We start from the raw sequence: 238,568 nt of genomic DNA on the forward strand, positions 1-238,568 counted from the left end.
CTGCTGGTAAATGGCCTTTTTTACAGGAACTGTAGGAGCAGAGGTACAGCCAGCCCTCGGGAGAGGAGGGTGGAAGGGACTGGAACTGAGGGAGAGCCAACAAGCTTGAACCACAAACGGGCTCTACAGGAGAAGGTTTTGGTGGTAACTGAGTTACCCCAGTGTTTCCCTGTTTTGAGGCTGCCTTCTGGTTCAACCTGGAAGAACCTCCTAAAAATAGGAAAGCATTCCCTGGACTATTCTGTTTCTGAGGAAAAGCTGTTGAAAAGATTAATCTTAAATTCTCCAGCAAAGCCATGAGAGAAGTCAGGCAAATTTCCCAGGGTCAGCAGTGGGAATGTACCAAACTTTTGGCTATTTCTTGCACTAAGCAGAACAAGGAGATAATAATTCCTACAGAAACATAATTAGAATCAAATGCTTGAGTGTTTAGAGCATCTGAACAACCTGATGTTGATGTGCCTCCCCAAACCAGCCTTGAACCACCCCAGCTGTCTTGGAGGCCAGACTGAGCTTTCCATCACTGACCCTGGTTTGTGGAATGTTTTTATGACGCTTAACCAGATAACTTGCTCCTGGACATTTACACTGGAATAGATTTTGCTTCTTTAATTTGAGTGGGATTTGGTCTGTAGTCTCTTTTCTGGGACTCTGGTTATCACAAATAATTGTAGTGAAAATCTCCCATAAATTAGGGAACTATTGGAGGAATTTGCCTTTTTTTTTTTTTCTTAGTAATGTTCAGTTTGCAAAAAGACTGTGACTTTCCAGAAGTGCAGGAGCAGAAGGGTGTTAATATGGCTCGGGTCAGACCTAGCAACCCTCTCACCTCAGGCTGGCTTCTCAATGGGCTGCAGGAGGGGAGAGACACTCCGGGCTTGTTTTGCCAAGGCTGTTGAGTAAGGCTGTGTATTCGCACTGTTCAGCTCTAGCTCAGCTTTCTGCAAATCCTGCAGCCATTGGTTTGTCTTCATTTATTTTTATGAGGCAATTAAGCGATGGGCATCCCGGCCTGAGAAGACCCCAGGGAGTGGGGTAAGGCTGGGGCTGTCTGCTCTCTGTGTCCCTCTTCACTGAGAAGCCTTTGGTGTAGCTGGTGCGCAGGGAACAAGCCCTCCCTTCATGCTGTGGCTGGACCCATGGTGCCTCCGAGGAACCGTGGGGTGAAGGAGGGTTCCAGTGTTGCCTCCTCTCCTGGTTTGGGACAGCAATGCCATTTTCCTGCCCTTGGTTGCAGGGTTTCTGGGCGCTATCCCCTCAAGTGAGCAGCTGAACCCCCCAGCACTGCAGCAAAGGCGATGCTGTCTCCATCTGCCTCCATCCTTCCCACCATCAGCCACCCCAATCTCTGCTGCCCAGAGCTCATTAATCTTTTCTGTCTGGCAAATCTCCAAGGTTTAGCACTGAAGTTTTAGCTTTTATTCTGATTCAATGACGTGGGAATGTCACGGCCTCTATTCACACTACATAAAGGTGCTCCCAAGGTCGGCCCTGCCACCAGCTGCCTCCCGAATCTGGGATTTTCCCTGCCAAAGCTTCACAGCCCCCCCAGCCCCTTCTGCCTGGCAGTGCTCGGAGGGGGACACCAGCATTTCACACTCCCTCTGCGCTCCAACCCACCCAACCCCAAGGGCAGCCCTGGCTCGGAAAGAGGAGCGAGGCAGCAGTGGGCATCGCATCGTTTCTTGGGCTGGGACCCTGCATATCCCTGGGGGATGCAGCCGCCCCAGGTGCAGAGGCGGGGTGAAGGAAAAGCTGCCTACAGCCTCTCTTTAGTTAAACTGGGGAATGCTGCAGGCCAGGCAGGGCCAGAGCTGCAGCGCCGCACCAGTGGCTGGGCAGCTGTAAAGCCAAAGCACGCGGCCGAGGGGCTGGGAGTGCCGAGGGGCTGGGAGTGCCAAGGGGCTGCTCAGCCTTGAGATGCACTGCCAGCATTCCCCACCACTGCTCTCCTGGCTTCCCATTTCCCTCAATGCAAGGCTTTGCAGTGAGTGTCCATGTTCCCAGCTGCTTTTGATTCTCTTGGATGATTTTTTTTTTTAAGGCGCCTGTGCTCTGGGATGCCCACGGGTGTGGGATGGAGCAGGGCTTGCAGGCTCTAAGCAGGGATGCTCTACCCTGCAGTGCTGCTGTTGGGGGGCCGTTGCTGCTCTCCAGCCTGAGCTGGGGAGGCCTTCCCAAAACCAATGCTGCTGGGTGGCTGAGGGGCAGCAGTGGGACTTGTGCCCAGACAGAGCCTGGAAACAAACCCCCAGAGTTGCAGAAAGGACGGCTGCTTGCAACCAAAGAAAGCATTTATTTTCAGGTGGAACCCTCCAGGGCAGCCTCTCTCCATTTCCACCACCTGCCCTGCTCTGCCTTTGCCACACCTGAGCTCTCCCTGCGCTGAATTTGGGGTGGCCAGGCTGGGGCATGCTCCAGGTGCTCCTGGAGGAAACTGGAGCAGCTCAGGTCTGGATACTGCTCTGGCCCATCAGAAACCCACTGAGGCCAGGAAGAGGCGTTTCACCAGCTTGACCAGGCTCTAGAAAAGCATTTAATTTCCCTCTGCTGCACTCGAGCACAATGGGGTGCTGCTGGAGGAGCCAGCAGAGACATTACGGACTCCATCGCAATGTGGCTGGTCAGCACGTGGCCCCCACCATGGCCTGGGCCTGTCTGAGCTGGCGCTCCCAGCCACGCTGGAGGGAGCTGGGGGGGGAAGCGGGATGCTGAGGCACACGTGGGGGATGTAAGGGGCTAAGCCAGCGCATCCCTGGCCCCACCTCACGCATGGGAGAGGCGGATGGGGTAGGTGACCATGTTGAAGCTGTCCCAGGCAAAAAGCTGCCGCTCAGCAGGGTTGTAATCCACCATGCTGAGGTAGCGGAAGCGGTTCTCAAAGGGAATGCTGAGGGCCCTGCTGGTGCTGGTGGTTGTGTCGTAGGCAAAGTTGATCGTGGCATTGGCCGCCGAGTAGCTGCTGACAGTGTAGAGGGTGCCACAGATGACGAAGGAGTTGGCCACCCCCCGCTTGCGAATGTTGGTCTCCCAGGTGCGCCGGATCTCCAGCGTCTCAGGGTTCAGCTTGGAGAGGACAATGGCTCCTCTGGCCTTCTCGGTGCTGTAGATCACCCAGAGCCCCGTCTCATCCACTGCCAGGTCGATGTCAGTGTAGCCCCCCCAGGAATAAGGGTACTGCCCATGGTAGCCGGCGCCGGGGATCTCCCTCTCAGCCGTCACCGCCTCTCCCCGCAGGTCATAGCGAGCCACAGTGCGGGAGCGACGGGGCTGGAAGAAGAGCCCACCGCGGTACACGACAGCCCCGGTGCTCTCCAGGGGCTGTGGCAGGATGTGCACCTTGGCAGGGTAGCCCTGGGCCAGCTGCTCGGCAGCCTCATACTGGAAGAGCTGGCGCACCTCCGTGCCCACCACGTCCACACGCCAGGTGGTCTCACGCGTGAAGGGGGGCACGGGCTCAGGGTCCTTCATCCACACACCATATTTACCAGCGATGGAGTCTGCCCGGCCAAAGACGACGGGCTCCCCCACCCACACCAGCTCGCCGCAGCCTGCGCGGGGACAAGAGAAAAGGGTTGGTTATTGCTCGGCGGCACATGCTGAGCCCCCGAGGAAGGCTGTGTGGAATTGGGAGCACGAGGCCGGCTGTGCCGGTGGCAGTACCCGAGTCCTCGCTTTCCGGGCGGCTGAGCGCCGTCTCCTCCAGCAGCCGGGATGCAGGAACCTCCGTCCTCTCCGACTGCAGCTCCTGGTAGGCGAGGGGCTGCGGGTCCCAGCGAGGGGCTGCGGCAGGACCAGGCACAGCGTCAGCAGGGGCTGCACCTTGCCCTGCCCTCGGGGGGCCCCGTGCTGGGCCAGTGACCCCAAAGCGTCCAGCGCTGGCTGGGAGCCCACTGCCCTGTCACATCCATGACCGCTCTGCGGCCACTGACGCTGCTGCCCCCGGGGCTGGTTTTGATGCTTCTTGGGGGGAATCCTTGATCCCCCAGGATGCGCTCAGCGCCCCTGCATCCCCCGGTGCTGCGGGGTTGGGGATGGGATGGGGATGGGAATGGGATGGGAATGGGATAGGGAAAGGGAAGGGGATGGGGAGGGATGGGGATGCTCCAGCTGCCACCCCCGGGCAGGGCTGTGGCAGGAGCTCCCAGGCAGGGCCGATCCCGGCCCCGCTCTCACCTTTACCGGGGGCGCCGGACGGGCAGCGGGCGGCGCGGAGCCGAGCGGCCTCCCTGGCGCTGCTCTCCAGGCGCCGGCTCAGCTCCCGGTTCTCGCGCTCCAGCCGCCCGTTCTCCTCCTGCAGGCGGCCCCTGTCCCGCAGCAGCTCGGCGCAGGCGGGGTCGCGGCCCTCCAGGCGGCTCAGCCGGGCGGTGAGCGCCGCTAGCTCGGCGCGCAGCTCGGCGCCGGGGCAGCTCCCGTCCTCGGGGCTCGCCACCGTGAACGAGTAGGTGCAGCGCCCGGCGCCGTCCTCGGCGCTGCAGCCCAGGGCCAGGGCCAGGGCCAGGGCCAGGGCCGCCCACAGCAGCGCCCGCCACACCGGCATCGTCCCGCACCCTCCACTCCGCTGGGAGCCGCCGCCGCCCGCATTTATAGAGCGGCGAGGAGGGGTCGGGGTGGCCGGCACGGAACCTTCCGGATGCCTGCGGCGGCTCCCGCTGGCCGCGCTCCCCCCCCCACGGGCCGCCCGCTGGCCCCGCTCCGGCTGCCCCGGGGAGCCGCCCGCCCCCCCCGGCCCCGCGCCAGCGAGCACGTGGCCCCGCCCCGGACCGGCCCCAGCCCCGCCCCCTCGCTGTGGCTCATGGCTCCGCCCACTGGCACGTTCCACCGCCCCGGCCACGCCCACTCCCGCACTGGCTCCGCCTCCTGGTGGATCCCGGCTCCACTCTCACTCAGGCCACGCCTATTCTCATATTGACTCCGCCCCATTATGACCACGCCCACTCGCATACTAGAGTCGTCTCGCTCAGGCCACGCCCACTAGCAATCTGCCCCCGCCCCATTCAGGCCCCGCCCCCATCCGGCCCCTCAGGCCCCGGCTCTCAGCCCCGCCCCTTTCCCCGCCCCCAATCGATGTCTCGGCGGTCGGAGCGCCGAGCCGGTCGATGGGGCAGCTGAGCGCGCGCTGCCCCGGTCGCTTCCCGCTTCCAGCGCGGAGCCCGGTAAGAGGCGGGTATTGTGGGGGCTCTGCGGGGCTCCGGGGCTCTACCCGGGCCCTACCCGGGCCGCTGTTCCGCTCGCCGGCAGTGCCTGGGGGAGGCTGGACCAGGGCGGCGGGGCTGGGCGGGCCCGGGGGCCCCCGCATCCCTCACGTCCCCCGCACCCCCTGCTCCTGGGGCTGTCGCGTCCCCCTCTCCCCGGTACGGCTCCTCTTTCCCAGCCGTGGGGCTCCCTTGTTCTCGCGTGCCGGGTTGAGGCCCTGCGCGGGCAGCCAGGTGACCGGGCCGTTCCCTTTCCCCGCCGCAGGCCTCTCCCTCCAGGTGCGGAGCCGCCCCTTCCGCGGCCAGAGACGATGCCGCCGAAATTCAAGCGGCACCTGAACGACGACGAGGTGACGGGCTCGGTGAAGAGCGAGCGGGTGAGTGCTGGGAGCCCGGTCCCGTATCCCCATCCCCTTCGCCGTGTCCCTATCCCCACCCTTCCCCCACGGGCCCCTCTTCCCGTGGTCCCCATTCTCCTCTTTCTCCCTGTGTCTCCCTCTCCGCGTGTCCCCGTTATACTCCCCGCTCCCCATGTCCTTATTCCCACCCTTCTCTCGTGGATCCCTCTCTCCGTGTCCCCACCCCCCTCTTTCTCCCTGTGTCCCCCCTCCCCGTGTTCCCATTCTCCCTTTCCTCTCCCCACGTCCCCGTTCTTCCCGTGTCCTCTTGTGTTGTCCCCCTTGGGGTCCCATCTCCCTCCCCAGGCCCTGGCGGTGCCCCAGTGGGTGTCCCCGCCTTAGGGTGCTCGGGGTGAAGTGCTCATGGCAGGCAGGGGGCTGTTAGCAGGTCCCTAAGGACCCTGGTATTGCCCTCGTCCAGTGCAAGGTGAGTCCTTGTTGCCAAAGGGATTGTGCCACTGGCCCAGAAGCCGTGTCACTGTCGATAGCAGCAGGGTTTAGTTTGTGAGGGCCCACCGGTGCAGCAAACCTCATCTGTGTGTTTTAAAACAAGCTCCACTAGGATTTAGGCCTGTTTTGAGAACGTCTTTCAGTTTCCTTAGGCAGTGTCTCTGGCTATGAGATACTGCTGTGCTCCAGTCTCCTGCCTTCCCGCAGAGCCTGGCCTGGGCACATCATGGCTCTCCTCCCCACGTAACCAGCTGAAGGGCACGTGTGAAGGTACCCTGTGCTTTACAGCTGAATTTTTCTCCTGTTGCCATTGCTGAAGTCCCCTGATGTTTCAGGCCTTGAACTACAGGTTAAAGTGGTATAGTTTTTCATTTTAGACAAAATGGATTTGACCTGATGTGTTTGTCCTGGGGCCATACTGTGCCAGGCTGTAGTCAAAAACGTTGCTCCAGCACATGATAGCCATGGATTTTGAGGATGTTGTGTTGCCAAGAGGGATTCCATCATTCCTTGGGGAAGGTGATGGCTAAAATGATTTTGTGGTCCCATGGGTTGTTTGAGTTGATTTGAGCAAATGCGACAAGGATGGAAACATAAGTAAGCTTCAAAATAAGAACACTGCGCTTGCAGGTAGGAGCCCAAATTCATGCACACGGAAAGCAGCAGCTTTTGTTACTGTAAGAATCAGCAGTGTGTTCTCCAGTCCATTAATTTACAGTGCCAGTTTCCCCTTTTGATTATTTTTAATAAACACCAAACTAGATGTTACTGAGTGCCCTCAGCTTGCCTGGAAAATACATGCTGCCCTGATGGAAGAAAAGAACTCTTAAGAATGTCTTTGTCTGAGACTTTCAGGCTTAAGTGCTTTTAAAAATCATCCTTTCCATTGCCAGGTGGGGTGTAGTGGACCAGCAAACCTGAGCCCTGGAGGGGCCCTTTAGTGCAAGTTGAAGGAGCTACCAGCCTGCTCTGCTTTCCAGCCTAGCCGTAGCTTTTGCCGGAATCGGGGCTTTGCAGTGGCTGACCCCTCGAGATGGGCCATGTGGGATCACAAGCCTATTTATTCTCTTGCAGTCGTCCTTCTTAAATCTGCAGACATCAGATGGTTGGACAAAGCCTGTCCAAGGAGTGGATCTGCCTTCCCATACAAACAGGATACCCTAGGGTGGTTGCAGGGGATGCTGGCATCTTTTGAGCAGCTGCTGTTGAGGAGGATTGGGGATTGTCCTATGAACAGAGAGGGCCTCCCTTCTGCAGCTGGCCTGTGCAGGGGCTCTGCCTGCTGCTTTCCAAGGCAGTGCCTAACGTGCTGGTGCGCTGGTTGCTTCTGCGTCACAGGGAGTTGTACTGATCCTTAGAACTGGGATCTGAACCTGCGCACCAACAGGCCATTGGGGAGAATCTGGTTTGGCTCAGTCACAGAGGTGCGAGTTGGTCCGAGGTGGCAGAGCTGCAGAGTCCTGTGTTGCTCTGTGCTTTACAGAGTTAGCAAACACAGGCGCGATGATAATAGCAGCACAGAGGCACAGCTTGGCCCTCAGTCACAAGCATAGAGAAACAGCACAACACCAGACATGTAAAAGGTACTGTTGATGCCCTCCAAAGGAGGGCTGGTGCATAACCTGTGTTTGGAGAGTGCTAATTGCGTCCTAATGGCTGGAAATGTGTGCATGGAATAGTAGTTGTTTGTTGACAAAGTGGTTTGGGTTTTTTCTGTTTGCAGAGGAACCTCTTGGAGGAAGATTCAGATGAAGAGGAAGACTTTTTCTTGTGAGTTTCCAAGTGGCTGCTGTAGGGAATGCAATGTCATAACTGCCTACATCTCCGAGACTGGAGGTGTTGAGTACTAAAAGTTGCTCTCTGCCATATAGGTGGAGACTTGGGAGTCAAACCATTTTATTCCTATGAGATTATCTCCTAGAGCCTTGGCATTGAGTGCGAATTAAGACGTAATGTGTCGCCTTTGTAAGAGTGGGGTGTCCCACATGTCCTGGGGCATGGGAGGGACTGATGGGAGGTATGAGAACAATCCTCAGTCCACAAAGTATTGATTTTCTTGTATATCTTTTGAGTCTGGTTTAAAAATGCGCTTTTGTTTTGTCTTCCAATCCTGATTCTCTCTTTTCTGCCTGCAGGAGAGGGCCTTCTGGACCAAGATTTGGACCCAGGAATGACAAGATCAGGCAGTAAGTTTTTGTTCCTTGTTGTCACACAAATAGTATTCTGTTCTGGTACTGCAAGCTCCTGCTGCTGTCTTACCAGAGTATTTGTATAGTTCTAAATGTGAACATGGTTTGTGCTCGCTTTCTTCTGATTTTTGTCTCCTGCCTTACGTGTCCACAGCTAAGGGAAATCTCAAACTTGATTCCAGCTATCAAGAAATTGTGCATTGGCAGGGGCGAAGGGATAAGATTATATCACAGTAGCTCAGTGCAGTTTCTAAAGCTCTTGCTGTATTCAGGTGATGACCTGTTCCATGTTTTTATGAAACTTTTTCTAGAGCATTAACCCTGAATTTTTACTTTTACTAGCACCTTTTTTATTGTTTCGTTGCTTTTCTCTTTATCCTGTAACTTGCTTCTCAATGTTTCAAGAAAGCAAGTGGTCAGGAGCACACTGGGATCATGTTTTTTGGGCAGCGGCTGTCCTCTGTCCACTTCTCCAGATAAAAATCTGATACAGGTGACCTAGAGATGAGCAGTGACTCATCAGGGTCAAAGCAGCTGGAAAACAGGAAACCATTACAGCTGGAGGAGGCTGTAATAGTGGGAAGGAGTGAACACTCTGGATCCTTCTCCCATCGAGTCATTTCCTGCATGATGCTTGTTCTGGGCTCCAGTTGGTTCTGCCCTTTCCTATCAAGCATGCGATGGTGGCACTTAGTGGAAAGGAGGGGATATTCCCAGATCCCTGGTTTGCTGTTTCCTTTGCTGATCTCTGCTGTGCCAGAACAGAGATCTGTATGGGAACTGGTGACTCGATGTTATTCAGACTGGGTTGTCTTGCTTGCCTCCTGAGTATTGCTCTTGGGGATTTTTTGCATGTGGGAGGAAGCCAGTGCAGCTCTGAGATGACTTGTTGCCAGCATCAGTGTTAGGCAGCGCTTGCATGTGTGCCCACTTGCCACGTTACCTCGAAGGGCAAAGTGTGCTTGGTTTCATGAGTGGCGTCCTGCCCCTAGAAAAAGGTGGAGGGGGGATGACACACATCTACTCCTTTGCCCTTCTTTTTTGGAAGGGAATTAGTCTTCTGTCTTCCTTGCGTGATGGGGAAATGAGAGCTCTTCTCTTCCTACTGTCTTGTCCAGGCAGAAGGGAGTGAGGGCTGAGGTAAGCATAGCACAGCAGCTGTGCAGGGGAAGAAAAACAGAAGAAGAATTCACCCAGGAGGAGTTCATAAGTGTGACATGACTGATGCCCAACACACATGAGGCTTGCCTATTGCCAGAGGTTGCCTGTGTAGCAGACCTGGAATGGGGTGCGTCCCTTGGGGTAACAAGTGGCTATGTCTATCTAGGATCTCGAGCATCTGATATGAAATGGTATCAGTTTTCTGCTCACATGCTCTCATCGATGTTGATTGCTTTTTTTACTAAGTGCTCGTAGCATACAGTCATCACTCCTTGACGTGGAGCTTCTTATTAAGCATCTGATCAGACCCTCCCTTGTGCTGGGTGGATTGATGCCTGGTCTCATAATAATGCAGTTTGCTCAGGTTTCATCAGAGGAAGAAAAGGAGGGTTGGGTTGCTGCTGAAACACTGTAAGGAAAAGATATTTTAAGGAGGAATTTGGGCATTTGCAGAGTTGAGGCACAGCCAGGTAAAGCTATGCCTCAGAGAGACTGGGAAACTGGGTGGAGGATTGGTCAGAGTCAAAAGTGATAGGATCGTGAGAGCAAAGGTGCAGAACATGATGATTGTGAGGAACAAGAGTGGAAACTTTTCCTAGCTGTCCTCGGCAGTGAAGAGGCTTAGGTCAGGGTGGAAAGTTTGGCAAGAGACCCTCAAGGCTGGCTTAGCTGCAGAAAGAGATGATGGGGAGCCTGCAAACCTCAGAGGGGGAAAGAGGTGAGTGAGAGACAGTAATAGTGGCAGGAGGAAGTGTGACGGTCCTGTCTGTGCTGTCTGTTGTCCTGATAGGTCTGGAAGTTCAGGCTCTGTTGTCCCAACAGCTGCTCAGTTAGAGTGGAAGTTCTCTGATGACTAAGTGGCCACATGAGGTCTCCTGGGCTCCAAGACCTCCCTGTCTCTGGGGTGGGCTGGGCTCGAGCTGAAAGGTGGGTGTTAACAGGCTTTATCTTTTCCCATAAAGTTACAAAGAACAGGTAAGGGAGAGCTGATATCTGTTCTCTGCATCTGCTTCCAGGTCTTGTGAGAAGTCCTGAATGTGTGCTCCTAGTGCCTTTCTGGGGATTTCTTTTATTTTAAATAGGAGCCTCTCATCACAGGTCATCTCTTGAAAAACACCACCAAAATCCTCCCCATTTTCTGCACTTCTTGACTTCCTTCATCGCGGACGTTTCCACTTTTGGGTGATTGTGCTGCTGGATTTGGTTCCGGCTTGTGCTGGCGATGAGGCTCAACACACTGCTGGGGTTCTCCAGGAGCCAGGTCTTGGTACTTTGCTTGGGAGGTGGGCAGAATCTCTGGCCCCAGTTACATCGCAAAGAAGGGGAGGGTGTGAGGAATGGTTTGAAGTTCACAGTAGCTTCCCAGGGTTCGGCTGCTCACCGCAGGAGGCTGAATGTGCTGTGGACTCCAGCCATAGTCCAGGCTTTGATTTGAAGGTGATACTGAGACCACGTTGTTGAGTGTTGTTGAATTATAAGCCTTTTGAGGCCTGAATGTCTTCAGGCAGTGTAGACTGCTGTCTTCCTCACTGTTGTGATAAAGCAGCAACTTAAAAGACAGGGATTTGCAGCACTGTTGAGCGCTGATACCCTGTTTTTAAGTACAGCAGAGGTGTCTGCCAGGCAGCCCCTCTGCATCGGGGAGTGCCGTGCTGCACTGGCCTCCTGCCTTTGCACTGTCTCTCTGGCTTGGCTCTCCATCCTGTTCCCTTTTCCTTGGGTTACAGCCACAGAAGGGGGTTTGGGTATGATTTGCACCAAAACACACAGCACTATTAATATCACTGGGGTGGAAAACAGAAGTGTGTCATGCTGGCTGTAAACAGCTGGCTTGGAGACAAGACAGCCTTGAGCACCCCATGGTGCGTGCACGGCCTGTTTACGGTCTCTGAATAATGCAGCACTGTTGTTAGTCCAACACCATGACCAGCCCGGGACTTTTTCAGTAGCTAACCCAGCGCAGCCAAAATGGAAAAGCTTATTCCTCCTGCTCTGGACTAAGCAAAGCACAAGACAGAGGAGCTTAAGCCAAGATGAGCACCATTGGGTCTGTTGTTGTGGCTTTGATGATGTGCACTTGCTCTCCTTGTTAAAAGCATCATATTTGCAGTAATTGGTAAGAAGAAGGGTCGTGACTTTATGCTTTTGTCTTGCTCCCCTTCCTGGCAGGTATTTATTCTACTGTATTTCTCTTGGAAATCTGGCAGGAGTGAAGCACGTGAAACGTATGTGTCAAAAGCCAGTTGCTCCCTAACAGGAGATATGTTTCCTATCAGAGGACTCATTCTCTCTTGCCAAACAAAACAAGAAAATATTTTCTTCTTAATGTGACTTCAGTTTCCAACCTCGAGCCTGCCAAACTAGTGGGAATGGTTCAGTTTCCTCTGATTACTGCAGGGCTAATCTGTAGGCTGGGCAGCTTTTAGTCCCTTCTTAGAGAGGCGTCTGTTGCAGCAGTAGTGGGTGGGAGAAAGCAGAAAGTGAGGACTAGCTCAAGCTCTGATTAAGGCTCTGTGTGGAGACCAAACTTGCATTCCATGGCTCAGTCTCTTCCTTCCTGTTTTTCCAGGGTTTTCTCTTAGAGCAGATAGCAAAAGGTATTGAGATGCTCAAACATGTCTGTGATCCGTGGGAGTTACACTTCAGTATTTGCCAGAGTTTGAGCTTTGATTTCCCTGTGCCTCTGTTCTCTATCTGTGAAATGTTTTGATCCCTTGGGGACAGCTAGCAGCACGCCAGGCTGGTAGCAGAGGCACGCAGCATCTTGCCAGCAGCTCAAGTGAAAAGTGGGATGCTGAGATGCAGCTTGGGCGGGGTGTGTGTGTGTCCATAGGTGCTTCCCAAATGCTGGTTTGCAGCAGAGCAGCTGGAAGTTACACACCTGCCCAGTCTGTCTGGAACGCTTTGGGTGCTCAGCATCTCTCCAGGCTCTGACCTGTACTGGCAGGGATACAGGTGGCATTGCATTGTGGGGCGCTCTCCTAGATGCATGGTAACCTTGTGCGTTCCAGCTTGTGCCAAGGTAACTCGGTCACAAATCTGTCATGGGAGGAAATCTATTTTTTGAAGCCAGTAAATTATTTCTAGAAACATTTACATGCTGCAGATGTCTTCTGCCTGTGAAACTGATGTTTAAGGCCATAGAGGTTTTGCCAAGTTGGCTCATCTGGGACAGCAGATGTTTCTGCTTTTCCTCTCTTACCCCAAGCTATAGCAGCATTGCTGGCAGCTCAGAGCTGGGACTTGTCTGTTGTGCTGAGGTAAGGAAACCCCCTTGCAGAATGTGCTGCCTCCCCAGATCCTCACCTGCTGCCCTGGGGAAGGGCCATGGGGTCGCTCGTGTCCTGGGGAGGGGGGAAAATGACACTTTGCTCCACAGAGTACCACCACGTTTCCCAGGCCGCATCTGCTTGTGTCCTCAGTGCCACCTTCCATGCTTTCCTACGGTGGCAGCTCTGCCACTGGCCTTCACCTTGTAAATAAAATGGTGGATCAAAATGGGTTTGTGGGCACAGGCATGTTCTTGCTGAGGTGTTTGGGGATTATCTATGCCTTTCCTCTCCAGAACAAAACTCCTGGCAGGCAGCTGCTGTCAAGGTGGAAGGCAGGAGCTGCCACCACATGGTGTAGGTGGGTGCAGATTGATGCTTCTGCCACGGACTCTGTGATGCAGCACAGGGAAAGCAGGTTCCTTTCTTGCAGCATTCAAGCTAAATCAAGTTTTGACATGCACTGCTGGAGTCCAGCATGTGCCGTACGAGGGTTGTTCAGTCAAATATTGGCTTCAGAAGGGTTGCTTGGCCATTCCAGCTCAGGAAGCTGCAGTGCAGTGGTGCTACAGAACCCAGCCTGAAATGCTAAGATGGTAAGCCCCTTTGTATTCAAAGATCTGGAGCTCTTTCTAGAGCTTTTTGGGAAGAAAAAAGCCTTTCCTTTCAATGCCTTTCCTTGCTTGCTTTTGGCACAGTACCTGCAAGCAAGGTGTGTGCATTTCCTTTGCAACCACTATTGCTTGTGGCAGCTGCTCCTCGTGTGTGTGTCTCAGCACAAGTGTCTGCTCAGCTAGAAGCATGTAGCTGGTAGGAGTACAGGAGAAACAGGTCAGTGTGAATCTGTGTCTCTAGTTAATTAGAGGCTTGGTGGCTAGGATGGGGCCCTGCTCCTCGTTCTGCAGTGTCCCATTGACTGGCCTTGGGCAAGTTGGACAATAGCTTCTCCAAGGCTTGGAGTTGAGTGTGGTGCTGATGTACAAACCATGATTTTAGCAAATATATTCATCTTCTGTGTCTGTGAGATGGGGAGGAGAGTGTTTTCAGTGGGTCCGAAGAGGAAAATGTTGTGACTGGATAATGTGGGGACCAGGAGAGTGTGGGTGCTAAGCAGGCACAAATACAGAGGTGGTAGCAGTCCTTCTCCCCCTTGGGCCCACTGGGGTGATGCACTGTTAATAGGAGGCCTGTGTTTCTGGTAAGGTGGAAAGCTGCTGAAGTGGCCTTTTCGTGCTGCATTTTGATATGTTTAAAGTCCTGAGGCATTTTTAATCAATGCAACCTAGGCTGTCAAACCTAAGACTTAGGCAAAGCCGGAGATATTTCTGTTTTGTTGCCCTGTGTGTAGTGTTGCCTCCAAGACATTTCTGTTGCCATTTACTTTCTGGGAACGGTATGTCTCAAACAATGTCTTGTCTCCCTAGGGCTCCAAGAAATTTCTTATTTCTATCTCCAGGAAAATAAAAGTGTATTAGCTCCAAAATACAGACCAGAACGTAGCAGTATTTTTCCACCAGGAGAATTTTTCTCTCTTACCAATGTGGTTTTTTTTATGGAGTGAATAAATGCATTTATAATAACCCTGCGGGTGTGATTTAGGCTACTTTTTTTCTGAAGTGACTACCCACAGAGTTGCGTAACCTATGAGAAGATGAATTATAAAACTTTGTTTAGTTCATATCATCCATTTCTTTACTGCCCTCTCAATGCCCTTGGCAGAGTAGGTTTCACTTAGCAGCTCAGTTCCCAGAGGAGGGACTGCACCTTGCTCCTATTTCACCTTAAGTCATTTAGCAAAGGTGCGCTGTGAGGTTCTATGAAATCTGGAAAGATAAGGTACAGCTTTTATATTTCTTCCCTTTGATGTGAACTCTTCTGCAGCAGAGGTGCCCACCAACAGCAATTGATACCTTCACTTACTGCATTTGTATGTTAAAAGTGTTACAGCGGGTGTCCCGCTTCTGCTGACTTTCCAGAGCTCCGTTTGAGCCCCTTGTCTTCCCCTGCCCTTCCTGGGATTGCCAGAGGTGCACCCCATGCTGTGCCTCTGAATTTCTCGGCATCCTGTCAACCTCCCTCTACTGTTGTCTGATTTTGATTTTTATTGGTGAGCTCCTGGACCTTGTCAGCCTGGGCTACTCTGAGCAAGGGCTGGTGATGCGAAGTAGTTTGTGGTGTCTGCTTCTGCTCCTCACACAGCCTTTGCTCTGCTCTAGTGTCCAGAACCAGGTGGATGAAGTCATCGATGTAATGCAGGAGAACATCACGAAGGTGATTGAAAGAGGCGAGCGGCTGGATGACCTGCAGGATAAATCAGGTGCAATGCTAAATACGCTCTGCTGGCTTTTTCCCGGTATCTCTTCCCTGTTGCTAGGCCAGGCTACCTGGTTTTAGTTCAGAAAGTGCCTAATGACAGACCTGAGCTTGTATTTGCAGCAGTTTTACCCAGCCTTGGGCTGCAGATAAGGCTTTCTGCTGACATTTGCTTCTTTCCACCTTCACCTTCTGCTGCTCTGCACAGAAGCGTTAGTTTGGAGGTGTTTGGTTGCTGTGATCTACTTGGTCCTTCAAACTAAGGTAGATCAGTCTGTCTCCGAGCAGCCCTGAGCACTTCAGCTCTCTGCTGGCTTGCAGAGTGTATTTGTGTCCTCAGAGGGCAGCCAGTACAAAGGGGGCTCAGTGGGACTCAGCAGGTCTGTGTGTGCTCTAGCGAAGGGCGTCACATTGGCGTCTGCTGTGGCTTTGGTGAATCACGCTGTGGTTGGGTCTTTTCCCCTAATGCCGAGTTTATTGCTTACAAGTCGGTGGAGCGAGTGGAACGAGTGGATGCTCCTACTGTGTGTGCACTGCTGAATCGCCTCTTTCTTTCCTTCAATAGAAAGTTTATCAGACAACGCAACAGCTTTTAGCAACAGAGCCAAGCAGCTTCGGAGACAGATGTGGTGGCGAGGCTGCAAGGTGAGCAAGAATGGGAGGAGGTGGGCAGCTTGTGGAGGGGGAGTTACATGTCCTCCATCAGAGGGGATGGAGAAGCTCTGCATCCTAGCTGAACAGATGCTGGAAGGCAAAGGCCTCCTTTTGGGTAGATGCAGCTACACGTGGCACCCTGTGTAACATGTCTCTGTGCTCCTCATGCAGATGAAGGCAATCATAGCACTGGTGGCAGTCATTATCCTGCTCGTGGTCATCGGTGAGTAGCTCCAGGCCGCTTCAGCCATGTCTGGCATTGAAATACTTGTATTCCACACTGAGTTACACTGTGGTGCTGGCTGTCCCTGCGGACAGAGCATCTGAGCTGCTCTTGTCTGGCTCCAGTCTGCCTTAAGCAGTCACAAACGGTGCCTTGCAGAGGAGCAGCATGTGCCTCCATGCTGCTCCTCTGCAAGATCTAAATAAGCACGCAGAGCAGCTGGCTCAAACCACATCCTACTATTGCCAAAGAAAGGCAATGTTGCCATCCCAATCTACTGATCTAGGGTTGACACCGACTGATCCCAAGGCTGGTGGGAGTCAATGGAAAGGGTTTCAGGCTAGAGTAATCTAACCCAAAGGCTTCTCCAAATATATCAACTATTCTGCAATGGGTCTGGTCCCTGCAAGTGCTCCTCCCCACAGCTGCCGGGCTGCTTAATTTTCAGCAAATAGCTGAAATTTGCTGTCGATCTCTTCCCCTGCTCTCTGCCCTTCCTGGTGTCTCTGGAGCAACCAGAGCAGAGATGTCACTGCTTTTCCTACCAAACAGGTAATAATGACCAGAGCACGTTTCTCTCAGGCAGAAGTAGTAATTCAGCCCTCTGTATGCAGAATGATGTGCTGTCGGGTTCCAAGCAGCCCAGCATGGCAGCTCTGCTCTTCCATGCCACTGGATCTGGAGGGTTTTACTTCCACCAGCCATGACTGGGGACAGCCATTACTTCAGCAAAAGCCTCACAGCCTGTTGCCCTGCTGACACGCAGCCTGCAGCGGGCGAGGCAGAGCTGGCAGCAGGGTGGGAGCATTGGAGAGAGGGAAAGACTAATGGAAAATCCCATCTGGTTTAATTTTGCGAAGCTGGAAGGAGATGAAGGTGGCAGGAAATGTTGTCTAGCATGTGTGCGGGCAGCAGATTGAAATATCTTGAGCTTGGAAACGCTTTTCCTCGCAGCTGCTTGGTGTTTGTCACTACAGAAATGGGAGGAGGGGGAATCTCTCTGGCAGGGATGGGTGTTGCATACAAAGGTGTGTGGCTGAGAGCTTGTTTCTCTTTGTTTTCCAGTACCTATAGTCCTGAAGTACCATACCTGACGGGGCAGCTGGAGGCTTCGGTGGAGCTTGCTCTGGGATAACTTAACTGCTGTGTAATTTAAGTGAGATATCTGTATATAGCTTTGAAGTTGTTTTTCTCCGAGAAGTGAGGAGGCGGCGGCAAGTAGCCAGTTCTAACGGAGCATTTTAAGAACTGCCAAATGACCCTTTTTTTTTTTTTTTCGGTTGAGTACCTGTTCCTGCTGTCAGACTCTTTTTATAACAGTGGATTCAGTTCCCAAACTGCCTGTTTTGTGTGGAATTCCGGGTCTCTTGTTTGGAGCTGGCTACTTGTCACAACAGTTTATCTGTATATATGGTTGAGTTGCAATATTAATACCCTTTTAATATTCCCCGCTGCCCACTGTGGAAGGCGGAGGGGACTCTGTCCTTTCATCAAAGCGAAGGAGGGGAAAAATGTCTGAAGAGGAAAATACCACTATATTCCAGGGAACTGGAATTGACCTTCCGTGGAGAACTGCAAAGGTGGTTCTGTTGTTCAAAAAAAAAAAAGGGGGGGGGGGGGGAAGAGGGGGGTATGTGAAAAATAATTAGGTTTTACAATCTGGAAGACTTTCAGGTCCTGCCATAGGATTGCACAAGCTAAGTGTTTTCAGTATTGCTGCTTAGAGCTGTGACTAAAGACATTCCAGTAAACCTATTTTTGACTGTACCTCTGAAGTTCCCGCATGTCTTCATAGCATTGTGGAGGACATTGAGGGCTCTCTGCTGCTGGGAAAGGGCTGTTTCAGTGTTTCCTTCACCGGAAGCAAGAATTGTTTGTAAAGCCCATCTTGCCCACTGATGCATGAGACGCAGCAAGAGGGCAGCAACTCTCCTGAAATCTGTCCAGGGTAAAGAAGCACATTTCCTAATCATAGCCCTTTGCCTTGACGTGGTGGTTGCGATCCCGAATGCCAGCCTGTTTTCACTTCCCTGTGATCCGGTGGCATGAGGAATATTCCCAGACAGATGTGCTGGAGTGCCTGGGGAGGTGTAGTGCCCCTGTGCTGGACCAAACAGCATCCATGGGTGGGACCACTGTGTTTCAGCTGTACAGTTGGGTTTGATGATCTCAAAGGTCTTTTCCAACCTAGTGATTCTATGATCCGTGGTCTCAGGTGTCGGTGGCATTTCTGTCTGCCCTTTATTTTTGGGACCCTTGTTCATCCAGCCTGGAGCCTGTGACTTTAGCTGAGCTGAGATCAGGCTTTCCTGGTTCTCTTTCTGCTGTCTCTGTTCTGCTGGGAGAAGCATTGTTTTGCTTGGAGTGTCTGAAGTGATGTTGGAGAGAGGAAATTATGCCCCAGTTCTCAGTGCTGTGTCCCAGCTTCCTTTTCTGAGCCTTCCGCCAGGACCTTGCACACAGTTTCCACCTGAGTGGTGGTGCTGCCCCATGCAGAGAGGGAGATTAAAAGTGTGCACAGCAGGCACACAGCTCAGATGTGATTACAAGCTCTGCTTGCCCAGCTGGAATATAAACAGGGCTTTTCCCCTCTGAGCCTGGGTCTCTCCAGGTGGGAGCCGGAAAGCCAAGCTGTTTTTTTCCTCTTGAAGTGTAGCCTGCTTTTAAGATCAGGCACCCAGCAGAAGGGACAGAAATCATCCTGCCTATGCTTTTGGCTCCTCTCCACCTGCAGGAGAACAAGAGGGTGGATGGAGAGGGACTGTGTCTGTTTTTGGGGAAGGCTGGAGGTCTCGCTGAGCTATCTGGCATCTTTTCCAGACAGTTGGAAAGTGAGTTAATGTCACTGCGAGCCTGTGTAACAGCCGTGCTGAGCCTGCTCTGTCCTGTCAGCAAGGGCAGGCTGCACTCTTGCTGCCGGAGAGCCCTGCCACTACCTCTGGCCTTCTCTCCCAGCCTTGTCTTGCTTTTGCTGCTGCTGCTGCTGCCGCCCACAGAACTTGGTGCCACAGCAATGCATCAGGACTTCAGGTCCTTGCTGGCACCAGGTCTGAGCAAGAGAAGTTTTGCAGTTGCTTGCTAGAGGCAAAGACTGGCTTTAAACCTGGGCTGAGGGCCTTCGAAAATAGATGCTGATAGGCCAAAGGTTTCTCTACTGTACTAAGTAACTGCTTATAGCTGCCAAATTTTCAGCAGCTTGTCCTTGAGGAGTTTCCAGGTGGCATGGAACTTGCCTCAGTGGCAGCACTGGTGTACCACCCCAAGCAGTGCCACTGTTATCACCATACCAGTGGTGCGCTGCTTCAGACAGGCACAAATGCTTTTCCAGTTAACCCAGATCCATGGAAAGTGAGGTGGCAACATTAGCGCCCCTGACCCGTTTGTGTATTGTGTCTGCCTTGGACTCATCCTTTGGTACCAAGGGACTGGACCAGGCCCAGCGCAGGCAGCCTGTTCTTGCCCTGGAAAAGCTGGCTTTCCTTGGCCACACTGGCAGAGTGCTTTTGCAGCTTCTCCCAGGAGGCTGGGGTGCAAAAGTTTGTACTTGAGATTCAGGGCAGGGAAAACTGCCATGGCAGAGCTTCCCTGGGTTCCCAGGATTAGGTGCTGATCAGTTTGAGGTTCAAGGCACTGAATGCTGAGGTTGTCCTGAGCACAGACATCAAGGGATGAGCTCTGGCTGCAACAGACACCACCAGCAGCAAATCAACTGTCCTGGTCAAATTCTATCACTGTGATGTTACTATAGAGCAAGTTTTATACATTTTTTTCAAGGCCAAAGATGTCTAGTGTCAGGTATGCTACAGCGCAGTCCTCATGGCCCATCGAGATCCCATGATCTTTATATTGCAGCCTGTGCCCGCACCTGGGCTGGTGGCCGCAGCGAGTGAAGTGGTGTTGTTTCCAGCAGCGCTTCGGGGTTGGTTTTCACTTACATGTTATGAAGGGGATTTTACAGCAAAAACAATTCCTTCGCCCAAGCGTAAGGTCTGTTTTATCCATTCCCACTTTGCACAGATGGGCCTCTTCCTTAGCTACTGTTTTCCGTGTGATTGCTTATTTTTGGCTGAAGTTGTGATCTTGGGGCAGGGCTGGCTCTGCCTCCTAGGCTTTTGTTGCTGTGACTCACGCGGTGACACCCCCAGGGCTGCAGCGATGGGGGCTGCGGCTCCTAGGCAGCTGGGGCCAGGGCTCTGGGAGCTGGACACACAGCAGGGGAAGGATTCCTCTTGGCAAACCCCCTTGCAAAACAAGAGCTCCCAGCCGGGCTGGGTGCGAGGAGGCGGGCTGCGGTGGGGGCGCTCCCAGGCCCCCTTGGCTGGCACCAGGGCCCAGCAGTTCGGCCCTGCGGCCGTCCGCGGGCGGAGCTGTAGTACTCGGAAACCTGGCCCTGGTGAGAGCGAGGGCCTGCCAGGGGCCGGGCCGTAAACAGCAGCGCTCGGACCGGCAGCCGCGAGGGGTCCCGCCCCGGGGTAAAACACAGAGGGGGCGTCTCGGGCCGCGGGGCCAAGCGGCGGGCGGGGAGCACGGAGCGGGGCCTGAGGGCAGCCGGAACTGCGCCTCCCGCCCTGGGCTTCGGTCAGAGCCTCCCCATTGGCTGGGAGGGGCGCGGATTATGATTGGCGGAGCTCAGTGGGCGGGGCGAGGGCAGCGCCCGTGATTGGTGGAGCTCAGTGTGAGCGTCATACGTTATTGGCAAGTCCTAGTGGGTGTGGAGTCGCAGGTGATTGGCGGAGCTCAGTGGGCGGGGCGCCGCGGCGGCTTGTGACTGGAGGGGGGGGGACAGGGGGGGCAACGGCTCCCCACGTGATTGGCAGAGGTCAGTGGGCGGGGAGAGAGCGCGGCTTGTGACTGGCCGAGCTCACGGGGCGGGGCATCGCGTGGGATTGGTGGAATTCAGTAGGCGGGCGCGGATGCGGCTTGTGATGGGCGGAGCCCAGGGGGCGTGGCCCTAGCACGTGATTGGATTGTCTAAATGGGCGGGGCAGCGGGTCCCCACGTGATTGGCGGAGCGCGGGCGGGCACAGCCCGTGATCGCGGAGCCGCCCCCGGGTAGCATGGCGACGCCGGTGCGGCGGAGCGTGGTGTTCGTGACCGGGAATGCCAAGAAGCTGGAGGAGGTGGGGAACAGGACGCCCGGCGGGCCCGGGGCTGGGCCTGACGGGCGGGTCTCAGTCCGTTTTCCCTCCCTGCCCGCAGGTCACTCAGATCCTCGGGGACGCCTCTCCCTACACGCTGGTGGCGAAGAAAATCGACCGTAAGTTGTGGGGGTGACACCGAAAATGTCGGCCAAGAAACGCTCTAAGGCTCCGTTTGGAGTTTTAGAAGCAAGCGTCGTCAGGGCTGGGCAGCACGAGGCAGTGCCTCCATCGATCCCGTGCAGCGGGACAGGAGCTGTCACAGAATGGATTTCCCCCTCACGCGTGTATACATTTCCCCGGAAATCTTATTTTGTTATTCTCCAAGGTCTAATTCTAACGTTATTATGAACTTCACAACAGTCAGATCTGTTGCTCATTTGGAGCTTTGGCTCCAGCTCTGCCTGACCTTGCATTTGAGATGGGGAAACACTGCAAACAGAGGGGATTGCAGGAGACACCTCTGCTGAGTGCAGGTCACGCTGAACACAAGATGTTATCGTCTCTGAAGAATGAACAGTGTCTGGAAAAACACTGTTTGAAAGAATACGTGCTCTAGGGGGACATTCTGTCTAACTGTCAAAAATACACAATTACTTAGATGAAACTGAACTCTGCTTTACCTTAAATCTAAATATCCCACTTTTTGTAATAGTAACTACTCCTTATATCAGGGGGTGCGGCGGTGTGGCCTGGCCCAGCCGTTCCCTCAGCAGCAGCTTTTGTGTCCACAGTGCCAGAGTACCAGGGGGAGCCGGACGAGATCTCTGTGCAGAAGTGCCGTGAAGCCGCCCGGCAGGTCACTCACCTTCTCCTTGCCCTTCACCGCTGACTGGAGTGGCGGTGTGAGTGTGGGAGGTCTGGCAGACCCCAGCCCCGCAGGGCGGGAGGCAGCCGGAGGCGCTGGGGCTGCTGATCCAGCCCTGGGGAAGCTCAGGGATGCGTGTGGGCTGTACTCCCGCCTCCTGATATTTCTGGGTGATGGTGAATTCTCACTAGTGACACAGTGTTTAGGCAGTTCCATTGCTGCTCCTTTGGCCTCCTGTCCCTTGGGCAACAGGAAAACATGACAGCTCTTTCAGTCCAGCCCCAGTGGCTGCAGGACGCAGGATTTTTTGTCGGCTGGAGCTTGTGATGAATCACCTTCCAGAGCTGTCTCTGGGATGGGTGTCTTAAAAGAACCAAGCGAGGACTGAGACTTGAGGAGAATGGAGGTCTGCCTCTAGAACATGGGCTTTTCTACTCTTTGTCCCACAATTCCTGCCCCCCCAAGAGGGCAGGGGGTGTTGAGCTCTGCTTGGTTTTGTCCATGTTAGATCTTCCCTACCACACTTAAGCTGCTGTGGTGTGCCTGGGGAGGACATGGGTTTTGTTGTGTCTGCCTCTGAGGTGAAGAATTTCAGTGGCTGGTGGATTTTTTTACTGTTCCTGTTATCATGGAAATGTGAGAATAGGATAGAGCTAGAAAATGGGGTGAAGGCAGTGCCTTCCTCTGGGTCTAACATTTCCATCTCTTGGACTTTTGCTGTAGGTTCAGGGACCTGTTATAGTAGAGGATACCTGCCTGTGCTTCAATGCCCTGGGAGGGCTTCCAGGGCCATACATGTAAGTAGGAGGGCACTTGCTTTCACCTTTCCTGTGAACTCTATGTAGTTAGGCTCACAGGCTCTGCTTCACAGGGGATTCTCCACATGCCAGCAGGAATAGCATTGGGTAGGTGGTGACTGATCTGTGCCCTGGGCTTCATCCTGCATCACAGAGGCTGGACTTGAATTCCTTGGGCCCTGCTCTAAGGCATAGTGCAGGATGAGAGAGACAGACCTAAATCAGTTTCTTTGGCTCCCGGTCTACAGCACCTGCTCTTGGGAGCCTGGTCCCATAGCGGGCTCTTATGTTGTTGAGGCATCATGTGTTTCAGCTGGACTCTGGGATGAGGATCCTAGGGATCCTCATAGGGATTAACCCAGCAGGTAACAAGATTATTATGTTACGGTGAATCTCCTCTAGTAAAATACCACCTTAGCCCCTGGAATTAACTTTTAGTGTGATTAATTCTTTCAAGCTATCTCTGCTAACCTAAGCAAAGACATAAAACTTTATGTGAGGAAGTTGGCACTAGAGCTGAGTGTAAGATGTGAATGAGTTGAGAACTGTATCTTGGTGTGTCATTGCTCCTGAGTGAGAACAGGGCTATTCACGCAGACTCCAGTACTGCAGTAAATGATATATCCTCCTGCTGTTTCCACTGCATCCCATTCAGTTCAACAGCTGTGTCCATCCTTGTCGGCGAATAGTCCAGAATGAGGTGATTTGGCAGCACATTTAAGAGGGATTCAGAGGGCTATGAAAACGTAGACGATGTCTCAAGGATGCCTATATTTCTGAGAAATAATATAAAAAATTAATCTTTATTCTTCCCCTTCAGAAAATGGTTCCTGGAAAAACTCAAACCAGAAGGTACTGCCATTTGTGTTACTGTTCTGTACATAACTTGTTCCTTTCCAAATGAAACGAACCCCTACCTGTGCTGGGTTCTGCTGAGCATGCTTGCCCACCTCACTGCCTGTTTTATAGCTGGTTCCTTTTGGCCTGTCCAGCTCCATCCCTTTGCGTTCTTTTCTTGAGTCTCTTCTGTGCCCTTCAAATGATGTTGTTTCCCTCATTAACTTCAGCATCATCCCTGGATTCCCAGACTCCTCCCTTCACAGGCTGGTGGTAGAGCTTTTGGGAACCACGCGTCTGTCATCAGGGTGACCTGGAGACGGGCTGTCCCCTTCAGCTTCTGTGCCAGCCCCTCTCCACTAACGGTCACCTCCCCTGTCGTACAGTAACTGCCTTTGATCCTGCAGTAAAGAGTGTGAATGCAAATCCCCCACTGGCATCGTGAGCATTAATTACCGTAATTCAGAGTGGACTTTAGTCCTCTCTGGTGCTGCACACTCGTTTGCTTCCACTCCCAAATTAATAGCGAAGCTCTGCAGCTCATGCTACTTTAGGTCTGAGGTGCTGGCTTCAGTTGTTTGAGGGACCCAGAGCATCCTTGTGCCTGAGCTATGTCACACCTTCTGTAATTCCTCTCCTGTGTAAATGCAGATGCTCCCTCGATCCATCTGTAGGTGCGTGTGTTGCGCTCTGAGGGAACGGTGTTAATGCCGGGGTCCTCTCTGTGTCGCTCAGGGCTGTACAAGCTGCTGGCTGGCTTTGAAGACAAGTCTGCCTACGCTCTCTGTACCTTCGCATTCAGCACTGGAAACCTGGAGGAGCCTGTGAAGCTGTTCAAAGGCCAGACTCATGTAGGTGGTGTCCCCGGGGAAAGGAGGATACTGAGGGGGAGGGCGGGCATGTATATTTCCTAGCAGAGTTGGCTTTCTTGAGGATATTTTCAGTGGCCTCTGGGTCACTAAACACCCTTGGAGGTGCTCTGTGCTGGGAAGAGGCTGAGGGAAGGCGTGGGTCTTGGGTGTTGCAGACTTTCTGCCCAGCTGCACGTTGTGAAACACTGTACACGTTCCCTCAGGCTCTTCAGCCCCCTCGCCTCCCTCTGGCAGGGTTGTGTTTGAGTGTAGTCATTAATTCTGTTAACTGGGAGGGCAAAGGGGCTGCTGATACAGAGTGGTGCGATGGAGCATGGTGTTTGGGACTGCTAATTCTGTTTATGCCGAGGGAACGAGGACAGCAGCACGTACCGAGCCTTTGGTGGCCACCGTGTGAGCTATGGCTGCATGCAGCTCTTCCAACGGTGTATGAAATGTGACTGTGAGGGTATAGCTGCCAAACTGCAGCTTACAGGACATTTTGCTTTCTCGTGGCAGGGGCTGATCGTGGAGCCGAGAGGCCCACGAGACTTTGGCTGGGATCCCTGCTTTCAGCCGGATGGCTACAACCAGACGTGAGTGGTATTTTACCTGCAGCTCTTTCAAGAAAGCCAGAGGCGAGGTAGTGTGTGCTTACAGGGAAAGGTGGCAAGGACAAAGCACCCGTGGATCTGAACGTGGTGGATTCTGGGTCAGGATGGCGTTGGCTTTGCCAGCAAGTCCCTGCAGATGCCCTGCTGGAGTCCAGCAGGGAGGTGGCGAGCCAAGGGGGAACTTGCTGCCTGGGGGGACTCATGGTGCTGCGTCTCTGCTGCTGAGGCGTGTGGCTTCTCTCCCCGCAGCTATGCCGAGCTGCCCAAGGCAGTGAAGAACTCCATCTCGCACCGGTACAGAGCGCTCAGCGAGCTCTCCGCCTTCCTCCTGCAAAGCAACTCGACAGAGCTCCGCTCCGCGTCCAGCTAGCCTCACCCTGCCCTGTTTGCCTCACACCTCGGAGAGCTCTGCTGCGCCGCGGGATGACATTAAAGCTGCTCCTTTGGGAGGCGACGGTGCTTTTTGCCTCCTCGTTTTGGTGCTGCAGAGGCGCGAGGGGGCGGGGCCCGTCTTCGACAGTGGGCGGGGCCTAGGGCCGCGCTGCACCGACCAATGGGAAGGAGGCAGCCAATGGCTTGGCGCGCGCCGGGGCGCCCCCGGAAGCGGTCAGCGCGCGGCCACGTGGGGCGGGAGCGGGGCTGCTATGGAGCTGCTGCCCCGCCGTCCCGGGGAGTTCGGCTCCACCCGCTACTGGGATCGGTTCTTCCGGCAGCGCGGGCAGCGGCCCTTCGAGTGGTACGGGGCCTTCGCGGAGCTCTGCCCGCTGCTGCACAAGTACGTGCGGCCCCGCGACAAGGTGAGCCCTGCCGGTGCCCGGCCGAGCCTACCCCGGGCGGTCGCTGGTGGTGCGAAGGCCCCAGTGGGCGGGAGGGGACCAGAGCGGCCCTGGGCTGCTAAAACATCTACGCGACCCCTAAAGAGGTGGGGCGGGGGCATCGCTTCTCCGCCCGTGTGGCCGTTCTGCGTGGAAATGCGATCTCGGGGCCCCGGAGGCAGGTTTGGAGGCGCCGCGGGGGTGGTTTTGGCAGAGGGCTCGTGGCCCTGGCTGCTGTTTGTCCGTAGGAGGCCTCGGGATGCGTTTCCAGGGCGCTCTCACCATCACGCAGCGCTTGTACTGCTCCCCAGGTGCTGGTGGTGGGCTGCGGGAACTCGGAGCTGAGCGAGCAGATGTACGACACGGGGATGTGCGAGGACATCGTCAACATCGACATCAGCGACGCGGTGATCCGTCAGATGCAAGAGCGGAGCGGGAGCAAGAGGCCAAAGATGAACTACCTGCTGATGGACATGCTTCAGATGGACTTCCCTGATGGCCACTTCCAGGTGGTGCTGGACAAAGGCACGCTGGATGCCATCCTCACTGACGAAGAGGAGGCCACTCTAGCTAAGGTGGACAAGATGTTTGCTGAGGTCAGCCGGGTCCTGCAGGTAGGAGGGCGCTACCTCTGCGTCTCCTTAGCTCAAGCCCACGTGCTGAAGAAAGCGGTGGAATACTTCTCCCAGGAAGGCTGGGTTGTGCGTGTCCATCAGGTGGCCAGCAGTGGGGACAAGCAGCAGTTTGTCCTGCCTGTCTTTGTCTATGTCATGACAAAGTTCAAGAAGATCTCTGGCTCGGCACTGCAGATCCTGGAGATCTGCCCTGAGGAGCAGGACAAGCCTATGCGAGTGGAGAGTGCAGAGCGACTGGTGGCAGCAGTGAAGGACAGGCAGCACTATGCCCTGCTCTGCAGCCAGCTGAGCAAAACCCCCTGCAGAGAGCAGGTTTCTCTGGATCTATGCAACAGAGAGAGCGGGAAGCCTCGCTACACTCTGCATGTGGTTGACAGCCCCTCCGTGAAACCATCCCGAGACAATCACTTCGCCATCTTCATCAGTGAGTACAGCTTCTCCTGCCTGCAGTGGGACTGTGCTCTGGCTGGGCGCTGCAACATGAGCAGTAGCCCTGGCCCTGCTGAAATCAGGGCTGGAGAAGAAAATAATGCACTCTTATAGGGTTTGGTTGATGTTTTAGTCCTGGCTTTGTGGCGAGACATGTGTCTGCCTTGTGGTGCAAGCAGAGATCTGGTTGAGGGAGTGCCCGTCTGGCAGCAGAGAGATGCTGCCTGCCCTGCCTCCAAGGTGGTGATTCCTGCCTTGATGCTGGTGACAGCCCTTGTAGCACATCACTGCGTAAAGCTAGACTACAGCAGATGCAGCTGGAAAGGTGTTGCTGGTCAGTGTGGGCAGCCTGTCTTGCCAGGCCACTCAGGGCTGCGCTTTGGTTTTGCACTTGACCTCACCGAGATGCACCGGGCTCTGCCAGGAGCGCTGTTCCCTCCCTATGTGCCTTCAAAGCTGGGGCTTTGGAGATGGGCTGTGAGGCTCTTGGGCACCCCTTTCTTATAAGATATGTGTTTTCCAGTCTCCTGCATGAGCCTGCCCAAAATGGAGAAGGTCCTGGCTCTCTTCATGGCTGTAGAGCACGGCTGTAGGCGTGCAGTGGTACCTCCTCATCACGTCTTGTCATTCCCTGCAGCTCCTCTGTTGGGGGCCAGGGTGATGGCTTGTGGACCGAGACTGGCCCAGGCTGATGGCAGTCCCTTCTGCAGTCCCGCAGGGCAGAGAAACCGAGTGGCTCTTTGGGACGGAGGAAGGGCGGAAGCAGCTGGCCAGCAGTGCGGGCTTCGGGCGCCTCGTCACCGTGGCCCTGCACAGGGAGCAGCACTACGAGGGCATGGCGGGCATCCAGGCGGAGCTGTCGGGGAAGGTGATGGAGCTGGCCCCACCGGGCCTCCCTGCCCGGCAGCAGGTGAGCCCCACTGTCCGGCTCCCATGAAACTGGGGCCAGGCTGGCTCTCTGCCAGCAGGGAGTCCCTCTTCTCCGAAGGAGGCCAAGCTGTCACGTGTGACCTGGCTGCCTTGGCAGGGAGGAGGCTCCCTCAGGTGGAGCTGCTTTGGTTTCTCCGTCCTGCTGGCTGCCTTGGCTAAGAGGTAGGATTTGAGGTGCCTGCATGGCAGGATTCAGTGTCCTTGCCCTCCCAAACCCAGCATCCTAAGAAAACTAGCCATCAAAACGCCTGGGAGTGTCTGGACCTTTCTTAATCTCAGCTTTAACTTCTCCTGTCCCTTCTGTCTCCTTATTCCTGCCCCAGCTCCCTAAACCTGAGCTCTTGCAAGAAGTCTTAGGCTGTTTGCTCCTTGTACCCCAACATCTGGATGGGGGGGAACCCAGTGTCCCATGGGCTGATCGCCAGCTTCCCTGTGGCTGCGAACAGCGCATCTCACTGCTCCCATGACATGTCTGCTTAATCCCAGCTCTTTAGCTGTGGTCAGGACAGCGGGAATGCCAGGATCTGTTCCTGTAGCCTGTCCTTCCTCACGGTGGTCCTTGTACTCCTTGCAGGTGCCCTTCCTGTCTGTGGGAGGGGACATTGGGGTGCGGACTGTGCGGCACTGTGACACCAGTGCCCTGAGCGGGGAGTACGTTGTGGAGGACGTGAAGGGGGACGGCACCTGCTACTTCCGACGCCTCATCTTCCTCTGCAACAGGAACGTGGTACAGTCGGAGGCCCGGCTCCTGGCCCCCATGTCTCTCCCAGGTATGTGGGGCAGGGGCCAAGGGTCACTTTTTGGGGTGACAAAGAGTGAGATTGATATGGGAGGATGATAAAAGATGTGCTGGGACCTACCTGCCTTGTCCTGGGGTGGCTCTGGAAGTGTTTCTGCACTCTGCTGCCTGCCCCTGGGTTGGACAGGGTCTGGGGGTGGCTGGGCCCCAGAAAGCATCCTTGCATCCTACTTCGCTTTACCAGCCGATGCCTCGTGTCTTTCAGGCCAGAAGAAACGGAGGAAGGACAAGAAGAAGCTCAACCCTGCAGAGCCACCTGCAGCCATTGACAAGAGCTACCTGTGCTGTGAGCACCACAAAGCCATGGTTGCAGGGCTCTGCCTGCTGGGGAACCCTGACTCCCTCCCAGGTGACAAGGACAGTGGTGGGTGGCTGTGCAGGAGGCAGGCGTGTGGGTGTCCCCATGCCCCAGCTCCTTGGGGGAAGGGCTTTCCTGTCTGCAGCATCCCCAAAGCAGCTTGGGCAGGAGGGGGGATGGGTGATGTGAATGCAGCCATCCCAGCAGCTCACCCACGTTCTCTCTGTTGGCAGAAGCCCCTCTGGCAGTGCTGGTGGTGGGGCTTGGTGGGGGCAGCCTGCCCCTCTTCATCCACGACTACTTCTCGCAGGCCCATGTGGCCGTGGTGGAGATCGACCCGTCCATGCTTGAGGTGGCCACGCGCTGGTTTGGCTTCTCCCAGGATGACCGGATGCGGGTGCAAGTCTCTGATGGCCTGGACTACGTGGCCAAGCTGTCAGCTGAAGGTACTGTCTGATGGAGCATCCCAGACACCCCATTGCATCGCAGGCTCCAGCCTTGCCACGACTGTGCACCTTGCAGGCCTGTCCTTGCCAATGTGTGCAGGGGACCTTAGATTTGCTGCCGCCTCCAGCGCCAAGGGCTGCTGTCATGGGTTTCATTAGGAAAGAGAAACCTGGGAGAGATAGTATCTGTAACATGGCAGAGAGGCTTTTCTGATCAGCCCATTCATGTGTGGCTCATTCCTGTCCTGTGGGCTAACAGAATCCCAGAACTGTTAGGGTTGGCAGGGCCGTCTGGAGCTCATCCGGTCCCACCCCCTGCTACAGCAGGGTCACATCAAGCAGGGCACGCCAGAGTACATCCAGGCAGGTTTGGATCTCTCTGGAGCAGCAGACTCCACCCCCTCCCTGGGCAGCTGGTTCCAGTGCTCTGTTACCCTCGCAGGGAAGAAGTTTTTCCTCATGTCCAGGTGGAACTTCTCATGCCTCAGTTTCTGCCCACTGTCCCTTTTCCTGTTGCTGGTCACCACCGAGCAGAGTCTGGCTCCCTCCTCCTGACCCCTGCCCTTTAGGTGTTGATCAGCATTGATGGGAACCCCTCTCCATCTGCTCTTCTCCAGGCTGAACAGACCCAGGGCTCTCAGCCTTTCCTCGTAAGAGATGCTCCAGTCCGCTCATCTCTGTGGCCTCTGCTGGGCTCTCTCTCCAGTCATTGATTGTCTTTTTTGAGCTGAGGGGCCCAGCACCGGGCACAGGACTTGAGATGCGGCCTCTGTAAGTCAGAGCAGGAGGAGAACCTCCATCATCCTGCTGGCCACACTCTTCTCCATGCACCCCACCTCCATGCACCACCACCTTCTTGGCCACAAGGGCACAGCACTGGCTCATGGTCAGCTTGTTGTCCACCTGGGCTTCCAGGTCCTTCTCTGCAGAGCTGCTCTCCAGCAGGTTAACCTCTAACCCATTCAGGTACGGGTGGTTCCTCCCAAGGTGCAGGGCTTTGTGCTTGCCATTGAGCTTCATAATGAGTCTGCTCTTCCTCTTGCAGCCCCAGCCCAGTATGACACCGTCATGTTTGATGTGGACAGCAAAGACCTCACGGTGGGGATGAGTTGCCCGCCCCCAGCCTTTGTGGAAAAGCCCTTCTTGCAGAAAGTGAAAACCATCCTTAAGCCAGAAGGTAGGAGGGGAGATGCAGCTGTGCCTCTGCAGCCAGGCTGACCAGTCCTGGGTGAGGTTTGAGTATCGGGACTGTGCCACTGTATCTCATCCTGGAGAACAACAGCTGTGGCCAGGATTGCTGTGTGGCATCTGCTGCTCCTGGTTGGTCGTGGTTCCGGCTGTTTTAGTGGGCGTTGTGACAGCAGGGAGCGGGTGGCCTGCACTGCTGCTGGGTCAGGCAGGACAAGACATCCCCAGGGGACAAAGAAAGGTTGTGGGAAGGCTGAGGGAGTAGGTGGTATCTGGGAACAGATCGTGTGGGAGCCTGCAACCCGTGTAGCGGCAGGGATGTGGAGCTGGGCCAAGGACAGCGAGGGGATGCCAGTATTCCTCGAGCTGCCACGGGGGAGCTGCTTGTGCCAGGGTGGCACCGATTCAGCAGTGTTCCCACAGGGAGCGAGGTAGTGTGTACAGGCTGGTCTCAACTTTCCCCCTCCCTCGCTCTACTACAGGAGTCTTCGTGCTCAACTTAGTGTGCCGCGATGCCCAGCTGAAGGAATCTGTCCTGGCCACCCTCCGGGAGGTCTTCCCACTGCTCTATGCACGTCGCATCGAAGGGGAGGTCAATGAGATCTTGTTCTGCCAGCCCAGCCCTGAGGGCCAGCGCGACCCTGCGGAACTAGGGGCACGCGCCCGGGCACTGGAGGGGGCCCTCCAGCAGCCTGGGCGCCCCTGGGACACATCGTATGCCTTGGCAGACATGCTGCAAGCCATCAAGATTCTCTGAGAGGGGCCCCGATACTGCTTGAATGAGAGGTGGCTCCACGTGGGTACTGTGAGCCCTCGGTGCAGGGGTGCCTGTGGCGGGGGCTACCCCTGAGGGGCTGGTGGTAGCCTGGGTCTCCTTGAAGGACAGGACTGGTGCAGAGAGGGGCTTCCCAGGAAGGGATTTGGGACTGCGGAAGGTTGTGTGGCCCTACGGGCAGCGCTGGGGCAGTGAGAAGAGGGGAGGTGCTGTGATTCTGGCAGGATTATGGGTTTCAGTCTGCCTCCATTGATTTCCTGTTGTGGGAAAAGCATCCCTCTGACCATCCCCTTCTCTTCAAAGCTGCCTCTCCCCACATCTCTATCATCCCTGGTCACTGATGTTTCACCCTGCCCAAGCCTGGTGGTGGATATGGGTGGGTGGGTAGGCTGAGAACTGTGAAAATAAAAGCGCTCAGGGCTGCTTGGAAGCCTGAGGTGCTTCTCCAGACTTGTTTCTGCAGCACCCAAGCACCTCTGGAAAAGGTACAGTCACTTCCATTCCTCAAGGGCGCGTCCTGGGGACAGGCAGCTGCCCCAGGTCTCCCACTGCCTGCTCCCTCCTCACCTTCCCCAAACTGGATCCCACCATGTGCCTGCCTCTCTTCTGCATCTTCACCAGCCATTGCCACCATGAACTGGGCACTGTAACCCCTGGGTGCCTCTTCCCTCAGCCCCCTTCGACCAGCAGGGACCCAGCGCTGTGCTCAGGCTCCTGAGCACACAAAGTCATTGCGGGGGTTTGTCTTCCTCCCCTGCAACAGCTGGTACCAAAATGAATCTGAGTCGCTGTACCAAAGTGATCAGCTTGCAGATGCCAAGGTGACAACTTGCTCAGGCCTCATGATGCTTTGCTACTGAACCTGCACCCTCCTGTGCTCCGTTCCGCCAGTGCCCTGAGCGAGGAGGCCTTTCTGGCAGCTGCTTCCTAAAGGAAAGCTTCCCCAGGCAATCATGACAGCCCAGGGTTGTAACAACGCCCGAAGCAGCTCCAGGAGGGGTCTGACCCAGCCACCACTGGAGGCAACAGCAGCCGTATCTATTGCTGCTGAAGCCACCTCGCCAGCTTTGCAGCTTGTGTACCCTGTCCCAGCAGGGTGGTGGTGGGCTGGCGCTCATCATCCTGTCCTTCCTCAGCAGGACCCAGGTCTCCTTTACCTGTGGGGAATCAGATTTGTTTCGAAAGCTGAGTGGGTGGGAGCACGAGGTGGAGGGTCTGTAGTTCCCCATGGAAGGGGCACCCCAAGAGCTCTCACCCTGGAACCCAGTGGAGATTCCAGCCACTGTGCTGACGCAGAAGACAAGACTGCTGGTGCCCAGGAGGCACTGTGGGAGCTGTGCCAACAGCAAGCATCCCTCTGATCCGTGACTGTGGCTATATTTGAATTTTAATTTGCCACCAAGTTCTGCTTTGCAAACCGCTCTGTGCAGATCCCGTCTCCGATGCTCCGTGCCTCGTTCCCCTTCACAGAGAGGGACAAGCCAGTGCCCTACTTTCTCCCTCAGCTGACCCGCTAGCGCACAGAGGGAGCAGATGCTTTTTTTACGTAAGTGCTTTTGATGGTTCCTGGGTGCTGCAGAGCGGCGCTGGCCTGCTCCCCGCCTCAGATAAGGGATGGCAATGCAAGCACGTGCTCTCCATATGCTGCTCAGCACCCAAGTGCTCCTCTGTGCTCTGGTGTGCTCAGGGCAGAGTGTGGGCGCTGCTCAATGGGAGAGACAAGGCTGGAGCTTGGGCTGGGTGGAAGGCTGCCTGCCCCATGCAGTTAGTTTCTAAAGCTCCTCTATGAGGAGCATTTTTTTTTTCAGAAAGATACCCATCATCCAGCCAGCTTAGCGATGGCAAATTTCTCAACTGGATCAGCAGTGCTGCATATAGTCTATTTTAAACTTTGTTTTCAGTCCTCAACATAATTCCAATGACATCGGTTTGCGTGCATGCCCTTTATTTTACCAAAACCATCTCCTTTTTTCCCCAGGACCCCACACAAAGGCTACGTTCATCCCTCCCTTGTCCAGTTCTGCCTTTCTGCTGTGCTTCCTAATCGCTGCCTAACGCCACATCCTGGTGGGAAAACAAAAGCCATCTGTGGGAAACAATGTGAGGACAAAATCTCAGTTCATTGCAGCTGTCTTTGCAGCTACTCACGGCCCTCCGAGTTTGGTCTGGAAATGCATTTCTGCTGGAAAATGGAAAATTCATGAGTCCTGCAAATACCTGAATCCTCCACTGCAGATAAAACACTCTGAGGCTGGGGTAATTGATGTGTAGTAAATATTTCCCTCTAGGCAGCCAAAACATTCAGCTAACGTATGCCTTTAGCAACTGTTTCTGCTGAGCATTTTGGCAGTGTACTCATGTTTACATCCCTAACTCCTCACTTCCTTCCTTTGCAGCGTAGGCACGCTGGAAGCGGTGGGATGGAAACAAGCACTACTGTCACTTAGCAACCTCTGCTGGCTTGGAGATGTTTACTTTTCTCCTTTCTGGATTTCCCAGCACAAAAAGAGAGAGCCGCATAACTCATCACCAGCTGGGGATGCTCCATTCTGGTCCAGCCTGGATCACTCTGGGAGCATCTTTTCCGTGTCTACCACTGCTCCAGTGAGAGACAGGGAGTCGATGCCCTAGGTTTTGTGGTCCAGAGCTGTGGAAACGCTTGCCCAGGGTAACTCTGTGGACAGGCAGCTGGCAGGACAGTGATGCTATGAGACAGGCAGTGGTGGGGTGCCACACATACACCCCGTAAGGTATAACCTCCTCCGGTGTCACAGCCCAGATCCCTGCTCTGCAGAAGGACTGGAAGTGGCTGGGCTCTCCAGAAGAGGATGGAGGGGGAAGAGGGATATACGGTCAGCAGCTGGAAGTGTGTCAAGTGGCTGGGAGAGATTCTGCAGTAAATAAAACTGCAGGGCCTGAGAGCTGAGGCCGATTCCCTTCAGCTGGGAAGAGATCTAATGGGGGTGAGCCTGGCCCTGCTGGCTGGCGCTGCTGCTGCTGCCTGGGCATGGCGGTGTCACAGCACAGCAAAACAAGGGCTGCAACAGCCACATCCCGGAGGGTGGAAGGGCTGGGAAAGCATTTTGTCCATGAGATCTTCCCTTAGGGAAGCATTTGGCTTGTTTGGTTTTGTGCCCAAGGAAGCAGGCGTGCTGCCAGGCTGCAGCGAGGAAGTACAGCTCTTCCATGGGGTGCCCGGGACTGCAGGGAAACATCTCTGCTGGCTCTGATGCAGCACAGGGGTCCTTTTCTCCTCCGCAGCTGGATACATCTGATTAAAGGATCCAGCTGGAGGTCACAGGGCAGGAGAGAAGCCACTGCACCAGATGGGGCAGGGATCAGAATAGCACTGTCTCGTGGTCTGTGAGTCAGCAGTGCCACAGGGGCAGGCAGAGAGTGCTGCCTCCTTACTGGGAGAAATGCAGCAACCGCTACTTCTAATAATTGCTCTGGAGCCTCTCTGGCTTTCTTTCACTGGGTTTAATTCTGTCTTTTGCAGCTTCAAGGTCTGGGCTCTCCTCCTGGCACGTATGCAGGCATAATGCTGACCAGCACGTTCATGCCAGCACTGCAGAGTGAGAGCCACGGAGCTCCCCTGTGCGTGGTGCTCCTTGCCCACAGCTCCTTCAGCTGCCTGAACAGCTCTGCAAGACTCTGGATTTGTATCTGAACCAAGGAGGAGGTGAGGAAAGTCCCTGGAGAGAAGATTATGCATGAAGGAGCCTGCCTCTTCCAAATGGCTCCTAGGGGAAGGACGCAGCCTCATCTGTGCTCTGCTTCCCTGGGGCTCTGCCTGCTCTCCTAGCAGGGGAGCGTGCCTGATATTTGCAAATCTCCTCACTGGTAGTTTATATATAACCCATTTTTCATGAAGGGAATCGCACTGGTGTGTGTTTATGAAGGAGCCTGGGGACCTGATTCAAACGTCCTCAGTTTTAATGTCACACTGCCTGTTTAGGAAGAAGTGTCTGTAAGTTTGTAGGCTCTAATGCTACAGCTGTGCCCTGAAACCAAAGTATTCTTGCCATATATTTTCTGGAAGTCAAGGCAGGACAAACTTGCTGTCTGTAGGCTTGATCTGAAAGGCCCTGGAGGCTTCAGCAGGGCCAGGGGGCCCAGGCAGGCTGTGCTGGAGCTGCTGACATCTGCAAGTGAGCAGTCCCCATTGACGGATCTCAGGGTGCCACCCCAGCAGCAGGACACCCTTCCAACTGTACCGGCAACAGGGGGTCGGTGAAGGTCATCCCTCCTTGTCGAGCCTGGCACGTGGTGAAAGGAAATCATAGCTATTGTGGGGCATAATGGAGCTCAGAGTGAAAATAGAGCATGTTTACCTGGCTGATGGGTGAGCAACGCAGCTCTCTGCTCCCGCCGTGCTCTTGGGGATTTCAGCTGGTGTTCTCCCGGAAAACTGTTTCTTGCATAGCCCTCTGATGTTTGTTTGGCTCTTTTTTTTTCAGCGTAATTCATTACAAGACGCTTTGCAACTGTCTCTGCTGGTACTGCCCATGTTTCTTTTAATTCGGTCACTCTGAATCTCAAATTCAGAAAGTCAGGCTGGAAGGTTGGAACAAGCTGCCTGGAGAAGGCAGGAAAAATAGGGACCTGAAGATACACACGAGTACCCTTCCTCTCCTCTTCACTGCTGGAAAAGCAAGTACTCTCGTGATAACGTGGGCACGCATAATGAAAATGTTCCTACTTTCTCCAGGAGGTGGGAAATCTATACTTGGCTGCTTGTGACTTTTTTCTAGGAGGGAGAGTGGATTTTTCTAAGTGGTGGATTTGCAGGGTGAGGATGGCAGATTAGCGGCTGTAACTGCCTTTCAACAGACAGTTTGGTTTGGAAATTTCCCAGACTTGGCGGAATAACAGAAACTTTTCCTAATCATAGATTACTTTTCTTGTTATTTATGGAAGCAAACAACAAGCAGTTTAAAGACCTGATAGAAAGGTCTGTTCCTGTTATAAATTTGAAGCTGTTCACAGAGTTGCTCACAAGGTGTCCTGTCTTTCTTTAATCTTCATTTGTCTCCTGTGAAGATGCCATCCTAAGGCCAGGCTGCTCTCCTACTTATCTGAATTATTTTGCTAGGGCAGCACAAAGTGCTGCAATGCTCAGACAGGGCGGATTTGTCTGGAACATGATACTGTTCTTCCTGACTTCCAGCAGTTGTAGAAACCCATAAACTGGAGTTAGGACAGGCAGCTACTCCAGTGCCTTCTGGCATAGCCTACCCACGCGGGAGTGGGGAAAAAAATAATCATGCTGCTAATTGGCATAATTATGTCAATAACCCCCAGGCCTCATCTAGATAGAAATGGTCCCAGAGGCTGTGATGCTGGGGAGGTGACTGAGCTCAATGCAGTGGCAAAGCCTCTGCTAGAGAAGCCATCTTTGTGTTACATGGTTTAAAAACTCCTTAGCCTGAGCTAAAGCAAAGCTGTGCATTTGTTTCCTAGGTTAGAAGTCAACCTGTTGTAGAGCATCATTTTTTTTTTACACTTGTTGAGCTCTGGCCAAGAAGTTTTGATAATTCTCCAGCTCATAAGTGTCTGCCAGCCTGCGGCATGTTCGCAGTTCCCGTTGTTTTGCTTTTCACACTGAGCGAGGCTGGTGTCTGGTTTAATACAGTGGATAACTTACTACTACAGGACTCCAGAGACTCTGGTTTGGTTATTTTTGTGATGTGACCGCTGCCAGTAATCACAGCTAAATCTCATCTCTGATGTTCTCCCATGCTTTTAGGTCAGCCTCAGCATGCATTTTTAATTGAACCCACTGTAGTGACGTGGCTCAGACCTTGTTATCACTTCCCAGACAGACAGTTCTTGAAGTTCCCAGCCGGTTCTTGAGCAACCCACCTGCTGCCAGCCCCACCAACCCAGCTCCTCTGAGCGTCAGTGCCGTTTGCCAGGGCTCTCTGTGTGCTGCAGAGATGGATGTAGTTCCCATTGCTCCTGTTCCCACTGCAGGTGGGAGCTGGTAGGAATTTGGCCAGTGGGACTGCTCCAAAATGCCCTGCTTGGCAGACTGGGAAGCGCTGAAGCCAGCCGTCCACTGGCTCCCGTGCCAGCAAGTGCGACCCAGCTCCTCCGTATGCTCCTGGTTTGGCCCTGTTCCCAGTTTGGTGCCGAAGTCACAGATAAAAAGCGCATGTCAGGGGGTCCCAGGGAATGCTCTTGGCCAGTGGGATGGGATGGTCAGCTGGGATCACAGCAGCTGGACAGCATGGCAGTCTTGTGGGCTGGTGTGTGCATCTGGGCAGGCTGTAGTCCTCACACCTCACACCTCTTGTGCTCCTCGCTACAAGAAAGACATTGGGGGACTGGAGGAAGGAAACAGCTGGGGAAGGGTCTAGAGCCACAGGGGTTCTGGGACCTGGGGCTCTTTAGCTTGGAGACGAGGCTAAGAGGGGACCTCATCGCTTTCAGCAGCTCCTTGAAAGGAGGTTGTAGCAACATGGGTGTTGGGCTCTTCTCCCAAGTAACAAGTGATGGGATGAGAGGGAACAGCCTCAGGGGATGCTCAGATTAGACATGAGGAAGTATTTCTTCACAGGAAGGGTTCTCGGGCACTGGCAGAGGCCGCCCAGGGAAATGGTGGAGCCCCCATCCCTGGAGGGATTTAGAAGACGAGTGGATGAGGTGCTCAGGGATGTGGCTTCACAGTGGGCGGTTGCGGTTGGACTCGATGGCCTCAAAGCCCTTTTCCAAGCAAACGATTCCGTTCTGTGCCTGGGGCAGCAGGGGCTCCAAGCTGCCAGGAGGCCCCGACGGATGCTCTCGGCAAGCAGCTGGCCCATGGTAGTGACCGGGTGGGCGGCTGTGCTGGTGCTGGATGGCGGAGGGGCTGCTGCCACCGCAGGGAGAGCCACCTCCAAAACACGGGCTCGGGGCTCCGCCCGACCCGCCCGCACCACCACCCCAAGGGGCCACATGGGGGCGGGGCCTCCGCGTGAGGGGCGGGACCACACAGCTACAGAGACGTGGCCTAGCAGATAGGGGCGTGGCCTAGTCGAGAGGGGTGTGGTCCAGTAGTGAAGGGGCGTGGTCTATTCCATGGGGGCGGCCTACCGAGGAGGGCGTGGTCTTACCAAGGGGTGTGACCAATCAGAAAGAGGGCGTGGTCTCTCCGCGGAGACCGCGCCCCCTGCCGGGGGAGGGGCGCGTGCGCAGAGCTGCATCGCTACCTGTCAGCGGCAGCGGCAGTGGCGGCGGAGGAGGCGGCGGGATGGAGGGGCTCATCCCGCTCGTCAACCGGCTGCAGGACGCCTTTGCGGCGCTGGGCCAGAACTGCCTGCTCGACCTGCCGCAGATCGCCGTAGTGGGCGGGCAGAGCGCCGGCAAGAGCTCCGTGCTGGAGAACTGCGTCTCCAGGTGAGGCGGCGGGGGGGGTGTCTGTGTCTGTCTGTCTGTCTGTCTGTCTGTCTGTGTGTGTGTGTGTGTGTGTCTCTGTATGTGTATGTATATCTGTGTGTGTCTGTCTGTCTGTCTCTCTGTGTGTGTCTGTATGTGTATGTGTATGTGTATCTGTGTGTGTGTCTGTCTCTGTGCGTATCTGTATGTGTGCGTATCTGTCTCTATGTGTATCTCTGTGTATCTGTGTGTGTGTGTGTGTTTGTGTGTGTATCTGTGTGTGTTTGTGCATATCTCTGTGTGTGTGTTTGTCTGTGTGTGTCTGTGTGTGTGTATCTGTCAGTCTGTGTGCCCCCTCCCTCCCTGCAGCGCTGTGCTCCGGTACCCCAGGAGCAGCCAGCGGGGATGGATGTAGTGTGTGGGGGTCTCATTCTGCTTCCCCAGGGGCCGAGGGGCTCTCGCTCCTCCTCTGCAGTCCCGGAGGGCTCATTCCCCCTGCCCCAGTGCCATAGGGGCAGCCTCGGATTGTGCACCGTGGCTCCAGTGTGATCACCATGTGTATCAACCATCTGGGTCAAAAAGCAGCGTCTAAAGCCCCAGATCCAGCCAGCAGTGAGGGCTCTGGGTCTGCCGGGTTGGAGGGTCTCGTACCGTTTCATACACTTCATGCCATCCTATGGCATGTATCGGTACTGGTGTCATTGAAAATCACTGAGAGAAGGAAGGGGAAGCCCACTGATTCTGGTGGCCCTTTTGATGGGCAGACCGTGAATGTGAGGACCTCCCAAGGCAAACGTGAGCTTCGCATGCTGTCCCATAAAGTTCGTGTGGCGTTCACTGCAGATAGCGTGTGGGCTTCTGAAGGGAGGTGGCGTCCTCGGAGCATTGCTTTGCACAGAGGAGTTAAAACACTCTTGTACGGCAGTGTCTGGGGAGCTTTCATGCGCAGAGGTCTTCATTGAAGGTCATATTAGATGTTGTGTCTCTCCACAACCTGGCCACATGTCAGACTGTGATATCTCTTGATACATGGTATAAAAATACTGTACAGTAGTTGATTGTCTCCACTGCAGAATTTACTCTTGCTGTGTTAAATGTCAACTCTTCCTTCTCTTTCTGCTTGAAGACTGTAGCTAATTACTGGTGTTGACAGTACTGCCACTCTCTCAAGTGTAGAAAGCACAAGTGAGGTTCTTGGAAATCGCTACTGGCTGTCAAATTATTAGAGCTGTTTTTAAACCACTTTAAAAAGTATTTTTCCTAACCTTTTGACTTTCTGATCTGTGTGTTCGCAAAGCTGTGCAAAGCACGTGTGTTAAGGAGGAAAAGCATCTTCGTCTTTCTTGTCAACAAGGATATCTTGGTATATGTGTCAAAGCCTTGTTGGGGTGGTACCCGCTTGCAGTTGGGGCTGAATGTGGTGGGCTGTGGGCTCTAGGTCCAGCTGTGCTCGTGGAAGAGGCGACTTGTTGCCCCCGTGCTAGAGGAATGTCTCCATCTGATCCTCAGGGGGAGGAGCTGTTCTTCTGAGTGCAGCACACTCCTGCTGCCTGCATGAGCAAAAGGTGAAAATGAGCACTTTGTGCTAATCTGGCTCATTTGGACATGAGGCTGGAACTTGCAGAAGCGAGATGTGGACATTTGTAGGAAGAATTATGCAGAAAAGCTAAGGGCAATGACTTTTTTTCGCCACTATAATTATGTATTGTGCCGCCTGCGGACACTGCAAGAGAGTCTCTTCAGAGAAGAGCTTCCAGACTACTGCAAAGCTTCAGGGTGTTTCTATCAGGAGGGATCTGGAATTTGGAATTTTTTCAACCTGGTCTCAGAGTTTCATGTTATTTTATGCAGTAACTTCTTGAGATATAGTACCAGGTGATCTGTAGTGCCACCATGCTTGCAAGCTTGGAAGCTTAATATCTATTGCAAATGTGATATTAAAATGCATTAATTCTAACTGATTGCATGAGACCTAAACATTTGACTTGTGCCTTTCCTCCAGACTGAGTGAATATGTGTGGCCAGCAGACATGTACTTGCTAAGCTGTGAGAACTTGATTGTGAACCCTTGGAACCAGATTCATAACTATCCAGGAGATGGGAAAAGCATTTTGCTTGTCAGATCAGCAGCCAAAATGGTCTGTGTCTCTCTTTAAGCCATAAGACCTTCCTGGTTTTGCAGAATAATGAAGCTGCTCTCTGCAGACAAGAATTTTATCACTTAATATGATCTTAATACAGCTTATAGAGGTAGCACATCTCATTGTGGAGACCTGCTGCACTCATTTCTTTTTGTTAGTGATACGTTGCATGACATGTGATTAACCACAGGGCAAATGTAAACTAATAGCAACACAACTCTGAAATTCACATTAAAATAAAATAGTCCCAGCATTGCTCTCAGATTTGAGCGTTAATTCTCATGGGATTTTGTTTGGCTTGTTGTTGATGGTGGTGGTGTTTTTGGTAAGAAGAAAGCATGCTGTCCTCCATGTGGAAGGTAGGGTCTTGCTTCAAACGCTGTTGGGTGGTTGCCCTCGTATTTGTTAGTAAGGTGGTTCTTAACTCTGGTATCAGATTGGTTTTCTGTTGCCTGTAGCCACTAGACTGTTGTGCCTGCTTCAGTCCTTCATGGGGTCTTTAATTGTGCAAGGATGACATTTTTTTTTTCTATTTGGTCAGACAAAACTCGTTTTCTGGCTTGCGGGTGGAGCTTCTTCATGGAGCCTCTCCGCCCAGGAAGCATGTTGGACTATAACACGTTACCCACCATCTAAGTTATGCATTGCCAGGTTTTTTCAGAAGGCCTGTGAGGGCTCTGGCATAGTTCTGTGGGCTGGCAGATGGTTCTGGATGTGTGATCCGAGTCCCGTTATTTCTGAAGCTGCTGAATGATGTGCCATCCATGGCTGTCCCCAGGGCAGCACCAAGCCCTGTTTAGGTGCATGCAGCATCCTTAATTACTAACCACAGCCAGCGAATGTGTTGGGATTCGATTGCATGTGTGAACTGCACCAGTGCTGGTGTTTCATGAGAATGAATCCTGCATGTTTGCCTGCTCTAGGAGTTGTGCGACAGTCAGAACTATGTATGTCACTGTAGGTTGGCTTGGAACAGGGCTGGAGAGAGGCAGTGTCAAATCTCCCAGTGTACCTCTTATTGTTACTATTTGGATTACCATCTGCTAAGGGATTTGGAGGGTTGGCTCTTCTCTTATTGCTCCCCTGTGTGCAAGAAGACTTTGTTTCTTTTGGAAGTCAAGGACTGTGTTTGAAGGGTTTCCTCTCTGGATTCTGGTTATATTTAGATGGAAACAGAGATCCCAGAGCTCCTGAGGACGAGGGACATTTCTGTTTATGGGTTAGACCTTCATGTGCTCCTAGCTGGAGCTCATGGCGTTCGTTCGAGGAAACAGTGTTGTCTGAAGAGCAAATGTTCTTCTTACCTGCCTTTCTTTGTAGCAGGAGTGAATGTGCCCTTGAAGTCCTGAGCCAGGGTCTGAGGCAAAGGATCTAGTGCAGTCTTATGGTGGGAGGCAGATTCGAAAGCACAAAGGGGTTCAAATGTCTAATACTGATGGAACGCAGCTGAAAGATAAGCTCTTCACTGGGTCTCGCTGCTTTGCTATGGATCAGTACGGGACCATGACCTCACCTAGCTGTTTGTGCTGTTTAAACGTCTTGATTTTGGTAATAATAGGGTTACTTAAAAGAGAACTAATGGCAGGAAGCAATGCCTGGAAACTGTATTTGGAGAGAAAGCATTTTCTATTATTTCATATATCCAAATGGGCTTTTAAGATAACTAAAGGCACAGATGGCAAGCTACTCTGTCAGGGCCTCTTTCTCCAGGTTTTAATCGGAACCTTATTTTATTCTTACAAATAGCAAGAAATTAATAATTAGATTTCAAAGCTGAAAGCTCTTTACTTCCTTCTCTGCTTAATGTAATATAAACTGCATGTGGCCAAATAATTGTTTTATAAGAAATGTGAGCTCTGGATTGTAAGCCTGTCAGTCATCGTCAAACAAGTGCTTTCATTTTCGGAGCTGGAGGTCTGGTTTTGTAATACAGCTTTACAGCTTTTTGATCTGAGATGCTTTTGATAACCCTAAGGCCATGCATGTTGTACGGCTATTTATTATGACATATGTACTCAGGGTTTTTCTCCCAAATTGCGATTCCTTGTGTGCTCAGCTCATTCTTTTTCCTTGAGATGGCGGTTGTGAAAAGGCTGCGTTGAGTCATTAGGGGAAGAGAAAGGGCTTTAAAAACGGCTGCTGAAGCAGAGGATTTCTCCAAAGAAAGTAGGCACAGACTTAGATTGCCTGCTTCCTGGGGGAAATGCAGTTAAAATGGGTGCAGATATTTTATTCTGTTAGGTGCTACTCATCAGCAGAAAAACTTTTAGACAGAAAATTTTCCTCTTTTGCGGAGCAGGCATGAAGAAGCCAAGCAGTCAGAGATACCGACTGAAGCATGGTATTCTGAAGCTGTGTATTCTTTTTCTAATCTTGAGGATCTTCTGGAAATGAGAGTCAGGCACTCCTTTTCCTGGCTAATTAAGCCATTGTACAGCTGTATTGAGTGTGTTAGTCTAGCTATCAAAATACTCTGGTGCACTGAAAGCAACAATTGTTTCTAGGTATTCCATTCAATAGACACAGCAGCAAATGAGACAATGGCTCCTTCAGGTTTCTTCCCCAAATACAGGTTTACATTTGGAGGCTGTAGAACAAACTTGGCCATTTAGACAGGCTATAGACGGCCTAGTTTTGTCCTTAAATGTAACTCCAGTGGGGATTTTAAGTTCATTTTTGTATCAAGTCTTGAGTATTGATACATGAAAATAAAGCAAAACCAGACTTGCAAATAAATGTACAGATTATTCCCCCACAAGTAAAAGTTTTCCTCTAAAACTGTTTTGAGGATCCTTGTCTCTTATTTCCAGCACTTATATTTTACCAATTAAAAGTTTTCTTCTGTTTAAAGATTTCTTCTGTTTCAAGAGAAGCTGTACTCCATAATGAGGCATAGTATCAGGAGCCGTGACCTATATTCTGGCATTTAAGTTCAGTGTATCAAGTGGTTTACAGAGATGCTAAATCAATAAATAATACTTAACACTTCTGTAAAGTATACCTGTGAGAATACCCATGCAGATGGTCTTTGGCATACTAGATACAATTAGGGCTTTGCTGTAGTTCAGTGAATGCGATCTTAGTGTTTGAAGTCTGAGATGCAGACTTCAGAAAAAACTCAGAATCCTGCAAAAAGCAACCCTCACGCGCCCCTGAGTCTGGTCTAAAGTGTCTTCTGAGACATCAGTACCGCAAACTCAGGGGCAGTTGTTACTGGAAGTTCAATTCATCACAGTACTGAAGGTGACTCCACTCCTCTGAGCGTTGGTAAAGGTCAGCTCATAAGAGGTTTGGGATATGTGAAGGTTTCTTTTCTTTTCCTTTTTTGTTTTCAGACCATAGGTATCCACTTAACTTTAGATAAACTTTCCTGATCCTTTGTACAGAGGCACTTCTGAAAATGCAGCAGGCTGTGGGCTCTTGTGTAACACTTGTAAATCCTGAGACTCACAGAGCCCACAATTGGGATTTGATATTGATGAAATCAAGAGATAACAAGCACCTTTGTTCTCTTGCTGTTTCTTGATGGGCATTGCTCCTGTTAATGTTTCAGTCTTATGCTATTTGCCTTTGTAGATGAAAGAGAAAGCAAGGCTTTCCAGTTTGCTAAATAGATGTGAACAATATGATTGTTTGGACATCCACCTGTAAATGTAGGCAGTGATACCACTGTGGATTGTGTCAGAGGAGTGTGGACACTGTTGTCTTCTCTGCTGCTGATTCACTTGTGTGACCTCAAAATGGCTTTTAAATATTACCTGTGTCTGTGTCCACATGGATATGCCTCAAGTCATTACTCTTTTAGCAGTACCTAGTTTTTAGTCCTTTATTTTGATGTTACTTCTCTTTTTAAAGCATATACTGTTAAATCCAGTGTGGGATAACTATGATAGCAGTCTCAAACTTGCTGTTTTGCACTCCTCTGCTTTGTGTGATGGCTGCTCTAGATAGCTGTGTGACACCAAAAGTGAGCATTGGGTTCTGCTTTCTACAACTGAGATTCAGCATCGCTTCTTCTTCCCAGAAAGGGACCCTTGCTGGCATCCAGTTTGTGCCTGTAATAGCTTAGTCATGAGAGATATTGTGTTTGTGGTTTGGTATCAGTTGGTCAGTGAATACATTGATGATATTCTCTTTAGTATTCATGGGTTTCTTAATATCTGCCTAGACTGCACGCACGGAGGGGCAGAGGCCATTTTTGCCTTTTCTGGTTTTTTTTTTCCAAACAGTGCGTTTCAGAATAAAGCCTTCTCATAAGCAGAAGCCTGTGAACTCCCCGTGTTTGCTGTGCTGATGTGTCATGGGTTGCTGGGAATCCTTTTAATGCTGTCTGTCTGCAGTGTAAAGCCTGTAGCGTAAATATGCTGAGAGCAGGAAATGAGCATTATTTAACTGTGACCTTGCATCTTTTCCTTCAGCAAGTTGCGTTGGGATGAACAAGGCAGCATTATTGAACCAGAGAGGAGCACTATCCCATTGAGCTGCGCGCTGGGCTTTGATGTACTGCCAAGAGCTGTTTTCTGTGATAGCCTCTGGGATGCAAGGGAGACTGGAGATAAGAGAGGTTTTCAACTCAAGTGTTGTGATAATGTCAGCTTGTATAATTTGTATTATATGTGGAAGTTACGCTTTTAATTCAGCACCTAGCATAATATTTAGGCATCCTAGCTCCTGTGCAAAATCACCAAGATGTCATTCTTCAGCTATACGGGAGATTTACTGTTTGCTGTGATACAGCCAGATTTCCACAGATGATATAATCAAAGCTTGGTTTATCTTAGGCACTCAGTACTTTGTTTACGATGCACACCCCAGCTGCTTAAAAATATATACATATATTTAGTTGTTCTTAGCTATAGAGAATGCTCTAAAATGATCTGTGTGTAACTCACCTGCAGAGAATAGGCAGGGCTCTGCGTGGCAAGCATAGAGTCATAGGATAGTCAGGGTTGGAAGGGACCTTAAAGATGATCTAGTTCCAACCCTCCAGCCATGGGCAGGGACATGGGTCTGGGAACCACTGTAAGACATCTCTGGCTTCTGCTGCATGAGAGTGGATGGGATGGGCTGTGTTCCAGGTCTGTTCAGCCGCCGAGCTGGAGGCTGCTGAAGAAATTTTGGCATGATCCATCACAGACAGTGTTATTCCCTTGCCTCTCACCTGTCAGTTTGTTCAGGTGCTGAACAAATGTTGACAGAAGATCGTCAGTGTCTGTCACATCTTGGAAACAGTCTGGAAAGCCATGGGAATCTGGGCTGAGACCTCTAGAATTACGACTTTGTTAGCACTCTGGGAAGTAGCAGCATCGAACACTGTTTTGGTTTATGGTGAGAGGAGATGGAGGGATCATGGCTGATATTAAATTTCAGTGTTTAGCTAAACAGTCTCTACATTGTCACGGGTAATACGTTCATTTGCACAAAGCACGATAAATGGACAGGTAAAAAAAGGATGAAATGGCTAGAGAACAGAAAGTGTTTGAGAAACTTGGATCACCCTGCTTTTCTCCCTTCCTTCAGTAGTTCTGTCTATAAATTCAGGCTGTTTCTATGCTGCAGTTCCCATAGTGTGTTCATTCTGGAGGGAGTGGAAGAATTGAATCCAGTTACATTCCAGCTCTGCAAAATAATCTGCAATGGCTTGTGTTATACCAAGAAAGGTAATCATACAGTTCAACACATTCTGGCCCACACAAGAGATAAATGGATTTTCAGTCTGCTGCTGAGGCAAGGCTTTTGGATCTGAGTTCAAGACAGGTTGATTTGGGAGGAAAAGCAGGAGCTTTTTTTGTTTAGGTTTTTGATGGTGGCACTGAAATTTCCAATATTTAAAATTGTCATCATGACAGGCTATCCAGACATGAATTATTTGCTAAATACAAGCAATTATATGCTAGTTAGCTTCATGTAGCTGCTATGCCTGCAGTATTGGGGACATGTTTTCTTTCTGATCCTTGCAATCAGATTTTTTTTGTTTTGTTTATATCTGATTGTAGTATAGAGGAAAACTTTTTACTCAAATCTTTTCTGAAAAAACATTAATAATAGGATTTGGTAGTTGTAAGTGATTACAAAAAAACTCATACAACTTCTGTTTAGAGCACTGACAACAATTTGAAGTGAATAAAGCATTTTTGTTGTTCATTTCTTGTGTCGAGATACAAAATCTTGCTGCATTAGTATTCATCCTGAGAATGGATGGGCTTTTATGCACCAACATCCTATGCAAATTAGTCCTGTCCTAAGTGCAAACATATCTGATCAGGGAGAATGCAGTTGCCCTGCAAAGTCTGCTTTTTTCTTTTCAACACAAAAATTCTGTTGGGGGTGGATTTGTGTTTTGTGGTTCCCTCCTCCCCTGGAATTGATGGAGGGCACCGTTGGGCAGGAAATAGCTGAAGCTTTTGTAAAATCTTAAAAGAGAAAGAGGAAAAAGGGCATTTTCACTAATGGAATTAGGATGATGCAGCAAAGGTTTGGATGCCTGCCAGGGAGGACAGATGCATCGTGCATACAGTGCCTTCCTGGCGAGGGTGCACGTTGGCAGCTTCCCGCTCTGTTAATACAGCAAGCCTGCAGCCCCGGCACAGTCGCTGCAAACAGAGCACTGTTCATCCCACCATTCTGGTGGGGTTGCCTGGCAAATTTTCATAGCTGTGCATGGCAGGTTTTCAGTCCTGTAAATATTATTGAGACTTTAAAACTTTCTGTCTTGTAAAATGACATGCATGTTCTTCCCTGCTTCATTGAACAGGCTTGCCTTTTTCTGTGCAGAAGTGCACGCTCTTACTGGTGTTGAAATACAACATTAGATTTGGGGTACTAATAATGCTCTGTGCCTTCTGTTTGGAAGTCCCCTTCTTTGAAGAACCTTTGACTCCAGTCATATTTAATGGAAGACTTCACCACTGGAACTAGAGTAGGTTCTGATTTTCTTACAGCCTTGTGATGTTTACGTTAATGCGGTAGATGTAATAATTTCTGGCTGCGTCTTGATCAGAAATGCTGTTGCTCCTTAAAGAAAGCATCTTCCAGGTAGTATAGTGACAGTGTTTTTTTAAACCTGCTCTGTCTCCAGTCTTCTGCATGAAAAGGAAATCTCAAGCTTTGCTTTCTTGCCTTAGTGATGCCCAAGCATTGTTATTGAGCTTAGTTGTTATGGAGGTGCCCAGTTAGTGTGACTAAAATCGCTTGCCATCCTATTTGAAGTTCTTCAGGGGCTTTCAAAAGTACCTTATTTCTCACCTTTGGAGTCAACATGAGCCATATTCCCATGGTTAGGTCTGTTTTGATGATTTTTTGTATCATTCCTCTTTGGGTTTTTGCATGGTTGGTCTCAGCCCCATACAGGGGTGGCAGAAGGGAGACCTAAAGAGGCATTTTGGACTGCCAAGTTGTAGTGCTGTGTAAGAGTTTCAAAAGTGTTTTTATTCTTCTTGATTCAACTTGTGTGCCTACCTGAAAGTCGTGGACAGGATAACTGCGGTGTTCCTGCTTTGGCTATTCCGTTCCGGTAGTAGGAGGGTACTGCTGGCTTCTCAAAGACACCAAGTTTATCCACCCAAGTTTATCCAAGAAATGTCTTGAAAGGGAGAGAGAGTTAACAGCCCTAGGATGTCTGGATACTCAGTTTCTCATCTGCAAAGACATGCCCGAAGTGCATGGTCTGCAATGTGTAGTTACTGCTCCTGTTTTGATTCAGCTAGTTAATTAAAATGATCTCTCAGTTGAAGGAAGGTTTACCTTGAAAGAATGACTGCTGCCAACTGCGACTAAATGTCGTTAGAGAAGTTGAACTAAGCACTGAAGTACCATGATAAGGATGCCAGTATCTGTGCTGTGCGGCTTACAAAAAGGCCTGAGAGGCTAGTATTGAGCGTTGGGAGCTAATATATATGAAATCACTAGCAATCCACAGCCTTTTAATGCATTTAGCTTGCCTGATAGGCCTAATCAAGGTAGATATCATTGGTGTTCAATAAAGAGGCTTAATTATTTTGTACATCCTCATGTGATCCTTGTTATATTAGGCTGAAGTTTTGCAGTCATTGAACAAAGCTGTGGGAGATTTTCTTGACTGACAGACGTTGTGCCAAAACAAAAAGCATTTACTCCTCTGTAACTAATGAAAGGAGTTGAGGGATCAAGTGGTGACTGATAATAAGAACTGGTCTCTGTACTTTGAGCCACTTAGATAGAGCATATATAGCCAAATGTAAGCATGATGTAGAAAGCAATGTATACTACTGTATTACTGAAAAAAACCCAGGTATGTGGTTGAGAACATCAAGGCACAGCAGAGGCAGTGCCTTAAAGCTTTTGTGATGTCTTGAAAATGTGTCTCAGGCTTATCTTTGTACTGTTATTTGGAAGACAGGGGAACTGTGCTTCCAAAGCCACTAGGGAGGAGTAAATTCAGTGATATCCAGTGTCAGTGATGACAAGCTTCCTCTGAGAAATTACTTCACTTGACATCATGAATTTAATGCTGAAGAAAGCTTCTGCTTAAATGCAAAGTATGTTTCCTGTTGCTTTGTAGTGAGCAAAAGTGTGTGAAGGCTCTGCTGCTGGGTCCTCTGTGGTGGTGGTGAGTACAGGAGCAAGAGCTGATGTATTAGGTTCGTCTATAGATACCATTGTGCAAAGACAGGACCACTAAGTCAAAGTTCAATCAAATGTGTTTTATTGTTCAAATAACTTGTTATACCTGACTACATAAAAACTTCTAAACTTACCGACCTGCCAAATGGTGCCGTCTCGACAAGCAGGAGAAGGAGATGGAGCACGGTACTCAGACAGTCAGAATCGATAGGTACTGCACCTTAAGGTTGTCCCCCTGTAAAAAGACGTGCATGTATTCCTTCTCCACTCGTCCAGCTCAGCTCCTTTTATCTTCCTCTTGGGGACTGGAAAAGGGTTAGCAACATCACCCGCCCCTCATGTGGCCAGCATGTGAGCAGGCCGAGTGCCAACTTGTTTGTCCCACACTAACAGTGATGGTGACGCCATGCCCTATTCCCATAATGCCTTTCCTGACTACTCATGCTCCTTCAGCTGTGCTTCAAGGTCTTGTAAATACCAGGCAGTTCCAACCACTTTTCTACCTTTTTATCCAATTCCCTGCCTGTTATCCTCCTAGTTAAGTACGGTCACATACTTTCTTACTGCAAGCTGGCTTAAAGTTATTGCTTAAGTTAATTCACTTCTTTGCTTATCTAATACAGTCACATACTTTCTCACCGTGAGCTGGCTAAGAATTGTTGCTTAAGCTAATTCACTACTTTAAAATTCAAGTGTACAGTACTTTAACTACATATATGTATAATTTGTCTATATATATCTCATGCCCAACAATGGACCATTATTTATTATCTCTGATATGGCTGGCGAGGTGGAATGAACATGTCTGCCAAAACAGGTCTTCAGATGTGTTTTTTTAGCATTAAGAATTCTTTAGTTATAAATTCACTAGTTTTGGGTGTATGGGTTTGAAGAAGTGAACCTGAGGAAAGAAGTTAGATATTCTTAGTGCCTCTCTTCTGTAGGCTTGCACTGGACCACGCCTTCCCGTTTTGTTCTTTTGTAGTGCTTTGCTTTGAGGCTGAATGTGGTCAATGCAAGAAAACTTAAGCCATTAGTAGTACTTTTGCACAGTGTCCATTCACCGTAGCACTGGGAGACGTTTGGCTGTCTTGACCAGTTGGTGTTCACTGTGAATCAGTGCTTTCTTCGTTCAGCAGCCAGTATAAACCATGGGTGCTACCAGGGCTTCTTGGGTGCCAGGCTGGAGTTGTATAATGAACACTGGGATGGAAAGAAGTCTAGGAAAGCTGTTGGCTTTTGGCACAATTCTTTCCTATTGCCATTGAAACTGCTTTGCCGTCTGTGGCAGATCTTGAGAATAAAGGCTGTTGTGTACAGTGTGGTCGGTGTGAGTGCCCATGGAATATAATATGGCCTTTCTGTGCTTGAGGAAAGGCTAGTGGGAAAACTTCTACAAGATCGTTTAGCCTGGAGAAGAGGAGGCTGAGGGGATACCTCATTGCTCTCTGCAGCTCCATGAAAGGCGGTTGTAGTGATGTGGGTGTTGGTCTCTTCTCCCAAGTAACAAGTGGTGAGACGAGAGGAAATGTCCTCAATTTGCACCCAGGGGAGGTTTAAATTGTATGTTGGGAAAAATGAATTCAAATGATTTTCTGTTACCTTTATACATTAAACAGACGTTTCAGTAGATATTTGTCCAGATCTTTCATACTAGAGATGACCTATATGAGGTCCAACACAATTTAGCTGAGACTAATGCTGTAGCTTGGGAACCAAGAAAGGGAGGAGACAGAGAGATGGGTAAAGAGGATGTTCTAGCCTGTCACAGGGAGACAAGGCTCTGCTCGATTGCTTTGCTCAGTACAAGTGGATGTGTGTTCTTCAAGTACAGATGTTTTCTTCCTCTTGGTCAAGAACTGTCACTGTGCAAGAGCAAACAGCGAGTTAACATCAAACATCTTGTGAAACGAAGGAATCCATGATGGAAACTTTTCAGTTACTGACTGAGGCAGATGGTGAGGAGATCCCAAAGATCCAGTCAGTGCTCAGAGGAACCCATTTGTTATCAGTAGACCATCTGAAAGCAAAACTTACTGAGACCGCGAGCAGCCCTTCAGAAAATGCTCTGAATGTTGGCAGCATCGATGCAGCCATGTGTCAGCTCCGAAGGGAACTGGTGCGAAGGGAATTGTAGCTGGTTTTCTTAAGTTGTTAAACAAAAAGTTACACACAGTGTCATTTCTTTTATGTGTCAGACCTCGCATTCGGGAGTGAAGACTGTAGTTTATGTTGTGTGGTAAAAGATGAGTCATAGTTTTTAGAGTAAAAATTATTTGGCTCTAAAAAATATTTTGCTCTTGAGAATATTTAATGGCATCCTAATAGATGAGTGCATTCTAGGGTGGATGAGTTGCTGAAGGGATGTTCTGGAAGAGCTGGCTGCTTTTGCATTTGATGTGTTCAGTACTGGTGAGGCAGCACTGGGTGGGCTTTGCTGCCAGGCTCCAGGCTGTCCTGCCACAGCAGCGTTGCAGCTGAGCCGATGTAGAGCACCTTTTGCTGAAAATATTCTGAGAATAAAGATGTAAAAGCAGTTTGCTTCTTCATGTAGGATGCACGTCTTTTAAAGCAGCACATCTTCCATTTCCAAGTGTATTCCTGCACAGCGTGTTTCATTCTTGTTTCCCGTACCTTGTTTATTCAGTGCCCTGGCAGGTACCCACAGGCTCACTCCCCCACCGCAGAGGACAGCCTTTTGTCTCCCTTGTCACTGTCTTTGTGCACAAATTCCCAGGCATGTCCTTCTTTCGAGGTGGATTTCTTTACAGCGGCTTCGGCTCTGGTATGATTTTCTTCCCAGCTCTCCCTAAACAGATCTGTAGACACTGACCCACAGGGTTTGGAAAAGCAGCTATCTCAAACTGAGGAGCACCACCCTTTTAGTCAGAAGGAACCTTTGTGACTTGGCTGTGTTCAGTCCTATTATTATATACTTGCTGCTGAAGGTTTGTTTTTTTCTTTTCTTCTTTAAGAAGCATTCTGTTTAGGTAGATGTTTTAGGGAAAAATGAGGGTGTGGGGCCATTCCTAATACACTGTTGTGGGTTTTTTTCGCACCACTAACAAACCCTATGTAGAAATTTGTCCATATTGAGGCGTGGGCAGAAGACCTGCATCCATCCTGCCTTATGGATGTCAAAGCAGGCATTTCTGCAGAAGCAGTTGTACAGTATTTAATCTGATTCCTTTGCTGCTAGAGTTGTAATGTGGTCTTACGTTGCTTTTCATGAGAAAAAAAAAAAAGCAAATTATGTCTCAGCTTTGACTTAGGCTTCTGCGTATGTTTAAAGAACTGCCTTTTTCTGTGAGGAGAGTTTGTGTATTTATTTGTGACATTGCATTTGGGCTGTGCAGAGAAAGTGCACAGATGCCTTTTCCTTGTGGCGAAACTGAAATTTCAAATTATTAAAATGGTTAAAAAAAAGATTTCCCTGTCCCTTTGGGGGCAGATACCCATTCAACAGTTAATGAGGGGACGATTTCTCCTGGAGTCTCCCGTGAATCCCTTTTTAGCCTCATCTTTTTGTCATTTTTTTTCCACTTAAAACTGTACATTTGAAGCGGAAGCCTAATGCCCTCCCTCTGCACAGTGTTTAGCTGGTTATGTGATCAGCACAGTTTGCCTTCTCACTGCACAGGAGCCTCTCTCTGCTGATGCTTGCTTACTCTTTGTGACAATAGCTCAGTTTTTTAGATTGAGAGGGTTATCAGATACTCTCTATTTTGGACATGTTAAGAGACCCATCTGAAGAAAAATTGTCATACATTTCTCTCCAGTTTTGCTGTTGAGGGAAGGTCAGTGTCGTGTAATGAAGATTTGCATTAATGGAGTATTCTTCATCTCTGAATGTGCTTACTCTGAAGCAGAAAATCAATAAGTCTTTTCAGCCTTTGACTCCCTAAGAAGGATTTTACTGCTGCATGTAGTGCTGTAGAGGACCCTGGTTTGTTTTGTATGATCAATTTGTCCTGAATGGAGGTTCCTTTTAGCTTCTTGATGGAAAAATGGTTTATTTATTTTTTTAAAAAAAATAAGATCTGAAATGCTTGAAAATAAACGTATAAAACTGTCATCTCAACAGGAGTTTTCTACATCCTGGGCTGCTTTCATTTCAATGCATACAGAGAAGCAGATAGGTTTCTATTAAAAGTGGCACTTACTGAGACGCAGGTTTCTCTCTATTGGTAGGTACTGAAATTGTGGTAGACAATGCTTTCAGCATCTTTCTAAGGTAGTTCTTGTATCCTGTTGCCATCTCAAGTATTGTAAAACATTGCAGCTCATATAAATCAGTAGTTGTCATATTTGTGGATTATCTTTGATTTAGAGATTACTTGAATTCCTAATTAATTGTACTTTTGCCTGCAGATCTGTATTTGAGTATAGAAGTAAATGAGCTCTCCTGTGTTTGAGCAGCCTCTCATTTTATGGTGTGCTTTAGCTTCAGTTTGCAGAGTAATCACACTGTAAGCACACATGAACAGGTACCGAGAAAGCAAGGCTTTTATTTTATCTAGAAATTAACATTGTTCTGTTCAAAATGCTGGGGACTTCTAAAAGGGTGTGGGCACAGCTGGCAGCTGGTCCTGTTCCTCAGAGCCTTAGAACTCCTCACTTATGTGATATTTTTATTTCTGTTTTTCTGTGCCTAGATCTTAGATTAGGAAGGAAATCTTCAGAACCTGTATCACGTGTGGGGTTGCCGTATTTCTTTTCTGCAGGCAGCCAAAGCTCTGTTACCTTGTTGGTGCTTATGGAAAGAGGTTCACTGTTGTTGCATTCCTGAGCCTGTCTCGATCTGGGACTCCTCAGACCTAATATCGTCGAATTTGCACAAACAAGTTTTTGTAGATTTACCGTCCAGGTTTGTTTTAAACCTTGTAGGTTTATGTGCTGCCTTTAACTGTTAAAATCAGACATCAATTAAGTAACACATATGGAGACACGCAATGATTATAGGTAAGATGTGGTTCCTCAAGTGGCTTGAGCAGCCCCATCTAAGCAGCTCTGTCTAAAGGGATGACAGGACTGTATCTTCTTTTGATTCTTCTGTCCTTCTCCCCACCCCTCCCAAACATGCTGCAAAGCCTCACCCTTCATACTGGCGCTAGCATACGTGACAGCATGGCCACCCAGATCAGCTCTGCCATGTGAGTGGAAATGCATGCCCTAACTGTTTGCTGGATTGCTTTGCACCTGAGTTGGAGAGGTGAGTTAGCAGCACTGCTACAGCAGGGAAGGTGGAGGTGCAGTATCCCTGCTAAAGAAGGAAAAAGGAGAGGATTTCAGTGGACTAAAAATGATTGTGGAACTGTTAACCTCTGAATTTTATTCCTGTGAAGATGCTTATTTGCACAAGACTGTGCTCTTCAAAGCCCCTCACTGAACCTCATCTCAAGCTTTTTATGAGTTTAATAGGTGTGGCAATGGAGGAAGACCCTGGGAAAAAAAGGTCTGGTCTTCTGCTTTGGGTTTCTGATCATTTGGTTTGTAACTAACAATTGGTTGCAAGTTTTGGTAGGGTTTCCATTGCATAGGCCATCTCTCTGTCTTTGGAGGCATGGAAAGGATCATGGGGATGCATATGACATGACAGAGTTGCTCTTTGCTTCACTGCTTGCTTTCTGGTCCAAGGAGACTCCTTCCTGCTGTTCCAGACTCTTTCTAGGGTTCAGCATTCAGTCATGGCCTGTTGTGACAGAGCAAAGCATAATGGTTTTAAATCAAGAGAGGATAGATTTAGACTGGATATAAGGAAGAAATTGTTTACAGTAAGAGTGGTGACACCCTATCCCTAGTTGCCCAGGAAGGTAGTGGATACTCCATCCCTGGAAACATTCAGGGTCGGGTTGGACAGGGCTCTGAGCAACCTGATTGAGTTAAAGACGTCCCTGTGTCTGCAGGGGCATGGACTGGATGGGCTTTAAAGGCCCTTTCCAGCCCAAGTCATTCTAGTACTCTATGAAAAACTTAAGGGCAAATGCATTGCTGGAAAAGTTATTTGGGGATTTGAACTGGCAAAGTGTTAAGTGGGGAAGTGTTTAAATTGGTTAAGTGTGTGAAAGAGCAGGTGTGGAGTGCTGGTAATTTGGTTTGGTCAGAGCTTTTGTGTGCAGTGTGAGGGTGCATGTGTTCATGTGCCCATATGCTCTTCAAGTCAAGCATAGGGTGAGGACACGTTAATTTAAAGAACCCAGTGAGCATGGGCATGGTTTCACACAGTCTCACTGTGCAAGATGAGTTTTGAGGTGTTATATATAGTGGTCATGAGGAAAGAGAATTCGTAATGCCTTGAGACAGTAATTTAGTTTTAATACATCTTTGTCTAATGACCTACTGCCATCCCGAATCAACATTAACAGCCCTACTTTATAGTAGTAAATCCATCCCCACCTACTTCCCATTTTCATTGCTGCTGGAGGCATACAAGAGGCTCCAAATTAGTCCAGTTTCTTATAAAACTGGACAGTGCTTTCTGGTAGTAACCTTTTTTTTTTTTTTTTAATGTTTCCAGGGATTTTCTTCCGCGAGGTTCTGGAATTGTAACAAGGCGACCATTGGTCTTACAACTCATCACTGCAAAAACAGGTAACCTCTCTCTCTTTTTGGTTCAATGCCTGGACAAAGTGCTGATGTACTTCAGCAGGGAAAAATATTCCAGGAAAACTTAAGCAGTGTGAAGAAAGGTGCAACTTAGCTGCCTGGAACAAAGGCCTGCTCCTTCAAAACTGTGCGCTCAAGACCAGTTGATCTCATTGTCCTATCTGGGAAAACAGTAAAATCTCCATCCTAGCACACATACTAAATTTATTCCAAGATCAGACTTGAAGCTGTTCAGGAACATACAAAGTGTTTTTGAAATCAGCTTTGATGTATTAATTTGTTTTGATTGCTTTTTGTGACTTGTCTTTTTTGGTTGGGCTCACTGCACTAAGTAGAGCAGAAGGCAGACTGGGGAGAACAAGGCTTCTGGGTATTTGTTTGGTCAAAAATAAAAATGCGGTATGTGTGTGCCACTGAGCTATGTGATGTATTGAGATTTTTCATCAGAATTCACCACTTCATACTCTTCCAAGGAGCACTTAATCTGCTGTGGTGTAGTTCAGTTCCCTAGCGTACATAAAAGCAGCCGCGCTTGTCCATCGTCTAAGTATTTTTTGTTGTTGTTGCTTCTAAACCAAAGTAAGCAACAAAGTCACTGGTTTACTATGACTTCTGCTTAAAACAGTAAAAGCAAATGAAGCAACATCCCAAAACGGCATTTAAAAATAAAAAAATGCTCTTTAAATTATGGAACATGATGAAGCTGGGGAAGAAACAAAGTTGAAGCTGCCCCCAGAACTTTAATCTGTCCCTGTGTGTGAGATTTAATTAAGTTTTTGTGTGCATTTTTCCCCTGAAAGGTCTTTTTCTTGCTCAGCAGGAAGGTAGCCTTCGATCTGCCTAGGCTCCAGTTTTTTTTCTGAACTAGTGCTTGTAAAGCACGTTCATTTTTCAGTGTCTCTATGAAGTTTTCCGTAGTGTTTATACTGTGGAAGAGAAAGGAAAAATTGTGGAATCCAGTATTTCTGTATGTTCAGCTTAGAAACTTCAGGATTTTTGAGTGTGTGGCATGTGTATAGTGCTTTATATCTATTAAAAGATGAAGATTGTTTTAATTGGAGATATGAATACTTGCCATTTCTGCGTATCTGACTTTTGATCTGTGACAGAACATGCAGAAATGCAGGAATAAGGTCTAGCTATGGAGAATCCAGCACCGTGTTAGAGCAGAAGGAATATAAGAATCGAGCTGTGTGCTGGCATATCCTACCAAGTAGTTAAACTGTGGGGAGATACAGATTAGTAAAGTGAACTCCTACACTGTGCCCTCAGCTGGTTAAATACTTATTCTTAGATCTGCAGCCTAAACTTACCTACCGGGTCTGTATTGCCTTGTTTCCTAAAGTCATCAATGTCCCTCGGTTAAGAGGGCAAGGAAAGGGCTTTTCCTTTTTTCTGCTCTTTTCCCCATTATTTTGCCTACATAGTATTGCCAGCTTTAGGCAGGCCTCTAGGTTTTGTAGAGGTACCTCTCTGCTTGAAAGTAGTTCTTCATTGTAACTTAAATAGCACAAGAAAAACTTTAAATAAATTCTGAGAACAGGGCTTCTGCCTGATTTTGTGTTTCCTGGATGTCAAGGCATATTTCTCCCTTTGGGAAACGCTGTGTATTTCTTGTTTGGGCTTCAATGTCAAGATGGTTAAAATGCAGGCTTTAATTATTTTGTTACTTTCTTTAAACTTTGTTCCCTTGTTGTTGTTGTTTTTGGAGGTGAAATTCCAAATAACTTTATCTTTGAAGCCACCTTTATCTTTCTGAACTAATTTTAAAAAAAGAAAATAAAGAAAAGCACTTAGGGAAGCACAGTGTTCTTTTGCAGGAAGCAGATGCTGGACTGATTTTTATCAAGTCCATAATTATCTAAAATGTTATCGAAAGTGATTAGAGGAGCATATCAGATTCTTGCTGCTGTAGTAGGGTCTCTAATCCTAGGATCTCTCTTGACTCTTTTAAGATTTAATCTTAAAGTATTTCTTACAGAGGATACTTTCTACAGTATCCTCTGTAATGTACAGGGATGCAGAGATGACCGCAAGATGTTTTAGCAATGTTTTGGAACTGACCGAGAACCTTTTTTGAATGTGAATTTGATTGGAGGAAGAAGTTAAAGCTTCATTTAACTTTGAGTCATTGCATTAAGTGATGAAGATGGGCAGCTGCAGCATTTGTATCCACCAAAGTTAAGAGGAAGCTTTGGCCACTCGTTGTTAGGATTGGATACACCATGGAAGGGTGCATCAGGAATTGGTTGTGAGGAGTTATCAGGGGACCTCTGATGTCTAGAAGGTCTGACACCTCTGAGTAAAGAGCTGTTACCCCTGCAAATACACAAGTAGTATTGTAGTGACCTGTTGACCTCCTTTAATCACTTACATATTTTGGTGGCAACTGTGCAATTCCTAAATGGCTTTATGGCATTTGCACTTCCACATCTATGCAAATACTGTACTCTGCTGAAATCTTGGAGGCAAAGACAAAGGTTTTAATTAAACATTGCAACTAATGAGTCAGTCTTTTAATAGTTGTGACTATTTTCCTTTGATTTTGATAATATGAGATCTACTTGGTAGCATAGAAAAAATCAAAATGTGTATTCCTGTAGCTGTGCTTCTAGAAGGATTTTTCCCTTGTGTATCTTTAAGATCTAACTCTTGGTGCACGGCTGAGCTGAGACAGGAATTTCAAGGCTGTGTTAGTGTTCGGTAGTCTTGAAGCAATATAACTGAATTCTGCATAAGGTACTTCAGTTCCATTTCAGCTCTCTGCAGGTTTTGCTATTAAACATGCTAACCTGTACCGATTTGTCATGTGTTACCATAATTTCGTTAAGAAGAGCTGTGAGCTGGGGGATTTTTATTCCTTGGAATTAGTGTGCCTCAATTTATGTATTAAAACCTTTTTCTTAAACATTCTAAGTTTTTCTTTCACAGCTTCCAGTATGCTTGGTGATTCTTTGAGCCAATGCATCAGTAAGATTAAATACTTCTTGTAGGAGTTAACAGTTTTAAATGTTGCTGCTGAGTAAGCTTTGGGAAGGCAATGGCTTGAAATGCCTGAGAAGGTCTTGAGAGGTGGGGATTTGGTTTTTTTTTCTTTTTTTCTATTACCAAACATTCTGTCTAACCTTAGACAATTTGTTTTTCATCTTGCTGCGCTTTCTCCTTCCTGTGGAAGTGGAATAATTTATCTAGATTTCTTGAGACTCTTTTAAACTGCAGTGAAAACAAAAAATGTTCTTGGGTTTTGGGTGAAGGCTCTGTTGTAGGTCATCTCTTTGTTAAAAATACATTGCCTGCTATGTATGAGCCCTCAGCACAGGAAGGACATGGATCTGTTGGAGTGAATCCAGAGGAGGCCATGGAGATGACCCAAGGGCTGAGCACTTCCCATACGAGGACAGGCTGAGAGAGTTGGGATGTTCAGCCTGGGGAAGGCTTCAGGGAGACATTGTGGCAGCTTCCGGTGCTGAAAGGGGCTCCAGGAAAGCTGAGGATAGGCTCTTGATCAAGGAGTACAGGGACAGGATAAGGGAGAATGGTTTTAAGCTGAAAGAGGGGAGATTTAGATGACATCTCAGGAAGACATGTTTTCCTGTGGAGGTGGGGAGGCACTGAAACATTGCCTAGAGAAGTGGTGGCTGCCCCATCCCTGGAGGTGTTCAAGGCCAGGTTGGATGGGGCTTGGAGTGCCTGATCCAGTGGAAGGTGTCCCTGCCCATCGCAGAGGGTTGGAACTAAATGAGCTTTAGGGTCCCTTCCAACCCAACCCATTCTATCATTCTATCATTCTATCATTCTATATAAATCCTGTTACGTGTTATTTACAAGTTGAAATATCTTGGCTCTAGGAGGGTTGCTTTCCTAATTTTGCTCACTGTTTTTGGAGGAATTTCAGGTTTTCTCATGGTCTTGTTTGAGTTTCTTTTCTAAAGAAGCAGCAGATAACAGATTTTGAAAATCATTATTAATGTCGACATTTTCTGGATGAACGAGTCGTGTGCAATTCCCACATTTGTTTTAGTTCTGTTAATTAGAACACTAAGCGGGAAGTAAATCACCATAAGGTTCAAAAGACATTGTGGCTTTTTTTGTGAAGTCTTGTAGATGCTCTCTTCTATTGAAGTCGCTGAGCTTTAATGCAAGGATCTGCTGTTCTGAGAGTGCTCCTCAAGCATACCCGTCTGTTGTTGCCATCTGGTGGCAAAACCAACACTCTAAAAGAAAATGAAAAAATTATAAAAGTAATTTAGATTGATTATTTCAGCTAACTCAAATGATCTTCCAGACTTCATCTGCAGGAAGGCGTTTGGAGGTCTTCAAGGGCAAAAACTTGAATAGAAGGGTGCCACAGGACCAATGGGTGCTTTGCAGAGAGGGGAGGAAGGCAGTGGCTGCAGCTGTCTGGGTCCCTTCTCTGGCTGCTGCTTATTTAGGTGGCAAACAGGGATGCTGTGGAGACCAGTAAAGATGTGGGGTTGTGTATCGGAAAAGTTAAAATGTGATATCACCATGGGGAAAAGGTGGTCATGACTGGTGAACCCCTTCCTGGGGCAGGGAAAAGCTCATCACCAGAATAGGGCTGATGTGCTGGAAGAGAGGGAAGGCGCTGTCAGTCTGGCACCTGGATTTAAGCTGTTAGTGTAAGGTTACAGCGACTGCAATCTTCCTCACTGCTGTCTGCCTGTGTGTGTATTGTAACAATGCCTGGAGTGACCTGAGCTCTCCGCAGCACAGTGACCATGGAGGTCTTGGCTCACTGGGCTTGGGGGTTCAGGCAGTTCTCCCCTCGTCACCCTCAAGTAGGGCATGGCAAAAGCTCACGGTGGGGCAAAGGAATCATACCCACCAATACTCGATTTTACAAGTGGTTCTGCCTGGAAGGCTTTGTTCCCTTGATCCCAAGTGGATGATCAGTGACATCAGAAAAGGTGGAATCTCTTCATTGATAGGCTGGAAAATGGCTCTCTATTTGCCTGTCTTCAAAAAGATAATTAATAAAAGTGACAGAAAAATCAGCCAAAGTTCACTTTTAGGAAAAAGAAATCTATAATTAGTTATTAACTAACAATCTGAAAGGAACTTGACGTGAATAGCAGCCAACACAAATTCATCAAGGGGAAAAAAATCCCATTGTGTCAGTCTAATTTATTTTTTTTAATTACAGGGGAACAGGTTTGTAAATAAAGATGTAGCGGGTGTCTTTAATCCTGGGTTCAGTAAGGGTTTTTAGATTATCTCAAGTGTTTCTAAAGGCCATTCCGTGTCTCATCAGGTGGCATTCCTAGCTCAGCTCTCTTTAGCGTAGAGATGCATTTATCAAAGATCTCAAGTGTGTACGTCGTTTAAATGATTTGAAAACAACATGACATCTTATTGTTAATAACAACATAACATTGTGCTAGATCAAGTCATAAAGATGCAGGGAAATAACTCACTGGAAAAACAAGGAGCATTTTCAAAAGTGTTATCATGTAACGCTTGTTTGTATGATTTGTCTAATGTAATCAAAACTGAAGAGAGAAATAATCACTTATTGTGACACTTGTGGTTGGGTGCTCTAAAGAGAACTATGCTGTGGTAGCTTTTTAATTTTGTTTTCCAAGTTGATTTGTCTGCTGAAAAACAAAGTATTCTACATGCCAAGACAATGTGTTAATTTTTTATCTAGTTATTCTTAATGTAACTTCGGTTTTATATAGTTTGATTTATCTTCTCTGTACGCAAGCTGAAAACTGAAGATTGCATTAAAGCCTGTGTGTATCCAGTCTGGGTAGTGGCATCGTTGCCAACGACAGACTGAGGCTGAAAGGAGCAAAACAAAGCGCGGCTTGTTCCTTTGAATTTTCATCCCGTAGCGGTGCGTGGCACCACAGGTTGTGAACCATTGTAAAGTCCCTTCCTTCAGAACTAATGGGACCACAGATGCCACTGGGAGGAATGGGCTATTGATAAATATTGACACAGCTAAAACGTGGTAAATGTTTTCATTTGAGTTACCTTGAAGCCATTTCAGACAGGGACTGTTTCTGTCCTGAATGTTAAGCAGAACAAGGAGAAACGCTTCCTTGACTATCAGTCAACTGATTACAATGAGGCACTATGTATTAATTGTTGAATTTTGAAATATTTTTCTGAGAAAATCCGATGAACCACTGAAAAGAAAAAATGTAACTAAGAATACATCTTATTTAGTGCAAGAGGCAGTGCATGAAGAACTGGGATAAAATAAGAACCACTTGTCAGCTCTTTTTTTCAGTAGGTAGCAATTTTCCAGCTTCCAAGATAACAGATTTTACACGTGAATTCTCAAATGTGCTGGAACAACTGAGATATTTTATTTTGTGTACTGTATTATTTTTCACTTTAAAATTTTTGAATATTCTCTGTGTTTTTTTAAATAAATACTTGACAAGAAACATACCAATCCCCATTTGTTGTAATTTTGCTGCTAGACCTAAAAAGGTATATAAGATATTCTTAAGTTGCCAAAAGGAAGGTGGAGGTTTTTGTTAGGTTGTCCCTTATTTAAAAAATAAGAGATATGCTATTTTTGTCTTAACAAGGGTGGGGTTCCGTGTCCCTTTGAATCTGGAGGGATTATGGTATTGTTGCGTAGAAAGGTCGTTGTTTGTTCTTTTTCCCCTCCTCTCTCTCCCTTTTTTGGCTTTCAGTTTGCTTTAACTGTTGTCATGATTTCCTGTGTGTTTCTGACTTACTATCATCTGTCTGTCTGTCTGTCTATCTATCTACCTGTCTGTTAACAGCTCTGTCAACAAAGTGATTTGTGGGAAACAGACTTCAGTAGTGATACATAAGGCCCTTTATTAATCCATATTTTCGAATCAGGTCTCTTAAGCTGCTGGTATTTCTTTGAGTACCAAGCCTTTCTCCTGTCCTGCTGCCTAGACCTTGTGGGGACAGGTTGCGAGCCTCTGTCTGTGATCACCACTTGTACTGTTATTTCTGGTTACAGTCTTGCTCTGTGAGATAAACCTTTGTGTTCCGTTTCAACCTGTTTGAAGGAAGAAACTGCAGTTTCAAAATCCTGAGTTGTGCTGCTGCTTACGTACCTCTTAAGAAATTCAGAGGGATAAAAAAATTAGTATTTGGATTCAAGAGTAAAAAACAGGCACCCAGTGTCAAGTTGGAGTCTAACAAATTAGACTGCGTCTATCCCTGATTCATGGTCGATGCTCTTTTAAGATAAGAGGGCAAGTAGTGTGGTATTAAGACTTAAGAATTCTTTGTGTTCTCCCACTTTGGCAAAACTGCAGCTGTAACTATAAAAGCTTCTACAAACTTTGTAGGCGTGGTTTGGATTTTGACTACAAGAAGTCTTTAGGAAATGAGGAGTTGTGTTTAAAAGCCTTACAGGTTTTTTAATTGATATTATTTTTAGGATGAACTTATAAAAATGTACAGAACTCTTTTGTTAAATCATTTGTAACATGTGCCAGTAATTTTTTATTATATAGAACTTGAATTCCTTTTATTCAGTTTGTTGATGTATTACTGGCAAATGTAAAAATGAAAACTCAGAATCTGATTCACAATCTCTTCCTTATTCTGTTCATGTAAATGGTATCTATTTGAATATTTCAGGTTGTCCCAAAGATGACATGCTGAAGATAAAACCAGCAAATCGTATCCAGTCTGTTTGACTCTTTAACTAACCCTTTCTTGCTGCAGACTGATTTTCATCTGTGCAATCCTATCCTGACCATGTGTTTAGATATAATGCCTTCCTGATATTCACAATGAAATCCTTTTGTGCTTACACATCTGAAGGATACTGGGGGCTTGCAAGTGGGTGTCCACATCTATAAGCCTGTGAAATACAGAGTTGATATTGGTATTTTTCACAGAGTATGCTGAATTTCTACACTGCAAAGGGAGGAAGTTTACTGATTTTGATGAAGTTCGTCAGGAAATTGAAGTAGAAACAGATAGAATAACAGGAATGAACAAAGGCATTTCTTCGATTCCTATTAATTTAAGAATATATTCTCCACATGGTAGGTAAAATCACTCTACTTTATATTTCTGTTATGTAATGTATTATTTAGCCTTGTCTGTCTAGCTGTCTCCTTTTGTATGTCTTCTTGTTGATCAGAAGTCTTCTGGGTTGAAAAAAACTTCTGAAATGAAAGCTTAGTTTTTCCAAAGCAGAAGTGGATACGTATCTGAAAGAATCCTCAACTTCTCCTGTGTTATGAAGCCACTCTGTGATGGAGAGCTGTTGCCACTAGAGTTGGGCAGAACATGGACTCTCTGTCCCATTTAATATTCTTATGATCTAAAAATATTCTCGCTCTGCATCAGGGAGAATACCTCCCTAGTTAGTTAGTATCTCCCTAGTAAAAAGAAATAATTGGAGATGGGAGACTTAGTGGCAAAACTTTTTTGCTACCCTCCAGATGGGTTCCCTGATCAGTGATCTGGAAAGCCATTATGTCTCCTGCCCCACTGGACGTTTATTGTTCACTGTCACTAAAATATATATTTAGACAATAATGGTGTTTGAAGCTGCTTTCTGTTGTAGACCCCCAGTACAGATCAAAGTTAGATTCTCTGGTTGCCATCTGCCCAGTTTGATGAAGGCAATCTATAGAAAATGTTTTGCATTGAATCTGTTCTGAGAGAAGTGTTTGCCTGAAACACTTAGTTTTTCTAACCACCTCATCTGATATCTTCATTGCGAATCAAAGGACAGAAAGATTAAAATAAGAGGAGATTAAAGAGATGCTGAACCTCTCTTTGATATAGCGTGCAGAGCCTTTGCTCTAAACATAAGCCCCTGAGCCCTTCTCTGCAGTGCAGATGTGGCATAGCTGACTGGAGAGGAGCTGGACTAAATGCCCTGCCTCAGACCTTGTTTGTTGAACATGCTGACTCCAGGAGAAAGTGAAAATTTACTCCCTAATGCTCTTACTTTGTTTTATTGGGGTCAGTCTTCTAGTTCAGCAACTGGTGCCTGTATTAGCCCGACCCCAAATATACTTGTGGTGTTTCCTTTCTAGGAATCACATTTTTCTCCCTTGTCTAAAGGATCCCCTGTTACCCCAGCTCTGGCTGAACAAACTGGGGTGCTTCTGGTTGTTTTTGGAGCCTGTGCTGGGGAAACCATGCCAGAGCAAAATAAATTTTCTTAGTGGATAAACTTTGTTTCTTACTTTACTTTTTTTTTTTTTTTTAAGAGCTTGCACAGTAAAAAAGAAAACCAAAACCCCAAAACCCAAACCAACAGCATACAACCAACCCCCCGACAATGATTTTGCTGTGTACGTTAGGTTAGCTATTGACTTGACATTTCTTAACTGGAGACAGTTGAAAGCATGGTCAGTGGAGGACTGTGTTTTGTTTTGTTGTTTTCTTTTTTTAAAAGAAAGGATGCAATGGGAATGGTCTCTTGTCTCAGCTCCTGTTGGGGAAAAGAGCTCAAAAAGCCATGTTCATTTTTCTAAGAGCGTTCAAGTTAAAGTGTTGTTCTCCTATGCGAGTTGTAATGTTTCAAATATTAATAGTACTACTAAATCCAGAAATAAAAGAACAACAGGGAAACAAGTGTACTTTTCAGATTGCCAGGCACTTTGTTTGAGCCATTGACAGCACTTTTATACCTATAATGGTGGTTCTATGGTGTTCATGTGAATAACATTTGTCTGCAGCCATAGATGTGTTGACCTCTTAGACATGTCTGGCATGCTAACCAGTTTTATGATGCTGTGTTTTCTATGTAGTATTAAGCCTGACTCTTATCGATTTGCCGGGAATCACTAAAGTGCCCGTTGGGGATCAGCCTCCAGATATTGAGCAACAGATCAGAGACATGATAATGCAGTTCATCTCTCGAGAAAACTGCCTGATCCTGGCTGTGACTCCAGCTAACACTGATCTGGCCAACTCAGATGCACTGAAGTTAGCTAAGGAAGTGGACCCTCAAGGTAAGCATAATTAAACATAACCAGTTTTTGTTCTCGGGTTCTTAACATAACTGGAAGTATTACACCAGGCCTTGGTGAAATATAATTTATGATTTTGTGTATATATACAGTCCATATAGGCTTTAACTTCACAGTAAATATCTGTTAACTTGATATCATTGAAGTAACGATGCTGTAAATGTACTTTTAAAATTCTGTCATTATCTTCTATAAGCAAATGGGACAAGGCTTATCTAGAAATTTTTGTCATACCTTGCAAAATGGACCATGGTGCAAGAGGGATTTCTGGATATGTCATAAGTTTTACACGGCCATATCATAGAAACGCTAAGTCTTATTAAAGAGACTTGAGGAACACATTTGAGCACTGGAAATTCTCATCTTTTCTTTTCCAAACATGTCATAACATGCAGTGGTAGCTGGTAGTGTGATAAAAACTTAGAGAATGTCACATACCTGTTATTATATAATTGTAAGATGCAATTATTCTTCCTGAATATAAATGATTTTTTCACTGTTTTTCTCCTGCCTCCACCCTGGTCAGGTCTTAGGACCATCGGTGTGATCACAAAATTGGATCTGATGGATGAAGGAACAGATGCAAGAGAAATTCTGGAAAACAAACTACTCCCCCTTCGTAGAGGTGAGAGTGTTCCATTCCCTATTTTCTTGTAAGTCCAGAGGTAGTTTGGATAAGGGTGATGTTTAGGAGTCTTGGAGGTGAATCTAAGGATATGCTGGACTAGATGAATTCCTAGCTTTTACTGTTACCTATTCAGCAAACATGAAAGATGGCTGTGCTAAAAATACTCTGTAAGTAAAGTAAATTTCGGGGTTTTTTTCCCTGGACCTGCCAAATACTGTGCATATTCAGAGGGAGCAAGGAATGTCAGCAAAAGTTTCTAGCTAATTTTCTCTTCTCTGCCAGATTGCTGTTGCTTGTAACAAAAGAACCTTTTTTTTCTTTGCATGCGACAGAAGCAAGCACTGGACCTTTGGTGATCACACTGTTAACCATATTTTGACTCCTTCCAGCAATATTCCATGTGTTTGTTCTGGCAGCTACTGCCACAGTTGCTCCTCTGTTAACAATATCAAGAACTTTGATTCTATATTATAGTTACATAGTTTATTGAGATGTTCACCATTTCCTCCCATGGAGCATATTGGTCCAGCATACAAGAAGAAATTTTCCTCTGTTTTGCTAATATTGTATCATTTATCTATGTAGACTTGTGTGTATGTTTTGATTTTGTTTTAAGGATTTCTTGTTTGTTTATTTTCGAGGTGGTTTCTTTGGGGTACACCAAAGTTTCAGAAACTTTCATATTTGGTGTTAGTGATTTAAAAGGAAATATGTCTTATGCATAAACAAGATGAACAATTTAGACACTATTAAGGTCATTACAATACTTGCAAACAATATTTGATATGGTAGAATCATAGAATTCTAGAATGGTTGAGGTTAGAAGGAACATTAAAGATCATCCAGTTCCAACCCCTCTGCCAACACTTCTCTCTATACCAGGCTTCTCAAGGCCCTTTCCAGCCTGTCCTTGAACACTTTTAGGGAGGGGGCATCCACAACTTCCCTGGGCAACCTGTTCCAATGCCTCACCAGCCTCATCATGAAGAATTTCCTCCTAATGTCTAATTTAAATCTTCCCTCCTCCAATTTAAGGCCATTCCCCCTCATCCTATCGCTCCGTGCCCTTGTAAATGTCCCTCCCCAGCTTTCTTTTAGGCCCCCCTTCAGGTACTGCAAGACTGCTATAAGGTCTTTCTGGAACCTCCTCTTCTCCAGGCTGAACAACCCCAACTCTCTCAACCTGTCCATATAGCAGAGGTGCTGCAGCCCTCTGATCATCTTTGTAGCCCCCCCCCCCTTTTTTTTTTTGCTTTATAAAAAAAGACTGAATCAGACATTAAAGGCCAAGGAGAGAAAACCATAAGACAGCAGAGCTGCGCAACTGAGTCTTCCTCTTAAGGAGTTTTTGGCATTTGTGGGGGGTTTTGGGGGCATTTTGCAAGCTTAATTCATACACTTGCGCTCTTTGTACACAGACTAAACATAAGGCACATCCTGTTGCAGCTATAATAGCAATTGGCAGTGCTTTGCAATAGCTGCATTGACTTACCTGTTTTTGCGTTGATTTAGGTTATATTGGTGTTGTAAACAGAAGCCAGAAAGACATTGATGGGAAGAAGGACATAAAGGCAGCTCTTCTAGCAGAAAGGAAGTTCTTTCTTTCACACCCAGCATACAGGCACATGGCAGATCGGATGGGAACACCATATCTCCAAAAAGTTCTAAATCAGGTAAAACCGGAAGCCTTTGTGATGAAAAGCAGCTTTCATAATGATAGGAGCAGTACAAATCATTATTAAAATGAATGTTGGTCAGTGAACCTCTCTTGGTGTTTCCTGTATTAAACCTGTTTAATATCAACAATGCAACAAACAGCTGTATATGACATGTAGCACACGGAAACTTCCTGTGAAGTGTAGTTTCTGAGTTCTACTGACGGTTCTGGACTCTCTTGTTCTCTTAAAACTGAGTGCAAGCATGAAGAAGATTTGTCTCCCTTCCTGGATATACACCATCCTATTCCTTAATTGTCACATTTCTTCTAGTTTAAAGGGATTTTTAGAATTCAAATTTATAAATTTAGATGGGGAAGACAGTTTTAGAAGTCATATATCCTGAGAGTTCACTGTATCTCTGTACTTTAACCTCACAATCTATAATTTGTTGTAGTTTTTATTAGAAACGTTGTACTATGTGCTAATGATATTAATGACAACTACAGTAATTAGAACACTTTGTTCACACTGCCTTTGATTTGCCCAAATCTGTGATTTATTTCTATGGGTCCCTGTCAGACCATGTCAGATCACAGCTTCCTTCAGCAGGAATTAGAGGTCTGTTTCCTGGTTAGCTGGAGGAGAAACCCATACCTCACTGTCCGAATGAAGACACTGCCTACAGCAGGCTTGGAGGAGTAGATAATTCTCTTCACTATTTTGTGTCTCTACGTATTACAGTTATCATAGCGCTATCCCTTGGCTTGAATAGCACGTGACCCTAATGACGATACATCTCAGCGAGTTTGAAGAGGACAAGATTAGGTCATGCCTGCTTCTCTAAAATGCTGGGATTGTGTTTGTTAAACTTAGTTTATCAGCTGACCAGTGTCAAACTTGATAGTGTTTTTTTGCAGTTCACTATCAGATTGTAGCCTTTGATCTAGAATAGACAAAGACCAGGGCAGCCTGGCTTTGTCCGTTTTGGATAGCAGCTGGAAACAGCAGAAAAGTTATTGATTGAGGTAGGAAAAGAAGTGGCTGGCCTGCTTAATTTCTTGCTGCAGTGACTTTGCGGCTGTAACTTGACAGCCAGGTTATGGCATGCTCTGGACTCACTCCAAAAGAATGCTAATGCCATTTGTTTGTGCCTCAGAACCAAAGTCTTCAGCAGGATCCAAGAATTCACTTGTATTCTGCAATTTTGTCTGTATTCAGGATATTGTGGCCCTTTATACCTTGGCAGTTTAATCCACATGTCTTAGTTTTGAGATCTAAGGATGAGCTGTATATTCCTTTGGACTGTCTTAGCTGTCCTGACTTGCCTTCCTTATGAGTTATTAACTTGTTTATGAGCTGTTTCATGAATTTATCTGTTTCAGTATGAACTGTTGGTCTTCTGTTGCTATTGCTGCTTGTAGAATGCTAGATATGGGAAGATCTATTTAAGTTTCCCCCCCAAGATATTGAACACTTACTAGTGTTTGTGGTTTCAGGTAACGTTTCAGTTTCCCTGCCTCCACGAGGTGGTGCTCCAGGGAAACTCCAGCTTTTGCTTTTTGTGCCTGCTGGGGTCTGCTGAACAACTTTTATTTTTAGTTTACATATCTTGGTATATCACATTCTTAATTTATCACTTGTCTGACCGGGGTTGGAGACAGGGTTTGCAGCATAGAGGAAAAAGTCCACTTTGGTTTTAATAAAGGATTGGGAACAATGCATGAGGAATTTATAGAGCAGGTATAAATAGATATAAATAAATTGATAGTACTGTCCAAACACGTTATGACATATTTATGTGAAAGTAAGTGAGGTAAGTTAAACACAGGCTTTTTTCTCCCGTTCTTCAGAATATTTTCTAGTACTTCTAGGTATATTTTCAGAAATTGAAAAACGATAGTCTTGAGTGGTAGAACCTTTGATGTCTGAAAATCAAGTGTTTAAGAAAGGTAAAATTCTCTAATCACTAACGTGAGGGCAAAATCTCCTTCCTTTAGTATAGCTTTTACAAGGGAACAGAAATCACATGGATTTTCCCAATGGTGTGGTGTGCCGAGTAGGTACTCTGTATGTCTACACTTCCCTCTATATCTGTTCTCCACGGGCTGTGGATGCTCAGAATCTTCCTTGTCCCTCCTTGAGGCTATAAAGGAGTTGTCATGCTGAACAAGTATATAGAGAGTTGGGAAAAAACTCCCTTAGGAAACCCAGCAAAATGGGCCTGGTGATGAGAGGTTGCTTAAAGTTAAATATGTAATGTGTATAACTTTTCTGTGAGTGACTAAACAAGTAAGTAGTAACAGGGCTCAATGAGTGAGAGGCCAAAGGAATTTTTCAAGCCTCCTTATACACTAAGAGGACACGGTGGTGTTCTGTAAGTCTCTATTGCATCAAAGATCAAAAGGAACTACAGTGGTAAACTAGCACAGGTCATAGCTGACATGCTTGGCAGTCAGAAGGAATTGGTTGTCCTCTTGCTTTCATCCTTATTAGTATAAAAGGACTTTTATTTGCTTTTTAGCAACTTACCAATCATATTCGGGACACTCTGCCAGCCTTCAGAAGCAAACTCCAGAGCCAGCTGCTTTCTATAGAACATGAAGTAGAGGTATACAAAAACTTCAGACCAGAAGATCCAACCAGAAAAACGAAAGCACTGTTGCAGTGAGTGTCAAGTCTTCTCTCTGCTTTTCTGCTTTGTATAGGTTTGGTTTTATATTTTTTTTCTCTTTTTTTCCTTTTTTTCTAATGGCTTTAAGTGTAAAGATTAGGATACAGTTAAGGATTCTGTTTGCAAACTCCAAAGAATTCTGTGCTTGATGTTCCAGAACATTTTTTTTACTCTACAATTTCTGCAGGGTTTTTCCTAAATTTATTTTAGTAATCCTAGAAAAGAGAGAAAGCAAAAGGAAAAGGTGCAAAGATGGTTAAAGGTAAGAAACTGCTTCTGATTGTATAGACACATTCTTCAGCCTGTCAAAAAGATGACCTTAAGCAAGGAAAGGAGATTGTATTAGATGTGTGTAAGGTGAGAACTGAAAGAAGAATAAGGAATGCATCTTTTCACAACATAGAAGCTTGGCTATCCAAAAGAACTTGTAGACAGCAATGTCATAATTAATGGTAGTCCTTCATGTAATGTACACCTAAGCCACAGAGCTCTTTCCTGCAGGAGCTGCTACTAAAATTTCATACACTTTCAGAGAGCAGCTAGGCAGATTCTTGGGAATGAGGAAGACATTTAAGGTTTTACGTACAAGAACAAATTCCTACTGCTCTTTGGAACCCACAAACAACAATTTATTGAGGTCAAATATGTTTTCTAGAGAAATATTACTCTCTGTGTGCGCTCTGGTCTCTTAGGCACTTATTGTTGGTGACTGTCATGACAGGGCTTTTGTTCCACTGTAGTGCAGCCATTCTTATATTCAAGCGATACTGTATTGTGTGGGTGAAAACCTCTTTCGTGTGCTTTGCCTCTCTGGGCACACGTTTGACAACTGGCAGGAAAATAGGTGATATGATGAGTTACCTGTGCTTGTGTTAAAACTGACTTGGCAGATGCTGACCCTTTAGGGCTCAAGAGGTGATAGATTGAATATTGTTGTTTGTCAGTGGAATTGCAATGATTTTTTTTGTAATTGTAGCCCTCTGCAGTCACTTCTATGTTCATACGTGACTAAAATTTACCTCTTAGAAGACGAAGCATCTAAGGAAGAAATAGAGATGTAAAATGGCTCTATCTCTTCGTTTTGTATGACTGTTGTCATAGTCATACTCTAATTGATTTCAGAGATTTTCAGCCTTCTCAGTTCTCTATGATTAGTTGGATACTGCTGGATTGTAACAGTGCATAAATTCTGGAAAGGATTAATTCTCTACTCAGAAGTCCAGAATTCAGAAGGGAAAATAGTTACATGAAGGAGAGAGGCTTCCTTGAGCCAGCTGAAGACTCTGATTTACTTCTTGTTTTTATAACAACTGTACCCAAAAGAACAGACGTAAGTCTGTCACTCATGACTTTACTTCAGATGTTTTCATTGCAAAAACAGAGAACCATCCCCTTTGACTCTTCCATGACAGTGCAACACAGGTGGTTTTTTAATTCTGTATTTTTGGTGTCTGAACTGCTAGAAACACGTGAATAAGTGTTGTGGGTTGTTAGGTGTTGCTGGTATCTCATGCTTGTTCTGCTATTGTAACATGTTCTAAAGGAAAAATAATTTAATTCCGTTCCATTTCAGTGTAAGTCATCCCACTCAATATTTCTCTGCATAGTTTCTTCCAACTTCTTCATTATAAGTAGGTGCTGTAGGAGAAATTAACTTCTTTGATCGGTAAAACCTCTTTTTTTCCTTGTGGGGTGTGGAAAATAACGTAACTAGGACTCTTTTCTCTGATTCTTGAGGACAAATTCCATAATGCATATAAGTAAAAAAATCGGCTTCATCTTACCCCATAAGATGCTCTTGAGCTTCTGCAGTCCTCTTCTGAAATTGAATTTGGGGCCCTGCACATGGACTGTTTCTCTAATTCTGTTAATGTGGCCATGAGGGTGTTTGATGTTTATGTACAGCTGATTGGCAGTGTTACTTTTTTGGCAGAATCTGTCATTTCAAGTTTTATGACCTATGCCTATGTTTACTTTAAAAAAAAAAAAAAAAAAATGGATCTCTCTCTGAATCTTCCATAAGTAGAGGAATGCTCATGTGTGTTCTTCTGAACGCTTCTGCTGCAGAAGCCTAAGCACAACCAAGTCAGCTGGGGCTTGTGGTATTGACAGCTGCCACACTGACGGGTTAAGTCCTACTCCTAGCGCTGGCTTTTTGCTGTGGGAAAGTAAGTTTCTTAGTGATCTCTTCCAAATCTTCCAGCACTGGATCAGCTCAGTGGCTTGATTCACATGATGCTGTTGGGCTGTATATTTTGAAAAATACTAGAAAGACCAAAGGGTCGTTGTGGAGAAGCTCGCTCTCCGCAAATGGAACCTTTTGCCATAAGATTGGAGATTTTTGCTCATGGTGATCTGTCTTGTTGAGCTCTGCGGTTTCTGTAACAGCATCTAAATATAAGTGTGCTTTTGTATTAAAGTACAATAAGTATTATAAATTGGATGTTAAGGCTTTTATTTGTTTATCCTACTAAAAAGACTACTCTCACTTGTTGTTCTCTTAAACAACTGAAAATATATGTAATGAATAATGGTAGCGTTTACAGTTATGTGATCACTGATAAAACATGAGTGTACTTCAGTGCCCTGCGGTATTTGTAGCTGAGTTTGACATACAGTCTCATGAACTGTATTTTTTTAAACAAAAACAACATTTATAAGGAAAGAAAATAATACACTAAGCTATGTCCTGTGGGATGAAATGGGTATAGGAGTGTGTATGTGTGGGTATAGATTTTATGGATTGGCGACTTGGCTAAATGAATTGTTGATACAGATACTATTGTCAGTTCCTATATGGGAATTTAATAGGGCAGCAGTTTAATAGGGCACTAGTAGTGCTGAAGTAGGACTGAAGTAAGAGTTGGCAACTGGCATGCTTAAATGGTTGTGTGTGGATTTTTTTTCCCCTCACCCCTATGAAATTTAGGATGGTGCAGCAGTTCTCAGTGGACTTTGAAAAAAGAATTGAAGGATCGGGAGACCAAGTTGACACCCTAGAGCTCTCAGGAGGTGCCAAAATCAATCGTATTTTCCATGAACGTTTTCCTTTTGAACTAGTGAAGGTATTTATCCATCTTACTGGCATGCTTTGTGTTTTATTTATATATCCTTAACGTTCACATTGATAGTAGTAGAGCCAGGATAAAATGTGATTGGAAGAACATGCTCTTAACTGGGGAGAAATTATATGAAGTGATAATTGAGACATTAGACTTCATTTCTAGTTTGGGATGCTGAGATATGCTAAAATTCTGAAATATAATAATTAGAATGCAATTATAGTCCGAGTTGTTGCTATTTTTCATGCCTTTTTATTGTTTTATCACAAATGGCCTCTTCCTTCTGATTGGGTGGGGCAGGGAAACAACTGCAGCTGGTAAATTTCAGTTGTTGTGTTGAAGTAGCTAGTACCTATTAAAATTAGAGCTGTGGAAAATAGCAATTTTCTGTGTTTCCTACTTCCTGTATTCACAATATTAAACCAAAACCAGCTCTCAGTCTGGTCTTTTCATAGTGGGAGGTGGAACAGAAGAAAATTTAGTGTTTTGAGATAACGTTTCTCCTCTTGATACATTTCTTGCTTACCCATCCTTTGGGTAACAATGGATGGAAGTTCCGTGGGGTATGAACTTGTGAAATCTGGCTTCCTGTGAATTTGTGTTATGTATTCCTTGAGGTTTTTTCTTTCACTGCAGTGATTTAAGGGTCTCCTCACCTTGAACCGTACTGTATCTCTAGTTCCTGTTCCTTCATACTTTCCCTAAACTTCCTTTCCACCTGTTTTATGTTCAATTACCTTGATATCCCCTCACATCCAGTTGGATAAGAATCAGACAGGGTTGTGGCTGGTTACAAGATTTAAATATGGTAGGTGGACAGGCAGTCCAACAGAACAGAGAACAGTTGGGCGTAGATAATGATGCGTTTGTTTGAGATGACACTAACTTCTCTTCCAGCCATCTGGCTTTCAAGAAACTGAAAGAAAAGCTTTACGACTTCATAACAGAGACCCACTCCTCTCTTAAATTTGGTTGAAAAACAGTAGGATTGAAAGGGGAGGATAAGCAGAACTTATTCACAGAAGTTGCACCACTTTGGGAAACCAGGCTTGAAAAGAAAAGAGTTGCATCTTTCCGTTTGCCGTTTCTAGCTTTACTTGATCAACTCACGTCTCTTTTGGGATGTTCTGCAAAATCATTCCAGCTGTTGGTATATCTGGAATGGAAGGGTCCGTAATTTCCAAGAATCCTTATTGTTGCATGAAGCCTTAGTGTTAGAATGTTTTAAAATACTTGTGCTTTGTAAGTAGGAACTACTCTTTCACCAGTTAAACCTACCCGTCTCATAGTTATAACTACGAAGGTAACGGGACAGGTAATGTTTTCTGTCTTATTTAAGAACTTCCCCTAATAAGATCTTATCTGCTTCTGTTCCTCTAGATGGAATTCAATGAGAAGGAACTGCGGAGAGAAATAAGTTATGCAATCAAGAACATCCATGGTATCAGGCAAGTGCTCCTGTTTTCAGGCCCAGTCACATATAAAGGCTTAAACCTGTGGACGCACTGACTGTTGAGCGGTAAACTATTACTAATGTACTGTTCCCAGCAGCTGGCTTTTTTCCTTCCGCTCCTTTACACTTCTGTTTTTCAGGTAGCTGGTTTTGGCTAAGCAGCTGGTTTACCCAAACAGGTTTAGTTTGCCTGGAAATCCTGGAAAATTATTTTATCAGAAAAAAAGATATCAATTTTCTCTGTAGTGTCTGCAGTCCCGTGGAAACTGTATTCCTGAAAGTCCTAAGTTTTAGAGGGACAACCTGTGTCTTGATATGGAAAACCCCTTTCATCTCTTGCTGCAGAATGCTCCTTGCACTTGCTTACTTCCCGTTATTCTCAACTGTTTCTTGAAATGACTGATTTATGAGTGAGTTGACTGAGGTTTCACTTTGTGGATATGTCTGTGGTGTGTTATTAGGTTTGGGAAAAGTAGGTATTTGACTTGGAATGGCCTAATTATCTCACTTTGGAATAATCAGTCTGTTTTGGATGGAAACCTTGAGATGCATCCCCATAACTACTTTTGACAGTAGAAGAGGTTCCAGAAGACTTAAGTTCTTTTGTATTTTTAGGGAGTTGTTGTATTTTTGTCTCCTCCTACCCACTTGTACATAGTATCTTTTGAAAGCTTTTCTCACAAGCTTTGTTGTTCTTAGTGTTTTGAAAAATGTTCTTTGTATTACTTGTGCAGTAATGTTATCAAGGTGACTTGGTGAGCTCTCAGCCCTGAAACCTTGAAGCAATAGAACACTTTGCACCAGCAGATGATGACCTGAGAATGTTATGTACAACATTTGTAGCCCATGTCTACCTTATTTTAATAGTGTATTGTGTCAGAGGAAGTAACATGAAATACACTACCCCAATTTTTCCAAAAGTGTCGGAACCAGTATTTTAGGCTAAGATAAAGGGCTGAGGTTGGAGGATGCCATTCATCCTTATCTAAGATTTGATGCACTGCTGAGAGACTTTACTGCATTATATCTGTGCTCTTTAGAGTTCTCATAGTCATCTTCAAGGGATAGGAAATGTTCTGCTTCTATTCCTACTCACAGTGGTGCATTGTTTTCTAAAGAGAAAGGAGCAAATATAGTTCTGGGGAAGGCTGTTCGTGTTATGGTCTGTTATTACTCGGCTGTAAGCTTCTGAAAATGATGATATGATTGATTCCGTAGAAAAAAAATCCCTTGCACGATGTTTATTTTACTGTCTAACATATTCTTTTATCTCCACAGAACAGGTTTGTTTACCCCAGATATGGCTTTTGAAGCCATTGTTAAAAAACAGATAGTCAAGCTGAAAGGACCTTGCTTAAAAAGCGTGGATCTGGTGATGCAAGAGTTAATCAACACTGTCAAGAAGTGCACTAAAAAGGTAACTTGTTGTGGTAACATAAGTGTACAGTAATGATAATACAAAGCCTGTGTTACATTTGAGGTATTAGAAGAGATTCCTGATCTAGTTGCTGTACAGAGTAAGAGTCTGTGAGGTAATTACAATTTCTGCAAAACTCAAAAAAATGTAATGCTGAAAGTGTTCATTTTTTGTATTCCCGTGTCTTGAATATATACACCTCATGAGTGGAGTTTTGTTGAGTCAAGAATTGCCCCAGTTTCCTCTTTAAAACCATGTTCCCATTGGTACTGAAAATGGAACATAGGCAGCCAACCTGTGGATGTGTAGATCAGGAAAAAAACCCTGTATTTTAAAGTTTTCTTTTCCAATGCTAATAAGAGGAAGAAACAATCAAACCTCTCTAAAGCTAAGGCCTCAAATATATTCACAGATGTCTATCAAGGGAAGAAAAATGCCCTTTCTATACTGAAAGTAGCACCACGCTTCTTTGTGATCTACAGCTTCACCTGCACTTTTTTGGTACACAGCCCCATAATGTCTGATCCTCAGCTGCCAGGAAGTCAAAAGCGGAAAGCTAGGAAGATTTCGTCTCCCTTGTATTTGGACATCTTTGCATTAGTCTTGACAAATCAGCTTGCTGCACAGAAATGTTCAGCATTTAGTGGGAAAGAAATTTCTTATGTGAAAATTGTGTGCGTCAATTAAACTTTTATCTCAAGGTCCTGCAAGCATAGTAAGTTAAGAAATAGGTTCATCGAAACTAAACATAGCAGTTTTGTGACTATTTAGGGATGGTTTTCCTGAAGTGTATGCTTGTGTTGGTGTATGCTCTTAGAATGAAACCTCAAACTTCCTAGCCCCCAACTGTGACTAAGGAAGCATGTCAGATAGAGTAATATGAAACACTTTTTTCTCACACCTTTGGCTTTCGTAGGAGGGTTGTCAGCTTTCTGTGACTCACTTGTCCAGAGCACTGACAACTGGCGTTTGCTGACTTTCAGTTATCTTTTCTCTGCTGTTCATGTGTCTCACCCACCATCTCAGAGCACAGAGCAAAGGGTAATAAATACAGGAATAGTTCTGGCATGTGAGCACAGATGTGCTGAAGTTGTTGAGAAATAGCCTGTTGTTCTTTGCACTCCTTTTTATAGCACTTTGTTTTTTGTACCGATGAGCAGGTAAGGGAGCTATTTCTCAGTACAGGAATGGATCACAGTCTTTGGCAAAGATCATAGAGAAGTGGATTCACTGCAGTATTTTAAGTGGGATTTCTAGTTTTTTCCACTTCTGTCAGAGTTTGGGAGATGTGTATGGGAATTAATTGTGCAGATTAGTTTCTCAGTGCTATTGGCCAAACACAGTGTTGTGCTTTGCTGTTCACATTTTAAAGTATTGTCGTTGAGATGTAACAATGTTGCCACAAGGTGGAGCCTTCAAAGAACAAGAAACTTGTAAATTATTTAAAGAGACACTGTGGAATTGGGCACAAGAGAAGAAAGGCATGGAGAAACCTCACCCCAAGGCTGATAAACTGTGGTTCACATGTCCAAAGTGTTTTTCCTCAGTATTCCATGAGGCAAAGCACAGAACAGTCCAAGGGTTAGGTCTCTCCAGTTTCTCTGGGAAATGACCGTTAATACCAAGCAAGGCTTCATTTGTAATGTAATTAGCTTTTAGCCCAAGCATTTATACTAACTTTTTCCCTCCAGAGAGGAAAGCTGGAGACTCCTCTGTTTGTATTCTACTGAAGCCATCTTGCAGGTTTGAATTTCTGTTAATTCTGCTTTTCAGTTGGCAACGTATCCCAGGTTGTGTGAGGAAACAGAAAGAATTGTTGCTGGATACATCCGTGAAAGAGAAGAGAAGACCAAGGATCAGGTGAGAATAAATAGGAGGTCTAACAGTTTGCAGAGTTGTACAGAGGAGGAAAGTTCTTGTCTACAAAGTACAGGAAGACAATGAAAGATTTTTTTAAATTTTTTTTTCCAGCAGGCTTTTAGAAGGGGAGAGAAATTGTTCTGCGAATCATAGAGCCAATCACAGAATAGCTTGGGTTGGAAGGGACATTTACAGGTCATCCAGTCCAACCCCCCTGCAATGAGCAGGGACATTGTCAACTCGATCAGGTTGCTTAGAGACCCATCCATCCAAGCTGACCTTGAATATTTCCAGGGATGGGGCAGCCACCATCTCCCTGGGCAGCCTGTGCCAGTGCCTCACCACTCATCATAAAAAAATTCTGCATTGTATCTACTCTGAATCTCCCCTCTTTTAGTTTAAAACCATTACCCCTTGTCCTACCACAACAGGCCCTGCTAAGAAGTTTTTCCTATCATTCTTGTAGGCCGATTTAAGTACTGAAACCCACATCTCCCTGGAGACTTCTCCAGACTGAACAGCCCCAACTCTCTCAGCCTTTCCTCATTGGAGAGGTGTTCCAGTCCTTGGATCATCCATGTGGCCTCCTCTAGACTCGTTCCAACAGGCCCATGTCCTTCCTGTGTTGAGTGCTCCAGGTCTGGATGCAAGGCTCCAAGCAGGGTTTCACCAGAGTGGAGTAAAGGGGCAGAATCACCTCCCTCAACCTGCTGGCCATGTTTCCTTTTGTGCAACCAGGGATACAGTTGGACCTGTGGGCTGTGAGTGCACATTGCCTGCTGAAGACCAGTTTCTCACCCACCAGTACCTCCAAATCCTTCTCCTCTGGGCTGCTTTCAATCCCTTCATCTCCCAGTCTGTAATGAAACTAGGGATTGCTCCTTGCACTTGGCCTTGTTGAACCTCATGAAGTTCACACAGGCCGGCTTCTCAAGCTTGTCTAGGTCCCTCTGGATGACATCCTGTCCCTTGGACATGTCAGCTGTACCACTCGGTTTGGTGTTGTCTGCAGACTTGCCAAGAAGGAGCATTTGATCCCTGTTGTCATTAAAGATGTTAAAGAACACTGGTACCAGTATGGTCCCCTGAGGGACACCACTTTGTCAGTGATCTCCATCAGGATATTGAGCTGTTGACCACTCTTCTTTTGTAGCTGATCTGTTTCCTCTGACAGGACGAAGGGCAACCAGTGCGGTGCATTGCTGTAGGTGCTCTGTTGCCATCATGGCATGTACAGCAGTGATATGTGCTTCAGAGGAACCCCTCGCAGCCACAGCTTATGACATGGACTACTTAATCATTAAGTGGAAGTGGAAGTGCTGCCGGGTTGCTCAGGTGCTGCTCTGGTGCTCTGATGCTCTGGTGCTGCTGCTGTGAGATTGGGTGACAGGGAGGGTGTGGAGCCAGGAGACCAGCTGCAGAAGATCAGCATTAGCGTGAAGAGTCCCTGGGGAAGTGAGAGGAACGACTCCATGGGAGGATTCCCCCAACATCTGGAGACAGAAGTGTGTGACCTGAAAATGGTGCTCAGACTTTGGAGTTTCAGTGCCTTCCTCCTCTACCATCGAGCTTTAGGAGATAAAACTGGAATTGTTACAGAACATCCTACTCTGGTCTTTCAAGGTTAGGATTGGTGGCTTAAAATAGTGTCAGTTTGTTCCTGTGCCATGGAGTGCCGTCTTAGCTGTGCCCCTACAGCTGTTTGTGGAAATAGATTAACAATTAAACAAATGCACACAAAAATACCCAGCCTTTTTTTTACTTTGTTCCCAGCTTGGGTTTTGTTTTGTTTTTTTAACATACCAATCCTATGTTCTAATTACAGTGAGGCCCACAAGCAATTGTGCTGGGGCTCTTGTGGGGTTGACAAGCCAATAGGCCATGGAGTGGATGTCTGAGCTCTGGCAAGAGCTGCTGCTCAAGTTCTGTGTTGCTGAAATATGGCGTTGGCATGTAGGCTCAGCCAAGGAACTTGGCCCCAACTGCCTTTGGCCATGTTGACAGGCTTGCTGAGGTGTATAGTGCAGAACCACTGGAACTGACCCCTCAGGACTACTGTGTACTTTGAAAGGCAGCATCTCAGATCTGAAAAATAATAAATTTCTCCTTTGGATTCTAAAATGAGCAAGAAAAAGATTCCTCCTATTACTGTTCTGAAAGGCAGGGACTGCTATCAAGTTGATAATTTTAGGTTGTGGCATATTAAACTCATAATTTCAAGTATTTGTTAAGCAGTACCATTCCAGATTCATGGATGAACAGCTTTTCTGACCGTTGCTTTCCTCGAAGTTTTAAAAAAAGACCCAAAACTATTTCAGAGAAACTTCAGAACGTTCATCACCCAGCTAAGCATTCCAAATCCAGGAAACTTCATAGCTTGGATTATATGTGAGAAAATCTGCTGGACATGGAAATAGGAATTACTGTCTGGAGAGTGCACAGAGTGTGACAACAGAACTCACAGCTCTCTAGTCCTGTCCCTGTGTGAGCTAGGGAGCTGTGCAGCATGTCTGGCTTTTCCTTTAACCTGTGTTGTGATTGTAGTCTCAGAAATAATTTTTAAATATTGTATTTGCTGGGTTTATTCTTACAGCAAATTCTAATTGGCACGCTTGGTTATTTAAAAAATCGAAAGATACGGTTTACTCAGAGTAGTTGTCTTTTATTCTTATTATTGTGTTCTTCATTGTGTGTACCTACCTGGCAGTTTCCCAGAACAAAGAACAAAATGCCAGTGTTCTGTAAATGCCAAGAGTTGGTCAAAAAGATTATTGTCACATATTCACATCATTATTTATGGTGTTAGCAGTTATCGTTAATAAATCAGAACATTACTGAGGATGTTTTCAGAGGTAAGAGCTAGACCCAAATCTCCATTATCTTTTGCTCCAAGTGATATATATCTTCCTCAATATCTTCTGGAAATGAAGAATTCGGCAGTGATATTGCGTTTGAGGAGCTGTATAGAAAAAACTGTACACTTCAAGGAGAGTAAATGCTACCATTTGGAAGCAATAGATTTTTTGCCTTGCTCTCTGCTGTCAAGTGGAAATCTGAAAAGATGGGGGCAAGGCGCAGTTTTGTGCATGTTAGGGAAGCTGTTCAAGAGTAGGAGTGAGCCTTTTCCAATATCTTAGTAAGTTCTTTGCGAAGTTATATTATCAAGTTTGAATGAAATTCTGTCTCTGGACTATTGAAGGCCTGGCAAGTGATATGTACAGAAACCATTCATTCTGTTATTTCATTGACTAACGTACCTCTCAAGCCAGATGCGTGCACCAGAATGGCCATCTAGTATCTCAACTGTACGTTTTCTAAGACGGGTTTAGCTTCCCTATCACTTTTTTGTGCAGTACCTAAAGAAAATTTAGGTGCTCTGATTTTAAGTTTAAGGCTTGGATTCCTTGCTGACTTGGCAGGAACACTCCAAATAGACAGAATTTTGCTTAACTTGCAAAATGTAGAGCTGGAATCTACGTTATACATTATTAAATGCTTTCTGGCTCTGTATGGTTGATCTTAATAAAGTGGACAATTGCCAAGATAGTAAAAAATGAGGTCTGTCAGGCAAAAAAAAATAGGAATAGGGAATACCTCTTCCGTAGTCTAACTTATTAAACAAGCACATGAACAGAAGTGGTGGGATTTAGAAAATATTGTTGCTTTTGGCTTGAATGATTATGAAAGGAATATTCAGTACTGCAGGAAACTCACAAGTTCTGTTCTGTTTTGCCATCCTTTCCCTCAATCTCTCTCTCAACCGTACCCAACCTTTTTTTTTTTTGCTCTCCTGTCTCCCCTAATAGGTGCTGCTGCTCATTGATATCCAAGTTTCTTACATCAACACCAACCACGAAGACTTCATTGGCTTTGCAAAGTATGTATATACAGACTTTGTTATAAGAACACTGCCAGTTTAGGTTTCTTAATGCAGAACACATTGAAGTGTGACAGTGAAGATGCAATCTCTCAAGTCCTAAACATGTAGAGGCATGCTCTTGCTAAGTGTACGCAATACTGAACGCTCTGCAATGTACAGGCCTGGTTTCACTGAAGCTGAAGCTTATGTTTTGGTCTGGAATCATGTGCATCTTGGGAAGCAGCTTTAGCAAGCAGATGCCACCACTGTATTCATTTTAGGACCACAGAAATGTATAATATTGGTGGTCCTTCCACATTGTTGGGAATGCATCTTTTGGGAGCTGTGATTCCATGTGAAACAGTTTTGCTCAGAGTAATGGATGTCACTGAATTAGAAGTGTGACTGCTGTTTGACTGTAAAGAATAGTAGTAGCAGAATGCCCTGCAGGGCCTGGTTTGACGTTCTCCTCGCTTAATTGAAAAGGCTGTGAGAATATTCTCCAGAATGTTCTCCCTCAGTTTCCAGCAATTTTGTGCCTCAGGGACTTCATACCAGCATTTTGACACCAGTAAAAACATTAAAGATGTCTTCACTCTGAAGAATAAATATTCCTTCAGTCATATTTAGGCTGTAATTGCTCTAACAGTTTTTGGAATTACAACAGGTTTCATCCATGTGGGATGCTGGCAACAAAGTTTGGCACCACAGTATGTATTATACTATGGCCTATTCAAGTTAGCGCCATGAAGGAAGGTCTGCATCTTTGGTAGTATGCCTTGAAGGTTTAAGACTTGGAGTTCAGTAAGCTGGGAAGGGAGAAGGCAAAGCCAGGAACTATTTACTTGTTTGGTTTGAACAACTTTCTCTGGGGTTGTTTGCAGGTCCTAGAGATCTTTCTCAGTTCTCTTGACAAATGACAGGATGTTGTAGGAATGGTAGCTGGCCTTCTAGAGGTCAAGATAACAACCTGCCTGCTATTTACTTCTCTCCATCCTTTTCTGACAGGAAAAAGCCTGCTAAAAACACTCCATATATATTCATAGTGTGTGATGTGACCTCGGGAAGTCACATAGTCCAACCTCCTACTCAGATGAGGGTCAATGCTGAGTTCAGCCCAGGTTACTCAGGGCTTTGTCTGATCAGATCTGGAAAACTTCCAAAACCAGAGTTTCTCCAACCTCTCTATGCAGCCGGTTCCAATACTTGCTTCTCCTCCTCTGAAAAGACTGCTTTGTGTCAAGTCGGAACCTTCTACATTTTATAGTCTCGGATTCAGGAGTGCCAGGTATATCTTGGAGTTGTTTCGTTGTCTGTCTCCCCTGGGAAAATACCCCTCACGGATGCTGTTGCTGGGACCGTGGATGGAATGGTGCACGCTGCTGTGTCTTTTCCAAGGAGTTGCAATGCCTGAGTTCATTTTCTTTGGAAAATTACTCCCTCTTTTGACAGTTGAGATCTAGAAATCCCAGCTGCTTTGTATGAGGCATAAGCAGGTAACAAATGGCTCCTTTAAGTTCACTGATAAATTTAAGCAAGTGATTCTGTGGGAAAGGAAGCATCTTTGACTTGTGCTCAACTGGAAGAGAAAACTTAACTGAGAGCAATTTTAAATGTAAAATATTTTAATTTATAGTTGTATTATTGTTATAGCAGTTGCGATAGAACTCAAAAATGAAATTATTTTTGGGTGGCATATTTCTAAATGGCGTAGGTTTCTTAGTATGATGTTCGTGGTGTAATTAGCCTTCCTAAGGCCATAAAATAAAATTTAAAGAAGAAAAACCACAGAAACAAAAATCCACACCCAAACCAAAAGAATTGCAATTAGGTTTCCTAAAGCCATCTAATGTGTTTCTCAAACAGCAGATCAAAATTAGTGAGGGGTTAGTGCTGTGTTTTCTGTGTGCATGTTATTTAATCATTATTTATGCACCAAAGCTTATGCAACCAAAGTACCAGAGACGTGCAGTGTTATTTGGTCATAGAATCATAAAATGGTTTGAGTTGGAATTGACCTTAAAGCCCATCTAGTTCCAACACCCCTGCCATGAGCAGGAACACCTCCCACCACACCAGGCTGCTCAAAGCCCCATCCAACCTGGCCTTGAACACCTCCAGGGATGTGGCATCAACAACTTCCCTGGGCAACCTGGGCCAGTGCCTCACCACCCTCACCATGAAGAACTTCTTCCTAATGTCTTATCTAAATCTTCCCCTTTCCAATTTATAGCCATTCCCCCTAGTCATATCACTACATGTCCTTGTAAAAAGTCTCTCCCCATCCTTCTTATAGGCCCTCTTTGGGTACTGGAAGGCTGCTATAAAGTCTTTCTGGAACCTCCTCTTCTCCAGTCTGAACAACCCCAACCCTCTCAGCCTGTCCTCATACGGGAGGTGCTCCAGTCCTCTGATCATCTTCGTAGTCCTCCTTTGGACCCGTTCCAACAGCTCCGTATCCTTCCTATGTTGAGGATTCCAGAACTGGACACAGTATTCCAGATGAGGTCTCACAAGAGAGGAATAGAGGGGCAGAATCCCCTCCCTCGCCCTGCTGGCCACGCTTCTTTTGATGCAGCCCAGGACACGTTGGCCTTCCGGGCTACGAGCTCACATTCCCAGCTCATGTCGAGCTTCTCATCGACCAGCACCTCCAAGTCCTTCTCTGCTGGGCTGCTCTCAATCACATCATCCCCCATCCTGTATTAAAGATGCATATTGCCCTGACCCATATAGGACCTTGCACTTGGCCTTGTTGAACCTCATGAGGTTCACACAGGCCCACTTCTCCAGTCTGTCCAGGTTCCTCTAGATGACATCCCATCCTTCTTGTGTTTCAACTGCACCACTCAGCTAGGTGTCATCTGCAAACTTGCTGAGGATGCACTCAATCTTGCCGTCCATATCATTGATGAAAATATTAAACAGCATTTTTACTGTTTTTACTGATGTCCCTGAGGGGACATCACTTGTCACAGATCAAAAGGATCTGGATGGTTGAGCGCTAAGCCTAGTAAATAGGCACATGGAATAAACATCCTTACGGATCTTCTCCCCGACAGCATGTGGACTGCTGATTTGGTACAGTATGATCTCACAGGCAGGATCTGAATTGGGCTGAGTTTGGTGCTTCAGCAATACTTGGGAGCAAACCAGCTGCAGGATTCACCTGTACACTCTGATCCAAGCACTCCTTTCTTTCTGACTCTTTCAGAGCTGTGTTTGTAGCTGATCTAATCTATATGCTTCTTTCTCCAGCTAATCAGTGCCTGCCCAGATGGTAAAATCTAATCCAAAACTTGGTGTCACCAATGACTGCTCTGGTAGTGAAGTAGCTAGAGGCTGCTGGTTGGGCACGTTTTTCCTCTTTCCAGAAATATTTTAATTTTGTGGCCTAACACTTTCAAACCCCCACATAATACAAATGCTTTTAGAATTGATGGCAACTTTTTGGGACAGGAGTGTGATTCGTTTCAGAAACTGGGATTACCGGAGTTCAAGAACCAAGCAAAATATTTTAAATAAGTTTTAATTTCAAATGTGGTTTATTCTTTTAAGTTTCCAGCTTTTTGAACCAGCTTTGTGATGGCTTCATCCGTTGGTTATGTTTACACCCTCAAAGTGCATATAAATATTAGAATAATATCCAAAACAAACTGTCGGGACAAAGCTGTTAAGGAACCTCCAGCAGGGGTCGATTTTGTTGTGCTGTGCTACATAACAGAAGTGGCTTGCTTTTTGTCTCCTCTGAATATTTTTAGAGGCTAGTGTTTCCAAAGTGACCCACATGAGCCATAATTTCTCTGTGCTGTTAGTAACGTCTACCAATCCAAGTAGGATGTTGTTACAAAGGAGATGGCTAGTAGGAACTGTCTGCTGTGCATATTCTTTCTGTCCCATGCAGGCAAATATAAGCAGGCATTCCTGTACTGCAAGAAAAAGTAGTTGAGATAGGCACATATATGCAATGATTTTGCTGTATTTCTTTGTTGCTTTAGCTTTCTGTGCTGGAATCGAAAGTAACTATTACTGCTAAAATCTATTCCTTGGGAACTGGTCTAGTTTAAGTTTCTTCAGTATAACTCTCTTCCTCTGCTTTTCTTAGTGCCCAACAAAGAAGCAGTCAGGTTAACAAAAGTGCAGTGGGAAATCAGGTAGGCACCTAACAGAGAATGGATAATGGCATGCGCAAATTAATCCAAGCTGTTTGGTTTTCTTGGCTGTGTTTATTTGTTTTAAGTGTATCACTTACCTTTTCTGCTTCAAACACATACAAAAATGCGTCACCATCACCACATTGTTTTACTGAATTTTTAGAGCCACCTGACTTTCATTGTTTCATTTATTGTTTAATATTTCTGCTACCGCTTGTGCTGCTGATTAGTGCCTTCCCTCCCGTGTTGTTTAGTGCATTGAATATTTCGTGTTACACATCAATGTATTTTGTCATTGACTGCAAACTTGTGAATTTCAGAATCCAAACCTCTGGTGAGTACTTGCTTGTGTCTGCTTTTATCGTAGTTGTTTTACTAGTTCTTACGTGTTCACAGCTTAATAGTGGTGCAGGGGCAATTCAGCAAGCAAAAGCAGATTTGCCTTTACCTCTTCTGAAAACTTTAATTTGAATTCACAAAGATGTTGACTGTGTACCGTAGTCCTCTCTCAAAGTAAACACAAAATATCTGATTGATGGTCTAATTAGCATTTTCACTGAGATTCGTTAATGAAATTAGCTGTTTGTTTCTTTTTATTATGTAAGATTATGGGTTTGATTCTGCAAGATGCTAAGTGCTCCTGAGCTTTGCTTCTTTCTTTACTTTTGTGTGGGCCAGGAGTGCTCAGTTCTTCGCAGGATCAGTCCTGTTTTTCATATGGGATGAAAATAATTAAAATGCTACAACTTTGATGGTTTCTGCTCACTTTGAGGGTTTTGCAAAGTCTTAAACAGAAAGAAAATATTATGGAATTATTACATACTTGAAAAGGATATTAAAAATGCTAGTAAAAATAAGACAATTTTTGTATAAATAATACCCAAATTGAACACCTTCCCAATGTTTTCATGTGCATTTTGGTCAAATAATGCTCAGAGTGAAAGATCAGGGTTTTCAGATGTGACCACTGAGTTCAGATCCCTCAGGTGATAAACCTGAAATTTCAGAAAGTCTCTTTTTTTTTCCTGCTGTTGTAGATGTAAGTTCTAGCATTTTTTGAAAACTTAGTCATCTTCTTGGGAATAAAATCCAACCTCTTCCTCCTACCAAGAAATTGCTGGTTATTTTTCAGATGTTAGTTAAAATAATCCATTAAGTTCTTGGATGTGATGATCTCCCAGAACCTGGCCAGCGTGAGTGGCTTTTTTGATGTAATGTATAGTTTGGACTATAATGAAAAAAAGTTGAAAGGTCTAAACACTGAAATGGCTTCAAAGACTAGTTTCTCCTTTCAGAGAAGAGATTTCCTTCTTATCTAGCTGTGCCGGAACATGTGTCAAACACAACAACCGCCATCACTTTGGAGTGTCCCATAAAAGGGAAATGGACCAATTATCTGACTCTTCAAAAATACACAAATAAAATAAATGATTTTTTAAATTAAGTGAATGTTATTTTTCTAAAGAAGTGAAGAAGAAGCTTGGCATTTTAAATTAAATGTTGAAACTGCATTACTTTTGGTATAAAGGACTTTGCTGAACCTTTTATTTCAAAGATAATGAACAGATGCTTGTAAGCTAATTGTTTGGAGTTGAAAAGAATGAGAAAATGTTTCTGAAATAAAACTTCATTTTTGCAATTTGCTATTTCAGGGAACCAATCTACCGCCTTCAAGGCAAATTGTACGAGCTAAGTTCTGTAAGCTTTATTGTTGCTTTTTCATTTAGCTTCTCAGGGGGCAAAGTTTGTCTCTAACTTATTGGTTTGTTGAATACTTGCTACTAAACTGCTTAACGTTAAACTGTCTTGTCTGTAACATTTCCTCAACAAAGTATAATTGCAGTTCATCACTTAACTGCTACTGACCTGCTGTTACAAGTATGACCTAGTATAACTTAATGTTATAGAAAACTTGGAATAAAATTAACATTTTATAATTTACTGAGTTTATTAAACTAAAATGACTAATCCGTGTTTATTTTGTTATATAACTGGAAAGCAGTATTTATCTGTTGTAAGTGCCTCTGTTCATAGGAAACCTCTTTTTGAAAGGCGGGCAAATAAGTTTCTGGTAATCCAAAGGAAGCATTAGCTATTGCTTAAATGAACGTGCTGTTTGTGGGTACAGGTACTGTTACTGATATTTTGTTTATACAAAGGAGTTACTTCTGATAAAAAAAAAAGTGAGTTTTATTTATAGACTTAGAAATATTTAAAGCCTTTTTAGCATTCTTTTCATAGCACCAGGACGATCGATACCTCACGGACAGACTCCTTTCCTAACCCTTCTATCTCATGAATAAATAAATATGTGAATGCCTTTAATATTACTAATTAGAATTAATTTCCTAAACAACAGTTAATTTTATAACACATTACTCTTGATTGAGTGATGATTAGGTATAAGAAGTCAATCAAAGTACCATGTGCATTCTTTGGTGATATCTATGATGAAAACATACATGTTTACAATTTGTTGCCACATCATCAAATTATGTTCATTATTATTTCAAGCAAAGTTAAACTAATGGTCAGTGAAGGAAAAAGGACTAGGCAGCACCAATTCGAACAGCAGATGAATTTAATCTCTCAGGAGATCATGATCATTAGGTTTTCCCCAAATAGGATACTCATTTGCAATCCATTGCTTTTCTTTTTTGTAGCTTGCTTTGAACTGGAATGATGCAAATAACTGTTAACAATGTCTGTATATCTTGGAAGTAAGATAAGCGCAGCAATATAGCATTTTTGGAAAAAGTACAATGCCGATTCCTCTTAACATGTTTTTTGCTCCTTTTCCCCTCTACTACTAATTTATCCTCTCACGCTTAATCTTTGGCCTTTTTTGTTTGTCTTTTCTTTGCTACCGCCTGAGGTTTTGACCTGACTCCACAAAGTTTCTTTTTAAGCCACAGGTTAGTCTGTCTTCTAATTTGCTTGAAATAATCAGTGTAATGCTTGGTTTTACACAGCGCACTAGCAAGATCTGGTTCTTCAAAGCTCACCCACTCTTAACTGTGTATTTTGTGTGTTAAGATTTGTTTTGGTGACTAAAATTTAGTGTTTAAAGTTCCCCTTCATGATAAACCTTTTAAGATGAAAGTGTCATTGCTCCATATGCCCAATTGATGCTCTACCTGTGAGAACGCAAGATACTCAAATTATAGAGGTTTAAATATAATTAATATGAAATTCAATTTTGCGTTTTAATTCTACAGCAAAATCTGCTGCTGTTCTTCAAGTAGCCCCTGTAGTTGGAGAGAGGCTTAATCAGAACTATGAGAGTCCAGTCACTGTTGAAGTGATATGGAGGTTTGGATTTCAAGCATTTGTTTGACCTGCCTGTTTTAAAGTGTTAGGCCAGCGATCTGATTGACCTTGTTCTGGTCACAAGTAGCATTCAAACCCCATCCTTGGCCTGAGCTATTGTGCTAAGTAACTTTTTCCTAGTAACTCCTTTTTTTCCCTTAATCCTGCTTTGTAGCATACTTTGTTGTTGCTTTTCTTCAAATATATTTAAATCTTGTTACCTTGCATGACCTAGAAAAGAAAATGTTTACAGAATTTTTTTAAGCAAGTAGATGGAAATGGAAAATTGTGCCATGGTCAGTGAGGTGGTCTTAAAAAATCACAATAAGGCTGTTCTATTAAGAAATACTGGTGTTTCTGTAAAAGAGGTGGTGCCCACGTCCAACCAAATGATGCTAAATTTTGAAATATCCTTGAATAAGACACGTTACTGTTGAATTTTCATCTTATCAAGACTAGAGAGGGATTGCTGTTCTAAATGGTCTTTAACTGTACTTATTTTTTAAGTTAACATTCCTCCATGATTGACTTAATCACCTCAGTCTTTGTTTAACTACATTTGGAAGCATATTTAAGTTTTTCACTTATGAGTGCTTTGCTTCAGTAAAGACTAAATGTTTCTTTAAAATAAACATGTTCAGGACTTAAGCCATTGTCATAATTTAAGTTGTGTGATAAGTTGTGCTGTGGATTTTGGGGAAGCAATGTCACAAGATCTTGTCTATGTTCAGTATCAGAACAGATCTGGTTAATTTATGTTCTAACATTTGGCAACTTACAGTGAAATACTGTGTTAGGTTTCCCCTGTAATCTCTTGTTCTTTTTTAGCCTCTTTAATATGAGAATCTTCTTATTTGAACCTAAAGAACCAACTTGTAAGGATGACTTAAGAGTAGTTTTTGCAGTTTCTCTCAGTGAGCTTACTATTTGGCAACACATGCTGTTATCAGTATGATGAAAAGATAGGGCAGTACTGAGAGCTGTGTTATGCATTCAGAATTATTTCAATGGAATTACATAACATAATTTTAACAGAGTTATGTTAACTCAACAAATGCAGCTGCTTGTATTGTTGCGGAAGTAGTACTTGCACTTTGCATTTTCCCACTTGCATTTCTGTCTGTCCAGCGAATTTCACTTATCTTGAAATCATATTTCAAATACTTCTTTTAAAGAAATTGAATACTTTGATTCTCTAATGTATTTCTTTTACAAATAACTTGTTTGATTTAATGGAATGAATAAGTCATGCAGCAATACATAAAATGTACTTATTGTATCAAATCCTGCTTTCCTGTTCCGTGAAGTGATGAAGAATAAGAACAACAGATATAATTTGGGTTTTGTACAGTTGAACTATCAGAAAACGACTTCCTTCTGGCTTGTTCACGTGCATTCGTACCCTCCAAGTTTCATTTTTCAGATACCCAGATTAGCTATCTGGACCCCGAAGGAAGGAACTGTGTCATCTCTTATTCATCCTGTACGTGGAGTCCAACTGCCGGTCAGAATATTGTCTTCACTAGCTTCTGGCAGTGCCCATGTTTTTCACCTTCCTAAAGTTCATAACTCATGTCACTAATATCTGGTTTGCACAGAGTGACATTTAGAAATATGACAGACAATATTGAAATGGATCTCTTAAATCTGAACCAGCCAGAAAAAGGAGCTAATGAAAATAATAATTTTCTTTAATTTTTCAAGCTGAAGTGCTATACAACGTGTCTAACACAATGGGTTAAAAAATCCCCCCCCCAACCCTCTTGGAGATTTTTTTAGTTTCAAAAGTCTCTTTGAAAATCTCTGCTACTTGTTGCCTGTGGGAGGGCACTTATTTCTAAAATATAGCTTGGGTTATTTTTTGAGGCTGGAGTCTAAGCTGTTGCCTTCTCTGGGAAGTAAAACAGTGTTGCTTAATTTCACTTTGTTTTTCCTTTACATTTTGATCTGAGATCTCTCTTCCATTGACCCTAACACTGATAATGAGTGTGTTGGAAGTGTGGCTTTTTATAGTTAACAAAAGGTACCTGGGAATCGGGAACAATGTGATGAAAATAGCATGAGGCTTAGCACACTGAGCTCATCTCTCTCAATGTGCCCTGGAACTGCTTTCAAGAACTGTGGATGATTGTGATCTGTTGTAGCATCCAGGATATTTTAGAGAACACAGTACTATGTTTTCCCAGAGGGGTAGGTATAACAGTTCTAGAAATTTGCACGTTAAAAATATAGCCAAGATACTGCTGTAGCTTGGTGCCCTGCTCTTCCTGCAGTTTTGCACAGGGATGACAGCTGGATCTAATCCTCAGCACATAGGATTTTTGAGGAAACAACTGGCAAATTCCTTCCTTTACAAGACAGTGACCAATGTTTGTATTAGCAAGTCAGCTTGTTTCTGTCCACACCCAGTGGTGGTTGTGCATCCATGAGAAGATGTGTTGGACTGAAGCAAGACAGTCTTAGAGCTGTGCAACTAATGTAGTTCTTATGTTAGGTGTATTCATAGCTTCATTTCTTCTTGAACGGATTGTATAGTTTAGATTTTAGAATCTTGACTTGATCTATTCTGAGACTTCTACCACAAATGCATTCTTGTTAAAATAGAAAATTTGACTCTGCTAACGTGCTACAAAGCCTATGGCAATGACGAGGTAAAGCATGGGATAGAATAAGCAGAGAGTACTACTTCCCTTCCCTCTTAAGTGCGCATCACCTGTAAGGTTCTTGAACATGCAACTTCGGGGCTGCTCACTGGAGTGCTTCCAGAAACCACTGCTTTATCCCCACTATTGCATTTATCTTCAGATCTTTTACTCTCTCTAAGCTTTATGTCCAAACCATTTGCCAGTACTGTGCAGCCCTGGCTGCCTGTGCTTCCTGTACGTGGGTATATGGTTTGTAGGGAGCAGCAAGCAGCTTCAACTGCGGACAGCATGGTTCAGCAGAATCTTCTCTCGTAGCCTTTTATTGCAGTTTATCTATAACATGGGAGTAACCACCTTTGCACATTTGCTGTGAAGTCTTTAGTAAAGATAAAGCTCACCTTGTGGAGCCTACTACAAGTGGTTGGGATACCTTAATTGCCTGTTTTTTTCCTAAAATTTCTCCCATTTGCATTTCTGTAGTTCAGCACAGGAAAAAAAAGAAATTTGCTTGGTTCTGCAGCTTGTTCTGTGGCAGCAGCCTGAAGGCCAGTACGCTGGCTATAAATACACGTCACTTGCTTCCTGATAAAAGTTCACTTCAATAAACATCATAAAATAAAATGAGGATTTGATGGGTAATTGAGTTCATATCAGTATATTTCCCTTAACTTGCACTTGGACAAGCATTCTGTATTTATTTCTAAACAGTAATGCCCCCTCTCCACTTATTTTTTTTCCAATGAGTGTAAGTATTAAAAATTATGACAGACTTCTGCAGAAACTTGTCTGATCTAGGCTCTGCTCGGCTGCACCCTTGGGTCTTTCTGTGGGCAGCGTATCCAGTTATTTGAGTCTTCAGAACCAAATCAATGCTTTCTTAGCAATTTTCTTGCAGACTGAAAACCCACAGTCTGGTTTTGGATCTTCAATAGTGTTTGTTTTCGTTTTTTTTTGCTTCCTTGAGAAGAAATTGATGCTTGGATTACACACATTAACGATACTTTTGCCAGCTTTTCAGATGCAACTTCTGATCTCTTTCTTTCTTTAGTTATCAAATGTAGCTTAGTCCCTTGCTCTATGCAATACCAAGGCTGTGTGTTTCAGGGAGCTTACATGAACAAGTGTGCTGAATGGGTGTGAACTCTAGTTCTAAAACTTTTAGTGATGGCAAGGAATAGATACTAAGTGATTCTTTTCTCTGGTGCTGCTGATAGTGGAGTTACCAGCCTTGTAAAAGCCCTGTGGGGGGAATGTCACAGTCTCACCATATCCCCAAAAGCAAGAGGAAAAACTCGTGTTTAATCACACAAGTCCATACTTGTGAAACTTGCTGAGAGAGTTCTGCCTGGCTTCTCTGAGCACTTCTTTCCATCTCAATACTTCACAGGCAAGCTCGGGGTGTTGCTGCAGGGAGAAACGGTGGCTGGGGTTCCCTGCATCTGTGTAACCAGGAGAGTTCTGTTGTCTTGTTCCAAATATGATAGGAAGGAAAATTTGATTTCTTATATATATTGGAGAAAACAATAAATGTTCCAATGAAATTGGAAGTTTCTACATTTATAAGCCGGTCTCATTCTTCTTAAGTTTTCTATTTGCCCTTTCTCTCTTTGCATCACGTAGCCTTCTGGCCTTTGTATTTATGCAAAGTGCTGTTCCCATCTGTTCTTTCATCTTCACATTGTATCTGTTTAATGAAGTTCCGCTTTATCAATTTCCCCCCCTGATTTTTATTGTTGCCTTAGGTTTTTTTCCTCTTTTCCTCTTCTGCCTTATGAGTGGAAAGTAGCTCTCATATACCTCTCCTTACCACTTCCTATCCTAATTTCAAATTAGCTATAGAAAGCCTCTGTATCATTCAATTTAAACCCTTCTGAAGACTCCCAGAGTGTGCCAGAAGCCACTTGCTTTGCGAGAATCTAGGTGCTTTTCTTAATATCCAGCTTTACGAATGACCTTAACAATTAGAGTAGAACAGAGGAGTCATGTGTATAGTTGCATGGACTTTTACAATGTGTTATTATACAACAAATAAATATATCTTTACACAATACTTAATGCGCTTATACTTGCTGTAAGTACAACACAATAGTGCTTAGGCTTCTCTTTCTCCAAACTTTTGACTGAAAATGCTGTATTCACTTTGTTACCTTTTTTGTCTTGTTTTATTTAGTAACCCTTTATTTAAAAGAATGAATGCAGAAGCAGTATTATGTCAAGTGAGTTATGAACTAAACTGTGTGCCTGACTGCACCTCTGCACAGGTCATCCGGAAAGGCTGGCTGACCATCAACAATATTGGCATCATGAAAGGAGGATCCAAGGAATACTGGTTTGTTCTAACTGCAGAAAGCTTGTCCTGGTATAAAGATGATGAGGTAAGGAATGAAGAACGTTTTTTTACTGGAAGAAAGCTTGTATTTATTCAGTCTTCTAATATCAGCTTAAAATATTAAATCAGCTTGTACAGACTTAACTGAAAGATTGTTTTAATGTTTTGCCTACATCCTCTAAATTTTCTCTTTTTGATTTATGGAGAATGCCGACTCTCTAAGAATTCTGTTGAAATGTTGCTGGCATAAATATAGGGTGTTTTGTGAGGTGTTTCTGTTTGGGTTTTCTGGGTTACTTTTTTCCTCTTTTCCTGTGATTGCCACATATGTGTCTAGAAAAAAAACCAAACCTGACCCCCCCTGTTTTGGAATGTTCTGATTATTGTCCTATGCCAGTTTGCACTGCTTTTGCAAATCTACTGTAAGCTGGTATGGATTTTTAAGTTTGCTGCTGAAAATCAAAAAAATGCACCTTGGCAAGAGATGTCGCTGCTGATCAGTAAATCTGAGGTGTGTAATATGAGAACTGGAAAAAACATTTCTATGATAAACATGACAAGTTGTGCTTACTTTATTGAACACGTTGTTATGCTTTGGGAACCAATTTTTTTCTGTCCTGTTTAATTATTTTTTTATCAATGTTAGTAAAGATACTCTTTATCTAAAACTCAACAGCAGTCCTGTTGTTAACTTTTGAAGGTTAAAATGGGATTAATGTGTGTGCTATCAGCAAAAATTCAGTAATTTTTAGGGTCAACCAGTTCATTGGATAGAAGAAACACAGGTAAAGAGAGTTTTAAATGAGCTTTAAAATGTTACTCTAGCTTTCCATCTTATGCTAAGTAATAATCAAATAATCAAATTTTGTGGTTTACCCTCACAAAAGTGGGAGGTGATTTACGGGGACTATGCAGACAACTGATATTCTGTTTAACTTAGCGTTTTATTGCAGTGGATTTTGTAGAACCACTAGGGAAGGGTCCTACAATGCCTGTGCATAAGCCAGAGCTGTGCTGACTCTTGCAAATCCAGAAATTGGTCCCTGTGTTAGGATGGTACTTTGGGAATATTGCTGGTGGTGAATCTGCGCTGGTCAGACTCACCTGGGAATCTCAGAATAGTACATGAAGGGAATTGTCCACTGTCTAATTTCCATATGCATATTTTAAAATAATGTCTCTCAATTGCAAAACAGTTATGTTTGGAGAGTCCTGCAAATGCCAGGAGTTCATTCAGGCCGATGTGGAAGATAAGTTGGGTATTTCTTTGAGTGGTGAGAGAAGATAACGGTGTAGAATTCCATGCTTTGCTGGTGGAAGAATTTTCTCCTTAAGTGCAGATTTGCTGGATAATTTGATTATTCTGTCCTGGGAAAGAGCTGATAAAGTTATGTTGAATTTTTATTTTTTTTTTTCCTGGGCCTTTCTCAATAGGACTTGTAAAACTAGTACGGTTTGGTTTAGATCCTTCCTGAAGATGGTCAAAGCTGCAGCTTGACCGTTAGGTTAATCGAAAGAACAGTGACTTTCTGTTTCAGGGACAGAACTAATGACTTTTGAAAATAAAGAAGCAAATATTTGATCTCCTGGCTGAATTCCAATTTTTCCAATTACGTTTTCTCTCCTTAAAATGTTCTCCTTGCTTTCAGTGTGGTTTGGTAGTTGTCACATCCTGTTCTCCGATGATCACTGAAATGGCTGTGTGCTGTTGTGTTCCCCCCATCCCTCTAAGATCCACAGTCTTAAGTGATGTGTGAAGTGATACCCGTATTTATGTGTCTGGACTGTGCCTGGACTCAGAGCGGCTGTGCACACTGCGAGGTCGTAGGGAGTTCAGATCCTCTGAGCCCCCCACTATGACTGATCATTTCTGCAGTCCTTGCACAGTAGTAAGAGCCTCTCCATCGCAGCTGGGAAAGATGCAGAAAATCAGGCCTCCTGGTCGATCTCCTGCTGCAGTGATGAGTTCATCCCCCTGCACCTCTGCCCCTGAGTAAGGGTTGTTGTAGCAGCTTGTGTGCCAGTGAGCTCTGCCAATGTGCTTCACAAGGCTAGAGAGCTACTGGGACCCCTAGGGCTCTCTACCCCCTCTAGTGTAAGCTGAACCAGTTTCTGGAGTCTAGAATTTACGCTGAGATGAAAATCACTCTCTGAATGCAAGTGGTTGCTTGCCATTGCTATTAGAAGGGTGAAAATTATTTCCTTTATTTGTGAGCTGCAGCTTTTGTAGGTGAAGAATCCACAGTGGAATGCATTTTGAAGCAAGTTGCTTTGGCAAAAGATTTTAAAACTTGTGTGATATCAGTATTACAAAAGAAGCAGTTGATTTCTTGATACTTTTTTTGTTGCTGCTCAAACATACAACAGGACTTCATTTGTGATGAGATGGGAATCAGGGCTTAAGAATGCTTTTAGGCTTATAAATATGGAAATACCCAGTTGACGTTTGTGCAGTGTGGGTAAAGCAGTTATAGTATCAGTTACGTGAATAGTACTCTGGATTAGTTTCTGATCCTGTGTACAGTTGCTTGTGTTCATAACTTTGTTGCGTGACCAGTACCGTGACTTTGTGCTTTTCCACTTGCTTAAAATCAAGCAAGGAAAATACTGTGTACCACTGTGAGGCTGTTGTGAATATGTGCAAGATGAGCACATTCAGTGACCTCACAAATAATAGCGTTCTTTCATAGAGTATTCCATCTAATACTGGCTAAAGTATTATAAGACATACCTATACAGAAAAGATTAAATCTGTAATGAAAACAGCAGAAAAATCCATGAGCTTTTGTGCTGGGGTTCATTTAAGAGCCATCCTGCAAATCTGAGGTTTGGGAATTAGCCACTTCTGCCTTATTATAAAGTGGACTTTGGGAACATGGAACACCATTCGAGCTTGTGAATCAGAAAGCCCTTTGTTGTGAACAGAAGGATGCCATTTGTAGAGTGGTATCGCATTTTTACAGGGCATGATCAGAGAATGGGAGTTTGTTATTCTTTCGAAATCATCCAGCTATCTCACTGGCATTATTGGTGTGCAAGGGATGCCAAACTGGGTTCTAGGAGAAGGACTTATAAAAATGTAAAATTGGCATTTATTGGAAAAATCCCCTTTAGTCTTATTGCCAGATAAAATATTTGCATTCCCTTTCCATAGGAAAGGATATTATTGTCAACATCCAGTGACAGATGCAATTTGTATTAGAATTTCACAGTTTGTTCCCATTTGTAAAATTCTATGTGGTTTGGAAGTGAGATATGGAAATAAGTGAGGAGGTGAGAGAGTGGAAAGGGGAGAAGTTACTCTAAGGTCTAACATTGTGTCTGTTTATGGAATTAACTTGCCACAAACAAGCTGCTCTGGCTTGTGTGGCTAGCAGGAATGTTAGTGATTTTTATACCGACAATAATCTCTTAATGCGAGTTGCTTGGGTTATGCCTGAGAAGTAAATGGGAGGACAAAACACGTAATCGTGCTGCAAAGCTGCTTATAAATAACACTTATTGTTAGTGAGTTAATGAGAACAACTAGGAAAAGAGTACTATAGGAAGCACAGTAAAAATTTCAGCAGCGGGTTTTATTGTGCTTTATAGGCAGTGTTGGTTTGACTCTAGGTGGGTTGCAGTACGCGGCTTGGTTACTGACCGGCCGGCTGAGATCCAGAGTGACTCCTGGCTGGAGGTGCTGGTGAAGATGCTCTGATGTGTCAGAGCAGTTTCCCACTGGCGGCTGTCCCTCAGGCTGGGTTGTCATGCGACTGCCTGTCTGTGCCTGCTGTACAGGTGAGAGGATGTTCTGCACAGCAAGTGTAGACAGGCAGACACATGACAACTCCGTCCAGCCAGTCCCTTGGAGCCGTCACCGCTGGTGTGCAACAGTTTGTACCGTTCCGCTCTGAGGGGCTTGGGAGGGAACACACATAACAGAATTCAACTTTAAAACAGTGGGAGCTGCCAAACAAGAACAGAACTTGGTTTTATTCAAAAAAAAAGAAGCATTTCGGTACATCAGGGGTCATTGTGCTGACACGGATCAGAGATGCGATTGCAACAGACTGGTCACACTGAGCGCTTGTAAAAACAAAAAGGATTGAAACCATGGTTTATTTTATATGCAATTCATACAGGATTTTGCCTGCATATTGTACTCACACATAGTAGTTTAACCAGATGTTTTTACTCTTCTTGGAAGCACAGAAATACTGAAGTTCAAGATGAAGGATGTGTTTATACAGTACATATTTTCTAGGAGCAGATAAGTACAATAGTCTTGCATGTTAAAAATAAAAATCTTTCTGTATAAATGGGGGCAACTACTTGCACATTAACCCAGTTAAAGGGAATGTGCTGGAAAGAAAACTGGTTGCATTGTATGTCTGTTCTGCTATATTACAGCTATACACTTAAAATGGTATTTCTTTGTGATTTGCTTTGCATATTATTTAAACCCAGCTTTCTCACAAGATCCGTACTTTGTAAGAAAACAGCATGACTTTGTAGAGCTTCAGTAAGTTTTTCAGTTAAAGATAGACTATGCTATAGATCAAAAGCGTGCAAACAGCATCGTTTCAAATCACAAAATATGCTGCTTTGCTAAACTTTCCTGTATATAAAATACACAGTGACTGTAATCCAGTTTAGCAGTCACACTTGCAACATCACCGGGGGGTTGTTTCAAAAGGTATAAAACACATTGGAAGTTTAAAGGGGGGGAAAATAGTTGTATTGCTTTTCTGTACAGAAGAAATGATTCTGTTTTATAATGGTGTTCTTAAATCACTGTTGCTCGCTAGTGCCTCCATAGGTAAGCAACAAACTTGTGCTTTCTAACCCTTCTCATACAGAATAGAAGCAAAGCACTTCAGTTCCAGCCTGAAAACTGATTATAAAGAAGTGAATTTACCAAAAGGCTAAGCGTGGGGATAGTGTTGAGGTTTTAAATTATATGACTAATAAATAGATATATAATTATTCAGGTACTCTAGCTGTAATCATTATTTCGCCGTAAAGAAAAAGATGCATTTTAGCTAATATAAAATTTGAAGCACACAAATAAAGTTTATCAACTATATCAGTAAAACATGCCTTGAACCCAGCAAGTTGAAATACGATGTCTTAAAAAATGAATCAGTCACAAAACATGACTAGCTACCTCAGACATGAAAATGAAGACATTAAATATTCTTACTTTAACTTTATGATATGCATACTTAAGTTTTTGTAGCTCTAATTAAAATTTTGTGTGGGTGCTTTAAGCTGTCATGTCTTCCTACCTGCTTGACCATTGTAAAGAAAGACAAAACTGGCAAATTAGAAGTACTTTTAAAACAAATATAAAACACTGATTGTTTTATAGAATTTATCAAATTTAATAATTTAATTTATCAAATTTATTTTCTGCCTTTTGTTGTTAAAGAAATTTATGATCGCTAGTCTGTGAGAAAATTAGGTCTCAGTTTCTGTGCTATGATCCTTCTTAAAATAGCAAAGAGTTGTACAGTAAAATTCATTGGCAACCTGTAGCATGAAAGGATTAGAAGAACAAAAGTACGCATTTTAATTAATGGATTTTCTCTTAACAACTGTCAGGGCTGTTATGCTGGGAGTAAAAGTTGTAAGTGGAAAGACTGCGGTCTTTCGAATAACTGTGCACAAGGAGAATTGATCAGCAATCAGCAAAAAGCCCTGCATCTTGAACTGAGGCAAATTCATTTTACCCTTGGTTAATTCACTGGGTGCTGCTAATGACTGGAGAGTTATCTCCGCTCGATTCTTATTTAAAAGCTGATATTCCTTGAAATTGTAGTTGATTTGCTAAAAGGGCTTAGCGTTTTTGGGGGCTGTATCTGGTTGGCTGATTGATTCAGCAAAGGGCTTGAGAATAGTTTAGAATACTCGTAAAAACAACAAAAATAATCTCCTGATTGCCAATATTGTATTTACGGAAACTGTTAGTAAGGAGCTGGCTTTAAATATTAAAGCTTGAAAATTGAGTTGCAAATTGTATTCTCTCCAACTGTGATCAGGAGGTTTTTTTAAGGGCAGTTTGTTATTTTTAGATGCTGTTTTGCAATGCAGCATAAAATGCAGTGCTGAAGTACAGTAGCATTATTCAGGAAAGTTTCATTCTTAACTGTGGCATTTCCTGTCGTTTTGTAGGTTTAAGCCTGACCCTTAATATTATTTCAATTAGGATTTTATTTTTTTTCTTTAAATGAAGTACAGTTCGGGAAGCAAAGCCTTTGCAAGTAAAAGTAAAGTAGTGCTCTTGATTAAAATATATTATTTTAAATAAAACACTAATATTTAGGGGGTTTTATTTTCCAATCCACTTAACAGATATTGATTAAAAGATTATAATAATTTAACATTCTGTTTAGAAAGTTGGAATTTTTAATGCAAGCTTTTTGCTATTTTGGTTATCATATTTTCCATGTAGCAGCAATGCTTGGGTGGCCTGCGGAGTCGTCTGTGGGTGCACGGCGATAGCGCAGGAAGAGGGGCAAGGAGCGTGGAGAGGAGAGCGGTGCCCTTTAGACTGCTGAATATACAGATGCGTTAAACAACGCTGGTAACGGGAATACAGAAAACAATGTGCAGCTTAATGACAAGACAGAAAAACGTCAAATGACATGGTTTTTTTTTAAGTACCTAGTTTTTTTCACTTTCGGATGCTTATTTGATCTATATTTATTTCTGTAAACTGAAATGAGTCTCCCCCCACCCTTCTTTGCCTTTTTCCTTTTTTTTTAACGTTAAAGGGATATATAGAAAAGGGTTGAAATATTTTCTTCCTCTTCTCTATTTAATAAAAAATAGGCTCCTTAAAGATGGAAGTCCATTACATAAACACTCCCCTATTATACATATTATATATCAGTTATATATAAACACTGCCCTATTGAAATGTTCATGCAAACTTTAATTTGGTTTTTCCCGGTTTTGTGGATTTTAAGGTAATATGAACTGTATTAGTTCATGCCACAGGCTTACGCATTTGAGATCATCTTGGCTTTACAGAACTCTCACCATAATTTAATATGCATTGGATCCTGCTAATTTTTTTATGATTACAAAAGTAATGTTTTGGTTTTGTTTTTTTTCTGTTGTAATATTTGCATACGGCTCTCTTGTGCTTGTCGACTTGCATAGTTTAAACCTTTTGTTTCTTAACTACGGAGATCTTTTCTGTATGATTATGATCGAGTAGAACTTGTTTCAACTAAAACAGCAGTGTTTTAAGAACCACAGAATCACTTAATTAACTTTGAAAATGTTTTGATTACTGAGCCAAAGTAGATATCCTTCCTTATTCATTCCTAACAATACAGCCTTTCTTTCCGTATCTGCTGCTTTGCATGCTGCGTCTCCCCCCCGCCTCCTTTCCAAGCCCTACGCCAAGGGGCCTCCTAGACCTCAGCCCTACAGTCTAAAAATGTAACTTTGAAGAGTCATGGGTGTATGGGAGGGGAATCGCTTCCTAAAGCCAGAAAGCTTATTTAAAATAAAGATTAATGCAAACAGTGGACTAGCGATAAGAGGAGCGCTAGTTCCATGTGTTTTCATTGTCCTTGCTTGTTTAGAAAAAGCTAATGCAGGCTATTGTCAGCAGGGTTTTCACTGAGAGCCTTATTACTGACTCGATAACAAGAACTCCTTTCTCAATTTCTGGATCAGCATTATAAAAAATAAAGTAGCTATGCAAGTAAGCACTAGATAGAAGAAATATTTGCAAACCATCATGTTTCCCTTGAAAGCATAAATGAACAAGGTTCACAACAAGATTTGAAAACATTTTACTACCGCTTAAGCAGAATCTAAGTCACAAAACTTTTCAAATTTGCTGTACCTAACCTGGCAATCATGCTTAGAGAGACTGAAAAATACTAATGCAAGTTTGAATCTGGTTCCCTTCCTTTAATTCCTTCCTGTCTCTTTGGATTTTCTATTAATAAATACATTTAACTGTGGTATAACTCCACTTTAAAGTAGAACGAGAATAAAAATTCCACCTACTCATACTATAACGGGTTAAACCCCACTAATTTAGTTCTAATACGAAAAACAACCTTCCAGGAAATAAAGGAAGAGAGGGTGGATAACCTCTAAGTGTATATATACATTTAAAAAGCATTCTTTTAGTCAAAATGCATAAGCTTGGATTGGAGGCTAAGGGGAATGCTAGTTCTTGCTCTGTAGGCTCTAAGCCAGCCAGTATAGACAGTCACTCTAAAGCTACCTGACCATCTCTCCCTTGTAGGACTTCTATTGATTATTGAAGGAGCAATGAAAAAGGTAATAATAATATACATACTTCAAAAAAATCGTACAGCATCAAGACTGACTAAAATATAACCTCTTCTGTAAACTTGTCTGGTTATAATACAAATGGCTGCATATTTATGCTCATTATTTTTATAGTATAGCTATTCAAAGCCTTCCTGGCAATAATGAGCACCATATAGATGGGATTTTTTTTTTTTTCAGGTTGCAGTAGTTTGTTGCTAGTGTTAACTTTAGGGGAGCTGACTCTGGAGTTCAGCTGGTATCAAGTTGCAGCCCAGACTTTTTGTATTATTTTGTCCGTGGGGATTTCATTCAGCCGGAGGGTTTTTTTCCCCTACCAGGACAGCTGGAAATTCACCAAAGCAAACTTCTGCCTTCGTTTACAAATTCCATTTTTATCAGTGGGATTCAGGACAAAGTAACTTATCATTTTGAATGTTAGAAGAAATATCAGCAATTCAAAGTATATGTGAGAGCGGCAACGATCAATCGATGCTGATCACCTATTGGCAATGGCCAGCCAGGTATCGGGGTGGAAAGCAGTTTGTTGCTTTTTATTTATTTATTATTTTTTTCTATCACATCCTGAACTTTCAGAGGTAATTTTTCCTGACAATCAAAGATCATGTATTCTACACGGCAGAACCCTGGCACGAAATAGGCATAGATTTCCTAGGGTTTCCCTCCGAGTTTCCATCAGCACATATAGCATAGGTTACTTGCAAAGACGTTTCAGCTGCATATAAAATCTAAGTACAGTTCTACCAAATGTGATATAATATATTTTACAGTAATTTAAAATAATATTCATGCATTCTTTTCTATTACTTTATTTCTTTAAGAGAAAATAATTTCTTAAAATTCATCTTCTGATCATCGTTCACAACAGGAGCTATATACATAACTCTAGCAAGACTTTTCTGCATTATAAAATACATATATACTCCTTAAATATTTATACCGATTACTACAAGTTAAAAAAAAATAATATTAAATTTACCTTTTTAGTTTGTGGGGAAAAAAAAAGCTTTATTTTAAATTAAAAAAAATAAAAAGGAAAAAGAAAAAAAGAAATGCCCGCCTGTGGCTCTACTGTTGCCCACTCCTAGGCCGTACAGCTCTAGGCATCACACCTCCCTCGCTCCTCGCGTGGGTTTGGGAACCCTTCAGAGCTCCATCTCTCGTCAGTGATGGCTGGAGGAGGGGAGGGAGTCACCTAGGTTCGCCAGGTCATAGGCCAGGTACTCTTCCAAAGTAGGCCTTACCAGAATGTCTTCCCCGCTTTATTCTGAAGTCCTCCTTTTTCACAGTGTCCCTTAGCGTTTCTTATTCCCTAGTGTGCAAAACCTGCGAAGAAAAATACTGTATATGAGATCTGAAAGGAGCAATGACTGTCTTCTCCTTGGCAAGAGCGACTTGCGTCCCCAATAGTCCGTGCCGCTGCTTTCCCTTGCCCAGTCTAACCAATGTGCAGACTACTGTACAACAGCATTGTCCTGAACAGGTAGTCTGAACACTGGGGCGACGGAGCAGGATCTCCGGACGCGTCTATTTATTTATTTTAAATCCTCTTTTAGTCTCGGGGAAAAACTGCCTTCCTGCATCACGGGTTGTGCTCAGCTCTGCCTCACACTCTGCAGCACTCACTGAAACACACTGAAGTGCTGTGATTTCCAGTCTTGACGTGGCACATTTGCGGCAGACTGGGGATCTGGCAATGAATTTAGGACCGGGAAAAGGGGGAGGGCTGGGTCTGAGAGTCCATATATGGGATGATGTCACCCTGGGGAGGTTTGGGTATGCACTGTGCCGCTGGTGAGACCGCTAGAATTGCCTGCTCTCAGACATGGGTCTGTGTATAAAATGGTACCAGATGTTTTAGTGTAATGTTAAGCAGTCATTTCATCTTCAGGCCAGATTTTTTTCTTCAACTGGGCAGGAAGTGGGCCCCAGTATGGAAAAGCTGTAAAAAGTCAAGATGTACAGTTTCGCTGCAGCCAACAGAGAGCGAGTTAATGGAGACGCAGAACTTGCTGGTTTGGGAAGGCTGAAAAACTGAATTTATAAGAACGATTCTGCTCGGGCAGCTAATGCAATAAGCCAGTGCCTTTTTTTTTTTCTTTCCCTTTTAGTGACTTTTAGTTGCGCTTTTCTGTTTTGGCATTTCAGACCAAGAAAAGGGCAAATAGGTTCATTTTTTCTTGGAACTGTCAGCGGCATGCAGGCTGCCGAGACTTGAACAGTAATTAGAGTTACTTCCTGAAAGTGAAGCCCCCATGAAAAGTCTGGAGAAATGTTCTTTGTCATAGCCTCTACATGAGTAATTAGTTCCACATGTGGCCTTCCTATTTCCCTTCAGCTATTTTGGCTGGCTGGTTGAATACTTTGCTATAGCTCAAGACTTAAAGAAGCTTTAAAGTTTTCATTTCAAGCATCCACTGTGAAAATAGCTATTTCTGGTGTCATAATAAATTGCTTCTGGTAGATCAGTGCTATTAGGCCTGGCATTGTTTTTCACTGGTAACCCTGCTGGTCCCATTTTTCTTTTAATGGTGCTTGGTGGAATTATTCTGCTAAATTTTATCTTTGATGTTTACCAGATCTATTGAATTTTGCCAAGTATGACTTTACCATAGATTTTAAGATATTCTCCCCACGGACAACTGTCCTTGGTCTCCTGGAGACTTTTTTTCCTTTGTTACCTGTGCTGTTGAATCTAAGTGTTGCATTTTTTTTTTCAATCTGCTTTAGTCCATGGTCTAAACCCACAGCAAACATATAAAATTAACTCTTCTGAAGTCAAGCCTGGAGACGATTGTGTATAGGTTCGTGTGTCAGTATGAAATTGTTGCCAGTAGTTCTTTTTCTGCCTGGAAATCTGAGGCAAATGTCAATATTCGGAGTGTATTTCAAAAGGCAGATCTCCACCAAATTCCTGGGCAGGAATGTATGTAAATTTAAATGTCTTCTGTGAGCTCTGGTGTCCTAACTAACTTCTGTGTGATTTGGTTCTTCCTAGGTGATGGCAGATTCTGTGAGAGCCATAGCTCTTAGAAGCATGGGCAGGTTGCAGAACTCTTAACTGCAGGGAGAATGAATGCAACAAACTTGGATGCTGGGAAGCTGGAATCAGAGTCTCAGGCCAATGAAAAGGAAAAGTGAGTTTCAGGCACTTTGTGGTGGTGGCAGGCCAAGCACTGGGTGTCTGTTTGAAGATTCTGCATCCGATTATACCGTTTGGATCACAGTGGGCTAGCGTTTGTCCAGTCAGTGGTGGGAGTTCTTTTTTGATTAGCGAAGGAAGAAGTTTGAAAAAGATGTAGAAACAGATTTAGCGTGTAGAGTGCTTGGTTTTCTTAGAAGCAACAGCACTGCATCAGTGTGCAAGAGGAACTGAGTTAGTGGGCAAGACTTTTGGAGAAAAAGCTGCTATAACGGAGAAAGTAGAGCGCCCCATGGATAAACCAGGAGGGCTCCTTTTCTGCATATCGCTGCGTGTGTAGGAGCTGCCGTTTTCATTATATTCCTGTTTGGCACCTGCCTTGTGGAAGAAGAATACGATTTTGGAAACATTGAGTACTGAGATATTTTTGTGAGTGGGACCCTCAGTATAGCGGGTCAGATTTTCCCCAGTGAGGAGCCATCAGAGATTAATTGCTGCATGTGCCACCAAGAGCAAGAAATTATGTTGTCAAAAAGACGACCTTCCAGGGATCTTTCCATACCAGCAGAAGGAGAGGTAGGCTGAATAAACCAAGAGGCAACACGTTAATGAGCCAAGCAGGCGTAGGGGCTGAGGGAGGTGAAGTTCTGGGTCTTGCTGCCGAGCGCAGCAGCATTAGTCTGCGAATTTTTCCTGAGATGGTTAAATAGAACCAGAATAGCTCGCCACACTGCGGCCTGGAAAGCTGTTCCCTGTAAGTTTTCTTTCCTGGCAAAAGCAGAGACTCAGAGGAATGGAGTACAAGAACAGGGCTTTGGGGTTGTTCTGGGTGCCCAGAGAGATGCTAAAGCCTTGTGAAGGAGAACCTTTAATATAGCACAAAGCTATTCAGACCGTTATGCACATTTTCTTTCCTTCCTAAGGGCTGCTCCGCTAGTCATGGACGTCTATGTTAGGCATTTAGACTCTATCCCTCCTTTTCCACTTGATCTCTACTTGGAAAGGAATAGGCCCAAAAAGGAATCGACATTTCCATTCCTTCTGATACCAAGTTCACGCTACACCAGAAATATTTGGAATCTTTCACTAACTAACTCCCCAGCTATAGTGCGGGATTTAAAATTGCTTCTGAACAAGTTCCAGGTCTCTCGTTTAGCTGTAGTTTGTTACATGGCAGGCTACTTGTATGGTTGCAGTAATCTTGACTCAGAGTTGATATTGATAAGAGATTCCTACCCAGAGCTTAGCCCAAGTGCCTTCCAAAGGTGATGATAAACTTTCATTTTTCGTGAGTCTATCACCATGCTGATGTTTCTGTCATGCCGATGAACTCAACCAGATGATTACATTATTTTCCACAAGCCTAAAATACTCTTTAATTTTTAACTTGAAGGAAACTAAGGATTTTGAAAAGTCCAACTTCTTCCTTAATGCTTATGCGAAGGGTTACCATAAAAAAGAAAATGGCTAGGTTTGTATTTGATTGTTTTCGTTTGCTGACAGACCACAGTGCAGTACTGGACCAGTCTTCATACTGAATGGGATGGACATCTTTGAAACACCGGTGAAGTATGTGGCTTGCATAGGAAATAGATGCTTCTTGTTGTTTCTGTAAAAAAAAAACCAAACCCAGTTATTGTAGGAAGTATCTACATAACTGTAAATATTGTATCTCTGTTTCTGAAAAGCTGTAGATGTGATCCAGGGATCTGCAGAACAGGGATGTCTTCAGCTGATGAATAAGTTGAAATAATAGCAAAGAATTGAACATCATTATTTTTTAAATTCTAGAGCAGAAATTTGTCTGCAATGATTTGTTCTACGTTTTTTTTTGCACACCCAGCAGTAAAGGTTAAGCCTTTTCTGCACTCCAGAGGCTAGATCGTAATTGAAGAGGAGTAGAAACAGGTAGGCATAGGACACAGGGAGCAGTACAGATAGGCCGGCATTGTCATCACAGCGAAAATACACACAAAACTACCTCCAGGATCTCGTTTTGTAGCTGAGTGAACAGAGTGAGTGGAGAACTAAATGCCAATGAGAGTGAAAAAAATGCAATGCAGTTGTTGTAGCCTCAATTTGCAAAAAGTCCCCTGGTATACACTGTGAAATTATATTCACATTTGTCCAGAATGCTTGGGGTATGGAAACAAGAAAGGTAAGGATAATGGGTAGAGAAGAAGTGAGTGTGGAGGAAGCATCTACCTGGGAGGCGACAGTATCTGATACTTGCTTCTGAAGAGTTTTTCACCTTTCTGTTCAGCAACGAATATCACTGGCAGTTGGGCAAGGTCCAACACAGCCTTGTGATCCTGTGCTTGATACTCTACTGCAATCTGACTCATTATTTTTTATTTTTAATTAAAAAAAAAAAGAAAGTTTGCATCTTAGCAATTTTTTTACTCCTGGCCTATGCACCTAGGCATGATCTGTGCGTATCATAGCTGTGTCCATTGTTCAGAGAACACATTGTAAAGTGTGGTGCTCATTTTGAGCCTGTACCATCATCCTCATCTATGGATTGTGATGCTATTCATGAGATCAGAAAAAATGGTGAGGCTAGCAGCAGTTCATCAGTGCTAACTGAAGACCCCTTTGTTAAGGACCACTGTATGAAAGTTGCATGACAGCTAAGAGGCACATCCATGTGCTTCAACGTTTTCTGAGCAGTCTGGCCTCAGTATTGCAGATAGTGATTTGCTGCTTTATAAATGACTTCATGCAGTGCTGTAGGTGCTGTATAATGTTCTAGACTAATGCCCTTCCGTTGTGTGGTTCCTGTGAATATAACGTAATGGACAGGTGAAAACCATAGGCTCTAAACATTGTGTTCCCTGTTCACAGTCCTTTTCCCTTTCCCTATGTCACTTGCCCTCCCTGTCCTTCTTTCCCTTCTTATCAAGCATATAACTCAGGTGTTTTAGTATACTCATACCTCCACCTGCTCTGCAACCTTTCTCTCCCCAACCCCACCTTTCTGCCCTGCCTATGTGCTTGTGTTTCTTTTCTCTTCAGTGAGCAGGGGACAGCTTGGAGCTCTGAGGTGGATACGTGTAGTTAGCCAGTGCTGCTTTCTGTCCTTGCAGATGTGAGGAGCTGAACAGAAGGTTCAGTACTGATTCCACTTCTTCTTACCTCATTACCAGCCTGGTTATTTTCATCCTAGTTCTAATATATGCATTACTTTGTGTTCTGTATAGTTCCATATTTTATTGCCTTTTAGCCAGTGGTCAAAGTTAACCAATACATAATCAGAAATGTTGGAAAACAACGCGAGTAATGATTGAGCAGCAATTTTGATATATGGGAGACTTTGTGCTTGCTGTGTGTTTTCCAGCTTAAGTTTTGTGTATGCACTTATGCACATATTTGAACATCTGAACTGGTTTTTTGGGGAGCCATGTACGCTCAGCACAGTGGTAACAAGTGATTAAAATGACTGGCAGTGTTTAGCTTGCGTATAGGTTATTTCATTCCTGCTAAAACAAATAGCTGCCTGGCTGAATTGTTGTGGCCTAATGGGAGGTATCCCCTCTCCCTGTCATGTTTTTCTTCAGGAAGAGAACAGGATATGGAATGGCTTTGACATTTCCTTAGTCATTGCTTACTCATACACAACACACAATTAGTGGAGATGCAAAATTAGCTGAGCTAAGTTAATTTTCAGAGTGGTGGTGAAGAGCACGATGTGCCCTGGATTAACACTGTCTTCTTTCTTGACTGCTGTGATCTCAGACTTCACTTTAGCCCTGAAGCACGTTAGTGTTGAGATTTTGGACCCTTTATAAAACCCAGATGTGCAGCTGAATCAAGTGTTCTTTTTCCCCATTCAGACTCAAACGGTTACCACGTCATGGGAAGATCATTGCTTCTCTCATAGAAGATGTTGCTTCTAACAATTGTTCGCAGTACTCAGTAAAGGGAAATAACTGGACAGTAAAAGGGGACGAAGCATTTGAGTGAGTGTGGGGGCATATTGTTTACTGCTTGACCAAAGCAAAGCTATGTAATAGATAAGCTTGCGGTGGGTTTTATTTCTTTGTTCATTCCTTTCTAGAAAAAAAAAATCTGTTTGAAAATAGAACTGCCTGGGTAACCAAAAAAAGTGCATATTTTATAGAAGTTTCTAGTTAGAAATCCTGTGTCTTGTTGTGTTTAAACTGCTGGTTTTGTCTAATTAGAATTTTGAGTTTGATTTACCCCTCAAACATATTTTTATGAACATTCTTTCTTCTGCCCAACTGAGAAACAGTTTGTTGTTACTTTTGGGTTGGTTTTTTTCCTGGCAAAATTTTGTGTGGCAGCTATTTCTATGTTTCAGTAACATAATACACTCTGGGGGCAGATCTTGGAGATCTTTAACTCTAATGAATACCAGTCACGTGAGACCAAATACATGATTTATTACTTCAGTACATTTTTGATAGGAATGCCTGGAGATTTTTTTAGTGGGGGGAAGGGAGATAAAGAAAGAGAAGGATGTAGTTGAAGGAAATCAGTGGCCAAGTGAAGTTAACTCTCACCTCCGTTCAAGCCTGTGGATTGCTATGCCAGCATTGTGAATAATCCCAAAACAAAAACTTCCATCCTTTCACATTTAAGAATAATCTCCAGGGAACTGTGTTGTAGAAGCAGATCTTAAAATGAACACCAGCAATATTGCTCAGGGCCTCTAAAACTGAAAGCCGTTTCTTCCAGTATTTATTGTCTTTGGCAGAACTATTATCCTCTCTTTATATGAACTGCTGCATGAAGTGTCGTCTTTGTCTTGCCAAAACTTCTGTTCATAATGTAATTTTTTCTTAGGTTGACTTACTTTTGATAAAGACTTAACAATAACAAGCCAGGTTCTTGAATGTGAAAGTGAGAGTTACTTTCCTGAGGCTGAATATAGACATCAGTCATTTGTGCTGTGCGAGACGCGTGCTCTAAGAAGAGGTGGCTGCCGGAGTGCCTCAATGAGCTGTGTTGCTCCAGTGCCATGAAATGAGTGTACCCACATAACAAAAACCCATTCATTCTCTTTTATAACTGAGTTCTAAATCATGTTGCTGAAGACTGATAAGTGATATCCAAGGAGTAGTCATGTGAGTAGTATTTTGTCTGGCTTTTCTGTAGGTTCTGAGGATTTAATCGCCCACTGTTACTATCCATCTTCAGTATGTAGCAATAAACATTTAAGTTAGAATTAAGAGTCAACTTTAGAGCATTTTGATTGCTCATGAGGTGTCTCGTGAGATCTGATTTCTGTAAAATCTTCATGTGAAATGCTGAGTTCTGATGCTGCCAGGAATAACTTACATATTTAATTTTTAGGGTAGGTGTTTCTTGGAAAATGTGTGAAATAGAGGAGTTAATAAATCAACAGAACGTCATAATTATTTTATTAAAGTATCTCTAATATTTATAGTTACTCTTTTTATCAGTGTCTCCCAGGAAGAAAGTTTTCAAAATGATTCATTATCGCTCCCCTCAATATTCCAATTAAAAAGCCAAGAAATTATTATTTGTCACTTGAGCTTTTGTAGCCAAAAAAAAGAGGTCCTGTCCTACTTTTATGGCAGTATGTGTTGGGTTTTGTCAGCCAGTTAATCAAGCTATGATTTATAAAACTCTGATGAAGAGAGAAACTAACAGATTTTCTGTTGTTCACTTGATTGCAAATAAACTTTTAGTGCTTTGCCTTAGCTGTTGCTTTACGTGCAGTACACGAAAATGTGTGTTTATTGTGGCTTCACTAATGTCCTCTTAGCAATTCAGACAAGTTTTATTGTAGAAACCCGTGAGCCATTGTATTGCTCAGGTAGATATTTTTAAGTGTTTGACAACATCCAACTGTCTAGATTCACTGCAGCTACTTACCAGTAGTGTAGTAAAAAGTATGCAGTCCAGGCCTGTTATGTTCATGGTAGGGTTTCCTTTTCTCAAATTACTAAGCATTTTCAAATATTTATGTAAGTTCCAGAGAAACTAAACAAGTTACTGAGATAGTTTGAGAGATGAAGCCATGGAGAGAGACAATGAAGATCTTTATAATGGTTAGTTGGTTTAGGTCCCTCTCCTTGTGGATCATCTTAATCACAGGGGATGCTTTAAAACTCTTTGTCATGAAAAACACCTCAACTGATACCTATTGGCACACACTCTTCAAAGGTCGAAAAGTTCTTCCCCCTCCCCATTTTTGTCTGAAATCATACAATAACTTCACCTGTTGCAGTATAGAACCCCAAAAGGAAGAGTGTTCTTTCTTTCAAGTCCCTCCTTCTACTTCAGTATCTTCTTCCTGTGGGATCTTTTGTGACTCTTCTCTTTCATAACTTGCTATGCTGATAAATGCTGTCGCCTCTCCATGATGGTAACTGTCACTGCCTATTGTTCTGTTCCTTTCATGATGGTCTCCACAGCTTTATTCCAGGCCTCCCTTTTGCTGATAGAACAACTTTTCCTCAGATGCGAAGAATTATCCCCTCTGCTGTCCAATTGAGTACTTCATCCTAAGACAGCAAATACTTTGATCTCCTTATGTATGACATTTAACATCTTAAGGATACATCCTTGATTTAAAAGAAAGTAAAGAACAGAACAACAAAATCCCACACCCCTCTCTGGTGCTACCATAACACCTAAGATCAGATTGCACATATCATTGCTCATGTTTCACATATCTGCAGTGGTTTCCTTCGTTGCTTTACAGACCTGTGTCTTGTATGTGATTAGTGTAACCTGAACATTGCCTATGGTTTACGGATGAAGTAGACAACTCTGCCTCTGATTCCCTGATGGACCTTCTGTCATCTTTTACTGGAGCTACAAGGGGTGTTTATTCAACTTGTCTTTTCCTGAAGCCTTGCAATAGCATTTTTGATTGAATGCTGAACTAAAACAGGGAATGCAGAAAATGCAGAAGAAGCTGCAACATTTTGCAGGTACTAGTGTTGCTTACAGTATTATTCACTAATGGAAGGCATGTAGGATGAGACCTGAAAAAGCTGCTAAATGGGTTGATTAAAAAGAGATTCAGGAAAATTAGTATAGATGCCTGAGACATTATGGATGTCTAAGCACACTTCTTAAAATCACCGCCACCAAGCAGGTTTCACAAGCCTGATTGAGCTGAGCATCTTTGCTGAAGAAAAAGCTCACAGAACTTACGTCTGTACAAAAAAAAATAAGACTTAATAGAACAATGTTATTTTCCGGTAGTGTTTTTCTCTATGCTCTGTTCTAGAATAGTTGAATGAGATTTGTTACTAAATGTATTAGTCTTCTGTGTAACTTGTATATCCCATGGGTTCAATCATTTTGACTTTTTGTGACCTATAATATGTTTTAACCACATGTCAGATGGTTACATTGAGGAAATCTAAAAACACTATTGAGTCTTACAGCACTCACCATCCAGGTTGCAACAAAAACTCATTGTGCAGGGCAAGCTTTTGGCATTCTGTTCGAAAACCCAGTTTTCAATGACCTTAGCAAAGCCCCAGAGGATCAAACACTTGTCAGGTACCTGCATGCAGAGGAAGAAAGTTTTCAGCCTGTGTGCCTCATAGACCAGAACTGGCTGAGAAACACTAGGGGAAGGTCCTGGGTTATCCTGCAGCTTCCCTCCACAGGTATACATATAACTTTTTGGAAGGTGGCAATCACTGGACAAAGAAGATATGTGACAGTAGAATTAACACTAAAAATTAGCAGACTGGAAAGACTTGTCAGGTATCTGAGAATCCTCTGAAAGCAAACTCAGAGCTTGGGAAGTTAAAAACATAGCAAGATTGGAAGAAGAACTAATGGGAGAGTGGAAGGGAATAACCGATGGAAAGGTTTGTTCATGTGAATTTGGCTTTTTATGAAAGTGAGAGTCGTATGAAGACTGGGATTAGAAGGCGTTCTCCGAAGCCTTGTATATCTGCTGCTTTTTCAGCAGCCGAACCTGGCCTGAACTCTGCATCACCAGTGAAGAATGCTGAGATCTGAAGTGCCAGGTTGAATGGTGCTATAGACTTTTGTGGGAACGCCAGATCTGTTACTGCATTTTAGAACATGTGATGCTGTACAGATAGCTTGATAGGTAGGTAGGTAGATAGATAGATAGATAGATAGATAGATAGATAGATAGGAAAATGTAATTGCATGTATCATGTATTTGTGTATTTCATATTTTTTTAGTTTTCTACTGACCGCTTCTTTCCCTAGGTGACGTTTTTCATTTTCTTTATGCACAAATATAAGGACGCATAGAATCAGCAAAACTTCTATTTCTTCTTTTAACACATGAAACAGTTCTCAGTTTCCATCGAAAAAAGACCTGCATAACAGGTGACCTTTGTGCTCGTGATTTTTCTGAACAAGCATATAAATACACAGGTGGTGAGCACCTCTTAAAGCAGAGTCTGTCAGGCAAGATGTGTTCATTCCGTGCTTGCGCATCTCAAAGACAAGATGTTGCCATATATGATTTTATGAAGATTTGCTAAACTTGGTCTTCGCTTCCATCTTGCAGCTATGCAAAACTTAAATGTCTTAACAGGGATCAGTGCTGTGTTGTTCTGATGTGCTAACCAAGTAATACTTCTCAAAAGCAGTTTGCTCCTTACGCATCCCGGCCTGCTTTGACTTTTACCTCGAAGAGGAAAAAGGGAAGTTGCTCCAAGTTTTCTTGTATTACATTTTTGCATCTCATTCCTGACCCCCTTAAAGCTGGTCTCTGAAGAGGAGGAAATCCAAATAATTGTTAGCTTATGGGAAGAACAAATGCATCTGACAAACAGCAGCTCATCATTCATTCTCTTCCATTGACATGTAAATCCCGTGAGAGTGTCTGGGGAAAGAAGGAGCTTTCTTCTTTGTACACCTTCCTTGGTGTCGCATAGAAACACTACATACCTGCTTTGGTATATGTATGTCACCAGGAACTGCTGAGAATACAGGAAGTAAAATAAGTCAGTATGGGATATGAGGAACAGGGGGAAAAGATGCATTTTATGTAAAAAAAAAGGACCTTGGAAATAGTTGTTTGTATCAGCCAGGAAAGCTGATGGAATATATAATAATAGTTATGGAGATTTCTTGGCAGAAGTGCTATTTATTGTCTGGGTTTATTATAGCACGGAGCATGTCAACTAGGTATAAATTTGATAGCACTGGAAAGCTCCGTATGTTGTGAATAGGCACAAAATGCAACAGGCTGTGTGGTGTGGACTAAACTTAGTATGCCTGAAACAAAAAACTCTGGGGCAGGTTTACACAGATACAGCCAGCATCATTTGAGTGTGCATATTATATACATACTATTTACTGACTAGTTCCAGTGCTGCTTTTTAGGAATTATTTACCCTAACGAGACAGAGCACAGACAACATTTTCATGCACGGGGTTGTCTCGTAACTCCTATGCTGATAATATTCTGAAAGTGGACTTCGGATCCGGATTTGTGGGAGGGATTTCTTCGTTGACTGTCTATGAAACATTGCATGAAGGAAAATGGAAACCATATGAAATTCACTACACAGATCTGTTTTTCATTTAAATCTTTTCCTGTATTATATTTTCTCCTAGTAGAAGAGAGAGAAACAAACTGCTAGGTGAATAGTATGGAGCTTAAAATAAAAGACTCTGTTGGTTTGGTTTTTTGGGTTTTTTTAAATGAAGCAAAAATGATTATTGATCAGCAGTATAATTACACATGGGATTCCATGGAAACAGGACAGTTTGTATATAATATGCTGGAACATCTATTGTTTTAAGTCTTAGTGGCTTGAATTGATATGGTATCAACAGAAGTGTAAGGCTGCTGAGTTAGTAGAGCTGTATCGTTCTGGTGGTGGCACCACAATGTAAGTTCGATGAACTCTGAATGCAGAAATGAAATATCTAGCAGTTTCTAATACTGTTCAAAAAATCCTTGATCTGGAGTTGTGGAAAATTTCACCATCTCTGAAAGCAGTCCAGTAGATTTACTCAGAGTCTCGGGGTTTGGATTTTTTTCCCTAGTTTTCAACAGCAGTTCAGTTTTTAGAAGCTCATTGAGACTCCTTAGTGCTGAGTTTGATTTTTGAGCCTGGGAAAAGAAGTGCCGCAGGACAAATAAAATAGCTTTTTTTAAGCGCTGTATTCTGAGCTTTTTAATGTGTAGGATATGTTCTGCTTTAAGTTCAGTCTGTGAATGAAGGACTTAACTAGCTTGAAAGGGAAGTTGTGAAGATCTTTCCCACCTCTTGGACTTTTTGGAAGCTGTGCAAATGGAGATCTCCAGGGAGAATTGCCAGGTGCTCAGCAGTGTGTGTGTCCACATGGTAAACACCTACATTTGTCCAGGGATTTCAAGCCGTCCTATCCAGCAATGTAAACAGCGTGGTAAGGAATCTCTTTCATTTGGCTAGGGTGGTAGTGAAAATTAAACAAAGGAGATGGATCCCTAGATCCAGTTTTCTTAGAAGAGTTTCAGGGATAACGTCTAAATCTGCTTGAAAAATAACAACACCATCATAAAGGAACAACATTATCATAAAGGAAAGATGTTTCTGCACTCCTATCAGCCGCACAGATTAAGGAAGATCGAGGGACCAGTTTCAGTTGCTGCATCTCTTTAAAGAGGCTTTCAGTATTGTAATGTAACTATTATAAGAATGCTAAAATAGCTTCTGAGCACTGGAAATGCACAGATCAAATGATACTGCAGGCTTTATACAGTGAAGAATTGTGCGGAGAGGCAGGAACTCGCAGAATTAATGAGGGGGACTTTCGGAAAGCCTCAGCAGATTGCATGCTGATGACGCTGCTGTCGTGCAGTTGGTTGAAATCTGGCTTGATTTAATTAGCAGCAAAGACCTGAAGGCACATCAGAGCATACCGAAAAGCAAGTTGGAGAAGCTATTGAATGTTTCTGCTCTTTTATTGGTGTCGCACAACTCAAATGTACTCTCAGAGTATTCAAATTCTGAGAAGGAAAAGAATTCAATGGAATGAAATTCCAAATTCTTGCTTTTTAAACATTAAATACAGAAGAAAATGGTTTCTACTTTATTCCATTTGAAAAGGTGTTAATGAGATATGCCTGATTCCTCTATTTGCTCTTTTTTCAAAATTCCTGCCCTGTGAGCAACGCTACAGTGTAATTTGGGATTGGTGTAGCCAGAGTTTCAGAGGAAACCATGCATTGAGCTGGGGGGGAAAGGATGGAAAAGGATACTTTTATTTATGTAATAGCAAAGTGCTGACTGGATGGGAGAAGTAATAATTTTATCTTTCTGTCTTATTTACGAAGGATATAAGATCTTATGTTTACAAATTCTTCTATAGTAATCAACATATTTCACCCCTCAAAAATCCTAAATTAAACAAAGAACCCAAACAAAATTATGTTAATCCTTATAAAATACATTTTCCTGGTATATCTTATTCCCATTCAGTGCTCTCTGCTTGTGTCTTTAAACTATGAGCACTTCAAAATATTGATTGTCTCTGTGTGCATCCAGATCTCAGTGTAAGAGCAATGAATCTAAGTTCTGGCATTTGGATGCTGCGATAACAAAAATATTTACAACCAATAATACTAACATTTGGCTTGTGCTTTGTTTCGCAAAGTCTCTTCTGGTTTTAGAAGTTTTCTTTTAGGTTCCTTAGTTTTGGAGGGATGGGGGTTATTTTTCAGGTTGGACAAATCGCAGTGTTGTCTTTGGTCTGAAGTTTTCCAGTTTGCTAGAGAGAAACATGTTTTTCAGTGGAAAATTAAGCTGTTTGAATGTATTTGAATTATCTGAAATTTTATTTATATACTTTCCACCTGTTGAGAAATATTTGTGGGGTTCCTTTAGCTTTCATTCAAGCCTCTGTTTTGAAACTTCGTATTTGGCATACTGTGAGGTATTGACAGACTGTTGCCTCAACTAGGAAAAATAATCATGGCCATTTAAAAAAACCTTTTTGGTGGTGTCCTTCCCTTCTTCACTTTGTAGATTCACCAGGCATTTAATTACGTAAATTCAATATGCCGCTATGTTGAAAGTCTCAGTTATGTTTAAAGATGCTGTGCCTTCAGCTCCAGGGCTGTTACTGTTTTGTTCATTCACAGAAGGACTGATAGAAAATTTCCTGTGCAAGATGGTAAGCTTGTATAAATCTCCATGTAATGTGGATATTTCTTTTTATGACTACAGTTTATTGTCTGTTTATTACACCATTAGCTTTCCTTTTTGAAAACCGCACATCTCTCGCCATTGTAGTAAACCATTACATAGGAGCTAAAACAAATATTTGAATTGATGGGAGCGAGAAAGTAATGTATGCAGGCGGCATTTGATTACTTCACAAGTGATGACGGTCAGGTGTGATGGATGATGCAGCCCACTCGATGACTACAATGCCACTGTCCTCCCAGCAATCACATCATCCTTACCTGTCTACTGGTTCTTAAAGCAAGCTGGAAAATTCAAGGAGGAAATTGCCTCCGATTCCGGATGGTGCTCTAAAGAGGCTATAGCCCCATGTGAGATCTATGTAAACTTCTCCTGAGGCTGAGATTACATATGTATGTGTATGTGCAGTGCTTCCTATAGTGAAGAAATTGCAGGATCTATTCTGTTGTTTTTTTCCCCCAAATTGTGACTATTTGTTATAGTAGATGCTTGGGGATTTAAAGGCACAATGATACAGATTCCTTCCATGGAATAAGATGCTGAAAAAGCAGTAGCTGAGGAAAGACAGAAGGGGAGGAAGCTTCGTATTTCACCAGTGTTGGAAATATTTAGAGGAATTAAATGCGTTTATTGATGATAACATGAGGAATAAGCAGTTTGATTGGAGTGAAAATTGAATCAAGATTTTTGCCTTTGTCTATGTCACCTACTTATATGACCTTGAGCAAGTTCTTTCTGCTTTGGGTTCTTTCCCTTTTCTGTAAAGCCTTCAGAAGAAGAACATGTTACGATGTGCTACAAAATGCTTCTCTGGAGCTGCAGTAAAGTACTAACAAAACCAGGTAGGAGGGAATGTTTGAAGTTTTGCAAGATATTTAGCTAAGTATGTGACAGGATATGGATGGATTGTGTATACAGTTATGTTTTATCGACTCTAAGATTGAATTCTGTCTCTCAAAATCTCCTACAGTGTCTGCTCTTGGACATCCTGCATTTGAACAATTAGAGGGGGGAAAAACTCTCTACACATTATGTTGCTTCAGTCTTAGGAGAAGGGGTTTACAGGAAGATTGTGTTTGGATGCAGCCTGTCTTTGGAATATAATCTGTCAGTTGGTGCTTCTGGGCCCTTACACTGATAAAAGTTGTCTATGACTACCTTGGACTTCAGTGAATTGGATTCAGTTTGGAATTTCAGTGGAGTCTTGTTTGTCAGGTGGCCCAAAGGCCATGGCTTTTAATCCCTGTTTTCGAAAATACGTCACCTGTGGCATCTCTCTGTCTCATGAACTGTTTCTGCCATGATTCCACCACTCTGGACCTTTAATTCTTCCACACAGTGACTTTCCCTTTCGTGTCTGCAAGCCATAGAATCCTAATACCTGCCATCTAGAAGGTGCCATACTGCAATTCTGTCCCCAGAACGAGCCTAGACCCACTTGACCATTTCTGCACTCTTCTCCTTCATGTCTAGTGTATTTTGGTTGCATCAGAAACCTTAGTGGCATATTTAGAGGACCACAAGGATGATCTGACGGCTGGAGTACCTCCCATATGAGGGCAGGCTGAGAAGGTTGGGGTTGTTCAGTCTGGAGAAGAGAAGGCTCTGGGGACATCATATAGCAGCCTTCTAGTACTGAAAGGGGCTTCAGGAACCCCAAAGCCCATCCAGTTCCAAACTCCTGCTATAAGCAGGGACACCTCCCTCTGGGTCACGTTGTTCAAAGCCCCATCCAACATGGTCTTGAACACCTCCAGGGATGGGATAGGCACAACTTCTCTGGGCAACCTGTGCCAATGCCTCCCCACCCTCACAGGGAAACATTTGTCTCTAATATCTTATCTCAATCTCCCCTCTTTCAGCTGAAAACCGTTTCCCCTCATCCTATCCCTGCACTCCCAGATAAACTGAGACCTTGCTATATCATATGTGCCTGAGTTTCGAAAGAACACCTTCTAGGAGAGGAACCTGTGGAAATAGTGCCGCCTTATTCACTTAATTGCAAATGCAGTCTGATCTTCCATAGCATTTCTCTTTGCATAGAAGTTACATTTATCTTTGCCAGCTATCATAATTTCAGTATTTTAAGATTATTAATAAAGATATCTGCTAAAGGCCAAAAACCTAATGGTAAATTCCTTTTGTGTAGGTGATGTGCATATAATTAAAGAAAAACATTCTTTAGGATGGAAAGCCAGAAATGAGGTCTTACTTTATGGTATTGAAAGGTGACATCATGGAGAGCTATTACATGCACGTCCAATTTATAGTCTTCTTTGCAGAATCTGATATTCAATGTCATACTTCACTCCTTATGTTTATGAAGATGTTGGTGATGCGTTCTTTTAACGTAGCAGCACTACTAACTTTGAATTTTGTCGTCTTTTATTGTATATCTGAAAATGCTTGTCTGAGTCTGTGTTAAAATCCGTCTTTCGTGATCTTTGATGACATTAATCTTAACTTCTGACTAGATAAATCGTAACTGTGTTGCATTTGTTTACTCCTATTGGCCTACCTTCCCCAAGATAATTTGTGACTTGATTTGCAACAATAGTGATATACCTGTCTTGAGGTCAAAAAAGCAAAGATCCTAAGAGAAGAGGCAACTAAAATTGTTCAATGCGTAAATGTTCCTGAAACAGCCTCATCTTGTGCATAGTCTCCAGATTCTTATTTCTGTGGGTCTTGGGGGATGGTCTTGACGAAAGGGAAAGTAGAGCCTGCACCAGTCCAGTAAAGGAAAAACAGCAGGAAAGATGCTGAGGAAATATTATCAGATGGAAGGAAACTGGAAAAGTGGGGACAGCAAGCTTGGGAAGGAAGAGTTGGAGAGGGAGCACACTGCTTAGTGGAGACTGTCTCATGTGGAGCAGGTGGCACTACAAGCCTCAGTATGTGTTGTTAAAGACCATGAGGAGCCTAAATAATATTGGCAGCCTCCCGGGAATCTTCATGTGATGGTTGCAAGTTTAATGATAAAAATTAAACTTGTTGATAGCAGCTAAGTTCTCCAAGGATTTGTGGCACAAATGCAGGTGTTAGACCCTGGAAGAGCACCCGAAGGTTGGGCTAGGCATGCCTGAAGACCTTGTTAACTGGTTAAGAAATGAAGGCGTTAGTATTTAGTTAATCTTTCAGTCTGAGCTGTGTGGCTGCTTTGTGATGAGCACTAGGTCTGCCTTGGGCTGTGTGGAAACACAGAACATCAAAATGAGCACTTTGTTTCTCTTGTACCTGAAGATGTTTGAAGTGGTTTAAGCACTTGAAGAACATGCCTAACTGCTCTTATGCAATTAAAGATTAGCCTTAAGAAGCTTCTTCTGTATATTCATTACTTGCTATTCAAACTTATTTGCTAATATTGTTCTCAACGTTTATTTTTAATCAAACATGTTGCTCTAGTGTGTGAGGGGAAATCCTGCTTTCCTGTCCTATAATCATCTTTTATATTTTCTGAAAATGAATGACCCTGTTTATTCTTTTCAGCCTAACGGCAGCATATCAAAACTACCACTAAAGCATAGTTATGTATATTAACAGCAATTTCTACTTGCTTCCATCCTGCTTTTGTAGTAGAGTCGTTTCTAACCTGAAAATGCTGCTTTCTGGCTTCCATCTCCATTAAGACCCACTGTGAGCCATGTTATGAAAATTACTGAATTAATTGCAATATTGAAGACCTACTTCTCTGTTCCCAGTAGAAATGACAACCCCATTTTACCCCAAATGTTTAGTCTGTCTAGTGGAAAACTTGAATTAGCTGAGGGTTATCTCCTTCAGAACTCTGACCCAGCGTCTTCCCAACGCCAAAGGGAAAGGTTAAGAACTTATGCAAACCCTGAATACCATGGAAAGCAACTAGACAAGGAGACAGATAGTCATGGAAATGTCACACCTCTACTTGTGTTGTTCTTGGTGCTGACTTAATTATTTTGGGCTTGGATTTTAATTTTATTGCTTTCTTCTGCTCACTGCCCTACTCTCTTGCACAGCTAAGAGTGAATAATGCAGAAACAGTAGTTTGCAAAGTTCTGTTTGCTTCCACCCAGTACAAATGCCCTTATGATTAAAGGAGCTGAATGAGACAAGTTCAGGTGGGTACCCAAAACTGCAGGACGTATATGACTTCTGGAGATGCAGCAGACATCTCCAGCTGGGTTGTCAGGGTTTTCCTTCAGGAGCTCTCAAAGTAGAATCAATGAGACCTTGTAATGTGGGACCTTCCAGTGCTATTTTTATGGTTGTTTTGTACTAACGAGCGCTTTTAGCTGCCTGAGAAATCAGCTTGGGGGCTATGGACTATCGTATCTGTATTAATCCAGTGCCACCTGCTGAGCCAGCAACTGCATTGTGCACTGTGTCAGTCCTGATCGTAGGGTTGCGTTGGACCAGCCCATGCTCTGATAGTCTAGCTTGGGTATAAAAGCTCCAAACTTGGAAGAGATAGTTCTGTAAATTAGTAAGAGGTACTCTCTTCCAGTTGTGCTGGGTAAGATTTGTTCCCTAAAACAGCACTACGATCTCAAGTAGCTTTAAAGGGAAAATGGGGCTTATTTTAAGTAGCACTATTTTCCTTATATTTTTTGTAAGAGTGCAATTAAAATACTATTTACTATAGGTTGCCCTCCAACCCCCACCCCCATCCTTCTTTATTGTTTACTTGGCACTGAGAGAACAGAGTTCATTGTTAGGAAGAAAGAGGATAATTCAGACAACTTGTTCCATCAGTGTGCAGCTTGTTTTAATTTTTACACTGCCTCTATTGTGTGGAAAATATGACTTTTATAAGCATGATAGTGCAACCATGAAATGAGAGTTTTTGAAAATATTACATCCATAAAATGAGAGGGTTGCAAAAATTGATAATGTACTCTTAAACTATACTGTAATTTAAGTCATTGCAATGTTCTTTAGGTGTATGCTGTGCAAATCTTATAAACAAAAATCTACATGAAAGGAACATTGTTTGCAAAGTGAAGTACTCAGAAGCTAGGAAGTACTGGATTTATGGTTGTTTGTGCAAATGTAATTCGCTCCTCTTGCATGTGCTTTCTGCACACTGAATGAGGCAGGAGTCCCAGGGATACTTAATCACGATGCATACACATATGGAACAGAATTAAGTTTGTGTGTGCAACCATAAATCTGACTTTCCCTGACTCTCAGGTAGTTGACGTTGAAAGAATTTTATTTAAGTTTCAACATTTGTTGGTTCTAGGTACAATTTCCAAACTTTAAAAAGGAAAAAGCTAAACTACTTTGTGCAACTGTTAAGGTTGGATGCAACTCTGAGGATGGAAGTTCAGGGTGAGAGGCTGAACTTCACAGCTGGTCCAGTTCTCGAGTAACACATCGCGGGCTATTTAGACTGGAGCAATGCAGTGCTGGGGACATGAGCTATGCTTGCCCCATAATTAAACCACTGCAACTGTAACCACTCTCACTGCCTTTTGGACCTTCCACCTCAATGGGAATCACTGACTGAGGAGTTGTAGGGATTAGCTGTGGTGGCTGGCGTGGCAGGAGAATTGTCTCTGTGCAGTGGTAGTTGATTGCCGTATTCAGATATTGTGGGCAAGAGGAGTGCCAAACTCTATTTTCCTTCTGCGTGAAGTGGAGCAATATTTCACGGGTTTGGGGAGAAAATAAAAATCTCCTAACTTGAGGAGTTTTTTTTTTTCCTGCTATGTATTATCAATAGCCTTCTACAAACTGCACAGTTTTGGGAGATCTTCAAAGATAAATCCACAAGATGGATTTGTAATGGGAAATGAGAGGTAGTTAAAATATTTTAAATCGCCATCATCTGCTAACTTTGAATTGACTATCTTGCAGTACATCATGATGATGGGAAGGGTAGGTGGTTGTAAGAAGGTTTCAGATCAATTTATCTTCTGTAAATAGCCCATCAAACCTCATGGATAATTGTTTGAAATTATAACAGCCATCTTGCACAAAACAAGCCAACTCAACCTATTGCTAGCCAGCTGTTCCTGCCAGCAGCAAACTCCTTGTGGAAAAGCTTCGTAGACGGAGCACGGTTCCCGTTCCTTTGTTACCCTGCCTTGACAACTACATCGTAATGTAGAATTGCCCCTGCTGCTGGAGTGGAACTGGGATTTGCGCATCCAGCGCAGTATTTGGGTCAGAAAGCTTGCAGTCAAGTGAGTAGATTCTTTGCCCTTGACCCCTCACTTTTTAATACATCACCTGGGTTCTGTAGCTCTCATGTGGAACTGCGCTGATCAGAGGTGTAATGTGAAACTGATTTTGCAAAACAATAAATTGCAGCAAGCTTGAGGAAACAGGTGGTTTTGGTTAGTGAATTGCACATTAAACACAAACCATCAGTAAATGGAAATCTTGGCCCCAGGAGAGGAGCAGCAGTGTGTAGCCACCTTGCCTTCCCTGCTCTGGGTATTGGTTTAGGCTCGGTTGCCTTTGGCCCCGAAGGGGGCTGTTCTTGCAGCCCGGAATAGCCGGAGCATGCAGAAGCCCAGTCACAACTTTCCTGTCCGCATTTGCTGAGGATTGTAAATAGCAAGTCACAGCAGCAAGGAATCTGAGCTTCACATGGGAATACTTCCGATACCGGGATTTCCCAAGCTGCTGAATTTGCCAGCTCTGTGGACCCTGTTAGTGGCCAGAGTGCCAATCTGCTAGATTGGCTGCACCCCTTTGAGATTTTACAACGCTGCTCTCCTTTGTGATGGCATATCATTCACAAAGACAAAGAAAGCCAAGAAAAACTAGAAGCTATCTAACAATTAAAAAAACTTTAAAAAAAATTCCTTCTTTTGCAATTTACACTGAATAACTTTCCAGGAGCCTCAGAGTAACTGCGGTAATAAAACATAGTTGATATTGAATTAATCTTACCAATTTGATGCATGTGGTAAGGATAACGGTTGCTTCAATCTTTACTGTACCAAAGATGTATAAATGTAAATTGTGTTTTCTGAACTGGAGCCCTCTTTAATGTTGACTTCTAGCTGTGTTGCAGCTAAACCCGTGCCCAGATCCAAGACTGCAGACGCTCACACACAATTAATCTCACAAATTTATGAATGCCAGAGCATGGAGCAAAATGAAAACAACTGGAGGAATGTATAAGGGGAATAATTGGACTGTATCCAGATGTGCATGTGTAAAACATCACCCATTGACTCCTCCCCCATATCCTGTCTGAAGAAAGGAATTTTTTCAAAAATAAACTGGGGTTATTTGAAAAAAGTTGTGGTGTCTGAGTGAAATCTAATAGGCAGGATTAGTAGTAATTAGGTACATTCTTTGCTTCTTGGGTTTTTGGGGTTTGTTTTGCTTTATTCAACTCTTAGTATCATTGAATTTAGCAGATTCTTTGCCAGTTTTAGTGTTACAGCCAGAGCTTTTGCTACACATCTTTGAGCTGCAGGACAGAAAAGGAGAATCATGAGGATTGTACGGGGGCGGGGGGTGTTGTGCATTGAACATTTTATGAGTAGCAGCGTGTGCTTGTAATTTGTGTATCAGAATATTTTTGTAGCGAAGGCTGGTTAAGATGCAGAGGGATCCTTGAAAGGCTTTATACAGAGAAACTTAAGTAAACTGAAAAATGAGCCCTCCTCATGTTGTATTTGCAGACTGGAGTAGAAGTGAAGGTAGCAAACTTGCTGCTCCACAAATTTTGTTAAGCTGCTAGCTTTCAGTGAGAGAGGACTATCACAGCGCATGCAGTTAGGGCCAGCATCTTTCCTCTCAGCCACGACCATCTACTTTCTGGCAGATCTAGAATTATAGTGAGGATGGGGAGGAAGGAAGGAAGAAAAAGGGAAGGAGAAATGACTAGACTGCAAAAAAGTCAACTTTTGCTGTACTGCTTTGTTGATTTTAAAAAGATAGATGAATCCATCATTCCTGTAATTATTTTGATGCATTTCTTGCGTTCTTCCTCTTTAATAAATTGCATTGCCCACCTTTAAACACTTGTGTGCTTTCTCAGCACAAACTTTTCCTAGATGTTTTCTAACGCTTATTTTTCTCCCCATATTAAAATAGCAGGAACCTTGGCTGCTTTTCACAAAACACCCTCTCAGGCTTGCTCTGCTGTCTTCTGTTTGTGTTGGTTTTATACCCAAATAGGCTGAGAAAAAAAAGAAATAAATAGTTCTGAGTCTTCTAAAAAGCTGCAATTGATACTTACTGCGGGGAAGACTTGTAACGTTCTGATTCTTTTTCTAGTCCTTTCTCACACAGCAGTGTCCCTGAAGCCAAGGACATGAAAATAAAACAGTTCTTTGGGGTTTGGACCACGAGACTCTAGCCACCTCCCTCCACAAAAGCCTTTATCGCAGAAGCACTCTGCGCCAATTTCTTTTCGCAAAATTTTGTTTTGCATTTCAAACTTTTATTTTAGCTCTGCTTTAAAATGGAGTTGAAACACTATTACAGTTTGGCTTCTGTTGAAGGGATGGGTTAGACCTTGGGCTTTCTGTGCCTCAGAGACTTAGTCATCTCCCCTCCCCAGTGGAAAAGGACATGCTAAACTGTCCAGGCAGGCTTGTATTGTTGCCAGAGATGTAAAATTCTTGTGCTTGAACTGAATAAACACAGAGGCACGACACTGATTTTACACCAGGTATAAAATTGCCAGACACAAATCTGATTTAACAGAATCTGTTTCTGAACTTAGTGGCACAATGTTTCCACTAGAATACAGTGAAAGGTATTTTTGAGAAATAGCGATAGTCCTTGGATAAAGAGTCCCAGAGGTTCATCTGAAAATGCTTTATAGTTGGAAAGACTCTTTAAAAAAGAAAAATATTCCTAATTGCTATGCCTCGTCATGTCAATTTGCTGAAGTTGCAGCAGCTGCCGAGGTGAGATCGAGTTGCCTCGGCAACAGCACATATTGTATAACAGAACCACACCACCATCAAACCATGGAGGTGAGAAGCAGTTTAAAAGCGTTACTAAATTTTTATGATACGTCTGCTACATTTTCAACCTTGTGGTTGGCTGAGTTTATCCAGCTCAGCCTGCTTGGAGCCCAGAAAGCTCAGCTGCTGAATACTGGTTTTGAAGAAAGGGGAGGGGGCAAAAATCCTTAATTTGTGTTTTTCAAAATGCTGGAGTTAGGCTGTCTCTGTATAACTGCTGTCTGCTCACAATGCAGAGTTACTGCTGCATGTAAATTCTTTTCTCCTTTTTATTCCTTACATTACAAGCAAGAGTTGACTTTTTATTCACTGTTCTGGGTAATGAAAGCAGGACGTGTTTAGAGAAATCTATTAAAACTTGGCAGAGGAAGCCCCCAAAACATGAAATTGGCCTGTTTTTATAGTCGCATTACAAATATGGGTAAAATCCCTAACGCATTCAAACTGTGAAGTTCCTGTCTTTTGTGATGACACCCAGGTACTGTGCTTGCTTTCCCATTTGTTTGCTTTCCAGTCCTTTGTGCTTCCCACAGCTGTTTAATTTAGTGGGATACATAAGTGCTTCCAACCACACTGTTCACAAGGGATATGGGTTTGTGTGCCCCACCCTCTATATCATGTGTTCTGCTGGAGAACTTCAGTCTGTTACTTTACCAGTCCTGTGCTTCCAAAGGATTCTTAAGGCTCTCCAGCGTTTCTTTACTAACAAGCCTTTGCGCTGATGAAGTGAGTGGTCAGGTACATTTTTCACCTACCTCCACCATTATTTCACTACTTGCTAGTTAATTTTGAGAAAGATTCAGGTCACCTTGAGTCTTTTTGGGACTGTGCTATTTAGATGGCTGGAATTACAAACCAGACAAAACCCAGTGGCTACGTTATTTCATACGTTTTAAACTTAAATCTGAATACAAAAAAAAAAAAAACACCCATGAACAAAAACATGCTATCAACCTTAAGCCGAGAGGGAAAAAGCAGCAAGAGGAGCAAGTGTTGTGAAACCCTGCAAATCACAACCACCTGGTTAGAGCAGTGAGTCCCATGTAACTTACGGAAGAACTAACTTCAGTTGTCACGTCCAAGAAACAAACCTGTGAGATGCTGCCCAAAGCGCTAGTTAATAATTATTGCGTGCAGCTTGGAGTTGGCCCAGCCTCTCCAGTGCTGCTGAATCCTCTCTTGGGTTCACGCATACCACAGTGATTATTGAATGCTTTTCCAAGGGCCATTGTATGTTCTCACTTGTGGGATTTGGTGCCTCTAGTGTTGAGCTCTGGAACTATTTAATAAAGCTGGGTCAACAGCAGGTTGGTAGCGTTGCTGCTCCGTAGTGATCCCATGGTCTGTGTGAGTTCAGTTGGTTTAAACGTACCCTACAGACCAAAATGAAATAATTTCTTGTGCCTGGGAGCTGATCAAGCTTTAGAATAGTTTGTAAAAGTTATTTGTAGCATACTTAAGAGTTGATGGAGTCGCTGCTGCTGTTCTTTAGAATCAGAGGGCATTCAAAAGGCGTCTCTCCTGCTCATCTGCATTTCTGGGGACCAGGTCACACATTCAGTGTCCTGGTTAGCGAAGGGAGGCTGAAGGTGTGTCCTTGGGCACAGCTTGCTCAACTGTCACTGCTTGCAGCAAGGGCAAGGGTTGTGCCTATATTGTGTGATGCTGCTCACTGAGTGCGTGTAAAGCTGTGCTGGAAGTGAAAACACTGTCATCACACCTGCACAGGTACCTGTGATAACCTGCTAAACCTCAGGGCTCACTAACCTCGGTGCAGCCCCTTGGAAACAAATCTGAGGTACTTCCAGTTCTGTGCTTGGGATCTTCGTTCAGTGATGCCCTGTGCAGGATGATACCATAGCAACAAAAAGTGATTTGGCAGGGCTTTCTGTGTTTTCTTCTGTTGTGTTCTTAGCACAGAGGATGCTGTATGCACTTTTCCAGTATTGGTTGTTCTAGAGAAGGATATTTAATATTTGTGGATTTTGAAAACTAGGAAGAAGAAGCTAAATAATAGTGATGAGGAAGGACTCTTCCCTTACCATAGACTTTAAAGCCTATTAAACTACCTAGCCCAAACACTACTTTGTTTCTAGCAGATGCAGTTTTGTTGTATAGTTGCACAGCTTGACACTTCATATTTAAATTAAGTGAGTCTGCATGGAGGCAGGGCTTAAAAAACAGTTATCCGTTTGTAAATACTCATTTTCCTAACGTGATAGGGTTTTGCAGCCTTTGGAATAGGGTCTAGCTGCAAGATCAGAGGAAAGAGCACATTACTGGAAGATTGCCAGATGACCTCCAAGCTTTTCATCAAGATGATAAGGATTATTAGCCCTTGGGGCAAGAAGTGTTATATAAGTATTTTAACAGTGCTAGTTTGAAATGTTCTCTAGATGGTCACACACAATGCAAGTGACGGTAATGTTCCTGGTACTAGTCTTGAGTTTAGATTGGCAATATCTGCATTTCTGTGGCCCCCCTACCTTCTTCTGCTCCCATTGCATCCCAGACCCACATATCTGAATGTGTATTTTTACCAGTAATCAGAATATAATATAATAATAATAATATAATAATATCAGTTCTACTGAGCTATCTCTCTTTATTAACCACAAGAAACAGACTTACTAACTATAGCATTTTTGGCCGAAACATGTTTGTTAAGTGCTTATTTTAGTTGCTTGAGTGAGTGAGCTTGCCTATTAAATCCTTCAGTAGTTTAAATAATAGCTTGATTTTTGGAAGCTATTTTCTATTAACTAAGGCAACCAAATTATTGCCTTGGCAGTCAGAGCACAACATATGTACCAGAGCAAAAACCATTAGGACAGGGATCAGAAGACTGATCAGGCTGTTAGTTGTGATGAAGGTTTCTGCGTTTTTTTCCTCCATACAGCTTTTAAGGCAGATTTATCCTGGATTGGAGAGAAAAGGCATCAATATTTTTGATTTGTTGATAATCTGCCATGGGGGAGTTGTGTAATAGATGTATTCCTTTATTGTTCTTTTCCATTCATTTGGGGATTATCTTACTCCTAGGTCAGATCCTTAAAGAAATAGTATTTGAATTCATTCTATCTGTCTTTGTAATGGGGAATAAGAGAGGCTGGTAGTTGAACGCACTTGTTTTGGAAGAGTTGCTGTAATGCGTTCCTTTGCATTAATGTCCTTTCTCTGCCAGTACTGAGGGTGCAGACCACCGTTCACCTGTGTGGTGAATAGAGTTTTTGACTTGTCTACCGGCTCACTTGTATTTCACGTCTTGCTGTATGTCTACATGGCTGTCATAAGCATTGGAGTTAACATCCTCTCTTCTCAAACTACGTAACTATGATCCACAGCTTGGTGGATTTTGCTGCAATGGCCATCTTGGCATTTTTAATTGGATAGAATGAGAATATTCCTAAAGCTTCATATTTCTGAAACTTGATGCCATTTTCAGCAGGAATAGCAATTATACTCTGACTGCCCCTGCTGAAGCTCCAATAGGTCCAGGTAGGAAAAGCCAGCAGGTAGTGAGTGCACACCCCATAACTGGTAACTCTAGGCTAATATCTGCCATTGGAACAGGAATAGAAAGAAATCATTTCAGTGTGAGCTGATGTATGCTTCGGTTCTGTTAAAATGAAATTTGCTGTTTTCACATCCATGGTGTCAGTTCATAAGCCAGAGAGACCAGAGATACCATGAAGATGGTAAAAAGCTTTAGTGTAAGAGACGGCAACAACTCCAGCCTGAAAATAAGGATTGTATAAGTAGAAATGTTCTTATTTGATTTAATAGTGTGGGAGTAATCACTGCAGATGAGATAAGTTACAAGACTGGGTACAGTATCTCTTCTGTTATATATATATATATATATAACAGAATATATATATATATATATATATTCTGCTTTATATGACTTCTAGTCTATCCTTGGCTATTGATAAAAGTCAGGAAAACAAACTACAACCTTGTTCAGTGTAAGTAGCTTTTATGTGATGCATCATCTTTTATGAGAGACATCCCATGTGCTAATCCAGGTTTCTGAGTGTATGTGTGATCTGTTTATCTAAAATTTTTGCTTTTGGTTTCCCACTTTTGCACTGCCCTTTTAATTTTATTACCTGACTAGCAAGTGAAAAGTAAACTCAGGGTAGTAGTTTAAACAATTTGCGAGGAAGAATAATCTTGTAACTAAAACATAGGATGAAAAGTTAAAAGCTATGATTTGGTTCCTGTTTCTACAGTTTATCTTGCTGTTAAACTCACTGTAAAGAGATACTGTCACTGTAAAATCAGACTCAAGTCTCCAATTCTGTTATCTGTCAGATGTAAACAAAACTTTACCATAATGAAAAAGCTAAGGAAAAAAAATTCTCCGCTTTTGACATTATGTATTTAACAGTATTTTGAAAAGTCTCAGTTCCTGTCCTGAATCAGATCAGTGTGTTTGTGGAAGCAGCAATGCCAGATGCTCCAGAGGACCTAAATCTATTGGACTGCTACAGTCTCCACCGCAGATGGTTGGGCAGCATTTGGCTCACTCCTTGGCTTTCATGAAAATTTATTTCCCTTGCATAGATTTCTTTTTTCTTTTATGATGCAGCTGGGGGCATCCATAGGAAAGGATTGCTGGGATCATGCTGAATTCTTAGTGTCAGGGATGCTTGGCATCAGCAGAGGTCATAGCTTAAGTATGTGCTTTGCTTAAAGAATCTTCTATTTATCAGCTTTCACAGAGGAAATGCAAAAGTCGGTCACTTGTTCATCTGCTGTTATGTCAGAGAAAACGAGATTCAGAAATGTAGAAAATTAATTTTAAAGTTACAGAATGGTAGTTAAAGGAGCAGGTAGAACCTTACACTACTGAATACAGTATTGGATTTGTTTGTTTTAAATGAAAACATTGAACTAATGTCTACAATTGCAAAACTCTCTTACCCATACAATATTGTGTATTTTCTCTCTAAGATTTCGATTTAATAATTAATGTTTATAGAGAGTGCTTAGATCCTTTATGCAGTGTATAAAGGCAAAAAGTAACTGTTGCCTAAGCATTGAAATTCCAGTGCTCAATAGTGGGTTAAAATACTGCACATTTTTGGTAAGTTAGAAGCCCTGATGGGTGGAGTACAGCAATGGGTGTTTCAGAGTAGATGGCTTTTACTAACCCTTTGCTGTACAGCTGAAATACAAAAAGACTGAAGTAATAGCCAGCGAGAGAGTAGATTCCCAGAAACTCTGTTTAATGAAGCCTGTTTAAAACCTTTTCTGTGCAAAAGAGATTTAGTGTTTTCTGCTGCAGGAGGACCAAGGATTTTAACCACTTTCTAATCACAAACTTTTGCTTGTAAATACTGTAGGAAAAGCATTGTAAGAACAGCTTTAAAGAGTTAGGAAAGCTCATTAGCAACCAGTTGCCAAAATATCTGTTTCTGCATACTCTACTCAAGTTAGAATAATCAAATGAAATGAAAGATGGTTTTTACATCTGGTTTTGGATCTGCAAATAAGTTGATACAGACGGAGACTCACTGGACAGTTTAATTGCTGTAATAAATATGCAGTAAACCCCGTGGAAATAATATTTTCTTTTTTTTCACTGTGAAGATGGGTGCATCCTTACATAAAGAGAAGCTTGCTTCCTCCTTTTCTCATTGTTGACGGCTATAAATTTTCAGTTAGATGTTTGTAATGGGTAACAACACATAAGAAATCCGATGTGTATGAACATCTACAGAAAGCGTAGGCATCCGCAGAGGTGGTCAGTAAGCTGTGCTGCTAGCAGCAGCTCTAGGAAGAAATGCCTTTTTAGTTCGCTTCTCAAAAATAGCGTCTGAAGATTCCACATGGGTGCTTTGTGGGAGAGCATTCCACACTGTGGGAGCAGAACAAGTGCCTTTAGGCATCTGAGGTCAAGATGTCAACGAGGACTCCAGACATTTATAGTTGTGTTTCTCTCTGCTTACAAAAAAAATTATCTCAATGGTTTAGGGATAGTTTGTATAGCAACCTTAATTTGGGGGGTAACCAATGCTTTATTAACACAAGTTACACGAAACTTAGAATTCTAAGGTCTCTGTTATTTCCATAATGACCTTCTTTGCTGTGTACAGCACACGTGTTCCTGTAGCCTTCATTTAAGACACGTGAAACGATGCTTTTCTGCAAATCGTTTGCCACTGAGATGGTGGATCAACATCCTACCCTACCAAACGGAAAAGATGACTGGCTACTTTTGGGCTAGGCTGGGATCCAGCCAGGAGGGGACAAACAGAAGGGGTGGTGAGTCTTTACTCCCTGTTTTTGGAACAGAACCGGATGTTGGCCTCTTCTCTAGAAGATGAAGGTGCCTCTATGGATTGAGTCTCCTGCTCAGTTGGACTTGCCCTTACTTTGTGGCAAGCAGATGCCCCTCTTCTCTGGGTTTGGTTAGTACTCACAGCTTATTCTGTAGACTGGCAGTTCTCATGCTGGGTTTGTGTGGGGTGCTGATGCCCTTCAGCGCTGCACTGGCAAGTCGTCACAACGTTCCTAGTAAATGGAGTTCTTCAGTTCTGTTGTTACAGCCCATGTCTCATGCCTCTGTCTCAAGCATCTCTGCCACCTCTCCGAGCATGTTCCTGGGGAGCAAGGCATGGGAGCTGGGACTTTTGAAGACCAGCTCTGAAGAGAGGAGCTAGCAATTACAGGCATGGAATATGCAGAATTGTCGGCACTGGAGCAGAGCAGAGAGGAAAAGCAAATGTGCTTAAAATAGGAAAAACATTTGAGAATCTCTGAGTTACGTGATGTTTTCAGTGAAGACTGTGTGTCGTCTTGTACATTAAAGGTGCTAGCTGCAGTGTGTGAAGAGGAGAGTAAGAGCAGGGCTTAGTTCCAAGGAATTCTTGTGCTTTTTAAGTCAGACTTATTTTCCTGTTCACTCTACATGATCCAGATAAGAGGTTTACACATATCAATTACAGAGTTTTTAGTTTAAGCTGTTGATTCTGAAATGAGGCACTTGAGAGAACTGAAAGAATGAGGGGTGGTTATTTGAACTCAGAAGCTTATATGTGTGCTTGATTTTCTTTAACTTTCTTTTTTTCTAATATCTAACTATAATCACTTTTACTACTTCTTAGGCTTCTTAGTGGAGAATAATGTGAAGGAACGATTGAATACTGAAGCATTTTCAGCATTGCCTATTAACAGATTTCCCCCTCAAGCAAGCAGCGGGTCAGGTTTTTCCGTGGTGTCTCTCTCTCAGTTAAAATACCTCATTATCATCAGTCTTGTACCAGGAAGCATTATACTGATCACTGAAAGTCCCAGTGAAGGTGATGCACATGTTCTTTGTTCCTGAGTTACCTCCCGGAAATTCAGATCTTCTCTCCCTATTTGGTGTCAACCTCACACCAATACACACACTTTTGATACAAAATATAATGCTTTCCCAGTTATTTTCTGTCTGACTTCCTGAATAAGGATATAAAGATATGTTGGTGTTCCAGATGATGTGAATTATAGCACTAGGTCTTTGTTAGATCGATTAAGTTATGATATTGGTTCTGTATTGAAAATACCTAGCTTCTCTGGTTTGTCTTGTGTGCTGTTAGTAAGACAGTCCGTAGATCTTTTGGATACCTGTGCAGCAGTTCCATCCATAGCCCTTTCCTAGCCTTACTCCCACTTCTCCAGCCTCTTGTCCAGGTCACTCTGTTATACTTATCAGTTGGTCTTTCTATGTTCTCTTGTTCATCTTTGAGATATTTTGCTTTAAAGTCCTCCTCACTGGATTCACACACCCACCTCCCTTTTAGGATATTGATAAATAGGAAACAGATGTTGTGATTCTGTAATTAACAGCTTTTTTTTTTTCTTTTTAAGTAGTGCTATGCTGTTTCTGTGTGGGTGTGTGTAGATTGTCTTAGACTGCAGAGAAGGTTGAGCACTTACAGCCTTATTCAAATTAATTAGAAATGTGTTCTTATGAAACTCAGCACCTGACATCAATTTTTATGCTAAATGATCCTAATAATGAAGTAATGAAGATCTTTTTGGATGTGTTGTTTAAGCTCAGAGAATTTAGAATCCAACGGTAATAAGAGTAAAATACTTTCAGATTAAGGAGCATATGCCGGTTATTATTTATCAAATTTTCCTCCTTTTTAGCGAACATAAGAATAATTCGATGATGTGCCTCTCTTCAAGAGGATCTTGTGTCCTAGTGTTCTGAAAGGGTCTGGGATTTTGTTTATGCCTGCTGAAAATCATGGAGGCCACTGCATTCCCATCTTCGCTTATCTTGAAGAAGGCAGTCGGTTGTGTCTATCTTCTAAGAGTGCAGCCTATGGTTTCAGTTGTTACCAACAGTAACCTCCAATGCCAAAGGTCCCCGGAGCAGTGATCTTTGTCCAAACGCAATCTGTGGCCAAAGTCTTCTCTGCATTTCAGTAGTTCTTATCTTTAAAAACATTGCTCGCACCAAATGCCCTCAGCAGGAGAGGCGAGTGGGGAAATGAACCCAAGGAAAGCACAAGGAATTGGGCTTTGCCTGCAAGAAATCCGTGCAGCTGCCAGATGGATTCAGTTCAAAAAAACTTAGTTGTGTTCTCTTACACTAAAGTGTAATTTTCCCCTGCCTGAATTAGGCTCTCCCCTTCCTCCCCCCCATTTCTAAAATGCAATTTCAGGCCAGATTGAAATGTATTGGAGGAATTCTATTTCCATTAGGGAATGTGAATTTCTTTTAACTGTAAATTTTCCAAGTTTGCATTTGGTGGTTTTTTTTTTTTTTGCATAATGGCAATAGTTCTGTAATGTATTTTTTATTCAAAAAAATACATTTATCCTTGTCTAGAGTCATGTGCTTTTTTTTCTTGGAATTACTAATAATTATACAGTTTGGTAATGTATTACTCTAAAACCCTCATTATTTCAAACTACTATTAGATATTTAAAACAAATCTAACCTGATAGACAGTGTGGTTTTTTTAACCTTGGAAATGTTCTCAAAGGGGAATAATAGAATGTTATTTCAACAAAATGAATGAATTGTGAAAATAATTAAAATATACTTTCAGTTTGGGTAATGTAAATGTAAAAAATGGATTCAAGAAAATCAAATCGTTTAATATGATATTTAAATAGCTCTTAGGTGTGCTTGGAATATTTTGAATGAACTTTTACTTCAATATTTTTGAGGCATTTGCGGGGCAGAGGGAGGATTTACTGAAACATTTTCTTTGTTCTGTGTTGTATTTTTAAAATCTTGTTGCATGGACAACTTTGCACCAAACTGTCCTCCCTGCTTTGTGTCTTTGAGTGGCTGGAAAACGTGATCAGTGGAAAAAACGTTTGTCTAAAATGTTGTTCTTAATCTTTTAATGTATTATAAAGTAATAGTCTTTGTTGATACTGGTAATCGTGTGTGAAATTACTTCAGTGACTGCTAAGGAGATGGTTTACAGATAAGGCTTAATTGTGTGAATTCAGGTTTTGGAGTCCATCCTAGTATGAATTTACATGTGGAAATTGATAAACTTGGGGGTTTAGTACTTGATAGCTTGTTTCACTTTTACAGTTCTCTTACAGAAATTCAAGTTTGTCCCTAAATTTGTAAATTAGTTACCTTTTTCGTACTTGGATTTTTGTTGTCGTCGTGCCTCTTTCGCACTGAAACAATCTCAGTATGTCAGTGGTAGACAACAGTTGTAGTACATTTTTGCAGCAGCAGTTTCTTGTTGGTTGCAGTATCTCTAAGAGCTTACGACATTAAGGAGTAATGGAGTAAATCTCTCAAAGCACAAGTAACGAATAATAGGAGTGTTTTGACACAGTGTTTAAAGAAAGAAAGAAAAAAAAAAAATAATGGAATTTGGTTTCCTGCCCAGAACTTTGACTGAGTGACTGTCTGGGAATTCAGTGCCATATGTCGAATCAGTGGATGCACTTTGGAGTGGTTTTTTGCAAATATAATAGTGCCCTGCAAGTTTAAGGCCAGTGTATTGATAGTCTGCAGTACTTCGAGTCAGCATTGATTAAGACGTATATTCTTGAAGAAGTGCTACAATGCCTAATAAATATTTTGCTGTCTTCCAGAGAAACAGAGGTGGTGTCTTTTTATCTGTAATACAACTGTGTATTATAAAAATTCAGGGTTTTTACAGACATGTTTCAACTTTCATATTTAGATATGGCTTTTTTGTTGTCTTTTTTTGTTTGTGGTAATGTCATTATCTCTTACATTGCCATTGCTTATAGTTCTGAAACTCCTGGAAGCTTTCAAAGACATCGTACTTTTGATAGATTCTGTGAATCAGCTGAGTTTGAGCATGTAGAGAGAGTTCTTCTTGACCAAAAGTTGACATCTTTTTAATTGACTATTTAAAATCTTATTTTCATAATACCGCTTCACTGACAATAGCTATCTGAGCTGCACATTGCAGATTTTTAGAGCATGAAGAAGAAATTTCTTACAGCTGTTTTGATGTTTGGTTACAGAGCCCTTTCCCTAACCGTGTTTTTTGGGAGTCCAACTGACAGTATATTGTCAGAGATGGTTGCAGGTGTTTGTTTGTCATCTTAACACAACTTCTAGTCGACACAATGGTATATTCAATTTGTATTTTTCTTCCCTAAGCAAACAGCATGAGATAAAGAGGGCTGTGAATCAGAATATTGCTTGATTGCAGGAATCCAGGCAAGGAAGAACTGGGATTCTTTAAAGATGATGTTATTTTATACAGAGAATAAATGACATATTTTTAAATGTCATAGCAAGGAAAGACAAGGTTTGGCATTATTTTGGAATGGAAGACATACAGAGAAAAGAAGAAAAACAATTAAAATATATTTTAATTTATTAGTGAAGACGTTATTTTGTGATAGCAAAATAATATAACAGCAAGATTCTTAAATCTGGCAGTTGCTGAATAGCTCATCCGCCACACAGAAGCAAGGGGAATTCCTCCTTTTCCCTGGTTCAGATACTCTGGATCTACATTCTCAGAGTTTCTGTGCTCACAGCAATGACAATGGAGGCTCTGTTTGTGGCTTCTTTGGTGGAAATGAATCTGGTGGCCAGAAGCATCCCAGATGATGACTCCTGACTTCAGCACCCTGTGTCTCTTTGGTACCTGTCGTGCTGCACTGTGGCCATCCAGTGTTGTTCTTGGCTGTGACAGTGCACAGTCTGTCTCTTCGCAGAAGCTTCTAGATGTTGCCTCCAGTGTAGAGAAACTAATAGCAAATAACCGAAAACTTCAAGTCTATGCTTGCAGAATGTTTCACTGGTGTGTTTCTTAGCTGTGAGCTGCTTTCTACCTGGCTGCAAAATACAGCTTTGCATAGCCTGTACCTGGACATAAGCACTGCCTGCTCCGGGGCTGCAGGAGAGCTGCCCTTGGTGACAAGTGTTTGACATTCTCTAAGATTTTGGTGAGTGATTCATCAAGGACACAAAGATGAGTGTGTATAGAATGCCTGGCAAAGGTGATCTGTCAATAAATTAATCAAGTTCTGCTGTCACACAAAAGGGCAGTAACGACACATGAGCTATCATGGTAATTTCTCTTTGAGAATGTCTCTTCCCTTGCAGGGGTGCTGCTCTATGCTTCCCAGACTGTGGTACCTCCCATTGACTTCTGTCCGAGTTCACCGTCTGCCATGGTATTTAAAAGGAGCACGTGGCTAAGGCAGTAGAACTGTCCCTCCGTTTCAGTTGTGTATTGTTAAGGTATGATGTAAGCTTGATGTACTTTTCCCTTAGGGTGAGGTGACACTGTAGAACAGGACCTCTCTTTTCTGTGCACTGCTGCAAATGAGCAGCACAATCGAAACAGCTAGCAATGTGTCGAATGTCCTTCATGGGACACACGCCTGTGCGTTAAAAATCAATGTGCTGTTCTCAGGAAAGAGCTGCTTAAGGGTGGGCATTCATTTCCGTTGAATATGCAGCATCTGCAGATTGAAAGCCACCACATTTGCCAGCTCTCCTAAACACACACAATTCCCTCGCGCATACATCCTAGGGGCAGGAGTCAGTAGTAGACTAACACAACTCCTAGCACCTTGCTGTCACTTTTAATGACATTAGCTTTAAAGAATTCTTTGGTATTGCGTCTTTTGCTGCTGTCCTCTAGCTCTTGATCGTTTCTAAGGTGTAGTAGTTTCATGATGTCTTGGATGTTCTACTAGCTTTTCTCTCCATGTTCCCATGCCAAACCTTGTTGGGTTCCTTTTTCTAAGTTCAGTTAATAAAGGCTGCAGTCACCACTCACAGTCAAGTCAAGCAGATGATGTGCATTGAGAAGCAGCCTCTGTCTTTAAAGAGTTAGTGTTCAAGACAACCTGAAGTTAGTTTGAGGAACAACTTTGGCTGTGAGCTTCAGAAGTGTTTCAGTCTGGGGTGGTTTCATGGAAACTGTCTTCCTGATTAATGTTTCTAGTCAGGCTTCAATCTAGTAGCTATTAATTTCCCAGGGCAGCGCGTTGCAGGTTTCCCTGCACATCACCGTAATTATTTTGGGATATCTTTTGTCAAATTCTGAGACGCATTTCAAAACCCACTCCCTATAAGATTTGATGGCCATGTGTCACTTAGCATTTGAAGATTATGTTCTTGAGGTAAAGTATAACAAAGTGCTTGATGATTACGGTGTATTCAATTTTCTTTGTTTATTTAGTATAGGAGCATCCCCTGGGCTGCTTACTTTACAGAAACGCAGAAATGTTGTTATGATAGACTAAGAAGGTGGTTTTCTCACTCTTTTGTTAAAATTCAACAGTTTTTCTTAGATGAAATTAAGAAGCCAGAGAATATTTATGCATACTATGTAGGGCAAGGAAAGCAATATCTTCAGACAGTTGTCTCAAAAGTTAATGTTTTCCATGACCCAAGTATCTTGGCTTTCTTAAAAAAAGAAAGAAACTAAGCTGAAATGTACCTTTCAGAAAGTGCTACTATCAAAAAAAAAGAAAAGAAGGGTAGACGGGGAGAAGTCTTGACACCAGAAGCTCTGTCATAGCAGAGTTTCTCTCAGATGTCTGGAAAAAGTCTTATACTTCTGGGATGCTTTCCAAAATATTTTCAGTGACCATTGCCACAGGCGTGAACTTCTTAATGCATTTTGCAGTGATCACCACCACAGTGGAACTGATTGCTGTCTGAAAACTTTTCATGATAGCAAGCAAGTAGGGCGGCATAAATGCCATGGACTGATTTGTCTGTGTGTATTTTGTTGCGTCTTCAGGAGTCTGGTAGAGACAGATATGCCGCCTCAGGAAAACCCTGCTTGATGTTTTTTACATAATTATGTAATTGCATATTTATCATTTTGATTTTAGTAAGAGGATTTCCCCCCCCACTCACATGTATGTGGACACACAAAGGATCTGGTGTTTCTCCAGTTGCTTTTCTTTGGGTACCAAATGGACTGTCTGGTGGCTTCCTGAGTCTGAGCTTTTCTAGGATGCATTTTATAGAAACTGAAATGCATTTAAAAGCTAGAAGAGTTGTAAGAAACCCCTTTCCAGCAGAAAACAAAGGTACTGTAGCAAAGATGCATCTTCTTCATGTACCTATCAAGGAATTTCAGGAGGCTTATAAATGAGGCTCTCTTTTTATGTGCAAATTAAGGGAGTCCAGGAAGCTGAAAATCAAGTCAAACTTACTAGTTTTTTTTAATCTCAATTTAGTATTCCTAATGCAAGAGGTTGTTAGAACTGGAGAGATTCGTCCACCAGACCATCACCTCCTCAAGACTGAAATTTGAGCTGCGATTGTATTCAAAGAGAAAAGGTTTCAGTAATTATGGATTTCCTTTAAGGAGAAAAAAATCCCACCACCAAAACATGTGTTTTTGCGCATATATATAAAAGTATTTTTATACATACACAAATGTATGGGTAATAAGCATAACTGTAAACTGTATGAATGAAAAGCTGTATTCAACTGAAATGCCAGGTCTCCCAGGAGCTGCTATGTCATGCTCACTGTGTGCCCTCTGCCAGCACAGACACACTGCCCCAAAGCCCTTCATCCTGCTCTGTCACTCCCGCAAACCAATGTGATCGTTGGATGATCTGCAGTAGTTGAAGAGTGAGAAATAAAAACTTGAGCACCAGTCGAGAAAAACAAGCTGTCATAAGCAGGCTTCATTGCAAGGGATAAAAAGGTCAAAGGATACTTTTTTTTTCACCATCTACCTTCAGAGCAGCCACTAGCCACATCCAGCAGAATTTTTCCAAACTGACAACTAGCCCTTCAGTCGGGGCTTTCTCTCAATTTTAAATGCCAGCACCACTTCAGTTCAGAGGAATTGCTGGCTTCTTTCCCAGACAAGATTTCCCAAATTCAAAATGACCTTTCAAGATCCGAACTAATAGGAGCTAAACAGAGATTTCCTCTTCGTCAGGCTCTTTCTCAGATTGATCCCTTTACTGACAGCACATCCCCATGGCACAGAACTTTGGAAGACCAGCCCTTCCACCTGTGAAAATAAACACCTCTTTTGAGGAGCGGCAATCTATTTAAGATTGAATTTGCTCTGTATTCCAGAAACTATTGCATTTCTTTTTGATGCGCTGATTATATAAAGGCACAGGGAGTACCAGCATTGTTCAAGGCCAGGCTGGATGAGGCTATGAGCAGCCTGATACAGCGGAAGGTGTCCCTGTTCATGGCAAGGGGGTTGAAACTGGGTGATCTTTGAGGTCACTTCCAACCCAAGTTATTCCATGAGTCTATGAAATAACTGGATTTTTCAATTCTTTATTTTTTAAAATGCATCCATTCAGGTTCTGCACAGCCACTGCTCGTTATTGAGGGAAGTGAGAGGTGGATGCTGGGGAAGTCGAGTGCCATAACATCAGGACTGCTGTGAAGGCAGCAGCCACAGGGAGTTAGCTTGGGGCAGCAGGTTTGGTAGCTCCTGCCTAAGGACCAGCTTGGCTGCTCAGCACAGCGCTCCTCAAGGATTGTGGTGGTTTCTTGTTGTGTGCTGTGCCCATCTCCTCCAGGCAAAGAGGAGCGATGGTGCATTGTGAGGTTCTACTCTGGTGTGTGTGCTGCATGAGTGCAAGCTGCAGCACCAGCTCCTGGTAAACCCTCAGTTAAAGTTGGACAGCTGTGCTGCAAAATAGTAAAGTGGACAAATCCTGTGTTGGTGTCCTTCTGTGAAGTCTTGAAATGTAACAGGATAGTAAACTCCTTCCAAGAAAGAGACAAGTGACTATTTCTCAAATGGATGAAGTGTTTCAAATACAGAGTTGTGAAGTCTTGTGGCTCTGTTCCTGAAGAAGTCTGGGCAGAAGGAAGGCGCAGAAACAAATATAATACTAGTTCTAAGGAGAGAAAAACACTATGGTAAATGAGAAACATACTGTAAAATGAGTGACAAGACCAAGGACTGATTTACATTAGTGTCAGGTTTAACCCACAGCTGGATTCAGAAGAACACCTGAGATATAACACACCTCTTGAATTCTTTTAATGATATGTTGTGAGAAGAGGTACCAAAAGATTGGATGCAGATGAGTAAAGTAGTTTAGGAGACTTTGCCTTAAAATGGGAAGAGCCAGGAGTGTTCATAATTGCCTAGAAAAGGCATTACAAATGCAAAATTTAAGAAGTTGCTTGCTCAAACCTGAAATAACATGATACTATGCTCAGATCTTCCTTTTTCAGCAGCAGGTTCAGGTTGGAACTCTCAGCTGGAATTCTCAGCTTTGAATTGTAATAAAGAACTCATTATCTCTGCCATGACAGTGAGCAACATCTTGTAACACTGAGAGAGTATAAGATTTGATATTTGTGCTCTGTGCCATGTGCTCCTTTTTACAAACAGCCGAGCTTATCACCTTGTCCTGGTTTCAGCACACTCGAGGCTGTTGTCACAGTTTCATATTGCGATTTTCTATTTGGAGCTCACATTTTATTCCCTAGCACTTTCCTAGAATTGTTTCTTATATGTTGCATAACAGTTCTTCTGTGTCATTGTTGTATTTAATTGCAATGTGCCTATAGGTGACAGTTCTCTAACATCGCACTGGATTGTTCTTGTCAATCGTAGAATCATGTAATGGTTTGTTATGGAAGGGACCTTAAAGCCCATCCAGTTCCAACTCCATACCATGGGCAGGGACACCTCCCACCAGGCCAGACTGCTCAAAGCCCCATCCAACCTGGCCTTGAACACCTCCAGGGATGGGGCAGCCACAATTTCTCTGAGCAGCCTGTGCCAGTGCCTCACTACCCTCACAGGAAAATGTTTCTTCCTTAGATCTCAACTCAATCTCCCCTCTTTCAGCTTAAAACTGTTTCCACTCATCCTATCCCTGTGCTCCCTGATAAAAAGCCACTCCCCAGCTTTCCTGTATCTCCTTTCATTACTAGAAGGCTGCTCTAAGGTATCCCTGGAGCCTTCTCCGGGCTGAACAACTCCAACTCTCTCAGCCTGTCCTTGTATGGAAGGTGCTCCGGCCCTTGGATTATCCTCATGGCCTCCTGTGGACTTGTTCCAACAGATCCATGTCCTTCCTGTGCCAAGGACTCCAGAGCTGGACACAGGGCTCCAAGTGGGGATGGGCAGAGTACCCTCCCTCACCCTGCTGATCCCACTGCTTCAGCCTGGGATACGATTTGGCTCTCTGGGCTGCAAGCGCACATTGCCAGCTCATGTTGAGCTTCTCATCAACCAGCACCCCCAAGTCCTTCTCCTCAGGGCTGCTTCATTCTCCGCCCAGTCTGTAAGGATTGATTTTCAATATAGGTACATGTAATAAAACTGCACTTTAGGTAATGTACATCCATTGTGGCATAGCACAGCTCTGGAGTTCTCCTGGCACATGGTGACAGCATGCAGGAAAGGGAATGGTAGTGCATCGTGAAGATGTAGTCCTGCTCAGGGAACGAGATAGTAATTTTTCAGTTTTGCCTGAAGTTTTTGTCTGGAAAGTTTCGCTTGATTGTGTAGGGAATCATTACTACATATGAGGGTGCTTCTTGGTGTCCATGTGGCAGGCTTTATCAAAGGATTGGAATCTGTGGTGCTTTGAATCTTGTTTCAGTGGTCAAGGAAAAGAAACTCTTGGAAAAGTGCTTGGCTTCAGTGCTTTTTTATTGACAGCTAAAATTTTGCAGGAGTTGACGGTAGGAGACTGGGGGGAGAGGTGCACAGGTAGAAGAAACACGATCTTGTCATCTGCAACTGATTAAGTGTTCTTTTGCTATGCTTTCCATAAAAATGTTAGAATGTTTATGTATGCATTGTTTTTCTGTTAAAACAGCTCCTTCTTCATTTTATAGACAGTTCAGAATTATGTTTTCTACAGCTGTACCCGGGAGCATGTTCAGGCCTGAATCCCACATTGCTAAGTTGTCCCTAATAAAATAACTTGCCTTGTTTTTCTTCAGAAATTTGCAGTAATATGAAAGTACCTCATGCTTCACTTTTCGGAGCATGCATTAAAGCCAAGTGTGGTAAAGCAGGGACCTTTGTGAAGATGCTGTGTGGCTTTCTAAACTGAGAGAGAAAATAAACCAAAATAGAAACACAGTAGAATTCTCTTGGTATATTTAAGGTTAGAATAAGGTTAACTCTGGTATTAATTAAATACTATGAAGGTTGCTACGGGGTGCCTTAATAGTTTGCATTTTCATCAAATGCCTCTGAGTAAGCTGTTCTGCAGTGGCTGGCAGAGCAGCTTCTAGGTTAAGCAAGCCTGAGCCTCTCCTTTTCAGGAGTAAATAGGCATCGCTTCAGCCCACCACCAGCTGTATTTCCTTAGTATTTTGTCCTGTTTTTTCCTTTGATATAGATCACCCAGGCTTAGCCAGTTCACAAGCCACTGCTGCTTGTGCCTGCTCTCATCTGTAAAGTGGGGGAGATGATCCAACCAGCTAAGAGAGTGTGGTGCTGTAGAACGTCTTCATTTCGAGATGGTTTTCTGCCTCGGCTGCTTAACTGCTTTGCCAGGTAGTTGCTTGGCCTTGGTATTCCACCTACACACATTAGCACCCTGATCGCAGGAAGCACTAACGTGCCCCACCGTCACAAACCCAGTGGCTCCCGAAGAAGGGCTCTGGCACCGTGCCTGTAAGTCCGGCAAGGGTTAGGCCAAGGTGATTCTTGGGGAAACAAATACAGACAGTAGTGCAGTGCTGGTCTGGAAATCAGGTTCACAGGCAGAAATGTCAACCTTTCTGTCTGCTGTACTCAGGCTGTAATTCAAAGCTGCCCTTCCTCAGTATATTATTTTAAAGTAGTTCACTGTTTGCCTCATTAATGCCTAATATGCGTTAATGCCCAACAGTAGTGGCAGAGGCAGTTAATGGATACCTGTGTTTGCTGTAAGTGTGTAGTAAGCACTCTTGAGAGTTGTATTTCAGTTCAAATGATGCACAGAATAAATCCAGTGTGGCCTGCACTTCCAGTTGGGAGCTTGATTTCTTTGGATTTGTGCTCCCCACAGTCTGCAACAAGAGGTTTTGGTTGGTATCGTGACCCCCAGATTGGCCGGCGGTGTTCTGAAAAGCATTACAAACTGTGAGCAAACCAGCTTCATTCCCTGTGCCGTAGCTGAAAGTGCAGTGAAGCCAACGCTCAGGCTTGGACCTTGCTTTCAGAACCTGAGCATCGTATATTTGAATTGTCCTGCATGAACGTTGCTTCTGTTCCTCAGGATATGAAATGGGGAGCAGTATTTGTCCTGTGTGCTGCTGCTGCTGTGCCATAGCCATCTCGAAGTGACAACGAGCATCACCTTCGATAGCTGGAAGAAGCTGAAGTAATTCAACGAAGTAATTTAACAACCTCTTTTCTTTGAAGCAAAGAAGTTGTGTGCCCCTGCTAGCTGACACTGCATCCACCATTTCTTGTGCTGCTGTTCTGATGAAGCCTTCAAATTTCCAAAGGCAGAGAACGGTCCCTGCCTCTGGCTGAAATAAAGTTCATTAGCTTGGAAGGGCTGACTGAGACCCTGCCAGGGGAGGGGAGCTGCTGTGGTAGTTTTTGCATCCCCTGTGCCATTTTGGACTTCAGCATTATTTATTTTTAGTAAGTTCAAACACTCTAGAAGGATAGGGCAGTTGCAATGTGGCATATTTACATCGTGCTGTCAGTTCCTGGCAGTGTGCTTGCCTGTCGGAGAACAGAACTTCAAGCCTTTAAGAATGTGAGTGCTTCTTATACCCACGAGTGGCAAAACATCATCTCCTGGGTGGGAAGGCCTCCTCAGGCCAGCAGGTTGGTTTGTTTTTCTAAAGTTCATTCTGGGGACTCTGTTTTTCTGTGTCATGGAGACAGGGATGGGCCCTGGTACCTCCTCCTTTTTCCTTTTGCTCCCTCACACCGTATAGGAAAAAGAGAGGCAAAGTCTCTACATGAGATCAGTGTGTGCTGGTTTTTCCTCTCATGTCACGCTTCAGTTCTCTGCCCCATTATAAAAATAAAAATCTATAAATAAAAAAGAACAAATGCTGAGAGGGACAAACTGGACCCACAGTTATGTGCGTGTCGTCACTCGTAGAACTGTGCTGAGCCCCATTCCTCCCAGGCTTCGCGCATTCCCTGTTTCTTAGGCTATCAGCCTCGCAGGGTGGGAAACGTGCACACATAGTGCTGGCTGGAGCTTTTTTTTGCCCTGCCATAACAAAATATTGATTGAGCTAAGGCTGAAATGATGTTGGGCTCATCTGCTGTTGAATTAGCTCATGCTCCATTAATTTATTTTTTTTTCTTCTCTTTGTTTGAAAAATAAAAACGAACTCACCCATAAAGTTGCTATGGGTCTTGCAACCACGCTTTAATGTTGCAATAATACCTTTCTTCTGGAATTCAGGACTATTTAGGTCTGATGCTTTGTCTGTGACATGCTGTCTCTGTTCGCTTCAAGCACAGGCACCCTATGATTTCCCTTTCTTGGAAACAGCTCTGTCTCAGCGTGTGGGTAGGAGGCCATGTAAATAAATACCAACCACTTCTTAGCCTTCAGTAGGCATTTCCTTTTTCCTGCTGGCTTCAGAAGAAACACTTTCTCACAGTTTGGCATCAAGCATTTATAAAACTTTCCTGCGTGTGGAATTTTTGTTTAGACAATCAGATTCTTGGTATAGTTTTTTTCAACAGTTTCTATTTTTACTGGGCTGTGGTTGTTTGGTTTGTCAGTAAATAGTGTCTGTCAGAACAAACGCCTCGTCAGAAACCTCTTACGTTTCTGGTAATTGAAGAGTAAATAATTGTAAGCATATTCACTAATAGTGAGAGAAGTTTTATAGAACAAAAATTAAGCTTATCTAGTTTTTTCTCAGTTGTCATGGAATAAATTACATTGATGTTTCTGCCTGGGTGATTTTTTTTTTTAGATAGCCAGCCATAAATATTTGAAATAGAAAAGAAATTGCCTTACATTACCATGCAGTCCAGCTTTCAACTGAAAGAAATTGTTTATTTTAAATACAAAATTTAGTATGTGTTCTGAGTTTATATGCTAGGGTATTTTTCAAATGTGTGTCACTTTGTCATGGCAGCACATTTTAAATGCTATGAAAACTATTTAGGACATAAGTTTATAATATCAAACTAGATCATCGTATCAATAAAAATCGGTATTAGAGGACAATGTACTTATACTCTTTACACATAAATATCCAATCTAGAATTTCTTTAATTAGCTTCACTTACTATTATTTATTTACTTTTTCTTGGTAAATTGTGAATTTACTTTGTTTAGTTTTATTTACTGGGCATTAATGATGAGTGAGTGGATAACCATACCCTCCCTGCCGTGAGAACCCCAAGGGTTCAGAGAGGATGTATCTAGATACAAATTGTGCCAAATGGCTATAAACTGGCATGGAACTAGTTCTGCATCAGAACTGTTGTTAGGTGAGAGAATGAAGGATATATGTATGTATGATCTTCTGTGGGGAATAATTTCTAGCATGGCTAAGCCAGAGGCATTTTGAAAAATCCATCAGATACTTTAATATAACACTCACACCCTGGATGGGATAACTTTTGTATGCAGTAAAATGCAACAGCAGAAACCATGCTTGAAATATGTTTTTTCCTCTACTGAGGCCTGTGATGAAACCGTATGGGAAAGTGAGTGACTATTGGGCTTCTCACTATATTTTTATACTTTCACTCAGGTAGGTTCTCATCCAGTTTAGTTTTGCAATCTCCTGAAGTGCAGCTGAGTTGAATTGCATCTGCCTTCATGATGCACACAACTCAGTTTAGCTGCGGCTTCTTCCAGTGCAGCACAGGGGCAGTTGTTTCTGTGCATTCCTTCTGCATTGGGAAAAGCAACCCCTAGGTTGGTTTGTCCCTTTTGTCCTGTTTCATGGCATACAATAAATTGTTATCATGTGCCTGTTTCTTACTTGAGCCAAGCACCATAAGTGATGTCCCAGTTCGGTTCTCCAGCAGTGGGTTGGTTCTGGTGATGGCTAGACAGAGCCAAGCCAGCCTTGCTTCATGTTGGCAGTAAGGGACTGCAAAGGAATCCTAAACTTCCCATCTCTGGTGGTTTATTGAACTTGTGTACGGTCATTGGGTAACCAAATTCACTAGAACCTCATTTGGTATCTGCTGCACAAATTCCAGAGCCTAAATACTCTCCTTGCTTTATTGCTGCCATGGTAATGGCAAGAGTATGTAAATGACCTTTGGAAGCTGCTAAACTCCATAATGTCTTAGTGCCCTTGCCAGGAATTTTATTGTGGTGTGCAAAGCCAGAATGGGGGTATGAGGATGCGTGTCTTGCCCCTCTTGTCTTTGGATCTGTTCTGCTTAGCATCAGGTGTATTTGTGGAGAGGTTTGCCCTGGTTCATCCATCAGTACAAGGACTTCAGAGAAGCTTAAGACAATGGGTAACAGCTAATAGTCTTAGGCCTTTTTTTGTTCTGACATCATAAAGTAACTTGAGAGTTTTACTAGTCCTCAATCTGGAGCAACAGGAAGCAAGAAACCTAGAAAAGATGAAGTTATAGTGATTGTGCTGTAAATGAGAGTTGTGATGAAAATGCGAAAGGAGTTGGCTACAGCAAGAGTGAATAGGTCATTCTTGCTCTTTGGAGAAATGAGCTAGTTAGAGTCTCATTTTGTTTGCATATGGTATATTTAAAACATTGATGAAGGCATGATTTTGATTGATTTGTATGATTTTTGTGTTTTCCACTGGAAGAATGAAAATTTATCCCTAGGATCATCATCCCTAAATAATTAATGATGGTGACTCAGATAGACATTAATTTCATGTCACAGGTTACTCCAGCTGCTATGCAAACCTGGTAGAAGAGTTTTGCATTGATTAAGTACTTTCAGTGTAGTTAAGACTGACCCTTTTTAATATTCAGAGGAATGAAGAATAATAAAAGTGGTTGCTTATGTGTTTGAGGGGGAACTTTTTTATTAAGAAATGTTTTAAAAGTCAGTGAAAACCAGAACTAGACTTAAGGTTTCATTTCTGTTGCAGGCATGCAGACATTTCGATTTTGGATATTCCCTTGCGATAATAAATGTATTGAAGGCATTAGCAACTAAACAGAGCTTGCTGAGGTCAGACTTCTTTGAGACTGCTCACATAGTGTTATTTTAATCTGTTTCTATTTCTAGGAAAAAGAGAAGAAGTATATGCTACCTTTGGACAACTTGAAAGTACGAGATGTTGAAAAGAGCTTCATGTCTAGCAAACATATCTTTGCATTGTTTAACACGGAGCAGAGGTAAGAAAATGTGCTGTTCTGCAGATAATTCTCTAAAGCTGTTTCTAGCTGAGCATTTTAATAACTGGGAGTGCAGTTCTGGTATTTCCATCATGCTAAGTGAACAGAGATTTTGATACTCTTGACTTACCTGCTTCTTTACTGTTGCATAACCATGGGTTGAAAGGTTAGTGTCCTCCTAGCCACTCATGGGGTGAAACAGCTCCATCATTAGTCATCTAGTTCTTCTGTATGGACTGAATAATCATCTCCTGATCCTGTTTTTGTTTTTCTTGGCAATCATGTAGGCTTGCCAAAACATTCATGGCTTCTGTACCTTGTGACCAGATTCAACTGGGGTAAATCACAACAGCGTCTTGCTTTTCACTTTCTCCAGTGGAAAATCTTGCCTCTCTGTAATCTCAGGAGTCATTCGGTTGTTTGTTTGGGTTTAAATACTGCTGAATGAAGAACAAATCAGATTCTTCTGCTTCCTTAATTAATTAGAATCTTTGTTTTGTAGTATTTTAAAAGGAAAAGTATGAGGCATCTTCTGATTTCAGTGGTGTGGGTACTCTATGGGAACCTAATCCAGAAGCACAGCTGATTCAGATTACTGTGCGCAACTAAGTCAAGGAAACATGACAACACTGAAAGCCATACAAGTAGCTGTACATTTTAATTTTTGCTACTGAAGAGGGGAGTTGCATTTGCACCTGTCTCAGTGGAATTGTGTTTTGGCAGATAAGGTGCAATTTCTGTAAGCCGTTTTTCAGGAAAATTAATAAAATCGGTGGTAGCACGGATAGTTGCCTTTGTTTTCCTTTTCTCTTCTGCTAAGTCCCTTCACACCAACTTCCCTCTTGCATCGCCAGAGCTTGGCAATACATTCAGATGTTGCTCAAGATGATGAGGGCTGGATGTGGCTCCGTGCAGAGCCAGCTGTTGTTGCTCCTGAGATGGCCCGAAATAGTCCTTTCAGAAGCAATGAATGCCCCTCCCTCCTGCAAAGCAAAAGCAAAGCATAAGATTTCTGGGCTGTCAAGTTTCTCCTGGCCTCAGAAACATGAGGACGCAATGTGAGTCTTGTTGTGAACTACGCCGTGAAGGCTTTGCCTGCATCTGCTGACTTCTCGGCCAGCCTACATGTGGACATTGTCTGCCAGGAGATGCCCTTTGAAAGCATACCGCACACATACTTGTTGCGAATAAGATTTCAAACACTTGAGTGCTTGCATTTCTGCAACACAGAGAACAAGCTTAGAAAAGCTTTCCATGTTTTTAAAAAAGTAAATAATCTTCAAATGTTGGACATTAATGTAATTGTAATTATTCTGCTATAGATCTGTGAATCATCTACACATTGCATGTACATCAATCAGGAAAGATAACTTTGTCCTGGTAGCTTGAGATCAGCTGTGCATATTAAGTTCCTTCCATGAGAAATCTGTTAAGGTTAGCTCATTGCTTCTCCTTTGTTTTGGCTAATGGCTTTGAATATTTTCATCAGATTAAGTGTTAATCACTGAACTGCTGTGAAAAACCAAGAGGAGCACGTGTTTCCATTGGCGAGGTTGGGATTTAGTTGGGTATTATATAGCTGCACGTTCACTTTCTCACTGAATCTTCATACACACAGGACAGCAAGGATTTTGGAATCAGATGTCCAAAATGTTTGCCGTGTCTGTTAATAGCTCTGCCCATTTGGGCTGTGAGTAAACCCTCGCGCATCTGCAAGCTGCTCTAAACACATCCTTTTATCTACATGGGCATGCTAAGACATGACAGCAGAGTGATGAGACAATGAAATAACTTTGCCTTGGGAGAGGCTGTTTAAGAAGACAGGCTCCCAGCTTAAAAGGAGACAGAATGTGTTCTTGAAGAAATCTTTATTGAATTCTAATTACAACAGCAATTCCCCTGTTGCTATAAAACAGATATTTCTAAAAATCTGCAAGCTGGCACACATTGATCCAAACAAGTTTAGCATCACTTCCACTGTCTCCTAAATTCATAGATTTTGTTAGCAGGGGTATTGGGTCTTGAGTAAAGTGATCTGGCCCCCAACTGAGGACTGTTCCCTGTCCCAGATTATTAGGGAAACTGGAACAGGGAATCAGTAAATGTCTATTGAATGTCTTGTTGTTGTTTCACTTTATGCTATTCTGTTGATTTCTGGTTTCTGGTGGGGTTGTGTGGGAGAATATGGCTTGCTTTTCAAAACTCAAGTAAAAATTAACTTAGTTTCTGGTTGGGTTTTAGGGGGGGTGTGTGGTTGGTTTTTTAGTAATAAAAAATCTTAGCAATTAAGGAAAAGCTCAGTTTTCTCTTTCTGAGTTTGCTGACTGAGGGTTCTGGTTCTGGAACCACTTTGCTACTTAAGGTGTAGACCATTAAAGAACAAAGGCAAAATCATCTGTTCCAGCTTCTGTGATAGCATGAGATTATTCTGTATCTTTATTTTCCCAAAATATGCAGCATTTTTTTCATCAACTATGCGAACTTTCTTAATGTTCAATTCAAAACAATGTATTTTAATTCTGAAGCAAAATCCCTTTAGAAAAGAAATTTTAATAAGATCATTCTCTTTTTCAGCCTGGGCCTGTCACTGAATACGTATTTGCTACAGCTCAGCCATATGTTTCTGATACTGTACATTTCAATAGTTTCCTGGATTATGCACTGCATTTTTTCCGTTTATGAAAGCCTTCCCAGGTCTGAAATACAGTTACCAGGAAAATGCTCATTTCACTGCATAGAAGGAAAAACCATCTTGAGTTAGCCGAGGCTTGGGGATAGATGCAGAAGGAAACGTACACTATCTGTCATTTTGATTTACTGCAGAAGTCAACAGTTCTCTGACAGGAATCAAATGTGACTCGGTAATGTATAGTAAATGGAGACTGTGACGATTGATTTCACACTGAAGATAAATTCTCATGAAGTGAACGTAATTGTATGTTTATGAAAAGGCTGCATTGTGAAATAATTGAATTCTTTCCCTGTTACTTTCTAATTACAATTTAAAAAAACAAAAGGAAGGCGGGGGAAGGGAAATTCTTAGTGTGTAATAGATTTAGTACTGCTCAAAGAGTGGGGGTTGAGTTTTGGTTTTCAGCAAACTAAATGATTTATTTAAAGTTTTTGAGTGGACCCATCTACCTAAACACCATGGAAGACCTTCAGAGATGGACTCCTCCGTTACTCACCTTCGCAGTACTAGATATTAAACCGATGTATATTAGGGTGCCCTTTTATTCCTGGATCATTTTTGGCTGTGTCCATCTATAATACATGAGTTTGATTTTAAGCAGCTGAAGTTGAGCTGTAGAGTCAAGTGGTATGTGCCTAAACATAAAGCTGTCCAGAAAGGGAGTGCTGTTTTGTGTGAACCATCCTTTTCTCCTCCCCAGTAAGCTGCTGGAAAGTCTTTTTAGACTGGAAAAAACATCAAATATAGTAAAAGTATTTGAAAATGATTATACCATAGGAAAATAACCTAGTGTTTGCAGTACTGCTGTAGAACATAATGTGGATTTGTGTAGCTGTGGCTGCTGATTGACTTTCTTAGGCAGAGCTAAGAAACGAGGAGAGGGGATTTTGTCAGTGCCTGTGATTAGGTACAGTGGATTAACCTGGACGGTGGTTATTGATGAATGTCTAAGGCTCTTGTGCAGAGTTCAAGAACAAATTAAACAAATTCTGCCTGTCCCACAAAGTTAACGGATTTCCTTCTAGGATTTAATTCCAGACACTTTGCCTATCTCCCACATATTTCCTGTAAAAATTATTTGCCAATTGGTGCTTCTTAGCTGTAGTCCGGGTCCAGAAACGTGGTCTTAAATCTGCTTCCCTTTAGGATCTATGCAACAGTCATGTGTGAGTGTGTCCCAACCCTAATTAAGAAGAGCAAGCAGTAATTATTTCTCATGGTCTTGCCCAGTTGTCTACAGGACCCTCATGGCGCCGTTTTTCTAGATTCTGTGTCATTCTAAAGTGGTCCTTTCCCTTTGCTTTAGAGTAGTTACACTTTTTTCCCTGATTTATTGGTCAAGAAATTGTATTACTGTATTACAACTACGTCTAAATACTGCTTTCCTTTTAAGTAAAGGAGGAATGATGGGTAGAAACTCACGTCTTTTGTCACAAGCAGAGAAGAAGCTTCCTTCCCACCTATTCTCCAAGTCTGGAGAGATGAATTATTTCTCTTCTGTGGGAGAAGAGATTCTACTAGGTAAAGGGTTTGGGGGTTATAAAATGGTAGTAGGCTGTTTGTTGAGTTAGTGAATTTTCAGGCCTTTCCTTCCAGTACTGGGAGTAGCAAACATACAGTGAAGAAGTTACCTGGTGGAGAGTCCCTTTCTTATGCAGGAAGCTCTGTTCCTCTTCAGACTCATTGCTTTCCTTAGAGGCAAAGAAGCAGAACTAGTGTGTGAAATTCTCCCTTACTTGCAGAGGAAGATCCCACCAAGTCTCCCAGTCTTTTAGTTTTCTGCCCAGCTGGGATCCGGATCAAACTGAACAGCGGTATTGCTTTCCTCACCTCTAGGGTTTTGTGTGTCAGGGGAATGTGAAGGACAAATTCAAAGCACAGAACTGTTCCTGTTTGCTGTCACAAAAATAGGTTCCTGAGAGCTAATCGAGAAGCACTGTAGCAGAACCTACCATCCCTGCATGAGAGCTGACTGTCTGGGGCATCATAGGAACAGATCCTTAATCTGAGAAACAGATGAATGTCAAGAGAAAAGTGATCAAAAGGACGTTTTGAAGGCACACAATAGAACTGAAAATAGAACTGCCAGATGATAGATTTTGGCTCCTGAGTACACTCTAACTGTCAGGAATCATATTGCGCAAGAAAATATGCTGTCTGATAAGGCCCGGGAAAGTACGCGATGTCTACTAAGTGAAAGGTACAGCAAAATTTATTCTGGGTACATGTTGTTGGCTGAATGTTGCTGTAGAAGCAGATGGAGCACAGGTCTTCTCTGGGACTCCAAAAGCACTAGAGCTTTACGTACTACATTTCTTCTTCTGAACAGCAACTAGTTAACTGCCATCCATATATAGGGGAAATTGGGCAAGAGCCAAAATAGAGGGAACTAGTGAAAGGAGACCGGGTCAGAGGAGGTGTTGGATGGAGGCCAGGCTAAAGGAGAAAGCCTAAGATGAGATGTATGTTTAGTTACTGTTTTTGAATTACTCAGAAAGCTAAGCCCCAGGAAAAGCTGGACTGTAAGCTATTCAGAGCAAGAATGAGAATCTGTTTAATTAAAACACACACAAATGTAATCCACAAAAAATCGGCTAGTGTTTATAAACAAACTTCTAAGATGCTAGTGAATATAATACTTACGAATAGGAAAAATATATAAGCCCAAGAAATAACTAGCCTTTATCCCCAAGCCCATTGCATTAACAGAAAAGGAAAAAAAAAAAAAACCAAACAGGGTTTTTTTTTTCTGGAATATTTTCTTTTTGTCATTATTGACAAGAATTCTTTGTAGGATAAATAATACATAGTATGGTGGATAGGTGGTGCAGGTATTAAGGTTTAAAACTGGTATTGCAAGGCAAAAAAAAGGTTCTCGGGGACAGGATACATCAATGCCAAACCCATTCCTTAAATATGACAGTTACACTGGACTTGAAGACAGTTCCCTAAGTGATTGTGCAGGGTCTGAAAGGTTAGTGACACCTACAAGAGGCATGGGTGTTGTAAGCATTGGCCAAGTCACGGCTGGTAAATTCAACCCAGTCTGCAAGACAACTTCACCTTGCTCAGACCAGCAAGGTCTGGGTTCCACTGCTCCATCCAGAGAAACACAGTACTGGAGCAGGAGATGCAATCCCTCTGTGCGCCGTGAGGCTCTGACAGCTGTGAGCAGCTTTTGCATCTGTGTGGCCCCAATGCAGATTCCAAAACCGACTTCCATCCCTCACCACGAAAAGGATCGAACCTTCTTCAGCAGGGAGTTATGGAACATTTTAGTGCCAGTTACAGTTACTGCTGCAGATTTTGGCCAATGTGATGTTAGGTTTGGCTGTATTTCTGTTCTGGGTTACATACAGAACTTTAGACACTTCATTGTCCAGGCTTGCCTATATACTGATCAGCATATCTTCTGCACATTTTCACATTAAAATAGAATGGGTTTGCACGTGTACTTGTGTGTGTGAACTTGAGAAGATCCCTATGCTTCTGAGAGACTGCTTCCATGAGTTAGGTGGTAAAAATGCTTAAGTGCTATTATTTCATGACACAAACTCAGAGGTTGTCTCTTTGGCTTTTCTGAATGTTAAGAGAAAATCTTCAGAGACACGTGTAATTAATTTTAATTAGCAGTCACATTGAGCTGATCTGAAATGGCATGCCTTGATAGAAAGTGTTAGTCATTGCTGTTAACTCAGAGCAGATGGTTGGGTTTGTTTCTTTATAATATATGATTTGTGGAGGTCCTAGTAGAGCTTTTTCTAATGAAATGTGGTGCGTATATTCAAACCAGCCATTGTGAAATTACAGGTGTCTAAAATGGTAGGCTAAGACTGAGGCTCAATAAGCAGTGTCCACAGTGGAGTTGCAGGCTGAACAAGTAGAGAATGCGCAGTAGTCTTTCATCCAAGATTATCTTTCTCAGTTGTGCGTGTATATTTGGAGTATCTGGAGTTATTCTCTCCCTTTTTCCGCTTTAGTGACTATTTATGAAACCCATATTCTGTATGATTTCATTTCCAATCAAATAAGAAATATCTAAGAATTTAATCTTTTGTGGTTTTCCTGGAATAGAATTGGGCTGATTTGCGTTTGATTCCAGATTTTTAATGTTCATTTTAACTTTGCTTGCATCCTAATAAAAAGACCAGGTATTTACCCAAAAAATCATTTGAGATGAAAAGTACAGTTGTTTGAAATCCCTGTAAAAAGATAATCCTTTACCTTTCAGTATGTGAGAAGCCTCACTTGTTCCAGTGTGACTGCAAAGTTAAATGTGAGTTTGTGGTCTTTGGAGCACAATTCTAAAAAAAATCACTAATATTCTTGCTTTGTAATTGCTGTTCTGTCTCTTCCCGTGTTGGCAAGACTAAATGCATCTTCATTTATCTTGGTTTATATTTTCTCTATATATGAAAAAAATTACATCCACATACAGTGCATTTTTGTCTACTGAAATGTTCCAGATCCAACTCAAACTAAAATCTGTCTGTGTAGAGTTAATATGTAGGTATGCATGAATATATATGCATGTGTATCGACTGGATTTACAATAAGTCTACAGCCTTTAAAATCTTTCCAGGTTTGTTGGAGATAAATGTTTAACCTTATCTTAGTATTAAGAACTTGCAAGAGATGCTCTAAATCTTGAGGTCTTGGGCTGTCTTCAATCCTGTCTGTCACTTCTCTGTTTCCCCTTATACACTTTCAAATACCTTGCCTCAACCCTGCATTTTCACATTAGGATTATTCTGGGGTGGGAAGGGTTAGAGAAATAATTATGGACAATGTAAAGGTAATTTCTGCACTAGAAAATTTGCTTTGGGCCTTGAAAATTCGTTTGGGGACAGGGAATCCAGTAAGCAGGAAACAAAGGTAATAATAAAGTGAAGAAGTTACAGCTGGGTATCTACTGGTCTTTCAAGAGAAAAGGTGTGTCCTGAGCATGGAACCATTGAGTAGTCAGAAGTGATGCTTTTAGTTCAATTGTCTGTTCATCTCCATAAGCAATTATGTTGTGTTCTTTCTGGAATGCAGTTCTTGAGGTTTATTTAATTAGAATATGTTAAAATCTACAGATAACAAATGGGAACTTTCTGTATTTTTCATTTGGGGGAAAAAAAAAGTAACTGTGTTAATTTCCAGTCATGCCACTATAGATGTATTTTCATGTACTATGCAGGATATGAAATTACAATGATGAGAATCTACAGGAGGAAGCTGCTTCGGTAGGTGTGGTGTATACATGCAGCTTTGCACACAGCTTCCATGTTTATGTGTTCACATTTTAAAACTGTTAAGCATTCAAGGGAAATGTTACACACAAATTGCACTTCTAAGCATGTTCCCATTTATTGAATCCATTTTATTTCTGCAGTCTCTTAGATTTGAAGGTGCCTGAATATCAACCAGATTTGTATTGTTGAGAGTTCATCTTTACCCTTCTTGGCGTCCTGTATTATATTATTCTCTTTGATGTATAACATCCCATTTAGCTGCTATAGAGGTGACAATTAGAACACAACCTTACTGTATTCCATATGGACTCAGTAGGTAAGGATTGAGTAGTAACTGTTTCTCTGCTGATATCTTCAGCAATTTTAAAAAGTGGGAGAGAGAACAAACCAGAAAATCTGAATTGTTTGCAAGAGCAGTTTTACAGCTTTCCGTGAGACGCCAGTGGATTCCTAATGAGTAAAACATGTTAATGTGATTCTATAGAATTCCACTAGTAACAGAAAAAGGACACACTTTTCAGAGGCTACTTGGGATTTTTTTCCTTTGAAAAGTTCCTATGCCTGTCAGCCTTTCTGGAAGAAAGAAAGGCAAAGGGATTCTGGTAGCAAAGAAGCTGCTGTGGGAGGCAAGCATCTGTTTACCTGCCCTCCTGCAAGCTTTCTACGAGTTCTGACTCTGTATGTATACCCTTTGGTTCCTAATTCATGCTATGAAGCTGAAACCTGTCCTCCTCTGTGATGGTGATGGAGTAAGAGTAGATACAATAACATGGTGGAGCTCTCGTACTACAGGGAGAGAGACCTTGGAGAGCTGAAGACATCAATTGCATGGTCATAAGGTGTCCCTAGACCTAAGAAACTTCTTGATACAGAGACAGGAACACAGGACTGCCATCTCCCATGTGTTCAAAGTGGTTGGCTAAAATCCCTTCTCATACAGCTACGCTTGATGTAGCAAGCTGCAGAATGCCAAAAACTTTAATATATAACATGACAGTCTTGAAAAAATGTTTTCACAAACTGGTGTCATGTTGTTTTGCTCTTGCAGATAAGTATTTTTGGAACTTCCCTATCACTGTGTTTTACAGTCTTTATTTGCTCTGTTGTTATTTTTAGTCATCTTTTCTGAGAGTAGCCTTTCACCATTTCAGCTTCCTATTTCTTCAAAGTTATAGCTGCTTTGTTAACTTTGCCAAAAATCTTATCTCTGTAAAAAGTTTCTCCCAACAATAAATTAAAGCATTTTTTTCTCTGGCAATTTCATTTTGCTCCTCTCTTTATTTTTGTTGAATTCCTTGTTTTGTTCAGTAACAGTTGAGTTGGAGTCAACAATGTTGAAAACTGAATAAAATTCAGTTTAGTCATCAGTTCAAGATAATGGCATCTGAGGAGGTCATCCAGACTATTATTTGTCTTAAGGCAGGTTTAATACACTTGGAGTCTGGGAAGAAAAAGGGTTAACTTTAAATTTCTAATCAATAATCCATAAAGCTTTCTGTTGTCCGTACTGTCAGTGGCTTTGACCAAACTATGGGACCTGACTCTTTAGGGTCTCTGTCCCTTTGTGGGTTGGTTCCTCTGGGAAGGAAACACGTGTGCTGTTCTGAGCAGCACCAAAGCACGCTCCCGTGGCGTCTCCAGTCCGCACATTCGAGGAGTAATGTGAGCCTGGTGCTGAGCAGAAGATGCCTTTATTCTTTGCAGTTTTGAATGCCAGGCATTAGCTTGCTAATATTTCCCCGTTTAGAGGTGAGTATACTGAGGTTGCCACACTGCGGTTTCACAGCTGGTAATTCAATGATTAAGTGTCACTGCTTCTTCATGCTTAGGCCTGAGCACCTACTGTTCAGTTACAATTTTTCCACCCCATCTGTTTCCTGAGACTGCCCCAAAAAGCAGGGCTAGGAGCTGTCTGGTGACACTGTTGGGAAGGGAGAAGCACTTGTGTGAGTGAGAATTAGATCAAGTCAGTTGTATTCTGGCAGTATGATGGTGAAATCCCACCAGTCCCTGAATGCGAAAGAGATTTGCCTAGGCAGTGTTAATAATAGTTTTATTTCCTCCTCCTATAGTGTATTCAAACTAGTTTTCTCAAAATACGGGGTAGAAGTGACCTCTGTAGTTGTGTAATGAAACCAAAGAAGCCCTTGTCCTTGTTGTCTTTGAAAGTTAAGGAATCTCCATCATCCCCCTCTCCACCCCCACTCCCTCTCTGGCTTGCTAAGAAACAAAAACAGTCTGGTTGCGATGGAAGATTGAATCTTGTGCAACTGTTAAGATCTAGTAAAATGTGGTTTCCTAACTTTTGTCAGCTAAGCTTGTGGCCTTTCCTAAAAAGACTTTTGGACGACAAATTTACAGCGATCTCGTCTGTGTATAGAATTTGAATTTGGAAACTAATGGCTAAACCATAAGGGGAAAATGTGTTCTGTTTGTTGGAGAATTTACAAGTACCACCTTCCTCCATATTATGTATTTTTCCTTCTTTCTCTTTTCTTCCATTAAGTGATTCCCTATACTTACCTAATTATATAATTACCTGCAAGAGGTGTTACTTAAAAATGTTACAGTTTTCTTACCGTCATGGCCAACAATAGAGGTTTGTTTCGGGGGTTTTTTTAAGTATCTGATTATCGTTGGTTTCTTTCCCCTTTTACTGATATTATCTGAAAGCTAAAAGAGTATATAAGGCACTGGAAGGACTGAATGTGAGAAAAGGTTGCATCGTGAATTATTTGGTACTTGCTTGTTACTGCAGCAATCAGTCGCAGGACCTGAAGTTTGAATGGCACATCCTATGTGTTTGTCCTCGGATCACTACAGCCTTTTTTTTTCCTAAAAGTGCTCCATTTTGGCAAAGGCTGGAAAACTGATTTTTAAGTACTTTCACGGTGCTTTCAGATGATTACAATTTCCAGAGCTGTGCTGTAGCATTCTAAGATATTTCTAAGTACTCCATGTAATTATTAAAAGAGCACCTGTCTGATAAACTCTGTTGTCCAAAACAATTATGAAGCAACTTCTGATCCCAGAGGATTTTTAATTTAAAATGCTGCATGCATGATGCAGTGCAGTAAAACGCTAGTTTTACAAAGTGATGCTCTTTGTTCCAGGAATGTTTACAAGGATTACCGTTTCCTTGAGCTGGCCTGTGACTCTCAAGAGGAGGTGGATTCCTGGAAGGCATCTCTGCTGCGAGCTGGTGTCTATCCTGATAAATCCTCAGTAAGTTCAACAGCTCAGTAGTTTTCCAGTAGATGCTCTGTTTGAGTCAGAAAAAACAATTGTGTCATCTGAGTAAACACGATGTGTGCGGATCTCTCAAGAAATGGCAGCTTTTTCATTGCGCTATTCCGTGATGATTTTGAAATATAATGAAATATTTTAAGATCAATTTGTGCGTCAAACCTCAATATTAAAAAAAAACCAGCAACCAAACCTTCCAAAATGTTATGAATTGCATCTGTCCAGTAAAAGTGTTGAGAAATTTGTGGTTTCATCGGTTCTATTTAGGTCTTGTAAGGTAAAGATGTGCTTTGAAGAGTTTCTTCAACTGACAGAAGCATTCCAGGCAATCATGTATATTTGCTGTACTGATTCACTGTGTGGTTTTTGTGTATCAAACGCATGCTAAACGTTTCAAAAGGCAGTTTGACTCAGCTAATTATCATGTGGAGCAAATTGAATGTGATGCAGTATAAAAAAACCCTTTATTAATTTAACAGAAGAGACAGAAAGTTGGGAAATGGAATATGCCCAATTGCCATTTCATATTTTTTGAGCTTAGTTGTTTTGATATTTAATATTGAGTGAAGTTTTGAGATTATCCAGAAAGAAGGCTGACTAACAAAATACCTGTCACTTGTGCTTTGCAAGTTTCTCCAGTGGGTGGTTCCCCTTTCTTCAGTGAGTCTGCTGGTCTGCTAGATTCCTTCAGCAGAAGGTCTGTTCTGAGAAATAATGCTTCAATTTTGATGGAATTTGTTCTTCCTGCTTGTTTTTCATGGGAAGGCCAGGCTCCTTGAGTCCAGGATTTTATGCTGTCTCCCACCTTCATCTTTCTATTCCTCAGATTTCGCCTACACTTTTGATACTCTGTGGCTTCCCATATAATTCTGTCTGCATCCTCACCAGCTGCTGTTCATGCACACAAATGTCCCTCAGCTTCCTCTCCTCATACTGAGTTTCAAGGCCACCATCAAAAGATGAATCATTGAACCTCTAGATTCACCAGTTATTGTAGGAATAAATGGTGATGATGACTTTTTTAAGATAGATCCCATAGGAATTTAGCCAGAGACTTTACATGTTTTAAAAATAAATATTTTCGATCCCTCTCCAGTGCTGCCTGTCCCGGTAGATCAGTTCTCCCCTAAGACCATCAGAAGTCAATTTACAATGATTAGTTTTGAGAAGTTACCCAATTAATTACCGGGTTCAAAATAGTGTATTGTTCTGTAGTCTTGCTCAGGTTTTAATAATGGTGTCAAAACAGCACGTTGTTGCCTCTGGTTTAATTTTGTATTCTGTGACGTCTTTATCATATTCATATATCTGTTTCTTTATATTTAAACAAGACAAGTAAGTTGGATTTCTGAACTTCTATTCTGTCTTCCTCTCTCTCCCTTCCCCCTAAAAATATTTTGTATTCAAAGTATGTTTTCTGAAGAATTCTTGGTTTTGCTTAAGTTCGTCTGTTAAAGAAGTCTTAGATACAAGATGAGAGACTTCCTTGAGAGACCAAAGTAGAAGAGAGTAAAAATTCAGTTCTCCTTTGATCTGGAATTATCCGTATATTTCAAAAAGAGTGAACATCATTGTTCCAAACCTCATAGTTTTAAATTCACCACTAGTCTATCAGGCTGCGTAGGCAAGATGCGTGATGCTGCTCTAGTCTAGCAAAGCACTTTGGTCCTACAGGGCTGGAGGTCCAAATGTGAACTACGAGCCTGCTGATAGAAGTTCTGAATTTCATAAAGCAAAAGCTCCAAGGCCAAGGGTGCTGGAGAAGCTTCAGTAGAGCTTAAAGAAAAATCAGCAGTGTTTCATTAAAATCCTGTGCACACTCAAGTTTAGCACCTTCTCTGTCACTATAAAATAGTTTTAGAGACACCTTCCCCAGTCTTTTATTCTCCTTCAAAGATTTAGAGACCGTGTTTCTATGTAAGAGAGACTGCCAGGAAACGGCAGAAACCTGCATTTGCTTCAGTGATTCCCCACAGCTTTGCAATCCCAGAGTTAGGAAGGCAGAGAGGTACCCTAGCCCCTTCCCGGACTGACCCTCTCGCTCTTTTCCATGTGCAAGTCGCAGCTGGGAACTCTTGAGTATCCAAGGCTTTGGCACTAGAAGTAGAAAAATTGCTGCTTAGAAATGAAAAATAGATTAATAGTGCTGTAAACCTGGAGCACTGCAGTGAGGAGGCTGGCCTGCTTTCTGTAACTGCCAGAGCAGCGCGCACAGCCTGCGGTTTGAAAGCCAAGCTGTGTGCTTTCATTAACAGTTCTGCTGCTCGCATACAACGACACTGATGTAAAACCCAACACAGTTGCCCCTAGCTGGATTCTTTCTCCAGTGGAAGGAGAAAAAGGAATTAGAGATTTATTCTGAATTCTCACCATGGGAAAATTGCTTAAGAATATTAATATTTCTGTTGGTTTTTTTACTAGTGCTACTTAAAATGGTGCCATTAAGTGGGCTCAGTACTTACTGCCATTAATAGAAAGTCTCTTTTGCTAATTTAATCCTGTAAACTAAGTCTGAGGTTGATGATTTTTAATTTTACTTTTTGCCCCAACAAATCTCATTAATGCATTAAAAAGGCTGGCTGTCACTTGATTCCTCCATTTCCTCGCTTCATTTTGCCTGCCTTCCCTGGCCCCCTGCGCATGGGGGTGTGCACTCCGCTCATACTCACTTATTCACTCTCTTGTTAACTGTCTTTAATCACCCCTCAATGTTGGTCTATGAGCCCCTGAATTCTTTTGCAGTTTGCCAAGTCACCTTCTTCCTGAAGGAGATTTGTTTTTGTCAGGACGTGGGCTTTGACAGCCACCCAGATAGCAATGAATCAGTATTTTTATTTTTCCAACCTGTATGCAAGTCAGCTTGCTTGATATAAATCATCTTCTGGCCAATTCACTTTGAAACGGGATATCCATTTACCAGCTGACTTTACTGCTGGGTTTCTGGACGGATGCATCCAAAACACTCCTTTTTTAACAAATGACTAGAACTTTGTCACTAACCTTTCCAGCTTTCCAGACTGTATTTCTCAACTGTAGACTGGTGTTTACTTTGGCTGACTTCCCACTGTATAATACACACCGGTCATGCCAGCTCGTGGCAAAACTCACAATTAAAAAAAATAACAGCACAGATGTTTTTTGTAACTTGCTCCACACACTTCACCTTTCTAGCATTGTCCATTCCTTTTCCCCTCTCCCCTAATGTGATCCCCTCTTTTTTTTATTATGATTAATAATAATCTTAAAGCTCACTATTTGCTTTTTAAAAAGCATTGGATGGTGAAACTTGCCATTCATAGCCGTGTTGTAGGGAGTGGCTGCCAGGCAAGGGTAAGTAGACGTGTTTAGTGGGTTGCTTTGCCTAGTGGAAGCTCAGCGTTACCAGTGCGTGAAAATCCCTCTGGCTTCCATCCCATCCCTAGATCACTTCAGGCCTCATTTTCTTCTCCCTTGTGTTAGTGTCCATCGACTTCCCTGGAGCTGCTCCTGATTTTACACCGGAGGAAGCAGAAGTGAATCAGAATGTTTCTGTAGAGAGGAAATTTTGAAAACCAGTGTGAATTTACAACTTCACTCAAGATTCTAAATCCTTTGTGAATGTCCTGTGCTCTCCTGGAAGCTGCCTAACTGAAGGAGTCAGTGAATGGTCTATGAGTCAGTTCCTCACTTGGTTTGAGCTCTTTCCAGAACTGTACGAGTTAGACTGAATGCATGTAAAATAAATGTATCTAATACTTTTTTTTTTCCCCCCTTCTTTCCTCCTTGCTGCATCCCACAAAGGGGAACAACAGAGTAAGTTCTTTGTCCTTTTCCAAAATCCTTTTGTATCCTGTCTGAAGGTTTTTTTCAGGAAAATTGGTTTCTCTTGTGGTTCACCCAACTATTGCCTGCATACCCTGAAGAGCAAACTCCTATTACAAATGTGGGCGAAAAAGTGTCTCCTGGAAAACTGTTATCAGCTCTTTGCTTTAATTTTGGGGAAGGAGATGTGTTAAGTATTGCTGAGTGTGTTTTTTTTAAGGCAGTTCAATAAGAATGATACTATAAAATGATTTTGGAACCAAAGATTGTGAAGGTATAGTAATAAAGACCTTCTGAGGAAAGGTTACTACAGTCTGATGAAACTCATTACAGCTGGATTTTTTGACCATACATCAAAGCTCGTATTAATGGGCAGTTATAAAAACCCCAGCACTAAAGTCTTAAATAACAGATTTGCTGGCGTTGTTGGCTAAGCTGAACTAGATCAGTGTACTGGCTTTGAAGGTGCCTTAAAATGGATGGAGGAGGGTGGGGTCAACATTTGCCTTGGCTTCTAGACCCTTGATGTGTTCCAGCTGGACACCAGCAGAAGGGTGTGGGGTGTGGAGAGGGAGAGCCGAAATATGTGTGGTAGGTTTTTTTGAAACTAAGCAGCGCATAAAAAGACAGTTTTGCTGATATTGATCTGATACACTAATAATCAAGCACTTCCCAGGGTTAGTACTTTTTTATGCTGTTTCTACTGAGCTGAAGAATGGAAACTGCGCATCTCACACTTTGGAATATGATGCAGAGTTTGTCATACAACGGAAAGGAGTTACATAGCTTTTGTGCTTTTTCCCTGCTCTTTCCTGCTTTGGTACGTTAACCCTTGGGAAGATGTATCCGGAGCATCCAAAGATGTTGAAACTGACCCCTGAAATATTGCCTGCAGCATCTCCTTGTGAGCTTGAAGCATTTCTGGGGTATTTGGGAAAGACCCAGTTGGGTTTTAAATGTTCTGAAGGTTGAGGAAATTTGTCTGCTTTTAATTTTTGTATTTTTAACCACTTCTGTCACCAGAGTAGCTGGGCTGAAAAGCACCAAACGTCATCTGTGTTCCTGGTGTGCCTGAGAGCCAGAGCTCCTAGTGTCGGTGGGGCGGGGTTAAGAGAGGTGGTGTGTTAATGGCGTGGAGAGAGGGACTTTACATAGGAGGTGGTGTGAAATGTAAATGTTGACGTGTAGGCTAGAACATCAAGGTAATGTTTGTAATGTTTCTTTATGACATGCTGACTTAAGGGTTTGCTGCTGCAGTGGATGCTGATCTGCTTTCCAGAGGAGAGAGGTCAGACTGTAGATGCTCTGTCAAGGGAAATGAGGATAGATGGGGCACCAAAGAGCTCTTGGGGCTGGCAGAGTCTGGAGGTCAGCAGTATATGGACCAGCCCCGTTGTCCAGAGACCCGAGCTGTGCACCCCATAGCAGTCAAGCCTGGTAGCACCTGACATAGAGTTATTTGCTAGTATTAATAACAAGGCAAGATACGTATAAGCAGTATAAGAGTAACCTATGAGATCTGAGGGTTGGTGGAGCTGTAAGCTCTTCTTTCACACTAAGCAAAGGGCAGTTCTTACTGTAGGGTCAGAAACATTCTCCCTCTGGCCTGGGCTGTCAGCCAGAAGGTTACTCCATAAGAAATCTTCATGAAAACCATCCCGATCTTTCCTTCTGATCCGGTTCCTTGTAAGGACCCTTTGTATTCTTATCTGTGTCCCTCCCTTGTCTTCCACACAGCTCATTCATGCTGGATTCTGGAGGTTATGTTGTCCCAATTAGGTAGAATTAACCTGCAGCTGCCTGCAGGGGCTCAAACCCCACAAATATCTTGAGACGTCTGCACTGAATGGCATGGAAAATTAAACAGGTAAACCTGCTGAGAGGTGATGAGAGTTTTTGAGAAGGAGTTGGGAGAACAGAGGAGTGGCAGTCTGAGGATGATGATGGTTTCTAAAAGTTGTGTAATTCTTTCTTACTACACAAGTACAGATTTACTGGGTATCTAGCAGAGCTGTAACCCTCCTAACTAGTACTGCCTGGTGTGGTATTTGTACTGTGGATCATGTCCTGTGTCCACACATAAAGATCCTGTACCCACCCACCCGTTCAGATTGTGGCTGCTTTTATCGCTCTGACTTTAGCTTTGCACTCTTATGTTTACAAAAGTAAAAATAAACATTGGAGTAATGAGTTCCTAAGAAAAAGGGAGGGAAAGGGAAGTGAAGAGGATTTATAATCATCAGTGGGCTACTTCTTACTTTTCATTGTTGCACAATCATTAGTACAAGTGAGATTTTTCACATGGTTGAAGCTAAGTATATTTTCAGAAGCTTTGTTGGATAAAATCTGTAAAGGGGTTGTGTGGAATGAAGTAACGGAGACCTACCTCATTCAGCAAGCACATGTTGGCAAGCCCAGTCTTACTGGTATTAAAACTGAACTCCTCTCCATAGCCTTAGGCAGAGGAAGACCAGAGCTTTGTGTGGAGTCGTGCAGATCCTTGTGCCTTCAGTCCAGGTGCTGAAGACAGAGAAGCTGGATGCCTCTCAGCGTCTTAATCCACCACTGTGAATTTGCTCCTTCCCCTGTGCATCTTAGTCTCCCTCATTTCAAAAAAAACACAAAAAATTTTCCCCCTAAACAGCCCTTCAGAGCCTGCTTTCTGAAAACAACAGCATCAAAACATATGCCATTCTCATGAGCTCCATCTTCAGAGTGTTTCTAGTGTTGTTAGGTTGACAGGTGAGATAGATGCTGTGTCCTTAGGAAATTTTGATGCCAAGTCCCTAGGTATTCAAGCAGCAAAATAACAACAAAGAAACCCCTCCAAATCCCAAAATAACACCTTTTAATATAAAAAAATCCACCTTTCCTTTGCCATGCTCAAGTGCCCAGTTAGCCAGTCATTTCTGCTTAAGCAAACACTTTCATGCTGAGCCTCAGGCTTGAGAAAATTTAAACAAATCTGATTAAATTACTTTTCGTGGATGAAATGACTACAAAATTCTTATCTTCTAAATCCTTTGCTTGCTGATACCTTTACAAAACCTGTAGAACTGGAGCATATAAATCCTATCTTTGCATTGGCAATAGTGGAGATGTCACAGTGTGGAAGTACTGTGCATATGAACATTCACTGGGCATCAAGTCACTTACTGTAATTTAGTTTGAAATTGCTCTCGAGAAAAACAGAACTTGCTTTGAAAGGAGAAGGAAAATATTCTCCCTGCCAGCTCAGTTTGCATGTTATTCCTTAAAATACTTCTTGGTGACATATTAATTGCTTAGATTCAAGTCTTTCCCCCCACCCTGCTTCCCTGACTCCATTCCCCCCCCCTTTTCTCCTATTTTCTTTTTCTCTCCTTTTTCTTTTTTCCTCCTTTTTCTTCCTCTCCCCGTTTTCCTTTCTCCACCTACATTGCCCTCCTCCCACTTTTCCCTTTTTTCTGTCTTTTTCTTTTTTCCCCTTTTTCTCCCCTCTTTCCTTTTTTCACCTTTCTCCTTTTCTCCCATTTCTCTTCTTTTCCCTTTTCTCCTTTTCCCCCTTTTTTCTATTTCTTTTTTTCCTTCTTTTTCCCTTTGAAGGGAGGTAGTTTTACTAAAGCAAGATTTCAGATCAGCTACTTCATTAAGACAGCCAGATGTCTTAGGGTCTCTTGACACAGTCCTTGCAAATGGGAACTTGGTGCAGTCAGGATGCTCATTCTACCTCTGGGTATGACAGCAACTCTTGCGGTTCATCTCTCTCGTGCCTGGCTAGTGACATGTCAATGCGGCTGTAGTGCCAAGAGCCATATGTACCTTTGCACTGTACATTGCTTTCTTTTTCAGATTCCACCATGGGTCTGAAAGGTCTTCAGTCACCTCCAAGACACCAGCTCTGACTCAGGCAGTTACCGGCTGTCGTGGTGCTCTGCGAGCGCCCCAGCCAGATTCCAGATGGAGGTCTGTGGTTCTGCTCAGGAGTTGCTGAAGTCCAGGTTCGAGTGCAGTTCCTCAGCTAGAAAAAGTAAAGATTCGTCTGGCTTGTTTGCCAGTCCTTAGTTTGGACTAAGTTGAAAAGCAAACTGTGCTGCTATGTCAGAGGATAATACAGTGTAGGCAGAAGTGTAAACTGGGAGTTTACTTGTTTTAATTCCTTTTTTTAAAAAAACTCTGATGCATCTTAGAAAAGGAAGGCGTTGAATTCTAGGAAAAGAAGAACCCGCTTCAGTTATGACTAAAATTGGCTTCAGGCCAACTAGGTTTAAAAATAAACTTTAAATGAAGAAGTGTTATTTTATTTTATTTTTTTAGGTGGAAAAATGCCATGATTTTATAGACAGCGTTTCAGTCATTGCTTTGAACAGATGAATTGAATTTTGCAATGAAGTCACAGTGTAAAGGAGCAGACCAAGCGAGGTAGTGTGCATGCGCACACATGCTGGGTCAAAACCAGTCCAAAATACAGGAAAGCAATGAAATGCAGGCTGTTTTTCAGTCCCTTTCTTGCTGCCTCACTGTTTTGTGGATGTGAAAACATGTTTCAGATAAAAACTATCTTCTTGTTTTCCTAAATACTTACTAGTTCAAACAAAAACTAAATTCAACCTTGTTCCCCGGCTGCTCCCTGAGAAACAGAGCAGCCCTGCTTTGTAGTCTTGTAAAAGCGAAATAACTGCTGGCACGAGAGAGTTAAAAATGTACAGGGAAAAAAGAGATTGGTAGTATTGCATCAGTTGCACTGACTGTAACAAGATGCAGGCTGACGGACTGAATGATTTCAAACCCAGTCCTGTCGAAGCTGGTAACTGCCTGTCAGGGGTCGGGGGTTCAATAGCTGTCACTGGGTTTTACGTTTCTGCTATTAAATGGGATTGCTGACATTAAGCAAACTCCAGGAAATTTAGAAATGAGCAAACATTTCTGTAATGTATTCGTGGTGGGCTCTTGACTGGGCTTTTGGCAAAGAATACGCATGTTGAAAATATTTTTGTTTTTTCTTTATGGCGCAGCTTGCACCCTGATGAAGAGTTTCATTGAAGCTCGACAGAAAGGTGGAAGCTCCCTGGTTGTGAAATTTCAGATCATGGAGCGTGATTGTTCTGGGCGTGCAGGGAGATTTGCCCTAGGAAAGAGAGTGATGTCGGCCAGACTCGAAAGATGCTTTCCCAGCCCTGGTCCGTGAGCACTGAGAGTCGGCTGGTGGAGAGAAAGGTGCGGAAGGTGCTTCTGCACAAGTCTCTGCCACAAAGGGCCTTTGAGCTCCGCGCCGACACCTGCAGCTGGAGTCCCTGTGCCTCCAGGTATTGGTAGCTGCAGTCAGGACAGTCTGTTTGCCCGTTTAGTGCAACACTATGGGGTCACCCACGAGGAAGACAGAACCGAGGGGAAAACACACTCACAGCTATCACAAGACTTTGGGACAGTCCTAAAATAATAAGATATATAAAAAAATAAATATAATAAAAGAAATAATATAATAAAATACTTTATTTTAGGACAATGCTAAAATGTCTTCATTGTCTTCCAAGTCAGTAATTGCACAAAACCATACTTGTGAGTAATAACTGGCAGTAAATAAAAATTTGAAAGTTTTTTTTCCTGCCAAAAACGTCACCAGGCTCACCCTTCCCCAGCATTTACAGTGTAACAGGAAATGTAGTCACTGGACGTGAGGGTGGAGGGCAGCTGGTGAATGGCCAGATGCTTCTTTTTTTCTCATTTACAGAGGAAAACAAGATGATCAGGAGAAACTGAATGCTTCCCTGACTCCACTTTGGACAAAAACTAAGTCATGTAGCGTCTAGTCTGAGGCATAGTTCATCTGAGGTTTCTTTAGCATTTGCTACGTATCTTTTTTGTGGAGATAGGTTTGTACTTTCTATATGGTGAGTCAGACTCCAGTCCCGTGTTCTGTGTGTAAAATCCTCCATTCTGGAACTGCATCCTCTACTCATGTAACCCTCCTTTCACGATGCCACGTGTTCTGTTCTGTGGTCACTTCTCAGCTCCTTTCTCACCTGTTTCCCAGCTCCATTGTGGCCTTTGACTGACTGATGTCTTCCCAGTCCTTCTCCATTTGTTGTATTGTATGACACTTGAATATCAACTGCCTGCATTGGGACAACTGAGATTTCTGAACTGGAAAAACTGTCCGTGAACATTTTGTGGTGTTTAATTGTGTGATTCTTTGGTAACTTTCATACTGGTGTTCTTAAACTCCCTGCTCCTACAGCTGAGAAACAAGTAGTCTTAGAGACTCTGTTTCCCTCACGTTCCTTCTTTTAAATCCTTACCTCTGCTGTGAGGGCAGTGGGCAAAATGGTAGAGGTGACCCCTTTATCCAGTTTTGCAACTGCATTCAGTCAGCCATCCCCAAAGAGCTCAATCTCACTTTGACATCTGTGACTCAAGAGATGTGGCTACAAACACAGATGAGGTGATGTTTTCATGCCAGCTCTGTGCACCGAGGAGCTCTGCGGGCACAGTTCCTCCTCATCTGAAGGCTTCAATGTAGGTAATAGTCTGACTCTGTGAACAATGACAGCAGCAGCCTTGAATTTGTTGGTGGCTAGAGCTGTGGGATTGTAGATGAAGCAGAGCCGGTATATTTATATGTGGGCAAACGTACGTCTCTGTATGTAGGTACAAGTCACCGGTGTCCCAAGCGAAGGTAAATTCTTACCCTCGTTTGTAGGACTTTTACTTTCAGAGTAATGGCTTCTGGTTGTGGCTCACTGCTGCTTAAAACGTTCAAGCTAAGGCTGACAGTGAGAACAAAATACAGCATTGACTGCAGTCCTTAACACGAGCTGGGTTGCCCTCGCTATGGTGAATATTAAGGCTCTTGCTTTAGGAAGCTCATCCTTCACTCATCTTCAATAGTTTGAAAACAGCAACTCTCAGTCTGTGGTCTTTGTTACATACTGCGCTGCAGGAAATATCTCTTAACCTGATGAGCGGGTGTGTATGCTCAGAAATGGTTTTTTTATTGCAACTGATCTGGGTCATGGAAAGGCTGGAAGATGGACATAGTGAAGTCAGTTGCATCAACTTCCAGAGTGAGAATTTCACCCATTCTGAGTGGGTGTGTTGTCCTTGGTGTTGTATGTTTTTAGCGGATTGTTGGATTTTTTCTGTGTTTTCTGTAGTCTGATTAGTGTTCTGCTAAAATAAAATTCTCTTTTCCTAGAACTAGTCCTGGCACTGTCTGATTTGAGCTGTGATTTCCGCCCCATGTCGTATTTCTTTTACCAAGTTCCATCTTACTTGTATAGTTTCTTTTGTAAGCCACAACATGATGCCTTCCCAGCAGCTGGTTTTAATATTGCAAATAGATATTATTTGTCGAGAAGCTGCAGTTGTGGACCAGGATCTCATTTCACAAATTGAGACTGAAAACATGGTTCCTTGCAGTCAAAGAATGACATGAGAGAACTGATGGATAGTTACAGAACAGTGCCCTGTTTGTGTGTTTCGTTAAAGGTTCGTCACTGGCCATTGAGCGCTGCTGGAAACAGAGAGTCTGGAGGCAGATTACCTGTTTGTCACTGGTGTGACAAGTAGAGGACATGGGATTTAGGTTTATTTTGTTACTAATGAATTCTTCAAAGAAGGAGCATGATTTCATTCTTAGGGCTTGTCTCTTCAAGCCTGAGAAAGCAGTATTAGGAGTAGTTTGGAACGGGTTTGGCAAGATGCATTCATATTTTGTTCTTTAGAAATACCTCACTACAACATCTTCTGCGTATGCAGTGTTTTCTTTCTGTCTCTTTCAAGAACAGGTGGTAATCGATCTTCCTGTTCTGCTTATTTACCAGACTCTCTTCAGTTAATATATAAAATTTGACAATAGTTCGTTGGAGTGTCCGTCTTTACCTGGTGGAAGCTTCTCAGCCTGAAGTATGATTGGAAATTTGCTCAAGTAGTTTTGTTCAGCCAGTTGTTCAAGTGATTTAAAATCAGCAGTCCTCACGAACTAGCCTAGATGTATGCATGCATAGGAATTTCTCCATCCTTTTATTTCAAAGGATTTTACCAAAGACAGAGTGAGTGTGTGTGTGTGTGTTTCCAAAGAACCCTGGTGGTTTTGCTCAGGTATGGTGAATGGGTTTCTTTGAGTGTATACAAATATCAATGTTTTCCCATCAAAATTCACGTCTTTCCTGATGGAATCCCACTGGGGAATTGCATGTGTTTCTAAGGATCTGTATCTAGAATAATCTGTGATTGTTCCTTCCAAGTCTGGATCTCTTGGCTGTGTACCACTTCACTCTCCCTTTCTGGGCAGCAGGACTTGAAAGCAGAAGGGCGTCTGTTCTGTGTGCCAGGTTCCTGGGTAACTGTCTATGAGCAACGTGATGGGGAACTCCACTTTACAATGGAGTACTTAAATACACGTGTTTTCTCTGGTAAGGCTCAGGAATGTTGCTATTCTATGAAAGAGAAAAGGATGCAGCACTTTTCAGTGTGACCAGTTCCTCTGTAGTGCATTGCTGGGTTTTCAGGCCAGGTCGTTCCTGCCTACGCACTTTCTAGTTGAGTCTTCCATTTCAGATGTCAAAATGGTTTACTTAACCTAAAAGATGCCCCTCTTTTAAATGAGTTACTTTATCTTACTTGGAGCTGCATTTTTTTTGTGTGTGTGTATGCGAAGCTCTTGCCTTTTCAGTATTGTGGCTTTTAGACTGCTCTTTCATAGCTTCTTCTAATATATATTTCATCATCTATAGAAGAGCATTAAGCTTCCTACCAGAGTTTACAGAAAGTCACGTAATAAATACCTGAAAGATTGTCACAAATGCCCTGTTCCTTCCAACTTCAACGGAAAACTGCAGTTCAGATATCAGTTATGCTGCTTCTGCTGTTTCTGAGCATTTTGGTAAAAACACTGCTTTACTATGGTAACTCCACAGTCCCTTGGGGATGACTCTTCAGTGCTTCCAACCTTCAGTTTTTTTCTTGACAAGTTTCTGGCTATATCCTGGAAAATTTCTGGAGTCTGCTATGGATCTACAGCAGCTAAAAATATGGGGAGCAGAATAAACTAATCCTAATGTTTGGTATGAAAAGGAATAACTTCGAGCAGGGGACGTTTCCAGTGAAAATTAAAATGTCCACATTCACGCTTAAGCAAAAAAACTCATTAGAGAGCCAGGTAAAGTTACTAAGAAGTTGCTACCAAGTTTCCACTCCATCCTCCTGGACATCTGCAAAATCTAAGCGGCTTTGCTACAGAACCTAAGTTCTGCTTAACACACAATGTTTTTGTTCATATTCCTACCTGGAATCTCTAACAGTAGAATTTTTCAGTCAGTCCAAGTTCAGGTATCACAGTGTTTAAATTTGGTCATTTGTTTGGAAACCACAATAATCATTATTTTTACGAACTTACTTTACTGAGTTTAAAATTCCTTTGTTGGAAGACATGCTTAAAAACACACAACATGCTTCCAAAACATTGTGCTAATTAAAAATGAAGAAAAAAAAAAGGATAGAAGAAAGTAAAAGAAAATGACAAGAAAATCCCTTCCTTCATAGACAAAGAGTTTATACACTGCAAGTTAATCCATCTCTCCTTTGGACAGAGTAGTATTTCTTGCACAGTTTGCCATCTGTCTGATAACGTAGTCCAGAGAGGTTGGGCGCGCAGCAAGCTTTCATTCGATTTCTTTAGGTGCAATATGGAAGCATGTTTGAATCCATAACATTTAGATATAAAAGATGCAGAATGTACTGAAATCCAGGCATTTATGTACCTTGAGATCACGACTCCATGTAGCAACAGAGGAGCACTCTCCAGTGCTGTAACAACAAGCGTTCTTTGCACGTTTCTGCCCAGTTTGCATTAGACGTGCCATACAGGAGCTAGAACATGAGGCAGGCTTTTCTAGGAGCCACGGCAGTTCTTACCGCTTTTTGGGTTTCCCAAAGAGAACTGCAGTCAGTAGGTTGTTCTGCTGCCAAAGTTTTTATCATGTGGATCGTGTATTGCAACGGAACAGACAACACCATCTTCATGTGTTTTCAGACGTGTTATTTACTGGGGCTTCCCTGAAGAAAGCTTAGGGATTCTTTCCTTGTGAGTCACTGACCAAGTGATTGTTTTTATATAAACTTTCCTTCAGCTGGTTAGAGTTGGAACACAGTGTCTTCTGCTTCTTCTGGGGTCTGACTTTTCTCTTTTGTTCCTGCAGCCAACAGGATGGCCCGAGCCTCGTGGCCTTCCCCTGCACCCTCTCTGAGTTCCAGTCTTGAAAATCGCTGCTCCAGCCAGCGGCAGAGCCGGTGGCCGTCACTATTTCTGTGTAATTCCACTTTTCAGCTTTCTGCCTTGTGGTGCTTTTTCAACTCTGCACCTCACTTGTGGCTTAGGGAGATGTGCTGTTGACATTAGCCAAACTGGGGTTTGCATTTGATGTGCTGAAATGAAAACAAAAAGTTGATATTTGACTTCAGCGGCATAAAGCTGTAAAGCACTATGTTCCATAATGGAAGTCACTAAGGCTGGAGACACATGCCTTCTTGTACATACCCCTGCATCCTTTCCCACCCTCTTTCAGTGGCTGCAGCAGTCTTCTTTTGCCAGTGGAGTGGGGCAGAGTCACTACTAATTACCTCCTTACACTGCTTTTGATTTCAAGCCCAACTGATGGCGCCAGGGGCTAAACCACAGGGAGATCTCCAGGCAAGTCCTGCCTGTGTCAGGCAGCCTGACCAGGCAGATGCTGTACACCCCGCTGCACTTCCTTGTGGTGTTTTTGTTATTATATTTTATTTTTTTTTAGCCTGAGACAGGAGCCATGTTAAAATCTTGTAACTCTGTAATGTGTTTGTACATGTGAAATTCTAGGTTATGGTCACCAACTTCTCTTCTTCTCCCTGACCTCACTTCAGATGTTTATGTTCTGCACGTACATGTATGTAATCACATGTATGTTCGACTTCACAGGTATATACTGATTTGTTAAAACACATGTTATTATCTTAAACTAAGAAGTATGCAGAGTTCTTTGAGTCTTTTTTCATAACTCAGGGTTGGATTTCTTTATTTTTACAGGAAAAGGAATGGTTTAGCTGGAATGAAAATGTTCATTCCACTGCATCATTAACTACAGGCAGTCTTCAGTTGAAGCCTAGCCCATTTTTCATGCTAAAGCTCTCATAGTTTGACTATTAATCAACATGTAGGATGAATTTCTGGGGCTGAGAGAACTTGTCTGCATGCCTCTAATTTAAGGTTAACTCTATATTTTTTCCTTATGAAAGGAAGGTAGCTAGAAAATAAATTATATTTTAAAGAGTTTATAACACTCTCACCCCCTTCTGCCATTCCCCTTCTGATAAACACCCCAAAAGTTTTCACTAGACAGGTGCAGAGATTTAGCTGGAGTAGCAGATCCTCAAATGCGTCATTTGATCCTCCAGTAATTCTAAAGCAACCTTCTGTTAGATGAGAACAGTCGCTAGCACGGTGATACTTAGTACCAAGTGTCCTGTCCAACTTGCTTTTATCAATTTAAATGTTAATTTTAGCATCTTGGATAAAGTTTTTCCTTCTCTTCTCCACTCTAAGGAAGCTGTAACCAGCAGCCTATGTGATAACTAAAGCATTAAGATCTTTAGTCAGCTGTTCACCTGCCTTTTCAGCTGTCTGCTCTTCTTGAACAAGTGTCATGCTCTCTAATCAAGTTGGATGAAGGCTTCTGGAAGGATGACAGAAGGTGACAAGTCAACCTATGGGGCTAGCTCGCAGCACTGAGAAGTGATGGTTTCTATTTGCTCCGTGTGGTGCTCAGATTATTCACCCTTTTTGGCCATGATTCCCTATGTATAAGCCAGTGAAGATTCAAAGAACTGATCCTCCAGAGACAGGAATGGGAAAATCATGCTTGGAAGGGCAGGAGCTGTTTCCTTACACCACTTCTCTACTCCAGTCTCACCACTAAATCGCTCTCAGCAGAACTATGGAACATGGAGCACTTCTCCAGCTCCCTCTGAAGAAAGTGGTCAAAAACCAGTCTCTGTGACTGTTGGCTTCTTAAGAAAAATCTTTTCCAAAGGCCACATTCCGCTTTTCTCATGCTCACTAAGCAACAGAAGCAACTTTGGGTCGATCAGTGTGTGCATGGGAATCTTTGGAGACCACAAACCAAATATCTTCACTCTTTCCTCTCAGATGTACTCCTAGCTTAATGAGAGTGCTGATGCAAACCCTTTTCCAGCTTGGAGGTGAGGGAGTATGCTTTGGAACATGGACAAGGACCTTGTCGAGGAGGAAGGAAGAGCGCTATATAGTTCATATAAGATGCAGAGCTATTTCAATTTAACTGTCTATGGCTATGGGTCGGGGTAATCCCCATTTTCAGTACACAATGGGGGATGATGTGATTTAGAGCAGCCCTGCAGAGAAGGACTTGGGGGTGCTGGTCAATGAGAAGCTTGACACGAGCTGGCAATGTGTGCTCACAGCCCGGAAGGCCAACCGTGTCCTGGGGTGCATCAGAAGAAGCACGGCCAGCAGAGCGAGAGAGGGGATTCTGCCCCTCTGTTCCTCTCTTGTGAGACCTCATCTGGAATACTGTGTCCAGTTCTGGAATTCTCAACATAAGAAGGATACGGAGCTGTTGGAATTTGCACAGAGGAGGCTACAAAGATGATCGGAGGGCTGGAGCACCTTTCCTACTAGGACAGGCTGAGTGAGTTGAGCCTGTTCAGCCTGGAGAAGAGAAGGCTCCGAGGAGATCTTATAGTGATGTTCCAGTACCTGAAGGGGCTACAGGAAAGCTGGAGAGGGGCTATTCACAAAGGCTTGTGGTGGTAGGATGAAGAGGAACGGGTATAAACTGGAGAGGGGCAGCTTCAGACTAGGCATTAGGAAGAATTTCTTCACCATGAGAGTGGTGAGGCACTGGCACAGGTTGCCCACGGAAGTTGTGGATGCCCCATCCCTGGAGGTGTTCAAGGCCAGGTTGGATGGGGCCTTGGGCAGCCTGATCCAGTGGGATGTCCCTGCCCATAGCAGGGGGGTTGGAACTGGATGATCTTTAAGATCCCTTCCAACCCTAACTATTCTATGATTCTATGGTTCTATTCTATGGCTCTCAATGATGGCACTGCTCTGGCCGGTAGAGGCTGTAAAGCAGTTTTAATGCTATTGTGCTAAAATCCTCTCATTCTGGCCATGAAGTTTCATTTGACTCTTAAGAAAGTAGTGCAGCTACCCTGGAAACAAAGGGATATGTAAAAAATGTAATCTTTCACCAGAATGCATATAGCCTCTTCCATCAGACAAGATCACACCAGTACTGCACAAAAGAATGTTCCCTCTACTGGACCTGCATTGCTCATAACAAAGATTGCTAACACTTTCGGTCCTTTCATGGTCCTATGACACCAGTATCTCAGAGTTATCTGATGCTTATCCAGAAGTGTTTGGGCTTTCTTTTCCTTTGTTGTTGCTAGCCGATGAGCTCCTTGTCCAGTGCAGCAGCTGTCATTAGTCTGTCAGCTTATAGCTATTATTTTATCCTGTTTCTGGTTTTCCAGTCCTTGAAGTTGCCGGTGTCTTCCAGGACACTGTTCAGTCCCCCATTGTGTTGACAGTACCTCACAGTTTTGTGTTATGGGCAGAAACAAATGTAACTGGCAAGTTCGTGCTATTTTATTTCAGCAAGACCAATTCATTTGACACTTTGATGGTGAAATCCTTCAAGGCTGCTAGTTCTTCTCCCCATGTTATCATTTATTTATCTGTTGCACGTTTTGGTTTTTTTTTTTTGATGTACCATTCTTTCATTAAAACCCATCTTTATAAACTTAACTGCCAGTCTCCTCTAAGGGCATCGCTTTGCTGAAACAAATATATTTCAGGCTTCCCTTAGAAAATCAGTTAACTTATTGAATCTGGCATCCTCTGACATCTTTTTTTCTTCTTCTTTTTTTTAGTTTTATTTAAAGTCTTTCTTTCTATACATGTTAAAAAGCCTTGTAGATATGGTTCGACTAACGAGCCTGTACTTGCATCGCTTTTCTCCCATTTGGTTGCATGTGGGTGCTGCACTGACCGTTCCATAGAGCCAAGTACCACCCTGATGCCTTTATCCTGCAGCCACTCCATGGGCAGCAGCAGGAGCTGTTGCGTTACTGGTAGCTGATGACTGGATATGGGTGTATGTCAGTGATTCTGCACAACGTACTTTTCATTTTTGAGCACAGTAATTTATTGCCTTCACATCTTACATCCTGGCTAGGAAAGAATGATAAGGATACAGTGAGTTTTGTTTCACCTGAGACAGCTGGTACCACAGTGCAAGAACTTTTGTCTGTGAAAGCTTGGTAGCCAGAATATTTTGCTCTGAGGAACTTGATGGAAATCATCCTGTCCAATAGCAAGCTTCAGGGCCAATGACTCAGGTTTTTCCCTGCTCAGGTCGGGATGACACACTGCTCATGTGAGTACAGAGGAGCTGAAAGCAGTAATTCATCCTCCTGCGATGCAGCGTTTTCTTCTTCAGCGTTATCAGTAAATTGCACTCTGAAATACAGCCTGGTCTTTCCTCTGTGCCCCCTTTTCCACTAGCCTGGCCACTGACTGGTTTTCCTTTTCCGGTCTTTTCGTTTTCATATTGGTTCAGTTCCCATTCCTCTTGCAACACTTCCAAATATAAAATTGCATTCCCTCAGGGTCGTTGATCTTAGTCTGTATTTCGCAGAAGCCTTCGCTTTCTCTAGCCATGGTCATTCATGGTTCATGTGAACCAGGGTTCACATCATTATAGATTTTATTGCCAGTAACCATTGCCGCTGCACACATGCCTTTTTCTGTGGGCGATGCATTTGTAGGCATCTGAGTTTAAATTGTGCTAGTTTACGCTGAGGTACGTTTCAGTCTAATTCTGGGAAGGTATAAGCACAAATAAGAATTGTTTATTGTGGAATAATAATTTCACAATAAAAAAAATTATCAGTTAAAAAACTCTGCAGCCTCTCAGATGCCTTGTCAACACTTCATGTCTCAAAATGTATAGTATCCAGAAAACTGTGATGTTAACCTTCTCTAGTCAGTGCTGAACATGTAAAAAACCACTGCTTTTTTGTGTTTGCATGGGACCTTTGTTCGCTGTGATTAATGGTCCTACTAACAGAGTCCAATACAAGTTCAGTGCAATGTACAAAGTGCCTTTGATGCCAGACATTCTACAGTGCTGTTCAGAAACTAAAGCTAATAGTCATAAGCCTGAGAGGACTGGAATGTTTTCAATTTACTTTTAAACAAATGACTGTATTGTGCCATTCTCACATGGGAGTAAATTCCACAGCCCTTAGTGCCACATTAGACAAAACTTTTTTACCTGCTGATTTCTGTTTATACTTTGAGAAAAGAAATTAACCTCAGTTAGGGACTGGGGGGAATGGGACAGGACTATTAAACTCAGTGGGAATTTTGCCAAAGGCTTCGCTGGGAGCAGAGTGGGATGCAGGAATACAGGATGTAGCTGAAAGATGATTTGTGGTGCAGAGTGGAGTTCAGGAATTCTGCATGCCTGAAAATCAAACTCATAAAGGGCACCTGTAGGAAAATCTGCGAAATAGGTTTTGTTGCTCCTGAAGTGTAAGGAAACTGTTGTTCTAGTCTGAGTAAATGCCGGTGAATATCAGAAGGCAGATTCCTGGTTGACTGTGGCTGGAGATAAATAAGGCCCAACTCCTGAAAGTAACAATTCTCAAGTAAGTAATGGACATCTATAGCTGTGTAGGGGTGTCATCTCTTGACTGCAAGGAGAGTGTCTCTGAACTTACCAGATCGACTGTTGTTGTGATGGTAACGATTTTCAGACCAAGAAAGAGAAGTTCTGTAAGAATGAATCTTTATAGGATGTTTTAATATTCTGGATTTGTAAAAATATGAAATACTTACAAAATGCCCAGGTAAGAAACATGGATCCATTCAGCATTGCTGCAAGTGGGAGACCCTTAAAAGCTGATAAATACATGGTGGTCTTCTAGTAAGTATCGTACAGAACCCATTTCAGTAACTCCTTTCGAATGAAACATGAGTGTACATTAATTACTAACAGAACCAAGAATACTGGATTTTTTTTTTAACTGCTAATTAAACCTTTTTTGTACTAACCCTTTTTGGTTTTTTACAAGGTTTTCATTTTGTGCATGCTATGTGGGTTTATTGCTTTATAAATCCATAAGCAATCAAGAAAAGGTTTGAATTTTCTTTTGACTAATGTTTTTACTTTTATCATCTACAATTGAGTAGTATTTTACATTACACATCACTGCAGGGAAATCCAAATGGAAAAAATTACAAGTTCAGGTGATGCTTAGGTAAACTCAGTTGCAGAAAGTAGACAAATAAATCCACTTACCTGAATATAGCTTTAGTGCCTTTTGTCTTCCTCTAATGTTTCTGACCATTGTCTGGTCTTTTCCAAAACATCAGCTCATTCATCTCTGCGTAATGGCTTCCCAAAAAGCCTTACCTCAGTTGCCAAATGAGCAGTGTTAATGGTGCAAATCATTTTTCAGTGTCTTAAGATCCCTAAAGCCTTTGCTGCCACTGACTTGGCCTCTAGAAGAAGATACACCTAAAGCTCTTGTGGAAGTACAGGGCAAAGGGTCTGAGGGCTATTTCCATTGTGACTTGTAAGGCAGGGAAAGTCTGTCTAGTTGGTTTCTCCTTGCCTGGTAGCTTTTTCACTTTTTTTTAAAGGAATGCTGTATGTTGGTCATTACTGGAAAGGAAACAGCATGTGAATAAAGGGCAACAGCTTTTATGTAGCCAAACGCTGCCATGGGTCAGAACTGAGATCAGGAGCATCACCTGGCAGCGCTGGGATGATTTTGCAGGCAAAGGTGACGCCAGTTCCTTCCTAGGTGATCCCTGTATGTGGTTTATTTCCATGAGCAGGACAATAACTTCATTGCTTCTGAAAAGTCTAAGATGTGTTTCTGGAGTTGGAAGGAGACAGTATAGGAGAGGGCAGGATCATTTTTGTTTAAACCAGGCTGAGTGTTACTGGGCAGCAGCTACCTGTCCTGTCCCCAAGCAGTGAGGAACTATGACTGGAGCAAGGAAATATCACCCGGGCCTGTGGCTGTGTTGGCTTTCCAGACTAGAAATAGGAATAGAATAAGGAGCAATTACATGCTTTGACCTAAGACTCCTCAAACTCTCATTCTAGCCCACTTCCTTCTTGTCCATTGGGAAGAGCAGGCACCTCACTTGCAAAATGCCTTGGGAAAGGAGGAGGAGGGAATAGGCTGCAGTGGAAGCATCACATCCCCTTTGACTCCCAAATGCCTGTGCACGGTAGAGGTATAAACTGTGCTTCTAGGTGGATCCTTGGGGTCCCAATTGGGCGGGCAGATTGGTAGAGAACACATACTCCGAAGCCAGGGTGTTGCAAATGAAATTATATTTGAATCTTACCATGCAGGTCTTAATAATCCGTGAGTCTTAATATGGCTACAAGGCTATAAATTCAGGGATTTTGACCTCAGAGTCTTTGAGTGTGTTTAAAAATAGCTCACCCATCCTTATTTTATCACTTCATATACTCTGACACAATTTTGGAACCTGCCTCCATCCCATCTAGCAAGGGAACTCTATAATTAAGAATCAGTTTTGAAAGGCTGTTCTCTCTTAGCTTAAGGCAGAACAAGGCTTTATGTATTTTGCAGGAGATTCTAAACAATTCATTGGCTAAAATTAGCAGTAAAAAGGGAGCTCCAGTCCTTTCCTGTGCTGTGGTTTGTACCACAAAGGCTTAGTGTTCTTAAATCATGACAGAGTTCTCTAAAAACCTTGAAAGCATATTATGTATGTGTCACTTTGGCTCCGTTAGGAATAGTCTCACCTCTAAGCCAGAAGGCCATAGGTTCAAGTTCCATGGCCGCCCTTGGATTTAGCTGTGTCACAGTAAATTTATTACAGAAAACATTTTAAAATAGAAGGATGGAGGGAGAAGGGTGAAACTTTTATATCTGTAACTGTACTACGAGACATTTAGTCATTGGGATGATACCTTAAACCACCGCTCTCACCACTCAACTTTGTCAGCTGGCATAAACCCTCTAAAAGGAGAGGGGCTATCCCTAACAGCGTGACAGTTTTTCTCTTCTTGACAAAACCAGTTCTAATCCTTGGGAGTGTGCATGAGAGCTGCTGTTCCCTGCCTGAAAGCAATCTGCATTTTCATTGTGCTGCCCTAAGGATGGAGTTCCTTGATTGTACATTGCTGTGCCAGAGCAGAAAAGTGAGAGATGTCAAATGAGTCTTGACTTTACCCTTTATTGCTGAACAGTAACAACAGAAGAGAGGGGGATCAAACCTTTGAATTGAAAAGGCCATATAGCATTTACGAAGTTCATTTGCAAAGATATCATAGAGTAGAATCGTAGAATCATACAATACTGTGAGTTAGAGGGGACCCAACAAGGATCATCGAGTCCAACTCCTGTGCCTGCATAAGGCAACTCCAGCCTTCACACCATGTGTCTGAGGGCATTGTCCAAATGCTTCTGGAATATTGTCAGGCTTGGTGCGTTAACTGCTTCCCTGGGGAGCTGTTCCGGTGTTCCACCGCCCTCTAGGTGAGGAACCTTTTCCTGATGTCCCACCTAACCGTCCCCAGTGAATCTTCCTGCCCCGGGGTCTTGTCGTTGGTCGCCAGAGAGAAGAGCTGAGCACCTGCTCCTCCTCCTCCCGGTGTGAGGAAGCTGCAAACTGCTATGAGATCCCCTCTCAGTCTCCTCTTCCCCAGAGTGTGAGGTTAGGGTTGTTTGCAGCAACAGTGAAGCCAGGTGATCTCAGCAGCAATGATGAACTCCATATTGTGTCTGTTCAGGTCAAGCGCTGATCACTGATGTCCTTTAACTTCCCCGTGGAAAGGAGGCCACAGTGACTTTGTAGTTTCATTTTGGTTTTGTCCAACAAGCATGCGTTTTTATAACATGAAGTGTTATAAAAGCATTTGTTGCTTACAGAGGTGTATTAACTTACCAGAATCTCACTGTCTCTTAAATACAATTTGCTTTTAGTTTAGGGAAGGAAAAAAAAAACTTTCAAGTTCTACCAGTTTTGTAGAATACTTAAAAGGGTTTTAGTATATTCATGCAAAATGGAAGCCCTGTCATAAGGCAGTATCTGATTTCATTTGGTCCAGAGATATGTACAGCATAGTTGATCACGACTCATTTCTTCCCTTGAAAACAATTTTACCCATTAATTTTCAATTTCTGTTCTTGTGGCACAAATCCAAAATGCTCCTGGATGGATGATTTTCTTCTGTTTAGCAGAATTTGTTATGCTTCAGTAAAGCTTTTGCGCTTTCTGATTCCTCTCCTGATCTGTTTCGAGGCCTTTCTGCCACAGGAATGTTGCAGCTCAAATTTTCACTTGCATAGTTAAAGGAATTTTTACACAGGGAATATGGGTAGTGGTGGTGGGGGAAAAGGTCCTTCCAGAATTTGTAGACCACTGTCACTCTGCCTGATGGAAGGCTTATGGAAAACCCGTTAAAGTGGATGAGAGCTTTGACTCTCAGAACTCAAATTATCAGATGAAATGTTTTGACGGGAGCTCTGGCCAAGATATATTTGGCATGCGCCTAACATCTGGGAAAGGTAGGCTTATCTACCTAAGATGCTAGTGGTTCTTGTACGTCCACTTGCTAGATTACATTAAATACATTCCTGATATTATTTTTATTCAGACAAGCAATTACTGGGGGAGCTGCAGAGAGTATGAGAATTAGGGTGAGAGATTGGGGGATAATCCATCTTGTTGTGGCTGGAATTTTGGCCCATTTAGTCACATCTGGGATGTGGGTGGGGTGGTCTGTGCAAGGCTTGAATTGGTAATGGTCTGTCAAAAAGAGGGGTAAAGGTAGGGCTAGCCAGCAAGCCTGTGGGAGGAGATGTCCACAAGACAGATTTTCGTACTAAGATGTGGTCCACGCTGGGAACAAAAGATTGAGAATCCTTCCCATAGAGCCTGGCTCAGCAGAATTGGAGGCAGCAGGGAGAGGAAATGGTGCTGCTCCAGAGCACAGTGATCCAACTGTGTGAAATCAGTGTGGCTGCTATTAAAATGCCATCTTCCTCTCCTTTCCCCTTTCCTTCCTCCCTTCCTCCCCCTCTGCTGTCAGCCTGACTGAGGAAAAGTCGAATAACGTACGACTGTGTTCCTTGGCATCACAACTGCAATTTCCCTTTAGGGGCTTCAAACTTGAGAATGGGAGGTTTTAAATCTTGCTGATTCGTGCTATTCCAGCGAGCATATGTGTGAGGAGAAAGAACAATGCCAGTTCCAAACAGAAATCACAAGTGAGAAATCATTGCTGCTAAATCAGGTGTTGCAGAGGCCAGGGGAAAAATTGGATGCAAATAAAAGTAGGAAATTACTTTATTTAGAGCTGGGAAGGTTAATGAGAATTAATTCGAAAGTGCTTTCTGTGTATTGAGCCCCTAAGGATTCGAGCAAAGTTAGAGGGATTTATTTACTGATTATCCAGACTACACAACTGGCAATAAGATTAAGTGAGGAATTTTGGAACATGCTGACATTTCTTATTTGCATCATTTACTATGGACATCGTTTGTCGGTACTGCACTGAGTTTGTGGTGAACCAGGGCTTAGTCTAGCCCAGCAAAGACGGATCTGGTACTTCTCACCGCTCGAGCGACGTGGGGGTGAAAACAGTTTAACGTCCTCTTTTGCGTCTCAGAGGGGAAATATCAAGTTTGTCTAGGTGCTTATCAGAGGAGAATTTCAGAGTATTTTCCTAGACATCATTTATTATGGAAACGAGTGCAGTTGTAGGTGACACATTGCATTAGATCAACTTAAAATAAAAGACAGGGCTGCAATTTATAGGGCCCCTGCACTGGATGCTGTACAGAGTTCCCCCACTACAAGGCCTCTTCCGACACCGTCCCTCTACCATGCACACAGATACACACACTGCTCTTCTCCTCCTCCATTCACATTTGTTTGAACCACACTGATAAGTACTGAAAAGTTACCATTGCAGCTGGAAGAAATGGAGGACCATGGAACACGAGTTCAGTACAGGATCTGGGAAAAAACCAGAATTGTGGCTTTCATTCTTTATTCTGTGTGCCTGCCTCTAAAAAGATCACACTTTGTGAAAAGCACGCAACTCTTCTGTATTGTACACATAGACGCATGGAGTCCTAAGCTATGATTTAACCATGTAATTTCAGGCAGTGTGTCTTCCATGATTTACCTTCATCAAACTACAGTCTATGCACTGAGCACTTACTTACCCCATTTTAATCCCCTAAAGTAAGACAGTTTCTTGTCCCTAAACAAATCCTCCAGCCAAGGCTGGTGCATTGTTGCTGGAATAAGGAAAAATTTGTCAGTGACCCTCCCTTGCAAGGTTACTGCTGAGTAAAAATCCTCAATAGTGATCAATTCTGCCAGCATTTCCTAGAATGATCTTTTAAGAGTAGTTTGTTAAGGAGCTAAATAAGAGATGAATGGGAAAGTGTCAGTCTTAGTGATGACTCTTAATACTTCTCTGATCACCATCATGGGTGGTTAATTCTCCTGCTTTCTGTTTGCATCATCTTTGGTAGAAGCTGCAAAACTTGTATTTGCCTTCCTCCTTAGGGGAACTGCATGCCACAGCCAGGAGCTCAAATCCTTTAATCCCCAGATGTCCGGATGATGTCTCCACCCATTGATTACCTCCTTTCACAGCAAAGGATCCTGTTCCCTTTACAATTAACGTCCACTGCTGGATCGGGCTGTTGTCTCTGGAAATGTTTCTCATGCACTTGGTAACGAATGCAGAATAAATTTCAGACTGAACATCTTCTGGGCTAATCATCATACTTGGAGTCTTTATCATCATTATGTGAATTCCTGGGTAACTCATCACTATTTGAGAATTCCTAAGATCCACTGGGCTCTTTCTATGCTAAAATAATGGCAAATATTATGCCAATATTATCTTATATCAGAGGGTTTTTTCCTAATGTGTTCCTATAAATATAGGGCACTTCTTGTGTTGTTATGACAAGGAAATTCTTTGACTGAAAACTTTTCAAATTCCAAAGTAGTATTTGTTTTATAAACAAAGGTGCTGTTTCCCTTATGCCAGCCTTTTTCTGCTTTTGCTTGTCCAGCAGTCTGTTCTGAAAGGCATGAAGCAGCTGTTGGCCCCGAGTCAAAACTTGCAGCGCAGGGAAGGTTATGTAAAAGTTCTTTGTGTGAGAGATGTGCATGGCAGCAAATGGTGAAACTGGAGTACGGACCCTTTGAGGGGAGATGGCTATTCACAGTAATGTTTTATTCTTTACTTACTTTTTTGCATAGAAAGATAGGAAAAGTAGAAGATATTGTGATTTATTTTCGTTTGTATTTTCAGAAACACCCTTTCTTGTGGCAGTATTGTTGGCTTATAATTTCATTCTGCTTTGCACCCAGTATCACCCACTGGACGGAAGGGCTGCAGGAGGGTTGTCTTGTCCTTTCCTCTGCCTCAAGGCAAGGTCTCTGTACCCGGTCCGGTTCTGAGGGATGGTGGTCTGATTTCTGGCGGAGACTCTTCAACTCTCTTAGTCCATCTACTTTGGTGCTTTGCTGTTCTTACCATATAACACTTCCCAAATATTTGTTGACACCCTTTCCTTTCCACAAAGACACTCACTTCTCCCCTTCCACGAGTGGTTTCTTTTGAGTTTATCGGTCCCAGTTGATGTTAACTTTTCCTTGCAGGTGGTATTTTACAGAGCCCTGAACATCATCTTCAATGATTTCCTCTGAACGCTTTCAAAATGCACCACAAATTTCTGTTAGTGTGATAGCGAGAATTGGATGCACAATTCTTGTACTGATTTCATAACAACAAGACATTGTTGACTAATACTCTGTTTATATTGCACTGTAGACACAGCTCCTTGTGTGCTGAACTCCTTAAGTGGTTGTTCTCATGCCGTATGTTTATGATTGATTTATTTCTGCCCAAGTCAAATATTTCTATTTATAATTCATTTCATCTAGGTTTTTAAACTGTTTCTCCAGATCATTGTAAATTCTGGTCCTGTCATCTAACGTATTCATATCCATTTCCAGCATCCTCTCATCTGTAGATGTAGCATGCACATGCTATGATCCATCGTCCTCAGCATTAAGGCATTAATTAGCACGTTAAAAAATACAGCCCATATGAAAGTCCCCTTGACAGAGTTTTCCAGTTTGAACAGTGAGCCATTGACAGCTTTTTTTGTGGAAATGAGCGTTCAACCTGTAAGCGCAGGGAGAGCACTCTTCCATTAATGAAAATGTCACTTGAGATTCTGTCAAAAAGCTTGACTCGAGTCTGTAATATGTGGCATCTGATGTTAACGCCTTACCCATGAGATGTGAATCCCTGCTCTAAAAGGAGATTGGGTTGATTTGGCTTGATTAGTTGTCAACCTGGTGCGAACTGGAAGAAAAACATAACTCCAAAGGTGTCAGAGTTGTGGTAACTCATCGTTCCTTTCTGTCTCATAGTTCCAAATCAGCTTCTTGAGTGAAGAAGGCAGGGAGGGAGCCTAACATAGGTTTTGAATGTTTGGGATGGTTCAAGCTCTGAAAATATCTGGGGAGCAGTGTGTGGGCTCAGCAGAAGGTTTTAGCTGATGGTCTGTGCTATACAATGTCTGTAACCGCTAAGAAGAATCTAAGTAAGTAGACAATTGTTTAAGCTAATCCAGAGAGTTAAATACTTTTGAATCTAATTGAGGTAAGCTAGATCTTTTTTCTGCATGCATATGGAGGGATGGAGATGGTGTGTGCAAGGGAAAGAGGATCATAACCTTTGCTTAGAACAGTTCGAGGCTGCTGCTGAAAGCCTAGTAGCTGAGAGGGGATGTTTGTGGGTGGCTCAGTAAAGGCAGTACAGCAGTACAAAGTCAGGAGATGTTGAAAGCATGGAAGAGAGTGGCAAAGTCACCCTCTGCGAGGGAAAAGGACAGCTTCCAATCTACCCGGGAAATGTTCTTTTTCTGCTGCTTGCTTTGTTGTAAATACACAAAAGTAATGTATTGTCATTTACTTGTGGTTCCTTCCAGTAAGAAAACCTCACTGTGTGAAGCCGTCATGTGGTTTCAGCAGTCCTCTGGCAAAAAGCACGCCATGTACAGCTGAGAGTGTATTAGCTAAATTATACAGACAGCACCAAACTGCAATGAAGACAGGATATCAAGAATCATTTGCAAAGATTTAGGAAAAGATAGGGGACTTTAGGACAACTGCAGTGTGCTGAGTGTTGGTGCATTAAAACCAAACATTTTTGGACAGGAACAGATTAAAAAAAAAAAGATTATATATTCAGCAGCTGTGAATTAAAATATAAATACAGTCTGAGGGAATAATTCATTTTCAGGTGGTCGTTGTTGTGAACTTGCAGCTGTAAATGAAAGATAGGAATGCAGCTTTTAAATGACTTGTTTCTCACTGTAGCCACCGACCTGTTTCGTAGCATACAGAGCATTGCTGTGCTGCTGTTTTGACTTTTACCCCTTCGTCCGTCACCTTCCAGTCTACTTCCTCTCAGTCATTTTTAATAGAATGCCTTTTTGATTACAGAAGTTGATTTTTTTTCTGATTACAGAGTTGATACTCTGCTCTAATGAAAACGCTAGACAAATGCTCCTTCTTGGAACTGACATCAGGAATGTTATACAAGACATTCTTAAATATGCTGGCAGCTGCCCTGAATGTAATGAAATCATGGAAATTAGAAGTATTGCGCTCCCTGTGTGGCCAGCACAGGACTGTTTGTAGTATGTTACCAGTTTTGCTGTGAATTTCAAAAGGAATCGCTTTTCCTGAATTTTTCTGTGGACATTCTTCAACATGCTTTTTATTCCCACAATCAGGAAAATTATCCTGATATTCTGAGGTACCACTCCTTTTTTTTTTTTGATTGCACATAATTCCTCATGCCTATATCCCTTTGTACCACACTAAATCATTTCTCTTACAGCAGAGAGCTGGCAGTCTTCAGAAAATTGTTAACTTCTCTGGTAGAAGTGCATATGAAGGGTGAAACCCTATTCCCCCTGCAGCCAGCAGTAAAATTCCCACAAACTTAACTGGTTTGGATTTCACATGCAGTTTTTAGTCTTTTCTGGTGTGACACTTTAGTTAATCCTTAATATGTTCTTAATACAGAGGTGTTGAAATGCAGATAGAAGAGCAGCAGTGTTGCATTTTTGTGTCCAACAGCACCTTTCCGTGCAAGGACTGCAAAGCAGCCTGTGAAGGACAGGTGAGACCTGCTGTGGAGCACAAGGACTGGATGTTATTTTCGTTCTCTACCATGCAGAGAAACTAGAAGGGAAGGACCGTATCACAATGCGTACGTGTATATAAATGAAAGGATCATGAATGTATACAAATGAAAGGACTTCCAAGTTACCTTCTTTTAATCCGTGTTTTTATGCCCTTCTCTGTAGCTTTGGTGTATTTTCATCAGATATTCTGAATTTGAGTTTTCCAAGATGAATCTAATTTGCTTTACCTCGCCTTTAGCACTAGAGTCTTCCACAGTTTCTTTGTGGGAGACTTATAAATGCTCCTAAAGTAACTGCAGTTATGTTCATTTGAAGTAATAATATTCCATTCCTGACAACAATTAATGGCAGCAGTAGGCAAGAGTCAACTGAATGAAAACTTGGGCCAGATTCACAGGCTGCCCCTTAGCACTTGCTATTGGAACTAGCAAGTCTGGGCTCTGCTTTGAGCAGCACTGAAAGGGGGCTGTGGCTGCCTTGGCTTCTCCTAAAGAAGGGGCAGAGCCAGTTCCCAGCTTCTTCACTCTCTATTTCTGTTCAGCATGAATGTTCTGTTCAAGAGCAGTCAGAGAGACGTGTTCTAGTTTGGGTTTGTTCATTACAATAGACTTGCAAAAGGCATTTTAGAATGCAGAGAGGCAGGGACTTGAGTGGGTTGCATTGAAGCAAGGGTCACTGTGATGCTCAGTGAGAAAAACAGCTGTTTTGAAAGGATGAGATGGAGCTGGGATAGGACACCTAAATCACTTCTCTCTTGCTGTGATGCCCAGCTTTACCTGGCAACCTCACTGTCAGAGATGCTGCTGTTGGCACAACGAAGAGACGGCCGACAAAAGAGAGCAAGAGAGCTCTTATAGGTGTACTGTAGAGCACAGAAATCTGTCAGAAGCAGATTTCCATGTGTGTGATGCGATGCAAAGAAGATGGTTTCTGGCATGAAAAGCCTTCTGTTGAGACATCAAATCATTAGGAATACTATGGCCAGAAGCTTTCATAATAAATTACCGTAAAGTCATGAAAGATTGATCTTTTTTTTTATTTCAGAGAAAATAAATCAACAGCGTGAAGTCGGCTCTATTACAGTTTCAAACAAGAGACGGACTCCTGAAGTACTATGCGCTTTCTGTAAATATCACCTATGAGCCCGTATATAAAAGGTTAAATGTTTGCAGGCTATTACACTTTGCCTTGAAGATCAGAGACAAATTACTATTGTTACTTTACATTCTCTTGATGAGGATAATGATAAACATCTGTCACTTAGCTGCTTCGCCAGCTAAGAATCTTACTGCAATCTGTAATTTAAATAGTGAAGAATAAAAAAAAAAGAAGACAAAGAAATATATGGAAAAAATGTATTTTCTATAGGTAGTGAAGAAGTAAAGAGAAGGAATATAAGTCAAATGCAGGAGAACTGGGAAAGGGGCATTTTGGTCTGCAATTACTTGGCTAAAATATTTGGGTATAGGATAGATGTATGATTTTCCATTTATTTGGTATTTCACGGGGAAAATTAGAACTCGTTTCTTTTCAAGCATGGAGGCTGAGGAAAATAATCTGCACGCTGTGACTTTTTGGCATATGCGATTTATTAACAAAATGATTAAGGTTTATAGGGTAGTGTGCCTACTCGTGTTACAGAACTGAAAACACGATTTTCATCAAGAGCTCTTTCAGTGTCCTCCACGGTCCCAAGATTTTTAGGAAGCACTGCTAATTATTTCTGAAGTCCATAGGTTAGCTGGGTTTACAGTAATTCATCTGTAATTAAAAACAATCTGAACTTTTGAAACTTCTTCTACAAACATTTAGTTTTGTTTCTAAATGATACATTGGATCTTATTTCTTAACCAAACTAACTTAACAAATCACAACCATCCTTGTTTCATTTAGACTGGACCAATCAAGCCGTATTTTACAAGCAGTAAATACGCAGTGGTCTGTCTGCTAATGCCGCACAAGCAGAAGCCAGCCCTTCATTAAGAGATGAAACTGGGTGTCTCTTTGTGGCTCAGCAGGAATGCATTTCAAGCAAGGAGAAGCCTCTTTGGTGCCTTGGTTGCATATCTAGTTGTAGTGGTCTTTCACTAATGAGTTAGCTACCTATTTCAGCAGCTCGGGCAATCTGTAAAGCACCAGCGCTGTGCAAATTTCAGGCGAATGCTGTATTGTACATGGAGTTGTGCTGAGGGTCTGCCTGTTCTTGTTATTGGGTTGTTCCTGTTGTGCGAGGAAGTTCTGTTTCTTCGTGTTATGCTTATAGGTACCAGCAGAGCAGGTTTAGATTTTACAGTTCATACTAATAAGGCTCTGGTGGTAATTTTCAGGGAGTATTATATGTCTGAGCTTGGGGAAAGGACATTGTTCTTTGTACTTTCCAGGCTGAAATTCCATTCTTTTGGCATGTTTGAGCCTCAGAAAGCTGTTTGATTTTTGCCAAAAGGTTACTCTTCTTTTTTTAGATTTTCATCTATTTTTACAGGCCAGACTGAGGCAAAGTAGTTACCTTTTAGCTTCCAGTGTAAGTCCTTGGTATTTTCTTTAATTACATCAGCTGTTTACATACAAAGAAGTTTTTTTCTGTCCAATGAAAAGGAGTCCTGCAATATATAACCCAGCCTATGTTATGCTGAGCCTTGAGCACTGGAACCAATAACGCTTTAGCTGTTATCCTTCATAAATCCTTTATTTATATAGGTGCTGTTCACATCTAACAGGTTTGAGGCTGAGCCGCAGAATTTATCACAATGGAGTCAGTCTTAAATAACAGGGATGTGTTTTACCCATAGCAGGGTAAAATTCAAAATGCTTTCTTGCATGGGTCGAGCTGAGTGAAACTCAGTGGTGAAAGATTTCATAACAAGTGTTGCAGGAAGTGATCAGAGATAATTTCTTGGGGTTTCGTTTACCACTATGTGCCTTTGTCTGAAAACTTTCTTTAAGACCAGTTAGAAATTTGTGTGGAAATATATAATGTACTTTGTGAAAAGGGTCTTGCATCTCATATTGCATTAACCTCTAAAAGCCCAGATTTCATATTAAATGCTATAATATTAAACAGGCCGGTACTTCATATTTAACCTCCAGACATTTTGTACGAGTTACTTTGCTGGATCACCACAGTGTGAGTCCAGGGGGTTTCCCAATATATTTCCAGTTTACTGCAGTCTGAAATACTTGACTTTTCTGTTTTTCTTCTGTGTAGACTGAAAATGATGAGAATGGCCAAGCAGACAATTTTTCAATGGACCCTCAGCTGGAGAGACAGGTGGAGACAATTCGAAATCTTGTGGACTCCTACATGTCTATTATCAACAAATGTATCCGAGATTTGATACCAAAAACAATCATGCATCTTATGATCAACAATGTAAGTAACAGCCAGAGTTCTAAATAATTTTAATATCTGTCAAATCTCTTGTGATTATGCAAACACATCTCCTAAGCAGCAGCAACAACAGCACAAAGCTAAAGAGAAGAACATGCTTCCATAAATGTGACACTTATAGACAAAATATTCCAATTTTCTGGATTTGTAGGGAGTTCTGCGGCCTTCTGAAGTCTGGTACATTACCTTGAGTGATCACTCCAAAATGCTAAAGATTGAATTAATTTATATCTCAATCAGAATATAAGTTATTGTTTTTTCTGTCTTGCTTTTGCTATCACCGGAAAAGGGCTGGGAGATCCATCTGAGCAGTTTGTGTGAGCAGCAGAGCAGAGTTGTGCTTCCTTGATTTTCAGTCTGTGGCTGCTTGTCATGGTTTCTTAAAACAGTTCTTATTTTATTTGGATTTCTTTATATTTTCAGGTTACCATTTTCAAGGAGTAAATCTCAAAGCCTTGGACACTGTTGTTTAGATAAGCAGATGTGGTGGTTTGATTTATTGTGTGTGTCTTTCTTAGATCTGAAGATTATTTGGTTAAAGACATGCTTTGAGATATCATTGCTTTTCCACTGCGCTAATATCTCAGCCTCTGCTTCTTGGCAGAGTTTGAAATGGACCTTCTTGAAAACTGAGCTTAGTTTTAGTGCCACTGCTGCCATATAAATAAAAAATGGAAAGCACAGCTCCTGTTAGCTGTGGGCAGCACCTTTTCTCTGAGATCATCACACCAATCAGTTGTAAAATACAATATGCTGTAAGGCAAATCTGTTTAGAAAGCAGCATTTACTTTTTACTTAGAGCCACCTCTCGGCTTAGTCTGATGGATTTCATTAGTCCTGTGGAATTTGTGTTATACTTGAGAGCTAGGTGGTTGAACAGGAAATTTCAGTGGGATTTCCTGGTACATATAATCCGAGCAGAGTTTTTGCATGAGGTGAGAGATATTCCTTTAACTTCTTTGGGTTTAGGGTAGTCAGGCTCCAAATAACATTGTAGTTTTGCGTGAGGTTTTACAAAGAGCATTGGAACAATGGCACTGCCCCTTTTTTTCCCTAAAATCAGCCATGCTCTCGAGTTTGTAGGGTGAGCACGTTCCCTCTGCTCTTTCCAGATCGCAGCAAGCAACTTGCTGCTTCAACTTAGCACAAGTTCAGTGCCTTTAGAAAGGGCTGTTGTCTAACTCTCATTTCATAAACTGCAGAGTTCGGTGAGCAATTCCTTTTGAAAGTTTACATTAAATTTTCTGCCACTCACCTCCTCATATGGAATAGTTTAAAGGTCTCTGAAGTGGGTTCTTTACTCAAAAGTAGAATAATTTTAACGTTTTGTACTTTTAATCTCATCAGCTGTGGCACTGTTAAAGTCTGCCTCGCTGGCTGACGTGGCACACAGAAAAAACATGCTTACAACTTCATCTGCCTTTCAGCTGACCTCATAGTCCGTAGCTGTCTTTGGGCTTGCTGGTGAGCTATGACCTACACCTCAATCCAAGAACTGAAATTTGTGGCAAAGAATCAAAATGTTTTAAAGGACTGTGAAGAGTAAGACTAGAAACATTAATGCACTTGTTTTGGGGCAGCATAGGCAGTAAAGTACCATATTAAAACCCATCGCTAAAATATAGATTTTTAAAAATCAGCTCTTTTAAAAAGAGAAAGAAGTGCTTGAATTAAGAGTGCTGAGCCACACCGAAAGGTTGTGCAAAGACCTGGAAAGCAGTGGAGCTGTGATAGAAGGTGGGTGCTGTTCAGCAGTATGTATGTGTTCCTTGGAGTCTTCAGAAGTCCAGCTAATCCACCAGGAGTTAAGAAAACACCCTCTCTCCCCCTTAATGGCATATTCTGTACTTTCTGCTGCCCCATCGTGTTGCCTCCAAAACTCTGGAAACAAATCGATCCAAGGAGTTTGTTTCCATGACAATTATAACCTCCCAAGTCCTAGAGATTCCTTTCCACTTTGTGGGCCTGAAAATGAGCACTTACAATTCAAGGGAAGTATCAAGTTCAAACTCGGTGTACAGAAAATAATTGGATGCTGTCCCTAAGCATATTTTGAGGCCTAAGCCTAGATTGTTGTATTCCAAATACATCCCTTATTCTTCCCTTAGGGTGGATGTTGATTACCTTAACAGAAAATGCATTTACCACACAGAACTGCATTGAGTTACCATTAGCAATTCAAACGCGCACAAGGAAACCATACATTTCAGAATTTGCATTTCATGGTGGATGGGTATCGCGGATTATCCAAGAGGGATGGTATTAGAGCAATGCTGATATTAATCTCAGCTGAGTAGGCAAGCTCCAAAGTACTTGTTACTACCAGACGTAAGGTTAAGGAATGGATTGTGTTTGCATCTGAGGCAGCGACGTACGTTGTAGTCTGCCCACTGATGAATGAAGTTGCAACCTCTCTTACCCCACTTTGGAGCTACAGGGCAGGCTTTGTGGCACTAGTGTTTCGGATGCTTGCTATGGTTCAGCTTTGACTGCAGGCCTGTTGTCGGTGAAAGAAAATGTTTTAAACCATTCCTGTGAGTCTTTCTGGTTTCTAGAAAGGAGCAGAGGCATGAGTAAGTGTGATTTTCCCTTCCTTTTCCAAGCTGGAGAAAGTGACTATTGCGGAAGATCTTCTTCTGTCCAGTACAGTCCATCTGTTTGCAGACGGAAGGAGGTTGATCCAAGAACTGTCCTTAGCACAGCAGTCTTCCCCTTCCAGAAGGGTTCAAGGAGTTACTTTGGTCTCATATTAGTGGCAGACAGGGATCTGTCATGATAATTGTCACAGGCTGATTTTTTTCAAACAGATATTTGTGGTTTAACAATGCTTTTACAATCAGTTCTGGCCTTAATCTAATTTTAGGACTTTTTTTTTTTTTTTTTGAAGTGATGCCATTAAAATGCTCATTTCATCGAGTAGAATGTGATGCTGTTTGACTATGATATCTGTTTTTAATGTGGAGTTTCTGGTGATCATGAGGAAAGTAGTGTACTCTGGCTCTTGATCAGTACCATCTACTGGAAAACAGCATGAGACTCATGGAAAATTTTTGCAGGCTTTGCTAAGAATTTGTGCATCTCCTGTCATACGTGAATGGGAAACGACAGTCAAGCCCAGGCAATATGGCTTTGTTTCCCTGTGAGGTCTGTCCTGGCCTTCTTCTCCTGCTAGGTGACCACAGAGTGTCCTATGCCCATGTAGTTCGACTGCTCTCTTTGACCTCATCTTAACGCAAACTTTGCCTTAGTTTGGCTGTCAGGAAAGTTGCTGAACTAGCACAAACACACATGCAAACAGAGCTCAGGTTTATGTAATCAGAATCTTGGGAATGTATTATCATTAGTATCTCCAGCTCAAAAAAGCTTTATAGAGCAGAAAGACAGATGAGGAATAGATCAGAACAGCAACGCAAGTCTCAAGTGCAAGGATTTAGTAGGTCAGCAGTTGGTCTGCTTACCATAGTCTTATTTAATCAGAGTACCTCTAGCTTTTTATCTCTCCTAATGTGGCCCAGGTTTCCATAACCAGGGCAGGCATAGCAGGAAATCAATATGGTAAATTAGATTACTCGGAGACTTCTCCCTTCAATTTGAATGTGTGTGGATGGGATATTTAGAATCTGACAAAGTTGTTGGAGATGAAAGACACTCTGTTCAGTAGGGTAAATTGTTGCTAAGAAAATAATTGACAGAGACGCTATAAAGCCTGAAAATTCCCACTCCCAGGGGAATTTAGTGTTTGATGCTATTGCACATGGCTGCCATTTACTTCTCAGCTCTTTAGAACTGGACCACAATGCCAGCTGATTCCTGCGAGCTGTTGGGAAGCCTGTTGGAAACAAACTTAAACATAGGTGTCACTTTAGAGACAGAGACCACTGTTCACTCCATGTCCTGTGTGCCAAAGACAGACACCAAAAAAAGGCCACAGTGCACTGTGGAGCGACCGCACAAAACCATCTTATCCTTGCATGGGAATTGTTCTCTCAGAACAGGGCTCTGTAATTGCGTTGAGCCCATCTGTGTGCAGGCAGCTGCTGAAAGGTCCAGTCCATCCTTTTCCAGCTGCTCTGCCCAGCTCCTGTTCCAGCCTTTGACCTAACAAAAACTGCATGCCTGGCAGAACTGGTGTTAATAAGGTTTTGGGAGACACAGATTAAATTTAGATATGTCCCTTTGTTCTGTGGATCTCACGCTGTATTTGTTCAGTATTGTGTTTTTAATAGATTCGGGGTTTTTGCTTATTTGTTTGGTGGGGTTTTTTTGTATGATGAAATAGGTAAAAGAATTTATCAACGCAGAGCTCCTGGCTCACTTGTATTCTTCTGAGGACCAAAACACTCTAATGGAGGAGTCAGCTGAACAGGCGCAGAGGCGCGATGAAACGCTTCGCATGTACCAAGCACTCAAGGAAGCCCTAGCAATCATTGGCGACATTAGCACTAGCACCGTCTCAACCCCTGCACCCCCTCCTGTCGATGACTCTTGGCTTCAGCAGGCCCGCAGGTAAGGATCTTCAAACCTGTGCTGCAATTAGATTTAGGACAGGCAGACATTGTCGCTCCCTCCCCGTCTTCTCGGGCATCAGATACTCCTCCAGGTCCTCAATGACTTTTGTGAGGGAAATCAGAACACTTTCCCACATATGCACTTTCTCTGGGTATGTATGTGGACAGCACGTGGGATGTTTGCCTTGTAGAAGACCATCCAGTGGGCTTATAGCTTGTCTGATGCTTCAGATAGCAGCCACTTCTGTCACTGTGGTTGTGTAGCCACATAGCCTCTTTTTGCAAGCTGTTAGAAGACTTCAGCGTGTCAGGCTCCATGTCCTAGAAAATCTGCTTAACAGAACATCATTAGAACTCTTAATATTAAAATCTACTCAATTTACCTCTTTGACTGTGTTCTTATTTCTGACTATTGTAAGGCATTCTGTCTGTGGGAAAGGTAAGTGTGAGACTTAAATATATATGATGCTCTGACACTGACAGCAAAGGAAAATGCTAAGGAAAAAAAAGGGATTTAATTTCTGTTTAACATTTAAAAAATAAAAAAAAAATTTACACACACACCCCAAAACAAAACCCCAAAACCCAAACCTCACCTTACTGAACTCTTTAAATCTCTGATATTTCCCTAGATCACCTCCTCCAAGTCCCTCAACTCCAAGGAGACCTACGTTAAACAATCCTCCAACAAGACCTTTATCTGGCCGAGGACCCGCTCCTGCAATCCCATCTCCAGGCCCTCAGTCAGGGGCTCCCCCAGTGCCATTCCGCCCAGGACCACTGCCTCCATTTCCCAGTGGCAGTGAAGCCCTTGGAGGACCTCCCCAGGTTCCCTCTCGGCCGTCCCGGGCTCCTCCCAGCGTCCCAAGGTAAGATGTCTAATCTTCCTGGTGGTGGGCATGGTTCTCTCCCTCTAGCATAACAGACAGGTTCTGCACTGTGTCCAAAAGTCGAGCACCCTTGTTGAGTAAGTCTTGCAACAAAACAAAATTGGGCATTCCTTGCAGAGAGTCCAAGGCATTTTGAGGAACCGGTTTTTAGCACAAATTTGGGTTTTTGAAGAGAGAGGAAGCTTCTTCATGAGAAAAATATTCCGTCAATCAGTTTGAAGACACTAGATTTTTCTTTGTTCCGTTTCTGTTGCACTCATGTAAAGGTTACAAAGATGGAAGTTATCTGCCTGTCCAGAAAACAGGCAGGGGTACAGCTGGGAGAGAACAAGAACAATCCTTGTAGGGGAACAAACTGATAGGACCCTGAGTTTTATTCCACAAGGCAAGTAATTTACAGCCAGTTGAAAACAGTCCATAGTTGTCTCAACAGTGCAGGTCATACAGCACAAAAGGATTCATTAAGGAACCTCATTTTCATGAACACATTGTTTCTTTTCCTTCCCTGGGCTTTGCATTTATCAGTTCTTTTTAAAGTAGCTTTGCATATTTTATAATTTTGTGTGGCATTAAATGCTTTTATAATATAAGTTATATGAACAAAATGTCCTTAGTATTTATTTTCACAATGACATATACACATAATCACTTATATATATATATTTATATGTGAAAGCCTCTGATTCCAAAGGCTTCAGTAACTTCCTGAATTACGAGAGGCATGGGCAGATTAGGCAAGATTGGAACAAAGGGGTTTCTTAAGTTTTAATAAATTAACTGTTACATTAAAATTAGTCAGCGTTTGGAAAAAAAAAAACCCACCAGTTAAACAGAAACAAGAAGAAAATGTGCACTTTTTCAATTTGGAAATGGTAAGTGAGAAGACAACCTTTGGAGAAAAACTTTCTTTTAAATAGGTGAGATCTGTTGTGGTTTTCAGTAACCTAAATTGGAGGCTCAGTGTTACTTACATAACCATCTTTTATAATATGAGGAATTAATAAATTAAGTCTATCAAAAGAATGAAGTATTTTTATATATTTGCTGTGAAAATGGTATTTTGGCATCAGTGCTCAACCATGGAATGGACTCTTTTGTTGTAGTGGATACCCCATAGATTGCAGTGGACTGGTGGGGTGAAACCTGGAATGGCCTTTCTGGGTACTATCTTCACACTGATTGGGTAGAAGTCCGAGCAGGGTCCTCTCACTGGGAGAGCCTGGGACTGAGCCAGAGGGCAGTGGCATCCCTGTGCCATCAGAGGATAAATCAACGTGCTAGATGCAGAAACGAGGTCCAGTGTTTTGTCAGTTGTACTACTGGAGAGAGAACCATAGCTCCTTGATGCCTCTCACCTTGCCCTGCAAGCGAGCATGTCTCCTTGGTCCTGCCTGGCTGTGGTTTTGCATGTGCCTTGCTTTCCTGAAGCGGCTTGCCAAGAGCATGTCTGATGATCATCTTTTTGATGCTGAAGCAATAGGTGGGATGGAGAGCAGAAAGGACACAAAAGGCACTTGGGTAAGCAGACTGCGAACAACTCAATTCGTGACTGCCCCTGGTGGCATGCAAAAGCAGGGGCTGCTCAAGGAGGTCAGTGTTTTTAAAATGCTGTAGTTGGATATAGAATTGAATGTACGACTGCCTGACATTTTTGTGGAAAAAACGTCTGCCATACACATCTCCTGGCCTGGATCCTAGATGGCTTTTTTAGAGCCATGAAAGCCTCAGACATAAAAATAAAATCTCTGATGGTTAAGAATGAAGGAAGGGTTTGCCGTTTTGCTGAAACTTCAGGTTTCTCCTGCTGACTAAAGTTCAAGAGAGGAAATCCCAGGGAAGGGGCTGCAGGGGAAATCACCTGAGGGGGGACAGTGTGGCCGACTCTTGCGCCTATTAAACTTTTCTTCTCAGCCCTGGAATTTCTGTTACGCTCGGTCTGGTTTTAATAACAGCCTTTGCAGGATCATAGGAAATTGACTCGGAAAATGGGTCTGAGATATTAAAAGGGAAAAAAGGAATAGTTTTGAGGAAGAGTTCTTGTGGAAACTCGAGCTTTCTCCGTGACTTATTGTTGAACTGGGCTCTGTGCTCCAACTGCTTCACTACCATTTGCTGCAATGATTCCTTGAAGTGTCAGAGTCGCTCCTATCTAAGGAAATAGTTTAGCTTCCTGAGAAGAAATTTGTATTTTTAAAGTTCCTCTGGCTTTTTAAAGGAGCTTTTTGTTGCAGCCCCTGTCACTGTCACATGGAGCTGGAAATCTTGACACGCTGAAGAAATACAAGCTTTCTGTTTTCTCCTGTTCTGCCCTAAGATAAAGACATTCATTTCCAGGGGTAAGATTAGGACTGTCATTTTCCAGTGAGTGCCTGAGCACACATTTGGTTTGGGGAATTGGCCACCTTATAGTGAGATACAAGCCCTGTCTTTAAAAAATTCGTTTTCCCCCTCAGCTTTTAATCTAAGGCATTTAATCTAAGGAATTGTACCGAAATTGTGAGCTCTCGGCATTTTCTTACTGTTCCTCACTTACTAAACAGGGAAAGGAAAAGGTTTAGGGGAGCAGGAAATAATTTTCTTCCTTGCTTCACTCTGATTCTCAAGCTGGTTTGGGTTATGTGTTCTGAATATTTCTGTAAGGAAACAGAAACTATTTGCATGATACATGCCTCTTTTAATTAATCCCACTTGAGGTGGGTGGATCTCTCCCAGCAAAGCCTGTGAGTAAAGGCCCCTGGCTTTAAGGGCTCGATGCCAAAACATATATGAAATGCTCTCCGCTGCCAGAATGCAGATTATTCTCCCCCTCTCTTGAAAGGCTGCAGTAGTATTTTGAAAGAAAATGCAGCCGTGCACTCATTTTGTTGAGATGGCTTTAAGCAGGCGTTAGAGCCACTTCAGCTTACCATGATGGGTGTTTGCCTGCCTGTTTGGAAAGCCTGATCTTGACCAATTTTAGTTCTAATGTGGATGCTTTGATTTATAGCTTTTAAATGTCCTGAATGGGAATCTCAGCTTTGCCACAAGGAAAACAATTGAATTGGAAATGCTTTCCTCCTGGCAGCAGAGCCCGTGGGGTTAGTGGGAATGGGAGGGTGCTCCCTTTTTCTCTCTGTGTCCTCTGCAACGCTACTGTGGATTCACGAAGGCTCTCCCAGCAAAGCACTGGAGATTGTTACTCACTTTGCCATTAAAACATAACTGACCCCACTTGATGTGGAACCCTGGGATCTGGTTAAATGGAGGTATTGAAGGGCTGGACTACTCACTCAAGCAGGCAGGAATGTAAATGCTCTTGAGAACATGTATCTCACCCTCAGGCACGCTGGTTCTGGGTCCCTGGGAGCCGAGGGTGGTCTTTGCATGTGAGGCAAGCAGCAGGGAGAGAATTCATGTTGTGCTGTTCGTTAACAGTCCCATACTCTCCCTACAATTTACTTCAACCCACAGCCAGCCAGCATGGAAGAGCTGATGGCTGCTATGCAGCTACGTTTTATTATGCCACTGAGGCTAATTACATGACCTGTTGTAAGCCATGATTACATATTTCTGCCAACTTGGCACAAAAAAAGTATTTATACTTGACAGTAATTACAGTTAGAAAATTCCAGACAAAGCCAGAAGCACTGCAGAAAGCATCGCTGCTTGACATTTCCTGGTCCTCAGGCTCTGTACTCGGTTATTTGACTGCCAAATATCAACCATAAAGTAAGTTTTCTGTGATGGATTTTTACGGATTAGAGTTCTTTGGAAAGATTTAATGTAATGTCTAACTCTGTGGACTGAACAATAACGGGATCCCTTGCAAAAATTACATGTGATCCTCTGATGAAAATCTGTCATAGCGTATAGGCAAGTGAGGCCTTATCCTGCCTTAGGCTGGGAATCTCCTCTCTTCTGCAAGTTTGGCCTCGCAGCCTTAAAAGCTTGCTACTGTGTTTTTTTAATGGAATATAAATAATAATCAAATAGATGTTGCATCAAACTCTTCTGGTAGGATGAGTAAGTGCCCATCTTAAAGCATTTGCATGCTGAGCTGAATGATCTCGATCTGAATACTCAAGGAGAAAAGAACAGCTCCATCCAACAATGGCATCCATTTGTTCCCTTTGAATGGATCCTAAGTTAAGGTTATATTCAAAAATTATGATCAGCAAGTAGGAGCGTTTTGTGCAAGCAGAGCAACAAGAGTGTTATCTGGAGAAATTTCAAAACTCTGCTGAATTTAAGGGGAAAAAGAAAGTGAAAGAATAACTAATTTAATTTTGCCTTTCATGTCTGTGAATAAAGAGCTACACAGGTGATGCAAAGCCAGAGCCCATCACTGAAGGGGATACTGCTCTTCCGTAGCCAGTATGTTTCCAGTTCTGCCTCTCCAAGGACCCCAAAATCACAAGACTTATGGGAATAGCAGTTATTTTTTCTGTGATTTCTGCTGTGAGGGAAGACACCTTGTGTAATTTGTTACCAGTCTGAGTTACATGTCTGGTTGTAAAGCACACCCAGTGATAGGCTCCTTTTGCTGCTGGCTGCTTTGAGCAGGAGACTCCATTTATTTCCCCTTATCTCTTAGAAAGGAGGTCTGCTTTTTCCCTCCTCCGCTGACTCCTTCATCAGTATTTTGTTTTCTTTTTTTCTGCCCTTTTCTGGTTGTCCCTTTCTTACCATCCTGTTTGCTTCCTCCTTCACCTTCTCCCTTCACTTGGTTTCCTGCCTGGTACATTTGTCTCCCTTCCCCACGTATTCCCTCCTTTCCTTCTCACCATCTTGTCTTGGTTTCTTTCCAACTTATTCCTTCCCCAGCACCTTTGTTAATCTGTCTGCTGCTCCTTGCATTTGTGTCTTCTTTTAAAGTTTTTTTCCATCGAGTTTTCCAATCATAAAATGTAATATTTGGCAATCTTTCTTAACAGCAGCCTGGCGTCAGTGATGATGGCAACCACTAGCTTAGGGGAGCCATGCTGCCACGTGCAAAAATAACAGTCATCTTGCCTGGGGTCATCTTGCAGCTTCAGTCCTCACAGAAGCAATGACAGAAGTAGCGTTCTGAAGGACGATAAATATCAGAGGGGTTGGCCAGAAAGCAGGTCACAGCAAGATTTAAAAAAACGTAAAAAAAAATCATATTACAACTACTGTTGTGGTTTCATTATAGTTCTTCAATACCAATCTTACAACAAACTTGGGATGGCATTTGCACAGAACTGATTCTTCAGCTGCCTGAACTGCAATGCCGTGAGAGATACAGCAAAGATTGTCACTTCTGCTCTGGGAGCTTCATTGATTGCTGCTCCTGAAAGGGTGGTGTTCTTCTGGACTAGCAAGAAGACTAAGTGTAACAAAGTATATGGGATGTCAGGCATTACAGCCTAGGTTCTGTGTCTGCTGCATCTCCTTTCATCATTCAGAAGCAGGCTCCCCACTTAGTATCTTGAATGGTCCAGGAATTTTCTGATGGACAATATGCTACGACAGCTGAACCAATGTATTTGGAGAGTGGCTTGTTCTGTGTAGAGTTTAGGATTTATTTTATCACAGATAGTTTTGATTGTCTTTAGTATTGTTCCTGAGCTACTTGCTCCTGCCTTATTCAACAAAAATTGCTTTTAAATGGGTCCATGTGGTTAGGACTGTTGCAAGTTACTTTCAAAATTCAGCAAAGTGGATCAGTCTAGGAAACAGCTCTTTTTGTACCTGTTTTTCTCTGTAGAGCTCTTAGTGTAGACCAGTCCCAAGGGATGGGGAAGGGTAAGTAAAGACAGACAGGAAAACAGAGAATTAAGGAACCTGAAAAGAGTTGAATGAAGTGATCCCTGGATAATGATGATGTTGTGAGTGCAGACACAGTTGAAACACAGTTGAAACCTGCTTTGAGAGTGTCAGCTGGTGAACTGAATGAATAAGTGACTTATTCTGTTAGGTATTTTCACCAAAAGCTTTTTTTCTTGCTTCCTTGGTCTTTTCTCTCTCCAGATAACTCCTAGTAGAAGGAAGGGGGTTTTCCTTTTGGCATCTTTCAACTTGAAAAAGGAGAGTAGAGTCAAACAATAGCAAATGTTTGTCAGAAATACAGGAACCTGAAGAAGTGTTTTGTCCCCAGTAACTATTTAATCTCATGGCAGAGTAGTTTACTAACAGTTGCTGTGAAGGGTCTGCAGGATTATGCAAAGGCGTTAAGCAGGAAATTTCTTGCCTTGTCTTAAGTGAGCGGAATAGCAGTGCATTGCTAGCCTTCCTCATACTAGAAGCAAAAATGTATGACAGTAACTAGAGAGATAGAAGTGACGTTGTGAACCTCCTAAATCTGCAGGCATCTTGAATGGCTCTCCTTGAAACTGTCCTCTCCCTCACAAGCTGTACTGGATGGTTAGTGAGTGAGGGCACTCAATGGCTGCATTAACAGTCACACTGATAATTTAGTTGTTATCATGGACAGGAAGAGATGCAACTCCAGCTGGAGGTGACAACCAGAATGCTCTCTTGCTTTCTTGCACCAGGGTAAGCAAAGAGGAGAGAGACAAAAAAGCAGAGTGGGCAGAGGCAGATGTGGCATTCAAAGACAGGTTACGTGATTCACATTGATGCTGAACAGTACAGCTAAACACAGACCAGTACACAAGACTTGAGCTACTATGCAAAGATGAAATGACCCTTCTGCTGATTTTGTGGCCCTTCTGTTGTCATCTTCTGCTGTGGGTAGAGAAGGGTAGAGCAGCGTTGTGAATCTGTCACTCAACACTCCTAACTTTCTTTTTCCATGGGTGGTTTTGATAATCTCTGCTATCCTGACCGAGAGTTTTTGAAGAGCTGGGACAGTCCTCCATGAAAGTGTTGCATGCTTGCTTACTTGACTTGTTCCTCGCTGAAGGGCGAAGAAGAACACATAGTTTGTTAGGAATAATAGTCTTTCTTGGTCACTTAATTGAATTCACTTTTGTTTATTCAAGCTGAGTTTTTCATATGACACATTAATTCCCTGAAACGACTAATGGGGAAATGCAACACCCATACAAATATACAGATGTATTTGTATGTGTGTGTGATAGACGTTAATTTATGATGGTCAGATAGAAAATGTAGCTTGAGTCGCAAATAATAAATTAATCTAGGGGAGCATCGTATTTTGGACCTCTGTGCCACTGAAAGAAGTATCTATATTAAGTTAAATCATGCAGTGTGGAACCTCAGTAGTCCTAATGCTTCAGAACATTATTAGCATTTGAATAAATAGAGATTTATATTGCTGCAGTGTGGTGGTGGCTAGTGGAAGGACAATTTCTTCCCATTCACTCTTATTGTTTTGTTCCTTTCACTTCAAAGAAATAGGCATCAGATAAAATAGCATAATCTAACAACTTTAACTTGCTCACACTTAACACAAAACTTCTTCCATTGACAGGATGTTATGCAGCTGGATCATTTGAAATAGTGAGGTTCAGCTCTATGCATAGCTGTGCAATCTGGCCGTACAGTCGCAGCACGCTCTCTACACGGTCATGGAGCCTGATACATATGTGTTCAGCTGGAGAGCTACTTCAGAACTGGCACGCATCCTCAAACGCTGTGCTGTGCGCCTCAGCGCTTCCGTTCCTGATTTGCCTGCCGATAGTAAACCTGTGGGCATGCTTACTACAGACATTTTATATTTGACAATATGACATTTTTCAGTACAGAAACAAATCAGAGAAATTTTTGCTCTCTTGAACCGTTACATTGGGGTAAGGGACCATCTCATACAGATATTCAACTGCTTTTCAACACCAGAATACTGTTTCTCTTTTCTCTCATAATCTCCTTCTGAGTGTTGTCCATGATTCCTGCTTTACTCTTCTTAACATCATTATCCTTTTTCTGTTTTTCTCCCACTGGTGATCAAGTATCAAGCGCCTTTCCTCCTCTTGGTTTTCCCCCTTCCACTCAAGACCCTTTCTCCTTAGTTTATGTTTGGGAGACACCGCAGTAGCCGTGCTGCATCTGCTGGAGGCCAGAAAGACTGTTCTGTATGCATGGACATAACTAATTAGGAGTCAGCTTAACTAACTAGTTAGACTAACTAATCAGGCCTACATCCATGTCTCACCTCTGTTCTTCAACCACGATGGCTACAGTAGTTTTCGTTCTGGTTTGGATTTTCTGCCCAATCCAGTAGCTGACAGAGGTTGAGAAGTACCGTATAAAAGTTAGATAAGTTGATATAAAAGCCCAGAAAAGTAAAGGGTGAGTTTCTTGGGATCTTATGAAACACAGAAAACTGTATAAATATAAAATTAGCCAGGGCATTTATAACTATCCTAAGAAGAAGCTACCTCGTCTCTCTAAATTACCACCCAAATGAGAGACTGTAAGTATTCCTCACCTGAAGTCAGCCCCGGTTTATCCCCGTATCGTATGCCTCACATCCAGATCTGTATTGTCACCTAAAATAAAATCTGCAGCCAGACTTAAAGCCAATTGGAGGTTTTATTTGAACATTTTCTTGTTAAATTCTGCAAAGACAATGTCACAGATGAGGGTACTCTGAGAGGGCTACATTATAGGGAAACCAAGATTGTGAAAAAAGGGAGAGGAGAATGAGCTTTTGTTTACAATTTTAGATCTATGGGATGTATCATAAAAATATAGTTATGTGCCTGCCTTCCGCAAGTGCTCTCTGGTGGTCATAAGCAAATAAGAATGTCAAATGTAAGTGGAAATGAAAACCTTTTACTTAGAAGCACGTTAGCTGTGCTCTGCGAAGAGAAGCCATCTTCTTCGAGCGGGGCCTCCCGTGGTAATTACAGCCATGCTTTACTGAAAGCGTATTTTGTGGACTGTGTGGGGAGCAATAGCACTGCTCAAGAGGCAAATGCTTGAAGAGCTCCCATATGTTTCTGATCGAATTTTAGGTCTAGACTCACTTTATTTAGTTTCTTTTCTTCTGTGTTTGCCTGGATAAAGCTTTTAGGAGTTCTTTTAAAGCCGGGAAAACGCGGTGTGCTGCTTAGGTTAGAAATAAATGTAAAACCATCCCTTTTTTAAAAACTTTTTTGCAAGGGGGTAAAAGTTATCCTCTGTTCAAAACCCCACTGAGCTCTTCAAAGGAGGAGTCTCTGCAGCAACATGAGGGAGTTATTAAATACATACTTAGTCCCCAATTTTCATTGGTAAATTCTTTATGTCTGTTTAATGTGTGCTAGTTAGAAGAAGTGATTCTTTCTGCAGACTCGTTTACTCAACCCTGGGGACCTATGATCTCCTGCCCCTTTAGCACTAACTTTTACAAACACTGTTTCCCCTTTTTTTCCTAAAGAAAAGAAAAGAAAGCCCCACACCAGGCTGAGCAGCCGTGAAAGGGGCCAGGCAGCGGGTCTCAGCCCCAGCACTCAGAGCCCTGGCTGTAACATTGGAGACAATACCCAAACTGGAATTAGGGCAGCAATGACATCTTTATAAGAATGTGCTTTCTATGAATGGGAAGCAGTTTTTTTGGGGCTGGGAACAGCTCAGCACCTCGAACGCACCCTGGGCTGGCGGAGTCCATCCGATAGCACAGAGGAACGAGGTCCACGCCACTATCATCTGCTGGCCTCAGACTAAACATTTAATTGGGCTTAGTCACATATTTACTCACTGAGATGGCAGGATCTGGGGGAGGTTGTTTTCCTCTGGTTTTCCCTGCTTCTGTCCACAGGCAGGCGGGAGCTCCCCCTGCTGCTCTCTGCTCCAGATTCCTGCCCCTTTGCTCCATGTTTGGAGGGGCTCCCTTGGGGGACCCTTGGCTCTTACAGCGATGGTGCTGGAAGCACGCTTAGCTTCCCTCTGACCTGTGTGCTTTGGAGCACTTGGGCTCCCAGCCACCTCTCTGGGTGTAAGGGACAGGGAGAGGCAAGAGACCTGCGGATTAGCATCTCCGGCTTTGAGGTTGGGAGTCCTGGGAGAGGGGGAAAAGGTCTGAATCCTACTTCCAGTGTCACATGATGACTTGGCATATTGGCAGAGAAGTCTAGTGATGGGCAGCTAATGGGCTTGTCCTTTCCCTCACTATGAGCTGAGCTGCAGCTTGTAGTGAGCGTCACTGTGTGCTGGTGGCTAACAAAGCTGAGGTGTCTTCCCCGAGGTGAACCCCTGCTCTGTGCTCTGCCCATGGGCTCTGGAGCATGGTCCCTCTTGCATTACTGGCACAAGGAGGCAGAGACTGCCCAGGAGACTGTCAGTAGCGGGTGATTGGAACTTTTGCAGGTCTTTTCTCAAGTGCTGCCTTTTCTCAAACTTCTGCCACTCCTCCGGAATGCACCTCTGATTTCCAGGGCGCAGGTCCCACTCCCTAGTCATGGTGCACAGGGTTAAGGAGCTGGAAGGAAGCCCTGTGCAACTGCTGGAGCTAAGGAGGGGTCTGTCCATTCCTCATGTACATCCCTGCCCGTACTCGCTGGGAAGAGACACACAAGTGTATGCACGTAGAGCATCCCAGACCCTTGCGTGCATCTCCTCCAGGAGATATTCAAAGTGGGAAGCTGCATCACAGCAACGGGTCCCGTGACCTCGCAGTGGCAGTGGCTGCTCCTTGGAGACCATCCCCTTGGGGGTATCAACTTCTTCTTGAAATACATGCTGGGGTATTTTCCTGTTCAGGTCTGTATTGGGCTTCAATGAAAATTCAGGATAATGGTCAGAATGTGGCTCTGGTTCAAGGGGAAATAGGGCTCAGACTTGATTTTGGTTGAGGTTTGGTGTGGCTGATTGTTCCCAGGAAATCCTCCCACTGCGCTCTCCAGTTTCTGATCCTGCCGGGCTAAATGGCAATTTGACTAAATTACATTATTTGAACCCAGTGTGCTGCATTCAACCTGGTATTAAAATGCATGCTTGGGCTTGTATCTTTTAAATTTGATATGAAGACAGCTGTATGCATTTTCCCTTGTTTGTAAATTGTATACACATGATACAATATTTTCAGTAAGCGCTAAACAATGCAATGTGAGGCATTTCAACAAAGGAATAATTTAATGCAACCCAGCTGAAATGCAGAGCCTTAGAAGTGGTTCTTTATGAAACTACAAATTTTGGAAATGGGTCCAGAAGACCTACACTGGAGCAACACAAGAAACAATAGTTAACGCGGTAACATTTTTTTCTGTAAGAAAAATACACCATGAAGAAATTACATTTTGCCTATTTTTTTAGCTTGTTGATTTACTTGAATGCTTCATGTGGCGTGTTTTGTATTTGTTGCATGTTAGAGATTAAAATTCTCATTTCTTCACCAAAAGAGAATATTGTCGTACAAGACACACTTTGAGCCAAGCAAGACTTTTTTTGTCAAGTGTAAATTTGTCTCATATATTATGTTCCAGTTCAAAGATTAACAGCACATTGTTACATTCTTTTTGTATTCTATTTAGCTTTAACAGAATTTCCTTTGTAATCTTCTTCAGAGACAGGAATTGTTCCTACTTTCACAGGTGGAAGACAGCGTTAGAGAGGGCAGTACAATTTGTCTGGGCCATTAAAGAAGTCAGCTGAAGCTGGATGGGAACTGAAGAGTCCTCAGCTCCCTACCTTGTTCAAACTCTGGGTTCCTGCCCCTCTTAAGAGCAGCTCTGCACTCTCGTGATGATCTGGGCTGGGTTAAGGAATAAAGAGAAAGATGGTAATTCCTGTTAAAGAAAACAGGGAGCAAAAACACTATGTAAGAGATGGACTGGAATAACTGCAGCAACGACACACTGATGGAGGGTGTTGGACAGGTAGCTAAGGGAGCAGGGTGGCTGGGAGGAACAGTCTCTTAGGGATGTTTCTATGGCACAAAGTAGTGCTGGGCAGAACTGTCTGAGCTAGTGCAAGTGCTGGAGGCCAAACAGGTATTGTCATCTCAGATTCTGCATAGGTGTTGCTCAGTGAGGTGTTTTAGCCTAGATGGAATGGAGAGTTAACAAAGTACTATGTGTAAGTAAGCTGATGGAGTTATCTCCACACAGTGCTGACATGAGCTTTGTACCCTAAATACACACGAAAATGTAAAAGGCAATTGCGTGGAGAAAATCTGTTTACAACTCCTGCAGAGTTGGTTTGTTGTCCTTGGACAAAGTGAGGGAGGGGAAGTTCTCAGCCTGGACTATCCCAGCTCAGCCTGGACTGCAGATGGAACGTGCTCGGGGATTGTACTGCTGTTGACTCTTGCACTGTGGTCTTTTATCAGATGATGCAGTACTCTGAATTGAAAGGCAGGGGTTTGCCCTACCCAGGAACCTGTGCTGAATCAGCCATTTGAAACAGGGGAATAAAGACCTATAAACCTTCCCAAAGAAATCTAGGACGTAGCAGTTACGGTGTTGATAGAGGAACACATTAGCGGTAAATGAATGAATCCAGGAGCCATAGCCACACCTCACATTTTCGTAACTGGCAGTTGATATAAAGCTTGAAATTTGTGCCTCAAATTCAGGCACACTGGCGTGGCTCCAGTGACCCAACTGTGCAATGAGCTGCAGGGTTTCTGCTTCTGCAAACAGCAGCTGAAGTTGCTGCCGGCTGTCTTCCCAAATCCAGCTGGCCACTCTGACACATGCCCGTAAGTCTGCTCCATGGCTGTCCAGGCTGGGACTGACCCCTGAGAAAACAGGAATAATGATCCTGCCCTGATGGTTTCCGTGACACAAGAAGGTGAATGCATTCAAAGAATACCCTGGCTGTGGACCAGAGAGAAGAGCTGGACGATGCGTGAGAGGGCAGAGGCACTGTGTGCATGTGGCAAACCCGTCCCTTCCTTATTGTGGATGCTCAGGGCTGTCATGCCTCATTGTACATGGAAATGATTATTGTGTTCACGTGCATGTGCATGTTCACATAGTTACAGCGAGAGGAGCCAGGGTCATTCTTAGTGTTTGTGCTTATTGTTTCTTCTCTCTTTCTCTCCAGTCGAAGACCACCCCCTTCACCTACTCGGCCCACTGTAATTCGTCCGTTAGATTCATCCCTGTTAGACTAAAAGAAGTTTCTGGCATGTCATTCATTGTTAACCAAATATGTGGAAACAAATTGCTTGATAACTGTTGCAATAACCAATGTATAGTCGCATGTATGGACATCTATAGGCAAGTAACCAATTTTACTGATATACTCTGTCCATTCCGCGTTGTTTATGAGGTCTTAAATGTTTTGGGAAGGTCTGTGCTGCCTTGACTTTTCCTTTTGCAATAGCTTATGTTAGCTAACTTACTGACACGTGTTCACCCAGGCAGTTGTGCTCACGGTCCTGTACAGTCACAGGAGATCTTGACTGTGTGTGTGTTTGTGCACGTGTTGATTTGATCTGCTGCTTTTTTTTCCTCTTATCTGAAAGGAATCTTGCTTTTATTTGTACCTTTCAGGTTTTCTGTCATTTGGAATTACACAGTTATGCCCATTTTCTTTTTGAATGGCTAAACTGGGCAGAGAAAAACAATGTGGTTTCTTATCAAGCTCTTCTGAAGGCCCCACACTCCATGTCTCTCTTACAAGAAGCTTGCTGGATGCCTGCTTCTCCTAGAATGTCTCCTTATCCGAAGTCTAGTTTTTAAGGAATGTTGTTAAACAAGAAGGGTGTGTATGGGACAATGCATGTTTTACCTTCTTTCCACACTGGCAGCTGACGTGCAGGGTCGGTTGGGTGGCTGGTAAGGACCAGGCTGCAGTGCCCCAGCTGGCACGGCTCAGTGTGGAGCTGTCTTACCCTGCAGCAAGGATGGGAAAGGGTGGTTTGAAGACCCAGTACCTGACAGAGCAGCATGTGCCAGCCTGCTTTGTCTTCTGCTAGTGATTGCTCACATTTGTACTCCCACTGAACTCATGGGAAGCCTTGTGGGTGTATGTAATATGTATACTTGTACTGCGCAGCAGGATCCAGAGAACTAAGCATTGCTTTTGGTTGTTCTGTGAAGCAGAAGGAGATACAGGCATATGCACAGCTGTAAATGGGCTACTGCTCCTCTGCCCACTGTCTGAGCCAATTCACAGAGCTGTGGCCTAGATTTCCAAGGGTCTGGTTTGGATTTGAGATACTTGCTCACACCAGTTGATAAACTTCCACTATGCTTCCCTATACAAAGATTTTCTCTTTGCATCACTTGAAGTCCTGCACACCTCAGATCAGGGTCGCTTTATCCAGCAGGGTAGTGAGAGGTGCTCAGCCGTGCATCTTGGCAATGGATTATCTTAGCAGATGCTCACTGCTGAGCTCTCCTCTGCCTATTGGTTTGCACATTATATATTAATGCATTATAAAAACCTTTTGTCTTAACTGCATTACTTCACTTCGAACACTTAGGGTCAGTGTCACACTTATAGCTTAAAACTTACTGAGTTAACAGACTTAAACTAGAGATTAATTTGGCCCTGTTTCTTTAGAAATATTAATTGTTGTTATTACAATTATGGTAACAGATCCCTAGGCAAAACAACTGGTGGTTTTAAAGGCCCGCAGTAAAATGAATCTAACAAATTTATTTATTGAGACTGCATGTAGGGCTTCGGTACGCTGTAGCCTCATGATTAGGAAGAATCCAGTTGAAAACACACAAAAAATAGGGATTTATGCTAGTAAGTATTCCCAGACTGCTGACTAGTTGTGCTTGCCATGGAAGCAAATTGTGTTTCAGGTTGCGTAAGAGAGAGAGGCTTGGGAAAGCATCATGATTTGTATGTTAGCGTAAATTTTATTTCCTGTCAACCTCATCCTTGTGACACACACCTGGGGAGCCTAGAGGTCAACATCTGAAGCACAGTGAAGATGGAGTTTGTCACAGCACTGGCATCTTGGTGATCTCAGAAGGCTGCTTAAGTGGCTGGTATTTGTTTGGAGAACAGGCCCAGACCTCCGAAGCCAAGTGCACAGAATCAGCTTTCAAGGAGAAAAAAAGGTTGCAAACCTATCTACAGTTGCGTTGGTTTATACTACAAAAAAAGAAACTATATTTTTATGATTTTTCTTGTGTTCTGCACAGTTTTCCACTGTGCAGCATGCTCTGCTGTAAAATGCAAAGCATCTATTAGCTGTATTTTTCTAAACAGCTATAGCAGCCCACGCGGTTGCCCAGCCAGCGAGCCTGCCTATAGCTTATCAGAACTCCCTGTCACTGACTGGCAGCTGCCCGCTGATGGAAAGGCAGGCTTAGCCCCCTCACCCACAAAAAGTCACTGTAGCCCCAGATTTTGATACTCCTTCAGTAATACTGCATGCCCATGGTCTGGGTTTATCGCACCCTACCCCACACACTCAACTTAGTCCTCCAAGGTCCATTTGTTCTGTAGAAAGATGCAGCACCTCCAGAAGATGATTCAGACCCGTGTGGCCACACGGGAGGCAGGTGTGGTGGTGCTGGTAAGTTAGAAGCTGCAATTAGATGACACAGATCCTGGCCTAGAAACATGTTTTTAAATTCTCTGAGCTTGAATGCTTAATTTACTTTAATGATTGTTCCTGTTAAGCATAGGGAAGTAGATAGCACAATTCAGCACTGTCCTTAACTCTGCCCCCCAAGAAATTGTATTTCTCAGCAATAATCTTGAATTGTAAATGAAGCTCTCAAGGGTGGATTTACCTGGAAGAGGAGGAGGAGGAAGAGGCAGTGAGGTGCCTGTGGGCCCACTGTCAGCACTATCTGGTTCTGTGCTTGATGTTAAGGTCATGGGACATAACCACACAGCATTCCCTTCCTCTGTATCCTTGTTCAGATCATGTTTAAATCTGTCCCTGTGCCCTAAACACAACCTTTTTAAGTGTGTAGGTTGATAGTTAACCTTGAGGACAGATCCAGTTTGAAGATTTTGCCTCTAACTTCTTGCATATATGTTTTTCAGAATAAACTGAATGGTTGTTCCTGGGGAAAATATTAAGTTCTTCCCAGGAAACTCCCACATCCAATTGAGTAAGTCCTTAAAGTTGTCCTGAGGTTGGGAACCTCAGCCTGTTTCTTCCTGCTGTGCAGTGCCTGGAATGGGTTTTGTCCCGCTCACTCCTGATGCTGGCAAGTCATGTCTCTCCCATCCCTTGTTCTCAGAAGAGCAGCTTTGGCAGCAACTCACTCCATGCCTGATGGACAGCAGGATGAGCACCCGATGGATCTGCTAGAGGGGCTGGCTATCTCCAGCTGGCCATTGTCCCTTCTGCGGACACTTTTACGCAGGGTGAACTAAGCATGAGCTGCTGTAGCTGAAAAGCACGGGTTGCTCTCCCTTTCTTCAGTGCCTCTGGCAAAGCTCGGAAGATTGCCAAGGAGTAGTGGCGATGCCTGTTCAGAAACAGCAGGATATCTGATCTTATGTGAGGTGCATGATGTACGTAGCTAAGTTTCAGGAGGGTGGTCATCTGGTATCGCTTTTAGGCTAAGCCTGGGTCTCTGCCTAGAGAACATGTTCCATCTCACCTTGTCATGGCTGACCAACAGCTGAAGAGCTTGTGCGTGCCATAAATAGCTCTCGGCTTTTAGTCTCAAGGGATCTTGTGTTAGGGTTAAAAATATTGTATGTTCATTGAAAAGGCTTATGTACATAGTTAATGTGTGTTTATTTTATTGCTGATCTCGTTGCACTTTCTGAGTAAGTCTCATAAAAGTAGATTATTTATTATATTAAAGATACATTATAGGTTATAGCATCTCGTGTTAAAGCATAACATCAAAAATATAATACTCTCTATCATAGACAGCTACACTAAACAACATATATACAGTGTATTGAGATTACTGGATAGTTCTGTCTTTGTGTCTTAAAGCAGTCTGAACCTCCTGAACTGAAAGCAGCCCTATTCTGCCCCTGTGACACCAGGAAGGCACCAACCTCACGGTGTACTTCTGGCACAGTTCCTCCTGTTGCAGCATTGAACCTCCTCCCCAGGCCCTAGCAGAACAGCTCCCTGTGTAAATGAATGTTACTCTGCCTGTCTTTCCTCTTGCTTTGTCTGCAGGCGAGCTGATACCGACGGCTCCTCCGGTCCAGACAGTCCTCAACTCTTGCTTGATATATGATTTGTCCCGTCTTGCCGGCCATTTGCTTTACTGCCTCTTTACTTTTCCAGGATGGTGTAAATGATTACTTCTTTTTGTAAGAAGCAAATGCTTAATTACTTTCTGAATTTTGCTCTGTATGTTAATGACCTACTTCATATGAGCCAAAACATCTGCCTTTGGTTTCATGATCTGTAAATGGTTCCCGGTGTTGACCTTTGAGTACAGCGAGTCGATTCCCGAAACCATGGCTGTTACTGAGCATTACACACACCGGCTGTAAAAATGTTATGCTGCTTTTCTGAACCTGAAATAAACTGTAACTCTTGATGGGCTTTTATTAGTACTTTCTGGATGTGCATTTGTGGTCTTCTGTCTCTCACACCATAATCTTAGCATACCGCACTCCACCTCTGTTGGGACTGCAGTGTGTGTTGCACTGAGATCACTGGACATGTCATTAAAAGGGGTGAAGGGGGAAAAGTAACCCATGGGAAGCATTCGGCCTGCTTCCCTTCCAGGGGCTTGGAGTGCTGCAGGGATGTTTTGCTGGGAAATGGATGAATGCTTTTCAAGCCATATCTGGTATTCATTTCATTGTTGGGGAAAGCATGTTTTGGGGGTGGTTGAGAGCTGAGCAGGCGGCCAGACTGAGTCTTCCAGAGCGGGAGCCCGAGTAAAACTGTGCGTGTATATTCAATCAAGCCCAGAAGGGATTTCCCCCTAAAGTGGTTGTGCGGATGTCTTGATTACTCAATTCCTCATTCAGATCAGTATGAGCCAAGTGACTGGAATCGGTGCTCGGAGGAGATGGTCTGCATGGCACAACAAGCACAACAGCTGCCTACAGGAGAGGATGTTCCTCACTGAGCACAACAGTCACTACATTGGTCCTTAGACAGGCTTTGGGAAAGAAGGGGAGCAAAAGGAGGGAGGACAAAAGCAACAAGTCCACATTGTATTCACTTACTTGCTGTAATGTTTGGAGATACATTTTTTAATAGCCTTTAATGGCTATGCCTGAGGCAGTCTGTGCACTCCCCTCAGTGAACAGCAGTGCCACACGTGTCCCACCTGGCTGGAGTGTGTCATGTACCCCTGTAGGAGTTTGCTCCTGGCATGTTGGTCAGCAGTACCACAGTGCTCTGTGCTGCGTAACAGGAGCATCCGCTCTTCTCTAATCGCTGCACTGAGCCATCAGCTACTGGGCTTGCCAGTAGGTTCACTGCACCGCTGTCACCCACATTGTTAACCTTTCCCAGCAATGTTCTCTCCTGTTACCCCATCTTGTTTGATCATTCCCAGTTTCATCAGAATCTCACTTTAAAAAGTCTACTCCAAGAACAGTGTTTGAAGCAGATAGTGGTGCCAATTTTAAGCTTTGCTGAGGATAAGATCCTCCAGAGAATATTATTTGCTGCAAGAAAATTAGAAGGCCTGTGACCAGCAACCTCCACGCCTGTGATGTGATTGTCCTAGTTCTCTGGCACCAGCAAGTCAGATGGGAAGTGCTGAGGATGAAAGCCAGACTGTGCTGATAGCCAGCTGATTCTAATCTTGCTCTTTTCCTTAATGTGCATGTTCTGTGCCTTTTTTTCTCTTAACCCATTTTATTTAGATAATTTTGTATATAAGTCATTCTATTGTATCTTGACCTTTTGTTTTAAATCTTTTCTTCCCCCTCCCCATGAATTTTGGATATTTTTTTTTTTTGTCTTTTTCCTAGGCGACCTCCACCATCTGTTCCAGGAAGATCGTCTTAACACACGTGTTTCTTTTTCGTTACATGCAATCTGCCTTTTGGGGTTTTTTGGTCCAAAATTATCTTTAATTTGCACTAGCCTATTTGTAAATGAAAGATTTTATTTTCAAATGTCAATGAGAAGCCTGGATATAAAGAAAATAAAAATTCTGTCTACAAAACAAAGGCGTGCTGGTTTTCTGTTAAAGCCACTCTTTCTCAAATGGAGCCATTAACACCCCATGGAAGAAATTGCCCGGGCTCTGGGAAGACTCCCACCCTCTGAGGTGGTGGAGGGAGGGATGTTCTGCTGGATTCCACCACTGCTTCCGAATTCATTAACCACCAGGATTGCTCCACATAAATGGCTTTGGCTTAGCATTAGCAGGAAGAATAGCCAGATTCTTTAACAACAGAGTCCTGAGGGATGTGTAAGGCACCAGTGGCAGCACCTGGCTGAATGGAAAGTAAAAGGGGAAGATCATAGCAGTCTCCAGACTGATGAACCTGCACAATTATAAATAAATCACAGCTGCTCTGATCATTTTTTTCAAGCTAAATCTCTGAATTCCGTGCGAGCCAACCTCATTGGAGCGTCAGAGCTCAAACAGCTGTAAGTAGCTACCTCTGGGATTTCATATGTGTCTGTCCCTGTAGGAAAGAAAATCTGGGATTTAACATTTAGAAGATGTGCTTGTTTGAGGTGCAAGAGAAGTATATGAAGAGTAAGTCTAAAAAAGGGAAAACTGCTGGGGTTTATTGACTGTTTTTCTCATATGAAAACAAAGAAGGGATCTCTCACAAAGTGCGCAGATAAATCAGAGGATTTGTCTGCGCAGACATGAAGTAGAGGTACAACACAATGTCAGAACTCTAGCCCGTTGTTTCAGGAGCAGGAACAAGACATTGCTTTGGAGTAGGAAGTTCACATTGAGACGCAGCTGCAGTAGTGCAGCTCAAGGGACGGGGGCAGGAGAAGAGACCAGTATTGTATGCGTAGATGGGCCCTGACAACACAGGTTGTGCTCTGCTTCAAGCCACGTCTCACATAGCTTTGCTGAATTTGGGTAATTCCTTATTTCAGCTGATTTAGCTCCTGCTAGACCTTTGAAATACATGTTAAACTAGGAATTGCTGGAGCTGGCAAGAATACAGTGATAGGCAATGTGCTTCCCAGCACCTCAGGAAAGGGGAGACATGGAGGGTCCCAACAGTTCCGTGAACGCAACTGTCCCAAGATTAAGGGATAAGGAAGGGAGCACAGTTTGGTCATGTCTTTCATCTGTGGAACTCATCACTGTCAGGTACTGGGGCAAAAAAAAAACCCACAGCAGAGTTCAGGAATTGTGTATTTTCAGAACTACTACAGAAAGGAGGGCATTTGTACCTAGCAAGTTCTTGAGGAGGTTCCGGCCATGCTTCACCTCTCAGGTAAAAGGGAATGGGAACAGGCTGGATTTCACAAGCTGGTTTTTATTCCAGACTGTTCAAAAAGCTGTTCTGCACTGGGGGAAGCTCTCACTGCATTCCCTCTGGGATATGGCATGGTAGCAACAGATGAACCAACAACAAATAAAAGGTGGCTGACGTTCTAGTGGTATGGCCCTACCCTCCAGCAACCCCAACCCGGAGCTGCTGCTGTCCTCCTAGCTGGCAGCTGATCCCCCTGCATTAGGCTGTAACTTTTTTCTTCGGTCATTTTATGGTGTTAAAACCTTTCACAGAAATCTTCACCTTCTTATGAGGTATTTGACAAAAAATATTGTTGGAAATATGACTCTGAACTTTATGGCTTTCTGGTAGCTATTCCTAAAATCTCCCAAGTAGAAAGACAAAGGTATTGCTGTGCTGGAAAACCTTGGCAAGCTCTCTGGTAACAACTCGTGGGATGAATTTTTGAAGCAGCTGTTAAACTTTGTCTGTGCCATTTCCACTCAGCAATGGTACATGTTCTGTGGCTAAGGGTGCTGCGCCAGCTGGTGGCATTACGCGTCCTAGATTGCTTTTCAATGGATGGTTTGAAATCCTGTTTTGGTTTCCCGATCATACACGTTGTTGCTCTCACCTCTCATGTCACAAAGTTGTCTGATGTGCAGAGAAAAGCTTGGTAATTATGGTGGGAATTGAAGAGATGAAAAGATCTTACCTTCGAAGACTACAGCTTGCCTCTTTCCAAGCTTCCCAGATTTCAGTCTCCCTCACAGGGAGGGCCACAGGCCCCTGACAGTACAGTGTGGGTGGCTGGTGCTTGCCTTTCCCTGCAGCAGAGGCTGTAGATGGAGACTCCAGACGGCACGTGTCAGCAGCTCCCCCAGGAGCAAGGCTTATCCCTGGCCAGTTTACAATTACTCACATTTGGCCATCAAAAGAAAATGTCCCATTGAAGTACTCAATCTCAGCAGACTTAGAAACTTAAGAGAAAAAAATTGCACTTCCTTGTAATGCAAAATAACATTTAACTCTTCAGAGCTGGTTGATGGCTATTCAGTTGTGTGCAAACTGAGAAGGACCCATTTCTTTGGTCTCATGCTTCATCAGAGGAGCCACAGAACAGTAGGTGCAGGTAGTGAATGTCCAAAAGGCGCCCTGCTTCACTGCAGAGCTGGGCATAGAGTTGTGATCTGCAGAGCATATTCTGACCTCAAGCATAAAGGCCTACTCATAATGGCCATTTATTCAGCATCCTAAATAACTTCAGCAGCGCTGCAGAGCGTGTGTCTTCAGGAGGCCAGGAAGTCTTAAGGAAACTCTGCCAGGCCTTTGCATCTCCTCTCTCTTGCTCTCTCTTGCACTTTTCCTGCCCTCAAAGTCCCTTTGAGCATGCAGGCCGTGGGCTGGGCTTTATATTTTCATCTCCCAGGTTAAGGAGAGAAATTGCCTGTAGCAGGCTGGCCAGGACACGGCCTGCATCCTGCCTGGAGTGGGACCTGCTGAAGCAATCGGAGCCCAGGGATCTGCATAGGCAATCGTGGCAGCCTGTGCCCATTCCCACCTGGAATGTCTGGGTAGTTGATAGGTGCATCTTTTCCTAACTTAGTTGCTTTTGAGTCTGAATTTGGGAAGATTATTTTTGGGGAGATATATTTCTTCTTAGGGAATGGGTGCAACAGAATCTCTGCTTCCTTGTAGCCTCTGCTGTGGTAGACGTTAACAAGCACCAGGCAGGCCAGATTTGATTTACACTCAAGCCTTGCTCTACCAATGTACTCTGTGAATTGGCTTTGGATGGCACCATCCCAGTGGCACTGGCTCAGTGCAAGATGGAACATCCCGCTCACTGAGCAGCTTTCTGGGAGACCTCCCTGTGGAGGAACAATCATTTTTCCAAGGAACTAAAAATTGTCATCTTCACTGTGAGCATCTGGCTACTCTGTGCTCCCTGCAAGACTGGATCACAGGCTGTAAACTTCCACAGGTTTTCTTTAATTAAAAGCAAAATGAGATGTAGTCATCACCACGACTACAACAGCAATAACGAATGCTTGGCAAGAGCCATAACAAAGCACTGGAGGTCTTGGGGACTCCACCAGCGGTAGCTCATTTCCGAGAAAGCCTAAGGAGCACATGGCTGTAGCGAGACACTGGCGTGCAAAGGGATGTGGTAAATCAAGCAGAAAGTTGCACCTCTGCAGTGTTAGATTTCCAAGAGAGAACAGTTTCATCAAAAACAGGGTAATGCCAAATGCATCCCTGTGAGGTGGAGCTGGGGCAGGTGTGCGCATCCCTTCCCTCTGGTGGTGTCAGCTCCAGTAGGGTCCTGTCCCTGGAGCTCCAAGGGACTTTTTGCTGGGAGTGCCCTCGGTTGCTATGTGTCTCGTGCCAGATAGACAGCCACTGGACAGACACCTCTCAGACAGGACCTAACTAAGCACAGCCACTGCTGTGGGTGCATCTGTGGAGGTCTGTGTTGAGCTCCACCCTTCTCGCTAGGGGTCTGGCCCTGACAGATCCACATCTGGGAGGGGGCTAGAGGAAGGAGGAAGGCATCTTGCCTCCTCATACGTCCTTTTCCTAAAAGATTTAGGGTAGCGTGATGCCTGGCAGTGTTGCGAGGCTGTTCTGGCATTACTGACCAGCAGGATGCAGGCAAGTAGGGCTCTGCACCACCCCAGGCAACCTTCCGTTTGGTCTTTTGGGTCCAGCAACACCCACCACCCTGCACCTCTGCCTTGCCTGCAGTGACCCTCACCCAGCCCCCTCTTCTCCCCCAGCCCTCCCAGGGACATGCTGTCGCACACAGTGAGGTCCCTGGGGCTCAGGACCTCGTGGGCATACTGTGGGGATTGGTTGAGCCAGATGTGCATTTCCACATGGAGTTTCTGCTCAAGGGATACAGCTCCTTCCACCCAAAACACAGCTACCGGTCTGCATGGCTGGAGCACACACCACTCTGCTTGCCTGCACTCCGAGCTGTGGCACAGGCTGGCCACCCTGTGGGGTTCAGCTCCTTCCTTTCGCAAACCAAAGCAGGTTGGGTCTGGAAACAGATGCTGAGGGCAATGCAAACATGGTCCTCATTGCTGTGTGAGAGGCTTTATTGAGCTGGTGTCCTCCCCTCAGGGCTGTCGCCAGCAAGGACCTTCGCACTGCTCACACCAGAAGGTCACCTCTCCCCCAGGCCAGGCCTACATGAGGAACCTTGAGAGGTCCTCCTTGATTTCAGCCTCATCCCATGGCCCATGGATGTTGTCCTTGAGCAGCTGAAGGCGGATGAGGCAGTAAGGGCAAAGGCAGGAGATGGCAAGCAGCAGTGAGGCGAAGAGCACGGCACTCACGCTGGAGATGGTGGCCAGCCCCGCCAGCGCCACCAGCGCAAAGAGCACCGTCACCCCGATGTAGCAGCGGGGTGTCCGGGCTTTCAGTTTCTTCTGCAGCATGGGCCAGAGGGCGAAGATCTGCATGGCGAAGGTGACCACAACGAAGGTGTGGAGGGAGCGGGGCAGGCGGGAGGCCAGACACACCGAGGCGAAGATGGCCATGTTGAGGGACAGCGTGCTGGAAACGATGGCGGCGTTGGCGCCGTAGTCAAAGAAGATGAGGTGGCCGAGGAGCATGAGGGCTGACATGGCGTAGATGGTGTCGGTGCTGATGGACTCGGTCAGCGTCTTCAGCACGGGCGAGAAGCCATAGGTGAAGGCGGCGAAGACCAACGTGCTCTTGAGGTCAGCCCAGCGCGTCCTCCCGCTCTGCCGCCGCCCGGCCCCTCTGTCCACGGCGTCGAAGAGGACGTAGCCGAGCAAGGAGGAGGCCAGGGCGGCCCCGAAGAGCCGCTGCGGGCTGAGCCGCCCCGCGGCCATGTACCACCAGGTGAGCACGAAGACGCACACACTGCACAGCTGCTGCACCACCGCGCCCGACTGGAAGGCCACGGCGCCGTAGCGGTACCGGCGGGCGCGCACGTTCTTCCGCAGCTCCGCCAGGAACCGCTGGTCCACGTAGTTGTCGGGGAAAGGCTGCCGCTCGTACAACACCTTCCGCCACGGCGGGCCGCCCGCCGCCGCCGCCGCCGCCATGGCATCGGCCGGGGAGGGCGCAGGCGCCAGGGGAGCGCCCCCTGGCGGACAGCGGGGACAGGGGAGAGGGGGCGGGGTAGTGGGCGGGGGTAGGGGCGGGGTAGGGGGCGGGGACAGGGGAGGGGACAGGAGGAACAGGGGAAGGGATAAGGGAGGGGACACGGAAGGAGATACGGGAGGGGGCAGGAGAAAGAGGTGTCCGCGCCTGGCCGGAATGGAATGGAATGGAATGGAATGGGAATGGGAATGGGGTAGGGATGGGGATAGGGATTGATATGATGGAGATGGATAGATGGAGATGGAGATAGATAGATGAGATGGGATGGGATGGGATGGGATGGGATGGGACGGGACGGGATGGGATAGAAACGGGGATGGGAATGGGAATGGGAATGAGATGGGATGGGATGGGATAGGGATGAGATGTGGATGGGATAGGGATCAGGATGAGGATTGGATTAGGATGGGATGGGATGCGATGGGATGGGGATGAAGCTGGCTGGACTGTGCTGGGATGGAGAGGTCCAAGGGCTGCCCAGATGGTACCAGGATGTGGATGGAGATTAGGAGGATGGTGAAGAAGATGAGGATGTGGATGCTGTACCATGCTGGGATTTGCAGGATGGGATGGGATGGGATGGGATGGGATGGGATGGGATGGGATGGGATGGGATGGGATGGGGTTGAAGCTGCCTGGACTGTGCTGGGATGGGGAGGTCCAAGGGCTGCCCAGACAGGGCCAGGATGTGGATGGAGAGTAGGAGGAGGGCAGGGAAGATGCGGATGCAGCTGCTGTGCCATGCTGGGATTTGCATGATAGGGTGGGATGGGATGGGGCCTGCCTGGGTCATGTTGGGATGGGGATGGGGAGGAGTATGGAGATGGGCAGAGAGTAGGCTGCCCCATGCTGGGATGGGATGGGGATAGGGAGTGGGCTGCTTGGGCCATGTCAGGATGGGGATAGGGATGGGGATGGGACTGCCCGGGCCAGGGGGCTGCAGGAAGCAGGTGGGGTGAGGACAGGCAGCAGTGCTGGGCACTTCCAGGCTGCAAGGGCTCCCCTAGGGCTGCCCTCCCTCTCCCTGACCACCAGGCTGTTCCCTGCAGCCTGCTTTTTTGGAGGGAGTCAGGGGAGAACTCAACTCCATACCAAGATCTGAGTGCTGAAAACTCTATTGCTTCTGCATGGGGCTGCTCACCTCTGCCTGTCCCCCAAAACAGCCAGGCTGGCCGCTGCAGGAAGCACCGCCAACCTCCCGAGAAGGAGGGATGCTGCTGTGGCAAAGGCTGATGGGCAAACCTTCTTGAGCCACCCTCAAGAAGGGCATAGCTGGTCAGTGGGATTTGGTCTGGTCTGCTCTGTGCTTGGACATCCCCACGTCTGTCCAGACCTGCTGCCTGGCGAGTGACCCCAGCCTGTGTTGCAAGCCCTGCTCCCCAGCCCAGCCAGACGCATGCTTTTCTGGCCAAAACAGACTCCAGAACATACAATGCAGAATGTGGGTGTGATGCTGTGGACATGGGTTGCCTTTCCCCTACAGCTCCAGGCTGCTTGCACCTTGTTCCTGCCATGCTCCCTGAGCCCGCTGGCACCCTCGGAGGGAAGAGGAGGAAAGGGAAAAGCTGTGGCTGAGCAGGGGCTGACGTGCAGCCCTACAGGAACCCCCATCTCCTGCACTGCCCATCTCCTCACCAAAGGGACCCAGCTAGTGTGCAGTGAGGGGAATGGGGAACAGAAAGGTATGAGGGAAGGTTTTGCAGAGGCAAGAGGTGTTTTCCCTAAGTGTGTGTATGTGTTTGTGCTCAGGTCAGAGCCTTCCCAGCCCCAGAGAGGTGCTCTCTGCAGAGGAACTGCTTACTTTGGCCTCACCCGAGAGGCCTCAGCCCAGGGCAGAGCAGCCACAAACAGTGCCTGGTTTGTACTTCAGGACGGGGCGTTTGTGGCCATCCTGTCACTGAGGGAGCAAGTGAAAGAGCTGATGGTTGTTTTGCCCCCCGAGCCTTCACATGGTTTCCCTTTGCGTGCCTGGTAGATTCTTCAAGTAGGACCCCACCTTGTCCAGGTGTGTGCAGAGCAGCAGGTAACCCACACTGCTGCTGTGCCTTCAGGGAGGCCTCAGGCTGAGCCACCTCACAGTGACATCCAAAAACTGCCACCTCCCAGCCTCATATCAGTGCATTTGCTTTGCAGGGCAGGAGCGGCTGCCTGCCCCATGCAGGTACCCCGTGCCGAGGGGCAAAGTTGACAGCCTTCAAGCGAGGATGGAGGTGATTTCAGTTTTAGCTGCCGTACCTAAAAACACTCATCGCTGTGCTCTGTATGGGGCCATGCGTATGTCTCCGCGCATAGGCCTCCGTGTGCACAATTTGGTTCCTGCAGAGACAGGGAGTGCTGCCAGGTCCTGCAATTGTTGGCAATTGCCTTGAAGACCAGGGCCTGGGAACTTGGGATTTTGAAAAAAAATGTCATTCTCCCAAAGTAGCAGAGTAAAGATAGGGTGCCAAGAGAAATGTTCAGAGGGCAACGTGCCCCTCCTGCTCCCCTGGGAAGTGACATGGCCATGGCAGTGGAGGGATGCCACCTCAATCACCGAATCACAGAATCACCAGGTTGGAAAGGACCCACTGGATCATCGAGTCCAACCATTCCTAACACTGCCTAAACCATGTCCCTCAGCACTTCATCCACCCGTTCCTTAAACACCTCCAGGGAAGGCGACTCGACCACCTCCCTGGGCAGCCTGTTCCAGTGCCCAATGACTCTTTCTGTGAAGAATTTTTTTCTGATATCCAACCTGAACCTCCCCTGGCGGAGCTTCAGGCCATTCCCTCTTGTCCTGTCCCCTGTCACTTGGGAGAAGAGCCCAGCTCCCTCCTCTCCACAACCTCCTTTCAGGTAGTTGTAGAGAGTAATAAGGACTCCCCTCAGCCTCCTCTTCTCCAGGCTAAACAACCCCAGCTCTCTCAGCCGCTCCTCGTAAGACTTGTATGGGCATGCACAGGGCAGCACTCAGCTCTCACTACCATGATGCTCTGGGGACTGGGAACAGTGGGCTGGGCTGGGGCACAATGTGGTCAGGTCCACCTGCAAATCCCAGTGAGGGACAGATAATGGAGGCAAGGGGTGCTTCTTCTGCCACTTGAGATCTCCTCTGCTGTGGGCCACTAAAGTGCCCCTCAGTGGCAGGGACAGTCAGGAAAGCACTGCTGCTTGATGTCTCGCAGCACCCCTGAGCTATGCTGGGTGATGCCAGCCACAGCAGCAGCAGAGCAAAGCTGCTCCAGGAGCTGCCAGCACAGCTGCTGTAGCCCCTCATGGGATGCCCAGCCCTGGGATGAGGAGATCGCCTCAACACTGGCTCCACACCCTCAGCAGCACTGACAGGGGGCTGAGACTCACTGAGCTGGATGCCCCGTTGGTGCTGGGGAGACCTTGATGGGCTCCAGCGAGAAGCAGCTGCTGCTGTGTTGGTGTTGCATGCCCGCAGGAGGGGACACTGTGTACTCTACCAGGGTGTGAACATATGGCCCACAGTCCAAAGGGCAGTGCAGCCCAGCCTGAGTGGCCCAGACTTTGCCTGCAGGGAATGACTCACCTGCCTGCACAACACTCGCAGCAGGAACTGCCACGGGACTGTCCATGGGACCAGCCACATCACCATCCGTACCCGCCAGAGGGGAATGTGCACTGTGGAGTCACCTCTCAGCTCTCCTGGAGCTATGTGGCTGGTGGGGCTCTCTTGGCAGGGATGAGCAGTAGCTAAGGTCAAGGATACAAAAGCCCTTCGTGAGCATCTTAATTCCTTCTCCTGATTCTGCAGAGCTCCTTTGCCAGCTACATCTCCCAGTAGCCCACTGCTGAGGAGGGATGAGGCAGGCAGGGCCACAAAGTGCCACTGGCCCCTGGAGCAGTTATAAGATGGCAAGTGCTTTGAGATCCTATGTGGAAATGCAGAAATGGGGAGCAGGCTGCAAACCCTGGGCAGGTGGAGGCCCTGTTCGCTGGGCTGTCCCCTGCTTTTTGCAAAGGGACCCCACTGTGGATTTATTTAGCGTCTGCTGGGCTCTGGATGTCTGAATAAGCTGCTAAAGCTGTTTGGAAGGAAGGCTGGAAAAGGTGACAGTCTGAGACTGAAATAACTGTGACGGGTCTGGGGCTCTGCTGGAGCAGATAGATGCCTGACTATCAAGGTATGGAGGGCACCACACCCGGCTCCCCAGGGCAGGCAAACCCCCAAGGGCTGTGTCCTGCTCCACTTGGTGGGCCAGCACTCGTGCTGCAAAGAAGCATGCATTGTAGGAACTAAACAGCACACCTTGCTTAGGGTTTGAGCTTGGCTGAGGCTGCAGGGATGAGGGAGGATCCCACACCTCCCCATGTCCCCCGGCTGGGGCTCTTCACCTGCATCCTGCACACATCAGTCCCAGGCATGGGGCTGCCCCAGATGCAAGTCTGCAATGGCACCCGCAGTTTTGTGGGCTGTTTTGTGGTGAGGGCTCCATCCTTGCTTCCCTATGGCACCAGAGCATGTGAGGATTGTGCCGTGTGTCCTGGCTATGGCAGAGTTGGGTCTCTCTGTTGGGCTTAGGGTAGGGATGATGATGGAGCTGCCTGCAAACACAGCTATGGATGCTCTGGCTTAATTTCTCCGCCAAGTGATCTCCCGGCCTTCACCTTTGACCCTGGAGCTGAACCTTTCCTCTGCAGGAATGGTTTTCTGGAGGAGGTTGGCTCTGCTCCAGCTGCTGAATTTTTCCATGCTCAGACTGTCTCCTGCTTTACGTGGCCTATAAAATGGCCCATAAAATGGCCTGCAATCACCTATTTAAGGATTGTTTGCATTCAGACTGCAGCATGGAGTGGGACACCACCAGCTCAGAGCCTCGCAGCAGGGCTGAGCCTCATGGGGGGACCCTGGGACACACAGGGCTGGTTGTCCCAGGGTCCCCTGCAGTGGTGTGCCTGGGCATGGGGAGTCTGCTGCTCCAGATCTGCCAAGAATATCCCTTCCCTGTGTGCAGGTCAGGTTTCCTGGATCCGTGGTCGCATTCCAGTCCCAAGGGGACCTGGGCCACTAGCAGCATGAGCCAGCAGGAGCATCTGTGCACAGAGATGGTGTGGGCAGCCTGTGCTACTAAGGGATGCTCCTGGACCCCCTCAGGCACAGCTCCTGCCCATGGCCTTGCTGGTCAGAACCCCAAGCCCTCTGCACTCCGCACCATCTTCTATCATATAGGAAGCCTCCCTGCAAGCTTGGGTGAGGGATGCTCTGTCCCATATGGGTTCAACAGAGGCCATGGTGCAACCAGGGCAGGGAGCACACCATGATCCTCGTGGGCCTCCATCCTGAGAGCACAGACAGCATGGAAGTACCAGGATCTCCTGGTGGGGGCATCATCTGTTTTGGATTTGGAGGTCCCTGCCCTGGCAGGTCATTTCCAGAGCACAAGGGAGGCTGCTGCGCACTACCACAGCTGGGAAGGAGGGTTGCTCTGCCCTCCATCCTTCTCTGCGTGCCATCACCCCACCCATCCTATGCGGAGGAGCCTGCCCCAGAGTGCAAGCTGGGACCTTGCTGGAGACCCCATGGAGGGGGTGAACAGCCCCTGCCCAGTACACAGAGGATCTGAAGGCTGGTGAATCACCATTTTCCTCATGGCAGCATCCTAGAGGCATGGAGAGCTGGCTTCGTCAAGACATGGGGGTTCGCAGGGGAGAATAAAGATGGTGGGAAACGAGGCAGAGCAGCCAGGGAAGGGGGAATGTAGCACTCTCCCTGAGAATAGGCTGAGGCGAAGAGGTACTGGGGTTGCTGGAGAAAAAATGATGCCGCTCAGGGCTGGGGAGAGCAGTCCAGGAAACTGGGATTGGGTCTGAGGAGCCCAGCTGGACCAGCATCTGCGAGGGTGAGTTTTGGGATTTGCTGAGCCATTGCAGGGGGTGAAGGATGGCGAAGCTGCTCTGGAGTTGGGATAAGGAACTGGAGCAGGAGACACATGATGTGGAAAGGCACATGCTTGCAGGAATGTGACCTCTGGAAGGCACGGCCTCTAAGGTGGTTGTGAAACTGAACTCCCTCGGTCCCAGCATTCCCCAGTGAAGCCCTGTGGCAAAATGCCCTTCCCATCACCCACGCTGGGCTCCAGGGAGAGGGACAAGCCAGCCTGGCTGGGGTCCCAACCAGCTCGGGGGCTGTGGGTCAGTAGGGTCCCTTTTTTGTAGGGGAATGCAATAAAGGTCAAGCTATCACCTTGTGAAGAAGTTTTTGTTCATAAATGTGCTTTAAAAAAATAATTCTTATGGTTCCCGAGTCCATTTCCCTTTGTTTAACCCCTATTTGAAGTGTGGGGACGGGATGTGAAGTGCTGACCCAGCTCTGCTGCAGTCGGTGAAAAGGCATCAGGAGCTACAGGTGGCAAAATGCTCTGAAGAAACTAACTCCCCAGAGGGCGAAGGCAACATACGCTTAGGGAGAGCCACTAACCAGGGTGGTGGTTGCTGGAGCCACAGCTGAAGCTGCTTGCCAGTTCTCCAGTGCCAGCTCTGCATCGCCCCAAGCCTCATCCAGCAGTCTCTTCCCTCCTGTGGCAGCTCTGGGATGTGAAGAGAGAGGCACGAAGGGCCTCAGTGTTTCATAACGAGGTTTTTACCATCTGCCCAGGGGATATGTTTGTTCTGTAGCTGTGCAGGTGCAATGCAAGCCAGAAGTACATGGAGCCGAGGACACTGGATGAAACTGTGCATACACACAGGCTGGCCGGGGAAAAAAATTGGCATGTACAGCTTGAAAGGGGTTGTAAATCACTGCTTTGGCTTGGTGTGCTGAGAAAGATCCTCCTCTTTGCTCACTCTCCCACTTGACTCATAAAGAAGCATTTGTTCAAACACAGCATGGCCTCAGCCTGAAAACACAGCTGTTCTGGAGGAGGTATTCACCCCAGGAACCCTTCCTGCCCTCTTCCCATGACCGTCTACCTGGAGCCTCCAAGCAGGAGCCTCTGTGCTTGGGAAGAGCAGTGTGGTGGCAGGACTGAGGTGTGTTTCACACATGCAGTGCTTCTCCCTGCAATGCAGGCTTGTCCTACCCCAACACCTGGGGATGAGGCTCCTGCAGGACGTGCACAGTCCTCTGCAAGCACATGGGTTCCCAGGGAGTGTCACTCCCTGCTACCAGCCACCCCGTGTTTTTAAATTACTGCCAGTGAGGGGAATGGAGCCAGGTGGGAATTCGGTTTATTTTAGCACTCAGCAGAAGAGGAAGGGAAGCAGCTGAGCTTGTGGCGTTCCCTGTGCATGCTTGGCCAGTTCTTCTCATCTATCACCCCCACCACTCTCCTAGCCCCAGATCACAAGCGAGTGTTTCAGTTTTCGTTATGTGTTGACAAAGCCACGGATCTGCTGTTGCTAGATCATGTGTCTTTGATGTTGCCCACTTTGGCCTTAATTTGCATGGGGCTGTGGAGGAAACCCAGCACTGTGTTGTACTGGGTGCTTTCCTGGCCCCTTCGCTCACCCTTGATGCTCATGGGCAGCTTCAGTCCACGCTTTCCTCCCAGAAATAAAGTCCAAAAAAAGCTTTACACCTCTGTCATGAAGTTTTTACATATCTCAGTTTCTGTAGCAAGATTTGCTTTTTCTTTTCCCAAGGGGGCTCAGATGGTGGCTGCTGGGAAGCAGCAGGTAAACCAGCAGGCACAGGCAGCAGCAGTTCAGAATCCCCTGGTCCCACACCACGTTTCCATCCTGTGACCAAGAGTTAATTTTGATTCTCTGTGATTCAGTTGCCAGCAGCCTTTGGACTTCCCCTGCTCCATCAGCCTGCCTCGCCCTCTCCCCTTACATGGCAAGGGCAGCTCCTCAGCTGCTGACCATGTTGTCTTCTCCAGCTGGCAAGTAGCCTCTGCACTGGTATCAACACATCAAGCTGAGATGCTGCTGAAGGTTGTACCTTGAATGCCAGCCAGACGGGCTAGGAAAAAGTGGATGCCTTCTGGAAGCTGTTTTCCATCCATTCCTAGGTCCTGGCTGTAGGAAAGGGTATTTTCTGTTGCACAGGAGCTCTGTGGTCCTGTGATGGGGCTGGGACATGTCATGGCTTTCTGCTGGGCATCCCTGCTGCAGCAATCTTTTTGTCTCCTGCTCCTAGCCAAAAGCTTAAAATTCAGACAAAGGCACATGAAATGAGCAGACCAAATGCAAATGTGTTCAAAAATGGAATTCCCATTTCAGTTATTTTTCATCATCTTACTGAGATAAAGTTTTGTCTTTAAGATTTTTGAGCCACTAAGAAGGGGGCTCAGAGCCAGGCAGAGGAAATCTTTCTCTGGATGTGGCTGTAGTACTGAGAGCTCTGTGAGGCGTCTGAGACTGCTGCAGGACTTCCTGGCCATGCATCTGTCACCACTTTTGGGAGCCTCAGGACTGCACTAGCACTTCCCCAAACCAGATTTCAAGGCTCACTCAGGCAGGATTGAGGCCGGCTGGCTGGGGATCAGAGCAGTTGCTCTCCTACACCAGGTCATGCAGCCCCTTCCAAGTGTCACAGTGTGCCATCATCCCTGCCTGCCAAGAGGAGAGCTGCCTGCGACTCCTCATGCCGTCACACACCACCGCACTGGCCCATGTTAAATAACTCTAATGAGGCTCTGTGTGGAGTAAGCTTTTCAGAGACCCAGCCTGCCACTGTCTGCTGTTTGATCAGCCGGTTGCTGTGACCGCGGTTGCAGCCCAGCGTAGCGTCCCACAAGATCTCACTGATACAAGGTGTGGAAGCAGGAATCAGTGTCCATGAAGGGCGATGTCCAAGAACCACATTTGGGATTGCAAACACATAGTCTCTTCCCTGCAGTACAGTGTGGCAACCCCAGCCCAGCAGAGGTGTGACACGAGCAGAATCGCCAGTGCAAACTCCCATGGTCCTTGGAATGAAACCCTGCAGCAACCTCCTGAGTGGTGAAAGAGCAATTATCAGCTGGGCTGGACGCAGGAGCTGCTCCTATTTGGTTTTGCAAGGAAAACAGTTCCAATCCCATTTTTCTGCACAGCTTGTTCCCCCTTGGTGTGAGCTGCAAAAGAAATAAAAGAAACTCAGTATTTAGTATTTTTCAAACATTTGACACTGTTTTGCGGGGTGCTCTCCTGCAAGTGGTTAACAGTTCAGTTATAGTCAGAGGCAGCTCTCTGAAGCAATCTTGCAATTTACAGCTTTCCCTTTACTAAATAAGAATCAGTCAGGAAATTAAACAGGAAATTGTGTCTGGAAGGAACAAAAGTTGCGTTGTCAGAACCTGCTTACAGAAGATTTACTTTATTTTAACCAGTATGGAGCCAAGATCAATAGTTAGAAGAGGAAGGAGTTTGTGTGAATTAAATCACACATGGAAAAAAAAATCCACTGGGGAAAACAAGAAGCCTTTGTAAAGAGCAGATAGGGATTAATGGGAGAGAAGGGTTAACATCTGCAGCAAACAAATGTTGGGAAGTGCTGAAAGACGAAGTCCCAGGTGTAACCCAGAATCTGATGTTTCTCCAATGTCAAACATTGCTCCATGGCCTCCGTGCCCAAACCTTTGGTAGACACTCTGCAGCCTATACAACACTCTGAGGTCCATTTGAGCATTAGAATGTGACAGACAAGCATTGCTCAACACTGCATAGAGTTTTCAGAGTAAAACAGCAGTGCCTTTTCTTTCCTACTGCTCAGAAACCCTGCGCCGAGGTGCCCCTTGGGTGGTCACCTCCAGCTCTGCCTGCCCAGAGTTCCAAGCATCACAACCCAGCTCTTATTCCTGGTCAGCAAAGCGATGCTCAGACCACTGTGTACACGACACTGCAGGCACAGAGACTCCTCCCCGCCGCAGGGACACAGGTTCATACACCATCAGGGATGCAGTGGCTCAAACTCAGCTCCACAGTAGGACTTGCCCTCTGTGGGAAATGCACCAGCTTGCTTCATCCTGGGATTTGGCTAAGAGAAAGACAAGCCCCTGTTGCAAATCTGCAGTGCTTTTTGAGAAACCCACACGAATATTTGCATTGAGGGAGCCCTACATTACGTTGTGCGTCAGGCTCTAGTTGGGAGATTGGGTAATCTGTGAATTTTTTACCATTATACTGCTCATCGTATCAGTTGTTGAGCAACAAGCTCAGCAAGCGATGGCATGCAGGTACGTCAGAGGTGATGACTTGGAACCTCTGTCTGCCTGATGACACCAGGATCTTTTGGTGGACATGTGTACCTTGTGGGGAAAGACTCAAACGGGCTTTTTCTCATGTCCCCTCTATGACAACTCTTTAATTGTGTTTGGTCTACGCTGTATGTGTTTAATTCCCAGCTGGTAACGGGACCATAGCATGAAGGAGCTGTGCCATTCGAGAGCAGCCGCCTGGGCTGAGTAAGCATGGTTTTACAGCCTTTTTCCCTCCTCTTGGGGAACAGCTCTTGGCAAGGAGGCTGGAGGAATTACTGCCCCAGGAGCATGGCAGAGGCTGACAATGGAGCTGGTCCCAGCCATACGCTGTGTCATGGCCCTGAGGAGAGCACTGTCTGCCAGCTCCAAGGCAAGAGCTCTGGCTGGAAACACTTAGCAATGGGTTAATAAATGCTTACCAGCTCTTCTAGCAGGCAGCTATGCAGTTGTTTAAGTTTGTAATGCTTCACGGCTGGATTTATCTCCTGTTCTGGTCCTGGCTGTCCCCAATGCATAGAGTTTGAGGCTGAGGCTGTGTTGGTGGGATGGGGAAGGACTCTCTGACTGCTGGTTAAGGTGGCTGTGAGTGGATCCTCTGGCTGGAGGCTGGGTGTGCTGGTGTACGCCTTGCCCGGCATCTCCCTGTTCTAACACACCACTCTCACTTGAAAGGGAAGGTACCAGAACTGGCAGCATCCATGAAGGAGACTCCCCTAGGGGCCATGTCCTGGCAGAAGGCTGCAGCCAAAGCTCATGTTGTCAGGCCTCTCTGGCACCTTCCAGCCCTGGAGCGGGAGGTTTGGGGCACTCCCCACCATGATTAAAACAGTTGCAAGTGGGACATGTGCTGTTGCTGCCATGGCTCAGGGAATTTCCCACCGCCAAAGCAGATCCCTTGGGCCAGCATGGAGGTGCATCTCTGGGCACAGCTTTCTGCACTCACGCTGCTCTGTTCACGGCCCTGCTGTGGGTCCCTGGAGGGGTGGCTGGGCCCTCTGTGAGGCGTCTCTGCTCACAACCCTCCCATGGACTGTCAGACAACCGCACAACCACTGCACCATGTCTCAGCACCAGCATTGCAAAAGGCTGCAGAAACCCCGGTGGTGAAGGTGCTGGCTCATGCCCCAGTGGTGTCATGAAGAAGCTTCTCATCGTTTTTCAGGACTAGCCTCGCTCCCATAACCAGTCAGACTGCTCTTGTGTCATCCCTGCTGGAGTGTCAAGACCCAACCAAGGAAGTGAGTGGCACAGGGGCAACCAGGCTGACCACTGACCTGCTAGGAAAGCTGCCAGCCAGCTCTGCAGTGGGCACTTATGCTGGGGACACAAAGCAAAGCCACTTGCTGTCAGAGTCACTCTCCTGGCCACTTTCATCTCAGTATAATCCACGTTGTGGTTTACTGAGCCCATTTTTCCCTGCTAGAGCTTCACATTAAATCCCATGGGCTTCCCCCAAAAGACAGGCTTCTCCCTGCACAGGAATCTCCTCCCGTTCGATTTAACAAGTCACCACCTAGTCCAGCAGCTCCATGTCAGGCTTCTGGATATGCTGCATGGTATGGGGCAGCAAGCGCTGCTTTACAACCTGGCTTGCTGTCCCCCCGCCCCCTGTGCTGTTATCTCCCCATTTTCCAAACAGATACAGCAGGGATCTGCCTGGGATCCTCCTGTGACAGCCCTCTCCTTGAGGACCACAGGACAGGCTGTAACCATGGGCTACCCCTAACCATGGGGTAGCCCATGGTTAGGCTATGGTTAAACTCCAGACTGTGTGGAGATGGGGCACAAACCTAGAGCTTCTCCCTTTCCCCTTCTCCTCAATGTGTTGGTACGCAGGCCCGTCTGTGGAACGCAGAGGTCTCAGAAGGGTGGAGGATGCCAAGCATTACTGAAAGTACAAAATTACAGGGTGAAAAATCAGGAAAAGCATAGAGACAAAGACTTCCAAGAGGTTTCCACTGCTGCTGCAATCATTTACCTGCAGCTGGGTGGCTCCAGTCACACCATCTTGCTCTTCCTGTTTGGGAGCACCCCTGGATGGCTGCAAGGGCTCGTTCAGGGGGTTGGGGCCACAGCTCCTTTGGGAAAAGAGCAGCTGTGGCCTGAGAGGGTCCTGCTCCTGCCAGGAGCGCTGCCGCTCACACCCTTCTGTGCCTCCCTCCAGGTAAAGCTGTCCTTCCTTGTTCAGAGCCCTGGCCTGCGCGCGTTTCCAATGCACTGTGCTGGTCACTAACCTGCCTGTGCTTCTCAGGGTTGTCAGAACACCCTGCAGGCTGGGAGAGCAGGAGCAACCCCAATCCTGAGCTGCTTTTTTGGCAACAGGAAGCTGTAATGGTGGTTTTCTTGGCTACCGAAGCTCAGTGTAAAGCCCACTTTACGATGCCATCTTTCAGATAGGCAGATTTAGTCCTGGCTATCTACAAAATCCCTCTGGTTTTGATAACAGCTGTTGTTCTTCTACCAGCCTACCCAAATGTGCCAGCACAGGGGAAGACACCACTCTTCTGTCCCATACTGGGAGTGGTTGTGCACACTTAAAAGCTGCCTGGCCTGTGTTCCCCTAAGCAGGTCCCAGAAGCATGAAGGTTAACAAGGGCAAGTGTCAGATTTTGCACCTGGGACAACCCTGGATGTCCATACAAACTGGGGAGTGAAAGGTTAGAGTGCAGCCCTGTGGAAAGAGATCATAGAATCACTAGGTTGGAAAGGATCTACTGGATCATCGAGTCCAACCATTCCTATCAATCCCTAAACCATGCCCCTCAGCACCTCATCCACCCATCCTTTAAACACCTCCAGGGAAGCTGACTCAACCACCTCCCTGGGCAGCCTGTTACAGTGCCCAATGACCCTTTCCGTGAAAAATTTCTTCCTGATCTGTGGGTTCTGGTTGATGGCAAGTTGAACATGAGCCAGCAGTGTGCCCTGACAGCCAAGAGGGCCAACCATGTCCTGGGGTGCATCAAGCACAGCATTGCTAGCTGGTTAAGGGAGGTGATTGTCCTGCTCTGGTCCACACTGGTTTGGCCCCACCTTTAACACTGGGTACAGTTTCAGGTGTCATACGATAAAAAGGATCTAAAGCAACTGGAGAGTGTCCAGAGGAGGATACAAAGTTGGTGAGGGGTTTAGAGGGGAAGTTGTATGAGGAACAGCTGAAGTCAGTCGGTCTGTTCAGCCTGGACGAGCCTGAGGGGAGACCTCATCGTGGTCTGCAGCTTCCTCACATGGAAAGGAAGAGGAGGAGCTCTTCTGTCTGGACCTGAAGGAATGGTAGGAAGATGTGCTGGGGAGGGTTAGATTGGACATCAGGAAAAGGTTCTTCATCCAGAGGGTGGTGGAGCACTGGAACAGCTCCCCAGGGAAGCAGTCATAGCGCTAGGCCTGACAGTATTCCAGAAGCATTTGGCCAATGCCCTCAGACACACAGTGTGAATACTGGGGTTGTCCTTTGCAGGGGCAGGGGCTGGGATCCATGATCCTTGTGGGTCTCTTCCAGCTCAGGATGTTGTATGAAGTGCTCCTCCAGCCATCACAGCAAAGGCAGTGCCAGCAAGGGAGGTGAGGAAAATCCACCCAGGGATCTGCAGGGCTGGGGAGAAAGGCCGGACCGGCTTTGCCAGGCTGCCAGGGCTGGGCCCAGCCCCAGGAACAGCGCTCCCTGTGCAGGCCCTGGGATGTGCCAGGCCAGCTGCTGGGCAAACCCTGGCTCAGCTTCTGCTGATACCAAAAATGCCAGCAAATAAACGCTCTAGGTCTACAAGGACACGTCTCAGCCCATGGCAGGGGGATTGGAACAAGATCCATCTTTAATGTCCCTTCCAACCCAAGCTATTCTATGATTCTAAGACTCATTTTGGAGTTTTAGAAAGCAAGCATCCTTTATCAGGGCTGGGCAACACGAGGCAGTGATCTTCATCGATTATGTGCAGTGAGACAAGAGCTGGGGACAGAATGCATTTCCCACTTACATGCATGTGTATAAATTTCCCCAGAAATCTTATGCATATTCTATTATTCTCCAAGGTTTAATTTTAATGTTATTATGAACTTCAGAATATTCAAACCTCCTACTAATTTGGAGCTTTGGCTGCAGCTCTGCTTGACATTGCATTTGAGATGGGGAAACACTGCAGACAGGGGTGATTGCAGAAGACACCTCTGTCAGCACAGATCGTACTGAACACAAGATGTTATCATCTTCAACAAAAGGATGTCTGGAAAACACTGTTTGAAAGAAAAAGTACTCTAGTGGACATTCTGTCTAAGTTTCAAAAAAAAAAAATATCACTTAGATGAAATCATAGAATTGCAGAATGGTTTGGCTTGGAAGGGACCTTCAAGATCATCCAGTTCCAACCCCCCTGCCATGGGCAGGGATATCCCACTGGATCAGGCTGCCCACGGCCCCATCCAACCTGGCCTTGAACACCTCCAGGGATGGGCCATCCACAACCTCCCTGGGCAACCTGTGCCAGTGCCTCACTACCCTCATGGTGAAGAAATTCCTCCTTATGTCTAGTCTAAATCTGCCCCCCTCCAGTTTATACCTGGTCTCCCTCATCCTATCACTCTCTTCTAGCTAACTCTGCTTTAGCTTAGATAAAAAATATTCCAATTTTTGTAACAGCAACTACTTTTCGTATCACTGCAAGGAATAAATATGCACCAAAACATATCAAAGCCTTCCCTGGCACCTCCTATGACCACAAACATGGGCTGCCAGCGGGGGGAGCCTAACCCCGCCCACCCTCTCAGCCCTGCGACAAAATGGCGGCGGGGCCCTGCACCCCGGAACTACAGATCCCAGCAGCCGCCGCGCGCCCCTCCCTGCCCGCTGGGCAATGCGGCGGATTTCCACTGCGGGCCTCAGTCGGCACCAATCAGCCCGCGTCGCTTTGGGGCTGTCCGCAGATAAGCCTGATCGGAAAAATAAAATTAGAAAAAACA

General features: G+C 44.2%; 6 protein-coding genes across 23 annotated transcripts; 4 read left to right on the forward strand and 2 right to left on the reverse strand.

Annotated features, from left to right (window-relative positions):
* Positions 1-1,967: 1,967 nt before the first annotated feature.
* On the reverse strand, positions 1,968-4,714 carry MYOC (myocilin). Its single transcript, XM_054072620.1, has 3 exons — positions 4,177-4,714; positions 3,664-3,783; positions 1,968-3,551 (listed from the first exon to the last, which is right to left on the reverse strand). Exons 1-3 carry the CDS (start codon positions 4,538-4,540, stop codon positions 2,767-2,769), a joined length of 1,269 nt encoding a protein of 422 aa, XP_053928595.1. The 5' UTR covers positions 4,541-4,714; the 3' UTR covers positions 1,968-2,766.
* Positions 4,715-5,039: 325 nt separating this feature from the next.
* VAMP4 (vesicle associated membrane protein 4) lies at positions 5,040-17,449 on the forward strand. Its single transcript, XM_054072623.1, has 8 exons — positions 5,040-5,156; positions 5,461-5,572; positions 7,767-7,813; positions 8,179-8,229; positions 14,879-14,979; positions 15,541-15,620; positions 15,801-15,852; positions 16,918-17,449. The coding sequence occupies exons 2-8, from the start codon at positions 5,507-5,509 to the stop codon at positions 16,944-16,946; spliced, it is 426 nt and encodes a 141-aa protein (XP_053928598.1). The 5' UTR covers positions 5,040-5,156; positions 5,461-5,506; the 3' UTR covers positions 16,947-17,449.
* Positions 17,450-20,844: 3,395 nt separating this feature from the next.
* ITPA (inosine triphosphatase) lies at positions 20,845-25,287 on the forward strand. 3 transcript variants are annotated; one of them, XM_054072621.1, is made up of 8 exons: positions 20,845-20,972; positions 21,052-21,109; positions 21,725-21,835; positions 22,522-22,595; positions 23,416-23,447; positions 24,168-24,283; positions 24,803-24,879; positions 25,147-25,287. In XM_054072621.1, exons 1-8 carry the CDS (start codon positions 20,953-20,955, stop codon positions 25,265-25,267), a joined length of 609 nt encoding a protein of 202 aa, XP_053928596.1. In that variant the 5' UTR covers positions 20,845-20,952; the 3' UTR covers positions 25,268-25,287. The 3 variants fall into 3 exon arrangements, with proteins under 3 accessions (XP_053928596.1, XP_009558158.2, XP_053928597.1); XM_009559863.2 differs by having other exon boundaries at positions 21,725-21,789; XM_054072622.1 differs by lacking the exon at positions 21,725-21,835.
* METTL13 (methyltransferase 13, eEF1A lysine and N-terminal methyltransferase) lies at positions 25,233-36,472 on the forward strand. Of its 7 annotated transcripts, none has more exons than XR_008450937.1 (10): positions 25,452-25,694; positions 26,024-26,771; positions 27,487-27,686; positions 28,281-28,476; positions 28,711-28,854; positions 29,037-29,249; positions 30,295-30,426; positions 30,920-33,468; positions 33,609-34,894; positions 35,673-36,471. XR_008450937.1 is itself a non-coding variant. In XM_009559865.2 (8 exons), exons 1-8 carry the CDS (start codon positions 25,542-25,544, stop codon positions 31,192-31,194), a joined length of 2,061 nt encoding a protein of 686 aa, XP_009558160.2. In that variant the 5' UTR covers positions 25,452-25,541; the 3' UTR covers positions 31,195-35,666. The 7 variants fall into 7 exon arrangements, 2 of the variants coding, with proteins under 2 accessions (XP_009558160.2, XP_053928594.1); XR_008450939.1 differs by having other exon boundaries at positions 30,920-34,175; positions 34,712-34,894; positions 35,673-36,470; XR_008450938.1 differs by having other exon boundaries at positions 30,920-32,758; positions 33,191-34,894; positions 35,673-36,470.
* Positions 36,473-38,366: 1,894 nt separating this feature from the next.
* On the forward strand, positions 38,367-218,714 carry DNM3 (dynamin 3). Of its 10 annotated transcripts, XR_008450894.1 has the most exons (23): positions 38,367-38,592; positions 55,831-55,904; positions 63,785-63,934; positions 65,660-65,863; positions 66,408-66,506; positions 68,022-68,182; positions 70,689-70,831; positions 73,768-73,903; positions 75,281-75,348; positions 76,632-76,770; positions 78,544-78,630; positions 82,437-82,507; positions 86,595-86,643; positions 88,296-88,325; positions 94,859-94,972; positions 150,027-150,136; positions 161,179-161,290; positions 165,092-165,103; positions 193,632-193,796; positions 198,094-198,320; positions 198,955-199,191; positions 212,110-212,285; positions 212,562-213,213. XR_008450894.1 is itself a non-coding variant. In XM_054072462.1 (22 exons), the coding sequence occupies exons 1-22, from the start codon at positions 38,447-38,449 to the stop codon at positions 217,934-217,936; spliced, it is 2,571 nt and encodes an 856-aa protein (XP_053928437.1). In that variant the 5' UTR covers positions 38,367-38,446; the 3' UTR covers positions 217,937-218,714. The 10 variants fall into 10 exon arrangements, 9 of the variants coding, with proteins under 9 accessions (XP_053928437.1, XP_053928432.1, XP_053928430.1 ...); XM_054072462.1 differs by lacking the exons at positions 212,110-212,285; positions 212,562-213,213 and adding an exon at positions 217,900-218,714; XM_054072457.1 differs by lacking the exons at positions 212,110-212,285; positions 212,562-213,213 and adding an exon at positions 216,134-217,267.
* Positions 218,715-218,756: 42 nt separating this feature from the next.
* Positions 218,757-223,461, reverse strand: PIGC (phosphatidylinositol glycan anchor biosynthesis class C). Its single transcript, XM_054072465.1, has one exon. It carries the CDS (start codon positions 223,425-223,427, stop codon positions 222,540-222,542), a length of 888 nt encoding a protein of 295 aa, XP_053928440.1. The 5' UTR covers positions 223,428-223,461; the 3' UTR covers positions 218,757-222,539.
* Between the last annotated feature and the right edge of the window lie 15,107 nt (positions 223,462-238,568).

Source organism: Cuculus canorus, chromosome 8, assembly GCF_017976375.1.
Source record: "Cuculus canorus isolate bCucCan1 chromosome 8, bCucCan1.pri, whole genome shotgun sequence".
Lineage (NCBI taxonomy): Eukaryota > Metazoa > Chordata > Aves > Cuculiformes > Cuculidae > Cuculus > Cuculus canorus.

Coding starts and splice junctions, on each gene's coding strand:
- MYOC (XM_054072620.1), bottom strand. CDS start 4,540: ATGCCGGTGTGGCGGGCGCTGCTGTGGGCGGCCCTGGCCCTGGCCCTG. Junction 3,784..4,176: donor GTCCGGCGCCCCCGGTAAAG/GTGAGAGCGGGG, acceptor GTCCTGCCGCAG/CCCCTCGCTGGGACCCGCAG. Junction 3,552..3,663: donor CCCGGAAAGCGAGGACTCGG/GTACTGCCACCG, acceptor GTCCCCGCGCAG/GCTGCGGCGAGCTGGTGTGG.
- VAMP4 (XM_054072623.1), top strand. CDS start 5,507: ATGCCGCCGAAATTCAAGCGGCACCTGAACGACGACGAGGTGACGGGC. Junction 8,230..14,878: donor AGGAATGACAAGATCAGGCA/GTAAGTTTTTGT, acceptor GCTCTGCTCTAG/TGTCCAGAACCAGGTGGATG. Junction 15,853..16,917: donor TATCCTGCTCGTGGTCATCG/GTGAGTAGCTCC, acceptor TTTGTTTTCCAG/TACCTATAGTCCTGAAGTAC.
- ITPA (XM_054072621.1), top strand. CDS start 20,953: ATGCCAAGAAGCTGGAGGAG. Junction 21,110..21,724: donor GGTGGCGAAGAAAATCGACC/GTAAGTTGTGGG, acceptor TTGTGTCCACAG/TGCCAGAGTACCAGGGGGAG. Junction 23,448..24,167: donor GGAAAAACTCAAACCAGAAG/GTACTGCCATTT, acceptor TGTGTCGCTCAG/GGCTGTACAAGCTGCTGGCT.
- METTL13 (XM_009559865.2), top strand. CDS start 25,542: ATGGAGCTGCTGCCCCGCCGTCCCGGGGAGTTCGGCTCCACCCGCTAC. Junction 25,695..26,023: donor ACGTGCGGCCCCGCGACAAG/GTGAGCCCTGCC, acceptor ACTGCTCCCCAG/GTGCTGGTGGTGGGCTGCGG. Junction 30,427..30,919: donor AACCATCCTTAAGCCAGAAG/GTAGGAGGGGAG, acceptor GCTCTACTACAG/GAGTCTTCGTGCTCAACTTA.
- DNM3 (XM_054072455.1), top strand. CDS start 38,447: ATGGAGGGGCTCATCCCGCTCGTCAACCGGCTGCAGGACGCCTTTGCG. Junction 66,507..68,021: donor ACTACTCCCCCTTCGTAGAG/GTGAGAGTGTTC, acceptor GCGTTGATTTAG/GTTATATTGGTGTTGTAAAC. Junction 198,321..198,954: donor TGGCTTCAGCAGGCCCGCAG/GTAAGGATCTTC, acceptor ATATTTCCCTAG/ATCACCTCCTCCAAGTCCCT.
- PIGC (XM_054072465.1), bottom strand. CDS start 223,427: ATGGCGGCGGCGGCGGCGGCGGGCGGCCCGCCGTGGCGGAAGGTGTTG.